The 288,358-nt window shown below is 47.2% G+C and overlaps 3 protein-coding genes and 2 pseudogenes across 3 annotated transcripts in view; 4 read left to right on the top strand and 1 right to left on the bottom strand.

Annotated features, from left to right (window-relative positions):
* nr2e1 (nuclear receptor subfamily 2, group E, member 1) overlaps nucleotides 1-43,864 on the top strand; it is a 56,190-nt gene extending 12,326 nt beyond the window's left edge. Inside the window, exons 2-9 of the mRNA XM_055634983.1 lie at nucleotides 819-964; nucleotides 2,643-2,730; nucleotides 13,803-14,029; nucleotides 26,188-26,334; nucleotides 33,607-33,703; nucleotides 34,444-34,593; nucleotides 39,514-39,619; nucleotides 43,071-43,864. Coding sequence (XP_055490958.1) covers nucleotides 819-964; nucleotides 2,643-2,730; nucleotides 13,803-14,029; nucleotides 26,188-26,334; nucleotides 33,607-33,703; nucleotides 34,444-34,593; nucleotides 39,514-39,619; nucleotides 43,071-43,233 — 1,124 coding nt within the window. The 3' untranslated portion in view covers nucleotides 43,234-43,864. The remainder of the gene's footprint in view (nucleotides 1-818; nucleotides 965-2,642; nucleotides 2,731-13,802; nucleotides 14,030-26,187; nucleotides 26,335-33,606; nucleotides 33,704-34,443; nucleotides 34,594-39,513; nucleotides 39,620-43,070) is intronic.
* Nucleotides 43,865-66,602: 22,738 nt separating this feature from the next.
* Nucleotides 66,603-104,166, bottom strand: snx3 (sorting nexin 3). Its single transcript, XM_055634982.1, has 4 exons — nucleotides 103,941-104,166; nucleotides 77,247-77,342; nucleotides 73,933-74,057; nucleotides 66,603-67,797 (listed from the first exon to the last, which is right to left on the bottom strand). Exons 1-4 carry the CDS (start codon nucleotides 104,100-104,102, stop codon nucleotides 67,683-67,685), a joined length of 498 nt encoding a protein of 165 aa, XP_055490957.1. The 5' UTR covers nucleotides 104,103-104,166; the 3' UTR covers nucleotides 66,603-67,682.
* Nucleotides 104,167-106,252: 2,086 nt separating this feature from the next.
* afg1lb (AFG1 like ATPase b) lies at nucleotides 106,253-233,277 on the top strand. Its single transcript, XM_055634930.1, has 14 exons — nucleotides 106,253-106,430; nucleotides 117,356-117,559; nucleotides 130,244-130,458; nucleotides 132,709-132,760; nucleotides 140,067-140,168; nucleotides 145,502-145,632; nucleotides 156,965-157,064; nucleotides 169,043-169,101; nucleotides 194,348-194,430; nucleotides 217,487-217,557; nucleotides 217,820-217,920; nucleotides 228,304-228,444; nucleotides 229,351-229,464; nucleotides 231,388-233,277. The coding sequence occupies exons 1-14, from the start codon at nucleotides 106,253-106,255 to the stop codon at nucleotides 231,511-231,513; spliced, it is 1,677 nt and encodes a 558-aa protein (XP_055490905.1). The 3' UTR covers nucleotides 231,514-233,277.
* LOC129697737 (U2 spliceosomal RNA) lies at nucleotides 118,040-118,200 on the top strand (annotated as a pseudogene).
* Nucleotides 118,904-119,045, top strand: LOC129697748 (U2 spliceosomal RNA; annotated as a pseudogene).
* Nucleotides 233,278-288,358: the final 55,081 nt, after the last annotated feature.

Here is a 288,358-nt window from a genome sequence, read left to right as displayed (position 1 = left end):
GTCTGAAGAAGGGTTTCAGCCTGAAACATCACTCATCCACGTTCTCCACAGATGCTGCCTGACCCACTGAGTTACTCCGGCACTCTGTGAAACGTCACCTATCCATGTTCTCCACAGATGCTGCCTGACCCGCTGAGTTACTCCAGCACTCTTTGAAACGTCACCTATCCATGTTCTCCACAGATGCTGCCTGACCCGCTGAGTTACTCCAGCACTCTTTGAAACGTCACCTATCCATGTTCTCTACAGATAGAAAATAGGTGCAGGAGTAGGCCATTCGGCCCTTCGAGCCTGCACCGCCATTCAATATGATCAAGGCTGATCATTCAACTCAGTATCCTGTACCTGCCTTCTCTCCATACCCCCTGATCCCTTTAGCCACAAGGGCCACATTTAACTCCCTCTTAAATATAGCCAATGAACTTGCCTCAACTACCTTCTGTGGCAGAGAATTCCAGAGATTCACCACTCTCTGTGAAAAAATGTTTTTCTCAACTCAGTCCTAAAAGATTCCCCCCTTATCCTTAAACTGTAACTCCTATCGGGAACAACTCCTAGTTCTGGACTTCCCCAACATCGGGAACAATCTTCCTGCATCTAGCCTGTCCAACCCCTTAAGAATTTTGTAAGTTTCTGTAAGATCCCCCCTCAATCTTCTAAATTCTAGCGAGATGCTGCCTGACCCGCTGAGTAACTCCAGCCACCTATCCATGTTCTCCACATATGTGTGTGTGTGTGTGTGTGTGTGTGTGTGTGTTTTGTTCACCAGCATCTGCAGTTGCTTGTGTGTTAACTCAGCCAACTTTGTCTCTCCGTAGGTCGCATCTTGGACATCCCCTGCAAAGTGTGTGGGGATCGCAGTTCAGGCAAACACTATGGCGTGTACGCGTGTGACGGCTGCTCGGGGTTCTTCAAGCGCAGCATCCGCAGGAACAGAACCTACGTTTGTAAATCAGGAAACCAGGTACCAGTGTGCTGGCCTCCAGGGGTTCCTTGACACGACCTATTGCACCGACGCGAAGTTCGCAAAGGCGATGAACTTATCCTGCATCTGGAATTCTCTGCCACAGAGAATCACAGTGGACTCCAACTCACTGGATGTTTTCAAGAGAGAGTCAGATATAGCTCTCTCTTGAAGATTCAAGGGATATGTGGAGAAAGCAGGAACGGGGTACTGATTTTGGATGATCGGCCGTGATCATATTGTATGGCGGTGCTATAAAGGGCCGAATGGCCTACTCCTGCTCCTACTTTATGTGTTTCTATCTGTACAATGTGGGCAGCTTGATCTAAATGGTGGCCGATTAGGAAAAGGGGAGATGCAACGAGACCTGGGTGTCATGGTACACCAGTCATTGAAAGTAGGCATGCAGGTGCAGCAGGCAGTGAAGAAAGCGAATGGTATGTTAGCATTCATAGCAAATTTGAGTATAGGAGCAGGGAGGTTCTACTGCAGTTGTACAGGGTCTTGGTGAGACCACACCTGGAGTATTGCGTTCAGTTTTGGTCTCCTAATCTGAGGAAAGACGTTCTTGCCATAGAGGGAGTACAGAGAAGGTTCACCAGACTGATTCCTGGGATGTCAGGACTTTCATATGAAGAAAGACTGGACAGACTCGGCTTGTACTCGCTAGAATTTAGAAGATTGAGGGGGGATCTTCTAGAAACTTACAAAATTCTTAAATGGTTGGACAGGCTAGATGCAGGAAGATTGTTCCCGATGTTGGGGAAGTCCAGAACAAGGGGTCACAGTTTAAGGATAAGGGAGAAATCTTTTAGGACCGAGATGAGAAAAACATTTTTCACACAGAGAGTGGTGAATCTGTGGAATTCCCGGGATGGCGGGACTGTCATAAGCTGAGAGAATGGAGCAGCTGGGCTTGTACACTCTGGTGTTTAGAAAGATGAGAGGGGATCTTATTGAAACATATAGGATTGTTAAGGGTTTGGACACACTAGAGGCAGGAAACATGTTCCCGATGTTGGGGGAGTCCAGAACCAGGGGCCACAGTCTAAAAATAAGGGGTAAGCCATTTAAAACGGAGACGAGGAAACACTTTTTCTCACAGAGAGTTGTGAGTCTGTGGAATTCTCTGCCTCAGAGGGCGGTGGAGGCCGGATCTCTGGATGCTTTCAAGAGAGAGCTGGATAGGGCAGCTATTGTCCGTTGTCTATTGTCTATTGAATAGTCAATAGTATTTTATTTGTCACATATGCAACTGCACATTAAAAATAATTCTGCATATATTAGACTTGTGGGCGCCGCCCCATTATTTAAAAAGTCCAAAGTCCGGTCGCCGATGTACTGGAGCAGTCTCTCGCAACTCGTGCCCAACGTCTCCAGTTACGCCGACCGACCGGCGAGCCTTCGGGCGGGTTCCCAGTCCCGGTGGAGACGGTGGCGGGCGAGTCAGGTCCGCTTGCCAGGAACATCCAGCATTGCAGCGCATCAGTTCCAGAGACAACGTCCAATGTCCACAATGGGGTAGAGGTGAATCGGACAGTGCCCTAGATTATGGAAGGACCGTTCAGAAGCCTGACAACAGCGGGGGAAAGAAGCTGTTCCTGAGTCTGGTGGTGCGCGTTTTCAAACCTTTCATCGTTTCCAGTTATTTATTGTGTCTTTGTTTTGCTTTCGAAAGGGCGGATGTCCCGTCGACAAGACGCACAGAAATCAATGTCGAGCCTGCCGGCTGAAAAAGTGTCTTGAAGTTAACATGAACAAAGACGGTAAGATACATCAGTTCTGCTGTTTAAGAGGGAACTGCAGATGCTGGAGAATCGAAGGTTACACAAAAAAGTTGGAGAAACTCAGCGGGTGCAGCAGCATCTATGGAGCGAAGGAAATAGGCAACGTTTCGGGCCGTTTCGGCCCGAAACGTTGCCTGTTTCCTTCGCTCCATAGATGCTGCTGCACCCGCTGAGTTTCTCCAGCTTTTTTGTGTAACCTTCAGTTCTGCTGCCGGGTTGCAGTGAGACCGCTCACTCCGAGTTTAGTTGGTGTTTGCGTGTCCGAGTACAGTGCAACTTTCCTTTTAAAGGTAACATTGCTCGCCTGAGAGAGTTGTGAGTCTGTGGAATTCTCTGCCTCAGAGGCAGGTTCTCTGGATGCTTTCAAGAGAGAGCTGGATAGGGCTCTTAAAGATAGCGGAGTCTGGGGAGAAGGCAGGAACGGGGTACTGATTGGGGATGATCACCCATGATCATATTGAATGCAAAGTATCTCTAAAGCTACAAATAAGCAAAACGGCTCGAAGGGCCGAATGGCCTGCTCCTGCACCTATTGTCTATTGTCCGATTTGACTCTTCACCAGAATATACTATTGTCAAAATGTTGTTTCAGAGATGGAATGGGCTTCTTGCAAATCCACCTGCACATTAGCTCCCATCTGCTAATCATGCTCCACCAACCCCCGAATAAAGAGTGCAGCGTAGGTTTACAAGGCTAATTCCCAGGATGGCGGAACTTCTACAGGTGCACAGTAGAGAGCATGCTGACCGGTTGCATCGTGGCTTGGTTCTGCAACTTGAGCGCCCTGGAGAGGAAAAGACTGCAGAAAGTTGTAAACACTGCCCAGTCCATCATCGGCTCTGACCTTCCTTCCATCGAGGGGATTTATCGCAGTCACTGCCTCAAAAAGGCTGGCAGTATCATCAAAGACCCACACCATCCTGCCCACACACTCATCTCTCCGCTACCTTCAGTTAGAAGGTACAGGAGCCTGAAGACTGCAACGACCAGGTTCAGGAATAGCTGCTTCCCCACAGCCATCAGGCTATTAAACCTGGCTTGGACAAAACCCTGAACATTAATAACCCATTATCTGTTATTTGCACTTCATCAGTTTATTTATTCATGTGTGTATATATTTATATTATGGTGTATGGACACACTGATCTGTTTTGGACTAAATGCCTACTATGTTCTGTGTGCTGAAGCAAAGCAAGAATTTCATTGTCCTATCAGGGATACAAGACAATAAACTCACTTGACTTGACTTGACTGTCATATGCTGAGAGAATGGAGCGGGTGGGCTTGTACACTCTGGAATTTAGAAGGATGAGAGGGCATCTTATTGAAACATATAAGATTGTTAAGGGTTTGGACACGCTAGAGGCAGGAAACATGTTCCTGATGTCGGGGGAGTCCAGAACCAGGGGCCACAGTTTAAGAATAAGGAGTAAGCCATTTAGAACGGAGATTTGAGGAAAAGCTTTTTCACACAGAGAGTTGCGAGTCTGTGGAATTCTCTGCCTCAGAGGGTGGTGGAGGCGGGTTCTCTGGATACTTTCAAGAGAGAGCTAGACAGGGCTCTTACAAATAGTGGAGTCAGGGGATATGGGGAGAAGGCAGGAACAGGGTACTGATTGTGGATGATCAGCCATGATCACATTGAATGGCGGTGCTGGCTCGAAGGGCCGAATGGCCTACTCCTGCACCTATTGCCTATTGCCTATTGGAACTGCAGATGCTGGTTAATACCAAAGATAGAAGCAAAGTGCTGGAGAGACTCTGCGGGTCAGGCAGCATCTCTGAAGAAAGTGCGGCCTATCCATGTTCTCCAGGCTGGCTGCCTGACCCCTTGAGTTAATCCAGCAATTTGTGTCCGTCTCTGGTTTAGGTTTCGGATTATGGATGTCACGTGTACAAGAGTACGGTGAAACGCTTTGTTGTGCATGCTATCCGATAATGCCGTACTTAAATACAATCATGTCAAACTCAATTACAAGCAGAGGGGGAATCACATCAACATCTCTTTGGCAAATGCAAACTGCTTTCCTTGCTAAGTTGGGCCAAACTTTTCTCCAGACCAGTAGCAGAACAGAATGCATTTTGTTGTCTCTGTACTGTACACTGACAATGACAATTAAAATTGAATCTGAATCTGATTCTGAGAACAGATGGAATCTTATCTGCCCTCTGAAGTAGCCCGTCTGTCTACTCACCCTGTTCAAGGGCAATCAGGGATTGGTTTCACTGACTGACATGTCATAGAAACATAGATACAGGAGTAGACCATTCGGCCCTTCAAGCCAGCACTGCCATTCAATATGATCGTGGCTGATCATCTAAAATCAGTACCCCATTCCTGCTTTCTCCCCATCTCCTTGTTTCCGTTAGCCCTAAGAGCTATATCTATCTTTCTCTTGAGTACATCCAGTAAATTGGCCTCCACTGCCTTCTTTGTCAGAGAATTCCACAGATTCACAACTCTCTGGGTGAAAACCTTTTTACTCAATTCAGTCCCAAATGGCCTACCCCTTATTCTTACACTGTGACCCCTGGTTCTGGACTCCCCCAACATCGGGAACATATTTCCTGCATCTAACCTGTCCAATCCCTTAAGAATTTTATATGTTTCTATGATACCCTCTCATCCTTCTAAATTCCATTGAATACAAGCCCAGTTGACCCATTCTTTCATCATATGTCGGTCCCACCATCCCGGGAATTAACCTGGTAAACCTTCGCTGCACTCCATCATGAGGAAGAATGTCCTTCCTCAAATTGGTAGACCAAAACTGCACACAATACTCCAGGTGCGGTCTCACCAGATCTCTGTACAACTGCAGTAGGACCTCCTTGCTCATATACTCAAGATATACTCATAGAGTCTTACAGCAGGGAAACAACCCCTTCAGCTCAACACATCCATGATGACCAGAATGCCCGTAATGTATCGGAAGGAACTGCAGATGCTTTGTTTGAACCGAAGGTAGACACAAAATGTTGGAGTAACTCAACGGGGAAAGGCAGCATCTCTGGATAGAAGGAATGGGTGACGTTTCGGGTCGAGACCCTTATTCAGACTGAGTCAGGGGAGAGGGAAATACAGAGATAAGGAAGTGTAAGGTGTGAAAGGGGACAAAGGAGATGAAGATGAAAGAAATGGTACAAATTAGCGTTCGACAGCATTGGACCTGTACTCGCTGGAGTTTGAAAAGATGAGGAGGCACCTCATTGATACTAGGATAGAATGGTTGTGGAGAGAATGTTTCCACTAGTGGGAAAATCTAGAACCAGGGGCGACCGCCTCAAACTCAAAGGACGAACCTTTAGAATGGAAATGAGGAGGAATTTCTTTAGCCAGGATGTGGTAAATCTGTGGAATTATTTGCCACAGACGGGTGTGGCCAAGTCATTGGGTATTTTTAAGGCGGTGATTGACAGATTATTGAATAGTACGGGGTTAAGGGGGAGAAGTCAGGGGTTAAGGGGGAGAAGGCAGGAGAATGTGGTTGAGAGGGAAAGATAGATCAGCCACGATTGAATGGAAGAGTAGACTTGATGGGCCGAATGGCCTAATCCTATTCCTACAACTTATGAACTTATGTTCCATGAACGAACTAATACTTTATTGTCACTTGTGACAATTCACAGGGAAAATCATTGCTTGCATGCCCAAGGTATGCAAATAGTCGCCATATCTTAAACAAGGTATGCAAATAGTTGCCACATAAAGGGCAGTGACAATGTTTCAAAGTATCTCCGCGCCAGGTCCTACTTTGTTCTCTCCCCTCCCTCACGGATGTCCCCCATGCTGGGGTCCCCACTTTGTTCCTGGCGGTGCATCCTCCGACTCCCACGTGGCTTGTCCTCGTCCACCGCACCGACCTCCTCCACCGACTGACTCCACACTAGTCCCACCTACCTGTATTTGGCTGATACCACTAAACCTATCCTATCCATGTAACTGTCCAAATATCTTTTAATTGTTATATAACACTGAGGATCAAGATCAAGATTCAAGAGAGTTCATTGTCATGTGTCCCAGATAGGACAATGAAATTCTTGCTTTGCTTCAGCACAGAATATAGAAGGCATGAATCCAGAACAGATCAGTGTGTCTATATACCATTGTATAAATATATACACACACACACACACACACACACACATGAATAAATAAATAAATAAATAAGTGCAAATAAACAGATAATGGGCTATTAATGTGCAGAGTTTTGTTTGAGTTGAGTTTAATAGCCTGATGGCTGTGGGGAAGTAGCTATTCCTGAACCTGGACGTTGCAGTCTTCAGTCTTCAGAAGAACATAAGTGATAGAAGCAGAATTAGGCCATTCGGCCCGTTGCGGGCACATTGCTGGCGTCTTCCACTGTGAAGACTGATGCAAGAAAGTTATTCAACTCCTCTGCCATTTCTTCAATCACCTTTATCACTTCCCCTGCATCATTCTCCAGCAGCTCAACATCCACTCTTGCCTCTTTCAGTACATCATTATGTGTTGTGATCTCCACTTTACAGTACAGTATTGGCTTTAAAGCGTTTTTCGGAGCCACCCAAGGTTTTGAACGACACCACACAAATGAAGAGACAAATGAAGTTGGTTAATTCCCGGGATGGCGGGACTGTCATATGTTGATAGAATGGGGGCGGCTGGGCTTGTACACTCTGGAATTTAGAAGGATGAGAGGGCGTCTTATTGAAACATACAAGATAATAATACAAGATACAAGCATAACAAGACACAAGGTTGGACACGCTAGAGGCAGGAATTATGTCCCCGATGTTGAGGGAGTCCAGAACCAGGGGCCACAGTTTAAGAATAAGGGGTAGGCCATTTAGATCGAAGATGAGGAAAAACCTTTTCACCCATAGAGTTGTGAATCTGTGGAATTCTCTGCCTCAGAGGGCAGTGGAGGCCAATTCTCTGGATGCTTTCAAGAGAGAGTTAGATAGAGCTCTTAGAGATAGTAGAGTCAGGGGATATGGGAAGAAGGCAGGAACGGGGTACTGATTGGGGATGATCAGCCATGATCACATTGAATGGCGGTGCTGGCTCGAAGGGCCAAATGGCCTCCTCCTGCTCCTATTGTCTATTGTTTATTGTCTATTTTGTACTCATTATATAACTGAAGAAACTCTTGCTATCCTCTTTATATTATTAGCTAGCTTTGTACTTCATCTTTTCTCACTGTATTGCCTATTTGGTAACCCTGTGTTGTACTTTAAAAGCTTCTCAATCATCCGTCTTCCCACTAATTTTTGCAATGTTATATTCCTTTCCTATTCGTTTTCTACTGTCCTTGACTTCGCTTGTCAGCCACGGGCACCTGTTTCTCCCCCCTAGAATCTTTCTTCCTCTTTGGAATGAAAAGATCCTGCATCTTCCGAATTATTCCCCAGAAATTCCTGCCATTATGCTGATCCCGCCTTGGGTCCTTTCCCAGTCAACTTTGGCCAGCTCCTCCCTCATGCCTATGTAGTTCCTTTTGCTAAGCTGCAATATCGACACATCCGATCTCACCTTCTCCCTCTCGATTGCAGATTAAAACCTATCATATTGTGGTCGCTAATGGTTCCTTTACCTCGAGTTCCCTTGTCAAATTTCCTTAACAAAAGGATAAAGCACCTGTACTATGGACAATAGACAATAGACAATAGGTGCAGGAGTAGGCCATTCGGCCCTTGGAACCAGCACCGCCATTCAATGTGATCATGGCTGACCATCTCCAATTAGTACCCCGTTCCTGCCTTCTCCCCATATCCCCCTGACTCCGCTATCTTTAAGAACCCTATCTAGCTCTCTCTTGAAAGCATCCAGAGAACCTGCCTCCACCGCCCTCTGAGGCAGAGAATTTCACAGACTCACCACTCTCTGTGAGAAAAAGTGTTTCCTCGTCTCCGTTCTAAATGGCTTACCCCTTATTTTTAAACTGTGGCCCCTGGTTCTGGACTCCCCCAACATCGGGAACATGTCTCCTGCCGATCATATTATAAACGCCTACCCAGCAAACATGATACTGAAGAAGGGTTCCGATCCGAAACAACACCTATCCATGCCCTCCACAGATGCTGCCTCACCCGCTGAGTTACTCCAGCACTTTGTGCCTTTTGTTTTATAGTTGTGTATATTCAGGATAGGTATATATCCTTGTGATTGAGGGAGTGCAGCATAGGTTCACAAGATCGATCCCTGGGATGGCGGGACTGTCATATGAGGAAAGATTGAAAAGACTAGGCTTGTATTCACTGGAGTTTAGAAGGATGAGGGGGAGTCCTTATAGAAACATATACAATTATAAAAGGACTGGACAAGCTCGATGCAGGAAAAATGTTCCCAATGTTGGGCGAGTCCAGAACCAGGGGCCACAGTCTTAGAATAAAGGGGAGGCCATTTAAGACTGAGGTGAGAAAAAACTTTTTCACCCAGTTGTGAATTTATGGAATTCCCTGCCACAGAGGGTAGTGGAGGCCAAGTCACTGGATGGATTTAAGAGAGAGTTCGATAGAGCTCTAGGTGCTAGTGGAGTCCAGGGGTATGGGGAGAAGGCAGGCACGGGTTATTGATAGGGGACGATCAGCCATGATCACAATGAATGGCAGTGCTGGGTCAAAGGGCCGAATGGCCTCCTCCTGCACTTATTTTCTATGTTTCTATATATCTTGAATTACTAAAGGTTTAATTTAGTTTATTGTCACGTGTACTGAGGTGCAGTGAAAAGCTTTTTTTGTTGCGTGCTATCCAGTCAGCTGGAAAGACGATACATGATAACAATCAAGCCATCCGCAATGTACTTATTATACAGGATAAAGGAAATAATGTATACTGCAAGATAAAGTCCAGTAAAATCCAATTAAAGATAGTCCGAGGGGTCTCCAGTGAGGTAGATAATAGTTCAGGGCTGCTCTCTGGTTGTGGTGGGATGATTCAGTTGCCTGATAACAGCTGGGAAGAAACTGTCCCTGAATCTGGAGGTGTGCGTTTTCACAGCTCTGTACCTTTTGCCCGATGGGAGAGGGGAGAAGAGGGAGTGGCCAGGGTGCGACTCGTCCTTGATTATGCTGCTGGCCTTGGTATAAATGGAGTCAATGGAAGGGGTGGTTGGTTAGTGTGATGGTCTGGGCTGCGTCCACAATTCTCTGCAATTTCTTGCAGTCTTGGATGGGGTTCATTTAAGGGAATCTCGGGATGGTGAAATGGCGGGAATGTGGAGTTTGGACAGGCTTGGGATTGGAATAGGTCCAAGTAGAAGATTTGTCTCTTCATTCGCGTGGTGTCCTTCAAAACCTTGGGTAGCTCCGAAACACTTTCAAAGCCAATTAAGTACTTGAATAGCCACTGCTGTAAAGTGGCGATCACAGCAGATGATTATGTACTGAAATACCAAGTAGGTGCGAGGAATAAGAGTTAGAATAGAACGTACAACACTCAAGCTAGCCTTGCCTTTCACTACTGATTGGGGATGATCAGCCATGATCACATTGAATGGCGGTGATGGCTCGAAGGGCCGAATGGCCTACTCCTGCACCTATTGTCTATGGGCTATTGTCTAATGGGCGGCACGATGGCGCAGCAGTAGAGTTGCTGCCTTACAGCGCCAGAGACCCGGGTTCGATCCTGACTATGTATGCTGTCTGTACGGAGTTTGTAAGTTCTCTCCGTGACCTGCGTGGGTTTTCTCCAGTTCCCTCCCACACTCCAAAGACATAGAGATTTGTAGGTTTGGTATGGCTTGGTATAATTGAAAATTGTCCCCAGTGTGTGTAGGATGGTGTTAGTGTGTGTGGACCGCTGGTCGGCCAATGGGCCTGTTTCCGAGCTGTATCTCTAAACTAAACTTATACCATGCCCGAACGTACGAATCAATCCCACATTTCCACAATGTTCCCACGTTCCGTGATTCCCTTTATGCCTCAGGGAATAGCTCTCGCTGCCCAAGACCGCAAGAAATGGCAGTGAGTAAGAAAGAACTGCAGATGCTGGTTTAAATCGAAGGTAGACACAAAGATGCTGGAGTAACTCAGCGGGACAGGCAGCATCTCTGGAGAACATAGATAGGTGGCGTTTTGTGGAAGGAGTGGGTGACATTTTGGGTCGAGACCCTTCTTCAGGCAGTGAGTTGCAGATGTAGCCCAGTCCATCACACAGACCAGACTCCCCACCATTGACTGAGGTAGAGTGAAAAGCTTTGTTTTGCATGTTATCCAATCAATCAAATCAGATAATAATATACATAAGTAAAATCAAGCCAATCGCAAGTACAATAGATGGAGCAAAGTGCAAGATACATTGTGCAGAACCTTGTAGCTAATCAGTTCCAGAGACAAAGTCCAATGTACGCAATGGGGTAGAGGTGAATCGGACAGTACCCTAGCTTATGGAAGGACCATTCAGAAGCCTGATAACAGAAGATGCTAGAGGCAGGAATCGTGTTCCCAATGTTGGGGGAGTCCAGAACCAAGGGCCACAGTTTAAGAATAAGGGGTAAGCCATTTAGAACGGAGACGAGGAAGAACATTTTCACGCAGAGTTGTGAATTTGTGGAATTCTCTGCCTCAGGTGGCGGTGGAGGCAGGTTCTCTGGATGCTTTCAAGAGAGAGCTAGATAGGGCTCTTATAGATAGTGGAGTCAGGGGATATGGGGAGAAGGCAGGAACGGGGTACTGATTGTGGATGATCAGCCATGATCACATTGAATGGCGGTGCTGGCTCGAAGGGTTGAATGGCCTACTCCTGCACCTATTGTCTATTGCCTATTGATGGTATGCTTTCTATAGAGGATCTATAGTCATTCTCAAAACGAGTTCTTCTTAAGTTCCCCTTAATCAACAAGAATGGATGAACATTTTGAAGAACGGTCCTGACCCAAAACATTGCCTGCTTTTTCCCTCAGATTCAGATGCGACCCGACCTGCCGAGTTCCTCCAGCACTTTTGTGTTTTGCTCAAAATTCCAGCAACTGCACTTTCTTGTGTCTGTAACTTTTTTTGTGCCACACAAAAAATGCTGGAGGAACTCAGGGGGGGGGGTCAGGCAATATCCGCAGTTAATCTACCTTTTATAGAAACAAGTAGTTGCAGATGCTAGTTTACAAAAAAAGTGCTGGAGTAACTCGGTAACTCTGGAGAACATGGATATGTAGCGTTTCGGGTCAGGACCCTTCTTCAGACTAGTTGAAGGGGGGAGGAAAGAAATCTGGAGAGAGGGAGAGGCGAGACACAGCGAGGCAAGGAGGGGGGGGGGGGGGGGGTTTGATGAGCAGATGGTTCAAACGAAGGCCAGAGATGAAAAGACAGAGGGTGTGAGACACAAGGATTGAAGAGTAGTGAACTGTGGAGCCAGAGGAAGGAATGCATGTGATAGGGAGGGGAAATGGCTGTGAGTCCAGGTGGGCCACAGGTAAGGCGGCAGGGGGGGGGGGGGGGTGAATCTTGTGGGGGTGGGGGGGTGAAGGGAATGTTGGGTGGGAATGTTTGGGGTGGGGAATGGAATGTTGGGGGGGGGTGAAGGGAATGTTGGGGGGGGGGAATGGTGGGGGGGGGTGAAGGGAATGTTGGGGGGGAGGATGGTTGGGGGGGGGGGTGAAGGGAATGTTGGGGTTGGGGGGGGGGGGTGGGGGGAATGTTGGGGGGGGTGGGGGGAATGTTGGGGGGGGGGGGGGGGAATGTTGGGGGGGTGAAGGGAATGTTGGGGGGGGGTGGGGGGAATGTTGGGGGGGGTGAAGGGAATGTTGGGGGGGGGGGTGGGGGAATGTTGGGGGGGTGAAGGGAATGTGGGGGGGGGGTGGGGGGAATGTTGGGGGGGTGAAGGGAATGTGGGGGGGGGGGGGGGGAATGTTGGGGGGGTGAAGGGAATGTGGGGGGGGGGGTGGGGAAGGAATGTTGGGGGGGTGAAGGGAATGTGGGGGGGGGGGGGGGGGGGGGGGGGGGAATGTTGGGGGGTGAAGGGAATGTTGGGGGGGGGGGGGGGGGGAATGGGGGGGGGGGTGAAGGGAATGTTGGGGGGTAAAGGGAATGTTGGGGGGGGGTGGGGTGGGGGGAATGTTGGGGGGGGGTGAAGGGAATGTTGGGGGGGGGGGGGTGGGGGGGGGAATGTTGGGGGAGGGGGGGGAATGTTGGGGGGTGTGTGGGGGGTGAAGGGCTGTTGGGGGGGGGGTGAAGGGAATGTTGGGGGGGGTGAAGGGAATGTTGGGGGGGGTGAAGGGAATGTTGGGGGGGGGGGGTGAAGGGAATGTTGGGGGGGGGGAGGGAATGTTGGGGGGGGAGGGAATGTTGGGGGGGGTGAAGGGAATGTTGGGGGGGGGGTGAAGGGAATGTGGGGGGGGGGAATGTTGGGGGGGGGAATGTTGGGGGGGGGGTGAAGGGAATGTTGGGGGGGTTGAAGGGAATGTGGGGGGAAGGGAATGTTGGGGGGGTGAAGGGAATGTGGGGGGGGGTGAAGGGAATGTGGGGGGGAATGTTGGGGGGGGAATGTTGGGGGGGGGTGAAGGGAATGTGGGGGGGGGGGGGGGGGGGTGAAGGGAAGTGGTGGGGGGGTGAAGGGAATGTGGGGGGGGGTGAAGGGAATGTTGGGGGGGGGTGAAGGGATTGTTGGGGGTGAAGGGATTTTTGGGGGTGAAGGAATGTGGGGGGAAGGGAATGTTGGGGGGGGGAATGTTGGGGGAGGGGTGAAGGGAATGTGGGGGGAGGGGTAAGGGGGGGATGTTAGGGGGGAAGGGAATGTTGGGGGTGGGGGAGGGGGGGAAGGGAATGTTGGGGGAGGGGTGGGGGGAAGGGAATGTTGGGGGGAGGGAATGTTGGGGGGGGGGGAAGGGGAATGTTAGGGGGGAAGGGAATGTTGGGGGTGGGGGGAAGGGAATGTTAGGGGGGGGATGGATATACATAACCATTAAAGGGGGGGTGATGGGAATGTTGGGGGAAGGGAATGTTGGGGGTGTGGGGGAGGGGGGGACTAGCTCGAACCCTGGGGCTAGCCACATGGGACAATAATGTACCCCTATTCCATAGCTTGTCCCACTGTACCACCTCCAATGCTGTCCTGCTTGTTCTGTCCCTACAGCTGTGCAGCATGAGAGGGGGCCCAGGACGTCCACAATCAGGAAGCAGGTGGCGCTGTATTTCCGGGGCCACAAGGAGGTGAGCGGAGGGATCACTGCGTACCCCTCGGCTGCTCTGCCCGGCCCGGCCTTCTTCACCGCCGTAACCCAGCTGGAGACCCACAACATCGACCTGACCGCCGGCTCAGACCGACACGCCCTGGTGGGATTGCCACAGCCAACACCAAAGGTGAGCTCTCCTTGGGACCATGATGCCCACAGCTGCCTCCTCGTGAGTCATAGGGCCAAAGGGTCATAGAGTCGTAGGGTCACAGTTATAGTGTCATAGGGTCATAGGGTCATAAGGGTCATAGTCATAGGGTCACAGTTATAGGGTCATAGGTCATAGTCATAGGGTCATAAGGGTCATGGTGTCATAGTCATAGGGTCACAGTTATAGGGTCATAGTCATAGGGTCATAAGGGTCATAGGGTCACAGTTATAGGGTCATAGGTCATAGTCATAGGGTCATAGTCACAGGGTCACAGTTATAGGGTCATAGGTCATAGTCATAGGGTCATAAGGGTCATGGTGTCATAGTCATAAGGTCACAGTTATAGTGTCATAGGTCATAGTCATAGGGTTATGAGGGTCATGAGGTCATAGACTCATGGGGTCAAGAGGTGATAGTTTAGTTTAGTTGAGTTTATTGTCACATGTACCGGGTTACAATGAAAAGCTTGTGTTGCGAGCTAACCAGTCACGGAAAGACTACACATGATCGCAATCAAGCTGTGTACAGTGTACAGATACAGGATAAAGAGTACCGTGCTTAGTGCAGGTTAAAGTCCGATCAAAAATAGTGCGAGGGTCTCCAATGAGGTTGATAGTAGTCCAGCACTCATCTCTGCTTGTGGTAGGACGGTTCAGTTGCCTGATAACAGCTGGGAAGAAACAGTCCCTGAATATGGAGGTGTGCGTTTTCACATTTCTATACCTTTTGCCCAATGGGAGAGGGGGGAAGAGGGAGTGGCCAGGGTGCAACTCATCCTTGATGATGCTGCTGGCCTTGCCGAGGCAGCGTGAGGTGTAGATGGAGTCGATGGAAGGGAGATTGGTTTGTGCGATGGTCTGGGCTACGTCCACAATTCGCTGCAGTTTCTTGTGGTCAGGGACGGAGCTGTTCCCAAACTGAGCCGTGACGCATCCCGATAAAATGCTTTCTGTGGCGCATCAGTAGAAGTTGGTGAGGATTGTTGGGCGATTGGGGAGAGATATGCGTCTGTGTGGGTCTTTGATGACGCTGGCTGCATTTTTGAGGCAGCGACTCCTGTAGATCCCTTCGCTGGTGGGGAGGTCGGTATCCGGGATGAACCGAGCAGTGCCCACCATTTTTTGCAGTCTTCTTTGTTTCCTGGGCATTTGAGTTGCCAAACCAGGCCATGATTCAACCAGTCAATATAGAAACATAGAAACATAGAAATTAGGTGCAGGAGTAGGCCATTCGGCACTTCGAGCCTGCACCGCCATTCAATATGATCATGGCTGATCATCCAACTCAGTATCCCGTACCTGCCTTCTCTCCATACCCCCTGATCCCTTTAGCTACAAGGGCCACATCTAACTCCCTCTTAAATATAGCCAATGAACTGGCCTCAACTACCCTCTGTGGCAGAGAGTTCCAGAGATTCACCACTCTCTGTGTGAAAAAGGTTCTTCTCATCCCAGTTTTAAAGGATTTCCCCCTTATCCTTAAGCTGTGACCCCTTGTCCTGAACTTCCCCAACGTCGGGAGCAATCTTCCTGCATGTAGCCTGTCCAACCCCTTAAGAATTTGTAAGTTTCTATAAGATCCCCTCTCAATCTCCTAAATTCTAGAGAGTATAAACCAGGTCTATCCAGTCTTTCTTCATAAGACAGTCCTGACATCCCAGGAATCAGTCTGGTGAACCGTCTCTGCACTCCCTCTATGGCAAGAATGTCCTTCCTCAGATTAGGAGACCAAAACTGTGCGCAATACTCCAGGTGTGGTCTCACCAAGACCCTGTACAACTGCAGTAGAACCTCCCTGCTCCTATACTCAAATATGCTCTCTACTGTACACCTGTAGAAGTACAATAGACTATTTGGCGATATACCAAGTGTCCACAACCTTCTAATGAATCACTCCATGTTATCACACACACGCAATGATCAACGGACTACTATATTTGTTTATGGCTGTTTTCTGTCATACAAGCATAAGGGTTCAGAGAAGTTTTGCCAGGATGTTGCCAGAACTCAAGTCAAGTCAAGAGTTTATTGTCGTGTCCCAGATAGGACAATGAAATTCTTGCTTGCTGCAGCACAACAGAATATTGTAGGCATGAATACAGAACAGATCAGTGTGTCCATATACCATGGAATATATATATATACACACATAAATACACAGATAAAGTGCAATAGGTTGTTATAATTCAGTTTGTTTGAACTTAGAAACATAGAAACATAGAAATTAGGTTGTGTTTAATAGTCTTGTGTTTAATAGTCTGATTGCTGTGGGGAAGCAGCTATTCCTGAACCTGGATGTTGCAGATTTCAGGCTCCTGTACCTTCTACCTGAAGGTAGCGGAGAGATGAGTGTGTGGCCAGGATGGTGTGGGTCCTTGATGATGCTGCCAGCCTTTTTGAGGCAGCGACTGCGATAAATCCCCTCGATGGTGGGGAGGTCAGAACCGATGATGGACTGGGCAGTGTTTACAACTTTTTGCACCTTTTTCCGCTCCTGGAAGCACAAGTTGCCGAACCAAGCCACGATGCAACCGGTCAGCATGCTCTCTACTGTGCACCTGTAGAAGTTAGAGAGAGTCCTCCTTGACAAACCGACTCTCCGTAATCTTCTCAGGAAGTAGAGGTGTTGATGTGCTTTCTTTATAATTGCATCAGTGTGCTGGGACCAGGAGAGATCTTCAGAAATATGCACGCCCAGAAATTTGCAGTTCTTGACCCTTTCCACCATTGATATAAACGGGACTTTGGTAAACCCCATCCTACCCCTTCCGAAGTCCACAATCAGTTCCTTGGTTTTGCTGGTGTTGAGAGCCAGGATATTATGCTGGCACCATTTGGTCAATCGAACTCGAGGGACTGAGCTATAGGGAGAGGTTGAGCAGGCTAGGACTCTATTCCTTGGAGCGCAGGAAGATGAGGGGTGATCTTATAGAGGCGTATAAAATCATAAGAGATCGGGTAGATGCACAGAGTCTCATGCCCAGACTAGGGGAATCGAGGACCAGCGGACATAGGTTTAACATGAGGAGCACAGGGAAGGAAGGGGGGTAATAATTTAATGGGAACCTGAGGGATAACGTTTTACACAAAGGGTGGTGCGTGTACGGAACAAGCTATCAGAGGAGGTCGTTGAGGCAAGTACCATCGCAATTTGTTAACAGACATTTGGATAGGTACATGGAAAGGTTTAGATGGATGTAGGCCAAATGGGACTAGCAACATTTAAGAAACACTTAAGACAGGTGCATGGATAGGACAGGTTCAGACGGATATGAGCCAAACACAGACTAGTGTAGATGGAACATAGAAACATAGAAACATAGAAATTAGGTGCAGGAGTAGGCCATTCGGCCCTTCGAGCCTGCACCGCCATTCAATATGATCATGGCTGATCATCCAACTCAGTATCCCGTACCTGCCTTCTCTCCATACCCCCTGATCCCCTTAGCCACAAGGGCCACATCTAACTCCCCCTTAAATATAGCCAATGAACTGGCCTCGACTACCCTCTGCGGCAGAGAGTTCCAGAGATTCACCACTCTCTGTGTGAAAAAAGTTCTTCTCATCTCGGTTTTAAAGGATTTCCCCCTTATCCTTAAGCTGTGATCCCTTGTCCTGGACTTCCCCAACATCGGGAGCAATCTTCCTGCATCTAGCCTGTCCAACCCCTTAAGAATTTTGTAAATTTCTATAAGATCCCCTCTCAATCTCCTAAATTCTAGAGAGTATAAACCAAGTCTATCCAGTCTTTCTTCATAAGACAGTCCTGACATCCCAGGAATCAGTCTGGTGAACCTTCTCTGCATTCCCTCCTCTATGGCAATAATGTCCTTCCTCAGATTTGGAGACCAAAACTGTACGCAATACTCCAGGTGTGGTCCCACCAAGACCCTGTATAACTGCAGTAGAACCTCCCTGCTCCTATACTCAATCTTCCTGCATCTAGCCTGTCCAACCCCTTAAGAATTGGCTGGTGTTGGCAAGATGGGCCGAAGGGCCTGTTTCCAAGCTGTGTCACTCTATGATGTTATGGCTCTGTGATTCTAAGCCGGGCGATAGTTAAGGTTTCTACAGCCAGCGCCTATTAGAGTCAGAGTCATACATCGTGGAAACAGGCCCTTTGGCCCCAACTCCCCACACCGACCAACATGTCCCATCTGCACTAGTCCCACTTGCCCGCACTTGACCCACATCCCTCTAAACCTGTCCTATGCATGTACCTGTCAAAATATTTCTTAAACGTTGCAATAGTCCCTGCCTCAACCTCTGGGTGAAAAAGATACCCCTCAGGTCCCTATTAAATCTCCCCCCCCCCGCCCCCCCCCTCACCTCAAACATATGTCCTCTGGTCCTCGATTCACCTACTCTGGGCAAGAGACTCTGTGCATCTACCTGATCTATTCCTCTCAAGTTCAAGTTTAAGTTCAAGTGAGTTTATTGTCATGTGTCCCTGTATAGGACAATGAAATTCTTGCTTTGCTTCAGCACACAGAACATAGTAGGCATTGACTACAAAACAGATCAGTGTGTCCATATACCATGATATAAATATATACACACATGAATAAATAAACTGAGAAAGTGCAAATAAACAGAAAGTGGTTATTAATAATCAGAGTTTTGTCAGAGCCAGGTTTAATAGCCTGATGGCTGTGGGGAAGTAGCTATTCCTGAACCTGGTTGTTGCAGTCTTCAGGCTCCTGCACATTCTACCTGAAGGTAGCAGGGAGATGAGTGTGTGGCCAGGATGGTGTGGGTCTTTGATGATACTGCCAGCCTTTTTGAGGCAGCGACTGCGATAAATCCCCTCGATGGAAGGAAGGTCAGAGCCGATGATGGACTGGGCAGTGTTTACTACTTTTTGTAGTCTTTTCCTCTCCAGGGCGCTCAAATTGCCGAACCAAGCCACGATGCAACCGGTCAGCATGCTCTCTACTGTGCACCTGTAGAAGTTAGAGAGAGTCTTCCTTGACAATCCGACTCTCCGTAATCTTCTCAGGAAGTAGAGGCGCTGATGTGCTTTCTTGATAATTGCATCAGTGTTCTCGGACCAGGAAAGATCTTCAGAGATGTGCACGCCCAGGAATTTGAAGTTCTTGACCCTTTCAACCATCGACCCGTTGATATAAATGGGGCTGTGGGTCCCCCTCCTACTCCTTCCAAAGTCCACAATCAGTTCCTTGGTTTTGCTGGTGTTGAGGGCCAGGTTATTGCGCTGGCACCATATGGACAGTTGCTCGATCTCTCTTCTGTACTCTGACTCATCCCCATCAGTGATACGTCCCACAACAGTGGTGTCGTCAGCGAACTTGATGATGGAGTTCGCACTGTGGTTGGCTACGCAGTCATGGGTATAGAGTGAGTACAGCAGGGGGCTGAGCACGCAGCCTTGAGGTGCTCCCGTGCTGATTGTTACCGAGGCTGACACATTTCCACCAATACGAACAGACTGTGGTCTGTGGATGAGGAAGTCGAGGATCCAATTGCACAGGGATGCGCAGAGACCCAGTTCTGCGAGTTTGGTAACCAGTTTGGAGGGGTTTGGAGGGGATGATTGTGTTAAATGCCGAGCTGTAATCGATGAATAACAGTCTGACATATGAGTTTTTGTTGTCCAAGTGGTCCAGTGCGGAGTGGAGGGCCAGCGAGATCGCATCATGAATCTCGTGAATTTACACACCTCCTGAGGGGCAACATTTCCACACAGAGTGCGGTGGGTGTATGGAACGAGCTGCCAGAAGAAGTAGTTGGGTCTGGTACGACGACAACTATCTGGTACTATCTAAATGGCGTCAAGTTGGGAAAAGGGGAAGTACAACGGGATCTGGGGGTCCTTGTACAACAGTCTATGAAAGTAAGCATGCAGGTACAGCAGGCAGTGAAGAAAGCGAATGGCATGTTGGCCTTTATAACTGGAGGAATCGAATATAGGAGCAAAGCGGTCCTTCTGCAGTTGTACAGAGCCCTAGTGAGACCACACCTGGAGTATTGTGTACAGTTTTGGTCCCTTGATTTGAGGAAGGACATTTTTGCTATTGAGGGAGTGCAGCGTAGGTTTACAAGGTTAATTCCTGGGATGGGGAAGTCATATGCTGAGAGAATGGAGCAGCTGGGCTTGTGCACTCTGGAGTTTAGAAGGATGAGAGGGCATCTCATTGAAACGTATTAGATTGTTAAGGGTTTGGACACGCTAGAGGCAGGAAACATGTTCCCGATGTTGCGGGAGTCCAGAACCAGGGGCCACAGTTTAAGAATAAGGAGTAAGCCATTTAGAACTGAGATGAGGAAACACTTTTTCTCACAGAGAAACATAGAAACATAGAAAATAGGTGCAGGAGGAGTCGAGGCACCCATTCGATCATGGCTGATCCAACTTCGTAGCCTGCACCGCCATTCCATACCCCCTGATCCCTTTATGATCTATGGCGGTGTGAGTGTGATCATCTCTGAATGCTTTCAGTATCATAGAAACATAGAAATTAGGTGTACATTCTGCCTTCTCTCCATATGATCATGGCTGACCCCCTGATACCTGCCTTTAGCCACAAGCCACAAGGGCCACATCTAACTCCCTCTTAAATACAAGAGAGTGGCAGAGAGTGTGGTGAAAAAAGTTCTTCTGCCTCGGAGGCCGGTTCTCCTGGACCCCTTGCTTTCCCAAGAGAGAGCTAGATAGGTCCGACCCCTTAAAATAGCGGAGTCCCTCAAAAGGGGATCAGGGGATGGGCGAGAAGGCAAACGGGGTACTGATTGGGGATGATCAGCCATGATCACATTGAATGGTGGGTGCTGGCTCGAAGGGCCGAATGGTCTACTCCTGCACCTATTGTCCATTGTCTATTGACAACATTTAAAACACTCCTGGACAGGTAGCTCTATGTTGTTGCGTGACCTGCCCCGTGTGTGAACCCTGGCTGACTCGCTGTGAATGGATTCCGTTCTTTAATCCGTGGTCGGTGCTGGGCAGGGCGGCAGTGTTTGTTTCCCTTCGTGGCGTTGTGTGGCAAGCCATCGCCCATTGATAGCACAACAATCGCTCTGACGACTGTACTGTGCTGATTGACTCCAGCGTAACACGATCGCTGAAAGTGAAAACGATCCCCCTGCACTGAGCCAAACGTGCCCCGCTACCTGCACTCACAGCGGCAACCAAGGCACCAACACCAGCGAGAGACACCAAAGGGCTGGAGTAACTCAGCGGGGTCGGGTGGGGAGAGAAGGAATGGGTGACATTTCGGGTCGAGACCCTTCTTCAGACTGAGAGTCGGGGGGCAAAGCGAAACGTAAGATACAGACGGCAACTGCTCTGTCTCCGACCGGAAGGCATTGCAGAGGGTGGTGAATATTGCCCAACGCATCACCGGTTTCTCCTCCCCTCCATTGAGTTTGTCCAAAGCAAGCGCTGTCTGCGGAGGGCGCTCAGCATCGCCAAGGACTGCTCTCACCCCAACCATGGACTGTTTACCCTCCTACCATCCGGGAGGCGCTACAGGTCTCTCCGTTGCCGAACCAGCAGGTCGAGGAACAGCTTCTTTCCGGCGGCTGTCACTCTACTCAACAACGTACCTCGGTGACTGCCAATCACCACCCCCCCCGGACACTTATTATTATTTATTCAAAGCGTTTGCTATGTCGCTCTTCCAGGGAGATGCTAAATGCATTTCGCTGTCTCTGTACTGTACACTGACAATGACAATTAAAATTGAATCTGAATCTGAATCTGAATCTGTGACGTGGAGAGATGTAGAACAAATTAATAAAAGATATGCAAAAAAGTAACGTTGATTAAGGAGACAGGCCATTGTTGGCTGTGGGCTGGGTGAGAACTGGACAATGAGACTCTTCTTCTTCTTGCGTATGGCGTGCACAGCCTAAAGTTGAAGGACAACTTGTTTGATCTTACTTGATTGGGCATGGCAGGTTGATTGCATTCGTCGAAACAGGGCGGACAACGTGAAGGTTGCAATCTCCCAGCTCACTATGAGACTCAACAAGCCAATTTTGAAGCTGGTACGACTTGGGTGGGGGAGGGATGCAGAGAGAGAAAGAGGAAGCAAGGGTTACTTGAAGTTAGAGATATCAATGCTGTAACTGTTGAGTTGAAAGCTGGCCAAGCGAAATATGAGGTGCCCTTCCATGTTTACCCCAACACCAATACATTGTTTAACTTCAAGTAACCCTTGCACCCTCACTCTCTCCATTCCTCCCCCACCCTAGTCTATGTACTAGGTTTAAAGTCGTCTTGTTGAGTCTCATTGTCTGTAACTCATTTTCACCTAGCCAGCAGATAGCAATGGCCTGTTTCCTTTTTCATCCATACCTTTTTGCTTATCTTTCATTCATTTGGTGTCCATCTCTCCCTATCACCGTCTATGTACCTCATTTCCCTTTCCCCTGTTCCTCAGTCTGTGGAAGGGTCTCGACCCGAACCCTCGCCTACCCACGCTGCCGAGGGTCCAGAGGAGGTTTACAAGAACGATCGCAGGAATGAGTGGGTTAACATATGATGAGCGTTAGACGGCACTGGGCCTGTACTCACTGGAGTTTAGGATGGGGGGGGGGGCTCACTGAAACTTACTAAATAGTGAAAGGCTTGGATAGAGTGGATGTGGAGAGGATGTTTCCACTAGTGGGAGAGTCTACGACCAGAGGCTACAGCCTACAAATAAAAGGATGTACCTTTAGAAAGACAATAGACAATAAACAATAGGTGCAGGAGTAGGCCATTCGGCCCTTCGAGCCAGCACCGCCATTCAATGTGATCATGGCTGATCATCCCAAATCAGTACCCCGTTCCTGCCTTCACCCCATATCCCCTGACTCCACTATTTTTGAGAGCCCTATCTAGCTCTCTCTTGAAAGCATCCAGAGAACTGGCCTCCACCGCCTCTTGAGGCAGAAAATTCCACACTCACCACTCTCTGTGAGAAAAAGTGTTTCCTCGTCTCCGTTCTAAGTGGTGAAGTGGAAAGGAGATGAGGGGCAGTTTCTTTGGTCAGTGGGTGGTGAATCTGTGGAGTTCATTCTCCTCCTACAACTGAACTTCTGAACTAGCGTTGTCCTACACACACTAGGGCCAATTTACAATCTTCACCAAAGCCAATTAACCTTCAAACCCATATGTCGTTGGAGCGTGGGATTAAACCGGAGCATCCGGAAAAAACCCCACGAGGTCACAGGGAGAACGTACAAACTCCGTGCAGACTCCGTAGTCGGGATCAAACCTGAGTCTCTGGCGCTGTGAGGCAGCAACACTACCGCTGCGCCACCGTGCCGCCTCTGAGACTGAAGAGTCCATTTTTAAAACAAGTGCGAGGCTCTTTGAATTGCGTAGATTTGTCAGTGTTGTTAAAAATAAAGCAGGCCGTATTCTACAGGTACAGGCATGTTTGCCAGAAAAGCCACCATACTATGCACATATCAATTTACCTCAAGTAGTTATTAGAGACCATTGTAGTCCCTAAGCCATTATTATCCAAAACGCAAAGGGCTCGAGGAATTTAGCAGGTCGATAGCACAGCAGTAGAGTTGCTGCCTAGACCTGGGTTCGATCCTGACTGCGGGTGCTGTCTGTGCGGAGTTTGCACGTTTCCCTGTGACTACATGGGTTGTCCAGAGCAGGGAGGTCCAGCTGCAGTTGTACAGGGTCTTGGTGAGACCACACCTGGAGTATTGCGTACAGTTCTGGTCTCCTAATCTGAGGAAAGACATTCTTGCCATAGAGGGAGTACAGAGAAGGTTCACCAGACTGATTCCTGGGATGTCAGGACTTTCATAGGAAGAAAGACTGGATAGACTCGGCTTGTACTCGCTAGAATTTAGAAGATTGAGGAGGGATCTTATAGAAACGTACAAAATTCTTAAGGGGTTGGACAGGCTAGATGCAGGAAGATTGTTCCCGATGTTCGGGAAGTCCAGAACAAGGGGTCACAGTTTAAGGATAAGAGGGAAGTCTTTTAGGACCGAGATGAGAAAATCATTTTTTACACAAAAAAGTGTAAAAGTGGTGAATCTGTGGAATTCTCTGCCACAGAGGGTAGTTGAGGCCAGTTCATTGGCTATATTTAAGAGGAAGTTAGATGTGGCCCTTGTGGCTAAAGGGATCAGGGGGTATGGAGAGAAGGCAGGTACAGGATATTGAGTTGGATGATCAGCCATGATCAGATTGAATGGCAGCGCAGGCTCGAAGGGCCGAATGGCCTACTCCTGCACCTATTTGCTATGTGTCTGTTTCCTCCCACTCTCCAATGACATCCAGGTTGTAGGTTAATTGGTTTCTCTAAGTTGTAAAATTGTCCCCAGTGTGTAGGATAGTATACAGGGTGGTTGCTGGACGGCACGGACTCGGTGGGCCGAAGGGCCTGTTTCCTCACTGTGTCTCTAAAGACTAAAGTCAGACAGCACCTCTGCTGTGAAATGTACAGGTGATATCTTGGGTCAGGTGGGCAAGTGAGACTCAGTGGTGCATGTTGTTCGGCATGGACAAGACGGGCCAAATGGCCTTTTCTGTGCTAGATGGCTAAAATAAATGTTCACTCAAAAGGCTTCATGAAGTGTACTGCAGGTTCACCACCGATTTTGCAGAGCCTTTTTGGATTATCTGTGTTGCGGGACCATCAGAAGTCACGGCCTCTGAGAGGAGTCAAACAGTACCGCAATGTGCTGCTCAGGGGCCGAGGTCCCGGCCCGCAAAGTCGGCCTCGGAAGTCGGCTATGGGAACGGATCTGCAGCTCCAGCCGGGCCGGAGTTCCAGAGCCCCGGCCGCAGCGGGCAAATTCGTCCCGCTGATCGGCCGCGGAAGTCCCGATGAGGTTGAGATCGGCCGCCTCACCCGGCCAGGGCGTCACATTTTCGGGGGGACTTCCGGGGGCGATTTCATGTGCGCTCTCGTGATTTTGTCCGGAGTAAAGGAGGTGCCCAGCTGTTATCAGGCAACGGAATCACCCTACCACAACCAGGGAGCAGTCCTGAACTACTATTGGGGCAACAGGCAATAGACAATAGGTGCAGGAGTAGGCCATTTGGCCCTTCGAGCCAGCACAGCCATTCACAGTGATCATGGCTGATCATCCACATTCAGCACCTCATCGGGGACCCTCAGACTATCTTTGATTGGACTTTACTGCCTTTACCTTGCACTAAACATTATTCCCTTATCATGTATCTATACACTGTAAATAGTTCGATTGTAAACATGTATTGTTTTTCCACTGACTGGTTAGCACGCAACAAAAGCTTTTCACTGTACCTCGTTACACGGGACAATAAACTGAACTCCGCACTAAACACCCTGCCAGTTCCACTGTTCGCATCCACATATCCCTTCATTATCACCTCTTCCACGGCCAACAATGGACCATTGTGGGCTCCACCTATCCTTGGTCATCGGTGCCGGCTCCGATTTGATCCGCACCTTTTCACACCCTCAGTTTCCCTCTCCCCTGACTCTCGAGCCGATCCATGTCCCTCTGCAGACAGACGCTTACCTGAGCCGCAGACTTGTACAGGGTCTCGGTGAGACCACACCTGGAGTATGGCGTACAGTTTTGGTCTCCTAATCTGAGGAAAGACATTATTGCCATAGAGGGAGTACAGAGAAGGTTCACCAGACAGATTCCTGGGATGGCAGGACTTTCATATGAAGAAAGACTGGATAGACTCGGCTTGTACTCGCTAGAATTTAGAAGATTGAGGGGGGATCTTATAGAAACTTACAAAATTCTTAAAGGGGTTGGACAGTCTAGATGCAGGAAGATTGTTCCCGATGTTGGGGAAGTCCAGAACAAGGGGTCACACAGTTTAAGGATAAGGGGGAAGTCTTTTAGGACCGAGATGAGAAAATAATTTTTTACACAGAGAGTGGTGAATCTGTGGAATTCTCTGCCACAGAAGGTAGTTGAGGCCAGTTTGTTGGCTATATTTAAGAGGGAGTTAGATGTGGCCCTTGTGGCTAAAGGGATCAGGGGGTATGGAGAGAAGGCAGGTACAGGATACTGAGTTGGATGATCAGCCATGATCGTATTGAATGGCGGTGCAGGCTCGAAGTGCCGAATGGCCTACTCCTGCACCTAGTGTCTATGTTTCTATGATTCTATGTCAACTCCAGCACTGTGTGTCTCTCTCCTTCCCCGCAGTACCCGCACGAGGTAAACGGAGCGCCCATGTACCTGTACGAGGTGGCGACGGAGTCCGTGTGTGAATCTGCCGCCAGGCTGCTCTTCATGAGCATCAAGTGGGCTAAGAGCGTGCCAGCATTCTCCACACTGCCATTCCAGGACCAGGTGAGTGGGCACCTAAGGCATGGGACGCACGCAGTCCTTTAAACCTGGCTGGGGGAATCACCAACCAACCAGGGGACATGGGTTGAATGCAATATAAAGGAACTATATATTGCAGTTGTAGCGGTAGAGTTGCTGCCGTGCAGCGCCACAAACATAGAAACATAGAAAATAGGTGCAGGAGGTGCCCATTCATTGTCACCGCCATTCATTGTGATCATGGCTGATTGTCCCCAATCCATAACCCACGCCTGCCTTCTCCCCATATCCCTTGATTCCACCCTACAGCTCTATCTAAGTGCCTCCGTCCCACTTAGGAAACCTGAACGGAAACCTCTGGAGACTTTGCGCCCCACCCAAGGTTTCCGTGCGATTCCCGGAGGTTGCAGGTGGTTGCCGGAGGTTGCAGGTAGTGGAAGCAGGTAGGGAGACTGACAAAAACCTCCGGGAACCGCACGGAAACCTTGGGTGGGGCGCAAAGTCTTCGGAGGTTCCGTTCAGGTTTCCTAAGTGGGACAGGGGCATTACTCTCTCTTAAATCCATCCAGTGACTTGGCCTCCACTGCCCTCTGTGACAGGGAATTCCACAAATTCACAACTCTCTGGGTGAAAAAGTTTTTTCTCACCTCAGTCTTAAATGGCCTCTCCTTTATTCTAAGACTGTGGCCCCTGGTTCTGGACTCGCCCAACATTGGGAACATTTTTCCTGCATCTAGCTTGTCCAGTCCTTTTATAATTTAATATGTTTCCACAAGATCCCCCCCCTCATCCTTCTAAACTCCAGTGAATACAAGCCTAGTCTTTTCAATCTTTCCTCATATGACAGTCCCGCCATCCCAGGAATCAATCTTGTGAATCTACGCTGCACTGCCTCAACCACAGGGATGTCCTTCCTCAAATAAGAAACCAAAACTGTACACAATACTCCAGATGTGGTCTCACCAGAGCCCCATACAATGTGACTAAAGCTCAAGTGTTACCGGGTTCGATCCTGACTACGGGTGCTGTCTTTACGGAGTTTGCACATTCTCCCCGTGACCGTGTGGGACCAAAGGTCATATCCTCAGAAATAAAGGTGGTTCCTTGAGGGCTAGGGTGGGCAACCTTGTTCTGCATAGGGGGCCGAGACACATGTCTGATAGCAGATGGCGGGCCACATCTTGCACGTGTACACATGTATCCCGCCCCGAATGGCAGGCATGGCACGCATTCACAGAAGGTAGACAAAAATTCGCAGGCGGGCCGGATGATTTTGGGTTAAGGGCTGCATTCGGCCCGGGGGGGGGGGGGGTAGGTTTCTGACCCCTGCTTTAGGGAGTCGATGAAATGGAATTGTTTTAATCAGAGGGTGGTGAATCTGTGGAATTCATTGCCACAGAAGGCAGTGGAGGCCGTCAGTGGATATTGTTTAGGTGGAGATAGATTCTTGATTAGTACCTTGATTAAGAGGGCTTCAGGTTTCTGTAAGTTGGATTCTGTTGCTAAGGCAACAGAGAGTCATGGAGTCATACAGCGTGGAAACAGGCCCTTCGGCCCAACTTGCCCACACTGACCAGCATGTCCCATCTACACTAGTCACACTTGCTTGCGTTTGGCCCATATCCCTCTAAATCTGTCCTATCCATGTACCCATCTTAATATTTCTTAAACGTTGCAATAGTCCCTGTCTCAACTACCTCCTCCAGCTGCTCGTTCCATTCACCCACCACCTTTTGTGTTAGAAAGTTACCCCCTCAAGTTCCTATTAAATATTTCACCCCTCACCTTATAAAAGAGAGGGTTGGATTCAATGCAGTCCTAGAGTCACACAGCACAGAAACAGGCCCTTCGGCCCAACTTGTCCATGTTGACCATGATGCCCCATCTACGCGAGTTCCATTTACCCGCATTTGGCCTATATGTGTCAGGGTTTATGGGAAGAAGGCAGGAGACTGGGGTTAGGAAGGAGAGATAGATTGAATGGCAGAGTAGACTTGATGGGCCCAATGGCCTCATTCTGCTTCTGTCACAAACCTTTCATTTCCATGTACCTGTCCAATTATCTTTCAGGTATGTGTCTCATGATGGCTTTACGTATATGTTCATCAAGCCTTTTGATCGAACCATTTTTGAGTCGTATAGCGTGGAAACAGACTCTTTCACCCAACTTGCATTTGCCGACCAAGATGTGCCATCTACACTAGTGCCACCTGTGTGCATTTGGCCCACATCCCTCTAAACCTATCCTATCCATGTACCTGTCAAAATGTCTTTTGACTATTGCCGTTGTACTTGCCTCAACTTCCGCTCCTGGAAAGTCATTCCATAAACCTACCGCCATCTGTGTGAAAAAGTTGCACGGTGGCGCAGCGGTAGATTTGCCGCCTTACAGCGCTTGCGGCGCCGGTGACCCGGGTTCAATCCGACCACGGGTGCCGTCTGTACGGAGTTTGTACGCTCTCCCCGTGACCTGCGTGGGTTTTCTCTGAGATCTTCAGTTTCATCCCACACTCTAAAGACGTACAGGTTTGTAGGTTAATTGGCTTTGGTGTACAGTAAGTGTAGATTGTCCCTAATGTGTGTCGGGTAACGTTAATGTGCGGGGATCGCTGGTCGTCGAGGACTCGGTGGGACGAAGGGCCTGTTTCCGCTCTGCATCTCTAAGCTAAACTAAACTAAACTAAATCAACCCTTTCTCTTGCTCTTCAGGTAAAATCTTGCCCCTCAGATCCAAATTAAATCCTCAGGTTCCTATTTACTTTTATGAAATATTTTCCCTCTCACCTTAAACCTGTGTCAAAGATAGATACAAAGTGCTGTAGTAACTCAGCGGACAATTTTTCCCTGTTGCAGCCTCTATGACCTGTGCTGAAGACGTCTCGACACAAAACATCATCCATTCATTTTGGATAGATTTTTGAGCCACAGAGCACACGTACTTAAGCCCAACCTGCCCACACTGACCAACATGTCCCATCTACACTAGTCCCATCTGCCCACGTTTGGCCCATGTTCCTCTACACCGGTCCTATCCATGTACATGTCTAAGTGCTTTTTAAACGTTATAATTTCTGCCTCGATTACGTCCTCTGGCAGCTCATGCCTCCGAGATGCTGCCTGACCCACTGCATTACTCCAGAAATATGTCATGGAGTCATAAAGCGTGAACACATGCACTTTGGCCCAACTTGCCCACACCGACCAATGTGTCCCCATCTACACTGGTTCCACCTGTCTATGTTTGGCCCATATCGCTCTAAACCTGTTCTACCCATGTACATGTTTTAATGTTTCTTAGACGTTGCAATAGTCACTGCCTCAACTACCTTGTTCCATCACCCTTTGTGTGAAAGAGTGACTCCGCACATTCCTATTAAATCTTTCCCCCCGTCACCTTAAACCTATGTCCTCTGATTCTAGATTCACCTACTCTAGGCAAGAGACTACCCGATCTATTCCTCTCATTATTTTGTACACTATGGCGGGTGAATCAAAGAGGTCTTCATTGTCAAAGCAAAGGGAACAACACACACGTGAATGGGGGTAGGCTGACCCGGGTTTCATTATATATAGACAATAGACAATAGATGCAGGAGTAGGCCATTCGGCCCTTCGGCCAACACCGCCATTCAATCTGCTCATGGCTGATCATCCCCAATCAGTACCTCGTTCCTGCCTTCTCCCCATATCCCCTGACTTCGCTATTTTTAAGAGCCCTATCTAGCTCTCTCTTGAAAGTATCCAGAGAACCAGCCTCCACCACGTTCTGAGGCAGAGAATTCCACAGACTCATGACTCTCTGTGAGAAAAAGTGTTTCCTCGACTCCGTTCTAAATGGCATACTCCTTATTCTTAAACTGTGGTCCCTGGTTCTGGACTCCCCTAACATCGGGAACATGTTTCCTGCCTCTAGCGTGTCCAAACCCTTAACACTCTTATATGTTTCAATGAGATATCCTCTCATCCTTCTAAACTCCGGATTGTACAAGCCCAGCTGCTCCATTCTCTCAGCATATGACAGTCCCGCCATCCCGGAAATTAACCTTGTCAACCTACGCAGCACTCCCGCAATAGCAAGAATGTCCTTCCTCAAATTAGGGGACCAAAACTGCACATAATACTCCAGGTGTGGTTTCACTAGGGCTCTGTCCAACTGCAGAAGGACCTTTTTGCTCCTATATTCGATTCATCTTGTTAAAAAGGCCAACATGCCATTCGCTTTCTTCACTGCCTGCTGGCGGGACAGCTTCCAGCCACTGCGTGAAACGATCGACAACCGTGAGGCAGCGGACCCACGATATCCACCTGAACGTGGTTGCACCGCTGATGATGCAAGGCAAACTCTTGAACAGGCGCCCGGACGGAGGGCCGGGACCTTTGACGTCTGGCACGGAACACACGCCCGGGACCCATTAACCGACCCGCTTGCGCAAGCCATGCCACATGAACCGGGCCGCCACCAACGCAATCGTCACCCGGATGGAAGGGTGCGCCAACCCGTGGAGAACGTCGAATGCCCGCTGGTGCCAAACGGCACGTCCTCTGACACCAGTCTGGAGATGGCGGTGGGTGGGCGGGCATCTCGGCATCTTCCAGTTGAGCAGCCGCCAAGGCGGAAAAGTCAATTCCCGGAGCGTTACATCCAGGACCGCATCGATGGCGGGCCGCGACAATGTGTCGGCAAGCCGGTAGTTTGTGCCCTCAATGTGGCGGACTCCAGTGATAAACTCGGTGATGTATGCCAACTGCCGCCGCTGCCAAGCGCACCAGGGATCCGACACCTTGGCAAACGCGAAGGCGAGAGGCTTGTGATCGGTGAAGGCGGTAAAATCCCGGCCCTCCAGGAAGTAACGAAAGTGCCGCACAGCCACGTACAACGCCAGGAGCTCCCGGTCGAAAGATCTGTATTTCTGCTCCGCAGACTTGAGCTGTCGACTGAAAAAGGCCAGAGGCCACCAGCACCCATCATGGAACTGCTCTAACACGCCCCCCCCCACATGAGAGTCAGAGGCGTCTACAGTCAAAGCGGTCAGCCCGCGGCATGGTGGCAGGTGCCAGCGCCTCCTTGGGCCCCACGGTCTCGGCGTTCCACGTTATATCCCGCTGCTTGCCACCCAGAAACCGGAACAACGGCTGCATGTTCCGTTCCGCCGCGGGCAAATACCGGTAGTAAAAAGTCACCATACCCACGAACTCCTGGAGCCCCTGCACCGTGGACGGGCGCGGAAACCGGCGAATGTCCGCCATCTTGTCCGGGAGCGGGATCGCACCGTGCTGAGTAACACGACGGCCCAGGAAGTCGATGGAACCGAGGCCGAACCGGCATTTGTCCAGGCTGATGGCCAGACCGTGCTCGCTGAGCCGCTGACAGAGCAGGCGGAGGTGTGCGCAGTGTTCCTGACGGGTGCGACTGGCCACAAGAATATCGTCCAGGAAAATAAATAGAAAGTCCAAGCCGTGAGTCACTGTGTCCGTCAGGCGCTGAAAAGCCTGCGCGGCATTCTTCAGGCCAAAAGGCATCCGCAGGAATTCGAAAAGCCCAAAAGGAGTAATAATAGCTATCTTGGGCACATCTTCCAAGATGGTGCCCCGCATCAGGTCAACCTTGCAGAGGAAATGGGCGCCAGCTAAATGGGCAGTAAAGTCCTGATTATGCGGGAATCGGGTACCGATCTGGGATCATGTTGTTCATGAGGCGGCAAAAACCCCGCAAGGCCGGCTGAGCCCAAAGGTCCGCAAAAACAGCGCTTTCAGGCCCTCGTATTTGTCCTGATCCAGCAGCGCTCGTGGGTGAGGGACCAGGCGACCGGCCGTCTCCTGATCCAACGCGCCGACCACATCGTGGTACCGGGTCTCATCAGCCGTGATGGTGTTGAACGTGAAGCTGAGCCTAGCCCTGCTGGAACCACACGTGTGGCAGCGATATCCACAACACGGGCAGCTTCAGGGAGACAGCGTTCTGCTGGGCCGGATTGTCAGCGGCCTCGGGTTGTTGAGGTTGATCGGTGTCGGCAAACATCGCTGAAACTCAAAATGACCGTTTCGGATCGTCGGGGTCACCAAATAGCGGGCGAATAAGTGTGGTGAATCAAAGAGGTCTTTATTGTCAAAGCAAAGAGAACAACACACACACACAAATGGGGGAAGGTTGACCCGGGGTACATACTAGGGCACACCCCTCTACCTCATGACAACTCCTCGCCACCATTACCCAGTCACTTGACCTGACCCCCGACTGCCGTGGGTTTGCGTGGTAAGTGGCCGAACCACCGGGAGGCGCCACAACACCTCTATAAGATCGCCCCTCGTCCTCCTGCGCTCCAAGGAACAGAGTCGACACGGTGGCACAGCGGTAGATTCGCTGCCTTACAGTGCCAGAGACCCGGGTTCCTTCCCGACCACTGGTGCTGTCTGTACGGAGTTTGCACGTTCTCCACGTGACCGGCGTGGGTTTTCTCCGAGATCGTGGGTTTCCTCCCGCACGCCAAAGACGTACAGGCTTGTAGGTAAACTGTCTTGGTAAATGGAAAAAATTGTCCCAAGTGTGTGTAGGATAGTGTTAGTGTGCGGGGACTGCTGGTCGGCGCTGACCTAGTGGGCTGAAGGGCCTGTTTCAGCGCTGTATCTCTAAAGCTAAAACTAACGAGTCAATAGACAATAGACAATAGGTGGAAGAGTAGGCCATTCGGCCCTTCGAGCCAGCGCCGCCATTCAATGTGATCATGGCTGATCATCCCCAAGCAGTACCCCATTCCTGCCTTCTCTCCATATCCCCTGACTCCGCTATTTTTAAGAGCCCTATCTAGCTCTCTCTTAAAAGCATCCAGAGAACCTGCCTCCACCGCCCTCTGAGGCAGAGAATCCCACAGACTCACCACTCTCTGTGAGGAAAAGTGTTTCCTCGTCTCTGTTCTAAATGGCTTACCCCTTATTCTTAAACTGTGGCCCCTGGTTCTGGGCTCCCCCAACATCGGGAACATGTTTCCTGCCTCATGTTTCAATGAGATCCCCTCTCATCCTTCCAAACTCCAGAGTGTACAAGCCCAGCTGCTCCATTCACTCCATTCCTGCCATCCCGGGAATTAACCTTGTAAACCTACGCTGCACTCCCTCAATAGCAAGAATGTTCTTCCTCAAATTAGGGGACCAAAACTGCACGCAATACTCCAGGTGTGGTCTCACTAGGGCTCTGTACAACTGCAGAAGGACCTCTTTGCTCCTCGCCTGTTCCTATCCTGTTCCACCTCTCCCTATAGCTCAGGCCATCAAACATTAACCCCTTGTATCCCACTCTAGCTCATCCTTCTGGAAGACGCCTGGAGGGAACTCTTTGTGCTGGGAATCGCTCAGTGGGCCATCCCGATCGACTCCAGTACGCTGCTGGCCGTGTCCGGTGAGTAACGGCGCCGTCACGGCAAACACGGTAAAACTTCGTTTCTAGATTAGGTTTCAGAGATGCAGGCCCTTAGAGCAGCATCTCAGACTCAGTACGAGTGTATAGCAGCAGCACACTGAGACAGTGTATGTGGAATCTGTGTAAGGAGGAACTGCAGGAGCCGGTTTAAACCGAAGATCGACACAAAAAGCTGGAGTAACTCAGGCGGGAGTCGCCAGTTTTGGTGCCATTTGAAGAGATGTGGATCAGGTGGGCAGGCAGCAGAGATTAGTGTAACTTGGCATCATGTTCGGCACGGACACTGTGGGCCGATGGGCCTGTTGATATGGTCCACGATATGTTCCAGGATGCCAGGAAGAAAACACAGACAGTTAAACAGGTACATAGAATGGACAGGTTTGGAGGGATATGGGCCAAACACAAGCAGGTGGGGCTAGTGTAGCTGGGGCGCGCCTGTTGGTCGGTGTGGGCAAGTTGGGCTGTAGGGCCTGTTGACACATAGAAACATAGAAACATAGAAATTAGGTGCAAGAGTAGGCCATTCGGCCCTTCGAGCCTGCACCGCCATTCAATATGATCATGGCTGATCATCCAACTCAGTTTCCCGTACCTGCCTTCTCTCCATACCCCCTAATCCCCTTAGCCACAAGGGCCACAAGGACACGCTGTAGGAGTCTGGTGACAGCTGAATGGACGCTGGGTTAATGCGCGTCTTTGATTCTCCTCTCCCCCCCAAGGTATGAATGGTGATAACACGGACTCGCAGAAGCTGAACAAGATCATTGCGGAGATCCACGCGCTGCAGGAGGTGGTGTCCAGGTTCCGTCAGCTCCGTGTCGACGCCACCGAGTTCGCCTGCTTGAAATGCATCGTGACGTTCAAAGCCGGTCAGTGGTCACCCCCTCCCCTCCCCACCCACACACACCGCCAGCAGAGACTCTCATTGCAAAACCACGAGAGGCACAGACAATAGACAACAGATTCAGATTCAGATTCAGATTCAATTCAGTGTCCGGGGGGGGGGGGGTGGTGATTGGCAGTCACCGAGGTACGTTGTTGAGTAGAGTGACAGCCGCCGGAAAGAAGCTGTTCCTCGACCTGCTGGTTCGGCAATGGAGAGACCTGTAGCGCCTCCCGGATGGTAGGAGGGTAAACAGTCCATGGTTGGGGTGAGAGCAGTCCTTGGCGATGCTGAGCGCCCTCCGCAGACAGCGCTTGCTTTGGACAGACTCAATGGAGGGGAGCGTGGAACCGGTGATGCGTTGGGCAATTTTCACCACCCTCTGCAATGCCTTCCGGTCGGAGACAGAGCAGTTGCCATACCATACTGTGATGCAGTTGGTAAGGATGCTCTCGATGGTGCAGCGGTAGAAGTTCACCAGGATCTGAGGAGACAGATGGACCTTCTTCAGTCTCCTCAGGAAGAAGAGACGCTGATGAGCCTTCTTGATCAGAGTAGAGGTATTGTGGGTCCAAGAGAGGTCATCGGAGATGTTGACTCCCAGGAACCTGAAGCTAGAGGAGCAGGAGAATGGCCTCCTCCTGCAATAGGTGCAGGAGGAGGCCATTCGGCCCTTTGCCCGCTGCGGCCGGGGCTCTGGAACTCCGGCCCGGCTGGAGCTGCAGATCCGTTCCCATAGCCGACTTCCGAGGCCGACTTTGCGGGCCGGGATCTCGGGATCTCGGCCCCTGGGCAGCACATTGCGGTACTGTTTGACTCCTCTCAGAGGCCGTGACTTCTGATGGTCCCGCAACACAGATAATCCAAAAAGGCTCTGCAAAATCGGTGGTGAACCTGCAGTACACTTCATGAAGCCTTTTGAGTGAACATTTATTTTAGCCATCTAGCACAGAAAAGGCCATTCGGCCCGTCTTGTCCATGCCGACCAACATGCACCACCGAGATCTCACTTGCCCACCTGACCCAAGATATCACCTGTACATTTCACAGCAGAGGTGCTGTCTGACTTTAGTCTTTAGAGACACAGCGAGGAAACAGGCCCTTCGGCCCACCGAGTCCGTGCCGACCAGCAACCACCCTGTACACTATCCTACACACTGGGGACAATTTTACAACTTAGAGAAACCAATTAACCTACAACCTGGATGTCATTGGAGAGTGGGAGGAAACATAGAAACAAAGCAAATAGGTGCAGGAGTAGGCCATTCGGCCCTTCGAGCCTGCGCTGCCATTCAATATGATCATGGCTGATCATCCAACTCAGTATCCTGTACCTGCCTTCTCTCCATACCCCCTGATCCCTTTAGCCACAAGGGCCACATCTAACACCCTCTTAAATATAGCCAATGAACTGGCCTCAACTACCTTCTGTGGCAGAGAATTCCAGAGATTCACCACTCTCTGTGTGAAAAATGTTTTCCTCATCTCGGTCCTAAAAGATTTCCCTCTCATCCTTAAACTGTGACCCCTTGTTCTGGACTTCCCCAACATCGGGAACAACCTTCCTGCATCCAGCCTGTCCAACCCCTTAGAAAAGAAGAAAAATCAGCAATGTTAAAAACACACCACACACGCCCTCCCTCGTCTCTCTCCGAACCCCATTCTCCTGCCTTCTCTCCATGACTTCTGACACCCGTACTAATTAAAAATCTATCTACAGGTATCTATGCTTTAAACATATCCATTGATGGCCTCCACAGCCATGAATTCCACAGATTCACCACCCTCTGACTAAAGAAATTCCTCCTAATTTCCTTCCTAAAGGAACGTCCTTTAATTCTGAGGCTATGACTTCTAGTTCCAGACTCTCCCACTAGTGGAAATATCATCTCCACATCCACTCTATCTAGGCCTTTCACTAGGGAGTTATTGTACCGAGAGGCATCTCGGGGTCTGTCCATAATGTCAGGATGGCCGAGTGGTCTAAGGCGCCAGAATAAAGTCCTTCTGCATTGAAGCGGGTGCTCTGGTCTCCAACTGGAGGCGTGGGTTCGAATCCCACTTCAGCCAACTCCCCTGAAAGAGGCCACAGATGTAGGGTCATAGACACATACAGTGTGGAAACAGGCACTTTGGCCCAACTTGCCCATACTGACCAACATGCCCGATCTACACCAGTCCCAACTGCCTGCATATAGCCCATATCCCTCTAAACCTTTCCCATCACACCAACCAATCTCCCTTCCATCGACTCCATCTACACCTCACGCTGCCTCGGCAAGGACCAGCAGCATAATCAAGGACGTGTCTCACCCCGGACACTCCCTCTTCTCCCCTCTCCCATCAGGCTAAAGGTATAGGTGTGAAAACGCACACTACCAGATTCAGGGACAGTTTCTTCCTAGCTGTTGTCAGGCAACTGAACCATCCTACCACAACCAGAGAGTGGTCCTGAACTACTATCTACCTCCTTAGTGACCCACGGACTGTCTTTAATCGGGCTTCACTGGGCAATTCTTGCACTGAACGTTATTCCCTTAATATGTATCTGTACACTGTAAATGGCTCGATTGCCACCATGCATTGTCTTTCCGTGATTGGTTAGCAAAAGGTTTTTGCTCCTGTACCTCAGTACATGTGACAATAAAAACTAAGCTGAACTAACTATCCACGCACCTGTCCAAATGCCTTTTAAACATCGTGATAGTACCTGCCTCAACTATATCCACCAGTAGCTTGTTCTACACATGTACCACCCTTTGTGTAAAAAAAATTGCCCCTCAGATTCCTATTAAATCTTGGGCCACCCTATCTCCCTGTGGCTCCTCATATGAAACATATAAGATTGTTAAGGGTTTGGACACGCTAGAGGCAGGAAACATGTTCCCGATGTTGGGGGAGTCCAGAACCAGGGGCCACACAGTTTAAGAATAAGGGGTAAGCCATTTAGAACGGAGACGAGGAAACACTTTTTCTCACAGAGTGTGGTGAGTCTGTGGAATTCTCTGCCTCAGAGGGCGGTGGAGGCCAGTTCTCTGGATGCTTTCAAGAGGGAGCTAGATAGGGCTCTTAAAAATACCGGAGTCAGGGGATATGGGGAGAGGGCAGGAACGGGGTACTGATTGGGGATGATCAGCCATGATCACATTGAATGGCGGTGCTGGCTCGAAGGGCCAAATGGCCTCCTACTGCACCTATTGTCTATTGTCCACCTTCAAGGAGCCATGCACCTGCACTTCTAGATCCCTCTGGTCTACAACACTCCATTCACCGTGTAGGTCCTGCCCATATTAGACGTCCCAAAATATAACACCTCACATTACTCTGTGTTAAATTCCATCTACCATTCCTCCCCACACCTTGCCAATCGATCCAGATCCTGCTGCAATCTTTCACAACCATCTTCACTATCTGCAAAACCACTCACTTTTGTATCATCAGCAAACTTGCTAATCTTGCCCTGTATGTTCTCATCTAAATCATTGATGTAGATGACAAACAGTAACGGGCCCAGCACCGAACCCTGAGGCACATCACTAGTCACAGGCCTCCAGTCCGAGAAGCAACCTTCCACCATCACCCCCTGCTTCCTTCCATGGAGCCAATTTGCTATCCAGGAATTATTCTATCCAGCATTAGCTATGGACAGACTCAGATTGTTTTCCCTGGAACGTCAGAAGCTGAGGATAGACTCGACAGAAGTATGTACATTTAGGAGTCATAGATAAGGTAGACAATCAGAACCTTTTTCAAGGCAAAAGGTTTAATGGAGATGTGCGGGGTGCCTGGAACGCACTTCCTGGGATGGTGGTGGAGGCAGATATGACAGTGGCATTTAAGGGACCATTGGACATGCAAGGAATGGAGGGATATAGATTATGCACAGGCAGATAACAGTTAGTCTTTGGCATCATGTTCGGTACAGACATTGTGGGCCGAAGGGCCTGTTCTTGTGCTGTACTGTTCTATGCTCAATAACTATATAACCATATAACAATTACAGCACGGAAACAGGCCATCTCGACCCTTCTAGTCCATGCCGAACACATAATCTCCCCTAGTCCTATATACCTGCGCTCAGACCATAACCCTCCATTCCCTTCCCATCCATATAACTATCCAATTTATTTTTAAATGATAAAAACGAACCTGCCTCCACCACCTTCACTGGAAGCTCATTCCACACAGCTACCACTCTCTGAGTAAAGAAGTTCCCCCTCATGTTACCCCTAAACTTCAGTCCCTTAATTCTCATGTCATGTCCCCTTGTTTGAATCTTCCCTACTCTCAGTGGGAAAAGCTTTTCCACGTCAACTCTGTCTATCCCTCTCATCATTTTAATAACCTCTATCAAGTCCCCCTTAACCTTCTGCGCTCCAAAGAATAAAGCCCTAACTTGTTCAACCTTTCTCTGTAACTTAGTTGCTGAAACCCAGGCAACATTCTAGTAAATCTCCTCTGTACTCTCTCTATTTTGTTGACATCCTTCCTATAATTGGGCGACAAAAATTGTACACCATACTCCAGAATTGGCCTCACCAATGCCTTGTACAATTTTAACATTACACCCCAACTTCTATACTCAATGTTCTGTGAAACAGGCCAACATGTCTCATTTGCCTGGACCCTACTAAGCCGTTCCTATCCATGTTCCCGTCAAAGTGCCTTTTATATATTTGTTGAATGATACTTTTGTGTTATGTGTTGGTGAAGCATTTTGAGTGAACATTTTTCTTCTGCAAAAGAATCAAAAGTTATGACTTATCGAAAGTTAAGTCTGAAGAAGGGTCTTGACCCGAAACGTCACAACATTCCTTCTGTCCAGAGACGCTGCCCGTCCCGCTGAGTTACCCCAGCACTTTGTGACTATTGCCAAAAGTTAATTTGCATTCTCCCTTAATCCTAGTTCCGACTCAGGGTGGCTCGGAGCTGAGAAACTTCCGGAACGCCTCGGCGATCGCAGCGCTCCAAGATGAGGCGCAGCTCACTCTTAACAGCTACATCCACACCAGGTAAAGAACCATGGGCCCTGTGAGTAACAGAGTCATACAGCGTGGAAACAGGCCCTTCAGCCCAACATGCCCATGTAAATAGACAATAGACAATAGACAATAGGTGCAGGAGTACCTTCGAGCCAACACCGCCATTCAATGTGATCATGGCTGATCATCCACAATCAGTACGCCGTTCCTGCCTTCTCCCCATATCCCCTGATTCCGCTATTTTTAAGAGCCCTATCTAGCTCTCCCTTGAAAGCATCCAGAGAACCAGCCTCCACCGCCCTCTGAGGCAGAGAATTCCACAGACTCACCACTCTCTGTGAGAAAAAGTGTTTCCTCGTCTCCGTTCTAAATGGCTTACCCCTTATTCTTAAAATGTCCCAGCCACACTAGTTGCAGCAGCCGACGTTTGGTCCATATCCCTCCAAACATGTGCTTGCCATGTACCTACTGCTAACTGTCCAGGGGCAGCATGGTGGCGCAGCAGTAGAGTTGCTGCCTCACAGCATCAGAGACCCGGGTTTGATCCTGACCTCGGATGTTTCCCGCACGCAGTTTGAACGTTACAACTGCAGTTGTACAGGGTCTTGGTGAGACCACATCTGGAGTATTGCGTACAGTTTTGGTCTCCTAATCTGAGGAAATACTTTCTTGCCATAGAGGGAGTACAGAGAAGGTTCACCAGATTGATTCCTGGGATGTCAGGACTTTCATATGATGAAAGACTGGATAGACTCGGCTTGTACTCGCTAGAATTTAGAAGATTGAGGGGGGATCTTATAGAAACTTACAAAATTCTTAAGGGGTTGGACAGGCTAGATGCAGGAAGATTGTTCCCGATGTTGGGGAAGTCCAGAACAAGGGGTCACAGTTTAAGGATAAGGAGGAAATCTTTTAGGACCGAGATGAGGAAAACATTTTTCACACAGAGAGTGGTGAATCTGTGGAATTCTCTGCCACAGAAGGTAGTTGAGGCCACAGTTTATTGGCTATATTTAAGAGGGAGTTAAATGTGGCCCTTGTGGCTAAAGGGATCAGGGGGTATGGAGAGAAGGCAAGTACGGGATACTGAGTTGGATGATCAGCCATGATCATATTGAATGGCGGTGAAGGGGCCGAATGGCCTACTCCTGCACCTATTTTCTATGTTTCTATGAAGTACCTGTTCAATGTGTTTGGGCTGCAAGGGAGAAATGTGTTTGCTTGGAGGTTAATTATTGCCGCATGTCCGTGAGGCTTGCCTATAATAACATGCAGAGAAATATTTTCAACTTCAATAAGTAGCTTTAAAAAGCTCAAAACAGCTTACACCGTGTGCTCTGAAGATGCCCACTCCCTACGCACTAGTGGTAATCTTGCAGAAGGCAATTAACCTACAAACACCCACGTCTTTGGGATATGGGAGGAAACCGGAGCAGCCGGAGGAACCACCCCCCACCCCCCACCACACAGTCACAGGGAGAACTTGCAAACTCCACGCAGCCAGCACCCGAGGACAGATCGAACCTACCCGGTTCTCTGGCACTGTGAGGCAGCGGCTTTACCATCCGAAGTTCCTCCAGTACTTTGTGTAGTTTAGTTTAGAGATACAGCATGGAGACAGGCCCTTCAGATCACTGAGTCTGTGCCCACTGGTGTCCTCCCCCCCTCCCTCCCATTCCCAATCCGACCTTTCTGTCCTGGGCCTCCTCCATTGCCATAGTGAGGCCCAGCAAAAATTGGAGGAACAGCACCTCATATTCCGCTTAGGTAGTTTACACCCCATTGGTATGAACATTGACTTCTCGAATTTTAGATAGCCCTTTCCTTCTCCCTCCTTCCCCTTCCCAGCTCTCCCACAAAGCCGACTGTCTCCCCCTCTTCCCTTCTTTGTCCCCGCCACACACCCCCCGACATCAGGCTGAAGAAGAGTCTCGACCCGAAACGTCATCTATTCCTTCTCTCCATAGATGCTGCCTCACCCACTGAGTTTCTCCAGCAGGTACAGCAGGCAGTGAAGAAAGCGAATGGCATGTTGGCCTTTATAACAAGAGAAATCGAATATAGGAGCAAACAGGTCCTTCTGCAGTTGTACAGAGCCCTAGTGAGACCACACCTGGAGTATTGTGTGCAGTTTTGGTCCCTTAATTTGAGGAAGGACATTCTTGCTATTGAGGGAGTGCAGCGTAGGTTGACAAGGTTAATTCCCAGGATGGCGGGACTGTCATATGCTGAGAGAATGGAGCAGCTGGGCTTGTACACTCTGGAGTTTAGGGGATCTCATTGAAACATATAAGATTGTTAAGGGCTTGGACACACTAGAGGCAGGAAACATGTTCCCGATGTTGGGGGAGTCCAGAACCAGGGGCTACAGTTTAGGAATAAGGGGTAAGCCATTTAGAACGGAGACGAGGAAACACTTTTTCTCACAGAGAGTGGTGAGTCTGTGGAATTCTCTGCCTCAGAGGGCGGTGGAGAAATGGCGCAATGTCCAATTTTGATCCAAAATAGGATTTATTTTTAGTTTTAGATACAGCGCGGAAACAGGCCCTTCAGCCCACCGGGTCCGTGCCGACCAGCGATCCCCGCACACAAACACTATCCTACACACACTAGGGACAATTCCGAAAGGAACGTCCTTTAATTCTGAGGCTATGATCTCTGCTCCTAGACTCTCCCACTAGAACGGAGACAAGGAAACACTTTTTCTCACAGAGAGTGGTGAGTCTATGGAATTCTCTGCCTCAGAGGGCGGTGGAGGAAGGTTCTCTGGATGCTTTCAAGAGGGAGCTAGATAGGGCTCTTAAAAATAGCGGAGTCAGGGGATATGGGGAGAAGGCAGGAACGGGGTACTGATTGGGCATGATCAGCCATGATCACATTGAATGGCGATGCTGGCTCGAAGGACCGAATGGCCTACTCCTGCATCTATTGTCTATTGTCTATTGTCTATTGTCTATTGCAACTGCAATCGGGTGTAAAAAACCATGAGGGGAATAGATCGGGTGGACACACTGAGTCTCTTGCCGAGAGTAGGTGAATCGAGGACCAGGGGACATAGGTTTAAGATGAAGGGGAAAATAGTTAATAGGAATCTGAGGGGTAAACACCCTTGATGGTGGGTGTAAGGAACAAGCTGCCGGAACAGTTTGTGGTTGAGGCATGGACTATCCCAATGTTTCTTTGTATGTTTTTACATACTTGGCGAATAAATTAATTACAATTACAATTTAGAATCCGTTCTAAATGGCTTACTCCTTATTCTTGAACTGTGTAGCCCCTGGTTCTGGACTCCCCCAACATAGGGCTAACAGATTCAGGGGACATGGGGAGAAGGCAGGAACGGGGTACTGATTGGGGATGATCAGCCATGATCACATTGAATGGCGGCGCTGGTTCGAAGGGCCGAATGGCCTACTCCTGCACCTATTGTCTATTGTCTAAAATGGGACAGGCCCTTTACGCTCCTTTCTCTTCTCCCCAGATACCCCGGCCAGCCGTGCCGCTTTGGAAAGCTGCTGTTACTCCTGCCAGCGTTGCGTTCCGTCAATCCCTCGACCATCGAAGAGGTGTTTTTCAAGAAAACCATCGGCAACGTGCCGATCACAAGACTGTTGTCAGACATGTACAAATCCAGCGACATTTAACCCCCCCCGACCACCGCAGCCGGATAATCAGTCTCACCCGCCGTTCTAAGTCAAACCGCTCCAGCAGACTAACAGAACTCGTGGCTATTCCTGTCAAAAGAAACGTTGCGTTTGCCTGTGTCCCAAAGGCCAAGGGGCTGTTAATATCGCGTAGCTGGCCGTATCGTACTTGTGAACCGCCCGCCCAACAACTTGAGCTTCTTGGAGGAGTCGTTGGGTCGAACTGCAGATACTGGGTCACATCGAAGACAAGACACTCCAGACATTTTTGTGTCTGTCTGTCTGTCTTATCTTTCGAGCTATTTGGAGACGCCATCAATGACTGAGTTTGAGATGTTCTTCGAAACAAAAGCCATCGGAAGATTGTCGAGGCTGTAGGGGTTTCTTTCTGCCGACGGTGGCCAGAGGTTGCTCAGGTGCGTTGGCGGATGGCTTGGACTTCCCCGCTGACCTGAATGGAATGGAAGAAAGAGAACGCGTTCAAGAGTTCCAACCCACCAACACGCCAAACCTCTAATACAACCCTTGCCAGATGACAAGGTGGTCTTCAAAGCACATTCATCATTTGATCTGCCAGCTCTATCATGGTGAACCCCTTGCAGTGAATAAACAGCCCAGGCTATTGGAGAGAAGGCATGTTTGTACAGTCGTGATATCCCGCAATATACTCACCCCTGTGGCTCTTCACTAGAGCGCTTTTAATTTTCTTTCTCTTTTTGTTTGTTTGTTGCTGTTGTTGTTAACATCTCTAAGATGCTTGGCAGAAATGGGTGTGAGGTCGACACACGTGTAAATTAGACAAACCAAATGTGAAGATTGGAGATAGACACAAAAATGCTGCAGTCACTCAGCGGGACAGGCAGCATCTCCGGAGAGAAGGAATGGGTGGCACTTTGGGGTCACGACCCTTCTTCAGACTGGCGATACAGGGAACTGCAGGTGCTGGAATCTTGAGTTAAAAAAAAAAAAAAAAACAAGAGTGCTGGAGGAACTTGGCGGGCCAGGCAGCATCAGTGGAAGGCAACGGACATGCGATGCTGCGAGTTGGACTGAAGAAGGCCCCCGACCCTACACGTCTGTCTGTCTGTCTGTCTATGACCTCCGGAGAAGCTGCCTGACCTGCTGAGTTCCTCCAGAGTTCTTGTGTTGTACAATTTGTGAAGAATGAAGGGTCCATCCAGCAGGTCGCTGTTCAGTCACTCGGTGCTGAAACCAAAGTGGAGGACGGCTTGAATCTCGACCCGGGGAACCAAAACATGCAACTGATCCTGTAGCCAGCCCTGAAACTCAAGGCCAATTCTGCTGCTCACGGATAAGATGGAAGACTCTCATTCTGACACCATGTGGAGGAAGTCCGTTCAATCTCACATTCCTCTACAAGTGCCTTTCTTTTATTTCCTGAAGGGTTTAGTTTAGTTTAGAGATACAGCACGGAAACAGGCCCTTTGGCCCACCAAGCCCGAGCAGACCAGCGACCCCCCCCCCCCCCCCCCCCCCCCCGTACACCAGCTCCATCCTACACACTAGGGCCAATTTACAATTTCACCGAAGCCAATTAGCCTACAAACCAACCTATATTGTCGTTGGAGTGTGGGAGGAAACCGGAGCACCCGGAGAAAACCAACCCAGGTCACGGGGAGAAGGTACAAACTCCGTACAGACAGCACCCGCAGTCAGGATCGAACCCGGGTCTCTGGCGCTGTGAGGCAGCAACTCTACCGCTGTGCCACCCTTTGGCTTAAACCACCAGTTGGGAAGGAGATCTCACCGTTGGTTGGGACGCCGTTTACCAGGAAAGTTCACGTCGGCTCTGAACGCAGAACAGTACAATACAGGAACAGGCCCTTCGGCCCCCGATGTCCGTGCTATACCATGATGAACTAATCTCCTCTGCCTGCATCGAATCCACATCCGTCCATTCTCTGCGTATCCACGTGGCCTCTTAAATCGATGATTTGACTCAGCATGGAACCTATCGTATCTGCTTCCACCAGCGCATTCCAGGCACCCAATACCATCTTTGTTAAAAGAAACCCATCGCACACATCTCCTTTAAACTTGGCCGCTCCCATCTTAAAGCTACGCCCTCTACTCATTGGCATCTATATCCCCGGGAAGAAAGGTTCTGACTGTCTACCCCATCTATTTGAATGAGAAGCGTGGAGTGTTCGAGTTACTGTTCAAATAAGCACTAAGGAAATCAGCACTTGGGACGATTTTGTTTTTGAATGGAACATTTGTTGCGTTGTTCTGTGTGTAAATATCAAATGTAACCGAGTTGTCCAGTCAAGACTCTTGTAATTCATTTGGAATAGAATATAATTATACGATTAAATATCAGCGTTCAGAAGTTGTACTGGATGGAAAGATACATCACTGAAAATACCAGTCACTCGGGTTCCACTGAATGGTTTTCGCTGCCTCTGATGACAATAGACAATTGACAATAGGTGCAGGAGTGGGTCATTCGGCCCTTCGAGCCAGCACCGCCATTCAATGTGATCATGGCTGATCATCCCCAAACAGTACCCCGTTCCTGCCTTCTCCCCATATCCCCTGACTCCGCTATTTTTTAAGAGCCCTATCTAGCTCTCTCTTGAAAGCATCCAGAGAACTGGCCTCCACCGCCCTCTGAGGCAGAGAATTCCACAGACTCACCACTCTGTGAGAAAAAGTGTTTCCTCGTCTCCGTCCTCAATGGCTTACTCCTTATTCTCAAACTGTGGCCCCTGGTTCTGGACTCCCCCAAAATCGGTAACATGTTTCCTGCCTCTAGCGTGTCCAAACCCTTAACAATCTTATATGTTTCAATGAGATCCCCTCTCATCCTTCTAAACTCCAGAGTGTACAAGCACAGCCGCTCCATTCTCTCAGCATATGACAATCCCGCTACCCTGGGAATTAGTCTTGTAAACCTACGCAATTACAAGTTCAATGTCAATGAATATGTTGGTCCCAGTCGCTCAGTGGAGACACCAGCTCAACAACTGAAATGCTAAAATTTCCTAACAGTAAACAGAGGCGAATTGGTAATGAAAGCAGGGCGCTGGCATGTGTTATGGGGCACATGGTTCCCTGGAAGTGGTGTCACAGGTCGATACGATGGCTTTTGGTACTTTGGTCTTCATGTTTGAGTCACCTTGGCCTACACACATTTTAACTCCCCTTCCCACACTGACCTTTCTGTCCTGGGCCTCCCACACTGTCAGAGTGGGGCCCAGCGCAAATTGGAGGAACGGCACCTCGTATTTCGCTTGGGCAGCTTACACCCCAGCGGTATGAACATTGATTTCTCTAAATTCATGTAACGCTTGCATTCCCCCTCTCTCCATCCCTCCACCACTCAAGTCGTCCCACCAGTTTCACTGCCATCCTGCTTAGTTTCACTGTTTGCATTTGCACGCCACCACCTTCTCCACAGCCGACAATGGAACTTTGTGGGCTCCACCCTTCCTTGATCACCGTTGCTGTTTCAGATTTGTTCCTTTCACACCTTTCAGTCATTTCTTCTTTGCACCTTTTCACACCTGTTCAAGAAGGAACTGCAGATGATGGAAAATCGAAAGGTAGACAAAAATGCTGGAGGAACTGGTCTGAAAAAAGGGATTTGGCCCGAAACGTTGCCTATTTCCTTCGCTCCGTAAATGCTGCCGCACCCGCTGAGTTCCTCCAGCATTTCTGTCTACCTTTTCAAGGGTAAAGGTCCTTTACCCCTCCCCTGACTCTGTCTGAAGAAGGGTCTCTGCCCAAAACGTCACATAGAAACATAGAAAATAGGTGCAGGAGTAGGCCATTCGGCCCCTCGAGCCTGCACCGCCATTCGATATGATCATGGCTGATCATCCAACTCAGTATCCTGTACCTGCCTTCTCTCCATACCCCCTGATCCCTTTAGCCACAAGGACCACATCTAACTCCCTCTTAAATATAGCCAATGAACTGTGGCCTCAACTACCTTCTGTGGCAGAGAGTTCCAGAGATTCACCACTCTCCGTCACCTATTCCTTTTCTCCAGAGATGCTGCCTGACCCATTGAGTTACCCCAACATTTTGTGTCCATCTATTGATGATAGAAGTTGGGAGGTTACGTTGCAGTTGTACAATACTTTGGCGAGGTGACATTTGGAGTACCATGTTCAGTTTTGGCCACCCTGCTTACAGGAAAGATGTTAAGCTGGAAAGGGCGCAGAGAAGATGTCGGAGGATGTTGCCAGGACTTGAGGGCCTGAGTTATAGGGCTGGGCAGCGTAGGACTTTAATTCCACGCAGCGCAGGAGGGAGGGGTGAACTTATAGATTATGTATAAGATCATGGGGAGAAACGTGGGCAGGTGGGACTTGTGTAGATGGAGCAATTAGGCTAGCATGGGCAGGTGGGCCAAAGGGCCTGTTTCGTTCAGGCTGACTGAATTGGTTTGAACAGTGAGCAGGCCATTTAGCATCTATGTTGAGTGAAATGATGTCCTTGCACTCATAGATCCCTCTGCTTAGCAATTCTCCCGAGCCCCCTGCCATTCACTGTGACAGCTCTGCCCTCGTTTGACTTCCATGTGCAATCTTTGATTTCATCAACTGGGGTACAGAATGGGAGATTGAGGACATTATACAATTATGCAAAACATTGTTGGAGTGCTATGTTCAGTTCTAATTCCCTAATTCAATCTAAGATTGTTAAGGGTTTGGACACGCCAGAGGCAGGAAACACATTCCCGATGTTGGGGGGAGTCCAGAACCAGGGGGCCACAGTTTGAGAATAAGGAGTAAGCCATTTAGAACGGAGATGAGGAAATGCTTTTTCTCACAGAGAGCGGTGAGTCTGTGGAATTCTCTGCCTCAGAGGGCGGTGGAGGAAGGTTCTCTGGATGTTTTCAAGAGAGAGCTAGATAGGGCTCTTAAAGATAGCGGAGTCAGGGGATATGGGGAGAAGACAGGAACGGGGTACTGATTGGGGATGATCAGCCATGGTCACATTGAATGGCGGTGCTGGCTCGAAGGGCCAAATGGCCTCCTCCTGCACCTATTGTCTAATCAATGGGGAGGATGCAGAGGATTAGTGCGGGTGTCAATGGGTTACGGAGAGTAGGCAGGAGAATGGAGTTAGAGAGAGAGATACATCAGCCATGATTGAATGGTGGAGTAAACTTGATGGGCCAAATGGCCTAATTCTGCTACTATCACTAATGAACTTAAGAATCATGGAGTCTTACATTGTTGGAACGGGGCCTTTGATCCAACTTGCCCACAACGACCAACATGTCCCATCTACACTAGTCCCACCTGCCAGCATAAGGCCCATATCCCTCTAAACCGGTCTTATCCATGTACCTGTGAGGTTATCCACTTTGGTGGCAAAAACAGGAAAGCAGACTATTATCTGAATGGTGGCCGATTAGGAAAGGGGGAGATGCAACAAGACCTGGGTGTCATGGTACACCAGTCATTGAGAGTAGGCATGCAGGTGCAGCAGGCAGTGAAGAAAGCGAATGGTATGTTAGCATTCATAGCAAAAGGATTTGAGTACAGGAGCAGGGAGGTTCTACTGCAGTTGTACAGGGTCTTAGTGAGACCACACCTGGAGTATTGTGTACAGTTTTTGGTCTCCAAATCTGAGGAGAGACATTCTTGCCATAGAGGGAGTACAGAGAAGGTTCACCAGACTGAGTCCTGGGATGTCAGGACTTTCATATGAAGAAAGACTGGATAGACTTGGTTTGTACTCGCTAGAATTTAGAAGTTTGAGGGGGGATCTTATAGAAACTTACAAAATTCTTAAGGGGTTGGACAGGCTAGATGCAGGAAGATTGTTCCCGATGTTGGGGAAGTCCAGGACAAGGGGTCACAGTTTAAGGATAAGGGGGAAATCTTTTAGGACCGAGATGAGAAAAACATTTTTCACACAGAGAGTGGTGAATCTCTGGAAATCTCTGCCACAGAAGGTAGTTGAGGCCACAGTTCATTGGCTAGATTTAAGAGGGAGTTAGATGTGGCCCTTGTGGCTAAAGGGATCAGGGGGTATGGAGAGAAGGCAGGTACGGGATACTGAGTTGGATGATCACCATGATCATATTGAATGGCGGTGCAGGCTCGAAGGGCCGAATGGTCTACTCCTGCACCCATTTTCTATGTTTCTATGTTTCTAAATGCTCACCTAAACGTTGCGATAGTGCCTGCCTCAACTACCTACCACAGATTTTAAGCTCACTGGCCTATAGTCACAAGTGCATAATCTTATGAGATTTGCCAAGATGCCGTCCAGAATCAGGCAGTCAAATCAAATACTGGATGGACTGGAGACACAGGAGATACAGGTAGCGTCAGTCTGAGTGTAACATTACAAAACTGCAAAACTGCAAACACATCCCTTGGTTTCTTGGCCCTCTAAAATATTCCAAATGGAATGTAAACTGGAGGTGGCCACTAGGCCGACCACTATGGCGATTTAATCCAGTCCCATTTACCTGCCGTTGATCCATATCCTTATAAACTTTTCCCATCCATGTACAAGTCAGATGTCTTTTAAATATCATTGTGCTGTCACAGCTCATTCCAGATGTGTACCACGCTCTGCAACTTGTCCCTCGATTCCCTTTTAAATCTTTCCTTTAGTTTAGTTTCGAGATACCGCACGGAAACAGGCCCTTCGGCCCACCAAGTCAGTACAACACAGCAATCCCGCTAATTACCATCATCCCACACAATTTGCAGTTACCCCCCCCCCCCCCCAAGCCAATTAACCTACAAACCTGTACGTCTTTGGGAGTGTGGGAGGAAACCAGAGCACCCGGTGAGAACCCACCTGGTCACGGGGAGAACGTACAAACTCCGTGCAGACAGCGCCCCTGCTCAGGATCGAACCCGGGTCGCTGACGCTGTGAGGCAGCAACTCTACCGCTGTGCCACTGATTCAATGTCTGCAATGGCATTTAACTTTCTACAGATGCACAATAGAAAGGATACTGTCTGTCGGGTTGCATCTATCTCGGCTTGGTTTGGGAACAGCTCTGCCCAAGGCTGCAAGAAACTGCGGAGAGTTGTGGATGTAGCCCAGTCCGTCACACAGACCAGACTCCCCCACCACCATCGACTCCATCTACACTTCACGCTGCCTCGGAAAAGATGCCAACATAATCAATAAAAACTTATGACACCCCAGTCATTCATAGTGATAGAATCATACATCACAGAAACAGGTCCTTTGGCCCAACCTGTCCATGCCAACCACGTTACCCCATCCGAAGTCTGCATTTGGGCCATTTCCTCTAGACCTTTCCTATTCTTCAGAAGGCTGTGGAGGCCAAGTCAATGGATATTTTTAAGGCAGAGATAGATAAAATCTTGATTGGTATAGGTGTCAGGGGTTATGTGGAGAAGGCAAGAGAATGGGGTTGAGAGGGAAAGGAAGATCAGCCATGAATGAATGGCGGTGTAGACGATGGGCCGAATGGCCTAATTCTTCTCCTTTCACCATTCATATACCGGCCCAAATGTCTTGTAAATGTTGCCTCAACTCCCTCCTCTGGCAACCGCAAGAGATGCAACACTTGTCCCTTTACCTCCCCCCTCGACTCCGTTCAAGGACCCAAGCAATCGTTCCAGGTGCGACAGAGGTTTACCTGCATCTCCTCCAACCTCATCTATTGCGTCCGCTGCTCTAGATGTCAGCAGATCTATATCGGTGAGACCAAGCGGAGGTTGGGCGATCGTTTCGCCGAACACCTCCGCTCGGTCCGCAATAACCAAGCTGACCTCCCGGTGGCTCAGCACTTCAACTCCCCCTCCCACTCCGTCTCCGACCTCTCTATCCTGGGTCTCCTCCATGGCCACAGCGAGCAGCACCGGAAATTGGAGGAACAGCACCTCATATTCCGTTTGGGGAGTCTGCATCCTGGGGGCATGAACATCGAATTCTCCCAATTTTGTTAGTCCTTGCTGTCTCCTCCCCTTCCTCAGCCCCCCTGCTGTCTCCTCCCATCCCCCAGCCTTCGGGCTCCTCCTCCTTTTTTCTTTCTTGTCCCCGCCCCCGATCAGTCTGAAGAAGGGTTTCGGCCCGAAACGTTGCCTATTTCCTTCACTCCATAGATGCTGCTGCACCCGCTGAGTTTCTCCAGCTTTTTTGTGTACCTCCTCTGGCAGCTAGTTTCATAATCCCGATCTATAATCCTCACATGGTTTTGTCTTCCTCTATAAGATCACCCCTCATCCTCCTGCGCTCCAAGCAACAGAGTCCTAGCTTGCTCAAGACCTTGAGTTCTGACAACATCCTCGTAAATCTTCTCGGCATCCTTTCCAGCTTGACAACATCTTTCCCAATAACATGGTGATCAAAACTGAACACAATACTCCAAATGGGGCCTGACCACACATCTTATGCAACTGCAACATGACCATCCAACTTATATACTCAAAGTTATGATTCATGAAAGCCAATGTGCCAAAAGGCTTTTCGACCACTCGATCTACCCGCGATAGCACTTTCAATTAACCATGCACCCGTACTCCTAGATCCCTCTGCTCGGCAACACTCCCCAGAGCCCAGCCATTCACTGTGTAGTTAGACTTCCCAAAATGTAGCACCTCACATTTCTCTGTATTAAATTCAATCAACCATCCCTCAGCCCACCCGGCCAACTGATCAATATCCTGCTGCAGTTTTTGACAACCATCTCCACTACCTACAACACCAGCCACTTGTGCGTCATCTGCAAACTTGCTAACCATGCAATGTACGTTCCCATCCAAATCTTTCTCCTCACCTTAAACCTAATGTCCTCTGATTCTTGATTCCGTTACTCTGGGTAAAAGACTATGCAATCACCCTATGCATTCCCCTCATCACAGGTGCAAGGGAGGGGGTTAAACAACGAGGGTGGAGGAAGGGTGCGGGGGTGGGGGGGGAGGGGGGAGGGTGTGAGTAGTGTTTAGTTTAGATACGGCGCAACAGGCCCTTCGGCCCACCATGTCCGCACCGAAAAGCGATCCCCACACACTAACACTACTCTACACACACACACTCACACACACACACACACTAACACACACACACACACACACACACACACTAACACTACCACACACACACACACACTAACACTAACACTACCACACACACACACACACACACACAACACACTCACACACGCACACTACCACACACACACACACACACACACACACACACACACACACACACACACAGTTAAAGATTGAAAAGACTAGGCTTGTATTCATGTTAGAAGAATGAGGGGGAGTCTTATAGAAACATATTAAATTATAAAAGGACTGGACAAGCTAGATGCAGGAAAAATGTTCCCAATGTTGGGCGAGTCCAGAACCAGGGGCCACAGTCTTAGAATAAAGGGGAAGCCATTTAAGACTGAGGTGAGAAAAAAAATTTTTCACCCAGAGAGTTGTGAATTTATGGAATTCCCTGCCGCAGAGGGCAGTGGAGGCCAAGTCACTGGATGGATTTAGAGAGTTAGATAGAGCTCTAGGGGCTACTGGAGTCGATGGATTTGGGGAGAAGGCAGGCATGGGGTATTGATTGGGGACGATCAGCATGATCGCAATGAATGGCGGTGCTGGGTCGAAGGGCCGAATGGCCTACTCCTGCACCTATTTTCTATGTTTCTATGTCTATGTTTCTAAAGCCAATTAACCTACAAACCTGTACACCAGGTGTTGGAAGAAACCGAAGATCTCACAGCAAACCCACGCAGGTCACGGGGAGAACCTACAAACTCCCTACAGACAGCACCCGTGGTCAGGATGGAACCCAGGTCTCTGGCGCTGTATGGCAGCAACTCTACCGCTGCGCCACCGTGCCGCCCTGTCAGCAGAAGTAACTTAAAAACGGGGGGCGGCTAAGGACTGAATGGGCAGTGTGGGAATGAGAAGGGGAGTAGAAATGGTTGGCAGCTGGGAGATCCCGTTGGCCTCGGTGGGCCGAGCACAAGTGTTAGACGAAAGTCTACTTTGTCTCGCCAATGTTCAGGAGTTACATCAGCACTTTGGAGATTCAAGGAGTTGATAAGTACGAGAGTGTGGGGGAAATTGATGCATATCTGGGTGGGCACTAGAAAGGCAGATGAGCTGGAAATTATGAAAATCAAAATTAATTAGCATTAAAAGGCGTTCAATATCAGGCACAGATACGAGCCAATGAGCCACCTCATTTATACCATATGACACTAGGATAAGCAGAAACTAACTCGTTGCTCAAGGTAGACATAAAGTGCTGTAGAAACTCAGCGGATCAGGCAGTGTCTCGGAGAACGTGGATAGGTGACGTTTCGGGTCGGAACCCTTCTTCAGACCTGATAAAAATGTCACGCTTCCTTTCTCCACTCATACAAATTCATAAGTTAAAGGAGTAGAATTCGGCCATTCGGCCCATCGAGTCTACACCGCTATTCAATCATGGCTGATCTCAGCCTCCTAATCAAGTCAAGTCAAGTTTATTTGTCACATACACATACGAGATGTGCAGTGAAATGAAAGTGGCAATGCTCGCGGACTTTTGTGCAAAAGACAAACAACAAAACAACCAAACAAATTATAAACACAATCATAACACACATATTCTTTTACATAATAAATAATGGAAGGAAAAACGTTCAGTAGAGTTAGTCCCTGGTGAGATAGGCGTTTACAGTCTGAATTGCCTCTGGGAAGAAACTCCTTCTCAACCTCTCCGTTCTCACCGCATGGCAACGGAGGCGTTTGCCTGACCGTAGCAGCTGGAACAGTCCGTTGCAGGGGTGGAAGGGGTCTCCCATGATTTTATTTGCTCTGGAGTTGCACCTCCTGTTGTATAGTTCCTGCAGGGGGGCGAGTGAAGTTCCCATAGTGCGTTCAGCCGAACGCACTACTCTCTGCAGAGCCTTCTTGTCCTTGGCAGAGCAATTCCCAAACCAGATGGTAATGTTCCCGGACAAGATGCTTTCCACCGCCGCTGCGTAGAAGCACTGTAGGATCCTCGGAGACAAAATCAAGAATTTGTCTATCTCTGCCTTAACAATATCCACGGACTTGGCCTCCACAGCCTTCTGTGGCAATGAGTTCCACAGATTAACTACCCTCTGACTAAAGAAGTTCCTCCTCAGCTCCTTTCTAAGGCTATGACCTCTGGTCCTAGGCTCTCCCACCAGTGGAAACGTCCTTTCCACATCCACTCTATCTACACCTTCGATTATTCTGTAAGTGTCAATGAGGTCCCTCTCATCCTTCTAAACTCCAGCGAGTACAGGCCCAATGACGCCAAGCACTCATCAAATGCTAACCCACTCATTCCTGGAATTACTCTTGTAAATAGTACAGGCGGTACCCATACTGCCTGACCCGCTGAGTTACTCCAGCACTTTGTGTCCATCTTCAGTACATATCAGCATCTGCAGTTCCTTTCTGCATACTTTGTTCTTGTTGCTATGTATCTGGGTCCAACAATCCTTAATACAAATACATAAACTTGCAGAAAACATTTGGGTATAAGTTCATAAGGTTTAGGAGCAGAATTAGGCCATTTGGCCCATCACATGCACCCCGCCAGCCAATCAAGGCTGATTGATTTATCCCTAGTAATCCCATTCTGCCCATAACCCAATAGACAATAACTGCAGGAATAGGATTCGGCCCTTCGAGCCAATGTGATCATGGCTGATCATCCCCAATCAGTACCCCACTATGTTTAAGAGCCCTATCTAGCTCTCTCTTGAAAGCATCCAGAGAACCTGCCCTCAGAGGCAGAGAATTCCACAGACTCACCACTCTGTGAGAAAAAGTGTTTCCTCGTCTCCGTTCTAAATGGCTTGCTCCTTATTCTTAAACTGTGGCCCCTGGTTCTGGAGTCCCCCAACATCGGGAACATGTTTCCTGCCTCTAGCGTGTCCAAGCCCTTAACAATCTTATATGTTTCAATGAGATAGACTCTCATCCTTCTAAACTCCAGAGCGTACACGCACAGCTGCTCCATTCCCTCAGCATATGACAGTCCCGCCATCCCGGGAATTAACCTTGTAAACCTACGCTGCACTCCCTCTACTACAAACCCGTCCGTCAATCTCCGCCTTAAAAATATCCATTGATGGCCTCCGCAGCCTTCTGTGGCAGTGAATTCAACAGATTCACTACCCTTTGACTAAATAAATTCCTCCTCATCTCCTTCCTAAAGGTTTGTTACCAAGCACAGTGCCAGATTGAAGATATTCCATTAATAGAGCTATAGAATGATTCAGTTGCGGCAGTTGCTAGTCTGGTCCTAGACACTCTCCATTATCAGATTATAGAGAACTTGGTGCATGCGGTCACGGACTGCTTCATTGAGTTACAAACAAACATTGTGCAATTAACAAACATTACTAAGGCAGCTCAGGGGCACTTATTTTTTGGGTCTGACGATCAACTTTTAACCACCCATGGGAGATTTATACCACTATTGGAGCATTGCCTCCTTAACATTAACATTAACATGACCTGTACAAAAAGGACGGGGTGCACTTGAACCCGAGGGGGACCAATTTCCTGGCGGGGAGATTTGCAAAGGCTACTGCGGAGACTTTAAACTAGAATGGTTGGGGGGGGAGGGACTCAAATAGAGAAAGCTAGTAGACAGTGTGTGAGGCAGGAGGCAGCGAAGGGAAGCACTCAGACCCAACATGTAGGGGGGGAAGAAGAAAACAATTATAAACAGAGAATAAGAGGTGGTGGGGTTCTTAAATGTGTGCGCAGAGAGACAGAGGGGTGTAAAATGGGGGTAAAAGCAATAGGTAGCAAGGTGAAAAGTAAAAGTGGCAGGCAGACAAATCCAGGGCAAAAATCAAAAAGGGCCACTTTTCAACATAATTGTATAAGGGGTAAGAGTGTTGTAAAAACAAGCCTGAAGGCTTTGTGTCTCAATGCAAGGAGCATTCGTTATAAGGTGGATGAGTTGAATGTGCAGATAACTATTAATGATTATGATATTGTTGGGATCACGCAGACATGGCTCCAGGGTGACCAAGGCTGGGAGCTGAACATCCAGGGATATTCAATATTCAGGAGGGATAGACAGAAAGGGAAAGGAGGTGGGGTAGCATTGCTGGTTAGAGAGGAGATTAACACAATGGGAAGGAAGGACATTAGTTTGGGGGATGTGGAATCGGTATGGGTAGAGCTGCGAAACACTAATGGGCAGAAAACGCTGGTGGGTGTTGTGTACAGGCCACCTAACAGTAGTAGTGAAGTTGGAGATGGCATCAAACAGGAAATTAGAAATGCGTGCAACAAAGGTAAAACAGTTATAATGGGTGACTTCAATCTACATATAGATTGGGTGAATCAAATTGGCAGGGGTGCTGAGGAAGAGGATTTCTTGGAATGTATGCGGGATAGTTATCTAAACCAACATGTAGAGGAACCAACGAGAGAGCAGGTTATTCTAGACTGGGTATTGAGTAATGAGGAAGGGTTAGTTAGCAGTCTTGTTGTACGTGCCCCCTTGGGCAAGAGTGACCATAATATGGTTGAGTTCTTCATTAGGATGGAGAGTGACATTGTTAATTCAGAAACAAGGGTTTTGAACTTAAAGAAAGGTAACTTTGAGGGTATGAGACGTGAATTGGCCAAGATTGACTGGCAATTAATTCTAAAAGGGTTGACGGTGGATATGCAATGGAAGACATTTAAAGACTGCATGGATGAACTACAACAATTGTTCATCCCAGTTTGGCAAAAGAATAAATCAGGGAAGGTAGTGCATCCGTGGATAAGAAGGGAAATCAGGGATAGTATCAAAACAAAAGATGAAGCGTACAAATTAGCCAGAAAAAGCAGCCTACCAGAGGACTGGGAGAAATTCATAGACCAGCAGAGCAGGACAAAGGGCTTAATTAGGAAAGGGAAAATAGATTATTAAAGAAAACTGGCAGGGAACATAAAAACTGACTGCAAAAGTTTTTATAGATATGTGAAGAGAAAGAGATTAGTTAAAACAAATGTAGGTCCCTTGCAGTCAGAAACAGGTGAATTGATCATGGGGAACAAGGACATGGCAGACCAATTGAATAACTACTTTGGTTCCGTCTTCACTAAGGAAGACATAAATAATCTGCCGGAAATAGCAGGGGCCCGCGGGTCAAAGGAGATGGACGAACTGAGTGAAATCCAGGTTAGCCGGGAAGTGGTGTTAGGTAAATTGAATGGATTAAAGGCCGATAAATCCCCAGGGCCAGATAGGCTGCATCCCAGAGTACTTAAGGAAGTAGCTCCAGAAATAGTGGATGCATTAGTGATAACTTTTCAAAACTCTTTAGATTCTGGAGTAGTTCCTGAGGATTGTTGGGTAGCTAATGTAACCCCACTTTTTAAAAAGGGAGGGAGAGAGAAAACAGGGAATTACAGACCAGTTAGTCTAACATCGGTAGTGGGGAAACTGCTAGAGTCAGTTATTAAAGATGAGATAGCAGCACATTTGGAAAGTGGTGAAATCATTGGACAAAGTCAGCATGGATTTACAAAAGGTAAATCTTATATAATTTTTCAAGGATGTAACTAGTAGAGTGGATAGGGGGAGAACCAGTGGATGTTTTATATCTGTCCCACTTTCGACAAGGTCCCACATAAGAGATTAGTATACAAACTTAAAGCACAAGGCATTGGGGGTTCAGTATTGATGTGGATAGACAACTGGCTGGAAAACAGGAAGCAAAGAGTAGGAGTAAACGGGTCCTTTTCAGAATGGCAGGCAGTGACTAGTGGGGTACCGCAAGGCTCAGTGCTGGGACCCCAGCTATTTACAATATATATTAATGATTTGGACAAGGGAATTGAATGCAACATCTCCAAGTTTGCGGATGACACTAAGCTGGGGGACAGTGTTAGCTGTGAGGAGGATGCTAGGAGGCTGCAAGGTGACTTGGATAGGTTGGGTGAGTGGGAAACTGTTTGGCAGATGCAGTATAATGTGGATAAATGTGAGGTTATCCACATTGGTGGCAAAAACAGGAAAGCAGACTATTATCTAAATGGTGGCCGATTAGGAAAAGGGGAGATGCAACGAGACCTGGGTGTCATGGTACACCAGTTATTGAAAGTAGGCATGCAGGTGCAGCAGGCAGTGAAGAAAGCGAATGGTATGTTAGCATTCATACCAAAAGGATTTGAGTATAGGAGCAGGGAGGTTCTACTGCAGTTGTACAGGGTCTTGGTGAGACCACAGCTGTAGTATTACATACAGTTTTGGTCTCCAAATCTGAGGAAGGACTTTATTGCCATAGAGGGATATGAAGAAAGACTGGATAGACTCGGCTTGTACTCGCTAGAATTTAGGAGATTGAGGGGTGGATCTTATAGAAACTTACAAAATTCTTAAGGGGTTGGACAGGCTAGGTGCAGGAAGATTGTTCCCGATGTTGGGGAAGTCCAGGACAAGGGGTCACAGCTTAAGGATAAGGGGGAAATCCTTTAAAACCGAGATGAGAAAAACTTTTTTTCACACAGAGTGATGAATCTCTGGAACTCTCTGCCACAGAAGGTAGTTGAGGTCAGTTCATTGGCTATATTTAAGAGGGAGTTAGATGTGGCCCTTGTGGCTAAGGGGATCAGAGGGTATGGAGAGAAGGCAGGTACGGGATACTTAGTTGGATGATCAGCCATGGTCATATTGAATGGCGGTGCAGGCTCGAAAGGCCGAATGGCCTACTCCTGCACCTATTTTCTATGTTTCTATGTAACATTAAATTAAGTGACTTTCACTCCAACCGAGGGTGAGTGGTGCCATCTGCATTTTGCAGTTTTACTCAAGGGTGAGCTGGGCGGATGAGCAGTCCTCTCCCAGCAGGAAAGAAAGAAGCTGCTCCTTGAGGTACCAAGGTCTAAGCGGAAGCTCAGAGGGGATAGAGCCTTTTCTGTTGCTGCCCCGGCACTCTGGAACACCTTGCCGCTGCAGATCAGACAGGCCCCTTCACTGTCCATCTTTAAATCCTCCCTAAAAACTCACTTTTATTCACTGGCTTTCGACACTGGCTGAGACATTGTTCCTGTTTTAGTGCTTTTAATGTCTTTTAATTTTTACTGTTTTTATAGTCCTGTCGTCTTAATGGTTTTAGTAGTAACTGATGTTGTCTAAAAGCGCTTTATAAATAAAGTTATTATTATTATTATAACACAATACACAACAGAAATTACACGTAAAACATCCACCACAGTGGAACCAGCACGTCCCGCTGTGATGGAAGACACAAAAGTTCAGTCAGTCTTCCTCGTTCTGTGGACCCGTGGCCCTGAACCCTCCGCAGTCTCCACTAAGGACAGCCTGATGTACAGGCCCTCTCGCCGGGGATGATGAAAACTCCGACGTCGGGACGAATCGGAGCATTCCCGAATCGGCGAGCGCGGCTTCAAGATGCAAGGTCCACACACCGGCCCAGCGGTCGGGCCACCTCTTCAGGCGATCCTCGAAGGTCGCAGGCAGCTCCACGATGGTAAAGTCCGTGACGCACCCGTAGCTAGAAGCTCCATCGACCGAGCTCCATGATGTTAGTGCAGGCCCCCGCGCTGTCGGGAGCCCAGCGATGTTGAAGTCCATGCTGCACCTGCTACTGAAGCTCCAGGCTGGTCTCCGGTCAGAAAGGCCTCACCAATCCAGTTGATAGGCCGCGAGGGGTGGGGGTCAAAATACGACACGGAGAAAGGTCGCATCTCCGCCAAGGTAGGTGAGTGGAAACGGTTCCCCTCATTCCCCCGCCAGCACTCCCGGCATAAGACACACTAATACATACATTAGGACACACTAATAATAACAAAACGTGGAAAGAAACACACAAGCTGCTGGTGGGGCTGCCACGCTCGGCCCCATCTTGGCCCATTAAATTCCGTTTGAACTTGTGTCACCTTGTCGAAAACTGCCTTGTTGGCAGGAAGTCAAGTTTCCTTGGAGTTTAGCCCTTGTGTCTACTTTTAAACAAAGGCCAATATCTGGCCAAACTCAAACTCATTCCAACCACTGGAGTTGAGAAGGATGACAGGGAGATCTCCTCGAAACTTACCGAATAGTGGAAGGCCTGGATAGAGTAGATGCGGAGAGGATCTTCTTCTGCAGTTGTATAGGGCTCTGGTGAGACCACATCTGAAGTATTGTGTCCAGTTTTGGTCTCCTAATTTGAGGAAGGACACCCTTGTGATTGAGGCAGTGCAGCGTAGGTTCACGAGATTGATCCCTGGGATGGCGGGACTGTCATATGAGGAAAGATTGAAAAGACTAGGCTTGTATTCACTGGAGTTTAGAAGGATGAGGGGGCGTCTTATAGAAACATGTAAAATTATAAAAGGACTGGACAAGCTAGATGCAGGAAAAATGTTCCCAATGTTGGGCGAATCCAGAACCAAGGGCCACAGTCTTAGAATAAAGGGGAGGTCATTTAAGACTGAGGCAGGAAAAAACTTTTTCACCCAGAGAGTTGTGAATTTATGGAATTCTCTGCCACAGAGGGAAGTGGAGACCAAATCACTGGATGGATTTAAGAGGGTTAGATAGGGCTCTAGGGGCTAGTGGAGACAAGGGATATGGGGAGAAGGCAGGCACGGGTTATTGATAGGGGAATATCAGCCATGATCACAATGAATTGCGGTGCTGGCTCGAAGGGCAAAATGGTCTCCTCCTGCACCTATTTTCTATGTTTCTATATCAGATTCAGATTCAATTTTAATTGTCATTGTCAGTGCACAGTACAGAGACAACGAAATGCAACGAAATGCATATATCTTGCGTATGGCGTGCACAGCCTAAAGTTGCAGGACAACTTGTTCTATTTGACCTTATTTGATTGTGCACGCCAGGTTATTTGCATTCGTTGAAACAGGGCGAACCACGTGAAGGTTGCAATCTCCCACCTTTGAGACAATGTTTCCACTAGTGGGAGAGTCTAGAACCAGATACCATCGTCTAAGAATAAAAGGACCTTTAAAACTATGAGGAGGAATTTCTTCAGTCAGAGGGTGGTGAATCTGTGGAATTCATTGCCACAGAAGGCTGCGGAGGGCAAGTCAGTGGATATTTTTTAAGTGAAAGATTGACAGGTTCTTGATCAGTGCGGGTGTCGGGGGTTATGGGGAGAAGGCAGGAGAATGAGGAATGATCGATCAGCCATGATTAATGGTAGAGTAGACTCGATGGGCCAAATGGTCCAAAGTCTGCTCATAACTTATGGACGTGATGGGAATGTGGAAAGTTGTGATAGGAACCGGCTGGTCAAACCGCAGGTCTGGTAGACAGCAACACCGGGAGCCCGCGGGTCGCTGCTGGGAGACCGCTTTTCGGGGCTTCCGCAACAGAGACTTCTCCCGCCCGAGTAGCGGGGTCGAGGATGACCTGGAGCGGGGCCTGACATCATCGCCCGGCGTGGCTTCAACAGCTGCGGGACTTTGCCAGCGCCCGCCCGGGGCTCCAACAACAAGACCCGGAGCGTGGCCTTGCACCACCCGGCGCGGCATTAATGGCCGCGGGACAATTGTTATCGCCCGCCGGGGGCTCTGACTTTGACTCTGACATCGTGGGGAGAGGGAAGTGCAGGGGAGAGATACGTTTTTTTGCCTTCCATCACAGCGAGGAGGAGATGCGCTGTGATGGATGTCTGTGTAAATTGTGTTGTGTCTTGGGTCTTTTTTTTCTTGTATGTATGACTGCAGAAACAACATTTCACTTGGGTCTCTATGAGGTTCAAGTGACAAATAAATTGTATTGTATTGTTGTATTGTCAATAATTTGCCCATTTTTGACATACTAGCTTTGTTAAAAAGTAACCGAACCCATTGCCACATTTTTACACAACGTTGCCTGCGTCAGTCCTCCTAGCTCTTTGGAAAACATACACATGCACTGCATTCACATCCATAGCCACCCCCCCACCCCCCAACACAAATCAGTTCAAATATCTTGCTGAAGTTGATCTCAGTTTCCCAAACCCATTTCAATTTTCCACAGAGGGTGGTGGGTATATGGAACAAACTGCCCGAGCAGGTTGTTGAGGCAGGGACTATAACCTCTAAAAGACATTTGGGCAGGTACATGGATAGGAAAGGTTCAGACAGAGGGATATGGGTCAAACACAGGTAGGTGAAATTAGCATAGATGGAGCACCCTGGTCAACATGGGCAAGTTGGGGTGAAGGGCCGGTGTCCATGCTGAATGACTGATTTCATGACTAACTGATTTTCCTGTCCACGTTTCAGTGATGTTAGGCTCCCACATCTGCAGTCTTGCTAACTGCATTGAATTATATACTATCAAGGGTCTGTCCCACTTATGCAACTTTTTCGGCAACTGCCGGCAGCCGTCATCGGTTGCCAACATTTTTTAACATGCTGAAAATTCAGTGGCGACCAGAAAGACGCTACGACTCTTTGGGTGACTAGGAGACTACTCACGACCATACAGGCGACATGTCGCGGGGTGAAGCCTGTCTGGCCGTGAGTAGTCGCCCAAAAGTCGTACCTTGTTCCGGCCGCCACTAGATTTTCAACATGTTGAAAATTCTCGGCGACCTGTAACTACCTATGACGGGTGCCGGCAGTCGCCAAAAAAGTCGCGCAAGTGGGACAGGCCCTTTAGGTTATGCAAGACCATTTTCCTTTCAACTTAATTTCCTTTCAGAAGATCACCAAGGATAACTTTCCACAAAGACTTTGTCTCTCTCTTCTAAATCTGCTGTTAACTTCCCATCCCTGTCAAACCAAACCAGGGGAATACATGACAAGTTTCCCCATAAGGGTACAGACAGTTCAGTTTATTGTCACGTGTACCGAGGTACAGTGAAGAGCTTTTAGTTTAGTTTAGAGATACAGCACTGAAACAGGCCCTTTGGTCCGCGCCGACCAGCGATCCCTGCCCATTAACACTATCCTATGCCCATTCGGGACAATATTTCCATTTGCCAAGCCAATTAACCTGCACACCTGGACATCTTTGGAGTGTGGGAGGGAAACCAAAGATCTTGGAGAAAACCCATGCAGGTCACGGGGAGAACGTACAAACTCCGTATGGACAGCACCCGTAGTCCGGATCGAACCCGGGTCTCGGGCGATGTATTCGCTGCAAGGCAGCAACTCTACCGCTGCGCCACCGTGCAACCCTAGTTTCGTTGCGTGCTAACCAGCCAGCAGAAGGACCATACATGCATTCCATCGAGTGTCCACTGTGTACAGTTAAATAATAAGGGAAGAACGTTTAATGCAAGGTAAAGCCAGTAAAGTCCGATCAAAGCTAGTCTGAGGGTAAAGTAAGAAATGTTGCTGTAGGAGTAGAGATTTAAAAGAGTGGAGCTATTGTAATGTGTTATTGTAAACCTGCATCTGCAGCTAGCGGACAGGGCTGGACGCCATCTTGGAAGCACCAGGCTATGAGATGCAGCCTCCTCAGACCTGCTTCCGTCAGTCAACCACCATTTCCAACACATATTCATACAGTTGTACAGGGCCCTAGTGAGACCACACCTGGAGTATTGTGTGCAGTTTTGGTCCCCTAATTTGAGGAAGGACATTCTTGCTATTGAGGGAGTGCAGCGTAGGTTTACAAAGTTAATTCCCAGGATGGCGGGACTGTCATACGCTGAGAGAATGGAGCAGCTGGGCTTGTACACTCTGGAGTTTAGAAGGATGAGAGGATATCTCATTGAAACATATAAGATTGTTCAGGGCTTGGACACGCTAGAGGCAGGAAACATGTTCCCGATGGTGGGGGAGTCCAGAACCAGGGGCCACAGTTTAAGAATAAGGAGTAAGCCATTTAGAACGGAGACGAGGAAACACTTTTTCTCACAGAGAGTGGTGAGTCTGTGGAATTGTCTGCCTCAGAGGGCGGTTCTCTGGATGCTTTCAAGAGAGAGCTAGATAGCACTCCTAAAAATAGCGGAGTCAGGGGATGTGGGGAGATGGCAGGAACGGGGTACTGATTGAGGATGATCAGCCATGATCACATTGAATGGCGGTGCTGGCTGGAAGGGCAAATGGCCTACTCCTGCACCTATTGTCTATTGTCACTCTACACTTACTGACACGCAGCACTGGGACTGATCTGAACGTCACCAAATTCCTGTCGGTAAAATGTTTAATCTATTTACTTCCTATTTGTTATTAAACCTAATTTTTAACTGAACGAATTTGCTCCAAACGACAAAGACTGAAGATAGATACACAAACCGCTAGAGTAACTCAGCGAGCCAGGCAGCATCTCTGGAGAAAAAGGACTGGCGACGTATCGGGTTGGGTCACCTCTTCAGACCGACGGAATAGGGGTCTGACCTGAAACGTCACCCAATATTTTTCTCCAGAGATGCTGCGTGACCCACTGAGTTACTCCAGCACTTTGTGTCTTTCTTCAGTATAAACTAGCGCCTGCAGTTCCTTTCTATACGTTCAAAAGACTAAAGGTTTTGTCCTAGAAACAAGGAACTGCAGACGCTGGCTAATACACGAAAGGGCATATAGTACAAGAGTAACTCAGCAGGTCAGGCATGATCTCTGGAGAATATATGGACAGGCGAGATTTCGGGTCGAGACCCTTTTATTGGTCTGAAGGTGGCTGCATCTCAGTCTGGTGCTTCCAAGAAGGCGCCCAACCCTGTGTGCTAGCCACAGAAGCTGATTTACAATCACATATTACAATGTTTAATGTGGCGGTGGTGGCGAGACTGTGTTGCAGCGGGCCCTACAGCCTGTCTGTCTTTTTTTTATTTATTGTCTAGTTAAATGTAGTTGTGTTTTTTAAGAGTGTTTTTAACTGTGTATATGTGGGGGGGGAGGGGGAAACTTTAAAAAAAATCTCTTCCCTGTACGGGAGACCCGACCTTTTCCCTGTCGGGTCTCCGTTGTCGTTGGTGCCTAGCACCGTGGAGCGGCCTCCAGCCTGAACGACCTGGAGGCTCCAGTCACGGAGCCTGCGGAGCTGCGGACTTACCATCGTGGGGCCGGCGGCATCGGAGCGTGGGGAGCGGTGGTGATTCGCTGCTGCGGCCCGACCACGTAGCTCGGAGGCTCCAGATACAGCAGTAGGTCCGGTGGACTGTCGGGACATCGGCAGCTCGCGGGTCCATGTGAGAGACCGCTTTTCGGAGCTCCCGCAACGCAACTTCTCCAGCCCGTGACGTGGGGTTGGAACGACCCGGAGCGGGGCTTAACGGCCGTGGGACATTCCAGTGCCCGCCAGGGGCTCCAACTTTGTAACTTTTAGACCGGGAGCGTTACATCGCCCGGCGTGGCCTAAAATGGCCGTGGGACTTATCATCGCCCGTCATGGGGCTTGGACATCGGGAGAGAAATGGAGAACAGGGGTGAGAAAAGACTTTGCCTTCCATTACAGTAGGTTCACTGTGATGGATGTTTCTGTAAATTGAATTGTGTGTATGTCTGTAGGAAATTGTCTTTGTTTGTATGGCTGTGGAAACGGAGTTTCGTTTGAGCCTCACTGAGGTTCAAATGACATGTAATAAATATTGTATTGTATTATATTGTAAGGTTTTGTTGCCCTTTTTCTATTTAAACACCTACATTAAGCAACAAGACAAATGTTAGAAGTCTTTGGAACAAACCAATTTAAAGAGGGATCTCTCAACCAATACATTGTCACACCAGCAACATTCATGGCAAGAGGCTGAAAAACAGCCAACCTCTGAAACAAAGGTAGACAAAAGTGCTGGTGAAACTCAGCGGGTGCAGCAGCATCTATGGAGCGAAGGAAATAGGCAATGTTTCGGGCCGAAACCCTTCTTCAGACTGATCAAAACTGAAACAAAACTCTGCAAAGGGAGACATTGAAGGAGCAGGTAACCTTCAATATGTTAGCACAACAAGGGCTTGAAGTTACCGATGTTGGGAGAGTCCAGAACCAGGGGCCACAGTTTAAGAATAAGGGGTAAGCCATTTAGAACAGAGATGAGGAAACACTTTTTCCACACAGAGAGTTGTGAGTCTGTGGAATTCTCTGCCTCAGAGGGCGGTTCTCTGGATACTTTCAAGAGAGAGCTGGATTGGGCTCTTAAAGATAGCGGAGTTAGGGGATATGGGGAGAAGACAGGAACGGGGTACTGGTTGTGGATGATCAGCCATGATCACATTGATTGGTGGTGCTGGCTCAAAGGGCCGAATGGCCTACTCCTGCACCTATTGTCTATTGCTTCGATCAAGAGCAGGCACAAAGCAGTCTATTTGGGAGGAGGGATCCCCACCCTACACTTGAAACCTGATCTACCCGTAGCAGAATACCTCAATGGAAAGATCTCAGTGGATAGGAAGGGCTGAGAGGGATACAAGGCAAATGCAGGCAGGTGGGGGCATCATGGTCGGCATGGGCAAGTGGGGCCGAAGGGCCCATTTCCGCGCTGTGGTACAAACACTGAAGTCATCAAATCAGGTATCAATACATGTTTAATGTGCCTTTTAGAGTCTCAGGATATTCTCAAGTGCAGTTAAAGACAAGATAGCAGGACCAGGATACAGCAAAGTTTCACTTGACTGGCGAAGAGTAAATTAATTGCACTGGAAATAAGTTGGTTGTCATTCGAACTCTGCTTCTCTTCCATTAACACTGATGCACAGCAAAAAAAAAATATGTGGAGAAGACAAGCAGAGCATGTGTAACAAACCAAGGAGAAGCATTAAAGTTTATAACATAGTGACATACGCACAGAGTTAAATATGATTCAACATTTGTCTTAACTTTATTTGAAGACATTTCCGCTTTGCAGGAGGCTTGTTCTTAGTGTCTGATAAGTTCAAAAACAGAGACTTGGCTACAAGAGTTAGTACAAAAAGCGAAGGAATCGGAAGAGGCTCGACTTTCTCATTATATATACGAGCCGCAAAGATACAAATGCAGTATAATATGGATAGAGGTTCCCAGCTGAGGGGACAAAAAAGGGAGCTGCGTGGCGATAGGTGGGCTTGGCAAAAAGTGGGAAGGAACACAAACAGAGAGGGTTGTGGTTTGGTTAGTGGTGGTCTTAAATCTCCCCCCCACCCCCATCTATTCACCATGCACTCCAAAAACAAAATGCTTGCCAGATTACGGACAAACTTCAGCTAGGAGTTTTTGAATAACAAAGCACATGCATTATAAAAATATTCTTTCACAACTGTCGGGAGTATATCAGATAAAATTGTTAGAAATACTGCACTCGTACACCGCGGGTTCACCCGGCAGACTTGCCAAATGTAACGCGCGATCACAAATGTAACGCGCATCTCCATACTCGACTCAATTTTAAGGCTTCAGTACGAATAAAGCAATAATGTGTTATACAAAGCCAAATCATAGTAGCCAACTCGTATCCCAAGTGCAGATCCTTCTTGCTCGCGATCTGCACCCGTGACGAAGCTCTGTTCAGAAACATCGGGAAGCAGAAAGATGGACTGAGGATTAACCAAAAAAACCAGCAATTTCAATTGATATGGAAGGATTTTGTCAGCAAGGTCAGTGTTTTAGTCCATTCACACTGTTTGTGCATGTTTCACCTTTGCTGGCGTGTAGTTTTTGTCTACGATTTCCTCTTGCAGGAACATGTGAAGGCAGCGCTCATTCTGTGCCAAGGGATGCCCCGCAACTCTGAAAAAGGAAAAGGCAATTTCATTCAGAGAGTGATACAGCGTGGAAACAGGCCCTTCGGCCCAACTTGCCCACACCGACCAATACACCCCATCTACACTAGAAACATAGAAGAGTCAAGAGTCAAGAGAGTCAAGAGTCAATTTAATTGTCATTTGGACCCCTAGAGGTCCAAACGAAATGCCGTTTCTGCAGCCATACATTACACACAAATAGACCCAGACACAACATAATTACATTTTACATAAACATCCATCACATAGCTGTGATGGAAGGCCAAAAAAAACTTAGAAACATAGAAATTAGGTGCAGGAGTAGGCCATTCGGCCCTTCGAGCCTGGACCGCCATTCAATATGATCATGGCTGATCATCCAACTCAGTATCCCGTACCTGCCTTCTCTCCATACCCTCTGATCCCCTTAGCCACAAGGGCCACATCTAACTCCCTCTTAAATATAGCCAATGAACTGGCCTTGACTACCCCCAGCGGCAGAGAGTTCCAGAGATTCACCACTCTCTGTGTGAAAAAAGTTCTTCTCATCTCGGTTTTAAAGGATTTCCCCCTTATCCTTAAGACTAGTCCCACCTGCCTGCGTTTGGCCCACATCCCTCTAAACCGGTCCTATCCATGTACCTGTCCAATTGTTTCTTAAACGGTGCAATAGTCCCAGCCTCAACGACGTCCTCTGGCAGTTCGTTCCATACAAGCACCACCCTTTGTGTGAAAATGTTACCCCTCAGATTTCAATTAAATCTTTCCCCCTTCACCTTAAATCTATGTCTTCTGGTTATAATAGTATATCGACACACTGGTCTGTTCTGTATTCATGCCTTCTATATTCTGTTGTGTTGAAGTAAAACAAGAATTTCATAGTCCTATCTGGGACACATGCAATTAACTCTATTAAATCCCCTACACTGGGCAAGAGTTTGTGAGTCTACCCCATCTATTCCTCTCATGATTGTTGTACATATCTATAAGATCACCCCTCACCCTCCTGCTCTCCATGGAACACAGACCCAGTCTGCTCAACATCTCCCTGTCGCTCAGGGCCCTCGTCCAGGGCATCTTTTCCGTAAATCTTCTCTGTACCCTTTCCAACTTGACAACATCTTTCCTGTAACATGGTGCCTAGAACTGAACACAATACTCTAATTGCGGCCCTATCAATGTCACGTATAACTGCAACGTGACCTCCCAACTTCCTTACTCAATACCATGACTGATGAAGGCCAAAGTGCCAATAGCCTATCTACCAGTCGAGTCACCTTTGAGGAACAATGTGCCTGCACTTCTAGATCCCTCTGCTCTTTAAAGGGCCTGTCCCACTTACGTGTCCTTGGCACGCAAATTACGCGAGCTTGTGGTTGCGTTGAGTCGCGACGGTCCCGCGCGGCTTCATTCGACCGCACAGCCGTCTGGAGCACGTGACGTCATTTGAAGATGGACACAAAGCTGGAGTAACTCAGTGGGACCGGCAGCATCTCTGGAGAGAAGCAATGGGTGATGCTGCGTGTCGAGACTCTTCTTCAGTCTGAAAAGAAGGGTCTTGACCCGAAACGTCATCCATTGCTTCTCTCTAGAGATGCTGCCGGTCCCGCTGAGTTACTCCTGCGTTTTGTGTCTATCTTCAATTTTCTTGGCCCCGCTCTGGGAGTAGAAGTGGGGGCGGATCCGGACCGCAACGGCCGGGTGCACCAGGCCGAGTTTGGCGAACATTTGCCTGCTTCTGTTGGAGGTGAGTCGTTGCGTCGCGCCAGGGTCTTGGGCCTGTCCCACTTTGGCCGTCAGTTCCACGACAGGCCATTGGCGTGCGAAGATTTTTTTCGCTACAAAATTTCGGAGCCCCGCGCGATGTCGCGCACAACTCCATACCCCTCCGGATTTCTCAGTGGGACCGGCCCCGCACGGCCACACGATGCCCGTGCGCCTCAACGCGACCACGAGGTCGTGTAATTTGCGTGCTAAGGACACGCAAGTGGGACAGGCTCTTAAAACTCCCCAGAGCCCTACTATTCCCAGTGTTAAAATTCAATCATAATATTCAAGCAGTCTGAAAGGGGCCCAACTTGAAATATCATCTATCCATATTCTCTAGAGATGCTGCCCGACTCACCGATTTCCTGCAGCACGTTGTGTCTTTTACAATTTTTAACAAATAATTTGCAATAGTTTAAATGGGCCAGCAAGGGCTTGGTAGGGTGAAGAACGTCCGTTTCCCTGCTGCAACTGAATTATTCTGTAACTCCATTTATAGACAGACAGGCCGCAAATGGAACAATACCGACAATCTGGCACGAGCTAGGTAACAAACCTTTCGAAAGGAGTTGAGAAATTTCTTTAGTCAGTGGGCAGCCAATCTGTGGAATTCTTTGCCACTGAAGGCGGTGGAGGCCACGTCAATGGAAGACAGACACAAAGCCGGAGTGACTCAGCGGGACAGGCAGCATCTCTGGAGTGAAGGAATGGGTGCTGTTTCGGGTCGAGACCCTCCTTCAGTCTGAAGAAGGGTCTCGACCCGAAACCCGCTGAGCTTCTTCAGCGTTCTGTCTCCCAATAACTATACTTAGTTCCATTAAAACGTAGCAAATGAGGATGTAAATCCAAAGGGTTTCTACAGCTATATTAATAGCAAAAGGATAACGAGGGATAAAATTGGTCCATTGGAGAGACAGAGTGGACAGCTATCTGCAGAGCCAAAAGAGATGGGGGAGATATTGAACAATTTTTTTTCTTCGGTATTCACCAAGGAGAAGGATATTGAATTATGTGAGGTAAGGGAAACTAGTAGAGTAGCTATGGATACTATGAGGTTCAAAGTAAAAGAAGTACTGACACTTTTGAAAAATATAAAAGTGGATAAGTCTCCAGGTCCTGACAGGATATTCCCTAGGACATTGAGGGAAGTTAGTGTAGAAATAGCCGGGGCTATGACAGAAATATTTCAAATGTCATTAGAAACGGGAATAGTCCCCGAGGATTGGCGTACTGCGCATGTTGTTCCATTGTTTAAAAAGGGTTCTAAGAGTAAAGCTAGCAATTATAGACCTGTTAGTTTGACTTCAGTGGTAGGCAAATTAATGGAAAAGATACTTAGAGAAGGGAATGGAGGGTTATGGTATGAGTGCAGGCAGGTGGGACAAAAGGGGAAAAAAATTTGTTCGGCAAGGACTTGTAGGGCCGAGATGGCCTGTTTCTGTGCTGTAATTGTTATATGGTTATATGGTTATATGAGATAATATATATAAGCATCTAGATAAACAGGGTCTGATTAGGAACAGTCAACATGGATTTGTGCCTGGAAGGTCATGTTTGACTAATCTTCTTGAATTTTTTGAAGAGGTTACTAGGGAAATTGACGAGGGTAAAGCAGTGGATGTTGTCTATATGGACTTTAGTAAGGCCTTTGACAAGGTTCCTCATGGAAGGTTGGTCAAGAAGGTTCAACTGTTGGGTATAAATGCAGGAGTAGCAAGATGGATTCAACAGTGGCTGAATGGGAGAAGCCAGAGGGTAATGGTGGATGGCTGTTTATCGGGTTGGAGGCAGGTGACTAGTGGGGTGCCTCAGGGATCGGTGTTGGGTCCTTTGTTGTTTTGTCATGTACATCAATGATCTGGATGAAGGTGTGGTAAATTGGATTAGTAAGTATGCAGATGATACCAAGATAGGGGGTGTTGTGGATAATGAAGAGGATTTCCAAAGTCTACAGAGTGATTTAGGCCATTTGGAAAAATGGGCTGAAAGATGGCAAATGGAGTTTAATGCTGATAAATGTGAGGTGCTACACCTTGGCAGGACAAATCAAAATAGGACGTACATGGTAAATGGTAGGGAATTGAAGAATACAGTTGAACAGAGGGATCTGGGTATAACCGTGCATAGTTCCTTGAAGGTGGAATCTCATATAGATAGGGCGGTAAAGAAAGCTTTTGGTATGCTAGCCTTTATAAATCAGAGCATTGAGTATAGAAGCTGGGATGTAATGTTAAAATTGTACAAGGCATTGGTGAGACCAAATCTGGAGTATGGTGTACAATTTTGGTCGCCCAATTATAGGAAGGATGTCAACAAAATAGAGAGAGTACAGAGGAGATTTACTAGAATGTTGCCTGGGTTTCAACAACTAAGTTAGAGATAGGTTGAATAAGTTAGGTCTTTATTCTCTGGAGCGCAGAAGGTTAAGGGGGTACCTGATAGAGGTCTTTAAAATGATGAGACGTATAGACAGAGTTGATGTGGACAAGCTTTTCCCTTTGAGAATAGGGAAGATTCAAACAAGAGGACATGACTTCAGAATTAAGGGACAGAAGTTTAGTGGTAATATGAGGGGGAAGTTCTTTACTCAGTGGTAGCGGTGTGGAATGAGCTTCCAGTGGAAGTGGTGTCGGCAGGTTCATTGGTATAATTTAAAAATAAATTGAATAGGCATATGGATGAGAAGGGAATGGAGGGTTATGGTACGAGTGCAGGCAGGTGGGACTAAGGGGAAAAAAATTTGTTCGGCACGGACTTGTAGGGCCGAGATGGCCTGTTTCCATGCTGTAATTGTTATATGGTTATATGGTTTATATGGTTATGTTTTAAAAATACAATCTTCACTGGAATGTACAAGGATGAGAGGGTATATAATAGAAACATAACATTCTTAAAGGATTGGACAGGCTAGATGCAGGAAAAATGGTCCCGATGTTGGGGAGTCCAGAACCAGGGGTCACAGTTTAAGAATAGTAGACCGTTTGGGATTGAGGTGAGGAAAATCTTTTTCACCTCACAATTACAATTGTAGGAATATAACCGCTTATTTTGTGATGTTGGCACATGAGCAAGAACGGGCAACACGGTGGCGCAGCGGTAGAGTCGCTCCCTCACAGCGCCAGAGACCCAGGTTCGATCCTGACTTCCGGTGCTGTCTGTACGGAGTTTGTACGTTCTCCCCGTGACCTGCGTGGATTATCTCCGAGACAGGGTCTTAGTGAGACCACATCTGGAGTATTGCGTACAGTTTTGGTCTCCAAATCTGAGGAAGGACATTATTGCCATAGAGGGAGTGCAGAGACGGTTCACCAGACTGATTCCTGGGATGTCAGGACTGTCTTATGAAGAAAGACTGGATAGACTTGGTTTATACTCTCTAGAGTTTAGAAGATTGAGAGGGGATCTTATAGAAACTTACAAAATTCTTAAGGGGTTGGACAGGCTAGATGCAGGAAGATTGTTCCCGATGTTAGGGAAGTCCAGGACAAGGGGTCACAGCTTAAGGATAAAGGGGAAATCCTTTAAAACCGAGATGAGAAGAACTTTTTTCACGCAGAGTGGTGAATCTCTGGAACTCTCTGCCACAGAGGGTAGTTGGGGCCAGTCCATTGGCTATATTTAAGAGGGAGTTAGATGTGGCCCTTGTGGCTAAGGGGATCAGGGGGTATGGAGAGAAGGCAGGTACGGGATACTGAGTTGGATGCTCAGCCATGATCATATTGAATGGCGGTGCAGGCTCGAAGGGCCAAATGGCCTACTCCTGCACCTAATTTCTATGTTTCTATGTTTCTATCTTTGTTTCCCTCCCACACTCCAAAGATAATAGGTCAATTGGTATAAAATGTAAAATTGTCCCTAGTGTGTGTGTGTGTGTGTGTGTGTGTGTGTGTGTGTGTGTGTGTGTGTGTGTGTGTGTGTGTGTGTGTGTGTGTGTGTGTGTGTGTGTGTGTGTGTGTGTGTGTGTGTGTGTGGTAGTGTTAATGTGCGGGGAGCGTTGGTCAGTGTGGCTTAGGTGGGCCGAAGGGCCTGTTTTCATGATGTATCTCGAAACTAAACTAAATTGTTAAACGAAAAAAGTTTGAACAAAAGTGACCTTAAAGGGTCTGTTCCACTGTACGAGGTAATCCAAGAGCGCACACACACACACACTTGTCATTTCAAAACATGAGATCCAAAAATCAGGACACATCCTGTCACTTCTAACAGTCATGTGCCTCTTACAGTTCAATAAATGGAACGTGGGTTAAATTAAACACTTCCTGAATTTCACTTCCCTCAAACAATATTCCACGCACTTAAACATTTGGGTGGCTTTCCATTTTTATTCACAGAACTCAATTTCCTTGCATTCAGAAGTAAATGGAAAAAGCATTACTTGTTAATAAATTGTTCAAGGCCCTGTCTTCTCTCTTCTATAAAGCTGTCATCGAAGATGCCATCATCCCCTCTGAAAGGCAGCTGCCGAAATAGTGCTTTGCCTGGCAATGGAGGCACCACAACCTGCAAGGGACAAGAGGACCACAAAGTTTAAGACAAATCTAGTCAGCCAACATAGCGATTTACTTTAGAATGGAACTGTGGATATAACTGGTTTATACCAAAGATAGACACAAAATGCTGGAAAAACTCAGCGGGTCACTCAGCATGTCTGGGGGAAAAGGGATAGGGACCTTTCCTCTTACTCATCAGCCGAACGACAAAAGCAAGCATGTCAAATGTCCTCTTCACCACCCTGACCAGCCGTGTAGCCACTTCATGAAACATACCTGGCACTGCCAGATGTGTTTTACAATATTCTCTCTCTCCTCCCCCCCTTCTATAATCTCAAGTCCGTAACAGTGCGTGTTACATTCGGTAATGTATATGCTCTCAGTTAGTTTAGTTCAAAGATACAGCAATGGAAACAGGCCCTTCGGCCCACTGAGTCCACGCTGACATAGACACATAGAAAAATAGGTGCAGGAGTAGGCCATTTGACCCTTCGAACCAGCACCACCATTCAATATGATCAAGGCTGATCATCTAAAATCTGTACCCGTTCTTGCTTCCCCATATCCCTGGATTCCTTTAGCCCTAAGAGATAAATCTAACTGTCAATCGACCATCGATCACATGTTTGACGTTTTCCCACATTCTCATCCATTCCGTACACACCAGTGGTAATCTGTACAGAGGTCTATGAACCTACAATCCCGCACGTCTTTGGGTTGTGGGAGGCAATCGGGAGTATATCACAGGGGGAGCATGCAAACTCTGCACAGGCAGCATTTAAGGTGAGGATCAAACCCGGGTCTCTGCCGCTGAGAGGTAGCGGGTCTACCAGGTTAAAGGTTCAACACTGCGTGGTGACAGCAAAAGGATAGCAAAAGGATTTGAGTATAGGAGCAGGGAGGTTCTACTGCAGTTGTACAGGGTCTTGGTGAGACCACACCTGGAGTATTGCGTACAGTTTTGGTCTCCAAATCTGAGGAAGGACATTATTGCCATAGAGGGAGTGCAGAGAAGGTTCACCAGACTGATTCCTGGGATGTCAGGACTGTCTTATGAAGAAAGACTGGATAGACTTGGTTTATACTCTCTAGAATTTAGGAGATTGAGAGGGGATCTTATAGAAACTTACAAAATTCTTAAGGGGTTGGACAGGCTAGATGCAGGAAGATTGCTCCCGATGTTGGGGAAGTCCAGGACAAGGGGTCACAGCTTAAGGATAAGGGGGAAATCCTTTAAAACCGAGATGAGAAGAACTTTTTTCACACAGAGAGTGGTGAATCTCTGGAACTCTCTGCCGCAGAGGGTAGACGAGGCCAGTTCATTGGCTATATTTAAGAGGGAGTTAGATGTGGCCCTTGTGGCTAAGGGGATCAGAGGGTATGGAGAGAAGGCAGGTACGGGATACCGAGTTGGATGATCAGCCATGATCATATTGAATGGCGGTGCAGGCTCGAAGGGCCGAATGGCCTACTCCTGCACCTAATTTCTATGTTTCTATGACAGGAGCGCTGGTGGGTTTTTTTTTAAATGGTCTGGAACATTCAATGCCTACTCTTCCCACTCGCTGAAAACCTGCACAACCGGACTTAACGATAAAGGCAAACAGTGATGTGGCCAATTTATTCGAGCTTGGAAAAACCCCACTACAAATCAAAGAACACTTCCTCTTGGCCACAAAATTGAAAATGCACCCATTGCAGTTTGTTCTGCATTCCGTTCAGACCCATTTCCCACACAATTACCTCAGTGGATTTTTATTTCTCGACCATGGCTTTATGGAAGTAGCAGCATTTTACTTTTGTTCAAAAGACAGTGTAGATCAACTTAAGTGTAAATTCAACACAACCAATTCAAACTGGATGCTCGGGGATACCTCAATGACAGCTTCACATGCAGACAGTTTTAGACTTTAGACACAGCGTAGAAACAGGACCTTCGGCCTACCGAGTCCATGCTGGCCGGCAATCACCCCATCCACTGACACCCAGATACAACAGACACTAGGTGCAGGAGTAGGCCATTTGGCCCTTCGAGCCAGCACTGCCATTCAATGTGTTTAAGAAGGAACTGCAGATGCTGGAAAATCGAAGGTAGTCAAAAGTGCTGGAGAAACTCAGCGGGTGCAGCAGCATCTATGGAGCGAAGGAAATAGGCAACGTTTCGGGCCGAAACCCTCCTTCAGACTCAAGAAGGGTTTTGGCCTGAAACGTTGCCTATTTCATTCGCTCCATAGATGCTGCTGCACCGGCTGAACTTCTCCAGCACTTTTGTCTACCCGCCATTCAATGTGATCATGGCTGATCATCCCCAATCAGTACCCCGTTCCTGCCTTCTCCCCATATCCCCTGACTCCGCTATCTTTAAGAGCCCTATCTAGCTCCCTCTTGAAAGTATCCAGAGAACCCGCCTCCACCGCCGTCTGAGGCAGAGAATTCCACAGACTCACCACTCTCTGTGAGGAAAAAGTGTTTCCTCATCTCCGTTCGAAATAGGCTTACCCCTTATTCTTAAACTGCGGCCCCTGGTTCTGGACTCCCCCAACATCGGGAACACGTTTCCTGCCTCTAGCTAGTTTTTCCCGAGACCCCACTCGCAGTCTCAGGGAGAGCGTACAAACTCTACCTCCATGCTGGCCCTGAATTAGAGGCAAGTTGAACTAACTGAAATGTACTTGCAGAGCCGATCGAACATTACCTGGTACATTTCAATCTAATTCTATTGTAAAGATATTTTTGCTGAGTTCCCCTTTCCTTAAAAGGTCAATGCGAAATGGCTTACCCAAACAAAATGGGCAAGTGATGAAACCCAGTTATGGCTGGAGGGTACCACACAAGTTCTAGGGGGCAGAAGTAGGCCATTCAGCCCATCAAGTTCAATCATGGCTGATCTACCTTTACCTGTCAACCCCATTCTCCTGCCTTCTCCCCATAACCCCTGACACGCGCACTAATTTAAAAAAAATGTCAATCTACGCCTTAAAAAAATATCCATTGACGGCCTCCACAGATTCACCACCCTCTGACTAAAGAAATTCCTTCACATTTGCTTTCTAAAAGTATGTCATTGTATTCCGAGGCTATGGCCTTTGGTCTTGGCTTCTCCTACTAATGGAAACATCCTCTCCCCATTCACTCTGTCCACACCGTTCAACATGCTTTTACCCTCTTGTCCAAACATTGGAAATAAACGGGGTTTTACCTTGCTTTCCCTTTCAAGTTCATTTCTCAGCCATTCAAAGTCACTGTATCTTCTCCTCACTGAAGATTCCTTCAACTTGAATATCGGTAGATTGGTCTGGAAAAAAGATAATTCAAGTCACTCAAAGTGCAATGAAACTAATCCAGCAAATTCATCGCAAGCGTGCAAGAGTTCCGAAAATAGGTTTATGATTAAACGTGAAATATAAATATGAACAAATATTTAACATTATAAACCAGGAGAGTTTATGACCAGATAGTGCATAGATATTGGGGAAGCTAATATCCTTTGCCACAATAGGTTACAAACCATGTTTCTAACAGCAGTATGGCCTCAGGCAGATGGGGCTCGTCAGCCTGGGAAGGCGGTCCATCTAGCAGAGGGAAAACTCCGATTTAAAACCTCCACTGCCTTGTGGCCATATCCAGTCATGGAATAGGCTCCAGGAGTAAACCTCAAGAAATTCCAGAGTCGGAGCCCCTAAGGCAGTTTGTCGTTGTCTACAACCTCGCCCTGGCAGCTCCTGCGACGGCACTGGTGCCAAACTGTAACGGCCCTGCTGTTCCTTTGGATCGATCAGCGACGTGGAGAGGGAGACCCGTGCTGCATGGGCAACAGCCTGTCTTCCATATGACATCGATCGCCCAGGCTTGCATCCGACCAGGATGCATCACCCATGGTCAGTCATGACCGAGGGGGGCCTACTACATGGCAAATAATAGGCCATTAACAAGACCTTAATGAGATTGGTGAATAGATACAAGCGGGAAGGCCAGCAGTAATTAATATCCACCGATTAGCAAGAAATTTGCTCCTACCCCTTTCCTGGGGTTGAAGAGAAAGTACCAACATCATTATTCACATCCGCCCTTTTGCCTTCTCGATTATCTCCCACGTTTCTTATACGCAGATTCACTTGATCCCAGTGATCTGTACCTCCATTTTGGACATGTACCTCCATTTTGCTGACAAGAGTCCCTCATCTGAAGGGTTGCAACCTAAATCATCACCTGTCCATATTCACCAGAGATGCTGCCTGACCCACCAAGTTACTCCAGCACTGTCTTTTTTTTGATAAACCGGCATCTGCAGTTCCTCGTGTCTACATCTGCCTCTTCCGTCAGGGTACCTCAATACATCTATCCGCTTTGCTGTTCATTGACAGGAAGACAGGCCCTTCGGCCCACCGTGTCCTTGCCGACCAGCGATTCCCCCTACTATCCTCCTACACGTTGAGCATCGAGAGCAACTTTGTGCAGCATATCTGAAGAACGATGTGCTGGCTGTGGAGAGGGCCCAGAGGAGGTTAACAAGAATGATCCCAGAATTTAGTAGGTTCACATACGAAGAGCGTTTGACGGCATGAGGCCTGTACTCGCTGGAGTGTCGAAGGATGTGGGGGAGGGGACCACATTGAAACTTACCGAATATTGAAAGGCCTGGATAGAATGGATGTGGAGAGGATGTTTCCACTAGTGGGAGAGTCTAGGAGCAGAGGTCATAGGCTCAGAATAAAATGGTGTACCTTTTCAGGAAGGAGATGAGGAGGAATTTCTTGAGTCAGAGTGATGAATCTGCGGAATTATTTGGAGGCCACCAATGGATATTTTTACAGCAGAGATAGATGGTTTCTTGATTAGTACAGGTGTTAGGGGTTATGGGGAGAAGGCAGGAGAATGGGGTTAGGAGGGAGAAATAGATCAGCCGTGATTGAAGTGGAGAGCAGACGATGGGCCGAATGGCCTAATTCTGGTCCTATCACTTATGACACGAGGGACAATTTATAATTTTACCAAGCCAATCAACCTATAAATCTGTTCAAGAAGGAACTGCAGATGCTGGAAGATCGAAGGTACACAAAATTGCTGGAGAAACTCAGTGGGTGCAGCAGCATCTATAAATCTGTATGTCTTGAGTATGTGAGGAAACTGGAGCACCCAGAGAAAACCCACACGGTCACAGGGAGAATGTACAAACTCCATACAGACAGAACCCGTAGTCAGAATCGAACCCGGGTCTCTGGCGCTGTAAGGCAGCAACTCTACGCCTGCGCCACCGTGCCGCCCTTATTGTCCCCGAACTCTCCCCATCTCACTTTTGACAGCCTCCCCTTGCCAGATGACCCTGTGGCCAACAGCTTCCTTGGAACAGAGAGGATATGGACCGTCTTTAGGTTAGAGGGGGCATGGAAGGGGAGATGGCAAGAGATTTCCCCTTAGCGAGTCTATAACAAGTACCCATAGGTGTAGGTAGTGGAAGATTGGGAGGGAATGATGCAAAGACTCCCTCAGGGTGGGTAAATCTGGATTGCCATGTCAGAGTAGGGTGCTGGAGACTGAGAGAATGCAGAAAGCAGGGTAGAATGAAGAGCAGTTTAGTATTTAGATGAGCCCTTGATATGGAAAGCATCCACGCTTGCCGTTCAGCTGCTTAAGGATTAGTATTGATTGCTACATCAGACAAGTTGGGCTAGGCTGCCTATCCCTGCTTCAATGGTTTTATCTTGAAAATATTTCCTACCACAAAGTGCAAACTGCACGCGATCCTCCAATACAATTTACGTGCATGTTGCCAGGACTCAGGACCTGAGCTACAGGGGGAGGTTATATTCTTTGCAATGCAGGAGGAATGAGGGGTGATCGTATAGAAGTGTACAAAATCATGAGGGGAATCGATTGATTAGACGCATAGAGTTTCTTGCTCAGAGAGAATTGAGAACCAGAGGACATAGGTTTAAGGAGGAAAAATTTAATAAGAACCCAAAGGCTAACTTTTTCCACACTAATTTGAGGAAGGACATCCTTGTGATTGAGGCAGTGCAGCGTAGGTTCACGAGATTGATCCCTGGGATGACGGGACTGTCATATGAGGAAAGATGGAAAAGACAAGGCTTGTATTCACTGGAGTTTAGAAGGATGAGGGGAGGGATCTTATAGAAACATATAAAATTATAAAAGGACTGGACAAGCTAGATGCAAAAAAATGTTCCCAATGTTGGGTGAGTCCAGAACCAGGGGTCACAGTCTTAGAATAAATGAGAGGCCATTTAAGGCTGAGGCCAGTTTTTGTGCTGTATGAATGACTTATGATGCATATGCACTTCTAGAAAAATCAACCTATCAAAAATAAATCAAACACACAATGCTGTGTGTACATAGCCCTAGTGAGACCACACCTGGAGTATTGTGTGCAGTTTTGGTCCTCTAATTTGAGGAAGGACATTCTTGCTATTGAGGGAGTGCAGCGTAGGTTTACAAAGTTAATTCCCAGGATGGCAGGACTGTCATATGCTGAGAGAATGGAGCAGCTGGGCAATTACACTCTGGAATTCAGAAGGATGAGAGGGCATCTCATTGAAACGTGTAAGATTGTTAAGGGCTTGGACACACTAGAGGCAGGAAACATGTTCCCGATGTTGGGGGAGTCCAGAACCAGGGGCCGCAGTTTAAGAATAAGGAGTAAGCCATTTAGAACGGAGATAAGGAAACACTTTTTCTCACAGAGAGTGGTGAGTCTGTGGAATTCTCTGCCTCAGAGGGCAGTGGAGGCAGGTTCTCTGGATGCTTTCAAGAGAGCTAGATAGGGCTCTTAAAAATAGCGGAGTCAGAGGATATGGGGAGAAGGCAGGAACGAGGTACTGATTGTGGATGATCAGCCATGATCACATTGAATGGCGGTGCTGGCTCGAAGGGCCGGATGGCCTACTCCTGCACCTACTGTCTAATATGCTTAACGTTCAACATAACGCACTACTTTGTGCTAACGGCATCCACCAGCTGTATTCCTTAACAAGTAGCACCAAGTATCAGAGGCCAACATACCAGAAAAATCTTACTTTGCTAATATGGGTCATGAACCTAATGTCAGGGGTTTCGGGGAGAAGGCAGGAAAATGGGGTTGAGAGCAATAGATAGATTAGCCATGATTGAATGGCGGGGAAGACTCGATAGGCCGAATGGCCTAATTCTGCTCCTATCACCTTTGAAATTCAAACCTATGCTTAACCTGGAATGTAGATACTTGGAACTGCAGATTGCTGGCTTACAAAAGAAAGCACAGTACTGGAATAACTCAGCAGGTCAGCCAGCATCTCTAGAGTGGGGGGGCCTTAAATGGGGGGGGCTACCATCGACTCCACAGTCAAAAAGGCACAACAGAGGATGTACTACCTACGGCAGCTGAGGAAGCACAATCTGCCACAGGCAATGGTTACACAGAAAGGCTGGAGAAACTCAGCGGGTGCAGCAGCATCTAAGGAGCGAAGGAAATAGGCAACGTTTCGGGCCGAAACCCTTCTTCAGACTGATGGTGGGGGTGGGAGGGGACAAGAAAGGGAAAAGGAGGAGTAGCCAGAAGGCTGGAGGGTGGGAGGAGACAGCAGGGGAGCTGAGGAAGGGTAGGAGACAGCAAGGACTAACAAAATTGGGAGAATTCGATATTCATGCCCCCGGGGTGCAGACTCCCCAAACGGAATATGAGGTGCTGTTCCTCCAATTTCCGGTGCTGCTCGGGTTTCTCCAGCCTTTCTGTGTAACCTTCGATTCTCCAGCATCTGCAGTTCCCTCTTAAACACTGCCACAGGCAATCAGAAGAATCAGAATCAATTTATTTGTCATTTGGACCCCTGGAGGTCCAAACGAAATGCCGTTTCTGCAGCCATACATAACACACAAATAGACCCCAGACACAACATAATTACATTTAACATAAACATCCATCACATAACTGTGATGGAGGCCAAATAAACGTATCTCTCCACTGCACTCTCCCCCCCCCCCGATGTCAGAGTCAAAGTCATAGCCCCCGGCTGGCGATGGCGATTGTCCCGCGGCCATTAAAGCCACGCCGGGTGATGCAAGGTCGCACACCGGGTCTTGGTGTTGGTGCCCCCGGTGTGCGCTCGCAGAGTCCCGCGGCCATTCCAGCCGCGCGGGGCAGCGGTGCTAGGCCCCGCTCCAGGAGCTCTTCGACCCCGCAACTCGGGCGGGAGAAGTCGCCGCCGCAGAAGCCCCGAAAAGCGGTCTCCCCCCAGGGAGCCGTGGGCTCGGCGCCGTCGTCCACAGACATGTAGAGAGCCTCCGACTCTCCGGCAGCAGCAGCAGCAGCAGCAACAGCATCAGCAGCAGCAGCGCTCCTCCACCGCTCCGGACCCGGCCAGCTCCGCGACGGTGAGGTGAGTCGACACCCGAGTCCCCGGTCTCTTCCTGTTGGAGGCCGCTCCTCGTTACGGCCTCAACGACGGCTGAGACCCGACGAGAAAAGGTCGGGTCTCAGTGCAGGGAGAGATTCAAAAAGTTTCCCCCCCCCCCCTCCCACCCCCCCCCCACCCCCCCCACACACACACCCCCAACATAAAAATAACAAAAACTACACAGAAACACAGACAAAAAAATAATAAAAACGCGGACAGGCTGCAGAGGCCGCTGCTGGCCAGAGCCGCGCCGCCTACCGGAAATGATGGTCCAATTCTACACGGCCATCATAGAGTCTGTTCTCACCTTCTCCATCATGGTCTGGTTTGGCTCAGCCACCCAAGCAAGACAGCTGGAGGCTGCAGCGAATCGTCTGATCAGCAGAGAATGTTATTGGCTGCAACCTTCCCTCCATTGATGAACTGTACACTGTAAGGGGCAGGAAGCGAGCGGGCAAGATCATCTCTGACCCCGCACAATGACAATGGGACTTTAAACTGTGTAGAGTTTGTTTTGTTATTTATTCTATGTTATGACTGCAGGCTAAACCATTTCATTGCACTGAAAAGTGCAATGACAATAAAACTGAATCCAATCCAATCCAATCTCACCCTGGCCACAAACTCTTTGAATCACTTCCCTCTGGAAGGCGACTCCGGACTGTCAAAGTTGCCACAGCCAGACATAAAAACAGCTTTTTATCCACGAGTAGTTGCTCTACTCAACAGCCAAAAATCTGTAGCCTCCCTTTGATCTGGTATTTTGTTGGTTCACATGCTTGATCAATGGTGATTTATCATTAATCTTTTATTATTATTAATGTTTAGTGTTTTCGGAGTCATTCATAACTCTCCCTGTATGTCATGTTGTTACTTGTGGGCGGAGCACCAAGGCAAATTCCTTGTATGTGAATACTTGGCCAATAAACTTAATTACTTACTTACTTAGAGAACATGGATAGGTGATGTTTCAGGTCAGAATCCTCCTGCCCAAAACATTCCTCATCCATGTTCTCCAGAGATGTTGCCTGTCCCGTGAATTACTCCAGCACTCTGCGGCTTAATTTAGAACGGCAACTTAAAATTTGTATAGTACTCATGTCAGCATGAAAGTCAGATCCCAAACAAGTAACACAAATAAACTGCAAATGATTTCTAACACACCCAATCATGAGAAATTCAGATCTCAAACATTCTTGTCCTTCTCTATTGTGGCTTTGACTCCCAACACATGCAATTAAAATAATTGAAAGTTCAGTACTGGTTCAGTGGTCAGTCAATTTGACCGCAAGTCTTCAAAGCTACTCTGCTCGATTTCTTCCCAATCTCAACAAGTTGCTTTCTACTTTCAGATATCAAGACTGCAATGAGCAAATATTAATTTTATTGCCATTTGAAAGTCAATGCTGGCCAGAAGGGGTTATTTTTTTTTTTTGCGCGATTTTTCTGGTCAGCTCCTTTCTTCAAAGAAAGGCATTATTCCACAGCAAGCTGTTAATTTGTACTAATTGCACCTTGGATTAGAGTTATCCAATTTCACCAGCTAGCTTTTTACCTGAACTTGCCTTGGTTCCCCTTGAAACACCGTTGGGTCTTTGTGGCTCTTGAATACGCAGAACAAAACGCTCACAACACTGGTCATATTAAAATGGAACTCGGCATTTTAAATACCTTCTCTCAAATTACAAAGAGATTAACTTCTATTTTACTTGGTGTAAAGATCAACCAAGCCCCCAAAAAAAGCCTATCCTGAGCACTTACCTGTGGGGACAGAAGCATACAAAAAGTTAATCCTTGAAACAGATCAGGGCCGCGGGTACAATGCTCGAGTGGAGAGTGTAATCCTCATTAATTTGCCTTTAAAATTTCCTTTTTGAACTTCTGACACCTCATTCTTTATTCATCGACCACGAGAGAGAGAGAGAGAGAGAGAGAAAGTGGCCGAGACACCAGACTATTGAAGAAATGCAACGTCCTCTCGTCTCAGTTTCATGGCTCCAATCTGGAGGTAATCTTTGCTTAAAAGACGATTTGGAAATAACACTGTGATCCTGACGGTTGAGAAATAAAACATACCAAGGCCAAGTCAGTGGATGTTTTTAAGGCAGAGATAGATAGATGTCAACATTAGTACGGGAGAGAGTACAGAGGAGATTTACTAGAATGTTGCCTGGGTTTCAGGAACTAAGTTACAGAGATAGGTTGAATAAGTTAGGTCTTTATTCTCTGGAGCGCAGAAGGTTAAGGGGGGACCTGATAGAGGTCTTTAAAATGATGAGAGGGATAGACAGAGTAGATGTGGACAAGCTTTTCCCTTTGAGAATAGGGAAGATTCAAACAAGAGGACATGACTTCAGAATTAAGGGACAGAAGTTTAGGGGTAATATGAGGGGGAACTTCTTTACGCAGAGAGTGGTGGCGGTGTGGAATGAGCTCCCAGTGGAAGTGGTGGAGGCAGGTTCATTGGTATCATTTAAAAGAAGTTGGATAGAGCATATGGATGAGAAGGGAATGGAGGGTTATGGTATGACGGGTGCAGGCAGGTGGGACTAAGGGGAAAAAAAAAAATGAATGTTCGTGCATGGACTTGTAGGGCCGAGATGGCCTGTTTCCCGTGCTGTAATTGTTATATGGTTATTCTTGATTAGTACGGGTGTCATGGGCTATGGGGAGAAGGCAGGAGAATGGGTTTAGGAGGGAGAGAGTGAGAGAGAGATCAGCCATGATTGAATGGCGGAGTAGGCCCGATGGGCTGAATGGCCTAATTCTGCTCCCATCACTTATTACTGGACAAGCTAGATGCAGGAAAAATGTTCCCAATGTTGGGCGAGTCCAGAACCAGGGGTCACAATCTTAGAATAAAGGGGCGGCCATTTAAGACTGAGGTGAGAAAAAAAAAACTTTTTCACCCAGAGAGTTGTGAATTTATGGAATTCCCTGCCACAGTGGAGGCCAAGTCACTGGATGGATTTAAGAGAGAGTTAGATAGAGCTCTAGGCGTGGTCAAGGGATATGGGGAGAAGGCAGGCACGGGTTATTGGTAGGGGGCGATCAGCCATGATCACAATGAATGGCGGTGCTGGCTTGAAGGGCCGAATGGCCTCCTCCTGCACCTATTTTCTATGACCTTATGAATATCTCCAGTTTGACCTATGGTCTATTCATGACAAAGAAAAGTATGCATAACCGGTTTGGTAACAATTGCTGTTCGGGCTGAACGTACCTTCAGTTTGTTAAAGATTCCCTTATTCTACATAAAAAATCCTGCTCAAATGGTGGATAGAAATTCAGGAGAATTAGGCTTCATTGCTTAATTGAAATGTCAAGTCGCTCAGAGTTATTTCAACACTCTCTACGACTGAAAAGATAAGTGAGCATCACACAAAAACAATGCCAGGCAGTATTTCATTTTCATGCAAATTTGCAGGGAGACATTATGAACTAGAAAAGAGATCTCGTGTCTGAAATCTACAGTACATAGTTAAACATTGACTACATTCACTTGGCCATGGTTTTCCTGCATCAACTACAGCCCACTTGGCAGCAGGAATCAAAACTGTAGACTCAAATCTACAGCACACATAGCAAGGTGGGCACTTGCAACATAATGGTGAAGGGCTACACCACGGAACAAGAAAAACAGGCCCTTCGGCCCCCCCTCTGTGTCGAATCCTTCGTTCCATACCTGCTCACGTTTCTATTACATTACAGTTGTGGATATTTCTACCACCTCCCCAGGCAGCGCGTTTCGGGAGCGTGTTCAGGCAAGACTTTACACTTTAGAGATACAGCATGGAAACAGGCCCCTCAGCCCACCGTGTCGGCACCAACCAGCGATCCCCGCACACTAACACTACCCTGCACACATACACGAGGGGCAATTTACAATTTCACCAAAGCCAATTAGCCTACAAAGCTGTGCATCTTTGGAGTTGGAGGCAACTGGAACACCTGCAGTCACAGGGAGAACGTACAAACACCTTATAGACAGTACCCGCAGTCCGATCGAATCCATGTCTCTGGTGCTACAAGGCAGCACCTCTAACGCTGCGCCACCGTGCTGCCCCTAAAGGAGTATAGAAGTATGAAAATGCATACCTCCAGATTCAGGGATAGTTTCTTCCCAGCTGTTATCAGGCAAGTGAATCATTCACTCAGCAACTAGAGTGGTCCTGACCTTATACCTACCTCATTGGGACCTTCGGACTCTCATTAATCAGACATCTACATTGCACAAAACATTTACATTTTGTCTGAGGAAGGGTTTTGGCCCGAAACATTGCCCATTTCCTTAGATGCTGCTGCACCCGCTGAGTTTCTCCAGCATTTTTGTGTACCTTGCACAAAACATTATTCCTTTATCCTGTATCTGTACAGTGTGGACAGCTTGATTGTAATCATGTATTGTCTTTCCGCTGACTGGTTGGCAAACAACAAAGCAGCTTCCCATTGTACCTTGGGACACGTGACAATAAATTAAACGACCAGTTACACATTTGTAAACGTTACTGTCATGTGCTTTGTGCTATGCCCTCTAGAATCTTACATCGCTATCCTGGAAAATAGACTGATACAAGCCTCTCAACTTTATTTCTAGCAGGTGGACCCACATCTTCCGTTTCTCAGGAAAGGGGAAAAAAAAAAATCTACGTTTGTCCAACCTGTGCAAATACGCACCTTCCTGGCAACATCCTGGCGAATTTCTTCTGCACTTTCACCAAAACCTCTATAATGTCAGTTCTTGGACAAGAATAGAGGTCATCCTCCACTTGTTACAGAAAAAGGTTAAACAAGTTAGGTCTTTATTCTTTGGAGCGCAGAAGGTTAAGGGGGGGACTTGATAAAGGTCTTTAAAATGATGAGAGGGATAGACAGAGTTGACGTGGACAAGCTTTTCCCATTGAGAGTAGGGAAGATTCAAACAAGAGGACATATAACCATATAACAATTACAGCATGGAAACAGGCCATCTCGACCCTTCTAGTCCGTGCCGAACACGTATTCTCCCCTAGTCCCAGCTAGACATGACTTGAGAATTAAGGGACAGAAGTTTAGGGGTAACACGAGAGGGAACTTCTTTACTCAGAGTGGTAGCTGTGTGGAATGAGCTTCCAGTGGAAGTGGTGGAGGCAGGTTCGATTTTATCATTTAAAAATAAATTGGGATCGGTATATGGATGGGAAAGGAATGGAGGGTTATGGTCTGAGTGCAGGTAGATGGGACTAGGTGAAAGTAAGTGTTCGGCACGGACTAGAAGGGCCGAGATGGCCTGTTTTCCGTGCTGTCATTGTTATATGGTTATATGTGCGGTCTCGTAAAGCATTACTGGACTGCAGCACCATTGACTGACGTACAAGGTCACCGAAAAATACGCGCCGTGACAACGAATGACGCACCGTGATGACGTGTTTTTCAAGTGTCGCAACCACTTTTTTTGTCACCGCTGGATTTTGAAATGTTCAAAATCTTTTGGCGACGCTGATATGACGCCGGCAAAAACGGCGCAAGTGGGACAGGCCCTTAAGAATTATAAACGTTTCGAAAAGATCCCTTATCATCCTTCTAAATTCCAGCAAATATAAGCCCAGTCGACCCAGTCTTTCATCATATGTCAGTCCCGCCATCCCGGGGATTAACCTGTCGAACCTACGCTGTACTCCCTCAACAGCAACCATGTTCTTCCTCAAATTAGGAGACCAAAATTGCACACAATACTCCAGATGTGGACTCACCAGGGCCCTGCACAACAGCAGGACCTCCTTGCTCCTAAACTCAAATCCTCTCGCTATGAAGGCCAACATACTTTCTTCACTGCCTGCTGCAACCTGCATGCTTACTTTCAGTGACTGCTGTACAAGCACACCCAGGCCTCGTTGCACCTCCCCTTCTCCTAATCTGACACCATTCAGGTAATAATCCTGTTCTTGCCACCAAAGTGGACAACCTCACATTTATCCACATTATACTGCATCTGCCCACTCGCCCAACCTATCCAAGTCCCCCTGCAGCCTCATTGCATCCACCTCGCAGCTCACACTGCCACCCAGCTTGGTGACATTCGCAAACTTAGAGATGTTCAACTACAAAGTGGACGGAGAAGGGATCAAGTAAGCTCATCAGCGACTCTACTTCCTGAGAAGATTATGGCGAGTCGGTTTGTCAAGGAGGACTCTCTCTAACTTCTACAGGTGCACAGTAGAGAGCATGCTGACTGGTTGCATCGTGGCTTGGTTCGGCAACTTGAGCGCCCTGGAGAGGAAAAGACTACAAAAAGTAGTAAACACTGCCCAGTCCATCATCGGCTCTGACCTTCCTTCCATCGAGGGGATCTATCGCAGTCGCTGCCTCAAAAAGGCTGGCAGTATCATCAAAGACCCACACTATCCTGGCCACACACTCATCTCCCTGCTACCTTCAGGTAGAAGGTACAAGAGCCTGAAGACTGCAACAACCAGGTTCAGGAATAGCTACTTCCCCACAGCCATCAGGCTATTAAACCTGGCTTGGACAAAACTCAGAACATTAATAACCCATTATCTGTTATTTGCACTTGATCAGTTTATTTATTCATGTGTGTATATATTTATACAATGGTATATGGACACACTGATCTGTTTTGTAGTAAATGCCTACTATGTTCTGTGTGCTGGAGCAAAGCAAGAATTTCATTGTCCTATACAGGGACACATGACAATACACTCATTTGACGACTTGACTTGAGAGGGCCTGCTGTAGGGAGGATGATGAAAATCCAGCAATGAATAGAAAATCTAGAAGTAAATGACACTAACGGGTGACATGGCACCACAGTTTATGCTGCTGCCGCAGTTACTAACATCCAGACTCAGTCCACAGCTTGGGAGTTTTGCAGAGCTAGCATATTTTTTACATTCCCGTTTCCCCCAGCTGGTCTTATTTCCTTCCACGTGATGAAGGCATGCAGACCAGTGGGTTGAGAAGCTATTGTAAACTGCAGCTGGTGCAGATTGACGGGAGGAAAATCCAAGGAAGGGAGCAAGTGTAGAGGGACTGGGGGAAGGGGGGGGCATAGGAATGCTTGATCAGCATGGGCTTAGCAGGCCAAGGAGTCATTTCTGTCTGACTGCAGGCAAGCACACAAGTGTTCAGTCAACAGAACTATCCTATCACTAACTAGAGCGCGGGCGGCCCTGACCCACCACCCACCCCATCGGAGACCCTCAGACCATCTTAAATTGGACTTTAGACAGACACAAAAAGCTGCAGTAACTCAGCGGGTGAGACAGCATCTGGAGAAAAGTCGGGTCAAGATCCTTCTTCAGACTTCACCCTGCACTAAACATTATTCTTTAGGTTCATTGAGGCAGAAAGGTGGAAGAGAATGAAGGTAAACAACATTTCTGGAGAAACTCAGAGGGTTCAGCAGCATCTATGGAGCGAAGGAAATAGGCAACGTTTCGGGCCGAAACCCTTCTTCAGAAGAAGAGAAGGGGCTGCACAGAATGAGGCTGGTAATAGGTGATCACAGGCCAGGGAGGAAGCATTTAATCGGTATAGGTTGCCAATCCAAAGACTGGAAATGTGGAGCTTGGTTCCAAAACGGCAACAAAACACATGGCAGAACAGACACAAAATGCTGGGAGTAACTCAGCGGGTCAGACAGCATCGGTGGAGAAAAGAAATAGGTGGCGTTTCGGGTCACAGACCTTTGACAGAAACATGGGAAAGCTGTCTGCAGTTGGGAGTCAACGAGGCTGTAAAAAGATCAGAGTAAGCGACCTGTGACCATGTGGGAGTCAATGCCCTGACGTCCATTCGTGGGACCATAGTCCAGATGGCAATCAGCACTGTTGTCAGCCTTTGAGTTTGACTTTGTCAGCAGGTCTGATGACGGAGGGGAGGGGGAGGGCGACTCATTAAGCCAGAGTGTCACAAGCTCCAGAGAAACCAGGAGGAACTGTGGTGAAATGTCAATGTTACTCAAGTGGACACGAGTCACGACAAGGAGTCTGGTCTTCAAGGAGAAGACTCTTCTTCAAGGAGTCCACAGACAGCTGCGGGGGGAGGGGGATGGGGGCAAGTGAATGGATACTTTTACGGCAGAGATAGATAGATTCTTGATCAACACGAGTGTCAGGGGTTGTGGGGAGAAGGCAGGAGATTAGGGTTAGGAGGGAGAGATAGATCAGCCATGATTGAAGGGCAGAGTAGGCTTGAAGGGCCGAATGGCTTAATACTACTCCTATTACTTGTGAAGACCACGTGGGGGCAGGGACGGCGGAAGGAGAAGGGAGGGGTTCCAGAGGACCAAGGATGAAGAGTAAAAGAAAAATCTGCAGTATTAGAACTGAAACTTGCAATCGTGGCAAACAAAATGATTCTAAAGTGAAATTACTGGACAAATTAGGCAACGTTAAGAGTTCCAGTGGGAATCCCTACTCTTGTTTACATCATTCCCAACTTGCCATGAGCATTCTCTTCATTCCATCTCCCCCCCCCCACCCCCACCCCCATTGTTTAATGTCATCACAAATTCCCGGGATGGCGGGACTGTCATATGCTGAGAGAATGGAGCAGCTGGGCTTGTACACTCTGAAGTGCAGAAGGATGAGAGGGATTCTTATTGAAACATATAAGATTGTTAAGGGTTTGGACACGCTAGAGGCAGGAAACACGTTCCCAATGTTAGGGGAATCCAGAAACAGGGGCCACAGTTTAAGAATAAGGGGTAGCCATTTAGAACGGAGATGAGGAAACACTTTTTCTCACAGAGAGTGGCGAGTCTGTGGAATTCTCTGCCCCAGAGGGCGGTGGAGGCCGGTTCTCTGGATGCTTTCAAGAGAGAGCTGGATAGGGCTCTTAAAGATAGCGGAGTCAGGGGATATGGGGAAAAGGCAGGAACGGGGTACTGATTGGGGATGATCAGCCATGATCACATTGAATGGCGGTGCCAGCTCGAAGGGCCTAATGGCCTACTCCTGCACCCATTGTCTATAGTTTAAAATAGTCTCTGCATATTGTCTGACTTGCCGTTTCCAGCAACTGCAGCTTCCTTCGGAAAAATGTTAGATCATTTGTCAGTGCTATGTTTAAGTCACCATGCCCGAGTGAGATCCATCCCAAGTTGCTGAGAGGTAGAAGCAGAAATTGCCGTAGAGCTTGCTTTCATTTTATCTCAGTTTTCCACAGCAAAGAGAAGTACCAGAAGATGCAAATAAAATACCTCAGATCATTTACATAAGAAAGAACTGCAGATGCTGGTTTAAATCGAAGGTAGACAAAAAGCTGGAGCAACGCACCGGGACAGGCTTCATCTGCGGAGAGAAGGAATGGGTGACGTTTCGGGTCGAGACTCTTCTTCAGACTGATGTCAGGGGAGTCTACCTTCAGATCATATAAGGATAGTTGGAGGGGCAGGTAGCATGAAGGAAGCAGGGACTCTGCAGAAGGACTTGGACAGGGTGAGAGAGCACAAAGAAGTGGCAGATGGAATACAGCATTGCAAAGTGGGGAGTCAGTCGTTTTGCTGGTAGGAATCAAGGTATAGACTATTTTCTAAATGGGGAGAGAATTCTGAAATCAGAGGAGCAAAGAAACTTGGGAATGCTAGTGCAGAATTCCCAAAAAGTTAATTTGCAAGTCAAATAGGTGGTAGGGAGACAGGAGAATGGGATTGAGAGGGATATGTAGATCAGCCATGATTGAATGTCAGAGAAGACTTGATGGGCCGAATGGCCTAATTCTGCTCCTATAACTTATGAAACTAAGCCAATCCCATCTCTGTCCTAAACCCCATCTCCTAACCTGGCTGACCTGCCCATCTGATTCCACCCGTGTAGAAGCCTCCGACACCTTTCTCTACATATGCCAGCTAGACATTGAATTTTCCCTGCCCCAGACCTCCCCAATCCCGATGGCGGGTCTCAACGCAAAGCATCAACTCGCACCTTTTTGCTTCCACAGGTGCCGATTGACCCACTGACATATCCCAGCGTTGTTTTGGTACAAGTCAGTGCAACCTCGTGTGCCAGTCTTTAGAACCAGTCAAACTGATATAAACCAGGACTAAGATCTTAGATCTTACTAGATCTAATACGGCTGTATTGCGTGGGAAAGATACTAGATGCGGGGTGACGAAGGGACGGAGCGAATTATGGCACCCGAACAGCGGCCCCATCTCCTCCTTTCTAGAATGAGTTGTCAGAGGTAGCTATGGCAGCAGATACAATTATGACTTCAGAATATTTGTAAAGATATTGGTGTAGGAAGGAAGTGGAGATGCTGGTTTCAACCAAAGATAGACACAAAACGCTGCAGAACTCAGCAGGGCAGGCAGTATCTCTGGAGAGAAGGAATGGGTGACGTTTCGGGTCGAGACAACTTCTTCAGATGGATATCGGCTAATTCCAGGAAAATCCACAACGTCAAATTGTCAGCATTGACAAGGTGGGTTGAAGGGCCCATTTCCTTACTGGTGGTTCTTTGCACCTTCCATTTGGGTGAAACTGGCTCCATTTGGCAGCATGTACGGGGCTCAAAATTAGCGGTTGCCCGGGTGTCACTGACCACTCAAAGCGCCGCTGGGCAACCTAAACACCGAGTCATTTTGCCCGGCTTGGCAACCAGATACTGGTTTGTACCGAAGATAGACACAAAAAACTGGAGTAACTCCGCGGGTCAGGCAGCATCTCTGGAGAAAAGGAACACGACATTTTGTGTTGGCGGTGACGGCTGTATTGCGTGGGAAAGATACTAGATGCGGGGTGACGAAGGGTTGAAGCGAATGACGGCCCCCAAACATCGGCTCCATCTCCTCCTCCTCCCGCACCCCGCCCGCCCTGATAGCGGCCGCTGCTTGCAAATTCGCTAACGGCGCTTTCAAAACAAACCTTCCTGCACGCCAAGGCCGGGAGGAGGGAGGGAGGAGGAGGCCTCGGGGTGCAGGAGGGTTTGTTTTGAAAGCGGTTATCGCCGTTAGCGGGTTTGCAAGCAGCGTCCGCTATCAGGGAGGAGGAGGAGGAGATGGAGCCGCTGTGCAGGACCCGTCATTCGCTCCGACACTTCTGAAGCAGCTGCATCATAGATCCTATAGTTATATGATCTTTGAGCTGCACTGCTCGGCCCCGCACCTTGCTGTTGGTTAGCGGAGGGAGGCGGTGGCGAGGGGTTCCCAACGGCCAAGGCAGCGGGGCGATGTTGTCCGAGGAGCGCTGACCTTCCTTCCTTCCCACCTCGCCCCCCCTTCTCTCTCTCCCCCTCTCTTGTACGCCCCTCCACCCCCCTTATCCTGGGACCCCTCCTCTACATCCTGCACTGATCCCCATTCCCGCTTCTATTCAGTCATCACTGACATCCCGTGCTCCCCCCCCTCAATCTATTCATCCTGCGCTGATCTACCTTTTCACCTCACATTTGTTCTCCTGCCACCCACCCATTCATCCTACACTGGTTCCCCAATTCACCCTGTACTCACCCCTTTCCCATCCATCCTGCACTTCTCCATCCATCCTGTACTAATCCATTTACCCTGCACCTTCCCCTTATTCATCCTGTAGTGATTCTCCAATCATCCTGCACAGACCCTCCGATCCACGCTGTACTGACCCCCCCAACCCCCCCCCTTCATCTTGCGCTGATCCCCCCCCCCCTCCCATCCATCCTGTACTGATCCTCCCATTCAAGAAGAATGGGGGGAACAGTCTGAAGAAGGGTCTCGACCCGAAACGTTGCCTATTTCCTTCGCTCCATAGATGCTGCCTCGCCTGCTAAGTTTCTCCAGCATTTTTGTCTACCTCATCCATCCCGTACTGAACCCCCCCCCATTCAACATCCCTGCCATCCCCCGTGCTCTCCCCTCATAATTTTACCTACTCCAACCAACACGTACTAATTCACCTGCCTCAATCCATCCATTCAGCATCGACCCCCTTCTACCCCCCCCCCCCCCCCCCCCCCCCCCCCCATCTATCCCCCCCCATCTATCCACCCTGCACTGATTCACACACACCCCCCTCCCTAACCCTATTGTCCTGGAAATGTCTTCAGAGCGAACATTGACTATGTTTGATAACGGAATGCAATCAAATGTGTTTTAATTCCCAATGTTATTATTTGTTTTAATCCATAAAGATGGATTAATTATATTGTGAACACGTGAAACATTAAAACCGCAGTGTTCGATTGTCACTGCTACGTTAACACGTTATTACAGAATTCATTTTAACGGCAAATCAATGCTCTTAATATGGAATATCAGTACTGTAGTTATTTAATGAGCAACATTCACAACTATACGTACGCATATATGTTACCATGGTCCAGGATTTATTGACACAGGTTGATCATACTCTGAATAATCCAACCACATTTTTGTTTGGAAGTGGAAAGAACCAATAGAAATTGCATTAATTGCAATTTGTAAAAAGAGTTGAGATACGGTCTTACAATTTTGCTGCATGTCATTGTGGGATATATCATGTCTTGATTGGTGAATATGTTTAGTTTGTGACTTTATTTGAAGCAGAAGCAATATGTGAATGCTCCATTGAGTATAATTCCGACTGGTAACTGCGCACTACGTCCGAGCACATTATCGCACGCGTCATGCAAGCCGTCTTAAATCACCACCTAAACTGTCATTTGGCAATCTAAAAAGCTGCCAAGGTTGCCCGGCCTGGCAACAGCCAACAATAGTTAAGCGAGAGCCTGATGAAGCCGAGTTTTAGTTAAAAATATAAGAAGATATTAAATTGGTTTCTGGGCTAGCTTACAGCTTATATTTAGTGTCAAATTAGGCTTGCCTTAGGTTGTGGGTGTGTGAGATAATAAATCCTATAACATTGTCTCCCAAGTGACAGGCAGAGGAGCAGCTAGAGAGATAGCTGGTCAAATCTTTGAAGTGAGATGCCATAAACCAAATGGCCAATGTTTATCGGGAGGAGGCAATAAAGGAAGAGAGAAATAGCCAGTCACATCTTTGTAAACAAATGACCTATGTTTATGAGGGACCAAATGACAGAGGAAGCAGCGAAGAGAGCTAGGGTGGTCTATTTGGAGATAAGGCAAATGGCCAATGTTTTCAGTATATCTTGTACCATGTAAAAAAAAGGTTTGATGTGATGCATTCTGTGGAAACCTTTTCCTGTACCTCTGACATGATTAATGTCTGTGGAAGGTGTTAAGGGGACAAAAAAACCCTATTTAAGGCAATGTAATTCTGTTGTTCAGGGAAGGTGACTGAGCACAGTCAAGTGTCTGTGTTGGTCACTTGACTGGAGTTCTCCCTCCCTTCCATCGGCCGATGTTAAGTAAAGTTTTGAACTGGTCTACCAAACAGTTTGTGTGGTGTCTGTTTGTTAAGAAGCGAACCTGGTTTAGTAGTTAAAATAAGTAGCTTTTTCAAGCCCTGATGTACCACAAGACTAAAGTCTGAAACTTTTTCTGGCCAACTTTATCACTGCTTGGATATACATGAAACCAATTAGTACAGAAACAATTAAGCAAAGAAAAACACACAGTTTGGTAACCAAACATTAATGAACCAGATAAGAAGCAAAGCAAGAATTTCATTGTCCTATCTGAGGCACATGACAATAAACGCTTCTTGAATCTTCTCCAGAAGAAAGACCTCACCACACTCCAGGGAACTTAGGCGGTCTCTCAAGACCATTCTAAAATTGAAGGAAAGCTAAAAATTAACTATCATGGCAAATTTGCACTTAGGATGCCACAACAAATTTTTGATCTGATCACCATTGAATAAATAAGAATGCAAATCTTTAGAATTAGCAAATAAAAGTTATCCTACTCAAAAATTTGGGAGGAATAATCCCAGGATAGAATAAAGTTCATGTCAGTAAAATAATGAAGGCAAAGGTGCAGTGAATCTTAATAGATAGAGATGTCTTGCAAAGATGATCACAGATCCAATGCTCCTACTATTATGGGAGGCATTTAAACACCCAATTAAAGTCTATTTTGATCAAATTAAAGTAAATGATCATTGAACCATATAAAAAAACCCATTGTATGTGCAATTTTAAAATCCCGCTTCAAACGAATGCAAATTGATTCAATTACTATCATCCAAATTAGAACGTGCTCCAAGCTCATAATATTATAGCTGCTTTTGAGTTAGCAAAATTCAAACCAGCTAGGAAATATTTGCCCCAAAGCTACAATAACCACCAATTCAAGGGTCAAATAGGAAAGTGTGTAGGAAGAAACTGCAGATGCCGATTTAAACCGAAGATAGACACAAAAAGATGGAGTAACTCAGCAAGTCAGGCAGCATCTCTGGAGAAAAGGAATAGGCGACGTTTCAGGTTGAGACCATATCTTTCATCAAATAGGAAAGGTGATCAACATTTAATTGATCTAGCTGCAATAAATAAGCAGCACTTGTAGTGCAGAATAAACTTTAGTGAATTCAAATGGCAGGTTTGTTGCTCTCATCCTTTATCGGCACAAACCAAGTTTTTTAAATGCACAAATTCCTCAAAGATGTAAACTGACCTCCAAACCTTATTTGCTTCCATTCTAGCCAGAAGCAAAATTAGAAGTTTTCACCATTTCAGCTTCTCGAGGCAGAGGAAAATAATGCATCACGGATGGAATCGCACAATTCCTCCTAATGGTAGGATGGACACTTAAAGGAGAGCAAGGCAACTTTCCTCACAACAGAGACGGCCATTTGGCCAGCAACTCTATGCTGGCTCCAAGCAAACCTATTCTTCCAATTTAGACAATAGAGATAAAACACTGAAACAGGCCATCGGCCCACCGAGCCTGTGCCGACCAGCGATCCCCCAACACCAACAAGGAACAACTTTATAACTTATCGAAGCCAATGAACCTACAAACCTGCACGTCTTGGGGAGTGTGGGAGGAAACCGGAGCACCCAAAGGAAATCCACGCAGTCACGGGTAGAACGTACCTACTGCATATAGACAGCACCATAGTCAGGATGGAACCCAGGTATCTGCGACCAGTTGTATTTTATCACACACAGAGCTACAATGCACGATCGATAAACACACACGTCATGTAGTCACTTTTTTTTTTTTAAACGTCTGTACACTGTACCGTCACAAAAAAAAGCATATAACCATTCCTCTCACGCGACTCTGAACACACACTGATTCCCCTATCCGAGTATTTACAGTAGCAAGTTAACCCAAGGCCAGTAGGCCTGGACTATGCAGAACATCAGAGCACACAGGGAAAGCTCATTAAAATAAGGTCAAGCATGCAAGGTTCATTGGAGGTCAGGATCAAACCTAGTTCTGAGTTGTGTGCCATTGCACTACTGGCAATACTATCGTGCAACACCAGATTACTCTTCCAAGTAGCTCCAGTGAAAACCGAATCACCCTCATCCCCCACCTCTATCCTGTGTACCATAGCTCTCTATCACAGTAAACACCTTATTCTGGAACACAGAGTATTCAACATTTCCTGGTAATAGGCTGGCAATATTACTCATGTTACTGCCTAACAGCGCCAGAGACCCGGGTGCAGACTGTACGGAGTTTGTACGTTCTCCCCATGACCGCATGGTTTTTCTCAGAGATCTTTGGTTTCCTCCCACACTCCAAATACGTACAGGTGTGTAGGTGTGGCTGGATATAAACCTACATTGACCCTAGTGCATGTGTGGGATAATGTTCGCGTGACGGGACTGCTGGGTAGGTGCAGACTCGGTGGGCCGAAGGGCCCGTTTCTGTGCTGTATTTCTAAACTGAACAAACAAACTGAAAAGAACAACAAATTCTTGCCATAGAGGGGGTACAGAGAAGGTTCACCAGACTGATTCCTGGGATGTCAGGACTTTCATATGAAGACTGGATAGACTCGGCTTGTACTCGCTAGAATTTAGAAGATTGAGGGGGGATCTTATAGAAACTTACAAAATTCTTAAGGGGTTGGACAGGCTAAATGCAGGAAGATTGTTCCCGATGTTGGGGAAGTCCAGAACAATGGGGTCACAGTTTAAGTATAAGGGGGAAATCTTTTAGGACCGAGATGAGGAAAACATTTTTCCCCAGAGAGTGGTGAATCTCTGGAATTCTCTGCCACAGAAGGTAGTTGAGGCCAGTTCATTGGCTATATTTAAGAGGGTGTTAGATGTGGCCCTTGTGGCTAAAGGGGATCAGGGGGTATGGAGAGAAGGCAGGTACAGGATACTGAGTTGGATGATCAGCCATGATCATATTGAATGGCGGTATAGGCTCGAAGGGCCGAATGGCCTACTCCTGCACCTATTTTCTACGTTTCTATGTTCTATGTTTCTAAACCCTTGTTACTTCTATTCTTTTACAGTGTAACCCAACACGGTAACTATTTGTAATTGCTTCAATTACATTCCCCTAAATAATGAACCCAAGTATCTGCAATTCCTTCTTAAACCCAAGCACGTAGTCTAGTATGGTCTTAATGAAACCCATTGTTGGAATTTGTGATCTGGATCCCATTCTGCCAACATCTATTGAGAGAGGCTATCGTACACGTCTTCCAAACAGAAAATTATTAACGCCAAGCTTGATATTGCAATGTGGTGATATCTGAAGAAGGGCCCCAACCCGATGCATCTGTCCATTCCCCTCCCTGGATGCTGCCTGCCCCTCTGTGTTCCTCCAGCACTGCGCTTTGCTCAAGATTCCAGCATCAGCAATCTCTTGTTAATTTTTAGTTTAGTTTAGAGATACAGGGCGGAAACAGGCCCTTCGGCCCACCGAGTCCGCACCGACCAGCGATCCCCACACATTAACACGATCCTATACACACTGTGGAAATTTATAATTATATCAAGCCAATAGACAATATCAAACCTTAGACGTCTTTGGAGTGTGGGAGGAAACCGACGATCCCGGAGAAAGCCCACACAGGTCACGGGGAGGATGTACAAACTTCGTGCAGACAGCACCCATGGTCAGGATCGAACCCGGGTCTCCGACGCTGCAAGGCAGCAACTCTACCGCTGTGCCACCTTGCCGCCAAAGTGTCGAAAATTATCAACAGCAAGCTTTATATTAATGTATTGATGGCTGAAGAAAGGCACCAACTCAAAACATCTGTCCACAGATGCTGCTTGGCCCTCCGAATTCCACCAGCACTTTGTTTTGCTCAAGATTCCAGCATCAGCAATCTCTTGGTGACATGTATTGATCAGGATGGAGACACTTGTATTAGTCCATTTCAACGGTTGTGCAGACTACTCAGTGAATAACTTAGCAAATGGCCTTGGAATGCAAACTCAGTTAAACAGATACCTGATCAATAATGGAAACACTCAGGTCAAGAACAGAATAACATTTCAGCAAGAAGCTGTACCAAAAAAAAAATTATAATTCTGTTTCATAAGCAAAATACTGCTGTTGCAAAAACTCTGCACTACTGTAAAGTCACCAATTTGAAACAAGTTCTGACACAGTCTCAAACAATGCACTGAGATATCTGCCTCAACAGATGTTGCCTACTTTAGCAGCTTGTTTTAAAGACAACATATTTAACCCTCTCTCTTCAACTGCTGCCTAACAGCGCCAGTGACCCAGGTTCAATCCTGACTATGGGTGCTGTCTGTACGGAGTTTGTACGTTGCCCTGTGACCTGCACAAGTTTTCACCGGGAGCTCCGGTTATCTCCTACATTCCAAAGACATACTGGTTTGTAGGTTAATTGGCTTGGTGTAAGTAAGTTTGTGTGTGAGTGTGGGAGCGCAAGTGCACGCACGAGAGCGAGCACGTGCGAGGGGTGTGCCTGTGTGTTGGAGATAATGTGCAATGATCACTGGTTGGTGCATACTCGGTGGGCTGTTATCAAGCTGTATCAGCCATGATCACATTGAATTGTGGTGCTGGCTCGAAGGGCCGAATGGCCAGCTCCTGCACCTATTGTCTATCTCTAACTAAACTAAATGACTGCCAACATTTTACTTCAAGTTCCTTAACTTTGTTTCAGCAGTAGTTTGGAGGGAACAACTGAAGTACTTTGAGGGCCATGGGGTATGATCTGGAATACAGCCTTTGCTATCCTATCCAACTGTAACAACATTTACAGTCAGAGTCAAACAGTTTGGGAAAAAGCTCATTCGGCCCAACTTGCTCACACCGGCCTATTTACATTCGTCCCACCTGCCTGCGTTTCGTCCATATCCCTTTAAACACATCCTATCCATGTATCTGCCCAGGTATCTTGGGGGTATCATTGTAGTACCTGCCTCAACTACCCCCCCCCCCCCCCCCCCGCAGCTCTTTCTATACACCCACCGCCCTCCGTGTGAAAAAGTTGTCCCTCAGATTCCTGTTTAATCTTTCCTCTCTCACCTTAAACCAGTGCCTTTAAAAGACATGTGGACAGGTACATGGATAGGAATGGTTCAGTGAGATAGGGGGCAAAAGCGGGCTGGTAGGACGAGTGCAGATGGGGCATTCTTGGTCAACATGGGCCGAGGAGCCTGGATCCATGTTGTATGACTACAAAAATAAAAAAGCAGAACCTCATTTAACAAAATGTCACTGAGTCATTCAGGAATGGATTGATGATTGTTTGACTATCAAGGTGACCCTTAACTAACAAGCCATTATGGTTGTGCTCAAGCAGCATAGAGAACTGCTTCCCTTGAGCCTGAGTTTACCTTGTTTAAGCAGCTCAGGTCTCACCCAAAAGATGCATCGCCAACAATGACATATTTTATTACTTGCAAAGGTAGAGCTACCGGCTTATCAATACACAAATCTCAACGTTACAAAAGTTTATGCCAGTTTAACAAAGAATGTCAACTGTGCATTAGTTACAGAGAAAGGTTGAACAAGTTAGGTCTTTATTCTTTGGAGCGCAGAAGGTTAAGGGGGGACTTGATAGAGGTCTTTAAAATTATGAGAGGGAGACAGAGTTGACGTGGACAAGATTTTTCCATTGAGAGTAGGGAAGATTCAAACAAGAGGACATGATTTGAGAATTAATGGACAAAAGTTTGGGGGTAACATGAGGGGGAACTTCTTTACTCAGAGAGTGGTATCTGTGTGGAATGAGCTTCCAGTGGAAGTGGTGGAGGCAGGTTCGATTTTATCATTTCAAAATAAATTGGATAGGTATATGGACGGGAAAGGAATGGAAGGTTATGGTCTTAGTGCAGGTAGATGGGACTAGGTGAGAATAAGTGTTCGGCACGGACTAGAAGGGCCGAGATGGCCTGTTTCCGTGCTGTAATTGTTATATAGATATATTTTCCCCCCCATTAGCACAGGATGATGAGGGCTGATCTTGTGGAGCTGTATAAAATTATGAGAGGTATAGATCGGGTAGGTGCACAGTCTCTTACCCAGAGATGGGGAAATTGAGGTCCAGAGGACATAGGTTTAAGGTGAAGTACCAGCCCCTCCCCACCCCTGGCTGGCCTGTTGAGGACTCCCTCTCTCCCTGGCCCTGGGCTTGACTAGGATTCTTTCCTTCTTTCCGTAACTTCCAGTTCCTCTCTCCCGACTCTCAGCGTGAAGTAGGGCCTCGACACAAACTGTCACCTATTCCCTTTGTCCAGAGTTGCTGCCTGACTAGCTGAGTTACTCCAGCATTTTGTGTCTACTTTCAGGATGTGGATTTTTGGTGGAAACCAGCGTCTGCACTTCCTTCCTACACAGCTTTATAGATGAATTGCCTTTGGTTAAAGAAAAATGTAAATAGTCCCTAGTGTGTAGATAGTGCACAGGGTGATCGCTAGTCAGCATGGACTTGGTGGGTCTGTTTCCTCACTGCAAGTCCAACCTTATCTACTTTACAGAGAATAATCTAGAACCTGCTACGCAAAGATAATTTACATTCCTTCAGTCTGCAGTTAACAAATCTAGAGGATGCACCAGAGCAAAACAAAATATTGAAATGTCACATCTCTGATTAGAGGACACTCCCTAATATTGACAAATCTTGGCATGCCAGATTCTGCTTCAGGGAAACACACAGATACAGCATTCCAGTTCTTAGACAAACAGGGAATAGTTTTTAGTTCCCATATTCCACAAATTCCCACAATAAAAAAGAGTTTCTACACAAGCTGGGCAGCAGGTTTCACCTTCCAATCGACACTGATTCAAAGATCACTTTGTTTAAAGATATAGCACTGTAACCTTGTGAGAGTGCTAGACATTGCACTGGGGGAATGTGCAGCCTCTGCAAACCGCACACACTCTCCCTGGGAAGCAGGACGATCCCAGAAAAGGAGACACACACACACACACACTCAAAAGCCAGGAGTCCCACAGAGATCAGCCATGATTGAATGGCAGAGAAGACTTGAAGGGCCAAATGGCACAATTCTGCTCCTATCACATCATCTTATGAGAAGGCATGGAGAGAGGAAGCATTGCAACCGGAGCTAAAGGGCATCTACCACTCTCCCTCCCCACCCAAAAATTCTCCCACAACCCACCCCTCCCCATACGCTCCACCCTTACCTCCGCCCACGCTACCTATCTCTTTCACCTTACCCTTGTTTCCCTCTCCCACCACCTTTATCCCCCTCGTCCCACCCTCTAGACTGGCCAGGACGCTTCCCCTTCACTCACTCCAACCTGGCCCAACTCTCCCCCTTACTCACCAAGTTCCTCACACCTACCGTTACTCTCCTCCCTCTCCCACCCTTACTCCTCACCCCGCGTTACTTCCCTCCCCCACACTCCTCAATTACTCCTCATCCTCCCATTATTCCCCTACATTCCTCACCCCCGTTACTCCATTCCCTCTCACTCCTCATCCCTCCCACCTTACTCCCGTTACTCCATTCCCCCTCAATCCTCCCATCTTACTCCTCATCCTCATTACTCCCGTCATTCTCCCCGTTACTCCCCTCCCTCGCCCACACATCTCATCCCCCAACTCCTCAGCCCCCTCACCCCCCACTCCTCTCCCCTCTCCTCCACCCACTCCCGTTACTCCCTTCCCCTACTCTAGTTTCCCCGCCCCAACCTGCCAGCCCCTCCTCCTCCTCCTTCCTCACCACCAGAATGGACACTCTCTCCTCCCCCCCCCTCTGTAATCACCATTCCTCCCCCCCCCCTTGCTACCCACCCCTCCCTCCCTCTCCGGCCCCCTCCCTCCCCACGACCTCACCCCCGGCCTCTCTCCCCTGGCCCAGGCCTTGTCCAGAACACCCTCCTGTCCTCCACTCCCTCCCCAGGCCTTGACCCCCCGCTCCCCTGTCCTCCACCTTACTCTCACTCCCCTCCACCACTCGCCCACGGCCCCCTCCCCCCTGGACGGGGCCTTGACCAGGACCCTCTCTCCTGTCCTCCACTACACTCCCCTCCACCACTCGCCCCCGGCCCGCCCGCCTGCCTGTCCCTCCCACCGGGCCTTGACCAGGACTCTCCCTGTCCTCCACTCACTCTCCCCTCCACCACCACCCGCCGCCCCCCGCCGCCCGTCCCTCCCACCGCGGCCTTGCCCGGGTCTCTCCCCTGTCCTCCACCACTCGCCGCCCGCCTGTCCCTCCCACCGCGGCCTTGCCCGGGTCTGTCGCCGCCCGCTTTACCTTGATCCGGACCTCGTATGAGGTGTACCGCTGGCGGCCGACGCCCGTGGTCTGCGGGGTGCCCACGTCGATCTCCAGGAAGTTGCTGGGCGGCCCGTAGGCGTCGTTGAGGTTCTGGGGCTTGGTGAGCAGGCGCCTGGTGTCGGGCACAGCCTCGGCCATCTTCCCTCCTGCCTCCTCCTCCTTCTTCTCCTTCTTTCCCCTCCCCGCCCCGCGCCTGGCGACCGTCCGCCTCTCAGCTGCGCCCCCAAATGACGGGCCGGGCCGCGCGCCGAGCACCCTGGGATATGTAGTCCACGTCATGGCGTCGCCTCATCCGCCCGTCCATTAGCCGGGTCATAGGTGGACTACACCTCCCAGGATGCAGCGCGGCCGCCTGTCTGCCTCTCAGCTGCGCCTAGAATGACGGCGGGGCCGCGCGCCGAGCACCCTGGGATATGTAGTCCTCCCGATGGCGCCGCCGCTCCGCATGCTCATTCGCCCGCCATTGAGAGGACTACAACTCCCAGGATGCAGAGCGGCCGCCTGTCTGCCTCTCAGCTGCGCCTCATGTGACGGCCGGGCAGCGCACCCTGGGACATGTAGTCCACACTATGGCGCCGCCGCCCGCACGCCCATTGACCGGGTCCAATGTAGACTACAACTCCAGGAATGCAATGCGGTCGCACTTGCACGTCCACCCACTCCCCTCTCTAGCCGCCCCTTTCAAACCACATCCCAGCTGCAAATAAACTTCCCTGGGCAAGGACGGGCAGACCTTTTAAATTATGTTGCACGCATTGAATTATGTTGCATGCAAAGAATTTATGTTGCATATGTTGCATGCATGGAATTTACGTAGGATGCATTACGCAGAATTTAAGCCCTCCCTTCACCACCTCCAGTTTAAATTCCATTTGGAATATTTTGGAGGACCAAGAAACCAAGAACCAAGATGGAATTATGTTGCATGCATGAATTAAGTTTAATGCATGAAATTATGTTGCATGCATGGAGTTTACGTCGTCCGTCCCACCCCTGTCCAGCCGCCCCTTTCAAACCACATTCCCTAGGCAATTACGGACAGACCTTTTAAATTATGTTGCATGCATGGAATTTACGTCAAACACTTTCTTTTAAACTGGTTGCATTATCATTGCAAGATAAATGTTGCAATCAATGGACACTTCATAAGACTTAGTCGCAGAATTAGGCCATTCAGCCCATTGAGCCTGCTCCATTATTCACATCATGTTAAAAAGTCATGGGAGCAGAATTAAGCCCTTCCACCCATTGAATCTACTGCTCCATTCCATCATGGCTGATCTATATTTTGCTCTCAACCCCATTCTCCTGCCTTCGTCCCATAACCGCTGACTGACACCTTTACTAATCGACAACCTGTCAATCTCCGCTTTAAAAATACTCATTCACTTGGCTTCAACTACTGTGTGTAGCAAAGAATTCCAGATTCACTACCCTCTGACTAAAGAGATTCCCTCTCATCTTCATGGTGAAGGAACGTCCTTTTATTCTGAGGCTCTGGCCTCTCTCTGGTCCTAGACTCTCCCACTAGTGGAAACACCCTCTCCTAGTCCACTCTACCAAGGCCTTTCATTCTGGGTGAACACAAAGGAAAATGGTTCAATGGCAATTTATTGGCACATGCCCAGCTACTGTGAAATTTCATTTTTTGCATAAAATCTTACTATACGTAAGCACAATCATACTTAATTACAAGAGTGTAGTTTAGTTTAAACAGGCCCTTCGGCCCACCGAGCCCACACTGACCAGCAATTTCCCCTGTACACTAGCACTATCCCACACTCACTGTGGATGATTTACAATTTATAGAAGGCAATTAACCTTCAAATCTGTACATGTTTTTGAAGTGTGGGAGAAAACCGGAGCACCTGAAGAAAACCCACGCAGTCACGAGGTGAAAGTACAAACTCCATACAGACGGCACCTATAGTCAGGATCGAACCCGGGTGTCTGGTGCTGTAAAGCAGCAACTCTACCACTGCCCCACTGTGCCGTGTAGGAATAGTAGGTGACACTGAGAGAGTACAGAAGTGTTGCCACATTTCCGCACCATCCTGCAAGATTTAAGTCCACAGTTGTGAAAAAACGTAGAGTCGTAACTTGGCCATAAAGGCCCGTTGTCATGGCAACGGAACTGGGTGGTAGTTGCAGGGGACGGCCTGGCCTGGTGATACTGACAGTGTCCACCACCACAGCTCCGCTGCTCCGCGCCACTGCAGGCCGTGTCCGATCCGTCCGCTCACCCTCCCACAGCTTTCCGGAGATGCCGACCGGTGCGGAGGTCAATGATGGCACCGGCTGACGAGGACGGACACATGGAAGTGAAGACTCCGCAGCTGGGGGAAGCAACAGAGGAGGACACGGCATGGGGAACCGCCAAGAGGGAGGGGAAGATCAAAGGGGGATTTGGCACAGGAATCTGTAACTTTGTAAGCGGCCTTTATGGGGGACTATTTGCAGACCTTGGCAAGGGATGCAAGCAAAGAATTTCACTGTGACTTGTCACATGTGGCAATAAAGTATTCTATTCTATTCTACAGCGGGGACTGCTCCACTCGAGTCCCAGGCTGCTGCATGGCCTCCAGCGGCCCTCTCCACTGAAACCTCAGTCCATAGAAACATAGAAAGTAGGCGCAGGAGGTGGCCATTCGGCCCTTCGAGCCAGCACCGCCATTCATTGTGATCATGGCTGACCGTCCCCTATCAATAACCCGTGCCTGCCTTCTCCCCATATCCACTAGCCCCTAGAGCTCTATCTAACTCTCTCTTAAATCCATCCAGTGACTTGGCCTCCACTGCCCTCTGTGGCAGGGAATTCCATAAATTCACAACTCTCTGGGTGAAAACGATTTTCTCACCTTAGTCTTGACCTCCCCTTTATTCTAAGACTGTGGCCCCTGGTTCTAGACTCGCCCAACAATGGGAACATTTTTCCCGCATCTAGCTTGTCCAGTCCTTTTATAATTGTATACGTTTCATCCTTCTAAACTCCAGTGAATACAAGCCCAGTCCCGCCATCCCAGGGATCAATCTCGTGAACCTACGCTGCACTGCCTCAATCACAAGGATGTCCTTCCTCAAATTAGGAGACCAAAACTGTACACAATACTCCAGATGTGGTCTCACCAGAGCCCTATACAACTGCAGAAGAACCTCTTTACTCCGAACAACATTGACCCATATTCACTCTGTCTCTCGCCTCCCGCACACCTCCGAGGATGCAGGAGGTAAACCCACAGCCCGCTCACTGGCATGGTTCTTTCCCTGCCTTCACCGCTGCTGCCATCCAGAATCGTCTCATTTGATGGTTGCGACTGTTGCAAATCAATAGCTCAGCTCGAAGACATGACGGTCATACTTCATCAGTGCAATGCTATTTTGTCAATGATCTATTATATAGTTAGGTTGGGATGTTTGCCGAAGTTTGCACAATGTTCAATTCATGCACCCTACTCAGTATGTCAACAAATGGTCTCTTGAACATGTACAGGCAAAGTGTAGAGAGCATAAGGGAACACGGTGGCTCAATGGTATCAAAAACAGCAGGCAGTGAAGAAAGCAAATGGCATGTTGGCCTTTATAACAAGAGGAGTCGAGTATAGGAGCAAAGAGGTCCTTCTGCAGTTGTACAGGGCCCTAGTGAGACCACACCTGGAGTATTGTGTGCAGTTTTGGTCCCCTAATTTGAGGAAGGACATTCTTGCTATTGAGGAAGCGCAGTGTAGGTTTACAAGGTTAATTCCTGGGATGGCGGGACTGTCATATGCTGAGAGAATGGAGTGGCTGGGCTTGTACACTGTGGAGTTTAGAAGGATGAGAGGGGATCTTATTGAAACATATATAAGATTGTTAAGGGTTTGGACACGCTAGAGGCAGGAAACAAGTTCCCGATGTTGGGGGAGTCCAGAACCAGGGGCCACAGTTTAAGAATAAGGGGTAAGCCATTTAGAACGGAGATGAGGAAACACTTTTTCTCACAGAGAGTTGTGAGTCTGTGGAATTCTCTGCCTCAGAGGGCGGTGGAGGTCGGTTCTCTGGATACTTTCAACAGAGAGCTGGATAGGGCTCTTAAAGAGAGCTGAGTCAGGGGATATGGGGAGAAGGCAGGAACGGGGTACTGATTGGGGATGATCAGCCATGATCACATTGAATTGTGCTCGAAGAGCCGAATGACCTACTCCTGCACCTATTGTCTATTGATGGGCCGAATGGCCTAATTCTACTCCTATCACTTATGACCTTATGAATGAATGATTGAATACTTTGTTGTCACATGTGACAAGTCACAGTGAAATTCGTCGCTTGCGTACCCAAGGTATGCAAATAGTCGCCACATAAAGGACACTGACAAAGTTACAAAGATTGCAAACAGTAATGAACACTGCCCAGCCCATCACGGGTACTGATCTCCCCGCCACTGAAGGGGTATCTACAGTGGTCGCTGTCTCAAAAAGGCAGCCGGCATCATCGAGACCCACACCATCCTGGCCAAGCTTCCATTTCACTCCTGCCATCAGGAAGCAGGTACAGGAGCCTGAAAACTGTAACATCCAGCATCAGGAACATCTTCTGTCCTACAGCCATCAGGCTATTAAACGCCACAACCTCCAAATAGGCTCCGAACTACATAGACATCGTTTTTTTCTTTGCACTATTATTTTTTTTGTTGTTTATGATGGTTGACTAACTTGAATGACTTTTTTGAGGAAATTATGATGGTGATAGGTGCGGGTAGGGCAGTGGACGTTGTCTACATGGATTTTAGTACGGCATTTGATAAATTCCCCCATGGTGGACTGATCCAGAAGATTAAGTTGCATGGGATTAACAGTAACATGGTCGCATGGATTCAGAATTGGCTTAAGGTTGATTTAAGAGAGTTGTAGAGCAAGAACAACAGACAATAGACAATAGGTGCAGGAGTAGGCCATTCGGCCCTTCGGGCCAGCACCGCCATTCAATGTGATCATGGCTGATCATCCACAATCAGTACCTTCTCCCCATATCCACTGACTCCGCTATCTTTAAGAGCTCTATCTAAAGGGCCTGTCCCACTGTACGAGCTTATCCAGATTCAGATTCAGATTCAGATTCAATTTTAATTGTCATTGTCAGTGTACAGTACAGAGACAACGAAATGCATTTATCATCTCCATTGAAGAGCGACATAGCAAACAATTTGAATAAATAATAATAAGTGTCCGGGGGGGGGGGGTTGGTGATTGGCAGTCACTGAGGTACGTTGTTGAGTAGAGTGACAGCCGCCGGAAAGAAGCTGTTCCTCGACCTGCTGGTTCGGCAACGGAGAGACCTGTAGCGCCTCCCGGGTGGTAGGAGGGTAAACAGTCCATGGTTGGGGTGAGAGCAGTCCTTGGCGATGCTGAGCGCCCTCCGCAGACAGCGCTTGCTTTGGACAGACTCAATGGAGGGGAGCGAGGAACCGGTGATGCGTTGGGCAATTTTCACCACCCTCTGCAATGCCTTCCGGTCGGAGACAGAGCAGTTGCCATACCATACTGTGATGCAGTTGGTAAGGATGCTCTCGATGGTGCAGCGGTAGAAGTTCACCAGGATCTGAGGAGACATTATTCAAGGGTTATCCCGAGTTTCCGCTGATTCGAACTTGGTGAATTACGGTAATAGCTACTCGGGGCTCTCGTGGACATTTTTCAACATGTTGAAAAATCTTCGCGAGTCTTCACGAGCTTAGTACCCGAGTACCTGCCGTTAGCGTTACGAGCCGCTAAGAGACGTCCCGAGCTCCGACGTACCCGCTACGTACATTCTACGTGCTTATCACGAGTTTGATTTTTTTTTTAAACTCGGGAGTGCTCTTGAATTACCTCATCCAGTGGGACAGGCCCTTAACTCTCTCTTGAAAGCATCCAGAGAATTGGCCCCGCCGAGGCAGAGAATTCCACAGACTCACAACTCTCTGTGTGAAAAAGGTTTTCCTCATCTCCGTTCTAAATGGCTTACCCCTTATTCTCAAACTGTGACCCCTGGTTCAGGACTCCCACAACAACGGGAACATGTTTCATGCCTCTAGCATGTCAAAACCCTTAATGTTTCCATTTAACCATATAACCATATAACAATTACAGCACGGAAACAGGCCATCTCGGCCCTACAAGTCCATGCCGAACAAATTGTTTTCCCCTTAGTCCCACCTGCCTGCATTCATACCATAACCCTCCATTCCCTTCTCATCCATATGCCTATTCAATTTATTTTTAAATGATACCAATGAACCTGCCTCCACCACTTCCACTGGAAGCTCATTCCACACCGCCACCACTCTCTGCGTAAAGAAGTTCTCCCTCATATTACCCCTACACTTCTGTCCCTTAATTCTGAAGTCTTGTCCTCTTGTTTGAATCTTCCCTATTCTCAAAGGGAAAAGCTTGTCCACATCAACTCTGTCTATCCCTCTCATCATTTTAAAGACCTCTATCAGGTCCCCCCTTAACCTTCTGCGCTCCAGAGAATAAAGACCTAACTTATTCAACCTAAGTTGATTCAATGGTTTCGATTTAATGGTTTCGATAAGATTCCATCTCATCCTTCTAAATTCCAGAGTATACAAGCCTCGCGTACAATATTGGCAATCTGTGACCAGTGGAGTTCCGCAGGGATCTGTGCTGGGACTTCTGCTGTTTATGATGTGTACAAATGACTTGGATGTAAATGATGGGTTGGCTAGTCAGTCTGCAGAGTTTGCTGGGGTCTATGAGGACTGCGAGGAAGACTGTCAAAGTATACAGTGGATATAGATCGGCTCCAGAAATGGGTTGAGAAATATCAAATGGAGTTTAATCAGAGCAATGTAAAATGTTGACCAGTCAATATGCTCTCAGCTGTACATTTGTGGGATTTGAGGGAGTATAAAACAATTATGAAATTCTACATGAAGGATATATTGAAAGAATTAATATCATCATTAGTTACATAATCATAATAACTATTTTTTGAAAGGCAATATGCTAGATTCTCTGCTACAGAAGGTAGTTGAGGCCAGTTCGTTGGCTATATTTAAGAGGGAGTTAGATGTGGCCCTTGTGGCTAAAGGGATCAGGGGGTATGGAGAGAAGGCAGGTACAGGATACTGAGTTGGATAATCAGCCATGATCATATTGAATGGTGGTGCAGGCTCGAAGGGCAGAATGGCCTACTCCTGAACCCATTTTTATGTTTCTAGATTCAGGGACAGTAAGTAGTTGTACAAACAAAGAGATGAACGTACCAGGTTTTCCTTATTTTGCGTGCAGGTTGTAGCTGGTTGCTCTGTTCGTGGTCCAATAAGAACTGTATGCTCTCCCTCCCTGTGCCCGCAACTTCCTGCACCCTATGTCCTTATATATACACCACTCTGTGCATCTAATGACTGTCCCCAAGTGTCCAAAAATAATAGGGCAAGATATATCGACAAAATAAAATAATATGCCAACAGTAACTAGCCTAAACATAAATGGCTCCAACATGTATTAATCAAGAATTTGCAGGTAAGAACTTAAATGCTCTTTGAAGGACAACAAGTCTACGATCTTAGTATGACTTTAATACTTAGAATGCTGAATGACTCCAAGAACGGATACAGTTCCAGTGTTCCAATTAGTCACATCCAAGTGTTCACAGTTTATATCAACTGGCGTTACAACTGAGAAGCCAATAGCGTCATTAACTTCCTCAGTATCAAAGATCACCAGATAATACTCAAGAATGGGAACTCCTTTTGCAATTCATCTCCACCCTTCGTACCCAGGGTTATGCTGCCAGCTATAATCCTCATTACTGCTGGAGTTTGAGATTCCAGCTCTGTAAGATTTCAGTGATTTTAGCTTTGAGTGGATAGACTTGGAGACTTTGAAGCACGGGGTAAAGGAGAGCTCTGTAATCCAACACATAATAAAAACATTACATTTGTGGAAACAAGCCAGGCAGTGTGTGGTGCCTATTGAAATCAAAAGACTCACGGATTACTCGGACAACAGAAGACTGCCTTTGAAAGTACGGAATTTGATAATGAATACTCTATGGAGACCGATGTCAGGAGTCCATAAACTGTTGTTAATACCAGTTTTAATGCTGAGCTTTGAAAATCAACAGCAATTTCAATAGTTATCTGAGTAAAATGCAATATTTTTCAAAGGAATTGATACCTTTCAGACTTCCTTGAAACTGATCCAGCCTGCCAGTGGCTTCTATTGAAAGTATGTATAAACTGGATATGTGGGAAAATCTGCAAATAAAATAAAACGTGCTTTATATTTAAAGAGGGGCAACACTAACCCAGTGATTAATCCTCCTTCATACTGAGCATTGGCCACAAAGTGACCCTTTCTGTGTGGAAAAACCAACAATGTGCTTTGAAAAACCTGATCGCATTCATTCTGTTAAGTGTAAGGGTAGCAAAGAATTGTTTTGGGTTGTACTGTACACAGACCGAGGAAGTATAAATCTATCCTCTCTCTTAAACATAATTAAAAATATATCTCTGTGGGGCCCGCGGTTTCCTTTCTCATCAACAAACACAATGAGGTGCTGATTTGGAAAGCAGGGCTAAAGTCAATCTGACCTTGCATCTACCTGCAAATCACCACAGCTGCTGCCTCGCAGCGCTGGAGACCCCGGACTCGATCGCTGTCTGTGTGGACTTTGCACGTTCTCCCCAAGACAGCGTGGGTTTTATCTGGGCGCTCTTATTGAAACATGTAAGATTATTAAGGGTACACAAAAATGCTGGTGAAACTCAGCGGGTGCAGCAGCATCTATGGAGCGAAGGAAATAGGCAACGTTTCGGGCCGACCCGAAACGTTGCCTATTTCCTTCGCTCCATAGATGCTGCTGCACCCGCTGAGTTTCTCCAGCATTTTTGCGTACCTTCGATTTTCCAGCATCTGCAGTTCCTTCTTAAACAAGATTATTAAGGGGTTTGGACACGCTAGAGGCAGGAAACATGTTCCAAATGTTGGGGGAGTCCAGAACCAGGGGCCACAGTTTAAGAATAAGGGGTAAGCCATTTAGTACGGAGATGAGGAAACACTTTTTCGCACAGAGAGTGGTGAGTCTGTGGAATTCTCTGCCTCAGAGGGCGGTGGAGGCTGGTTCTCTGGATGCTTTCAAGAGAGAGCTAGATAGGGCTCCGGAAGATAGCGGAGTCAGGGGATATGGGGAAAAGGCAGGAACGGGGTACTGATTGGGGGATGATCAGCCATGATTGCATTGAAAGACTGGCTCGAAAGACCGAATGGCTTACTCCTGCACCTATTGTCTATTGTCGCTGGTTTCCTCTGACTTTAACGACTTTACCTTGCAGTAAATATTATGCCGTCTAGCCTGTGTCTGTACACTGTGAATGGCTTGACTGTAATCGTGTATAGTATTGTCACTGACTGCATAGCACGCCTCAAAAAGCTTTTCACTGTACCTCGGTACATTGTCACTCGGTACACGTGACAATAATTAAGGACACAAAACTAAAGTCACACATCCCAAAAATGTGCATGTTTCTAATTTGCCCCTTGTAGCGGCACCCGGGGGTTAAACTGTGTATGCAGAACCCTCGTCATAGATCGGGTCTCCCACGTCTATCGACATGAGATGAGGAGGAGGCAGTTTCGGTGGCCCATCTTAAACCTGCTCATCTCGATGTCGATCGCCCGGCGTTGGTGTCCCAGCCCTGCCGTAGAGGTCATCAGGAGATTTACTCCATTCTGTCAGAGAGTCTGCAAGAGCACCAGGCTATCAAGCACCACAAACTCCAACTAAACACCAAACTCCAAATTGCCTTAATTCCTCTAGGGGTCTCGGGGGGTCATTGTTCATGTCCTTGCACTGTATTGTTTGTTTGTTTGTTTTTATACCTTGATCTTCTTTCTATTCTTCTGTCTATTTATTATGATGTCTGGAGTCATAGAGCCATGCAGTTTTTTTGTTTCCTCATGGAAACAGGTCCTTTGGCCCAACTTGCTCCTGCCAGCCAAGGCACTCCATCCACCTGGCTGAGTGCTCAGTCTACTGAGATATGTTTATATATCTGTTGTGCTGCTGCAGGTAAGAATTTCATTGTTCCATCTTGGGACGTTTCTGGATGGCTGTTATCAGCATCTGAACCGGTCCTCTCACTTAGAAACATAGAACATAGAAAAATAGGTGCAGGAGTAGGCCATTCGGCCCTTCGAGCCAGCACCGTCATTCAATATGATCATGGCTGATCATCTAAAATCTGTACCCCATTACTGCTTTTTACCCATATCCCTGGATTCCGTTAGCCCCAAGAACTAAATCTAGCTCTCTCTTGAAAACATCCAGTGAATTGGCCTCCACTGCCTTCTGTGGCAGAGAATTCCACAGATTCACAACTCTCTGGGTGACAGAGGTGATGATCTTTCAACAGAGGTAATTTCCTGACATCCCATCGAAGTTAGAATGAGTCAGTGGAGGGACTGGGCTGGAGGTGGGCAAGCTTGTGATCCTAAGTAGAGTCCAGGCAGGCGAGGAACCGGTTATTGAACCGGTGAATATACCCTGAACTATCTTTAATCAGACTTTATCAGACACTAAACATTATACTCTATCCTTTTCCTGTACAGTGGACGGCTTGATTGTAATCATGTATAGTATTTTCTTTGATTGGATGGCATGCAACAAAAAGCTTTTTTTTACGTCAGTAGATCTGACAATAATAACCTGCTAATAAACTAAACTAATGACAATAAAACACTCTTGACTCTCTTGACTTCCATCTTGAGCATCATGTTTTCTACTGTATTCTCTCCATCCATCCTTCCCACTATCCATTCATCCCTCCATTTATCTATCCACCCCCTTCCATCCAGCCTAATTTGAGGAAGGACATCCTTGCTATTGAGGGAGTGCAGCGTAGGTTCACGAGATTGATCCCCAGGATGGCAGAACTGTCATATGAGGAAAGATTGGGAAGACTGGGCTTGTATTCACTCGGAATTTAGAAGGATGAGAGGATATCTTATAGAACCATATAAAATTATAAAAGGACTGGACAAGCAAGATGCAGGAAAAAGGGTCCCAATGTTGGGGAAGTCCAGAACCAGGGGGCCACAGTCCAAGAATAAAGAGGAGGCTATTTAAAACTGAGATGAGAAAAAACTTTTTCATCCAGAGAGTTCTAAAGTTGTGGAATTCTCTGCCACAGAGGGCAGTGGAGGCCAATTCACTGGATGAATTTAAAAGAGAGTTAGATGGAGCTCTAGGGGCTAGCAGAATCAAGGGATATGGGGCAGAAGGTAGGAGCGGGTTACTGATTGTGGATGGTCCGCCAAGATAACAATGAAGGGCCGAATGGCCTCCTCCTGCACCTATTTTCTATGTTTCTATCCCTCCCTTCCTTCCTACTTTCCATCCATCCATCTCTTCCCCCATCCCTCCCTTCACCCCTCCCTCCATTCATCATGTTTCCATCCTTACATCTCCCTCCATTCAATATCTCCCTTCAACCACCCCCATTCCTCCCTCCATCCCCACTTCCATCCATCCCTGCCTCCACCCCTCTCTCCCTCCCTTCACACCTTCCTTCACCCATCCCTTCATCCATCCCTCCCTGTATTCTTCCCATAGTCCATCCTTTGGTGCAGGAGTAGGCCATTCGGCCCTTCGAGCCATTCAATATGATCTAAAATCATATATATATCATCTAAAATCATTACCCTATTCCTGCTTTCTCCCCACATTCCTACTCTCCTCACTACTATCCATCCCATCCCATCCCATCCATCCCATCCCATCCCATCCCATCTATCCCATCCCATCCACCATCAAAGGTAGCTCTTTCTTCACAAAAACCCTTCCTGGCTTAAGTCCTCCCTTCTATGTAGTTTTTTTTTGGCGGTTGGCAAACAACCTTTTAGTGCAAATAACATTATAACTTATATACTAATAACCTATATCTTTTAGGTATGTTGCAAAACCTACCTGAATCGTCGTTGAGAATCTGCCCCAGCCCGTGTGTGTGATTTTGGCGCTGTTTAGAGGGCGGGTTTAAAACGCGATTTTTACTAGGCTGTTTAAAATCAGCCTAGTAAATCATTAACGAAAAATCGCTGAAAGACCCCGTCGCAAAAGGTATTATTAGTTTTTATGGCCTTGTATAATAGTTATAGTAGTTTAAAAATCACTCTCTAAACCCGCGACCTCTCGTAGCCCCAGGGTTTTATAAAGCAAACAATTAAAGGTATGTACCTTATTTTTACATTAAAAAGGGCTTCTTTAGAACCCTTTATACAAAGTTACTATTTCGAGTAGCTAATTTTGGGCTCTTTATATCCCGCAGTATTTTTCTGGGCATTTGAGGGTACAAATCCAGCACAATGTGAACGTTCTAAACCAGCGCGTTCACAGGAACCCACTAGAAAGCTGATTTAAAATGGACTTTAATTTACAGCAATTGAACACCAAATTCCTTCCATTTGGCCTATAAATTAATGTAAATGAGATTTCAAAATCATGTTTTATTGAGAATTATTTATGAATATTATTTGGACACTTAGGCTATTTAAAATGTTAATCATTTATTAAGAAATGGATAGATGTTTAGATCTAGTAATTGAAGTTTGAAATTATCTACACTTGGGTAACTAACTAATTATATGTTTTAATTTCAGGTCATCCAAGTAAGATTATTTTATGGTTACACAAAAAAGCTGGAGAAACTCAGCGGGTGCAGCAGCATCTATGGAGCGAAGGAAATAGGCAACGTTTCGGGCCGATTATTTTATATTTGTTTCAGAATGGTTCAATCTACGATAACTGAAAATTTCATTCAGTTCTCTTAATTTTTAAGAAGGTTATGGCCTTTTTGACAGCACACGATCACAGCTTTTTTGTTATGTCCATAGAAAATCAATAGGGAACAAGATGCTAATTTCCGAGTATGAAAATGGCCATAACTTTTTAAATACATGAGATATGAAAGTGAATTAGGTGTCAAATTAAACTTCTTTTTATGCTTTATCTGATGGGATAAATTACAGACTTGATTTTTTAAATCTCAAAATTTTGTAACATTGCTATACCTTTCCAAACAAATTGGTTACCCTGAGAAAAGCAATAGGATTTGATAGCACTTATATGAATTCTTTTGTAAAATATCTATTAAATCAAATTGTACCTTTTCTTCTAAGTCCTCCCTCCACCACCTCCAGTTTAAATTCCTGATTTGGAATATTTTGGACCAAGACATCCAAGAGTCTTTGATGGCAACAAGGTCAACCCAGAGCCACAGCGACACGACCAATAAAGTTTGTTCTTGTTGCGAGTGTCAAGATGGCGGCGCCCAGGACGCCCTTGGTCGCCGTTGGCCGCGGGGCCGCGTTGTTGCTGTCGCCGCTGTTGTTGCTGCGGGGCGGTCACTGTAGGCTGCGCTGTCGCTGCTGCTGCCGAGTCCCGGCCCCGGCCCTGGCCCTGGTCGCTGCTGCTGCTGCGGGGCGGTCACTGTAGGCCCCGGTCCTGGCCCCGGCCCTGGTCGCTGCTGCTGCTGCTGCGGGGCGGCCACTGTCACTGTCTCTGTCGGTCCTGGTCCTGGTCCTGGCCGCCCGGGCCCTGCTCCTGCTCGCTGAGAGGTGAGGACGGTTGACTCAATGGGAGGCGGGTAGTCAGCGTTTATTAACCCGCGACCACAGTCGGTAGAGTCGCCCGAGACCCGGGTTCGATCCTCACCACGGGTGACGTCTGTCTTACTGAGATCCCCCAGTACTTTGTTTAAGAGGGAACTGCAGGTGCTGGAGAATCGAAGGTTACACAAAAAAGCTGGAGAAACTCAGCGGGTGCAGCAGCATCTATGGAGTGAAGGAAATAGGCAGCGTTTCGGGACGAAACCCGTAAGGGTTTCGGCCCGAAACGTTGCCTATTTCCAGAAGGATTTCGGCCCGAAAAGTTGCCTATTTCCAGAAGGATTTCGGCCCGAAAAGTTGCCTATTTCCTTCGCTCCATAGATGCTGCTGCACCCGCTGAGTTTCTCCAGCTTTTTTGTGTAACCTCCCCCAGTACTTTGTTTTTCACTCAACTCAACCTCATTCAGTATTCCATCATTGTACACTGGTATCGCTTCTCGGCCTTTTGGCTAAGATCAAATGTAGTATTTGTTCTTATCAGTTTAATATCTGATACCTCCCTTATAGAAACATACAATATAGGTGCAGGAGTAGGCCATGCGGCCCTTCGAGCCTGCACCGCCATTCAATATGATCATGGCTGATCATCCAACTCAGTATCCTGTACCTGCCTTCTCTCCATACCCCCTGATCCCTTTAGCCACAAGGGCCACATCTAACTCCCTCTTAAATATAGCCAATGAACTGTGGCCTCAACTACCTTCTGTGGCAGAGAATTCCACAGATTCACCACTCTCTGTGTGAAAAATGTTTTGCTTATCTCAGTCCTAAAAGATTTCCCCTTTATCCTTAAACTGTGACCCCTTGTTCTGGACTTCCCCAACATCGGGAACAATCTTCCTGCATCTAGCCTGTCCAACCCCTTAAGAATTTTGTACGTTTCAATAAGATCCCCCCTCAATCTTCTAAATTCTAGCGAGTACAAGCCGAGTCTATCCAAAGAAACATAGAAAATAGGTGCAGGAGTAGGCCATTCGGCCCTTCAAGCCTGTAGCGCCATTCAATATGATCATGGCTGATCATCCAACTCGGTATCCCATCCCTGCCTTCTCTCCATACCCCCTGATATCTTTAGCCACAAAGACCACATCTAACTCCCTCTTAAATATAGCAGATATACGACTTTGGAGTATGGGAGGAAAGGAAGATCTCGGAGAAGATCCACGTTGGTCACGAAGCGATCGACCAAGCTGCGGTAGTCAGGATTGAACCCGGGTCTCTAGCGTAGGTTCCAGTCTTTCTTCATATGAAAGTCCTGACATCCCAGGAATAAACCTGGTGTACCTTCTCTGTACTCCTTCTACGGCAAGAATGTCCTTCCTAGGGACCATATATTAAATTGATGTTTGGAACAGGGAGATGGAATAGGGGCTTGCTCCGTCCACTCCACACATCGACCCAGTATTGCAGTGCCTCTGGGAACGGTGCACCTCCCTCCACCACCTCCAGTCGAAATTCCATTTGGAATATTTTGAAGAAACCAACCAACCAACATCTTTTTTGCTCCACTTCAGTTGCACTACAATATTTGCACCATTCTGCTGTTTTGCACTCGTTATTATCTTTAGTGTGGTATTTATCATTACCATGTATTCGGTTTTACTCTGTGAGCTTCATGTGAAGAAGAAGTCTCATTGCGCCCTGGTGCATATGACAATAAACTAATCAGAATCTGATTCGGTAAATTTCCCTATGATCTGTTCTCCGCATATTCACACCAACAACCCTAGGTTCCATCACTTACCATCAGACTTGTGGCGATTCACTGTAGCTGAATGTGTTTGGAACGTGGGAGGAAACTGGAGCACCAGGAGGAAACTCAGGCAGTCACAGGAAGAACGTGCAAACTCCCCACAGAAAGCATCAGGATTGAGCCCAGGTTCCTGGAGTTGTGAAGCAGCACCTATACTGGCTGTGCTGCTTTGCCCACTGAAGCCTGTAGCTTTTTAAGTCGCCTTTCTTGGAGGCTAAAATCCCTGCCCTCATCTGTCTGTACGGAGTCTGTACTTTCTCCCCGTGACCTGCGTGGGTTTTCTCCGGGAGCTCCGGTTTCCCCCCTACACCACAAATACGTGCAGGTTTCCAGCATCTGCAGTTCCTTCTTAAACAGGTTTGTAGGTTAATTGACTTTGGCAAATATTGTAAATTACCCCTCCTGTGTATAAGGGAGTGGATGTGAAAGGGGGAATAACAGAACTAGCATGATAGACACAAAGTGCTGGAGTAACTCAGCGGGTCTGGCAACATTTCTGGAGAAAAAGAATGAGCGATGTTTCGGGCTGAGCCCCTTCATCAGACCTACTGCAGTCCGAAGAAGGGTCTCGACCCAAAACGTCGCCCATCCTTTTTCTCCAGAGATGCTGCCAGACCCGCTGAGTTACGCCAGCACTTTGTGTCTCTCTTTGGTATTAACTAGCATCTGCAGTTTCTTGTTTCTACTTGAACAGTGGGCAGTCATGGTGACGCAATGGTAGAGTTGCTGCCTTACAGCAAAATGCAGCGCCAGAGACCCGGGTTCGATCCCGACTACAGATGCTGTCTGTATGGAGTTTGTACGCTGTACGTTGTATTTTGTTGGTTCACATGCTTGATCAATGGTGTTTTATCATTAATGTTTTATTATTATTAATGTTTAGTGTTTTCTGAGTCATTTGTAACTATCACTGTATGTCATGTTGTTATTTGTGGGCGGAGCACCAAGGCAAATTCCTTGTATGTGAATACTTGGCCAATAAACGTACTTACTTACTCCCCGTGATCTGCGTGGGTTTTCGCCGAGATCTTCGGGTTCCACACACTCCAAAGACGTACAGGTTTGTAGGTTAATTGGCTTGATAAAAATGTTAAATTGTCCAAGTTGGCGATATGCAGAGTACTGCCCTGCCGACTACAAAATTCAGAAGGTTCAGTGATTGGCTTTGTGGGACATACTTGCTGTTGAATCCAAAGCAAATTGACTCATCTTCAGACTCCCGATTCAAAATATCACCCATCCTTTATCTCTAGAGATGCTGCCTGACCTGCTGAGCTTACCCCAACACTTTGCGTCTGTCTTGGGTGTAAACCAGCAGTACATTGTTTATAAAACTTGTTGGGCAAGTCCAGAACCAGAGGGCCACAGTTTAAGAATAAGGAGTAAGCCATTTAGAACGGAGACGAGGAAGCGCTTTTTCCTACAAAGTTGTGAGTGCGGAATTCTCTTTTCTCAGGGAGCGGTGGAGGCCGGTTCTCTTGACGCTTTCAAGAGAGAGCTAAATAGGGCTCTTAAAGATAGCAGAATCAGGGGATATGGGGAGAAGGCAGGAACGGGGTACCGAGTGAGGATCAGATCAGCCATTGTATGGCGGTGCTGGCTCGAAGGGCCAAATGGCCTCCTCCTGTACCTATTGTCCATTGGTGTGAACGGGTGATTGGTGATCAGCATAGTGTCATTGGGGCGAAGGGCCTGTCTCTATGCTGTATCTCTAAACTAAACATGGGACCAAGAGCTAGCTAAGGGACACAGAATTGGCTTCATGATGGGAAGCAATCGATGTTCTCGGGCTGAAAGGCGCCGGTAGGAAATGTTCTGGAAACAGTCTAAACTCGATTGTCTGAAGAAGGGTCCCGACCTGAAATGTCACCTGTCCATTCCTTCCACAAACGCTGCCTGGCTCATTGAGTTACACCAACTCTTTATGTTCTGCTTAAGATTCCAGCATCTGCAGTCTCTTGTGTCTCAATATGTCGGGAGGGATAAAATCATTTAACACCTCACTTCATCCTTCTTTGTCCCTCCTTCAGCTCTCTTTTCTGAAACATCACCTGTTAAGGCCTGGATAGAGTGGATATGGAGAGGATGTTTCCACTAGTGGGAGAGTCTAGGATCAGAGGTCTCAGAATTAAAGGATGCCCCATTAGGAAGGAGATAAGGGGAGATTTATTTGATCAGAGGGTGGTGAATCTGTGGAATTCATTGCCACAGAAGACTGTGGAGGCCCAGCCAATGGATATTTTTAAGGCATAGATAGATAGATTCTTGATTAGTACGGGTGTCGGGGGTTATGGGGAGAAGACAGGAGAATGGGGTTGAGAGGGAAAGATAGATCAGTCATGATTGAATGGCGGAGATGCAGTGCAGAATCAGGCCCTTCTGCCCAACGAGTCCGCGCTAACCAGTGATCCCCGCACATTAACACAATCCTACTACTAGGGGCAGTTTATGCACACACAAAGCCAATTAATCTACATACCTGTATGTCTTTGGTGTGTGGGAGGAAACCGAAGATTTCAGGGGAAACTTGTGCGGTCATGGGGAGAACATAGAAACATAGAAAATATTTGCAGGAGGAGGCCATTCGACCCTTCAAGCCAGCATTGTGATCATGGCTGATCATCCCCAATCAATAACCCTTGTCTGCCTTCTCTCCATAGCCCCTAGAGCTCTATCTAACTCTCTCTTAAATCCATCCAGTGATTTGGCCTCCACTGCCCTCTGTGGCAGGGAATTCCACAAATTCACAACTCTCTGGGTGAAAATGTTTTCTTCTCACCTCAGTCTTAACGTACAAACTCTGGTCGTAGTCGGGATCGAACCCGGGTCTCCGGTGCTGCAATCGTTGTAAGGCAGCAACTCTACCGCTGCACCACCGTGCTGCCCACCTGCCTTAAATCTCTGCCTTAAAAATATCCATTGACGGCTTCACAAACTTCTGTGGCAAAGAATTCCACAGATTCACCACCCTTTGACTAGAAAAAATCGATGTTTAATAGTTTGATGTTTGATGGTTTGTGTTTAAAACAAAATTCTCATCTTGGCATTAAACTCCTTCCAGGAGAACTTCTCCCTCTGTTTCAGCATGACCAGGGAGGCAGCACAGTGGAGCAGCACACTCACAATAGGTATAGCTGAGGCCTCACAGCGTCAGAGACCGGGGTCCGCTCCTGACCTCAGGTGCAGTCTGTGTGCACTTTGCATGTTCTCCCTGAGACCATGTGGGTTTCCTCTGGGTACTCTGGCTTCCTCCCACATTGCAGAGTTCAGAGTGTTTCATAGTCATTTTGTTCAAAATCAATTGGAAAGCCAATTCCCTCCGCAGATGTTGCCTGACCTGCTGAGTTCCTCCAGCACTTTGTGTTTTGCTAAAGATTCCAGCCTCTGCCATTTCTTGTCTCCTTTACAGCATAAAAGGATCTACCTTTAGAAAGATGAGGAGGAATTTCTTCAGTCACAGAATGGCAAATCTGTGGAATTTGTTGATATTTTTAAGACGGAGATTGACAGATTCTTGAATAGTATGGGTGTCAGGGGTTATGGGGAGCAGGCAGGAGAATGGCATTGAGAGGGAAAGATAGGTCAGCCATGATTGAATGGTGAAGTAGACTTGATAAGCAGAATAGCCTAATTATAGTTTAGTTTAGTTTAGAGATACAGCGCAGAAACAGGCCCTTCGGCCACACCAAGTCCGCACCGACCAGCGATTCCCTGCACATTAACACATGTCTTACACATACTAGGGACAATTTACAGCTCAATAACCTACAAACCTGCACGTCTTTAGAGTGTGGGAAGAAACCGAAGATCTCGGAGAAAACCCACGCGGTCACGGGGAGAACGTACAAACTCCGTACAGACAGCTCCCGTAGTCAGGATCAAACGTGGGTCTCCAGCGCTGCAAGCGTTGTAAAGGGCCTGTCCCACATGCCGATTTTTTCCGGCAACGGCCGCCATCATTGACTGACATATCAGGTCACCAAACAATTCGCAGCGTATTGGCGCGCGGTATTTTTTTTCAAGCGTCGCAACTTTTTTTTTGTCACCGCTGGATTTTTTGAAATGTTCAAAATCTTTTGGCGATACTGATATGACGCCGGCAGTTGCCGAAAAAATCACCGAGTGGGACAGGCCCTTGAGGCAGCAAGTCTACCGCTACGCCACCGTGCCCGCCCTACTGCTCCTATGACTTATGAACTTACGATATTTCAAGTTTGTCATCTCTTCCTATCACCCACAAACAGTGTACAGTTTCATAATTTCAAATAGCCTTTCTTCAGGCTTAATCCGGTTATGCATACATGCTTGTTTAGCAGTAGAGATTATCGGATATCCATTCATAGGGTTGATACCACTCCCTACTCCATGGTCTCTCAAAAACACCTCCAATTATCATGTATCTGTCCACTATAAACGGCACGATTGTAATCATGTATTGTCTTTCTGCTGACTGTGATCCCACTATCCCATCCACTCCCTACACACTGAGGGTAGTTTACAGCGGACCAATCAACCTACAATCCCGCACGCTACCATCTTCATAAGGATAAAGGGGAAATCCTTTGGGACCGAGATGAGAAAAACATTTTTCACGCAGAGAGTGGTGAGTCTCTGGAACTCTCTGCCATAGAAGGTAGCTGAGGCCAGTTCATTGGCTATATTTAAGAGGGAGTTAGATGTGGCCCTTGTGGCTAAAGGGATCAGGGGGTATTGAGAGAAGGCAGGTACAGGATACTGAGTTGGATGATCAGCCATGATCACATTGAATGGCGGTGCAGGCTCGAAGGGCCGAATGGCCTACTCCTGCACCTATTTTCTATGTTTCTATCTAAGTCTTTGATCAGACTTTACTGGCTTTATCTAGCACTAAATACTATTCCCTTATCATATATCTATACGGTGTAAAGGGCTCGATTGTAATCATGTATTGTCTTTCATGTAATCATGTATTGACTGCCACCACGCAACAAAAGATTTTCACTGTACCTTGGTACACGTGACAATGAACTGAACTGAATCCAACAATAGGGAAGTCTTTCAACCAGTTCCGGTGTGGTTCTACCTCAGATTCACACAGCCTGGCTCATATGTGAGACCTGCGATCTCTGGTTCTATAAATAATCCACCACGGGTTTTCACCTGACTTGGTTCATGAATGAAACCATCAACCACATTCCTTTGGTCCAAAGATTCAAGTGGCATTCTGGTAACTTCTGGTATCCAGGTGTATTACTTTACCCAGCAATGCAATTAGTTCCTGTCACGTTTGCCGCCTCTTTTTATTAGTACAAAGCAATGTGGTTAATGCTTTGACTTGCTCCCTTTCAAACTCAAGCGAGATCAAACGTATAATAAGGTAATCGTGGCTTACAAGCATGATTACACCCTGAAGGGGGAACTCTTGAAATGCCAGGAGTGTATAAATGGATATCCAGTTTCATCTTTCAATCAGGAGGTAGTTGAGGCAGGCACTGAGTCCCGAGCTACTATCCACCTCATTGGAGACCCTCGGATTATATTTGATTGGACTTTGTGTTTAAGAAGGAACTGCAGATGCTGGAAAATCGAAGGTACACAAAAATGCTGGAGAAACTCAGTGGGTGCAGCAGTATCTATGGAGGTTTCGGCCCGAAACGTTGCCTATTTCCTTCGCTCCATAGATGCTGCTGCACCCGCTGAGTTTCTCCAGCATTTTTGTGTACCTTTGATCGGACTTTACTGGGTTTATCTTGCACTAAACGTCATTCAATAACCTTCTTCCTCTTGCGTATGGCGTGCACAAGTAGACAACTTGTTCTATTTGATTGTGCACGCTGGGTTGATTGCGTTCGTCGAAACAGGGCGGACCACATGAAGGTTGCAATCTCCCACCCCATTTAATAGACAATAGGTGCAGGAGTAGGCTATTCGGCCCTTCGAGCCAGCACCGCCATTCAATGTGATCATGGCTGATCATCCCCAATCAGTACCCCGTTCCTGCCTTCTCCCCATATCCCGTGACTCCGCTATCTTTAAGAGCCCTATCTAGCTCTCTCTTGAAAGTATCCAGAGAACCCGCCTCCACCGCCCTCTGAGGCAGAGAATTCCGCAGACTCATGTTATTTCATGTTATTTCCCTTTATCATAGAAACAAAGAAACTAGGTGCAGTAGGAGGCCATTCGGCCCTTCGAGCCAGCACCACCATTCATTGTGATCATGGCTGGTCGTCCACAATCAATAACCCATGCCTGCCTTCTCCCCACATCCCTTGATTCCACCAGCCCCTAGAGCTCTATCTAACACTCTCTTAAATCCATCCAGTGACTTGGCCTCTGTGGCAGGGAATCCCACAAATTCATAACTCTCTGGGTGAAAACATTTTTTTCTCACCTCAGTCTTAAATTGCCTCCCCTTTACCATGTATCTATACACTGTGAATGGCTTGATTGTAATCATGTCTTTCTGCTGACTGGTTAGCACGCAACTAAAGCTTTTCACTGTACCTCGGTATATGTGACAATAAACTAAACTAAACTTGGATAGAGAATGTTTAGAGGGACATATGCCATACACAGGGGAATAGGATCGGTGTAGATGGGGCATCTTGGTTGGCGTGGACGAGGTGAGCTACTGCGGTGGAGTATTGCGTACAGTTCTGGTCTCCTAATCTGAGGAAAGACATTCTTGCCATAGAGGGAGTACAGAGAAGGTTCACCAGACTGATTCCTGGGATGTCAGGACTTTCATATGAAGAAAGACTGGATAGACTCAGCTTGTACTCGCTAGAATTTAGAAGATTGAGGGGGGGAATCTTATAGAAACTTACAAAATTCTTAAGGGGTTGGAAGGCTAGATGCAAGAAGATTGTTCCCGATGTTGGGGAAGTCCAGAACAAGGGGTCACAGTTTAAGGATAAGGGGAAAGTCTTTTAGGACCGAGATGAGCATTTTCTTTTTCACACAGAGAGTGGTGAATCTGTGGAATTCTCTGCCACAGAAAGTAGTTGAGGCCAGTTCATTGGCTATATTTAAGAGGGAGTTAGATGTGGCCCTTGTGGCTAGAGGGATCAGGGGGTATGGAGAGAAGGCAGGTACAGGATACTGAGTTGGATGATCAGCCATGATCATATTGAATGGCGGTGCAGGCTCGAAGGGCCGAATGGCCTACTCCTGCACCAATTTTCTATGTTTCTACGAGCTGGAGGGACTGATTGCGTGCTGCATGACTCTATGACTGAGTCATTAGCTACTTTCTACCTTCACTAAAGAGGTAACCATCCTCTCACTCCTGGGTTGTTTCAAACTCAATTAGCAATTTAACACTCAGTTCTGCTCCGTACATTCCTTTGCTGCAAGTTTGCAGGTTTCTACAAGTCATTGTGAGAAAGTCAAGTCAAATCATTTTTATTTCAATAGGACATTTAAAAAACAACTCTCATTGGCCAAAGTGCTTTACATTCGTGGAGGTACTAACGTTATACAACAATGGTTCATAGATTAAATACATACATCACTACATACACATAGCCCTCGCTCAGAGGATGTCAAGAAAGGCTTGAGAGTAAAGATGAGCTTTTTGTGTCGACTTAAAGGAGTCGATGGAGGGGCGGTTCTGATGGGAAGAGGGATGCTGTTCCACAGTCTAGGAGCTGCAACCACAAAGGCGCGGTCGCCCCTGAGCTTAAGCCTAGACCGCGGGAAGTTCAGTAACTCCAAGTTACTGAACATTGAGAAGACCGATGATGAACCGTCAGCATAGTTCAGGACCAGTCTCACTCCTCCCCTCTCCCGTCAAGCAAGGGGTACAGAAGCGTGAAAAGTCTGTAGGAGTTTGTACCTTCTCCCCGTGACCGCGTGGCTTTTCACCGAGTGCTCCTGTTTCATCCCACGCTCCAAACGTGTCAGTTAATTGACTTTGGTTATAAAAAAAAAATTGTAATGTTGTCATGTGTAGGATAATGTTCGTGTGCAGGGTAATCGCTGGTCGGCGTGGATTCGGTGGGCTGAAGGGCCTGTTTCCGTGCTGCATCTCCAAAGTCCAAAGTCAATGAGGAAGGCTGTGAAGGGCCGGTCCCACGAGCATGCGACTGCATGCGGCGAGCGCGACCAAACCGGAAGCGGGGGTCGCTCAGAGGTCGAGTGAGTGACGTGAAGTTCGAGCGAAGTCCGCGGGAAGTTCACGCGTGACGTACGGCGTCAAGACGCTGTGTCCGGTGTCGAGACGCTGCATATGTCCGTTGAGGCGGTGCGAACGGCGTCGAGGCGGCTGCGGAATTTTTGAACGCGGTCAGTTTTTCGGAGCCCCACGCGATGTCGGGACCAGCTCCAGACAACTCCCTACGGCACCGGCAGTCGAAGTGGGACCGGCCCTGCGAGGCCGTACGGCTCAAGCGACCACGTTAGGTCGTGTTTGCCGCATTCTCGTGGGACAGGCCCGTTAGACAATACAGTGGAAAGTAGACCAGCTGCTGAAATGGGCAGAGAAAAGGCAGGTGTAGTTTAACCTGAGCGGAGGTAAGGTGTTGCACTTTGGAAGGTTGAATGTGTGAGAGAATACAGTTTAATGGCAAGACCCTTAACAACAGTGATGTGCAGAGGGATCTTGGAGTTCAAGTTCATGGGTCAGGCCTTGTATACGGTATGCTTGCCTTCATTGGTAGGGGCATTGAATACAAGGCATGGGGTCTTGATGCAGCTCCAAAGGACTTTGGCTTGGCCACATTTGGAGTATTGCATGCAATAAACAATAGGTGCAGGAGTAGGCCATTCGGCCCTTCGAGCCAGCACCGCCATTCAATGGGATCATGGCTGATCATCCCCAATCAGTACCCCATTCCTGCCTTCTCCCCATAATCCCCTGCCTCGCTATCTTTAAGAGCCCTATCTAGCTCTCTCTTCAAACGAGAACCGGCCTCCACCACCCTCTGAGGCACAGAATTCCACACTCACAACTCTCTTTGAGAAAAAGTGTGCAGTTGTGGTCGCTGCATTACAGGAAAGATGTGGAGGTTTTGGAGAGGGAGCAGAGGAGGTTTCCCGGAATGCTGCCCGGATCAGCAGATTTCAGCTACAGGGAGAGGTTGGAGAGACCTGGATTGTTTTCTCCGGAGCGTCGGAGGTTGAGGGGAGACTTTGCTAGAAGTATATAAAATGATGGGAGGCACAGATAGGGTAGACAGTCAGAACATTTTTTTTCCCCAGGGTCACACTAGAGGGCTTAGTTATAATGTGAGAGGGTGAATGTTCAGATTCAGATTCAATTTTAATTGTCATTGTCAGTGTACAGTACAGAGACTACGAAATGCATTTAGCATCTCCCTGGAAGAGCGACATAGCAAACGATTTGAATAAATAATAATAAGTGTCGGGGGGGGGGGGGGGGGGGGGGTGGTGATTGGCAGTCACCGAGGTACGTTGTTGTGTAGAGTGACAGCCGCCGGAAAGAAGCTGTTCCTCGACCTGCTGGTTCGGCAACGGAGAGACCTGTTAGCGCCTCCCGGATGGTAGGAGGGTAAACAGTCCATGGTTGGGGTGAGAGCAGTCCTTGGCGATGCTGAGCGCCCTCCGCAGACAGCGCTTGCTTTGGACAGACTCAATGGAGGGGAGCGAGGAACCGGTGATGCGCTGGGCAATTTTTACCACCCTCTGCAATGCCTTCCGGTCGGAGACAGAGCAGTTGCCATACCATACTGTGATGCAGTTGGTAAGGATGCTCTCGATGGTGCAGCGGTAGAAGTTCACCAGGATCTGAGGAGACAGATGGACCATCTTCAGTCTCCTCAGGAAGAAGAGACGCTGATGAAAGCCTTCTTGATCAGAGTAGAGGTATTGTGGGTCCAAGAGAGGTCATCGGAGATGTTGATTCCCAGGAACCTGAAGCTAGAAACACGTTGAATGTTGAATGGAGATGTGCAGAGCAAGTTTTATACGCAGAGTTTTTTAGTGAGTGCATGGAATGCGCTGCCGGGGGTGGTGGTGGAGGCAGATGTGATGGTGGTCTTTAAGAAGTGGTTAGACAGGCACATGGATAAGCAGGGAATGGGGGGGATGTGGATCACGTGCAGGCAAATGAGATCATTTCAACTGGGCATAATGTTCGGCAAAAACATTATGGGCCGAATGGCCTGTTCCCGTGCAGTACTGATGCTCAATGTTAACATGTCCCATTGATACAATAAGTCACAATGATGAATTTTAATCTAAACTTTAATCGAAATGGCGCAATGTCCAATTTTGATCCAAAATAGGATTTATTTTTAGTTTTAGATACAGTGCGGAAACAGGCCCTTCAGCCCACCGGGTCCGTGCCGACCAGCGATCCCCGCACACAAACACTATCCTACACACACTAGGGACAATTCCGAAAGGAACGTCCTTTAATTCTGAGGCTATGATCTCTGCTCCTAGACTCTCCCACTAGAACGGAGACAAGGAAACACTTTTTCTCACAGAGTGCGGTGAGTCTGTGGAATTCTCTGCCTCAGACGGCGGTGGAGGAAGGTTCTCTGGATGCTTTCAAGAGGGAGCTAGATAGGGCTCTTAAAAATAGCGGAGTCAGGGGATATGGGGAGAAGGCAGGAACCGGGTACTGATTGGGGATGATCAGCCATGATCACATTGAATGGCGATGCTGGCTCGAAGGGCCAAATGGCCTACTCCTGCACCTTTTGTCTATTGTCTATAGTAGAAACATCCACTCCATCCAGGCCAATTGGTAAGTTTCAAAGAGGGGGCCCCTCATCCTTCTAAACTACAGTAAATACAGGCCCAGTGCCGTCGAACGGAACAGATATTGTGGGCCGAAGGGCCAGATCTTGAGCTGTTCTGTTCTATGTTCTTAACTGCACATGCCAGTCAGTTGAATATCCGAGTGACCCGTATAATTTGTTGCTATTTTCTAGGTTACACAACTACTGCTGCTTCTGAGACGGGAATTCCTCAGAAGGACTCCAACCTTGCACCAAATATTGAAGGCCCTTTGCAAAACTACGAATCCTTGGTGAGACAAGGAGTTATAAAACACGATGAAAACCAGAAAAAGGTGGTGCATTGTCTACAGAAGCTGCACGAAATACTGCAAGGATACAATCCTGGCCAGAAGAACATATTTTCACAGGTGAGACAATAAATAATAGATTTAGGAGGTGCAGGAGTAGGCCATTCGGTCTTTCAAGCCAGCACCGCCATTCATTGTGATCATGGCTGATCATCCCCAATCAGTACCCCGTTCCTGCCTTCTCCCCATATCCCCTGACTCTGCTATTTTTAAGAGCCCTATCTAGCTCTCTCTTGAAAGCATCCAGAGAACCAGCCTCCACCGCCCTCTGAGGCAGAGAATTCCGCAGACTCGCCACTCTCTGTGAGAAAAAGTGTTTCCTCGTCTCCGTTCTAAATGGCTTACTCCCTTATTATTAAACTGTGGCCCCTGGTTCTGGACTCCCCCAACATCGGGAACATGTTTGCTGCCTCTAGCGTGTCCAAACCAGTAACAATCTTATATGTTTCAATGAGGTTGGGCGTTGAGAAATAGTGGAATTCTAGACTTCGGTATGTCAGCAGGGAAGCTCTTAAGGTAAATCAGCCTCTCTTCCCCCCACTCCATCGATTCCATCTACACTTCACCCGAAGAGTGAAGGACCTGGATAGAGTCAGGATGGAGCTCCCCCCACCCACGGGTACCATGTAATCCCGTGCTACCTGCTCCATGGTCGGATAGTCGGTGACTAAACCGTCTCCCCCACCTGGTTTGCCAGTTGAGGAGGGGGCTGTGGGCCCCTAGCAGGACAAAACAAGACCTGTCAAAGGGGGGGATGAGCTCCTGGCGAGCCAACGGCCATCCACACTTCAGTAGAAGTTGCGACCACTGTCGTACATAGATAGCATTGTAAGGAATGATGATAAAGCACACACACACACCAAAATCCTGTACTTCCAACGGCGGAAGTCCGCAGGAACTGGAGGACAGAGACGTGTGGTGCGTCCGTCACCGTTCCCGTTGGAAACCAGCGCCACTGCGTCGCTAATGTTTTCAACGATGATGAATGAATGAATGGATAGAGTGGATGTGGAGAGGATGTTTCTACATAACTGAACATATGCTTGATGAGCACGGGTGTCAGGGGTTATGGAGAGAAGGCAGGAGAATGGAATAAAAAGGGAGAGATAGATCAGACATGATTGAATGGTAGAGTAGATTTGATGGGCCGAATGGCCTAATTCTACTCCTATAACTTGTGACCTTGTGAATTAGATTATCCGATCCATCAAGTCTACTCCGCCATTCAATCATGGCTGATCTATCTTTCCCTCCCAAACCACATTCTCCTGCCTTCTCCCCATAACTCCTGACGACAGTACTAATCAAGAATCTATCAATCTCCGCCTTAAAATTACCCGATGACTTGGCCTCCACGGCTGTCTGTGGCAATGAATTCTACAGATTCCACAGATCGCAGAGAAAGCCCACGCAGAGAAAACCCACAAACTCCGTACAGACAAGCACCCGTGGTCAGGGAGGAACCCGGGTCTCTGGCGCCGTAAGGCAGCAGCCGCCTTTGAAAATAGATCATTATCAGCTGCTATCTCAGCTGGCCGAACCAGCTCATTCGCACCATTTATATAAAAGTGTTTTGTCGTGATTTTCTATGTCGAGAAACATAGAAACATAGAAAATAGGTGCAGGAGTAGGCCATTCGGCCCGTCGAGCCTGCACCGCCATTCAATATGATCATGGCTGATCATCCAACTCAGTGTCCTGTACCTGCCCTCTCCATACCCCCTGATCCCTTTAGCCACAAGGGCCACATCTAACTCCCTCTTAAATATAGCCAATGAACTGGCCTCAACTACCTTCTGTGGCAGGGAGTTCCAGAGATTCACCCCTCCCTGTGTGAAAAAGTTTTTCTCATCTCGGTCCTAAAAGACTTCCCCCTTATCCTTAAACTGTGACCCCTTGTTCTGGACTTCCCCAACATCGGGAATAATCTTCCTGCATCTAGCCTGTCCAACCCCTTAAAAATTTTGTACGTTTCTATAAGATCCCCCCTCAATCTTCTAAATTCTAGCGATTACAAGCCGAGTCTATCCAGTCTTTCTTCATATGAAAGTCCTGACATGCCAGAAAACCGGATCACCCGGAGGAAACCCACTGGGAGAAAGTACAAACTCCTTACAGACAGGACCCGAGGTCAGGATCGAACCCGGGTCTCTGGTGCTGTGAGGCAGCAGCTCTACCAGCTGCGCCACCGTGCCGCCCTCGAGCCACTCCTCATAGGTGCAGGGCTTTTAAGTTTTTATATTTCTAAAGACATAGACACATTTTGTATAATCATTTGAAATCATCTGTTCTTGATATTTCTGTTTGCAGTTTTTTGAAAGATCCAAACCTCCCAAAGGCCTTTATGTTTATGGAGATGTTGGTGAGTATAAATCAGAATTATTTTGTCGCTGCTCAATGATTTTGCACTGACCTGCTCATGAGCTGCTGCACAGTCATGGAGTCATACAGCATGGAAACTTCAACCTAACTTGCCCACAACCACCACGATGTCCCATCTACACTAGTCTCACCTCTCCGCCTTTGGCCCATATCCCTCTGAACCTGTCCAATCCATGTATTTCAGCAGGTGAGGCAGCATCTCTGGACAATAGACAACAGGTGCAGGAGGAGGCCATTTGGCCCTTCGAGCCAGCACCGCCATTCAATGTGATCATGGCTGATCATCCCCAATCAGTACCCCGTTCCTGCCTTCTCCCCATATCCCCTGACTCCGCTATTTTTAAGAGCCCTATCTAGCTCTCTCTTGAAAGCATCCAGAGAACCCGCCTCCACCGCCCTCTGAGGCAGAGAATTCCACACTCACAACTCTCTGTGAGAAAAAGTGTTTCCTCGGCTCTGTTCTAAATGGCTTACACCTTATTCTTAAACTGTGGCCCCTGGTTCTGGACTCCCCCAACATCGAGAACATGTTTCCTGCCTCCAGCGTGTCCAAGCCCTTAACAATCTGGAGAGATGGAATGGGTGGCGTTTCGGGTCGAGACCATTCTTCAAACTGATGTCGGGGGAGGGGGCGGGACAAAGATAGAAAGTAGGCGGAGTCAGTAAGACTAGTGGGAGAACTGGGAAGAGGGAGGGGAAGGAGAGAGAAAGCAAGGGCTATCTGAAGTTGGAGAAGTCAACGTTCCTACCGCTGGGGTGTAAACTGCCCAAGCGAAATATGAGGTGCTGTCAGATTGGGAATGGGAGGGGGAGTTGAAGTGCTGAGCCACCGGGTGCTGTCTGTACGGAGACTGTACGTTCTCCCCGTGACCTGCGTGGGCTTTCTCCAGGATCTCCGGTTTCCTCCTACACTCCCAAGACGTGCAGGTTTGTAGGTTAATTGGCTTGGTATCATTGTAAATTGTCCATACTGCGTGCAGAATAGCATTAGTGTGTGGAGATCGCTGGTCAGCATTGACTCAGTGGGCCGAAGGGCCTGTTTCCACGCTGTACCTTTAAACTCAACTAAACTAAACTAAAAATTCTTCCTTGCAGCAGCACCACAACATATACGTAAACATAGTACTTTGTAAATGCCATGATAAATAATAAAGGTGTCCAGTATATAAAAAACAACCTATAGTAGAGTAAAAAATCAACGCTCCCCAAGTCTATGTAGTTGGGAGCTTATTTGGAGTTGGTAGTGTTCAATAGGCTGATGGTTGTTGGGAAGAAGCTGTTCCTGGACGTTATGGTTTTCAGGCTCCTGTACCTTCTTCCTGATGGCTGGCTTGAAATGAGAGTAAAAGGATCGGGACCCTTCTTCAGAGCAGAGAAGTGTCCTGACCTGAAACGCCACCTATCCACGTTCTCCAGAGATGCTGCCTGACCCGCTCAGTTACTCCAGCACTTTGTGTTTATCTTTCTTTATAGCGGTTTGATTTCAGCAGGTAAACATAGAAACATAGACAACAGGTGCAGGAGTAGGCCATTCGGCCCTTTGAGCCAGCACCGCCATTCAATATGACCATGGCTGATCATCCCCAATCAATACCTCATTCCGGCTTGTTCCCCATATCCCTTAATTCCCTTAGCTCTAAGAGCTAAATCTAACTCTCGCTTGAAATCATCCAGTGAATTGGCCTCCACTGCCGTCTGTGGCAGAGAATTGCACAGACTCACAACTCTCTGGGTGAAAATTTTCCTCATCTCAGTCCTAAATGGCCTACCCCTTACTCTTAAACTTTGACTTCTAGTTCTGGACTCCCCTAACATCGGGAACATTTTTCCTTCTACATTCCAGCAAATACAAGCCCAGTCGACCCATTCTTTCATCAGACGCCAGTCCCGCCATCCCAGGAATTAACCTGGTGAACCTTCGCTGCACCCCCTCAATAGAAATAATGTCCTTGCTCAAAGTAAGAGACCAAAACTGCACACAATACTCCAGGTGCCGTCTCACCAGGGCCCTGTACTACTGCAGTAGGACCTCCTTGCTCCTAAACTCAAATCCTCTCGCTATGAAGGCCATTGGCTTCATAGAGAGTCCCTCTGTGATATTTAATGCCTAACTTCGTCAAGTGCTGTCTTGATATCAAGGGCAGTCACTCTTATCTCACGTGCTACTTAAATCTTTTATGTTTGGAAAAAAAAACTATAATGAGGTCTGAAGCTCTGTGTTATCTTAGCAGTGGGTAAATTGAACATTGTAATGTCTGTAGAAAATAATATCAATTTATCTATGGCAATGCTTAGACTAATGTGGCTGAGATTACTTGAATTGAATTTGAGTTTAGTGATACAGCGTGGAAACAGGCCCTTCGGCCCACCGAACCCATGCTGACCAGCAATCAATCACCCTGAGCACTGACATTACCCTACACATTAGGGAGAATGTACAATTTTACCGAAGTCAATTAACTTACAAATCTGTGCATCTTTGGAGTGTGGGAGGAAACCAGAGCACCCAGGAAAAACCCACGCAGATCACAGGGAGAACGTACAAACGCCATACAGACAGCACCTGTAAGGGGTAGGTCATTTAGAACGGAGATGAGGAAAAACTTTTTCACCCAGAGGGTTGTGAATCTGTGGAATTCTCTGCCTCAGAAGGCAGTGGAGGCCAATTCTCTGGATGCTTTCAAGAGAGAGCTAGATAGAGCTCTTAAAGATAGCGGTTAGGGGATATGGGGAGAAGGCAGGAACGGGGTACTGATTGTGGATGACCAGCCATGATCACATTGGGCTCGAAGGGCTGAGTGGCCTACTCCTGCACCTATTGTCTATTGTCGTCAGGATCGAACCCGGATCTCCGGCGCTGTGAGGCAGCAACTCTATCACTGCGCAACCATGCCACAAATGTTGTCCTGTTGTTTGTGGATAGTATATACATACCTGTGCTTCCCAGAGTGATGTTAAATGTGTACCGCTTCTGTTTGAGTAGAAACTCTGCTGGGGCATATATTTTAAGTAGGTAACTTTTGCAGAATAGATTATACTCAGCTAAAAACAGTGAACAAAAAAGCAGTCTATAGTAGAGAGCAAATGATAACAAATATGTATGTTCATAAATTCCAAAGTGACGATATAAATTGTCCCCTCTCCAACCATTATAATAATTATTTTACCTTTATACGGTGGAACGGACTTGATGACAAACTGGGACTTGTTGAAATTCTTTGCAGCCCAGATTCGTTTTTTTTCTAGTTTAGGGGATTTTGTTTTTCTCTTTTTTCTCTTCTTTTCTTTTTTTTTCTTTTTATCTTTTTGTTTTTATATATACAAGTTCTCTTTTAAACACTTAACTATGTTTACATAGAGACCGGGAGATCTATACTCAATGTGTATTTTGACACTGGATTCATATTAGGTTATACTTGTTATTAATATAATTCCTGATCCCTATGTATCAATATCATTGTTATGTTTATCATTATTAAATGTCATTAAAACCTCCTTCTTTCATCTCCGCAACATCGCCAAACTCAGACCCTCTCTCTCGCACCTCCCGCTGCTGAAAGACTCATCCATGCCTTCATCTCCTCCCGACTGGACTATTGCAACTCACTTCTCCTTGGCATCAGCTCCACCTACATCAAGCGACTCCAACTGGTCCAGAACGCAGCCGCCTGACTCATCACCCACACCAAATCCTGGCATCACATCACTCCAGTCCTCAAACAACTGGCTTCCCATCTCCCACCGGATCACCTACAAAATCCTGGTCCTCACCTACAAAGCCCTCCACCATCTGGCCCCCCCATATCTCACTGACCTCCTCTCCCCCTACCAACCCTCACGGTCCCTCAGATCCACATCAGCCGGTCTTCTCTCCATCCACAAGTCCAACCTCTGCAGTTTTGGGGACAGAACCTCCTCCAGGGCAGCTCCCAGGCTCTGGAACTCCCTCCCCCAACTGATCCGCAATTTAGTGTCCCTCACCATCTTCCAGTCCCGCCTCAAGACCCATCTCTTCACCTCTGCCTATCCTTAGCCCCACGTCCCCCTCCCTTTTCATCTGTGCATTAATTGCCTCATACTGTGTTTTGAATTGAATTCTGTCTTTAATTTGTGTACTAGTCATGTCTCTACTATTTATTTCATTCCCCTTTCATGTTTTTCCTCTACTTGCTAAATTTTTGTAAGGTGTCCTTGAGACTCTTGAAAGGCGCCCATAAATAAAATTTATTATTATTATTGTTATTATTATTATTTTTTTGTTTTGTTTTTTTGTTTTTGAAAAAAACGAATAAAAAGATTTTAAAAGAAAGAAAGAAAGTTCCTAAGTGATAGAAGCAGAATTAGGCCATTTGGCCCATTGAGTCTTCTCAGCCATTCAATCATAACTGATCTACAGTACCTCTCCCTCTCAACCCCATTCTCCTGCCTTCTCCCCATAATCCCTGTACTAAATAAGAATCTCTGCCTTAAACATACCCACTGACTTGGTCTCCACAGCCGTCTGTGGCAATGAATTCCACAGATTCACCACCCTCTGACCAAAGAAATTCCTCCTCTCCGTTCGAAAGGTGCATTCTGAGGCTGTGCCCTCTGGACCTAGACTCTCCCACGAGTAGAAACATCCTCTCCACATCCACTCTATCCAGGCCTTTCACTATTCGGTAAGTTTCAATGAAGCTCCCTCCCTCACCCTTCTGAACTGCAGCGAGGACAGGCCAAGTGCTGTCAAACGTTCATCGTATGTTAACCCACTCATTCCTGGGATCATTCTGATAAACCTCCTCTGGTTCCCCTGCAACGGCGCCACATCCGTCCTCAGATATGGGGTTAGCATGGACTCGATGGGCTGAAAGACACCCACTTCCATGCTGCATCACTCTAGCACTATTTATAGACAGGCTACAAATGGAGCAATATCTTCAATCTGGGGCAGTAAACTTTAGCCAGAGAGGGTGGTGAATCTGCGGAATTCATTGCCTCAGACGGCTGTGGAGGCCAAGTCAATGGATATTTTATTATGAGATGGATAGATTCTTGATTAGTGCGAGTGTCAGAGGTTTTGGCGAGAAGGCAGGAGAATGGGGTTAGGTGGGAGAGATAGATCAGCCATGATTGAATGGTGGAGTAGACCTGATGGGCCGAATGGCCTAATTCTGCTCCTATCACTTGTACTTATGAAACTACATGCATCAGAAAGGGTGGCAGACATAAGAATATTCCTCCAATTAGAGTTGGAACTAAAAAGAAAGATAAGGAGACAACATTGAAGGTTCTTTATCTGAATGTACACCGCATTCATAACAAGGCAGATACATTAATGGCACAAGTAACAGCTTCCACCATTGAAGGGGGAGCAACAGGAGTCACTGCCCGACAGCATCAGAGACCCATACCTCCCTGGCCACACGCTCATTCCATTCCCGCTATCGGGAAGGAAGATGGTTCAGGAGACTGAAAACTGCAACAGGATTTTTTATTTATTGAGCTCATTTTGTTTGTTTATTATATTACCTATTGAGGACTGTGTTTGTCAAACCTATAGGATCTCCTGGATGCCAACCATTCCAACTCCCCTTCCCATTCCCACACTGACCTTTCTGTCCTGGGCCTCCTCCATTGTCAGAGTGAAGTCTCACGTGAACTGGAGGAGCAGCACCTCGTATTCCACTTGGGCGGTTTACACCCCAGCGGTATGAAGTTTGAATTCCCTTATTTTAAGCAACTTCTACTTGCCCTGTACTGAGGCAGGTGTAGATGGGGCATGTTGGTTGGCGTGGGCAAGTTTGGTTCAGTCTAGTTTATTGTCACGTGTACCGAGGTACAGTGAAAAGCTTTTGTTTAGTTTAGTTTAGAGATTCGGCGCGGAAACAGGCCCACTGGCCCACCGAGACCTCACCAACCAGCGATCCCCACACATTAACACTACCCTACCCTCACGATGGACAATTTACATTTATACTGAGCCTATTAACCTACAAACCTGTATGTCTTTGGAGTGTGGGAGGAAACCGTAGATCTCGGAGTAAAACCCACGCGATCACGGGGAGAACGCACAGACAGCACCCGTAGTGAGGATTGAACCCGCGTCTCTGGCGCTGAAAGCACCGTAAAGGGCCTGTCCTGCCTTCATGACCTAATTCACGACTTTTTTTACTTGTGGACATTTTTCATCAGGCCAGAAAAACGCCTCGACCTACTTGATGCCACGAGTACCTACGACTAGCATCACGACCTACCTACGACCTGGTGACGGCCATGCTGCGAGTACGAGTCAAGGGCAAACTCGGCAGAGGTCGTGAATTAGGTCGTGAAAATGGGACAGGCCATTAAGGCAGCAACTCTACCGCTGCACCACTGTGCTGGGTGCTGTCTAGTCAGCACGAAGACAAAACATGATTCCCATCGAGCCATTCCCAGTGTACAGATATGATGATAAGGGAATAACATTTAGTGCAAGGTCAAGCCAGCAAAGTCCGATCAAGGATAGTCTGATGGTCGCCAATGAGGTAGATAGTAGTTCAGAACGTTGGGTGGTAGGGCCTGTTCAACGCAGTATGACTCTAGGGCTTGTACGTCTACAGCCCGGGATCCCTCGTGGGGGACCCGGGGGAAGAAGAAGCTGTCACCGCCGGCCTGCGGCCAACTTCTACCGCGGGGCCGGCATGGACTCACCATCACCCCTGGAGGGGAGCTTCGACCTGCCGGCCCTGCAGACTGCAGTGCTTCTTGCTGTGGCGCGGCGGGAACCTTAAATCTTCGACCGCCGGCCTGCGGCCTACACCAACCTGAAGCCGCGGTCTCTGGTTGGGAAGAGCCGATCCTGGACTCACCTTGACTTTGACTTTGTCCCTTACCATCTGGACGCCCGCAGCAACGGCTGTGGAGGGTGGAGGTCCCGACCACGGGGGAAAATGGAGGAGGTCTGACCAAGCTCTGTGCCTTCCACCACAGTGATGAATGCTGTGGTGGATGTTTGTGTTACATTTTTATTGTGGTTGTGTGTTCTTTATTATTGTACCGCTGCTGACAACCCGACCCTGGTTGTGTGGCAAGTAAAATTCTTTCTATCTATCTATCTATCTATCTATCTATCTATCTATCTATCTATCTATCTATCTATCTATCTATCTATCTATTGTCACATCTACACTATAAATCTTTATCGTCATATTTCAGCTGAAAATATGAGGTTACTTTAAGGTGTTTTTTTTTAAATGAAGTAAAGATATGAAACAATGTCGTCTAGGTCTTTATACAATGTAAGATGTCACCCTCGATCTTCACAGGTACTGGGAAAACCATGGTGATGGACTTATTCTATTCTCATGCAGCAGTTAAGAAGAAGAGCCGAGTACATTTTCACGGTTTCATGCTTGATGTCCATAAAAGTAAGATTTTTTTTTCATATTTTGAACATAGTTTAGACAGTTGACAATAGACAATAGGTGCAGGAGTAGGCGATTCGGCCCTTCGTGCCAGCACCGCCATTCAATGTGATCATGGCTGATCATCCCCAATCAGTACCCCGTTCCTGCCTTCTCCCCATATCCCCTGACTCCGCTATCTTTAAGAGCCCTATCTAGCTCTCTTTTGAAAGCATCCAGAGAACCGGCCTCCACCGCCCTCTGCGGCAGAGAATTCCACAGACTCACCACTCTCTGTGAGGAAAAAAGTGTTTCCTCGTCACCGTTCTAAATGGCTTGCCCCTTATTCTGAAACTAGTTTAGGGATGCTGCATGGAAACGGGCCCTCTGGCCATGCTGACCATCGATCGCCCGTTCACACTAGTTCTATGTTGTCCCTCTGTCTCGCCCACTCCCCGCACACTGGGGACAGTTTTACAGAGGGCCAGTTGACCCACAAACCCGCACGTCTTTGGGATAGAAACATAGAAACATAGAAATTAGGTGCAGGAGTAGGCCATTCGGCCCTTCGAGCCTGCACCGCCATTCAATATGATCATGGCTGATCATCCAACTCAGTATCCCGTACCTGCCTTCTCTCCATACCCCCTGATCCCCTTAGCCACAAGGGCCACATCTAACTCCCTCTTAAATATAGCCAATGAACTGGCCTCAACTACCCTCTGTGGCAGAGAGTTCCAGAGATTCACCACTCTCTTTGGGATGTGGGAGGAAACCGGAGCACCCGGAGGAAACCCACGCGGTCATTGTCTATCTGCAAACCTCAGACTGAATGTAGTGTGGGGGGGGGGGGGGGGGGGGGGGGGGGGGAAGGGGGAGAAAGCTGGAAAAGAGGTGGGAGCAGGATAAAGCTTGGCAAGTGATGGGTGGATATAGGGGGGGGGGGGGGGGGGGGGGGTAATTGATGGAGATGAAAAGGAGTGGTGTGAAATGTGAAGCCAGAATGAGTCATAGAGGAGGGAGGACGAGGAGAGGGTGGAAGGGGAATGTGGGGGGGGGGGGGGGGGGGGGGGGGGGATGGAGAGGGAGAACTAGGTGCATACCCAGATAGGGCAGAGGGAAGAGCAGGGGGGATGTTCCTTAATTTGGAGAAAACAATGTTCCTACCGAAGATAGACACAAGGGGCTGGAGTAACTCAATGGGTCAGGCAGCATCTGTGGAGCATGGGGTCAGGCCCCACACAATCTGGGCCATTATTCCCAAGGATCCTACAGCGAGCAAGACAGATCACTCGACGAAAAAGACGCAGTACGGTCATGGGCAGATTCAGGGGTAATTTTCGGCCCCATTTCCGTAACCGGCTTCCGTCTCCGCACCAAAGATCCCGTAGCGGAGCAAAGATAATAGTGCGGAGACGGAAGCCGGTTACGGAAACATCCTCGTAAAAATAAAAGTTCTTTGGTAGAAATCTTCTCCTCATTTTCATAATTATAATTTACTAACACAAACTGTTCCCCCGAACACCTCCGCTCGGTCCGCAATAACCAAGCTGACCTCCCGGTGGCTCAGCACTTCAACTCCCCCTCCCACTCCGTCTCCGACCTCTCTGTCCTGGGTCTCCTCCATGGCCACAGCGAGCAGCACCGGAAATTGGAGGAACAGCACCTCATATTCCGTTTGGGGAGTCTGCACCCCGGGGGCATGAACATCGAATTCTCCCAATTTTGTTAGTCCTTGCTGTCTCCTCCCCTTCCTCAGCCCCCCTGCTGTCTCCTCCCATCCCCCAGCCTTCGGGCTCCTCCTCCTTTTCCCTTTCTTGTCCCCACCCACCCCCGCCCCCGATCAGTCTGAAGAAGGGTTTCGGCCCGAAACGTTGCCTATTTCCTTCGCTCCATAGATGCTGCTGCACCCGCTGAGTTTCTCCAGCTTTTTTGTGTAACCTTCGATTCTCCAGCATCTGCAGTTCCCTCTTAAACACTGTTCCCCCGCAACGTTGATCACATTGCGGGTCGGGTCGGGTCCGGTTACTGAAAAGGATGAAAAAAAGGCCCACGTTCCGCTCCGTTGCATATTACACGTCAGGCCATTGCATTTAGCAGGAGTGGTCTATCTTGCTCCGCTATAGGAACTTTGGTTATTCCTGCTTGTGACCCTAATCCTGAATTCCACAGCTTTTAAATCGTGTCACAAAGCATTTACACTGTTGGGGTCAGCATCATCACAGGGTGGAAGAGTTAGTGCGGTTCGCTTCACAAATGTAGCCCGCGTTTTAACTTTTGTCCTGGCCTTATTCCCCTTCGTAATTGGTCTGATTGTTTTGTAAACTTTGTCCTGCATTTCCACATTAATCCATCTAGTTTGTCTGGTTTTCTTGTGCCCACTTCCAGCTCACGTCATCAATTGTAAGTTGTTTTAAGAAACAGAATTATCTAGTTTTTTAAATGCATTTTTTATTAGTCACCGGAGCAGAATTAGGCCATTCGGCCCATCGCATCTAGTCTGTCATTCAATCATGGCTAATCTATCTTTCCCTCTCACCTTGAAAGAAACATAGAAAACATAGAAATTAGGTGCAGGAGTAGGCCATTCGGCCCTTCAAGCCTGCACCGCCATTCAATATGATCATGGCTGATCATCCAACTCAGTATCCCGTACCTGCCTTCTCTCCATACCCCCTGATCCCCTTAGCCACAAGGGCCACATCTAACTCCCTGTTAAATATAGCCAATGAACTGGCCTCAACTACCCTCTGTGGCAGAGAGTGCCAGAGATTCACCACTCTCTGTGTGAAAAAAGTTCTTCTCATCTCGTTTTTTTAAAGGTGTCCTTAGCTGTGACCCTTGTCCCTGGACTTCCCCAACAGATCTTCCTGCATCTAGCTGTCAACCCCTATCTTTTTGAAAGTTTCTATAATGATGGGCTGAATGGCCTGATTCTGCTCCTAGAACATGAACTCACGAACATGTCCTGTAGTGTTCTACTGTGATGATAAAAGAGCTGCTCACAAAATGAAATGCGTTGCCTGCTGGCGTAGTAGGCACCAAGGCAAATTCCTTGTATGTGAATACTTGGACAATAAACATACTTACTTACTTATATAGGAGCTGCCAGAGGAGGTAGTTGAGGCAGGGACTATAACACCATTGAAAACCAGGGTTTTACAACTGGGTTCCACCATTTCAGTCCAGAACCAGGGGCCACAGTCTTAGAATAAAGGGGAGGCCATTTAAGACTGAGGTGAGAAAAAAAAAACATTTTCACCCAGAGAGTTGTGAATTTGTGGAATTACCTGCTACAGAGGGCAGTGGAGGCCAAATCACTGGATGGATTTAAGAGAGAGTTAGATGGAGCTCTAGGGGCTAGTGGAGTCAAGGGATATGGGGAGAAGGCAGGCACGGGTTATTGATTGGGGACGATCAGCCATGATTGCTATGAATGGCGGTGCTGGCTTGAAGTGGCGAATGGCCTCCTCCTGCACGTTTTTATTATGTTTCTAGGTTTCTAAAAGACAGTGGGATGGGTACATGGATAGGAAAGGTTTAGATGAACATAGGCCAAGTGCTGGCAATTGGGACTAGTGTAGATGGGGCATCCTGGTTTAGTTTACAGATACAGCGTGGAAACAGGCCCTTCAGCCGAACGAGTGCACTCCGACCAACAGTCCCCGCACAGTATCACTACCCCACACATGCACGCACACACATACACACACACACACACACACACACACACACACACACACACACACACACACACACACACACACACACACACACACACACACACACACACACACACACACACACACAAGGTGGGGGGAAACCGGAGATCTCGGAGAAAACTCACGGCATCACAGGGGGAACGAACAAACGCCGTACAGACAAGCAGCAGTAGTCAGGATCGAACCCGCGACTCTGGCAGCGACTCTACCGCTGGGGTGGGAGATTGCAACCTTCACATGGTCCACCCTGTTTCGACTAATGCAATCAATAGAAACTAAACAATAGACAATAGGTGCAGGAGTAGGCCATTTGGCCCTTCGAGCCAGCACCGCCATTCAATGTGATCATGGCTGATCATCCCCAGTATCCCGTACCTGCCTTCTCTTACCCCTGCCTTTCTCCCCATCTAATCCCCTGAACTGGCCTGCTATTTTTCCAAGACCCTATCTGTGTAGTTCTTCTCCCGGTTGAAAGGCATATCAGAGACCCTGTCCCTCCCCAACATCCACTTCCTCTGAGCCTGCAGAGAATTCCACAGACCCACCACTCCCTGCGAGAGTGTAAACCAAGTCTCCGTTCTAAGACAGTCCTGACTCCCAGGAATCAGTCTGGTGAACCGTGTGGCTCCTGGTCTCTGGACTCCTTCCTCACATCGAGACCAAAACATGTTTCCTGCCTCCAGCGTGGTCCACCCCTTAACAATTTTAGTTGTTTCAAATCCTTTTGCAATGAAATATCCTCTAATCCAGACACTAAACTCCAGAGGTGCGGGAGTAGGCCATTTGGCCCTTCGAGCCAGCACCGCCATTCAATGTGATCACGGCTGATCATCCCCAATCAGTACTCCATCCCTGCCTTCACTCCATACCCCTGACTCCCTATTTTTAATTAGCCCTATCTAGCACTTCTTGAAAGCTACGAACCTGCCTCCTCCGCCCTCTAGCAGAGAATGTCCTTCACCACTCTCTGCGAGGGAAAAACTGCTCCACTAAATGGCTTACTCCCGTAAAGGCTGGTTCTGTCTCAACTCCGGAACATGTTTCCTGCCTCTAGCGTGTCCAAGCCCTTAACAATTTTATTTGTTTCAATGAGATATCCTCTCATCCTTCTAAACTCCAGAGTGTACAAGCCCAGCTGCTCCATTCTCTCAGCATGTGACAGTCCCGCCATCCCGGGAATTAACCTAGTAAACCTACGCTGCACTCCCTCAATAGCAAGAATGTCCTTCCTCAAATTAGGGGACCAAAACTGCACACAATACTCCAGGCGTGGTCTCACTAGGGCTCTGTACAACTGCAGGGTAGGAAACTGCACACAATACTCCAGGCGTGGTCTCACTAGGGCTCTGTACAACTGCAGGGTAGGAAACTGAACACTATCAACCCGACGTGCACACACCAAAGATCAAATCGAACAAGTTGACCTTCAACTCTAGGCTGTGCACGCCATACGCAATGAAGAAGACTCTACCGCTGTGCCACCGTGGTCGGCACGGACAGGTTGGGCCGAAGGGCCTGTTTCCACGATATATGTCTCTGACACTCAGTAAATGCCTGGGTAAAGCACTTTTATTTCAGATATTCCAAGCTATTTCTAGAAACAAGAATAACAATTTTTAAACTCGCTTGTGACAGGAATTCATCGTTTAAAGCAGACCTTGCCAAAGAGGAAGCCTGGTTTAATGGCAAAATCGTACGATCCAATAGCTCCCATCGCCTCAGAAATCAGTGACGAGACATGCCTGCTGTGTTTCGACGAGTTTCAGGTAAATGGAGCATCCCCTTTGCACATATTGATTCTATTAATTGAAAGATGCATCATGGAAACAGGCCCTTCGGCCCATCGAGTCCAACGCCGACCACCGGTCACCCGTTCACACTGGTTCTTTGTTATCCCACTTTCTCATCCACTCCCTGCACACCAGGGGCAATTTGCAGAGGCCAATTCACCTACATGCCTGTGTGTCTTCGGGAAAGATGATATTGAAATAGATTGAAAAAGAAGATGCATTAAGTCATTTAGCGGGTGAAGATTCTGTGAGTTTTTATTCTGTCGAGTTTTTGAATTCATGCATGCGCAAAGTGAACGTTACCAACAACAACAAAGCTACAAACTGTCTTGGTTTCACTGAGGACTTTTGCATTAATATTGTTTTTTAAATTTATTTTCATTTTGTTTATTATGTTATCGATAAGGGTAGCAAGATGCAGCGGTGTTGCTCCCTTACTGCATCAGAGACCCGGGATCGATCCTGACTAGGGGTCCTGTCAGCATGGAGTTTGTACGTTCTCCCTGTGACTGCGTGGGTTTCCCCCCAGGTGCTTCGGTTTCCTCCCACACTCCAAAAACAATAGACAATAGGTGCAAGAGGAGGCCATTCGGCACTTCGAGCCAGCACCGCCATTCAATGTGATCATGGCTGATCATCCCCAATCAGTACCCCGTTCCTGCCTTCTCCCCATATCCCCTGACTCTGCAATTTTTAAGAGCCCTATCTAGCTCTCTCTTGAAAGCATCCAGAGAACCGGCCTCCACCGCCCTCTGAGGCGGAGAATTCCACAGACTCACCACTCTCTGTGGGAAAAAGTGTTTCCTCGTCTCCGTTCTAAATGGCTGACTCCTTATTCTTAAACTGTGGCCCCTGGTTCTGGACTCCCCCAACATCGGCAACATTTTTCCTGCCTCTAGCGTGTCCAAACCATTAACAATTTTACATGTTTCAATGAGATACCCTCTCATCCTTCTAAACTCCACAGTGTACAAGCCCAGCCGCTCCATTCTCTCAGCATATGACAGTCCCGCCATCCCGGGAATTAACCTTGTAAACCTACGCTGCACTCCCTAAATAGCAAGAATTGGTTTCATACAGGTTTGTCGGTGAATTGGCTTGATAAAATTGTAAATTGTCCCTAGTGTGTGTAGGATAGTATCAGTGTACAGGGATCAATGGGATCAACGCAGACACGGTGGGCATGTTTCCGCGCGATATCAATAAACTAAGCTAAACTACTATGTTTACAGACCTGTGTGTAAGAAAGAACTGCAGATGCTGGTTTAAATCGAAGGCAGACACAAAATGCTGGAGTAACTCAGAGGGTGATGCAGCATCGCTGGAGAGAAGGAATGGGCGACGTTTCGGCCTTCTCGCCAGTGATGCTGCCTCACCCACTGAGTTACTTCAGCATTTTATGTTTACAGACCTGTTATTTTCCTGCAGGATTAGTTTAGTTTAGAGATACAGTGCGGAATCAGGCCCTCTGACCAACGATCCCCCCACATTAACACAGTCCCGCACACACTAGGGACAATTTACAATTAAACCAAGCCAATTTACGTACAAACCTGTACGCCTTTGGAGTGTGGGAGGACATCGAAGATCTCGGAGAAAACCCACGCAGGTCACGGGGAGAACGTACAAATTCCGTACAGACAGCGCCCTTAGTCAGGATCGAACCCGGGTCTCGGGCGCTGTGAGGGATTGGTAAGGTAAGAATTTCATTGTTCTGTTTTCTGTACATATGACAATTAAACCCTCTCGATTCTAGATCTGGTTCGCAGAGCCCAGTCTGAAAATTCCTCAGGACTGATCAGGTTTAAATGTAGATGCCTTCATCAGTCAGAGTATTGAGTATTGAAGTTGGGAGGTGATGTTGCAGTTGCATAAGACGTTGGTGAGACCACATTTAGAATATTGTGTTCAGTTCTGGGCACCATGTTATAGCAAAGATGTTGTCAAGCTTGAAATAGTTCCGAGACGATTGACGTGGATGCTGCCAGGACTCGAGGGTCTGAGCTATAGGGAGAGGTTGCGTAGGCTGGGTCTCTATTCCTTGGAGCACAGGAGGATGAGGGGTGATCTTATAGAGGTGTACAAAATCATGAGAGGAATAGACTGGGTAAATGCACAGAGTCTCTTGCCCAGAGTAGAGGAATCGAGAACCAGAGGGCATAGGTTTAAGGTGAAGGGGAAAGATTTAATAAGAACTTGAGGTGTAGCTTTTTTACACAGAGGGTGGTGGGTGTATGGAACGATTGGCTGGATGAGGTAGTTGAGGCAGGGATTATTACAAAATTCTTCTTCTTCTTGCGTATGGTGTGCACAGCCTAAAGTTGTAGAACAACTTGTTCTATTTGATCTTTAGATGGATGAGAGGGAATCTCATTGAAACATATAAGATTGTTAAGGTTACACACAAAAAAGCTGGAGAAACTCAGCGGGTGCAGCAGCATCTATGGAGCGAAGGAAATAGGCAACGTTTCGGGCCGAAACCCTTCTTCAGACTGATCGGGGGCGGGGGTGGGTGGGGACAAGAAAGGGAAAAGGAGGAGGAGCCCGAAGGCTGGGGGATGGGAGGAGACAGCAGGGGGGCTGAGGAAGGGGAGGAGACAGCAAGGACTAACAAAATTGGGAGAATTCGATGTTCATGCCCCCGGGATGCAGACTCCCCAAACGGAATATGAGGTGCTGTTCCTCCAATTTCCGGTGCTGCTCGCTGTGGCCATGGAGGAGACCCAGGACAGAGAGGTCGGAGACGGAGTGGGAGGGGGAGTTGAAGTGCTGAGCCACCGGGAGGTCAGCTTGGTTATTGCGGACCGAGCGGAGGCAGGAAACATGTTACCGATGTTGGGGGCGTCCAGAACCAGGGGCCACAGTTTAAGAATAAGGAGTCAGCCATTTAGAACGGAGACGAGGAAACACTTTTTCTCACAGAGAGTGGCGAGTCTGTGGAATTCTCTGCCTCAGAGGCAGGTTGTCTGGATGCTTTCAAGAGAGAGCTGGATAGGGCTCTTAAAAATAGCGGAGTCAGGGGATATGGGGAGAAGGCAGGAACGGGGTACTGATTGGGGATGATCAGCCATGATCACATTGAACGGCCAAATGGCCTACTCCTGCACCTATTTTCTATGTTTCTAAAAGACCGTGAGATGGATACATGGATAGGAACGGTTTAGATGAACATGGGCCTACTCCTGCACCTATTGTCTATTGTCTATTCACTGCTGGTCTGCAAACCCATGGGAAACAAGGGAAGAGAGGAGCAGAGCATAGTGGGCAGCACGTTGACCAGCGGTTGTCTTGCTGCCTTACACCGCTAAAGACCCGGGTTTGATCCGGACTATGAGTATTGTCTGTACGGAGTTTGCATGTTCTCCCTGTGACCATGTAGGTTTTCTCTGGGTGCTCTGGTTTCCTCCCACACTCCAAAGGCGTGCAGGTTTGTAGGTACATAGTTCATAGGTTCATAAGTGAAAGGAGCAGAATTAGGCCATTCGGCCCATCGTCTAATCTGCCATTAAATCATGGCTGATCTATCTTGCCCTCCGAAACCCATTATCCTGCCTTCTCCCCATAACCCATGTTAGCATTCATAGCAAAAGGATTTGAGTATAGGAGCAGGGAGGTTCTACTGCAGTTGTACAAGGTCTTGGTGAGACCACATCTGGAGTATTGCGTACAGTTTTGGTCTCCTAATCTGAGGAAAGACATTCTTGCCGTAGAGGGAGTACAGAGAAGGTTCACCAGACTGATTCCTGGGATGTCAGGACTTTCATATGAAGAAAGATTGGATAGAATCGGCTTGTACTCGCTAGAATTTAGAAGATTGAGGGGGGATCTTATAGAAACCTACAAAATTCTTAAGGGGCTGGACAGGCTAGATGCAGGAAGATTGTTCCCAATGTTGGAGAAGTCCAGAACAAGGGGTCACAGTTTAAGGATAAGGGGGAAATCTTTTACGGCCGAGATGAGAAAAACATTTTTCACACAGAGAGTGATGAATCTCTGGAACTCCCTGCCACAGAAGGTAGTTGAGGCCAGTTCATTGGCTATAAGAGGGAGTTAGATGTGGCCCTTGTGGCTAAAGGGATCAGGGGGTATGGAGAGAAGGCAGGTACAGGATACTGAGTTGGATGATCAGCCATGATCATATTGAATGGCGGTGCAGGTTCGAAGGGCCGAATGGCCTACTCCTGCACCTATTGTCTATGTTTCTATGTAACCCCTCGTAACAATCAAGAATCTATCTACCTCTGCCTAAAAAATATCTATTGATGGTATCCACGTATTCCAGGTTAATTGGCTTTGGTAAAAAATGTAAATTGTCCTCAGTTTTGTAGGATAGTACTAGAGAGAGTTGTGATTGAATGGAATTCTCTGCCTCAGAGGGCGGTGGAGGCCAATACTCTGGATGCTTTCAAGAGAGAGGTAGATAGGGCTCTTAAAGATAGCGGTGTCAATGGATATGGGGAGAAGGCAGGAACTGGGGTACTAATTGTGGATGATCAGCCATATAACCATATAACAATTACAGCATGGAAACAGGCCATCTCGGCCCTACAAGTCCGTGCCGAACTAGCCGTGATCACATTGAATGGCGGTGCTGGCTCGAAGGGCCAAATGGCCTACTCCTGCACCTATTGTGTATTGTCTAATGTACGGGGTGATCGCTGGTCGACGTCGACACGGTGGGCCGACCAACCTGTTTCCGCACTGTATCTCTAAAACTAAAAATATAAACACAAAATGTGCAGCGATTGATCTGGGCTTTGTCGGCGCTCAGGACTGCGTTAGTGTCAGCAGCTTGGTTTTGCTGAGAAAGCTGGGGAGCAGCATCAAAGGAGAACAGCACCATTGAAAAGAGGGTCAATAAACTCACCAGTTGAAAGGGGATTATAGAAGTCATCTGTTATGCAGTCAGCGCAGCCTCTCCAAGTGTCATTCGACAGCGAGGAAGTAATTGTGACGAGGTTACAGCTCTCTCAAATAAACCTTCGAAGCATTGCCCCACCTGCTGGCTTTAGACTGTCACCAAGTGCTGGAACTTCCAGACATGAAGCATTTAGTTTAGGCAGACACAACATGCTGGAGTAAACATAGAAACATAGAAATTAGGTGCAGGAGTAGGCTATTCGGCCCTTCGAGCCTGCACCGCACCGCCATTCAATATGATCATCCAACTCAGTATCCTGTACCTGCCTTCTCTCCATACCCCCTGATCCCCTTAGCCACAAGGACCACATCTAACTCCCTCTTAAATATAGCCAATGAACTGGCCTCGACTACCCTCTGTGGCAGAGAGTTCCAGAGATTCACCACTCTCTGTGTGAAAAAAGTTCTTCTCATCTCGGTTTTAAAGGATTTCCCCCTTATCCTTAAGCTGTGACCCCTTGTCCTGGACTTCCCCAACATCGGGAGCAATCTTCCTGCATCTAGACTGTCCAACCCCTTAAGAATTTTGTAAGTTTCTATAAGATCCCCTCTCAATCTCCTAAATTCTAGAGAGTATAAACCAAGTCTATCCAGTCTTTCTTCATAAGACAGTCCTGACATCCCAGGAATCAGTCTGGTGAACCTTCTCTGCACTCCCTCTATGGCAATAATGTCCTTCCTCAGATTTGGAGACCAAAACTGTACGCAATTCTCCAGGTGTGGTCTCACCAAGACCCTGTACAACTGCAGTAGAACCTCCCTGCTCCTATACTCAAATCCTTTTGCTATGAATGCAGTAACATCAGTATGATGAGTAACTCAGCGGGTGTGAGGCAGCATCTCTGGAGAGAAGGAATGGGCGACGCTTCTTTGCCCATTCTGAAGAAGGGTCTCCCATTCTTCCTCTGTCTACCTTCGATTTTACCAGCATCTGCAGTTCTTTCTTAAACATTTAGCTGAGTTGAGTTTATTGTCACGTGTACCGAGGTACAGTGAAATGCTTCTGTTGCGTGCTAACCAGTCAGCGGAGACGCAACACATGATTACGATTGAGCCATCCAAAGTGTACAGATACATGAGAGGGGAATTACACTGAGCGGCGGACTGGCTTGCGAAGCAAATAGGGCTGTTGAGCCAAAACCAAATAGGCCAACGTCAGGCAACGCCATTGTAGTGGGAGACTCCATTGTGAGAGGTATGGACAGGGGTTTCTGCGGCAACAGACGGGATTCGAGGATGGTGTGCAGCCTTCCTGGTGCCAGGATCCAGCATGTCACGGACAAAGTGCAGAAAATCCTCACGGGCGAAGGGGAACAGCCGGAAGTGGTAGCGCATGTCGGCACAAACGATGTCGGAAAGAAGGGGATGAAGGTTAAGGGGGGACTTGATAGAGGTTTTTAAAATGATGAGCGGGATAGACAGAGTTGACGTGGAAAAGCTTTTCCCACTGAGAGTAGGGAAGATTCAAACAAGGGGACATGACTTGAGAATTAAGGGACTGAAGTTTAGGGGTAACATGAGGGGGAACCTCTTTACTCAGAGAGTGGTAGCTGTGTGGAATGAGCTTCCAGTGAAGGTGGTGGAGGCAAGTTCGTTTTTATCATTTAAAAATAAATTGGATAGTTATATGGATGGGAAGGGAATGGAGGGTTATGGTCTGAGCGCAGGTATATGGGACTAGGGGAGATTATGTGTTCGGCACGGACTAGAAGGGTCGAGATGGCCTGTTTCCGTGCTGTAATTGTTATATGGTTATATGGTTAATATTCTGCAGCGTGACTTTAGAGAGCTCGGAGAAATGCTGGAAAGCAGGACCTCCAGGGTGGTCATCTCCGGTTTGCTTCCAGTTCCCCGTGCTGGCGAGAGCAGGAACAGGGAGATATGGGACCTGCATGTGTGACCGAACCAGGTTCCCAGTCTCCACGAAAACCAAGCTTTTGCTTTCATGCTGCTACTAATTAATGAAGGCACATATTTAGGGATAGAAATTGATAAAGAACTGCGCCAATCAACAATGACTGAGATTAAGGGACTTGCTTATGTAAATATTGTGATGAGTTTTTATTTTTGCTCTTTTACATGAGTCATAATGAAATCCAACCGTAGGTCATAAAAATCCTTTCTCTTAAATGCTAATGAAATTTCTCTGTCCCTATTAGCGGTCTGTCATTAACAGTAATTTGCAACCATCCTATTCTGCTTTCTTCTAATGAATACTGGGCTGCATTCAAGTATATCCTCTGGTTATTGTCTTGTGCTTGCTTAGACTGCACAAATAAGTCTCCCTTCTTGAGTTGTGTATGATCAAAGGATCCACGCAGTAGAACACGTGCGGCACGGTGGCGCAGCGGTAGAGTTGCCGCTTTGCAGCGCCAGGGACCCGGGTTCAATACTGACTACGGGTGCCGTCTGTAGGGAGTTTGCACGTCGTGTGTGTTTTCTCCGAGACAATAGACAATAGGTGCAGGAGTAGGCCATTCAGCCCTTCGAGCCAGCACCGCCATTCAATGTGATCATGGCTGATCATCCCCAACCAGTACCCCGTTCCTGCCTTCCCCCCTGACTCCACTATTTTTAAGAGCCCCATCTAGCTCTCTCTTGAAAGTATCCAGAGAACCGGCCTCCACCGCCCTCTGAGGCAGAGAATTCCACAGACTCTCCACTCTCTGTGAGAAAAAGGTTTTTCCTCGTCTCCGTTCTAAATGGCTTTGTATCATCTTTAAGCTTGCAAATCTTGCCATGTACGTCCTTGTCCAAATCATTGATGTAGGTGACAAACAGCAACGGGCACAACACCGAGCCCTGAGGCACGCCACTAGTCACAGGCCTCCAGTCCGAGAGGCAACCTTCAAACATCACCCTCGGCTTCCTTCCATGGAGCCAATTTTCTATACGTTTAGCCATCTCTCCTTGGATCCCATGCGATCTCACCTGCACCCTCAAAGTAAAAAGAAAGAGGGTGGCCTTCTGACTATGAGAGTGGGTGAAGAAGTATTCAGCAAACCACAGTTGCCGTGGAGACACGAGCTAGACAGAGCTGGATGGGGCTTTTAATGATAGCGGAGTCAGGGGATATGGGGAGAAGGCAGGAACGGGGTACTGATTGGGGATGATCAGCCATGATCACATTGAATGGTGGTGCTGGCTCGAAGGGCCGAATGGCCTACTCCTGCACCTATTGTCTATTGTCTTACAGTGCCAGAGACCCCGGTGCTGTCTGTACGGAGTTTGTACGTTCTCCCCGTGACCTGCGTGGGTTTTCTCCGAGATCTTCAGTTTCCTCCCACACGCCACAGACGTACAGGTTTGCAGGTTAATTGGCTCGGTGTAAATGTAAAATTGTCCCCAGCGTGTGTGGGATAGTGTTTTATTGTGCGGCGATGGCTGGTTGGTGCCGACTCGGTGGGCTGAAGGGGATAGAGAATAGACAATAGATGCAGGAGTAGGCCATTCGGCCCTTCGAGCCAGCACCACCATTCAATGTGATCATGGCTAATCATCCCCAATCAGTACCCCGTTCCTGCCTTTCCCCACAGTTCCCCTGACTCCGCTATCTTTAAGAGCCCTATCTAGTTCTCTCTTGAAAGCATCCAGAGAACCTGCCTCCACCGCCCTCTGAGGCAGAGAATGCCACAGACTCACCACTGTCTGTGAGAAAAAATGTTTCCTCGTCTCCGTTCTAAATGGCGTACTCCTTATTCTTAAATGTATCTCGAAACTAAACTACACTAAACCTTCTCAGCATCTTAACAAGCAATTAATTTAATTTACACGCAAGGGTAATTTGGGTCATCTTGTGTCTGTTTGTTGAAGGAACCAACTTGCATCAGTTTCCCCCCCCCCCCCCCCCCCCCCCCCCCCCCCCCCCCCCCAGAACGGAGCAAAACAGAAGGCATTAGTGAAGCAAAGAAACAAGAGCTGCCTTGACGAACATTGAAATATGGAACCACGCATGCTCGCTAACATAAGAGTGTTTACTTCCACACATTGAAGCAGGAGTCAGAATAGTGAAAGGGCAGCTCTTAAAGCAAAGAAAAGCTGCAAAGAAGAAAAAAAAAACAGAAAGAAGCGTGAGATCGGCCGGGTTGCCGTCCGGGACAAACGGAAGGGTTTGATTTGCTGCGGGGTCTTTGGGAAGAGTAGAATGTAGGACGAGGTCAGGAGAGATCAGTGTTGGGAAGTGGAAGACAATGCAGGAATTAGAATTAGCAACGAGAACAAGGGCTGGGAAATTAGCTGAATGACAGGGCTGGAGAAGTTTCAGATAATGACGAAAAGCCAAGGACCTGGCATTCATGTAAATCTGATCAGCTTAGTGATACATAGAAACATAGTAATTAGGTGCAGGAGTAGGCCATTCGGCCCTTTGAGCCTGCACCGCCATTCAATATGATCATGGCTGATCATCCAACTCAGTATCCTGTACCTGCCTTCTCTCCATACCCCCTGATCCCCTTAGCCACAGGGGCCACATCTAACTCCCTCTTAAATATAGCCATTGAACTGGCCTCAACTATGTCCCCTTATCCCAATCCCCTTATCCTTAAGCTGTGACCCCTTGTCCTGGACTTCCCCAACATCCATTCTCTCAGCATATGACAGTCCCGCCATCCCGGGAATTAACCTTGTAAATCTACGCTGCACTCCCTGAATTCTCCAGGCGCTCCGGTTTCCTCCCACACTCCAAAGACATACAGGTTTGTAGGTTAATTAGCTTCAGTAAAATGGTAACTGGTAAATAGTCTCTAGTGTGTAGGATGGTGTTAAGTGTGCGCGGGGATTGCTGGCCCGCGCGGACTCTGTGGGCCAAAGGGGCCTGTTTCCACGCTCTATCTCTAAAGTTAGAGCATAGGTGAAGATGCAGAGTGAGTCAATGGTGTGGAGTCTGGATTTAGTGATGCATTTGACGTCTCAACAGGGGCACGGTGGACTCTGTACTCACGTACTGCATAAATACATGGTACTCCACCTGCAACTGCTCGGACAGGAAGGCTCTGCAGAGGGTAGTGAGGGGAGCAGAGAGGATCATTGGCGTCTCCCTACCCTCGGTACAAGAACTGTTCCAGAGCCGCTGTCTGAAAAAGGCTCTGAGACTAGCTAAGGACAAACTGCACCCCCTCCACACACACCTGGATCTCCTGCCATCAGGCAAGAGATACCGTAGCATCAAAGCCCGGACTACCAGACTGCTAAACAGCTTTCTGCCACAGGCTGTGAGGCTGCTAAACAGTCACTCCACCTGATTCTGTGGCTTTGCACTGACATTTTTATAACTCTGGCACTGGCCACTCAAATCAGCTGCCCTGGACATTTTAATGATTGTTTTTACTGTATTTTAATGTTGCTGTTTTACCTGCTTTTAACTATTTATACTGTTTCATCAGGGACTGGATTGTTTTTACTGTTATTATGTGTGAAATGTTTTAAGTTTCATGTGCGATGCTCCGGTATTCCCTGGGAAACGTCTTCTCATTTTGCACTGTAACATAGAAACATAGAAAATAGGTGCAGGAGTAGGCCATTCGGCCCTTCGAGCCTGCACCGCCATTCAATATGATCATGGCTGATCATCCAACTCAGTATCCTGTACCTGCCTTCTCTCCATACCCCCTGATCCCCTTAGCCACAAGGGCCACATCTAACCCCCTCTTAAATATAGCCAATGAACTGGCCTCAACTACTTTCTGTGGCAGAGAATTCCAGAGATTCACCACTCTCTGTGTGAAAAAACGTTTTTCTCATCTCAGTCCTAAAGATTTCCCCCTTATCCTTGACTGTGACCCCTTGTTCTGGACTTCCCCAACATCGGGAACAATCTTCCTGCATCTAGCCTTTCCAACCCCTTAAGAAATGTGTAAGTTTCTATTAGATCCCCCCTCAATCTTCTAAACTCTAGCGAGTACAAGCTGGGTTTATCCAGTCTTTCTTCATATGAAAGTCCTGACATCCCAGGAATCAGTCTGGTGAACCTTCTCTATACTCCCTCTATGGCAAGAATGTCTTTCCTCAGATTAGGAGACCAAAACTGTACGCAATACTCCAGGTGTGGTCTCACCAAGACCCTGTACAACTGCAGTAGAACCTCCCTGCTCCTATACTCAAATCCCTTTGCTATGAATGCTAACATACCATTCGCTTTCTTCACTGCCTGCTGCACCTGCATGCCTACTTTCGATGACTGGTGTACCATGACACCCAGGTCTCGTTGCATCTCCCCTTTTCCTAATCGGCCACCATTCAGATAATAGTCTACTTTCCTGTTGTTGCCACCAAAGTGGATAACCTCACATTTATCCACAATGTACAACTGTTGCTCTGCAAGATGACAATAAAGGTTGATTGATTGATTGATTAATTGATTGATGACAGTTTGTTTCTGTCTCGCAAGGTGACAGATATTGCTGATGCCATGATACTGAAGCAGCTTTTTGAAAACCTATTCAGAAATGGCGTTGTTGTTGTGGCCACATCCAACAGACCACCTGAAGGTGAGATTAATTGTTTTTAAATGGGTAGGAAATATTCAGCGGGATATCGGTCAAACGCGGGGAGTTGGGACCTATGGAGATAGGATATGTTGGTCGGTGCGGGCGAGTTGGGCTGAAGGTAGGGTCGCCAACTTTCTCACACCCAAATAAGGGACAAAAGGTCAAAATAAGGGAGTAATTCCCGACGGCAATTCGTTGACCAACTAGGCCGTGGCTGGGTGAATGATGAGTTGGCGCCGGGTGCTGGACTAACCGCAAAGCCCAGCCGGCGGGCCAGCTGAGGAGGTTTGGCCCGGTAAAACTCCTCGGCAAAGTCCGGCCCTCCCCCCCCCCCCCCCCCCCCCCCGTCTAACGTATATAAACCGATGATCAACCACGAGAAGGAAGGGTGGTGATGTTGGCAGTAAGCGAAGGTCGGACAGTCGACCGACGGGGCCACGGGCGAGGTGTCACTGCTGCTGCTGCTGCACTCCACGGGCTGCACCACGTCGGGACGGGTGAGGCGGGGCCGGACACGGCGCTCCGACCCGACAGAACCCTCAACCCGAGTAGTAAACATAGAAACATAGAAACATAGAAATTAGGTGCAGGAGTAGGCCATTCGGCCCTTCGAGCCTGCACCGCCATTCAATATGATCATGGCTGATCATCCAACTCAGTATCCTGTACCTGCCTTCTCTCCCTACCCTCTGATCCCCTTAGCCACAAGGGCCACATCTAACTCCCTCTTAAATATAGCCAATGAACTGGCCTCAACTACCCTCTGTGGCAGAGAGTTCCACAGATTCACCACTCTGTGTGAAAAAAGTTTTTTTCATCTCGGTTTTAAAGGATTTGCCCCTTATCCTTAAGCTGTGACCCCTTGTCCTGGACTTCCCCAACATCGGGAACAATCTTCCTGCATCTAGCCTGTCCAACCCCTTAAGAATTTTGTAAGTTTCTATAAGATCCCCTCTCAATCTCCTATCCAGTCTTTCTTCATAAGGACATCCCAGGAATCAGTCTGGTGAACCTTCTCTGCACTCCCTCTATGGCAATAATGTCCTTCCTCAGATTAGTAGCAGTCAAATACGGGACAAGGGCGGTCCCGTACGGGACAAACCAATTTAGCCCAATATACGGGATGTCCCGGCTAAGAGGGGCCGAAGGGCCTGTTTTCACACTGTCTGACTCTAAGACTTGCTGTGCTGCACCAGCATTTTGTGTTTTGCTCAAGATTACAGCATCTGCAGTTCCTTGTGTCTCCCTGGTAGAATAATATCATCTTTGTATCTCCGGGGTGATAAGCAGAGGCTCTTTGTAGAAAAGAGTTTTAGACATTGGAGATACAGCACGGAAACAGGCCCTTCGGCCCACCGAGTCCGTGCTGACCAGCAATCACTAGCACTAACCTACACATTAGGGATAATTTACATTTTTTTTTACCAAAGCCATTTACCGTACAAACATGTACAGAAAGAAAACAAAACAAACGCAAACTGCTGGAATGACTCAGCGGGTTAAGCAGCATCTCTGGAGGACATAGCTAGCTCTTTTTCACACAGAGAGTTGTGAGTCGGTGGAATTCTCTGCCTCAGAGGGCGGTGGAGGCCGGTTCTCTGCATGCTTTCGAGAGAGAGAGCTAGATAGGGCTCTTAAAGATAGCGGAGTCAGGGAATATGGGGAGAAGGCAGGAACAGGGTACTGATTGGGGATTATCAGTCATGATCACATTGAATGGCGGTGCTGGTTCGAAGGGCCGAATGGCCTGCTCCTGCACCTATTGTCTATTGAAGATAGGACATGCAAGGGTCCCAATCCTACCCATGTCCTTCAGAGATGCTGCTTGATCCACTGAGTTACTCCAGGACTTTGGTCTTCCTTGTGAGGGGGTATATCAACCACATCCTCATAGTAGACCACGATGGTATAGAACTGTACAACTTAAACTCTTTGAAGCAAAGGTGAAGCCCAAAGCAAATTGGAGGAACAGCACCTCATCTTTGGTGTCACGGACAGAGTGCAGAAAATCCTCAAGGGCGAAGGTGAACATCCGGAAGTGGTAGTGCATGTCGGCACAAACGATGTCGGAAAGAAGGGGATGAATATTCTGCAGCGTGACTTTAGAGAGCTCGGAAAAATGTTGAAAAGCTGGACCTCCAGGGTTGTTATCTCCGGTTTGCTTCCAGTTCCTCGTGCTGGCGAGAGCAGGAACAGGGAGATACGGGACTTGAACGTGTGGCTGAGGAACTGGTGCACGGGGCAGGGATTTAGATTCTTAGATCACTGGGATCTGTTTTGGGGTAAGGGGGAACTGTACAAAAGGGACGGATTGCATCTTAACAGGTGTTGGACCAGCATTCTGGCAGGCAGGTTTGCCACTGCTACACGGGTGGCTTTAAACTGAATAAGGGGGGTGGGGTGTCGAATGGGATAGTGGAGGATGGAGTTAAAGGGAAAGGGTTTCTTAAATGTGTGAGCGTAGAGACGGAGGGGTGTAAAATGAGGGTAGAAGCAATAGGTAGCAAGGTGAAAAGTAAAAGTGGCAGGCAGACAAAACCAGGGCAAAAATCAAAAAGGGCCACTTTTCAACATAATTGTATAAGGGGTAAGAGTGTTGTAAAAACAAGCCTGAAGGCTTTGTGTCTCAATGCAAGGAGCATTCGTAATAAGGTGGATGAGTTGAATGTGCAGATAGCTATTGATGACTATGATATAGTTGGGATCACGGAGACATGGCTCCAGGGTGACCGAGGCTGGGAGCTGAACATCCAGGGATATTCAATATTCAGGAGGGATAGACAGAAAGGAAAAGGAGGTGGGGTAGCGTTACTGATTAGAGAGGGGATTAATGCAATGGAAAGGAAGGACATTAGTTTGGAGGATGTGGAATCGGTATGGGTAGAGCTGCAAAACACTAAGGGGCAGAAAACGCTGGTGGGTGTTGTGTACAGGCCACCTAACAGTAGTAGTGAAGTTGGAGATGGTATCAAACAGGAAATTAGAAATGCGTGCGACAAAGGCAAAACAGTTATAATGGGTGACTTCAATCTACATATAGATTGGGTGAATCAAATTGGCAGGGGTGCAGAGGAAGAGGATTTCTTGGAACGTATGCGGGATAGTTATCTAAATCAACATGTAGAGGAACCAACGAGAGAGCAGGCTATTTTAGACTGGGTATTGAGTAATGAGGAAGGGTTAGTTAGCAATCTTGTTGTACGTGCCCCCTTGGGCAAGAGTGACCATAATATGGTTGAGTTCTTCATTAGGATGGAGAGTGACATTGTTAATTCAGAAACAATGGTTCTGAACTTAAAGAAAGGTAACTTTGAGGGTATGAGACGTGAATTGGCCAAGATTGACTGGCAATTAATTCTAAAAGGGTTGACGGTGGATATGCAATGGAAGACATTTAAAGACTGCATGGATGAACTACAAAAATTGTTCATCCCAGTTTGGCAAAAGAATAAATCAGGGAAGGTAGTACATCCGTGGATAACAAGGGAAATCAGGGATAGTATCAAAGCGAAGGATGATGCGTACAAATTAGCCAGAAAAAGCAGCATACCGGAGGACTGGGAGAAATTCAAAGACCAGCAGAGGAGGACAAAGGGCTTAATTAAGAAAGGAAAAATAGATTATGAAAGAAAACTGGCAGGGAACATAAAAACTGACTGCAAAAGTTTTTATAGATATGTGAAAAGAAAGAGATTAGTTAAAACAAATGTAGGTCCCTTGCAGTCAGAAACAGGTGAGTTGATCATGGGAAACAAGGATATGGCGGACCAATTGAATAACTACTTTGGTTCCGTCTTCACTAAGGAAGACATAAATAATTTGCCGGAAATAGCAGGGGACCGCGGGTCAAATGAGTTGGAGGAATTGAGTGAAATCCAGGTTAGCCGGGAAGTGTTGTTGGGTAAATTGAATGGATTAAAGGCCGATAAATCCCCAGGGCCAGATAGGCTGCATCCCAGAGTACTTAAGGAAGTAGCTCCAGAAATAGTGGATGCATTAGTAATAATCTTTCAAAACTCTTTAGATTCTGGAGTAGTTCCCGAAGATTGGCGGGTAGCAAACATAACCCCACTTTTTAAGAAGGGAGGGAGAGAGAAAATGGGGAATTACAGACCAGTTAGTCTAACATCGGTAGTGGGGAAACTGCTAGAGTCAGTTATTAAAAATGGGATAGCAGCACATTTGGAAAGTGGTGAAATCATTGGACAAAGTCAGCATGGATTTACGAAAGGTAAATCATGTCTGACGAATCTTATAGAATTTTTCGAGGATGTAACTAGTAGCGTGGATAGGGGAGAACCAGTGGATGTGGTCTGGACTTCCAGAAGGCTTTCGACAAGGTCCCACATAAAAGATTAGTATACAAACTTAAAGCACACGGCATTGGGGGTTCAGTATTGATGTGGATAGAGAACTGGCTGGCAAACAGGAAGCAAAGAGTAGGAGTAAACGGGTCCTTTTCACAATGGCAGGCAGTGATTAGTGGGGTACCACAAGGGTCAGTGCTGGGACCCCAGCTATTTAAAATATATATTAATGATCTGGATGAGGGAATTGAAGGCAATATCTCCAAGTTTGCGGATGACACTAAGCTGGGGGACAGTGTTAGCTGTGAGGAGGATGCTAGGAGACTGCAAGGTGACTTGGATAGGCTGGGTGAGTGGGCAAATGTTTGGCAGATGCAGTATAATGTGGATAAATGTGAGGTTATCCATTTTGGTGGTAAAAACGGGAAAGCAGACTATTATCTAAATGGTGGCCGATTGGGAAAGGGGGAGATGCAGCGAGACCTGGGTGTCATGGTACACCATTCATTGAAGGTAGGCATGCAGGTGCAGCAGGCAGTAAAGTAAGCGAATGGTATGTTAGCTTTCATTGCAAAAGGATTTGAGTATAGGAGCAGGGAGGTTCTACTGCAGTTGTACAGGGTCTTGGTGAGACCACACCTGGAGTATTGCGTACAGTTTTGGTCTCCAAATCTGAGGAAGGACATTCTTGCCATAGAGGGAGTGCAGAGACGGTTCACCAGACTGATTCCTGGGATGTCAGGACTGTCTTATGAAGAAAGACTGGATAGACTTGGTTTATACTCTCTAGAATTTAGGAGATTGAGAGGGGATCTTATAGAAACTTACAAAATTCTTAAGGGGTTGGACAGGCTAGATGCAGGAAGGTTGTTCCCGATGTTAGGGAAGTCCAGGACATGGGGTCACAGCTTAAGGATAAGGGGGAAATCCTTTAAAACCGAGATGAGAGGAACCTTTTTCACACAGAGAGTGGTGTATCTCTGGAACTCTCTGCCGCAGAGGGTAGTCGAGGCCAGTTCATTGGCTATATTTAAGAGGGAGTTAGATGTGGCCCTTGTGGCTAAGGGGATCAGCGGGTATGGAGAGAAGGCAGGTACGGGATACTGAGTTGGATGATCAGCCATGATCATATTGAATGGTGGTGCAGGCTCGAAGGGCCGAATGGCCTACTCCTGCACCTAATTTCTATGTTTCTATGTTTCTATCTTTCGTTTGGGCAGCCGACAACCCAGCGGTATGAATATTGATTTCTTTAACTTCAGAGTAACCCTTGCAACCCCCTCTCTCAGTCCCGTCCCTCCCCCACCCAAGTCGTTGTACTAGTTTCACTGTCTTCCTGTTGAGTTTCGCTATTTGTATAACTCGTTATCATTCTTCCCCGCAGCCAACAATGGACTCCATCTTTTCTTGATCATCGTTTTCTGGTTTTGATCTGTCTTTTTGCATATCTTTCATTCATTTGCTCTATGTACATTCTCATATCTCTCGGCTCCATCTCCCCTGACTCTCAGTCTGAAGAAGGGTCTCGACCCAAAACATCACCTATTTCTTCTCTCCGGAGATGCTGCCTGTCCTGCTGAATTATTTCAGCTTTTGTGTCTATCTTTGGTGTAAATCAGCCTCTGCAGTTCCTTCCTTTGCATAACCTTGTTATTTGGTTTGTTCACAATCTCATCATCGGCGGTCACTCGAAACGAGTATGACTGTCCTCTCATGGAGGACGCCTGTGCGTGACTTTGTTTAACGTGGGGAGACTGGTGCACAGACAGCCACCCCATGGTCCTTGACAGATCTGGGTCAGGATCCAGTGGCATGGAGTCCCAGATGACCGGAGACCCTTTTGTGCTACAGCCTTCATCCGCCTTCCCAGCCATTGTGACGTTAGCTCCACTAAGGTCAGCCATCGTCCTCCGCCTGTTCCACCATTGAGGTCTTGGTTGGATTGCTCTTGGTCGGAGACCTCCCCCTTGACCGTACCGCCATGGGTGGCCCTACCAGGAGCATAGATAGCTCCAGACGGCATCGCTCTCAGGATCTCAGGTCCACACAAGCTTCTCCACCACGACAAGGTGACCATCCGCGGAGAAGGAATTCACAATCTACACTTACCATTGCTTCATTCCTGAGGATACTTTCTGCTTTGACATCATCTACATTTATTAGCTTTTCTATTTTCCTTTTTGCTGTCTAACCACACAGCAAAAAGACAATACCTGATTACAATCGAGCCACCCACTGTGTACAGAAACATGATTAAGGGAATAACTTGAATAACATTTAGTGCAAGATAACGCCAATAATCAAAGATAGTCCGAGGGTCTCCAATGATGTAGATAGTAGCTCAGGACTGGTCTCTAGTGTATAATCGAGTCAGAAACAGGTCTTTCAGCCCAATGCGTGCATCCCTGCTGACCAAGATGCCCCATCTAAGCTCGTCCCACCTACCCACGTTTGGCCCATACCTAAACCTTTCCTATCCATGTACCTGTACAAATATCTTTTGAATACTGTTATAGTACCAGCCTCAACCACCTTCTCTGGCAGCACGACCATACTCCCCCCTTCCATACTCTCCGTCTTGTGTGTTATCCAAACAGATCATTTACACCAACACATAAAAAACAAATCAAACTAGTGTGTGTTTCTACAAAAAGTGTGACATTATACGTACAACTGAAGTTCACAAATAAATTATTTCACCATGATTCAGATTAATTAAAAACCCTCACAACAGCAGTACATGACAGGGAGAGATAGTTCATGAAGTTTGGGAACATTTCATTGACGAACAAAATTCCTTGTTTAACATACGTTCCTATGCGTTTTTTTACACGTTATGTTTGGTGTCCACCATAACAACCGTTACATGAAATTTTGAAAGTCTTTTTTTTTTTTTCTAAAGCATGACAGCTGATTTCTTCACTTTTGCTGTTTTTCAACATACAAATGTACGTTCTTGCTATAAACATGGAGTATGTTATCTACTGAAACGGGCGTTACACGCGTGGCTCAGTGTCCAAGAGCCGACACCAAAATGGAAGTAGCTCCTGTTTCTTCCAGTATTTCTTTTTTTTTGTATATTCTTTCTCATGTTTTGAATAAACTTTATGGAAGTAATTGTCCATTCATAATAAAGGGGCTGTCCCACTTGGGCGACCTGATCGGCGAGTTTAGAAGAGTTTGAAAAAATGACATGTTGAAGACCTCCTTCGACCTCCTTCAACTATGTTCAAGTTCAAGTGAATTTATTGTCATGTGTCCCTGTATAGGACAATGAAATTCTTGCTTTGCTTCAGCACACAGAGCATGGTGCTGAAAGCTGATGAGCTTTTTTGATAATTGCATTAGTGTTCTCGGACCAGGAAAGATCTTCAGAGATGTGCACGCCCAGGAATTTGAAGTTCTTGACCCTTTCAACCATCGACCCGTTGATATAAATGGGGCTGTGGGGCCCCCTCCTACTCCTTCCAAAGTCCACAATCAGTTCCTTGGTTTTGCTGGTGTTGAGGGCCAGGTTATTGTGCTGGCACCATATGGACAGTTGCCAGAGCACGCAGCCTTGAGGTGCTCCCGTGCTGATTGTTATCGAGGCTGTCTCATTTCCACCAATACAAACAGACTGTGGTCTGTGAATGAGGAAGTCGAGGATCCAATTGCAGAGGGATGCGCAGAGACCCAGTTCTGCGAGTTTGGTAACCAGCTTGGAGGGGATGATTGTGTTAAATGCTGAGCTGTAATCGATGAATAACAGCCTGACATATGAGTTTTTGTTGTCCAAGTGGTCCAGAGCGGAGTGGAGGGCCAGCGAAATCGCATCCACTCTTGATCTATTGTGGCGGTAAGCGAACTGCAGCGGGTCCAGGTGTTTGTCGACGTAGGAGTTGATTTGATCCATGTTGAAGACTATGTTGAAGACTATGTTGAAGACTAGCTAAGACTAGCTACGACTAACTTCGGGAAAATTGGACACCAATTTTTGGTGGAAAGTGAAGACTATCTCCTTCAACCCTTCGACTATGATGAAGACTGACTACGACTACCTTCGACTCCCCTCGATCACCTACGACTAACATGCCGACCTACTACGACTAAACCTACGAGTAAAATAGTATTGATTTTTTTCCATGGCGACCTTTTTTTACTCGCGGGCATTTTTAACATTTTTAAAAAAACGCCGCGTCCTAGCTGAGGCCTCGACTACGCGGGGACTACTCTCGAGCGTGAAGGAGAGTTACGAAGGCCTCCTACGACCTCGTGTCGACCATGCTGTGAGTACGAGTCAAGGGCAAACTCGCCAGAACTCGCGGATTAGGTCGCCCAAGTGGGACAGGCCCTTAAGAGACTGCAGGTACGTAATTTGATGGAAATATAGCTACTGCAAAATGCTGGTGTGAGGGTGGACACCAAAAATATTCACTACTTTTGTCATGCAGCAGCTTTTACAGAATCTTGATATTAAGGTTACTTTCTTCTCATAATTCCATTATCTATTGAGTTCTTCAAACTAAAAAAATTTCAATCTCCTTGGGAAGTTCTTTGGTCTTAATTTACCATTGTGGTGTAACGGTGGTTACTCTAAAATAGGGTGGACACCAAGAGTAACCACCCGTTACACTCTTTGAAATATGGCCATTCAGAGCACTTAATGCCAAATTCATCAAACGTTTTGCTTGCGACTGTGAAACATGCATCTCTACAAAGCAGCATGTTTGAAGGTAGACAAAAGTGCTGGAGAAACTCAGCGGGCGCAGCAGCATCTATGGAGCAAAGGAAATAGGCAACGTTTTGGACCGAAACCCTTCTTCAGACTGATGTAGGGTGGGGGGGGGGAGGAGAGGAGGAGCCCGAGGGCTGAGGGAGAGCTGGGAAGGGGAGGAGACAGCAAGGGCCACGGGAAATTGAAGAATTCAATATTTATGCCGCTAGGGTGCAGACTTCCCAAGAGGTCCTTCTTAAGCAGCATATTTGAAAATGTTTTGAATTATAATGAAATCAATGCAGAAATTGCTTCTTTATTTCATTGTGTCCAAGCATGTCACATTTTTGGTGTCCTAAAAATTGATATTTTTGGAGTATAAACTGGTTTAATCAGTGAATTAATTTAATTCCTAACTTGATTTTATATCTGTTATCTCTTGCACATTGTTTTTTAAAAAAAACATATTTTTATTAGAAGTACAGTAAATTACAATAATACACATCAGATATATCTTATTACATTTGTTGTATCACTTTGTTTTTCGAGCTTTAAAAAAGATAGAAATAAAAGAAATAAGGAAAGTGAGCAAGAATCGTGAAGGTGCAGGAAAGTGTTGGGAAAATAAAGCCCCTTAGGGAGGAAGTTAGAGAAGGAAGTAAAGAAAGGAAATAGACCCAGAAAGAAAAGAAAAAAAAAGGAAAAACAATCGCTCTATTGTAACACAAAACTCGCAAAAAAGTATATACTAACCGTGTTTTTTTAAATTTTTTTAATGTATTTTAAAACCCCCGTTACTAGATCTTGGTATCAATTATATTTTAAATTACTATTGCACCTTATGCTTGTAATAATTCCATAAATGCAGACCACATCTTTTGGAAGTGGTCTGCTTTGCCTGCTAGGAGGAGATCTCTTGCACATTTTGAGTAAAATATTAACACCATCCTACTTGAAACAGTGGAGATATGACATTTTTAAAGCCCTGTCCCACGGTACGAATTCATTCCAAGACTCGCTAACGGCAGGTAAGCACGGGAAGATGCGTGAAGATTTTTCAACATGTTGAAAAATGTCCACGAGAGCCCCGAGTACCCACGAGTGGCCATTATCGTAAATCTCTGAGTTCAAATCAGGGCAAACTCGTGGGAACTCTTGGAATGAACTCGTACCGTGGGACAGGGCTTTAAATGTTCTGTGCTGAAATCTCTACAGTCTTTTAAAAATACACATTATAGTACCAACCTCCTCTGGCAGCACGTCCATACTCCCCCCTTCCATACTCTCCGTCTTGTGTGTTATCCAAACAATTCAAGTACACCATACGTAAATACAACCAAGTCAAACTAGTACAATAGGTAGAGCAATGGGGAAGATACAGAGTGCAGAATATAGTTCTCAGCATTGTGGCGCATCAGTTCCACAGACAAAGTCCAATGTCCGCAATGGGGTAGAAGTGAATTGGACAGTGCCCTAACTTATGGAAAGACCATTCAGAAGCCTGATGATAGTCTTCGATAGAGAGGATATTTCCACTAGTGGGAGAGTCTCGGACCGGAGGTCATAGCCTCAGAATAAAAGGACGCTCTTTTCCAAAGGAGATGAGGAGGAGTTTCTTTACTCAGAGGGTGGTGAATCTGTGGATTTCATTGCCACAGAAGGCAGTGGAGGCCAAGTTATTGGATATTTTTAAGGCAGATGTAGATAGATTCTTGATGGGTATGGTTGTCGGGGGTTACGGGGGAAGGCAGGACAATGGGGTTGAGAGGGAAAAAGATAGATTGAATGATGGAGTAGACTTGATGGGCTGAATGGCCTAATTCTGCTCCTATCACTTATGAACACAGGGTTCCTGAGTCTGATGTGGACACCCCCAGTTAGAACCCAATACATCAGAGTGCCTGGTGTTGTTCACTCTGGTGTGCTTCCTAATGCCCCTGTCCCACTTAGGAAACCTGAACGGAAACCTCTGGAGACTTTGAGCCCCACCCAATGTTTCCGTGCGGTTCCCGGAGGTTTTTGTCAGTCTCCCTACCTGCTTCCACTACCTGCAACCTCCGGCAACCACCTGCAACCTCCGGGAACTGCACGGAAACCTTGGGTGGGGCGCAAAGTCTCCAGAGGTTTCCGTTCAGGTTTCCTAAGTGGGACAGGGGCATTTAGATTGAGCTCTAGAGGCTAGCGGATGCTCCGGTTTCTTCTAGAATTTAGAAGATTGAGAGGGGATCTTATAGAAACTTACAAAATTCTTAAGGGGTTGGACAGGCTAGATGCAGGAAGATTGTTCCCGATGTTGGGGAAGTCCAGAACAAGGGGTCACAGTTTAAGGATAAGGGAGAAATCTTTTAGGACCGAGATGAGGAAAACATTTTTCACACAGAGAGTGGTGAATCTCTGGAATTCTCTGCCACAGAAGGTAGTTAAGGCCAGTTCATTGGCTATATTTAAGAGGGAGTTAGATGTGGCCCTTGTGGCTAAAGGGATCAGGGGGTATGGAGAGAAGGCAGGTACGGGATACTGAGTTGGATGATCAGCCATGATCATATGGAATGGCGGTGCAGGCTCGAAGGGCCGAATGGCCTACTAGTGCACCTATTTTCTATGTATCTATGAGAGGGTAAGATAGATCAGCTTTGATTGAATGGTGGAGTAGACGTGATGGGCCGAATGGCCTAATTCTCCTCCTATCACTTATGAACACAGGGTTCCTGAGTCTGATGTGGACACCCCCAGTTAGATCCGAATACATCAGAGTGCCTGCAGACTGGCTGGAGTTATTCACCCTGGTGTGCTTCCTATCGTAGATCATGATTAACGAACGCTCTATATTGCACGAGCAGGAATCAATTTTGTGCCTTAGGTCTTGCTTATTACCCGCTATTGTCGGGCGCTTGCATTTACCAAACTTTGAAAAGAGAAGCTATTACCAGGCTAAGTCGCAAAACTAACAAACCAATTTTCTCTTTCAATTTCAGACCTCTATAAAAACGGGCTTCAGAGGTCCAACTTTGTGCCATTCATCGCCGTGCTGAAGGTAAGGATTGTCACGTTTTTGATGTTCACTGACTGCCGTGTTGATCACAGTTTACCTAGCTTCCTTTGATCTTGCCTTCAAGGTGAATGAATGGTACAAATAATTATCACGGTTGCTGCTAATGGAATCGCTGTTGGGAAAAGCCAGCCCCACAATGGCAGGTCCTCAGGCAGCAACGTGATAGCTTGCTTTCTTTAAACTTGACTGCCACGGGCAATTTCTAAATTTTAAAAGAAAGCTTGGGCACCAGGTGATATATTGTGAAATAAAACTGGCATCTGTAACGAGGGAGGTGACAGAATGAACTGCAAGATGCTGGAAAAATCGAAGGTAGATAGATATGCTGGAGAAAAACTCAGCGGGTGAGGCAGCATCTGTGGAGCGAAGGAATAGGTGACAATAGACAATAGACAATAGGTGCAGGAGTAGGCCATTCGGCCCTTCGAGCCAGCACCACAATTCAATGTGATCATGGCTGATCATCCCCAATCAGTACCCCGTTCCTGCCTTCTCCCCATATCCCCTGACTCCGCTATCTTTACGAGCCCTATCTAGCTCTCTCTTGAAAGCATCCAGAGAACTGGCCTCCACCGCCCTCTGAGGCAGAGAGAGAGCGAGACCCTTCTTCAGACCGATGTGGGGGTGGGGTGGGGCGGGAAGAGGCGGAGACAGTGGGCTGTGGGAGAGCTGGGAAGGGGAGGGGAAAGAGGGAGAAAGCAAGGACTACCTGAAATTGGAGAAGTCAATGTTCATACCGCTGGGGTGTAAACTACCATATGTAACGAGGGGGGGGGGAGGGCAGAATATCATCTATGTAACATTTGCATGCGCAGATGCCAGTTTAAACCGAAGATAGACACAAAATGCTGGAGTAACTCAGCGGGTCGGGCAGTATCTCTGGAGAGAAGGAATAGGTGAGGTTTGGGTTTTGAAGAAGGCTCTCGAGCGGGAACGTCACCTTTTCCTTTCCCCCAGAGATGCCGCCTGACTCGCTGAGGTACGTCAGCACTTCAAGGTCTCACAGTGAGTTTATTGGTTTATTGTTACAAGTACCAATTAAGGTAAAGTGAAATTCAAATTGCCGTACAATCACACCAATAAAGGGCATTAAGACGCCCAAATAATTGTTTTTGACATGAACATCCACCGCAGAGACTCCCCCACATTCCTCACTGTGATGGAAGGCCCAAAAAAAGTTCAATCTTCTTTCCTTCTTTGTTCTCGATCCTTCCGTTGTCGGGGCGATCTTGGCTCCCGTAGCCGGCGGTCGAGTCTTCGGCATCGGGGCGATCAGGTTCCCGCATCGGGGGGGATCTCAGCTTCCCTGCGCCGGGCAATTGGACTCCCGTGTCGGGACTGGTCGAACCTCCTGCGGCTTGGAGCTCCTCCATAGACTTTGTGTCTAACTTGGCTAGGCGATCGTTTCGCCGAACACCTCCGCTCGGTCCTCATTAACCGACCTGATCTCCCTGTGACTCAGCACTTCGACTCCCCCTCCCATTCCAAATCCGACCTCTCTGTCCTGGGCCTCCTCCATGGCCAGAGTGAGCACCACCTGAAACTGGAGGAGCAGCACCTCATATTCCGCTTGGGCAGTCTGCACCCTAGCGGCATAAACATTGACTTCTCCAATTTCTGGTAACCCTTGCTGTCTCCTCCCCTTCCCAGCTCTCCCGCAGCCCTCTGGCTCCTCCTCTTCCTTTCTTTTTCCTGCCCCCCCCCTATCCTGCATCAGTCTGAAGAAGAGTTTCGGCCCGAAACGTTGCCTATTTCCTTCGCTCCATAGATGCTGCTGCACCCGCTGAGTTTCTCCAGCACTTTTGTCTACCTTCGATTTTCCAGCATCTGCAGTTCCTTCTTGAACATTGTGTCTATCTTTTGTTTCTGTACAGTTCTGTGACACCCCCTGAATACAATTAATCATGTGGCGGCCTGGTGTTGCAGCGGTAGAGTTGCTGCCTCACAGCGCCGGAGACCCAGGTTTGATCCTGACTACGAGTGCTGTCTGTACAGAGTTTGTACGTTCTCCCTGTGAGTTTTCTCCGGGTGCTCCAGTTTCCTCCCACACTCCAAAGACGTACCGGTTTTGTAGGCTAATTGGCTTTGGAAAAAAATTGGAAATTGTCCCTAGTGTGTGTGCAGGATAGTGCTCGGTGATCGATGATCGGAGCGAGCTCCGTGGGCAAAGGGCCTGTTTCCATGCTGTATTTCTAAACAAAATTGAACTAAATGAATGACAACATTTAAAAGACATTTGGACAGGTGCAGATTAAGTGGGCCGATGGGCCTATTTCCACCTAACTTCTCTAAAGTCTATAGTCCCTCAGTCCATTGAGATATGCAGCCTGAATCTAGTTACTCCAGCACTGTGTCTTCTTTTGTAAACCAGCATCTGCGGATCCTTATTTCTGCATTTTAAGTAGGGATTGATAGGTGAGTTTAGGATGATTACCACAGAATGGCGGGACTGTCATATGCTGAGAGAATGGAGCAGCTGGGCTTGTACACTATGGAGTTTAGAAGGATGAGAGGATATCTCAAGATTCAAGATTCAAGATTCAATTTAATTGTCATTTGGACCCCTTGAGGTCCAAACGAAATGCCGTTTCTGCAGCCATACATTACAAACAAATAGACCCAAGACACAACATAATTTACATAAACATCCATCACATTGTTGTGACGGAAGGCCAAAAAAACATCTCTCCACTGCACTCTCCCCCCCCCCCCGATGTCAGAGTCAAAGTCAAAGCCCCCGGCTGGCGATGGCGATTGTCCCGCGGCCATTAAAGCCACGCCGGGTGGTGCAAGGTCGCACACCGGGTCTTGGTGTTAGAGCCCCCGGCGTGCGCTCGCAGAGTCCCGCGGCCATTCCAAGCCGCGCGGGGCGGTGATGTCAGGCCCCGCTCCAGGAGCTCTTCGACCCCGCAACTCGGGCGGGAGAAGTCGCCGTTGTGAGAGCCCTGAAAAGCGGTCTCCCTCCAGGGACCCGCGGGCTCCCGGTGCCGCCGTCCGCCAGACCCGCAGCTGCAGCCTCCGAATCTCCGGAGGTCGGGCCACATCAGCAGCAGCGCTCCACCACCGCTCCACCCGCTCTGGACTCGGCCAGCTCCGCGACGGTGAGGTGAGTCGTCGGCACCAGAGTCCCCGGTCTTCTCCTGTTGGAGGCCGCTCCTCGTTGCAGCCCCAACGACAACGGAGACCCGACAAGAAAAGGTCGGGTCTCCCGTGCAGGGAGAGATTTTAAAAGTTACCCCCTCCCTCCCACCCCACCCCCACCCCCCCACACACACACACCCCAACAAAAAAATAACAAAAACTGCATAGAAACATAGACATAAAATAATAAAAACGCAGACGGGCTGCAGAGGCCGCTGCTGACGAGAGTCGCGCCGCCTACCTCATTGAAACATATAAGATTGTTAAGGGCTTGGACACGCGAGAGACAGGAAACGTGTTCCCGATGCCTAATTTTATATCTGTTATGGAGTCATATTGTCATGTTGCACAGAAACTGGCCTTTCAGCTCATAAGTTCATAAGTCGTAGGAACAGAATTAGGCCATTCAGCCCATCGAGTCTACTCCAACATTCAATCGTGGCTGATCTATCTTTCCCTCTCAACCCCATTCTCCTGCTTTCTCCTCATAAACTTGGACACCCTTACTAATCAAGAATCTGTCCATCTCCATCTTAAAAATGTCATAAAAACATAGAAAAATAGGTGCATGAATGGGCCATTTGGCCCTTCGAGCCAGCACCACCATTCAATATGATCATGGCTGATCAACTAAAATCAGTACCCTGTTCCTGCTTTTTCATCCATAACCATTGATTCCTTTAGCCCTAAGAGCTAAAAATTGACTTGGCCTCCATAGCCGTCTGTGGCAATGATCAGCCATGATCATATTGAATGGCGGTGCAGGCTCGAAGGGCCGAATGGCCTACTCCTGCACCTAATTTCTATGTTTCTATGTTTCTATGCAATGAATTCCACAGAATCACCACACTCTGACTAAAGAAATTCCTCCTCCTCTTTTTAACTGTACGTTCTTTTATTCTAAGGCTGTTGCCTCTGATCCTAGATTCTTCCACGAGTGGAAACATCCTCTCCACATTCATTCTATCCGGGCCTGTCACTATTTACCCAACCTGCCCAAGCCGACCAAGTTGCCCCATCTGTACTGGTCCCACCTACCCCCGTTTAGCCCGTAGAAACAATCTCTAGCTCAAAGAGACTGTTTCAAAATGTATAAGCACAAATAAAACCCTCTACATCCTAGCAAATAAAATCCCAGACACATCCACTCACTCCTTCCCCAAGCCTCCCATCAAATGCAACAGTCCTATCTGTTTTAACCGAGTAAATGATTGGGTGGCACAGAGGCGCATCTAGTAGAGCCGCTGCTTCACGGTGCCACAGACCCGGGTTCAATTCTGATCTCAGGTGCTGTCTGTGTGGAGTTTGCACGTTATCCCAAATGGGTTTCTCCCTTGGATTTCCCCTGGTTTCTACCCACATCCCAAAGACGTGGCTGGTTTGTAGGATAATTGGCCTCTGTAAACTATCCCTAGCATGTAGGATAGAACTAGTGTACAGGTGATCGCTGGTCGGTGTGGACTCGGAGGGCCGGAGGGCCTGTTTCCGTTCTGTGTGAGATGAGGGAAAACTTTTTCCACCCAGAGAGTTGTGAGTCTGTGGAATTCTCTGCCACAGATGGCAGTGGAGGCCAATTCACTGGATGTTTTCAAGGGAGAGTTAGATTTAGCTCTTGGGGCTAACGGAATCAAAGGATATGGGGAAAAAGCTGGAATGGGGTATTGATTTTGGATGATCATATTGAATGGTGGTGCTGGCTCGAAGGGCCAAATGGCCTACTCCTGCGCCTATTTTCTATGTTTCTATGTATCTTTAAATGAAACTAAACTTAACTGTGAGTCTTATGATTTGACAGCTATAGTTTCTTTGATGTCAATGGTTCGATGGTTCTTTATTGTCACATGTACATACATACAGTGAAGTTGGTTTTTGTGTACAGTTCAGTAAATTATTGCCATATCTAAGCACAATCTCTGATTAACACTCTATCCAGGCCTATCGCTATTCGGTAGGTTTCAATGAGTGCCTCCCGCATCTTTCTAATCTCCAGCGAGTACAGGCCTAGTGCCTTCAAACGCTCATTATATGTTAACACAATCATTCCTGGGATCATTCTCGTAAACCTCCTCTGGACCCTCTCCAGCGCCAGCACATCCCTCCTCAGATATCTTTCTTAATACACAAATATTATAGACAATAGACAATAGGTGCAGGAGTAGGCCATTCGGCACCTTCCAGCCAGCACCGCCATTCACACTGATCATGGCTGATCATCCACAATCAGTAACCCGTTCCTGCCTTCTCCCCATTTCTCTTCACTGCTCTATCTTTAAGAGATCTATCTAACTCTCTTTTAAAAGCCGGCCTCCATCACCCTCTGAGGCAGAGAATTCCACAGACTCACAACTCTCTGTGTGAAATAGTGTTTCCTCATCTCAGTTCTAAATGGCTTACCCCTTCTTCAGACGGGTCTGAAGGGGCCTGAACATCTCGACCAGAAACGTCACCCATTCCTTCTCTCCACTGATGCTGTCTGTCCCGCTGAGTTACTCCAGCATTTGTGTCTATCTTCGGTTTAAATATCTGCAATTTCCTTCCTCCATTCTGTTCCTTGCCAAACATCTTTCCAACAGCGAGCAGTACATTTGCTCAGTCGGACTGGACCTACCTGATCTCCCGGTTGCCAAACACTTTAACTCCCCGCTCCAATTCCCACACTGACCTTTCTGTCCTGGGCCTCCTCCATTGTCAGAGTGAGGCCTAGCGCAAATTGGAGAAACAGCATCTCATATTTTGCTTAGGGCAGCTTACACCCCAGTGGTATGATTATTCTCTAACTTCAAGTAACCCCTGCATTCCCTCTCTCTCCACCCCTCCCCCCACATGTCGAACCAGCTTCAAAAGTCGTCTTGAGTCTCATTGTCTGAAACTCATTTTCACCCAGGCCACAGCTAACCTGTTTCCTCTATCATCGTTACTTCTTCGCATGTCTTTCATTCATTTAGAAACATAGAAAATAGAAAATAGGTGCAGGAGGAAACCATTCGGCCCTTCGAACCAGCACCGCCATTCATTGTGATCATGGCTGATCGTCCCCAATCAATAACCCGTGCCTGCCTTCTCCCCATATCCCTTGACTCCACTAGCCCCTAGTGCTCTATCTAACTCTCTCATAAATCCATCCAGTGACTTGGCCTCCACTGCCCTCTGTGGCAGGGAATTCCATAAATTCACGACTCTCTGGATGAAAACGTTTTTTCTCACCTCCGTCTTAAATGACCTCCCCTTTATTCTAAGACTGTGTGGCCCCTGGTTCTGGACTCGCCCAACATTGGGAACATTTTTCCTGCATCTAGCTTGTCCAGTCCTTTTATAATTTTATATGTTTCTGTAAGATCCCCCTCATCCTTCTAAACTCCAGTGAATACAAGCCTAGTGTTTTCAATCTTTCCTCATATGACAGTCCCGCCATCCCAGGGATCAATCTCGTGAACCTATGCTGCACTGCCTCAATCACAAGGATGTTCTTCCTCAAATTAGGAGACCAAAACTGTACACATTACTCTAGATGTGGTCTCACCAGAGCCCTATACAACTGCATCTATATCTCTCTACATCACCGTCTATATCTCTCCTTTCCCTTTCCCTTCTCTTTCTCTCCAGTCTGAAGAAGGGTCTCGACCTGAAACGTCGCCTATTCCTTCTCTCCAGAGATGGAGTCTAACCCGCTGAGTTACCCCAGCTTTTTGAGTCTCTCTTCGGTTGAAACCCAGCGTCTGCAGTTACCTTCCGACACCATGAACCATCAACCCGGCCTCGTGGAGTTATCAGTGTGGACGCTCAAATTGAGTTGTCAGATTGCTGCCTTAGAAGGGGTTGACACTACAAGAACCTTTTATGAGCCACAATGACCCGCAGCCCAACCGGTGAGGTCAGGTTGGTGACCTCCGTGTGACTGTCACCTAGGTTGAGCCGCGAGGTTAATCCCTTGCCAATGTATTTGCTTCTCAATTGACTTCACAGCGCAGTCTTCTCACCGATGTCAATTTAATTCCGAGCCATTTATCATTTGATGCCTGCCGCTAAATCTGCGCCGCCAACTTCGCTCTTGCCTCGGCTCTCGTTCGGGCGCGGAGCCGCAACCGTTCACAATCTACACAAGAGTTCTGAAGTTTATTTGGCTTAGCTATTTTGGTTTAGCTTAGTTTTATTGTCGTGTGTTGCAGAGGTACAGTGAAAAGCTTTTCTTGCGCGCCAACCAGTCAGCAGAAAGACAACCCAGCCACTCACGCAAATGATAAGGGGAAAAACGTTTAGTGCCAGGGAAAGCCAGGAAAATAAAATCCGATCATCCAAAACCCAGCAATTAGATTTATGTCAATTGTCGATTGTTTAAGACTTCCAATGAAGCATAACTTTACCTTGTCCCACTCTGGTTTGCAGTATCACTGGCCCAGAGTGAAACTAATAAATGTCTTCTCTCTCTGGTGCACTGATGTAATGTTGAATCTAGTGTGGGGGGGGGGGGGGGGGGGGGTTCTCTCTGTTTTAATCCCAAGGCAATTAGTATAGTCATTGGGATTTTTAAATTCTTTGTTACTGTCCACCTCGGAGGTCTTGCAGGGAAGAACCCTAATCCAATAAACGTCTCATTTAGATCATGAATAGAAAGGAGGAGGGGGTACCCGCTCAGGAGAGGTCGTTGCTGCTGCCACAAAGCGGCAACACTGTGGGGAACTGTCAAATTAGCCCCCCCCCCGATATTTAACATGCATTTTGTGTTGAGACCAATAATAGAATAACTATTTAATGCAGGTAGAAACCTTTACAGCAGGCCATAGAAGAAAATAATGATTGCCCTCCAAAGAACTTGCCATTATGTTGGCTGTCTTGCGAAAGGCATGGGGGAGGGTGTGAGAAATGCCACTGCTAAATAGCTTCGGCTGAAGTTGGTCGGAGAAAAAGGAATTGATAATTAGATGTAATTAGGGTGTATGAATCGTTGTCTTCTGTTTTGAGAATGAATAAATTTGGAAGAGAGAAAAAAAAAACCCCCCTTGTGATGAAAATGCTTTGATGTAAGAAGAGTCGTTTTGGCTTGGCAGTATAAAGGCAGTGTTTTATACTTTTTGCATAATAGATGTAACACAGAAATGGTGAATGGACTACAAACCCCCGTCCCCATTTTCTTTAGACCAAGTGCTTTGAGGTCGGTCGATTCTTTTCAGCCGAGAAGCATCAGAAGTTTTCAGCTGTTGGTAATGAGGGGTAGATCGCAACACGCCTGAAGGAGTTAGTTATCTCCAGTTTCTCCCCTCTGCATCGAACAATAACGGATCGACAAAAAAAAAACCACACAAAAAAAACTGAACTCTCATCTTAAAAGTGATTCAGGCACAAGTTAGAGTCTGTAGGTGGGAAGAGTGGTTTTAACTTGACTTTCTGAAAAAAAAACCCCAAGTGTTGTCTTGCATGCAGCAATGGGACATGTAAGGAAAGTTGAGTTTAGTTTATTGTCACATGCAGCGTAAAACATTTTTGTTGCGTGCTATCCAGTCAGCGGAAAGGCTATAAATGATTACAATCAAGCCATCCAGACTGCATAAATAAAGGGAACAACGCAATAAAGAGAATTTGCTACCCAATTTGCGTGCTAAATTTGGGCGGCACGGTAGAGTTACAGCCGGAGACCCGGGTTCAATCCCGACAGTGCTGTCTGTGCGTTTTGTCCCGCGACTGCGTGGGTTTTCTCCGAGATCATCCTCCCACACTCCAAAGATGTACAGGTTTGTAAGTTAATTGACTTTGGCATAAATGTAAATTGTCCCTAGTGTGTGTACGATAGCTTTAATGTGCTGGGATCGCTGGTTGGCGCGGACTCAGTGGCCCGAAGGACCTCTTTCCGCTCTGTATCTCTAAACTAAACAAAACCAGTTGGCGGAAAGACTATGCATGATTCCAATCGAGCCGTGCCACAGTGTGCAAAGGGAATAACTAATAGTGCATATTTCATAGTTCATAGCAAAAGTATTTGAGTACAGGAGCAGGGAGGTTCTACTGCAGTTGTACAGGGTCTTGGTGAGACCACACCTGGAGTATTGCGTACAGTTTTGGTCTCCTAATCTGAGGAAAGACATTATTGCCATAGAGGAAGTACAGAGAAGGTTCACCAGACTGATTCCTGGGATGTCAGGACTTTCATATGAAGAAAGACTGGATAGACTCGGCTTATACTCGCTAGAATTTAGAAGATTGAGGGGGGATCTTATAGAAACGTACAAAATTCTTAAGTTGGGCAGGCTAGATGCAGGAAGATTGTTCCCGATGTTGGGGAAGTCCAGAACAAGGGGTCACAGTTTAAGGATAAGGGGGAAATCTTTTAGGACCAAGATGAGAAAAATATTTTTCACATAGAGAGTGGTGAATCTGTGGAATTCTCTGCCACAGAAGATAGTTGAGGCCAGTTCATTGGCTATGTTTAAGAGGGAGTTAGATGTGGCCCTTGCGGCTAAAGGGATCAGAGGGTATGGAGAGAAGGCAGGTACAGGATACTGAGTTGGATGATCAGCCATGATCATGTTGAATGGCGGTGCAGGCTCGAAGGGCCGAATGGCCTACTCCTGCACCTATTTTCTATGTTTCTATGCAAGATGAAGTCAGAAGCTATTCATTCTATCCCTGCTTTTGCTAATGTGCTGCTGCTTTGGTTCTCGTTGTGCCTTCTGAGAAGAAGGAATAAAGGTTATGAGACAGCAACATTTTGATGGAAATGTACACATATAAAAGGACTGGACAGGCTAGATGCAGGAAAAATGTTCCCAATGTTGGGCAAGTCCAGAACCAGAGGCCACAACCTTAGAATAAAGGGGAGGCCATTTAAGACTGAGGTGAGAAAATACTTTTTCACCCAGAGAGTTGCGAATTTGTGGAATTCCCTGCCACAGAGGGCAGTGGAGGCCAAGTCACTGGATGGATTTAAGAGAGAGTTAGATAGAGCTCTAGGGGCTGGTGGAATCGAGGGATATGGGAAAAAGGCAGGCATGGGTTATTGATAGGGGACGATCAGCCATGATAGCAATGAATGGCGGTGCTGGCTCGAAGGGCCGAATGGCCTCCTCCTGCACCTATTTTTTATGTTTCTATAATATGACACAACTTGCTTCGCCATTTCTAAATATTACAATTTAGTTGTACTGCTAATCTTGAAGACGTTTTGTTTGTATTGGTCTTATTACAACCTATGATTTTTTTTTTTGTTTGCTTTTGAGCACTGCAACAGGGCGGCACGGTGGCGCAGCGGTAGAGTCACTGCCCGGGTTCCATCCTGACTACGGATGCTGTCTGTACAGAGTTTGCACGTTCTCCCCGTGACCTGCGAGGGTTTTCTCCGGGTGCTCCGGTTTCCCCCCCAAACTTCAAAGATGACGATGGACTTTATTTTGCACCGGGCGTTATTCACTTTATCCTGTATCTGTTTACTGTAGATGACTTGATTGCGACCACGTATTGTCTTTCCGCTGGCTGGATAGTACGCAACATAAAAACATTCCTCTATACCTCGGTACACGTGACAATAAATGAAACTAAACTAAACTAAAATACCATTTTCCCCAGAGTGGAAATGTCAAAGACTACAGGACATTGCGTACAGTTTTGGTCTCCTAATCTGAGGAAGGACATCCTTGTGATTGAGGCAGTACAGCGTAGGTTCACGAGATTGATCCCTGGGATGGCGGGACTGTCATATGAGGAGAGATTGAAAAGACTAGGCTCGAGTTTAGAAGGATGAGGGGATATCTTATAGAAACATATCAAATTATAAAAGGACCGGACAAGCTAGATGCAAGAAAAATGTTCCCAATGTTGGGCGAGTCCAGAACCAGGGGCCACACAGTCTTAGAATAAAGGGGAGGCCATTTAAGACTAAGGTGAGAAAAAAACATTTTCATCCAGAGTTGTGAATTTATGGAATTCCCTGCCACAGAGGGCAGTGGAGGCCAAGTCACTGGATGGATTTAAGAGAGAGTTAGAGTCTAGGGGCTAGTGTGGAATCAGGGGATATGGGGAGAAGGCAGGCACGGGTTAGTGATTGGGGATGATCAGCCATGATCACATTGAATGGCGGTGCTGGCTCGAAGGGCCGTATGGCCTCCTCCTGCACCTATTGTCTATTGTCTATATCCTCGGTCTCTGGCGCTGTGAGGCAGCAACTCTACCGATGCGCCGTTCTGCCACCCTATTCTAGTGCTCAAAAGCAAACAAAAAAAGTCATAGGTTGTAATGAACCAATACAACAAAAAACTTACTGAATAGAGTGGTAGATGTAGCATTATTCAACCAGATTGCTGCACATTTGGGACTGATCCTTTAGCAAAAACTACTTGATCTTGGCAGTGTGATTCGTCTGCTTCTTCTGTGTCCATCTTGTTACAAATGTTGGCCTTGCCGTCATCGTCCGTCCTGAAAAGGACGCAAGCTTCCGTCGACAATCAATGGGAGCCGTCACGTGTTGCAATAGATGATGGTGGTAGCAGAATTAGCTCGGGATACTTCCAGTTTCCAGCCCCCCCCCCCCGCCACGTGGTCCCTTCTGCTACTGGGGCCGGCAGCGTGATTGAGAAATAGCATCTTGCTCCTTTTTTTTAGTTTCGAAACATAGACAATAGGTGCAGGAGTAGGCCATTCGGCCCTTCGAGCCTGCACCGCCATTCAATATGATCATGTCTGATCATCCAACTCAGTATCCCACCCCTGCCTTCTCTCCATACCCCTGATCCATTTAGCCACAAGGGCCACATCTAACTCCCTCTTAAATATAGCCAATGAACTGGCCTCAACTACCCTCTGTGGCGGAGAGTTCCAGAGATTCACCACTCTCTGTGTGAAAAAAGTTCTACTCATCTTGGTTTTAAAGGATTTCCCCCTTATCGTTAAGCTGTGACCCCTTGTCCTGGACTTCCCCAACATCGGGAACAATCTTCCTGCATCTAGCCTGTCCAACCCCTTAAGAATTTTGTAAGTTTCTATAAGATCCCCTCTCAATCTCCTAAATTCTAGAGAGTATAAACCAAGTCTACCCAGCCTTTCTTCATAAGACAGTCCTGACATCCCAGGAATCAGTCTGGTGAACCTTCTCTGCACTCCCTCTATGGCAATAATGTCCTTCCTCAGATTTGGAGACCAAAACTGTATGTAATACTCCAGGTGTGGTCTCACCAAGACCCTGTACAACTGCAGTAGAACCTCCCTGCTCCTATACTCAAATCCTTTTGCGTTTAGAGATACAGCACGGAAACTGGGCCTTTAGCCCACCGAGTCCGCACTGACCAGCGATCCCCGCACATTAACGCTATGGGACAATTTACATTTATATCGAGCCAATTAACCTACAAACCTGCACGTTCCTGGGGTTTGGGAGGAAACCAAAGATAACCATATAACAATTACAGCACGGAAACAGGCCACCTCGGCCCTTCTAGTCCGTGTCGAACACTTACTTACTCTCACCTAGTCCCATCTACCTGCACTCAGACCATAACCCTCCATTCCTTTCCCGTCCATATACCTATCCAATTTATTTTTAAATGATAAAATTGAACCTGCCTCCACCACTTCCACTGGAAGCTCATTCCACACAGCTACCACTCTCTGAGTAAAGAAGTTCCCCCTCATGTTATCCCTAAACTTCTGTCCCTTAATTCTCAAATCATGTCCTCTTGTTTGAATCTTCCCTACTCTCAATGGAAAAAGCTTATCCACGTCAACTCTGTCTATCCCTCTCATCATTTTAAAGACCTCAATCAAGTCCCCCCTTAACCTTCTGCGCTCCAAAGAATAAAGACCTAACTTGTTCAACCTTTCTCTGTAACTTAGTTGCTGAAACCCAGGCAACATTCTAGTAAATCTCCTCTGTACTCTCTCTATTTTGTTGACATCCTTCCTATAATTTGGCGACCAAAATTGTACACCGTACTCCAGAATTGGCCTCACCAATGCCTTGTAAAATTTTAACATTACATCCCAACTTCTATACTCAATGCTCTGATTTATAAAGGCCAGCACACCAAAAGCTTTCTTTACCACCCTATCTACATGAGATTCCACCTTCAGGGAACTAGGCACAGTTATTCCTAGATCCCTCTGTTCAACTGCATTCCTCAATTCGCTACCTCGATCTCGGAGAAAACCCACGCAGGTCATGGAGAGAAGGTACAAACTCCGTACAGGCAGCACCTGTAGTCAAGATGGAACCCAGCTGTCTGGCGCTGTGAGGCAGCAACTCTACCGCTGCACCACCGTGCCGCCCTCCTCGTTATTTAAAAATATTTTATTTTTTCCATTTTAATCCCTTTGCACGTTTAATGATCCAATGATTCAATTGGACAATTGTATCATTGGATCATTGAACAATTTCTTTTCTTCGGTATTCACCAAGGAGCAGAACAGCAAATGAAGGATATTAAATTATGTGAGGTAAGGGAAACTAGTAGAGTAGCTATGGATACTATGAGTTTCAAAGTAAAAGAAGTACTGACACTTTTGAAAAATATAAAAGTGGATAAGTCTCCAGGTCCTGACAGGATATTCCCTAGGACATTGAGGGAAGTTAGTGTAGAAATAACCGGGGCTAGGATTGAAATATTTCAAATGTCATTAGAAACGGGAATAGTCCCCGAGGATTGGCGTTCTGCGCATGTTGTTCCATTGTTTAAAAAGGGTTCTAAGAGTAAACCTATAAATTATAGACCTGTTAGTTTGACTTCAGTGGTGGGCAAATTAATGGAAAAGATACTTAGAGATAATATATATAAGCATCTGGATAAACAGGGTCTGATTAGGAACAGTCAACATGGATTTGTGTCTGGAAGGTCAATATGGACTTTAGTAAGGCCTTTGACAAGGTTCCTCATGGAAGGTTGGTTAAGAAGGTTCAACTGTTAGGTATAAATGCAGGAGTAGCAAGATGGATTCAACAGTGGCTGAATGGGAGATGCCAGAGAGTAATGGTGGATGGCTGTTTGTCGGGTTGGAGGCAGGTGACTAGTGGGGTGCCTCAGGGATCTGTGTTGGGTCCTTTGTTGTTTGTCATGTACATCAATGATCTGGATGAATCAATGGTAAATTGGATTAGTAAATATGCAGATGATACCAAGGTTGTGGATAATGAAGAGGATTTCCAAAGTCTACAGAGTGATTTAGGCCATTTGGAAGAATGGGCTGAAAGATGGCAGATGGAGTTTAATGCTGATAAATGTGAGGTGCTACACCTTGGCAGGACAAATCAAAATAGGATGTACATGGTAAATGGTAGGGAATTGAAGAATGCAGTTGAACAGAGGGATCTGGGAATAACCGTGCATAGTTCCTTGAAGGTGGAATCTCATATAGATAGGGTGGTAAAGAAAGCTTTTGGTATGCTAGCCTTATAAATCAGAGCATTGAGTATAGAAGCTGGGATGTAATGTTAAAATTGTACAAGGCATTGGTGAGACCAAATCTGGAGTATGGTGTACAAATTTTGGTCGCCCAATTATAGGAAGGATGTCAACAAAATAGAGAGAGTACAGAGGAGATTTACTAGAATGTTGCCTGGGTTTCAACAACTAAGTTACAGAGAAAGGTTGAATAAGTTAGGTCTTTATTCTCAGAAGGGGAGAAGAGAAAAGAGGGGAAGGGGAAGGAGAAGGTGGAGCGCAGAAGGTTAAGGGGGGACTTGAAAGAGGTCTTTAAAATGATGAGAGGGATAGACAGAGTTGATGTAGACAAGCTTTTCCCTTTGAGAATAGGGAAGATTCAAACAAGAGGACATGACTTCAGAATTAAGGGACAGAAGTTTAGGGGTAACATGAGGGGGAACTTATTTACTCAGAGAGTGGTGGCGGTGTGGAATGAGCTTCCAGTGAAGGTGGTGGATGCAGGTTCGTTGGTATCATTTAAAAATAAATTGGATAGGCATATGGATGAGAAGGGAATGGAGGGTTATGGTATGAGTGCAGGCAGGTGGGACTAAGGGGAAAATAATTGTTTGGCACGGACTTGTAGGGCCGAGATGGCCTGTTTCCGTGCTGTAATTGTTATATGGTTATATGATACTTTATTGTCACATGTAGGTAGGTACAGTGAAATGCTTCGTTTATGCCTAAAACCCGGTAAAATCAATGCAGCAGACCCCATCTAGGCAGTACAACACTCGCCACGTTTGTGGCGATCACAAAGTTACAAAAGTTCACCGAACTTCACCTCCCTCCCTCACCATCTTCTGCCTGCTAGCGGCAATCCCCTTCGTCCCATCGTATACTCCGCCATTCAATCATGGCTGATCTATCTCTCCCTCCAAGCTCCATTCTCCTGCCTTCGTTCGCCCCGACCTGACACCCGCACTAATCAAGAATCTATCTAACTTTACCTTAAAAATATCCACTGACTTGGCCTCCACAGCCGTCTGTGGCAATGAATTCCACAGATTCACTACCCTCTGACGCAAGAAATCCCTCCTCATCTCCTCCCCCGAAACAACATCCTAGTCGCTATCCCGGGAATTGACCTGCACTCAATAACTGGCTAAGCCTCCGGACAAGCCCTGCCAATACCCTGCAACAGGCAACACTGGCACCTGATGATGTGGAGTAAGACCATTGCAAAGCCATCAAGGATGCCAAGAGAGAATTCTGGACCAAGCTAGAGTCCCGGGATGAGTTGAAGTTAGAGATGCATCGCGTAAACAGGCCCGTGTGTTTAAGAAGGAACTGCAGATGCTGGAAAATCGAAGGTACACAAAAGTGCTGGAGAAACTCAGCGGGTGCAGCAGCATCTACGGAGCGACGGAAAGGGGCAACGTTTCAGGCCAAAACCCTTCTTGAGACTGAAGGTCATGCCCTGCAGGCCAAAATGCAACACCTTGCACTTATCTGTATTGTCCATTCGTCAGCCCACCTGCCTAAATGATCAAGATCCTACTAACATTTTTGAAAACTATCCAGTTTAGTTTATTGATTGTTGCGTGTATTGAGGTACAGTGGAAAGCTTTTTGTTGCGTGCTGTACAGTCAGTGGAAAGACTACGTGATTGTGTAGAGCCGTCCACAGTGTATAGATACAAGATCAAGGGAATAGGGTAAAATCCAGTTTAAGTCCGTTTAAATGATGGTCCGAGGGTCTCCAGTGAGGTAGATGGTAGGTCAGGACCGCTCTCTAGTTGGTGATAGGATGGTTCAGTTACCTGATAACAGCTGGGAAGAAACTGTCCCTGAATTGGTGCTGGCTCGAAGGGCCGAATGGCCTCCTCCTGCACCTATTTTCTATGTAATCTGGCGGTGTGTGCTTTCACACTTCTGTACCTCTTGCCCAATGGGAGAGGGGAGGAAGGGTGCGACTCGTCCTTGATTATGCTGCTGGCCTTGCCGAGGCAGCGTGAGGTTAAAGATGGAGTCAATGGAAGGTTAGGTTGGTTTGTGTGATGTTCTGGGCTGCGTCCACAATTCTCTGCAACACAACAGGACTTGCAGGGAACAGAACAATTGGTTTCAAAATCTTCCTAAGAAATGTGAACAGAAAGAGGAGAGTGTGGTCAAATGTCGACTTCCTATTGTAAGATACAAAATAAATTTTGTGTGTGTCTGTCTGTGTGTGTCTGTGTTTGTGTGTGTGAGTATGTGTGTCTGTGAATGTGTGTCTGTGTATGTGAGTGTGTGTGGCTGTGTGTGTGTGTATGTGTGTCTGTGTGTATGTCTGTGTGTCAAGTCAAGTCAAGTTTATTCGTCACATACACATACGAGATGTGCAGTGAAATGAAAAGTGGCAATGCTCGCGGACTTTGTGCAAAAAGACAAACAAACAAACAACCAAACAAACTACAAATAGAATGGAACAGAATCACATATTCTTTTACATATTAAAAATTGTGGGCGGAAGGAAAAAGGGAAAAAAACAGCAATTGCTGTGAGTGTCAGTGTGAGTGTCAGTCAGTGTGAGTGTGAGTGTCAGTGTGTGTGTGAGTGTCAGTGTGTGTGTCAGTGTGTGTCAGTGTCAGTGTGTCTGTGTGAGTGTCAGTGTGTGTCAGTGTCAGTGTGTGTGTCAGTGTCAGTGTGAGTGTCAATGTCAGTGTCAGTGTGAGTGTGTGTGAGTGTCAGTGTGAGTGTGAGTGTGAGTGTGAGTGTCAGTGTGAGTGTCAGTGTGAGTGTCAGTGTGAGTGTCAGTGTGTGTGTCAGTGTGAGTGTCAGTGTGAGTGAGTGTGTGTCAATGTCAGTGTCAGTGTCAATGTCAGTGTGAGTGTCAGTTTGTGTGTCAGTGTCAGTGTGTGTGTGTGTGAGTGTCTGTGTCAGTGTGTGTGAGTGTCAGTGTGAGTGTCAGTGTGAGTGTCAATGTCAGTGTGAGTGTGTGTACATGGCGATAAAGGGGCGTGGGTGGCAGAAAATATTTGTAAGGAAGCTTTCCTACCGCACAGCTCCACCGTAATTTTTTTCTTTTAAATCCAAAAACTAAAAATTATTTAGCAGACCATTGCAATAGGAATGATGGACACGATGTGGGACACTGGGAAAGTGTTCTTGAAATTCACTTGAATTGTCTTTTACAAGGATTTTCTGTGTTATTTACATGACAAGAAACTATTCATAGAAGGTCGACAGAAGATGAGACAGCAGGAGTTTACAGGCACTAAAATCAAGTTGGATTTATAAATCCCGACTTGATTTGCTTCCTGCCGTGTGATGACTTTTAAAAAGATACGGTGGTTTGATTCCTGTCTTTCATTTAATCCTTCTCCATAATTGGAAAGGGTCGTCCCGAATCACTTTGATTCACCCTGTCAGCATTGGTGACAGGCATTCGGGTGATTTTCAATGATGTAATCTTTCATCTCTGACGTCGCCTCGCCAGCCATTGAGATGCGGTGGAATACTGGAAGTTGCCGGGCTGCCAGGGGACAAAGGTTAGGCACACAGGCAAAGGCAACTCTCAGTCCACTTGACATGAATGAGGTATTCTCCCATCATGTTATGACCGATGCAGAAAGCAAGTTCTTAAAAAAAACTTCTGGCACTTTGTAACAAAAACCTTTGCATCTTACAAAAAAAGTTCCAGCTTTTCAAGTTCAATGCAATCGATAAAGTTCCCACCAGATTCCTTTTGTAACAATGCAACATTTTGATGCTGGCCTACATACAGTATTAATGTGTGTAAAACCGTCTAATCAGGTCACATACGATTCAACATTCAAGATTCAAGAGAGCTTATTGTCTAAATGGCATCAAGTTGGGAAAAGGGGAAGGACAACGGGATCTGGGGGTCCTTGTACATCAGTCTATGAAAGTAAGCATGCAGGTACAGCAGGCAGTGAAGAAAGCGAATGGCATGTTGGCCTTTATAACAAGAGGAATCGAATATAGGAGCAAACAGGTCCTTCTGCAGTTGTACAGAGCCCAAGTGAGACCACACCTGGAGTATTGTGTGCAGTTTTGGTCCCCTAATTTGAGGGAGGACATCCTTGCTATTGAGGGACTGCAGCGTAGGTTTACAAGGTTAATTCCCAGGATGGCGGGACTGTCATATGCTGAGAGAATGGAGCAGCTGGGTTTGTACACTCTGGAGTTGAGAAGGATGAGAGGGAATCTCATTGAGACATATAAGATTGTTAAAGGCTTGGACACGCTAGAGGCAGGAAACATGTCCCCGATGTTGGGAAGTCCAGAACCAGGGGCCACAGTTTAAGAATAAGGTGTAAGCCATTTAGAACGGAGACGAGGAAACACTTTTTCTCCCAGAGAATTGTGAGTCTGTGCAATTTTCTGCCTCATAGGGCGGTGGAGGCAGGTTCTCTGGATGCTTTCAACATAAACATAGCGGAGTCGGGGGACATGGGGAAAAGGCAGGAACGGGGTACTGATTGGGGATGATCAGCCATGATTACATGATCAATGGCGGTGCTGGCTTGAAGGGCCAAATGGCCCACTCCTGCACCTATTGTCTATTGTCTATTATTGTCATGTGTTCCTGATAGGACAATGAAATTCTTGCTTTGCTTCAGCACAACAGAATATAGTAGGCATGAATACAGAACAGATCAGTGTGTCCATATACCATTATATAAATATACACACACATGAATAAATAAACTGATAAAGTGCAAATAAACAGATAATGGGCTATTAATGTTCAGAGTTTTGTCCGAGCCAAGTTTAATAGCCTGATGGCTGAATACAAGCCTAGTCTTTTCGATCTTTTCTCATATGACAGTCCCGCCATCCCAGGGATCAATCTCGTGAACCTACGCTGCACTGCCTCAATCACAAGGATGTCCTTCCTCTGGGGAGAAGGCAGGAACGGGGTACTGATTGGGGACGTTCAGCCATGATCACATTGAATGGCGGTGCTGGCTCGAAGGGCCGAATGGCCTACTGCTGCACCTATTGTCTATTGTATAAAGTTTCAGATTAAAAATATTCTCAGTGATCTGTGTGAGAGTGGTGAAAATTGGGGGGGAAAAAAGGGTTTGCCGTTTGGGGCATCCAGTATGAAAACAGAAGGGTCTTGACCCGAAACGTCACCCATTCCTTCTCTCCATAGATGCTGCCTGTCCCGCTGAGTTACTCCAGCATTTTATCCAGCATCTGCAGTTCTTTCTCACACATGAAAACAACCTTCCCCCATCCCAGTTCTCCAACCCGTCTGACTGGCCTCTTGATACAATGTTATCTTTGTATCCCTCGTTGTCACCTCCCCCTTGCTAACTATCATCTGTTCTATCTTTCCCTTGAAACTCCTCCCCTTTGATCTCTCCTTTTCACACCTTACTCTTCAATACCCTTTAGCTCTAAGGGATTCAAGATTCAAGAGAGTTTATTGTCATGTGTCCCAGATAGGACAATGAAATTCTTGCTTTGCTTCAGCACAACAGAATATAGTAGGCATGAATACAGAACAGATCAGCGTGTCCATATACCATTGTATAAATATATACACACATGAATAAATAAACTGATAAAGTGCAAATAAACAGATAATGGGCTATTAATGTTCAGAGTTTTGTCCGAGCCAAGTTTAATAGCCTGATGGCTGTGGGGAAGTAGCTATTCCTGAACCTGGACGTTGCAGTCTTCAGGCTCCTGTACCTTCTACCTAAAGGTAGTGGGGAGATGAGTGTGTGACCAGGATGGTGTGGGTCTTTGATGATACTGCCAGCCTTTTTGAGGCAGCGACTGCGATAAATCCCCTCAACTACTTTTTGTCTTAAGTCCCGCTGAGTTACGATCCACTTTAATGCAGATAATCACGATTTCTAAGGCGACTGAACCATCCTATCACCAACTAGAGAGCAGCCTGACCTACCATCTCCCTCTTTGTGAACCCTCGGACTATCTTTAATCGGACTTTACTGGATTTTCTTTGCACTGAATGTTATTCCCTTAATCCTGTATCTGTACACTGTGGACAGCTTGATTGTAATCATGTGTAGTCTTTCCGCTGACTGGCCTAGCACGCCACAAATAAGGTTTTCATTGTACCTCGGTACGCGCGGCAATAACAAACTAAACTAAAGCAAGTCAGGTGCAAAAAGCTGGAATAACTCAGCGGGTCAGGCAGCATCTCTGGAGAAAAGGAAGAAGTGTCTGAAGAAGGTGGCTGTGGTGAGTGGCGGAGTGTCGGTGGCAGGAACGATCTGGAGCACCGAAGAGCGGTATGAAGAAGAGTCTTGACCCCAACGTCGCCTAGTCCTTTCCTCCATAGATGCTGCCTCACCCGCTGAGTTTCTCCAGCATTTTTTTGTCTGCCTTCAGTGTCTGAAGAAGGGTCTTAGACAATAGACAATAGGTGCAGGAGGAGGCCAGTCGGCCCTCCAAGCCAGCACCACCATTCAATGTGATCATGGCTGATCATCCCCAAGTCAGTACCCCGTTCCTGCCATATCCCCATATCCCCCGACTCCGCTATTTTTAAGAGCCCTATCTAGCTCTCTCTTAAAAGTATCCTGAGAACCTGCCTCCACCGCCCTCCGAGGCAGAAAATTCCAGAGCCTCACCACTCTCTGTGAGAAAAAGTGTTTCCTCGTCTCCGTTCTAAATGGCTTACCCCTTATTCTTAACCCGAAGTCTTGACCCGAAACGTCACCTATTCCTTCCCTCCACAGACGCTGCCCGTCCCGCTGAGCCACTCCAGGTATTTTGTGTCTAACTTGGGTTTAAACCAGCATCTGCTGTCCCTTCCTAAAACGAAATTCGTCACATTTCTGAACATCGAACTCCTTTTCCCGACACAGGGAATAAATAGATCAATCGAAGGCCAAATGGCATCTCTTGCACTAGAAGTAAATGTCGAGAAGTTATCCCATCGCAAGGTTGCCAAACCAGTGGGCCAGCGGAGCACAACACACACAGGATAAATCCTTCTCCATTTTGCCTGCAGATTAGCACGGGAAGCCATGCAATTAAACAAACGATATTATTTTCAATCAACCCCCTCTCCAACTGGCCGCATTAATAGCCTCCCAATTAGGAGCTTCTGTCTTTCAGCATTGCGAGCTCAAGTGGAACAAAATGCCACGACTAACAGCCAAGGGTTAACCATCCTAAATGAGCATAATCAGTAATACACAGGTACACATTTTTGACCAGCAATGATTAATAATGATACCAGGAGTAAAGCTGAAACAGCCCAACCCACCATTATATCAACCCTTGTCCTAATCAGCCTTTAAAATTTAGGTTGTTAAGAACTGATTCTTTCAATCATTCATAATTGCATGGTGAAGTGTTCAAAATGAGGCAGAATGAAAGAAGATTTCCAAGTCAACTACTGGAACCCTGAATGAGACATGAATATATATAATCCCATTTAACTGTGACACTGCTAGGCTGTCTCTGTACGCCCCGCATGCTCTTTGTTTTGGGGGGGGGGATTCAGAAATCTCCCACTGTCCACCCCCCATCCCATAGTTGGGGAGGATGTTTCCACTGGTGGGATAGTCAAGGACAAGTCGTAGCCTCGGAATGAAAGGACGTTCCTTTAGGAAGCAGATGAGGAGGAATTTCTTCAGCCAGAGGGTGGTGAATCTGTGGAATTCTTTGCCACAGAAGGCTGTGGAGGCCATGTCAGTCAGTATTTTTAAGGCAGAGACAAATAGATTCCTGAATATCCATTGATTTTGATTTGCTTTAATTTATTGTCATTGCCTTCAATGAAGAGACAATAACATTTTTTTCCCCTTACCGTCATACAAAAAATAAAATAAAAAACCCCACAAAATACAGAACAGTAGTCCACAACACAACGGCACCAAAGTCCCCCACTGTGAGGGAAGGAAACAAAGTCCAGCCAACCTCCTCGCCGATCATTCCCCAATGTTCCCCCGTGGTTGGGGCCTCCCGAGCAGCCCGTAGTCGCCGCTACGGGCGGCCCGATGTTCAGTCCCTCTCTCCGGGAACCTCTTGTCGGCCGCCTTCCACCGGAGTCCACGGCTCCACAGGGCGGAGATTCGCGCTGGCGATCCCCGGCAAAGGATCCCAGGACGCTGCGATGTTAAAGTCAGCGCCGCCCGTGTTGGGAGCTGGGGAAAGGAGAAGGGGAAAATAGTTAATAAGAGTCTTGAGGGGTAACCGTTTCGGACAAATGGTGGTGGGAGTATGGAGCTAGCTGCCAGAGGAGGTAGTGGAGGCAGGGACTATCGCAATGTTTAAGAAACAATTAGACAGGTACATGGATAGGACAAGTTTAGCAGCTGGACCAGAGGTGGGGGGTGGGACAAAGCCTGGTGAGTGATAGGTGGTTGAGGTGAGTTGGGGGGGGGTGGGGGGGGGGGGGGGGGTTGATAGGCAGATGGTTAGACAAAATGGTTGAGAATATGAGCCAATGTAAACCCCCCCCTCCTGCATCTATCTATCATGCACCAGCCCTTGTTCAGTCCCTCCTCTCTTCCAGCTTTCTCCCCCCCCCCCCCCCCACCATCCCATCACAATCTGAAGACGGCTCCCGACCCCGAAACGCCACTAATCCATAGTCTCCAAAAATGCTGTAGAAGGCTGTGGAGGCCAAGTCAATTGATATTTTTAAGGCATTCCTCTTAGCCGGTAAAGCAGACCAATTCCAAAAGACGTGGTCTATGTTTCTGGACCTATTACAAGTATGAGGTGCAATAGTAATTTAAATAAACAAATAAATAAATAAGTGGTATCAGGACCTGGTAACGGGAGGTAAAACAACAAAAACAGACTTGGTTGGTAGTCCCCTTTCTGCGGAGTTTAATGTTATAATAGAGCGATTGTTCCTATTTTCTTTTTCTTTCTTTTCTAGGATCTATTTCCTCACTTTACTTCCTTCTCTAACTTCTTTTCTAAGGGGCTTTCTTTTCCCAACACTCTTGCACTTCACGACTCTCGCGCACTTTCTTTACTTTCCTTACTTCTACCTTTTTCTTAAAGCTCAAAAAAAATGAAGCAGTACAAAAAATGTATTAAGATATATGTGTTGTGTAGTATTGTAACTTACCGTACTTCTAATAAAAATAAAATAAAAAAAAAAAAAAAAGATATTTTTAAGGCAATGATAATAGATTCTTGAGGTCATGGGGGGAAGGCAGGAGAATGGGGTTGAGAGGGAAAGATAGATCAGCCATGATTGAACGGCAGAGTAGATTTGATTTGATGGGCCGAATGGCCTCATTCTGCTCCCATCACTTATGAACCTGCTGAGGTTCATACTTGACGTGCTGAGTTACTCTAGCACATTTTTTAAAAAGCCAGCATCTACAGCTTCTTGTGTCTACAGAGTGCAAGTAATGTTCTGTCACCATGGAAACATTAAAACTATCTCACAGATCTTAAAATCCTATAAAGCATTTTTCTTTCAATGGCAGAAATGCATCTCTATTGTATGATCCAAGATGGTGCCCAACCCTGGGGACTCCTTGTGCGCTGGTCACAGAGGTGTATCTGCAATCATACGTTACAATCACCTGCATCTCCTCCAACCTCATCTATTGCATCTGCTGCTCTAGGTGTCAGCTGCTCTACATCGGTGAGACCAGGCTTAGGCTTGGCGATCACTTCGCCCAACACCTCCGCTCAGTTCGCATTAACCAACCTGATCTCCCGGTGGCTCAGCACTTCAACTCCCCCTCCCATTCTGAGTCCGACCTCTCTGTCCCGGGCCTCCTCCATGGCCAGAGTGAGCACCACCGCAAATTGGAGGAGCAGCACCTCATATTTCGCTTGGGCAGTCTGCACCCTAGCGGCATAAACATTGACTTCTCTAATTTCAGGTAGTCCCTACTTTCCCTTCCCCTTCCCAGCTCTCCCTCAGCCCACTGTCTCCGCCTCTTCCTTTCTTCTTCCCACCTTTGCCCACCCCCCCACATCAGTCTGCAGTAGGATCTCGACCCGAAACATCACCTATTCCTTCGCTTCATAGACGCTGCCTCACCGCCGCTGAGTTTCTCCAGCAGTTTTGGTCCCCTAATTTGAGGAAGGACATTCTTGCTATTGAGGGAGTGCAGCGTAGGTTTACAAGGTTAATTCCCGGGATGGCGGGACTGTCATATGCTGAGAGAATGGAGCGGCTGGGCTTGTACACTCTGGAGTTTAGAAGGATGAGAGGGCATCTCATTGAAACATAAGATTGTTAAGGGTTTGGACACACTAGAGGCAGGAAACATGTTCCCGATGTTGGGGCAGTCCAGAACCAGGGGTCACAATTTAAGAATAAGGGGCAAGCCATTTAGAACGGAGACGAGGAAACACTTTTTCTCACAGAGAGTGGCGAGTCTGTGGAATTCTCTGCCTCAGAGGGTGGTGGAGGCCGGTTCTCTGGATGCTTTCAAGAGAGAGCTAGATAGGACTTAAAAATAGCGGAGTCTGGGGATATGGGGAGAAGGCAGGAACGGGGTAGTGATTGGGGATGATCAGCCATGATCACATTGAGTGGCGGTGCTGGCTCGAGGGGCCGAATGGCCTCCTCCTGCACCTATTGTCTATTGTCTACTTACAATTGCTGAGCTATTTTAACTGTACACTGTGGACGGCTCGATTGTGATCATGGATTGTCTTTCCGCTGACTGGTTAGCACGCAACAAAAGCTTTTCACTGTAGCCGTGACCATCAAGTAAACTAAAGTATTCTTTATTTTTAACTGTGTTGTTGATCTTTTTGTTTAATTTACAGGAATATTGTGATGCTATCCAATTGAATTCTGGAATTGACTACAGGAAAAGGGCTGGTTCTAGAACAGTGCAACTTTATTATCTGTAAGTTTTGATTTTTACAAAGTTCCAGACAAATGGGAGATGTCAAAAAATAAAAAGTCTATTGTTTGAGAAGCAAATTTTAAGGCAGAGATACAGGCGGTCACGGTGGCGCAGCGGTAGAGTTGCTGCCTCACAGCGAATGCAGCGCCGGAGACCACGGTTCGATCCCGACTACGGGCGCTGTCTGTATGGAGTTTGTACGTTCTCCCCGTGACCTGCGTGGGTTTTCTCCGAGATCTTCAGTTTCCTCCCACACTCCAAAGACGTACAGGTTTATAGGTTAATTGGCTTGGTATAAATGCAAAAATTGTCTCTAGTGGGTGTAGGATAGTGTTAATGTGCGGGGATCGCTGGTTGGCGCGGACCCGGTGGGCCGAAGGGCCTGTTTCCGTGCTGTATCTCTAAACTAAACTACGATAGATAGACGGTACACAAAATTGCTGGAGAAACTCAGCGGGGTGCAGCAGCATCTATGGAGCGAAGGAAATAGGCGACGTTTCGGGCCGAAACCCTTCTTCAGACTGATGGGGGGGGGTGGGGGGGGAGAAGGAAGGAAAAGGGGAGGAGGAGGAGCCCGAGGGCGGGAGGAGAGGAGGGTGGGAGGAGACAGCTCGAGGGCGGGGGGGGGGAGGAGACAGCAAGGGCTAGCAAAATTGGGAGAATTCAATGTTCATGCCACCCGGACGCAAGCAACCCAGGCGGAATATGAGGTGCTGTTCCTCCAATTTCCGCTGTTGCTCACTCTGGTAATGGAGGAGACCCAGGACAGAGAGGTCAGATTGGGAATGGGAGGAGGAGTTGAAGTGCTGAGCCACCGGGAGTTCAGGTTGGTTATTGCGGACTGAGCGGAGGTGTTCGGCGAAACGATCGCCCAACCTACGCTTAGTCTCCCCGATGTAAATCAGCTGATGTAGATAGATTCTTGGTTAGTAGGGACGTCAGGGGTTATGGGGAGAAGGCAGGAGAATGGGGTTACGAGGGAGAGATAGATCAGCCATGATTGAATGGCATAGAGTAGACTTGATGGGCCGAATGGCCCAATTCTGCTCCTATCACTTAGAAACTTATGAACACGAGAAAAACGCGGTCATGATTATCCACTAAGTACAAAAATGTTCCCATGTCTCCTTCAGATTTTGTAACTCTAATTTCAAGATAGGAACACAAATGGCCAGGGCATTTCATCTGGAATCTCATTCTGTTTAATTAGACTACGGCTGACCTCAATGTCATTTTCCTGTAACAAATGCCATGTCCCTTGGTATTATTTAATCAACGAACAGAATGCTGAAAGAAAAGGGATGTGTGTGTGTGTGTGTGGAGGATGACGTGATGGTGGTGAGATCACGTTGGTGCTGGTGGAAACGGTGGATGTTCAGTTCCGTTTAGTTTATTGTCACGTGTACCGAGGTACAGTGAACAGCTTCTGCTGCAAACTAACTGGTCGACGGAAAGACAATACGTGATTACAATCTAGCCGTCCGCAATGTACAAATCCACGATAACGGTTATCATAGCGTTCAGTGCAAGGTAAAACCAGTGGTCCGATCAAACGTCCGAAGGTTCCTGCTGAGGTAGATAGTAGTTCAAGACTGCTCTCAAGTTGCAGCAGGAAGGTTCAGTTGCCTGATAACAGCAGTTCTTGAATGTGGAGGTGTGCGTTTTCACACTTCTATACAGCTTGACCGATGGGAGAGGGGAGAAGAGGGAGTGGCCGGGGTGCGACTCGTCCTTGATATTGCGTCTGGCCTTGAGGTGCAGATGGAGTCAACGGAAGGTTTGTTTCCGTGACGGTCTGGGCTGCGTCTTGCAGTCTTGGCCAGTGGGGGGTGGTGGGGTGAAAGGTGAGGACCAAGCGAACTCTGTCGCTGTTCTATCTGGGGAAGGGGGGGGGGGGGGTTAGTGAGAGCGGACGTGCGGGAATTGGAGGAAACGTGTGCGAGTGCTTTGTCCACTATGTCGGAGGGGACATAGCCATTGAGGGGAAGCCAGCCATTAGTGATGAAAACTGTGTACAGTTTTGGTCTCCTAATTCGAGGAAGGACAGCCTTGTGATTGAGGCAGTGCAGCGTAGGTTCACGAGATTGATCCCCGGGATGGCGGGACTGTCATATGAGGAAAGATTGAAAAGACTAGGCTTGTATTCACTGGAGTTTAGAAGGATGAGGAGGCATCTTATAGAAACATAAAATTATAAAAGGACTGGACAAGCTAGATGCAGGAAAAATGTTCCCAATGTTGGGCGAGTCCAGAACCAGGGGCCACAGTCTTAGAATAAAGGGGAGGTCATTTAAGACTGAGGTGAGAAAAAACTTTTTCACCCAGTGAGTTGTGAATTTGTGGAATTCCCTGCCACAGAGGGCAGTGGAGGCCAAATGACTGGATGGATTTAAGAGAGAGCTCTAGGGGCTAGTGGAATCAAGGGATATGGGGAGAAGGCAGGCACGGGGTACTGATTGGGGACGATCAGCCATGATCACAATTAATAGCGGTGCTGGCTCGAAGGGCCGAATGACCTCCTCCTGCACCTATTGTCTATGTTTCTATGAATAAATCCTAGTCTGTCGTAAGATAAACCTTTTATGGCCCATCTTTGTTCAAATGGTTTGTAATACAAATCAAAAAAGCTTTTTCCCCATACCCTTACAATATACCAAAAGACCTCAGACAAAAGATTTTCAAGCGAGTGGGTGGCACGGTGGCACAGCAGTAGAGTTGCTGCCTTACAGCGCTTTCAGCGCCCGAGACCCAGGGTTCGATCCCGACTACGGGTGCTGTCTGCGCGGAGTTTGTACGCTTCCCCCCCCCCTGACCCGCCTGGGTTTCTCCGAGATCTTCCTTTACCTCCCACACTCCAAAGACGTGCAGGGTTGTCGGCTAGTCGGCTTGGCATGATAATGTATAACTGCCCCCCAGCGTGTGTAGGATAGTGTTAACGTGCGGGGACCCCTGGACCGAAGTGAGCGTTTCCTCGCTGTATCTCAAAACAAAAAGATGAAGTGCCGTGATTTTGTTTCAGCAAACTTTTCAACGAGTCATTATGCTCAAACGTGTTTCTGCAACGCACTGAATGAACAATCAGTAACTTGTAGAAGTGTTGATTAAAGCATGAATATCATGAGCCCAGGTGTTGTGACACTCACTCTGATGCCTTGTCTCCGTGGGAGAAGATGGCAGCCAATTTATACACAGCAAGTTCCCGTAAACAATGGGGCGCTAATGACTGGAGCTGCGTTTCTGCGCTCGTAATTGAGAGATCAACACTTTACTGGACAAAGTAGTTAATTATTTTGCACTCAATTGCAAGGGATTTTGACATCTACCTGCGGAGCACACACCCACACAACTTGTAAAGACCCAAACGTCGAATTGAATCATCGAATCATTAAAGATGGTACCTACTTCATTAGGAAACAAAGACGAGAGTTAAGGAAGAAATTAAGATAAAATTGTTCACAATGTAAACTGAGAATTGAATAGATTCTTGATAGGGACAGGAATAGGAAAAGAATTATGTGCGGGAAGGAACTGCAGATGCTGGTTTATACCGTAGATAGACACAGAGTGCTGGAGTAACTCAGCGGGTCAGGCAGCATCTATGGAGAACATGGATAGGTGACGTTTCACAGAGTGCTGGAGTAACTCAGCGGGTCAGGCAGCATCTGTGGAGAACATGGATAGGTGACGTTTCACAGAGTGCTGGAATAACTCAGCGGGTCAGGCAGCATCTGTGGAGAACATGGATAGGTGACGTTTCACAGAGTGCTGGAGTAACTCAGCGGGTCAGGCAGCATCTGTGGAGAACATGGATAGGTGGCGTTTCACAGAGTGCTGGAGTAACTCAGCGGGTCAGGCAGCATCCGTGGAGAACATGGATAGGTGACGTTTCGGATCGGAGCAGACTGAAGAAGGGTTCCGACACAAAACGTCACCCATTAGTCTGAAGAAGTGTTCCAATGGCGCTGGTCATTTGGAATATTGTGAGCAATTTTGGGCACCATATCTGAGGAAGGATGTGCTAGCTCTGGAGAGGGTCCAGAGGAGGTTTATGAGAATGTTCCCAGGAATGAGCATTTGAGGAACATGGTAGGTAGACAAAAATGCTGGAGAAACTCAGCGGGTGAGGCAGCATCTATGGAGCAAAGGAATAGGTGACGTTTCGGGTCGAGACCCTTCTTCAGACTGATGAGGAGGAGGGGGGGGGGGGGGGGGGGGGGGGGGGGAAGAAAAGAAGATGCGGAGGCAGTAGGCTGTGGGAGAGCTGGGAAGGGGAAGGGAAGGAGGGAGAAAGCAAGGACTACCTGAAATTGGAGAAGTCAATGTCCATACCGCTGGGGTGTAAACTACCCAAGCGAAATATGAGGTGCTGCTCCACCGATTTGCGGTGGGACTCACTCTGACCAAGAGGAATTAAGAGGAATATGGGTCAGGCACAGGGCAAATGGGACTAGGCTTATATTCACTGGAGTTTAGAAGGATGAGGGGGTGTCTTATAGAAACATATAAAATTATAAAAGGACTGGACAAGCTCGATGCAGGAAAAATGTTCCCAATGTTGGGCGAGTCCAGACCCAGGGGCCACAGTCTTAGAATAAAGGGGAGGCCATTTAAGACTGAGGTGAGAAAAAACCTTTTCACCCAGTGAGTTGGGAATTTGTGGAATTCCCTGCCACAGAGGGCAGTGGAGGCCAAGTCACTGGTTGGATTTAAGAGAGAGTTCGATAGAGCTCGAGGGGCTAGTGAAGTCAAGGGATATGGGGCGAAGGCAGGCACGGGTTATTGGTTGGGGCGATCAGCCATGATCACAATGAATGGCGGTGCAGGCTCGGAGGGCCGAATGGCCTCCTCCTGCACCTATTTTCTATGTTTCTACGTTTCTAAAGCAAGGACTACCTGAAATTGGAGAGGTCAGTCAATGTCCATACCGCTGGGGTGTAAACTACCCAAGCGAAATATGAGGTGCTGTTCCTCCAATTTGCGGTGGGACTCACTCTGGCCAAGAGGAATATGGGTCAGGCACTGGGCAAATGGGACTAGCACAGATGGGTTGGCATGGTCGTTGGGCTAAAGGGCCTGTTTACATGCGAGATGACTCTATGACCATGTATTATTTAATAGATGGATGGGAACATTTTACTTCAGTCGATCGTGCCGTTGATGTTGGTGGCCACAGAGAAAAAGATTAGGTTTTGAAAGCAGTAACTCCTTTCTTTTGCACATTGAATTCCAGTAAAGAACAAGGAAACATTTGGGCACATGGCAGACTGTTGCCTTCATTGTGTTTCCACATCAGCAGTGCACATTGTGAAGCACTTTCTTTTTTGTTGAAACAGAGCAAAATCACCGACTATATTTTGTTGATCGTCATGAATTTTAAATCGCTTTATTTCCTTAGTAATTAAAAAAAACAGACGGTGACTTTTGATCCCATGTTTAAAGTGGCTCATTTAAACAACTGAAGAACTGAAAGGAGATTGTTCACGGTGTTTGATTATGCACAGATACAACATATTATTTTCCTGCTGACTGGATTGTGAGAATTATATTGAGCTTCACGTCTGAATAATAGAAATTATTCATATTTTATTATGCAAAACTTGTCCGTATCATATTTGAAATTCAGCTCCTCTTCTGAAAAGAAATTAGAGGATTAAAGGATACAGTTGTCCCACTTCTGATGATTTGTGTTGTTTTAACAAAAAAATAAAAGACTCGTCTTTATGTTGGTATTTTCACTATCTATTTCACAAAATTCTTTTTACTGCCAAATATTTTTCAAGATAGCACATACTGCATACAAAAGTATCTGATCCATAAAATGGGGTTGAGAGGGAAAGAAAGATCAGCCATGATTGAATGGCAGATTAGACATGATGAGCTGAATGGCCTAATTCTGCTCCAAGGACTTATGCACTCATGAAACGTAGAAACATAGAAAATAGGTGCAGGAGTAGGCCATTTGGCCCTTCGATATGATCATGGCTGATCATCCAACTCAGTATCCCGTCCCTGCCTTCTCTCTATACCCCCTGATCCCTTTAGCCACAAGGGCCACATCTAACTCCCTCTTAAATGTAGCCAATGAACTGTGGCCTCAACTAGATTCACCACTCTCTGTGTGAAAAATGTTTTTCTCATCTCGGTCCGAAAAGACTTCCACTATATCCTTAAACTGTGACTCCTTGTTCTGGACTTCCCCAATGAAACATTTCCTATCCAAATATCTGCCCAGATGTGTTTTAAAATGTAAGGTAAACTTAAAATATCAATATATTTTTATGGGTCAGATATAATATAAATATTATATAATATATATATATCATATAATATCAAGTAAATATATGAAGAAGGGTCTCGACCCAAAACGTCACCTATTTCTTTGCAGTTTCTCCAGCATTTTTGTCTACCTTAAAAATATATTGATATTTTAAGTTTACCTTACACTTTAAAACACATCTGGGCAGGTGTATGGATAGGAAAGGTTTCATGAGTGCATAAGTTCTTGGAGCAGAATTAGGCCATTCGGCCCATCATGTCTATTCTGCCATTCATTCATGGCTGACCTTCCATTCCCCCTCAACCCCATTCTCCTCTGCCTTCTCCCCGTAACCCTTGGCGTCTCGTACTAATCAAGAATCTGTCCACCTCCATCTTAAAAGTATCCATTGACTTGGCCTCCACATATTCACCACCCACTGACTGAAGAAATTCCTGCTCATCTTTCTAACGGCACGTCCTTTTATTCTGAGGCTGTGGCCTCAGTTTGCCACATGGACTAGTTTAGATGGGGCATCTTGGTCGGCTTGGGCGAACATAGCACATAGAACTGAACATGATGCCAAGATCAATTCTTATCTGCCGTTCTTATCACCATGCATATCCCTGCATATCCATGTGCCTGTCCAAAAATGCCACTATTGTTCCTGCCTCCACCACCACTCACGGCAACACGTTCCAGGCACTTGTTAGTCTCTGTGTAAAAAAAAAAGTTGCCCTGCACATCTCCTTTAAATCTTGCCTCTCTCACCGTAATACATAGATACATAGACAATAGGTGCAGGAGTAGGCCTATTGGCCCTTCGAGCCAGCACCACCATTCAATGTGATCATGGCTGATCATCCCCAAGCAGTACCCCGTTCCTGCCTTCTCCCCATATCGCTTGATTCCGCTGGCCCTAAAAGCTCTATCTAACTCTGGATCTGGCAGTAATCGGGTAATCTGGCAGCTCGACTGGTATACCCATCTGTGTGAAAAAATTGCCCCGCAAGTTCCTATTCATTCAATCCCCTCTCATCTTAAACATGCCCTCTCGTTATTGACTGGCCTGGATTTCACACTTTTACACGCCGTAAAGAGTTTATAATAAAATTATTCGAGTCGTAGGATGGTGCAGGATTGAATCAGGCCAGTAGCAAACGCCACAGAAATGGGCGAAGGGCCACTCTCAAGGGTGGCAGCAGTAGAGTTGCTGCCTCACAGCGCCAGAGACCTGGGTTCGTTCCTGACTACGGGTGATGTCTGTACGGAGTTTGTACGTTCTCCCCGTGACCTGCGTGGGTTTTCCGGGGTGACAATAGACAATAGGCAATAGGTGCAGGAGTAGCACCGCCTTCGAGCCAGCACCGCCATTCAATGTGATCATGGCTGATCATCCCCAATCAGTACCCCGTTCCTGCCTTCTCCCCATATACCCTGACTCCGCTATTTTTAAGAGCCCTATGTAGCTCACTCTTGAAAGCATCCAGAGAACCTGCCACCACCACCCTCAGAGACATAGAATTCCACAGCCTCACCACTCTCTGTGAGAAAAAGTGTTTCCACGTCTCTGTTCTAAATGGCTTACCCCTTATTCTTAAACTGTAGCCCCTGGTTCTGGACTCCTTCAACATGGGAACATGTTTCCTGCCTCTAATGTGTCCAAGCTCTGGTTTGGACCAGTTTCCTCCCACACTTCAACGACGTACGGGTTAATTAGCTTCAGTAAAATTGTAACTTGTCCCGAGTGTGTGTTGGATAGTGTGTGATGGATAGTGTATAGGACTCAGTGGGCCGAAGAGCCTGTTTCCGCCCTGTTTCTCTCAAGCCTAAAGTCGAAAGACAGCACCTGTGGTCAGGGTTGAACCAGGGTCCCCAGTTCTGTGAGGCAGCAGCTCTGCCTGCCACCCCTTTTTAAATGTGCTTCATTTTGGTAATCACTTAGTTTAATACATGTTTAACTTTGGTGGTAGCAGGTTAAATTTGTCCTTGAATTGTCATGAGCTCTGATTACAGGGAGCATTTCACAAGTCATTCTGTTTACTTGGCAGAGTTTGTGGTTTTATTGTGATGGCAGGAACAGAAAATTGGCTGAACGAAGGATGGGAACTTAATATTCCTGGCTGCAAGGTGTTTGGGAACATTGGCAAAGAAAAACATGTGGTGTGATGACAGCACTGAGCAAAAAAACCATTGTAGCTCTCCACAAAGTGGGGTGGCAATGAGAGGTCAAGGAATGAATCTCCCTCCAAGATGGCCGCCGACCCAGGCAACTGCGTGTTAGTCACAGAGTCAGATCCACGGTGGCACATTACATAGAAACATAGAAAATAGATGCAGGAGTAGGCCATTCAGCCCTTCGAGCCTGCACCGTCATTCGATATGATCATGGCTGATCATCCAACTCAGTATCCTGTACCTGCCTTCTCTCCATACCCCCTGCTTCCACTACTGTGACCACTTGGTGGCTATCCAGTGTGCTTTTGTCTCAGCTGGCTGGATGGATGCTCGGAGCTGTTTTCCATGTTGTTTAACTATGATCTTAAACTCCCTTTTCATGTAAATGGCTCGATTGTAATTGATAGGGTGGTCACGGTGGCGCAGCAGTAGAGTTGCTGCCTTACAGCCAATGCAGCGCCGGAGACCCAGGTTCGATCCCGACTACGGGTGCTGTCTGTACGGAGTTTTACGTCCTCCCCGTGACCTGCGTGGATTTTCTCCGAGATCTTCGGTTTCCTCCCACGCTCCAAAGACGGACAGGTTTGTAGGTTAATTGGCTTGGTAAATGCAAAAATTGTCCCTAGTGGGTGTAGGATGGTGTTGACGTGCGGGGATCGCTGGTCGGCGCGGACCTGGTGGGCCGAAGGGCCTGTTTTCGCGCTGTATCACTAAACTAATCATGTATTGTCTTTCCACTGACTGGAAAGCACGCAACACAAGCTCTCAGTACAAGTGACAATAAACAAAGTGAAAACTGTAACTGAATCTACCTAGAGACACCAGCATGGGAACGGACCCTTTGGCCCAACTTGTCCATCCTGACCAAGATGTACACGCCCCTAGTGAGACCACACCTGGAGTATTGTGTGCAGTTTTGGTCCCCTAATTTGAGGAAGGACATTCTTGCTATTGCGGGAGTGCAGTATAGGTTTACAAGGTTAATTCCCGGGATGGCGGGACTGTCATATGCTGAGAGAATGGAGCGACTGGGCTTGTACACTCTGGAGTTTAGAAGGATGAGAGGGAATCCTATTGAAACATATAAGATTATTAAGGGTTTGGACATGCTAGAGTCAGGAAAGATGTTCCTGATGTTCAGAGAGTCCAGAACCAGGGGCCACAGTTTAAGAATAAGGGGTAAGCCATGTAGAACGGAGATGACGAAACACTTTTTCTCACAGAGAGTGGTGAGTCTGTGGAATTCTCTGCGTCAGAGGGTGGTGGAGGCGGGATCTCTGGATACTTTCAAGAGAGAGTTAGATAGGGCTCTTAAGGATAGCGGAGTCAGAGGATATGGGGAGAAGGCAGGAACGGGGTACTGATTGGGGATGATCAGCCATGATCACATTAAATGTCGGTGCTGGCTCGAAGGGCGAATTAGCCTCCTCCTGCACCTATTGTCTATTGTCTATTGTCTATTGCCCCATCTAAGATAGTCCTATTTGCTTCTGCTTGGCCCGTGCAAAATAGGTTCTGGCTGCCTACCCTAACTAGGCCTTGGACAGGACTTCGCCAACTATCTGTCCATATCATGTTTCATAAGGGCTCTCCAAGCCCAAATTTCTGCAAAAATATCTATAAATAACCTTGCAACACTTCTGCCGATTTTGTGTAAAAACATCTACCTTAGCTGCAGTCAAAATATTGACCAGGAGGGATTTGATCCGACAGTTCTTTGTCTGTTGATGATGAATCTCGGTTTCTCAGCCAAGTTAACTTGATTATAACGTTTTTCTTATCTAGGAGAGGAACCTAAATCGTAGCAGGAAATGAATAAGCTCAAAATTCAGCAGTTTCTGACATAAACACGGGAAAGCTCTTCGATGATTTGGCTGACAGTGTAAATCACTATTTCACTTGCAAAAAGTCCTGACTCTACTTTGTAGAAACAAGGAACTGCAGATGCTGGTTTACAAAAAAAAAAGACACAGTGCCACTCAGCGGGTCAATAGATAATAGGTAATAGGTGCAGGAGTAGGCTAATCGGCCCTTCAAGCAGCACCCGCTGGAAGTGCCATCCAGCACTTTTGTCTACCTTCGATTTTCCAGTATCTGCAGTTCCTTCTTAAACAGAGGTCTAGACGGACATGGGCCAGGAAGGAGCAAATGGATGGGTTATTTTGATCGGCATGGTCGGTTTGGGCCGAAAGGATTATGACTCTTTTGGGAGTCTTGAGATTTTAATCTTTAGAGATACAATCTGGAAAAGACCAACCATCGATCCCCGCACACTATCGCTAGCTCTGCCATGGTCTCTCGCCCTGTAAGTTCTCTGCCTCAGAGGGCGGTGGAGGCAGGTTCTCTGGGTGCTTTCAAGAGAGAGCTAGTTAGGGCTCTTAAAAATAGCGGAGTCAGGGGATATGGGGAGAAGGCAGGAATGGGGTACTGATTGGGGCTGATCAGCCATGATCACATTGAATGGCGGTGCTGGCTCGAAGGGCCGAATGGCCTACTCCTGCACCTATCGTCTATTGTCTGTAAGACTGCAATTTCACCACTGTGCCGCCCAAGATATTTATATAAATTTCAATATTTATATATTTACTAGACCAAGTGCAGTCCCGTTGGGTCTGCTCCCCCAATGGTGTGATCCCCCAACCCAATATTCCACCATGCACCCGCCTCCTCCAACGGAACTGAAGCCGTTCCCAAATGTAAGATTCCAGCACTCCCCTGCCTCCCTCAGTAGTGGATTTAAAAAAAATCCCAATTGCACCTTCCCTGCCTGCTGCAGCAGTGAAAAGTTCAGAGTGTTCCTGTCTTGTAACTTTGTTTCGAAGTGTGTTGGAAGCTGATAGGAAGGAGCAGCCGTCAACGAATCAAAAGGCAGGAAGGGATCCGTACTGCAGGCGGACGTCGGATGGATTTGAGTTTTATATATTAATAGATAGATAGATTAATAGATAGATAGATAGATAGATAGATAGATAGATAGATAGATAGAAGATAGATGGATACATAATGAAATATATACTCTGCTATGCTGTGACACTACGGGCACTTTACAATTTTACCCAAGCCAATTAACCTACAAACCTGTGCTTGTTTGGAGTGTGGGAGAAGACCGGGGCACCCGGGGAAAACCCAAGCGGTCACAGCGAGTGCTGGTGCAGGATTCCCAAAAAGTTCATCTGAAAGTCGAATCAGTAGTAAGGAACGCAAACACAATGCTAGCATTTATTTCGAGAAGACTGGAATACAAAAACAGTGTTTTAATGCTGAGGTTCTGTAAGGTGCTGTTAAGACCACATTTGGAGTGTTGTGAGCAATTTTGTGCCCCATATCTGAGGAAGGATGTGCTGGCTCTGGAGGGGGTCCAGAGGAGGTTTGCGAGAATGATCCCAGGAATGCCAGAGGTTATGTGGAGAAGGCAGGAGAATGTGGTTAGGAGGGAGAGATAGATCAGCCATGGTTGAATGGCGGAGTGGACTTGATGGGCCGAATGGTCTAATTTTACTCCTGTTATGACCTTAAATATGACCTTATGAGTGGGTTAACGTATGATGAGCCTATGACAGCACTGGGCCTTTGCTCATTTAGCAGGATGAGCGGAAGCCCCATTGAAACTTAACAAATAGTGAAAGGCCTGTATAGTGGATGTGGAGAGGATGTTTCCACTGGTGGGAGAGTCTAGGACCAGAGGCCACAGCTTCAGAATTAAAGAAAGTTCCTTTAGAAAGGAAATGAGGAGGAATTTCTTTAGTCAGAGGGTGGTGAATCTGTGGAATTCATTGCCACAGAAGGCTGTGGAGGCCATCAATGGATATTTTTAAGGCAAAGATAGATAGATTCTTGATTAGTACAGGTGTCAGGGGTTATGGGGAGAAGGCAGGAGAATGCTAGATTCAGGAAAAATGTTCCCAATGTTTAGCGTGTCCAGAACCAGGGGCCACACTTAGAATAAAGGGGAGGTCATTTAAGACTGATGTGAGAAAAAACTTTTTCACCCAGAGAGTTGTGAATTTGTGGAATTCCCTGCCACAAAGGGCAGTGGAGGCCAAATCACTGGATGGATTTAAGAGTTAGATAGAGCTCTAGGGGCTAGTGGAATCTAAGGATATGGGGAGAAGGCAGGCACGGGTTATTGATTGGGGAGGATCAGCCATGATCGCAATGAGTGCTGGCTGGAAGGGCCGAATGGCCTCCTCCTCCACCTATTTTCTATGTTTCTATGTTTCTAATGGGGTTGAGGGTGAAAGCTGGATCAGCCATGATTGAATGGCAGACAGGCCAAATGGCCTAATTCTACTGATGAAGCTATATTTAACTATATTTTAGCTACATTTAACTATATCTATCTATATCTTCTATATATTACTAAAAGTCTGATCTTGACCGCTTTTGGCCCGCTGTGCTGCGATTTCTGAGAGAACGCCGCCACCTACGGCCGTCATTTTTGGCCACCTCGCTCAGAGCCCCCATCAGCCTTCCTGGACTGAAGGATTTTTCCCATCGATGACAAATCAGAGAGATATTAATGTTTTTTAAAAAATCACCATTCTCTCTGCTGCTCTGCTGGAGGGACTATAAAACCAGGAAGTGGTGTGCCTCACTCAGTCTCTGAAAGATGGATGAAGCCAAGGTTCATGTATCGCTGAATAACACTGAACACATGTCTACTCAACTGTGAGTCCCCTTAATGTGGTTTGAAAATGAAAATATGGTTTGTTTGAAGTTAAAAGGCACTACTTACTGCAAATGGTGGCTTGGGTGCTTTGGCTTGAAGTTAAAGGCACCACTTATTGCAAACAGTGGCTAGGGTGCTTTGGCTTGAAGTTAAAAGGCACTACTTACTGCAAATGGTGGCTTGGGTGCTTTGGTTTGAAGTTGAAAGACACTACTTACTGCATATGTCAGCTTGGGTGATTTGGCTTCAAGTTGAAAGGCACTACTTACTGCAAATGGTGGCTTGGGTGCTTTGGCTTGAAGTTAAAAGGCACTACTGCAAATGCACTCCCTGTTTGCACTGTATATTGATTTTAGATAAAACGCTACCACTTATGGACATCTTACTCAGTCCCCCTCTGCTCAGCAGGTATAGATAATTCTTCCCATCAATGAAAAATAAAAGTGTTATTAGTGTTTAAAAAATGTTGAGAATCTCTCTCCTGTCAATCATGACATGAAGGCCACACCTTTTCTGGTGGGAGGGGGAGGGGTTATGAAAACAGGAAGTGTGGGTGTGGCTCAGTCTCTGCGTGATGGGGGAGGGAGAGGTCACGACTATCTGAGCTGTGAATCAACTGAACACACTGAATGTCTACTGAACTGATTTTGGTGTTCTGTGTGGTTTTATGGTGGTTTCACCCTGCATGAAATGGTATGAAGCTGCATTTGAATTTGGTGGCCTTGCACCCTGCTTGAAACGGAATGAAACTGCACTTGAATTCGGTGGCCTTGCACCCTGCTTGAAGTGGTAGGAAAATGGATTTGAATTTGGTGGCCATGCACCCTGCTTGAAATGGAATTTCAAGGAATAGCCATGAGTCAACTTCCAGCCCACCAGCCATGAGTGAGCTGCCAGCACATCAGGCTTGAGGGACTGAGCTGCCACCCCAAGAACCCATACCAGCGCTCCAGAAAGCCCCCCCACTGGCCACCAATATTGGAATTGGTGGAGAGGAGGAAAATTGCATCGGGGGATCAGCCCTCCCGTGTGAATATGGGACCCAATGGGTCCCACTTAGTCTAGTACCATTATATAAATATATACACACACATCAATAAATAAGCAGATAAAGTGCAAATAAACAAATAATGGTCTATTAATGTTCAGAGATTTGTTTGAGTTGAGTTTACTAGCCTGATGGCTGTAGGGAAGCAGCTATTTCTGAACCTGGACGTTGCAGTCTTCAGGCTCCTGTACCTTCTACCTGAAGATAGCGGGGAGATGAGTGAGTGGCCAGGATGGTGTGGGTCTTTGATGATGCTGCCAGCCTTTTTGAGGCAGCGACTGCGATAGATCCACTCGATGGAAGGAAAGTCAGAGCCGATGATGGACTGGGCAGTGTTTACTACTTTTTGTAGTCTTTTCTTGCAAGTTGCCGAACCAAGCCACGATGCAACCGGTCAGCATGCTCTCTACTGTGCACCTGTAGAGTCCTCCTTGACAAACCGACTCTCCGTAATCATCTCAGGAAGTAGTTAGTATTCATTTATTCAAATATCAAAGGACAAAAAAAAAAGGGCTCTTTAAAGTTTATTTCTAAGTTAAAATTTTGTATTGTCTCCAAAAATTAAAAAACAGTGTCTCGATCACGAGGCAATCCGTAGGACATTTGTCTTTGCAAGTATTTTGTCCAAAAACTGCGTTGCAATTTGCTTTCTGTGTACAACATATTCTGGTGGCTGAATTAATGAGCGCATTGTTTTTGGAGTTAAGTGGAATTGGCTGGCTAGAATTAAAATCCCTGCACGGAGCCTCTAAAGATTGTGGGCTTTTTCTCTCTCTCTCTCTCTCTCTCTGGCAAGTCTTGGGAAATAATGTTGCTATAAAAAGATAAAGCAGTATGGTCTAACGCTGGTGTGTGTGTGTCTCTCTTTCTGTGTGAGACTATTAAGTGACATCGAGGTTAATTTTACATTGTCAGCAGACATGCATCAAATGAGTAAAAAAACTCGCCAAAACAAAGGAACATATCAGCCTAATTTTTGGATGTAATCTCTCTCGATCACCAGTTGCAGTAGGGTTGAACAGGATGCCTTTGGTTGAGTTGAACCTAGCTGATTGTAATTGAGCTGATTTGAATGGTGAAGTGAAAAAAAAGTATCTTTGCACGAGGAAGGAATTTTAGTATCAATAAAGATTAAAATTATTTATCCTACTATGTGAAGGTGCAGTTAAAAGTTATAAGCAGCCCTAGAGCAATATTTAAAAGACCTTTTGGACAGGTTCATGGATAGGGAAGGCGTTAGACTTTAGAGATACAGCACGGAAACAGGACCTTCAGCCCACGGAGTCCACATCGAACAGTGATCACCCCGTACATTAGTTCCATCCTACACACACGATAGACTATAGACAACAGACAATAGGTGTAGGAGTAGGCCATTCGGCCCTTCGAGCCAACACTGCCATTCAATGTGATCATGGCTGATCATCCCCAATCAGTACCCCGTTCCTGCCTTCTCCCCATATCCCCCGACCGCTTCCTTCAAGAGCTCTCTCTTGAAAGCATCCAGAGAACCTGCCTCCACCGCCCTCTGAGACAGAGAATTCCACAGACTCACCACTCTCTGTGAGAAAAAGTGTTTCCTCGTCTCCGTTCTAAATGGCTTACTCCTTATTCTTAAACTGTGTGGCCCCTGGTTCTGGGCTCCCCCCAACATCGGGAACATGTTTCCTGCCTCCAGCGTGTCCAAGCCCTTAACAATCTTATATATTTCAATGAGATCCCTCTCTCATCCTTCTGAACTCCTTCAAAACAAGAAACTGTAGATGCTGGAATCTTCAGAAACACAAAAGTGCTGGAAGAACTGGGCATCACGGTGGCGCAGCGGTAGAGTTGCTGCCTCACAACGCCAGGGACCCGGGGTCCATCCTGACTACGGGTGCTGTCTGCACGGAGTTTGTACGTTCTCCCCGTGACCTGCGTGGGTTTTCGCCGACATCTTCGGTTTCTTCCCACGCTCCAAAGACGTACAGGTTTTATAGGTTAATTGGCTTGGTGTAAATATAAAGTGTCCTTAGTGTGTGTAGGATCGTGTTAATGTGCAGGGATCGCTGGTCGGCGCGGACTCAGTGGGCCAAAGGGCCTGTTTCCACGCTGTATCTCAAAGTAAACTCAGCGGGTCAGGCAGCATCTGTGTAGGGAATGGACAGTTGGCATTGTGGCCGGGTCTCCTCGTCAATGAGTGAAGATGGAAACGTCACCTCCACAGACGCTGCCTGACCCGCTGAGTTCCTCCAGCACATTGTGAATTTCCTTGGTAAACCAGCATCTGCAGTTCCTTGTTTAAGATGGAACTGCAGATGCTGGAAAAATCGAAGGTGGACAAAAATGCTGGAGAAACTCAGTGGGTGAGGCAGCATCTATGGAGCAACATGGATGCTGCCTCACCCGATGAGTTTCTTCTGCAGTTCCCTGTTTTGCCACCTTTTACCCGCCAGCCTTTATTCAGTATTCAGTATTTATTTAATATCATTTTCACTGAGTACTTGCATACACAGAGGAAACGAAAAAACATTACTCGATCAGTTTCCATTCAGTGTAGTTAATTAAAAAAGGATAAATACATAGAGCTTTAAAAACAAATTAAAATTACCATGTCGAAAATCAAAAAGTAGGCTTTATTCTGCCCGATCCTCTCTTCTGGATTTCTTCCCCGCAATCGGTCTGAAGAAGGGTCCCGACCCGAAACGTCGCCTGCCCGTTCCCCTCCACAGAGGCTGCCTGACCCGCTGAGTTCCTCCAGCACTTTGAATCTGGCTGAAGAGAAGCGCTGGCCAATTTCGTTCCGCTCGACTTGGGCTCTGGAAGGGTAAACGGAGTTGAAAAAGTTAAATGTTGTTGTCTGGAGAGGAGCCAGTTGAATGAGATGCAAAAGGAACTCACCAAACACGTTGAAAAGGAAAATGTCAAACCAGGCGGTGGACGAACCATGGGAAATTTTCAACGAAGAACTGACTGAGGTTCAGGCACGATATCTTCCCACAAGCAAAAACGAGAGCCGAGACAAAAGCCAGTACTTCTGAGAAATTAAAATATTAAAAGCAGGATGATCACACAAAGGCAGGGTGGCGCAGCAGTAGAGTTGCTGCCTCACAGTGTCCGAGACCCAGTTTCTATCCTGACTACGGGTACTGTCTGTACCGAGTTTGTACGTTCTGCCCGTGACCGCATGGGTTTTTCTCTGGATATTGCCCCTAATGTGTAACATCGAACTAGTGTGAACAGGTAGAGAGACACAAAAAGCCAGAGTAACTAGGCGGGGTCAGGCAGCATCTCTGGAGAAAAGGAATAGGTGACGTTTCGGGTCGAGACCCTTCTTCAGACTGAGAGTCAGGGGAAAGGGATACTAGAGATATTGACGATGATAGAGAGAGATTTAAGGGCCCGTTCACTTTCACTACCTTTTTTACTCGTGGACATTTTTCATCGGGCTAGAAAAACGCCCCGCCCTACTTGTTGCCACGAGTACCTACGACCAGCATCACGACCCACCTACGACCGACCTACGACCTACCTACGACCTCCTACGACCTCGTGACTGCCATGCTGCGAGTATGAGTCATGGGCAAACTCGGCAGAGGTTGTGAATTAGGTTGTGAAAGTTGGACAGGCCCTTTAGAACAGCTAGAAACATAGAAATATAGAAAATAGGTGCAGGAGGAGGCCATTCGGCCCTTCGAGCCAGCAACGCCATTCATTGTGATCATGGCTGATCGTTCCCTATCAATAACCCGTGCCTGCCATCTCCCCGTATCCCTTGATTCCACTAGCCCCTAGAGCTCTATCTAACTCTCTCTTAAATCCATCCAGTGATTTGGCCTCCACTGCCCTCTGTGGCAGGGAATTCCACACATTTACAACTCTCTGGGTGAAAAGGTTTTTTCTCACCTCAGTCTTAAATGACCTTCCCTTTATTCTAAGACAGTGGCCCCTGGTTCTGGACTCGCCCAATATTGGGAACATTGTTCCTGCATCTAGCTTGTCCAGTCCTTTTATAATGTTATATGTTTCTATAAGACACCCCCTCATCCTTCTAAACCCCAGTGAATACAAGCCTAGCCTTTTCAATCTTTCCTCATATGACAGTCCCGCCATCCCAGGGATCAATCTCGTGAACCTACGCTGCACTGCCTCAATCACAAGGATGTCCTTCCTCAAATTAGGAGACCAAAACTGTACACAATACTCCCGATGTGGTCTCACCAGAGCCCTATACAACTGCAGAAGAACCTCTCTACTCCTATACTGAAATCCTCTTGTTATGAAGGCCATTAGCTTTCTTCACTGCCTGCTGTACCTGTAAGCCAACTTTCAGTGACTGGTGTACAAGGACACCCAGGTCTCGCTGTACCTCCCCCTTACCTAACCTAACCCCATAAATGGAATGGAAATATGTGCAAAAAAGTAACGATGATAAAGGAAACAGGCCGTTGTTAGCTGTGGGCTGGGTGAAAGCCAGTTACAATGAAACTCACCAGGGCAACATTGGAACTAATATGACAACTAAGTTGGGGAGAGATGGAGATTGAGGAGATGCAATGGTTACTTGAAGTTAGCAAAATCAATGGGTTGTAAGCTGTGTGACGAGGTGATCATTGTTGGCACGGACTCCTCACAGCGTCTCTAAATCATGTGATTTGAGGATTATGATATAAAAGTAAACATAGAAACAATGAAAAATAGGCCATTCGGCCCTTCGAGCCAGCACCGCCATTCAATATGATCATGGCTGATCATCCACAATCAGTACCCCCTTTCAGCTTTCTCCCCATATCCCTTGATTCCTTTATCCCTAAGAGCTAGATCGAACTCTCTCTTGAAAATCTCCAGTGAATTGGCCTCCACTGCCTTCTATGGCAGAGAATTCCACAGATTCACAACTCTCTGGGTGAAAACGTTTTTCCTCGTCTCAATCCTAAATGGCCTACCCATTCGTGACATCTGAAGAAGGGTTTCGGCCCGAAACGTTGCCTATTTCCTACGCTCCATAGATGCTGCTGCACCCACTGAGTTTCTCCAGCATTTTTGTCTACCGAGGATTTTCCAGCATCTGCAGTTCCTTCATAAATACCCATTTGTGACCCCCTGGTTCTGGACTCCCCCCAACATCGGGAACATGTTTCCTGCATCTAGCCTGTCCAACCCTTTAAGAACTTTATATGTTTCTATAAGATCCCCTCATCCTAAATTCCAGTGAATACAAGCTTAGCCGACCCACTCTTTCATCATATGCCAGTCTTGCTATCACGGAAATTAACCTGGTAAACCTACCCTGCACTCCCTCAATAGCAATAATGTCCTTCCTCAAATTAGGAGACCGAAATTGCACACAATACTCCAGGTGTGGTCTCACCAGGACCCTGTACAACTACAGTAGGACCTCCTTGCTCCGAAATCAAATCCTCTTGCTATGAAGGCCAACATGCCATTAACTTTCTTCATTGTTTGCTGTACCTGCATGTTTTCTTTCAATGACTGATGTACAAGCACACCCAGGTCTCATTGCACCTCCCCTTTTCCTAATCGGACACCATTCAGATAATTATCTGCCTTCCTGTTCTTGCTACCGAAATGGATAACCTCACATGTATCCACATTATACTGCCCACTCACCCAACCTATCCAAATCACCCTGCAGCCTTATAATTGGATAACAGAATGGTTTGTGCTGCAAGAACTGGCCAGCGGTAGAGTTGCTGCCTCGCAGCGTCAGGGACCTGGGCTCGACCCTGACTACGGTGCAGTCTCTACGGAGTTTACACGTTCTCCCCGTGACCGCGTGGGTTTTCGCCAGGAGCTCCGGTTTCCTCCCACACTCCAAAGACGCGCAGGTTGTAGATGAATTGGCTTCGGTTAAAATTGTAAATGATCCCAAGTGTGTGTCGGATAGTGTTAATGTGCGGGGATCGCTGGTCGGCGCTGAGTCGGCGGGCCGAAGCGCCTGATTCTGCACTGTATCTCTAAACCAGTGGTTCCCAACGTGGGGCGTACGCCCCACAGGGGGGCAATTTGATTTTTAAGGGGGGCAATTGAGCGCAACTGAGGAGGTCTGGGTCCAAATTTACGATTTTTTTGGGGGGGATTTTCCATCAGGTAAACATATGTAGTTTATGTTTCAGATGTTATTTTGCGTAAATCATTTTTTTGGGGTAAAAAAGGTCTTTATTGTGTAGTTATTACATAATCACCGCGCCATCGCTCTTCATGCACGTCGCACGAAGCGCGCGAGGTCATGGGAGAACCTTATTTATTGAACCATGTTCTTTTGAAGCTTGTTTAAACCAAGGTATTGAACTGATAAGAATTATATATCACCACATGGGTGGGGGGGGGGGGGTGGGGTGGGGGACATCAGGATTTTAGAGGTGATTAGGTGGGGCATGGCCAAAAAAAGGTTGGCAACCACTGCTCTAAACTAAACTAAACTGGTTGATTTACCTCAACTAAACTACAACTGTGATTCATTTATTGCCGTTGATTATTATATATTATCTGTGTGTATTAGTTCATGTGGCTGTTATGCTCCTGCAAGTTAAAATGTCATTGTTCCATTGTCAGTGGATATGAGAATGAAGCACTCTTAATGGGCCTGTCCCACTTAGGCGACTACATGCGACTGCCGACATATCTCCGTTTTTATATTCATTTTTCTCCGACAGTGGCGACAAATTTTGCTGTCGTAGGTTGACGCCAGGTGTCGTAGGTAAATCCCATTAAAACTAGTCCCTGGTAGTCGCCTGAAGAGTCCCTCTAAGTGGGACAGGCCCTTAATTCTTGACGGTGCGTGTGTTCAAGGAGACTCTGCAGGTGGGATTGTTCTCCTGTGCCCACCACACTTATAGATACAGTGTGGAAACGGGCACTTCCCACACCCCTGGGACAATTTACAACAAAATAAGCTTTTCACCGTATCTCGGTACATGTGACAATAAGCTAAACAAACTAATTAACCTGTCTGAAGAAGGGTTACGACCCCAAAAATCACCGGTTCATTTTCTCCACAGATGCTGCCTGACCCACTGAGTTACTCCAGCACTCTGTGAAACGTCACCTATCCATGTTCTCCACAGATGCTGCCTGACCCGCTGAGTTACTCCAGCATTCTGTGAAACGTCACCTATCCATGTTCTCCACAGATGCTGCCTGACCCGCTGAGTTACTCCAGCACTCTGTGAAACGTCACCTATCCATGTTCTCCACAGATGCTGCCTGACCCGCTGAGTTACTCCAGCACTCTGTGAAACGTCACCTATCCATGTTCTCCACAGATGCTGCCTGAATTCAAAAGAGAGTTTGATAGACCTCTCAGGGCTAGCGGGATCAAGGGGTATGGGGAGAAGGCAGGAACGGGGTACTGATTGTGGATGATCAGCCATCATCACATTGAATTGTGGTGCTGGCTCGAAGGGCCGAATGCCCTACTCCTGCACCTATTGTATCTATGACCTGCTGAGTTACTCCAGCACTATGTGAAACGTCACCTATCCATGTTCTCCAGTGATGCTGCCTGACCCGCTGAGTTATGGTGCAGCAGCATCTATGGAGCTAAGGAAATAGGCAACTTTTCGGCCAAAATCCTTCTGGAAATAGGCAACGTTTCGGGCCGAAACCCGTAAGGGTTTCGGCCCGAAACGTTGCCTATTTCCTTAGCTCCATAGATGCTGCCTGACCCTCTGAGTTACTCCAGCACTCTGTGAAACGTCACCTATCCATGTTCTCCACAGATGCTGCCTGACCCACTGAGTTACTCTAGTTGTAATAGGGCTCTGGTGAGACCACATCTGGAGCATTGTGCACAGTTTTGGTCTCCTAATTCGAGGGAGGACATCCTTGTGATTGAGGCAGTGCAGCGTAGGTTCACCATGTTTCTATGTCACCTATCCATGTTCTCCAGAGATGCTGCCTGACCCGCTGAGTTACTCCAGCACTCTGTGAAACGTCACCTATTCATGTTCTCCACAGATGCTGCCTGACCCGCTGAGTTACTCCAGCACTCTGTGAAACGTCACCTATCCATGTTCTCCACAGATGCTGCCTGACCCGCTGAGTTACTCCAGCACTCTGTGAAACGTCACCTATCCATGTTCTCCACAGATGCTGCCTGACCCGCTGAGTTATGGTGCAGCAGCATCTATGGAGCTAAGGAAATAGGCAACTTTTCGGGCCGAAATCCTTCTGGAAATAGGCAACGTTTCGGGCCGAAACCCTTACGGGTTTCGACCCGAAACATTGCCTATTTCCTTAGCTCCATAGATGCTGCCTGACCCGCTGAGTTACTCCAGCACTCTGTGAAACGTCCCCTATCCATGTTCTCCACAGATGCTGCCTGACCCGCTGAGTTACTCCAGCACTCTGTGTCTAGCTTCCAACTAAGTGGGCACCCACTTATATAAAATTTGATAAGCTCAACAGCAACATGCTATTTCTACACACTGCTCTAATTTGACTTTTATAACAAGCTACTTAGCCAGATTTTATTCTCAATGATACACCATGGCAGAACATTTTCAAAAGCTTGTTTTCTTCAGAACAACAACTGATCTGTTCTCCCGCTCTTGTTTTGCATGCGGGAGAAGCTGGCAGCTCTTTCTTCTCATTGTGGAGCCAGAGCATTAATGGATCTGCTTCATCTCTATCGCCTCATTACTGGCTTAGGTTTCAATCACAGGAGTCTTTCAGTGTATGCAAATACGGCAGAATCATCTACCTGAGAGTTAATATTCCGAGCTTTAAAGTGTATTCTAAATCTAATGTTTGTATTTACTGCCCGACATCCTGTTCTCTCTTTTTTTTTTTTTTTTTTTTTTTTTTTTTTTTGATGGGCAAAAAGCTAAGCGAGTCCGGGCAGCTGTTTGATGTCGGGCTCAAGTGTTATTAATTTCATATTCCATTATTCCTTTCACCGCAGCACAAGTGAAGTTGATGTGGAAGCTGCCCTGGATGAGCTATTTGATGAGCTGGCTCGGAAACAAAATGATAGTACGTACGTAAGTTAATTTCCCTTGAAAGAGAATACATTTGGAGCACAATGGCCAATCTCCACTGATCAATTAGTAAGTTCCATTGCTGTGTTCAGGATGATGCCTCATTCAAGTGGTTGTCATTGTATCAGTATTTTGTCTAATTTCTGTGTTGAATCATCTGCTATTATTCATGAAACCGCGCATTTTCCAAGGTATAAGAGATGAATTTTACAGTAATTACCCCAGGCAAGACTGATGCTTTGTTCGTGTCTCCATAGTAACAAGACCAAGGATTTTGAAAGTGCAAGGTAGAGAGCTGAGATTGAGCAAAGCTTGCGGTACCCTGGCCGACTGCACGTTTGAGGAGCTGTGCGATAAAGTGAGTAGTTGGGGGGGGCAAGTCGAAAGTTAAGGGTCTTACGCCGCACATCCAACTTTTGGTTTCCCCTTAAGTGCAGAAGACAGATACAAAATGCTGGAGTAACTCAGCGGGGCAGGCAGCATCTGTGGAGAGAAGGAATGGGTGACGTTTTGGGTCGAGACCCTTCCTCAGACTGCCTCTTAAGTGCAGCCTCTACCGAGGCTGAAGGGATTTTATTCACAAGATGAAATACAGTTGGCAGGGTGTCAATAGACAATAGGTGTAGGAATAGGCCATTCGGCCCTTCGAGCCAGCACCGCCATTCAATGTGATCATGGCTGATCACCCCCAATCAGTACCCCGTTCCTGCCTTCTCCCCATATCCCCTGACCCCGCTATCTTTAAGAGGGCTCTTAAATTCATTTCACTGCACTTTATGTGCAAGTGACAAATAAAACTTGACTTGACTTGGACTAGCTCTCTCTTGAAAGCATCCAGAGAACCAGCCTCCACCACCCTCTGAGGCAGAGAATTCCACAGACTCACCACTCTCTGTGAGAAAAAGTGTTTCCTCGTCTCCTAAATGGCTTACTCCTTATTCTTAAACTGTGGCCCCTGGTTCTGGACTCCCCCAACATCGGGAACATGTTTCCTGCCTCTAGTGTGTCCAAACCCTTGATAATCTTATATGTTTCAATAAGATAACCTCTCATCCTTCTAAACTCCAGAGTGTACAAGCCCAGCCGCCCCATTCTCTCAGCATATGACAGTCCCACCACAGTGTCATAGCATTCAGCATGGAAACAGGCCCTTTGACCCAACTGCTCCATCCTGCACAATGTAAGTTGTTCCCATTACCATATAACCATATAACAATTACAGCACGGAAACAGGCCATCTCGGCCCTACAAGTCCGTGCCGAACAACTTTTTTCCCTTAGTCCCACCTGCCTGCACTCATACCATAACCCTCCATTCCCTTCTCATCCATATGCCTATCCAATTTATTTTTAAATGATACCAACGAACCTGCCTCCACCACTTCTACTGGAAGCTCATTCCACACCGCTACCACTCTCTGAGTAAAGAAGTTCCCCCTCATGTTACCCCTAAACTTCTGTCCCTTCATTCTGAAGTCATGTCCTCTTGTTTGAATCTTCCCTATTCTCAAAGGGAAAAGCTTGTCCACATCAACTCTGTCTATCCCTCTCATCATTTTAAAGACCTCTATCAAGTCCCCCCTTAACCTTCTGTGCTCCAGAGAATAAAGACCTAACTTATTCAACCTATCTCTGTAACTTAGTTGTTGAAACCCAGGCAACATTCTAGTAAATCTCCTCTGTACTCTCTCTATTTTGTTGACATCCTTCCTATAATTGGGCGACCAAAATTGTACACCATACTCCAGAATTGGTCTCACCAATGCCTTGTACAATTTTAACATTACATCCCAGCTTCTATACTCATAGCCTGCGTTTGGCCCATATCCCTCTAAACCTTTCCTATTCATGTAGCTGTCCAAATGTCATAGAGTCCTGAACCCATACAGCACAAGATTACATATTGTTAGCAGAGAGCCGTAATGTCAAAGAGCACAGAAACGGGACCTTCGGCCCATCTTGTCCATGCTGACCAAGATGCACCGTCTATGCTGTTCCCATTTGTCATCATCATCGGCCGTCACTTGAAACGAGTATGACTGAGGACGCCTGTGCGTGACTTTGTTTAACGTGGGGAGACTGGTGCACAGACAGCCACCCCACACGGTCCTTGACAGATCTGGGTCACGATCCAGTGGCATGGAGTCCAAGGCGACCGGAGACCCTTTTCTGCCGCAGCCTTCATCCGCCTTCCCAGCCGTTGTGACGTTAGCTCCACTAAGGTCAGCCATCGTCCTCCGCCTGTTCCACCGTTGAGGTCTGGGTTGGATTGCTCTTTGTCAGAGACCTCCCCCTCATTCTTACCGCCTTGGGTGGCCCTACCAGGAGCATAGCTCCAGACGGCATCGCTCTCAGGATCCCAGGTCCACACAAGCTTCTCCACCACGACAAGGTGATAATCCACGGAGAAGAATTCCCATTTGCCTGGATTTGACCCATATCCCTCCAAACCTTTCCTGTGCATGTACCTGTCCAAATGTCATAGAGGCCTGGAGCCATACAGCAGGGAAAATGAGTCTGAAGAAGGGTCTCGACCTGAAGCGTACTCTATTCCTTTTCTCCAGAGATCCTGTCTGACGTGCTGAGTTACTCCAGCTTTTTGCGTCTAACTTTGGTTTAAACCAGCACCTGCAGTTCTTTTCCACACAGCATAGAAACAGGCTCTTCTGCCCAAGTTGGCCATGCTGACCAAGATGTCCCATCTACACGTCCCTTTTGGCTACGTCTGCCACTAATCTCTCTAAACTCCTCCTCTCTGTGTTCCTGCCCAAATGCCTTTTAAATATTGTTATTGTACTTGCCTCAATTATCTCCTCTGGCCACTCGTGTAGGAAAGAGCTGCAGATGCTGGTTTAAATCGAAGGATGACACAAAACGCTGGAGTAAAGGGCCGGTCCCACCAGCATGCGACCTGCATGCGGCAAGCGCGACCAAACCGGAAGCGGGGGCCGCGCGGAGGTCGAGTGAGTGACGTGAAGTTCGAGGGAAGTCCGCGGAAATTCGCGCGTGACGTACGGCGCCAATACGCTGCGCACGCCCGTCGAGGCGGTGCGTACGGCCTCAATGCGGCTGCGGACCGGCAGGCCGTTGCCGCGCGGAATTTTTGAACACGGTCAGTTTATCGGAGCCCCGCGCGATGTCGGGACCAGCTCCGCACAACTCCATACGGCTCCTGCGATCGAAGTGGGACCGGCCACGCGAGGCCGTACGGCTCAAGCGACCACGTTAGGTCGCGCTTACCGTATAGAGTCGCATGCTCGTGGGACAGGCCCTTAACTCAGCGGGACAGGCAGCATCTCTGGAGAGAAGGAATGGGTGACGTTTCGGGTTGAGACTGAAGAAGGGTCTCTACCCGAAACGTCACCCATTCCTCCTCTGGCAACTTTTTGTGAAAAAGTTGCCCCTCAGCTTCCCATTAAATCTTTTCCTTCTCACCTTAAAGCTCCATAGAGTCATAGAGTCTTACAGTGTGGAATGAGGCCATTTGAACCAACTTGCCCACACATGTCCAACCTACATGAATCCCACCTGCCTGCATTTGGCCCATATTCCTCTACACCTATCTGATCCATGTACCTGTCTAAATGTTTGGTGAAAATTACTCACTTGCTACACTGCCCTAATTTGGCAAAAGGAAGCAACTGACAATGTTGTCAAAATCGAGCTATTGCTTGTTTTAGGATATTTGAGATATGCTCTACACAACGGTGAACAAAATAAGTCTTCAATGAGTACAATTTGGAAATATTTATACCAGAGAAGTAAGAAATTCCATCTCAGAGAGCTTGGAAAAAATCTGAAGGAGGGTTTCACCCCGAAACGTTGCCTATTTCCTTCGCTCGATAGTTGCTGCTGCACCCGCTGAGTTTCTCCAGCATTTTTGTCTACCTTCTGAAAGAAAAACACGTTCTCCTCATTTACAAGAAAACTCCTTTCTGTCAGTTGCTTTCTTTTGTCAAAGTAGGGCAGTTTGGTCATAATCGGTCGTTTTAGGCGATAGCCTTTTCCGTATTCAATCAAAAGGAAACAAAATGTTGGATGTCTGGAACGTGTTGCTGTGGGTGGTGGTGGAGGCAGATACAATCGTGGATTTACGAGACTTGGATAGGCAGGTGGCTATGGAAATATATGGATTACATGCAGGCAGAGGAGATTAATTCATCTTGGCATCATGTTCAACATGGTCATTGTTGGCCCGAAGGACCTCAATGATATTCAATACTCAATGATACTTTATAGTGCAAGGGCCAGGAAGCGAGTGGGCAAGATCATCTTTGACCCCTCTCACCCTGGCCACAAACCCTTTGTATCACTTCCCTCTGGAAGGCGACTCCGGACTGTCAAAGCTGCCACAGCCAGACATAAAAACAGCTTTTATCCACGAGTAGTTGCTCTACTCACCAGCCAAAAATCTCTAGCCTCCCTTTGATCTGGTATTTTGTTGGTTCACATGCTTGATCAATGGTGTTTTATCATTAATGTTTTATTATTATTAAAGTTTAGTGTTTTCTGAGTCATTCGTAACTGTCACTGAATGTCATGTTGTTACTTGTGGGCGGAGCACCAAGGCAAATTCCTTGTATGTGAATACTTGGCCAAGAAACTTACTTACTTACTTACATACTTAGTCACATGTATCTAGGTAGAGTGAAATTCTTTCTATCCAGTAAAATCATATTGTGGACAAGCATAATCTTAGATAAGTACGATCGTGCAATGATTGTAGTGTAATAGTAGACTTCACCGAGACAAAACACAAAGAGTCGCCACGTTTCTGGCCCCCACAACGTTTCAAAGTTCTTTAGAGTGTAGTCTTATTTTGGCCTCTAAGGCCCGTTGCCCTGGCGACACCTGTTCCCGTGCTCGACCGGTCCACGTTGTGCGTTCCATGAAGTTGCATGTGTGGAGAGGGACATACAGGTAACATTTCAGCTTGATCATCTTCATAGGACTGCTTTGACAATAGACAATAGGCGCAGGAGTAGGCCATTCGGAACTTCGAGCCAGCACCGCCATTCAATGTGATCATGGCTGATCATCCCCAATCAGTACCCCGTTCCTGCCTTCTCCCCATATCCCCTGACACCGCTATCTTTAAGAGCCCTATCTAGCTCTCTCTTGAAAGCATCCAGAGAACCTGCCTCCACCGCCCGCTGAGGCAGAGAATTCCACAGATTCACCACTCTCTATGAGAAAAAATCTTTCCTCGTCTCCGTTCTAAATGGCTTACTCCTTATTCTTAAACTGTGGCCCCTGGTTCTGGACTCCCCCAACATCGGGAACATGTTTCCTGCCTCTAGCGTGTCCAAACCCTTAACAATCTTATATGTTTCAATGAGATGCCCTCTCATCCTTCTAAACTCCAGAGTGTACAAGCCCAGCTGCTCCATTCTCTCAGCATATGACAGTCCCGCCATGCCGGGAATTAACCTTGTAAACCTACGCTGCAGTCCCTCAATAGCAAGAATGTCCTTCCTCAAATTAGTGGACCAAAGCTGCACACAATACTCCAGGTGTGGTCTCACTAGGGCTCTGTACAACTGCAGAAGGACCTATTTGCTCCTATATTCGATTCCTCGTGTTATAAAGGCCAACATGGAGGGTTATGGACCAAACATAGGCAAGTGGGACTAGCGTAGATGGGACATTGTTGACCGGTGTGGGTGAGTTGGGCTGAAGGGCCTGTTTCCACACTGTATTACTTACTCCATGAGTCTATATTGAACATTTCTGATGGAAACTTTTCAATGGCTCCATTATATTATCGAATGTACCATGGGTGCAGAGTCATAGGCATTCAGTGTGGAAACAGTCCCTTCGGCCCAACTTGCCCACATTTCCCATCATGTTCACATCCTTTTTTTCCACACAGATCAGTCCAGTTATTCCCATACATCGGTCCAAACCCGGGTTCAGTACAGAATGCGTAGAACACAGCCCACTGAGTCCATATGCGAGAGTCGCCAGGTTTTAGCGCCATTTCACATCCCAGTCTCCGCTGGCCATGAAGGCCCATTGCAGCGGTCGAATCCGTCCGAATCGTCCCATGAACCGTCGTCCCTCTCCTCGCCCGCCCACCTTCAGCGTTTGTGCTCGGGGGGGGGGCGCCAACCGCTGCTGGCCTTGAGGGCACGGGAGGTAAGACCCCCGCCGTGCTCCTCACCGTCCGTCGTCCGGCGTCCTTAGAGGGAGTGCAGAGAAGGTTCACCAGACTGATTCCTGGGATGTCAGGACTGTCTTATGAAGAAAGACTGGATAGACTTGGTTTATACTCTCATTAGGAGATTGAGAGGGGATCTTATAGAAACTTACAAAATACTTAAGGGGTTGGACAGGCTAGATGCAGGAAGATTGTTCCTGATGTTGGGGAAGTCCAGGACAAGGGGTCACAGCTTAAGGATAAGGGGGAAATCCTTTAAAACCGAGATGAGATGAACTTTTTTCACACAGAGAGTGGTGAATCTCTGGAACTCTCTGCCACAGAAGGTAGTCGAGGCCGGTTCATTGGCTATATTTAAGAGGGAGTTAGATGTGGCCCTTGTGGCTAAGGGGATCAGAGGGTATGGAGAGAAGGCAGGTACGGGATACTGATTTGGATGATCAGCCATGATCATATTGAATGGCGGTGCAGGCTCGAAGGGCCGAATGGCCTACTCCTGCACCTATTTTCTATGTTTCTATGTCCATCACCGTCACTGACTCCCTCCACCTCCTCTCCGCTTGTCGGGGTCTTCGAGGGAGGGAGCGGGGGGCCGGGCTCGGCATCTTCCCGATCCCGGTTCCGTGGCTGTCGGGGTGTGGCCGCGGCTCACCGGGAACTTCTGCCATGCTTGGCTCACCCCCGGTTTCAACCTAGGCCTGCCGTGATAAATGATATGACCGATTTAAAAGCAACCAAGACACCAGCCTCTATCTCAGTATCAGCAAGACAAAGGAGATAGTGATCGTCTTTTAGTTTAGTTTGCAGATGCTGGAAAAATCGAAGGTAGACAAAAATGATGGAGAAACTCAGCGGGTGAGACAGCATCAATGGAGCGAAGGAATGGGCGACGTTTTGGGTCTCGGATTTCGAGTCTCAAAAGTAGTTTACTTTTGGTTAGAGAGATGCGCGGAAACAGGCCCTTTGGCTCACCAAGTCCACACCGACCAGCGATCCCCTCACACTAACACTATCCTACACACGCACGCCATGTGGACAATTTATATTTATACCAAGCCAATTAACCTACAAACCTGTACGTCTTTGGAGTGTGGGAGGAAACCGGAGAAAACCCACGCAGGTCACGGGGAGAACGTGCAAACTCCACACAGACAGCACCCGTGGTCAGGATCGAACCCGGGTCTCTGGCGCTGTAACGGCAGCAACTCTATTGCTTGCCCCACTCCTCACACTCGCTCTTCCCCCAACTCTGCCGCTGCGCCACCGTGTCGCACAGGAAGCAAAGTGGGACACATCCCCAGTATACGTTGATGGCGCTGAAGTAGAGATGGTCGAGAGCTTTAAGTTCCAAGGAGTTCGCATCACCCGCAACTTGTCCTGAAATACCATAGTGAAGCAATGGCCGAGACAGCTCCCCAACCTTCAACCATCACCCTCTGCTTCCTTCCATGGAGCCAATTTGCTTTCCATCTATTATCTACCTGAGCTTTATCTAAATCTCTCCATACCCTGAATATACCCCGTGTCTCTGCAGTCCCTGTCTTTTTTCTTTCTTTTTTTGTCCCGTTGAGTGTATAGTTTGCAAGGTTTTTTTAAAAATTGTTTTTAACTGTGTATGTGTGGGGGGCGAGGGGAGGGGAGGGGGGGTGGGGGAAACTTTTAAAATCTCTTCCCTGTACGGAGGACCCGACCTATTCCCTGTCGGGTCTCCGTTGTGGTTGGGGCCTAGCACCGTGGAGCTGCCTCCAACCGGAATGACCTGGGGGCTATAGTCGTGACTATAGCCTGGGGATTTACCATCATGGGGCTGGCCGGCTTCGGAGCGTGGAGAGCTGTGGTGGCGCACGGCTGCGACCCGACTTCGGAGGCTCCGGCTGCAGGCCTGGTGGACGGTGACACCGGGAGCCCCCGGGTCCCTGGTGGGAGACCGCTTTTCGGAGCTCCCGCAACGGCAACTTCTTCTGCCCGAGTTGCGGGGTTGAAAATGACCCGGAGCGGGGCCTCACATCGCCCGGCGCGGCTTTAACGGCTGCAGGACTTGCCATCGCCTGCCGGGGGCTCCAACATCAAGACCCGGAGCGGGGCCTCACATCGCCCGGCGCGGCTTTAACGGCCGCAGGACTTGCCATCGCCTGCCGGGGGCTCCAACATCAAGACCCGGAGCTCGGCCTTGCATCGCCCGGCGAAGCATTGATGGCTGAGGGACTTTCCATCGCCTGCCGGGGGCTTTAACATTGGAAGAAGAATGGAACACAGGGGAGAGACAAGACTTTGCCTTCCATCACAGTGATGATGAGATTCACTGTGATGGATGTTTGTGTTAATTGTGTGTCTTGGTTCTTTTGTTGTTGTATGACTACAAAAAACAAATGTTCTTTGAACTGCATTTGAGGTTCAAGTGACAATAAACGATATTGTATTGGATATCTACGTTCCCATCCAAAGGCCTCTTAAATGCCACCATTGCATCTGATCAAATCATTCGTTGTCACCGGAAGTTTCAGTTGATCTGCAATGATCTTTGTGTTTGAGTAGTACACTTAAGAAGAGTGTTGTTTGATGAATATTGAATGCACCACCAGACTCAGGAACAGCTTCTCCCCTTGGTTCCCTTCCGTTGGTTATCAGACTTCTGAATGGTCCTTCTATAAGCTAGGGTGTCGGGGTGGGAGATTGCAACCTTCGCGTGGTCCGCCCTGTTTCGACGTAATGCAATCAACCCGGCGTGCACAATCAAATATGACCAAAGAGAACAAGTTGTTCATCAACTTTAGGCTGTGCACGCCGCACACAAGAAGCAGAAGCTACGGTGTTGTATCGATCTTCCAGTTCCAACTTTTTCTCTATGTGTACAGGGATCACAAGATTGATCCCTGGGATGGCGGGACTGTCATATGAGGAAAGATTGAAAAGACTAGGCTTGTATTCACTGGAGTTTAGAAGAATGAGGGGTTTTCTTATAGAAACATATAAAATTATAAAAGGACTGGACAAGCTAGATGCAGGAAAAATGTTCCCAATGTTGGGCGAGTCCAGAACCAGGGGCCACAGTCTTAGAATAAAGGGGAGGCCATTTAAGACTGAGGTGAGAAAAAACTTTTTCACCCGGAGAGTTGTGAATTTGTGGAATTCCCTGCCACAGAGGACAGTGGAGGCCAAATCACTGGATGGATTTAAGAGAGAGCTAGATAGAGCTCTAGGGGCTAGTGGAATCAAGGGATATGGGGAGAAGGCAGGCACGGGTTATTGATAGGGGACGATCAGCATTTATCACAATGAATGGCGGTGCTGGCTCGAAGGGTCGAATGGCCTCCTCCTGCACCTATTTTCTATGTTTCTATGTGAAAAAGAACTGCAGATGCTGATTAAAATCGACAGTAGACACAAAATGCTGGAGTAACTCAACGGGACAGGCAGCATCTCTGGAGAGAAGGAATGGGTGACGTTTCGGGTCGAGACTCTCCTTCAGACTGATGTCGGGAGGGGGTGGGACAGAGATAGAATGTAGGCAGAGACAGTAAGACTGGTGGGAGAACTGGGGAGGGGGAGGGGATGGAGAGAGAAAGCAAGGGCTTATACTCCCCCTACTCCCAATTCCTCCGTCTACGCCGCATCTGCGCCCAGGATGAGATGTTCCATACCAGGGCATCGGAGATGTCCTCATTCTTTAGGGAACGGGTGGTTCCCCTCTTCCATTATAGATGAGATTCTCACGAGGGTCTCTCGTAGCTCCACTCTTCCTCCCCCTCCCCCCATTCATAACAAGGTCAGAGTCCCCCTGGTCCTCACCTTCCACCCCATCAGCCGTCACATACAGCGTATAATCCTCCGACACTTTTGCCACCTTCAACGGGATCCCACTACTGGCCGCATCTTCCCATCTCCCCCCCCCCCCTTTTCTGCTTTCCGCAGAGACCATTCCCTCGGTAACTCCCTGGTCAACTTGTTCCTTCCCACCCAAACCAACCCCTCCCTGAGTACTTTTCCCCTTGCAATGGCAGGAGATGCAACACCTGTCCCTTTACCTTCCCCCCTCGACTCCATCCAAGGACCCAAACAGTCTTTCCAGGTGAGGCAGAGGTTCACCTGCACCTCCTCCAACCTCATCTGCTGCATCCGCTGTTCCAGGTGTCAACTTCTCTACATCGGTGAGACCAAGCGCAGGCTCGGCGATCGTTTCGCTGAACACCTCCGCTCAGTCCGCCTTAACCTACCTGATCTCCTGGTGGCTCAGCACATCAACTCCCCCTCCCATTCCCAATCTGTCCTTTCTGTCCTGGGCCTCCTCCATTGTCAGAGTGAGGCCCAGCGCAAATTGGAGGAGCAGCACCTCATATTTCGCTTGGTTAGTTTACACCCCAGCGGTATGAACATTGACTTCTCTCATTTCAGACAGCGCTTGCTATTGTCACATGTACCGAGGTACAGTGAAAAGCATTTCTTTGCTCACCTTTTTTGGTGTAAACTAATCACTAAAAGTTGTCCGCTTGTGTAGTAAGGACTAAAGGTCAAAGAAAGTGGCCAAGTTGAAGCTGTAACACACAGAATGAAACTATAACGTGTTTCTATGGTTACATTGTAGCCCCTTGGAGCGAGTGACTACTTGGAAATGGCTCAACATTTTGACACCGTATTCATCAGGAACATACCAATGCTGACTTTGGCAAAGAAGACTCAAGCTCGCCGCTTCATCACTCTTATTGATGCCTTTTACGATCATAAGGTTGGATTTCATTACATAGACACATAGATACATAGACAATGGGTGCAGGGGCCCTTCGAGCCAGCACCGCCATTCAATGTGATCATGGCTGATCATCCACAATTAGTTCTAAATGGCTTGCCCTTTATTCTTAAACTGTGGCCCCTGGTTCTGGACTCCCCCAACATCGGGAACATGTTTCCTGCCTCTAGTGTGTCCAAACCTTTAATAATCTTATATGTTTCAATAAGATCCCATCTCATCCTTCTAAACTCCAGAGTGTACAAGCCCAGCCGCTCCATTCTCTCAGCATATGACAGTCCCGCCATCCCGGGAATTAACCATATAACCATATAACTATATAACAATTACAACACGGAAACAGGCCATCTCGACCCTTCTAGTCCGTGCCGAACACGTATTCTCCCCTAGTCCCATACACCTGCGTTCAGACCATAACCCTCCATACCTTTCCCGTCCATATAACTATCCAATTTATTTTTAAATGATAAAAACGAACCTGCCTCCACCACCTTCACTGGAAGCTCATTCCACACAGCCACCACTCTCTGAGTAAAGTTCCCCCTCATGTTACCCCTAAACTTCAGTCCCTTAATTCTCAAGTCATGTCCCCTTGTTTGAATCTTCCCTACTCTCAGTGGGAAAAGCTTATCCACGTCAACTCTGTCTATCCCTCTCAGCATTTTAAAGACCTCTATCAAGTCCCCCCTTAACCTTCTGCGCTCCAAAGAATAAAGACCTAACTTGTTCAACCTTTCATTGTAAACCTTGTAAACCTACTCTGCACTCCCTCAATAGCAAGGATGTCCTTCCTCAAATTAGGGGACCAAAACTGCACACATTACTCCAGGTGTGGTGTCACTATTGAGTTCTAAAACACACTGTCAATGTCTTGCTTTGTTTAAGGTCAGGGTTATTTGCTCAGCTGCAATGCCATTGGAGAATATATTTGTTCAGAAGGATTATGACAGCCACGCAGATGATGCCAGGGTGTTTGTGGATGACCTAGGATTGAACCACGTGAGTAGGCCGCTTCATAGTTTTTCTATTCTGAAATGCAAGGACCATGCGAGGTTCTGGTGGCGTCGGCTTTCACAGAGTCATCCAGTCACACATCGCAGAAACAGGCCATTCGGCCCAATTTGCCCACTCCGGCCAACATGCCCCATCCACACTATAGCCCCGCCTGCCTGCGTTTGGCCCATGTCCCTCCAAACCTGTCCTATCCATGTACCTGTCTCATTGTCTAATGGTGTGTTGTCCTTCCGTTGACTGGATAGCAGGCAACAAAAAGCTTTTCACTGCACCTCGGTACACGTGACAATTACTGTGTAGGAAGGAACCGCAGATGCTGGTTTAAACCGAAGATGGACACAAAAGGCTGGAGTAGCTCAGCGGGACAGGCAGCGTCTCTGGAGAGAAGGAATAGGCGACTGTAACTGCAACTTAAATGTTGTGAGAGACCCAGCCTCAACTACCTCCTCTGGTAGTTCTATCCATACACCCACCACCCTATGTGTAAAAAAAGTTACCCCTTAGGCTCCCATTGAATCTTTTCTCCTTCATCTTAGAACTATGTCCTCTGGTTTTCGATTCCCCTTCTCTGGGCAAGAGACTCTGTGCATTTACCTGATCTATTCCGCTCATGATTTTATACACCTCTATAAGATCGCCCCTCATCCTCCTGCGCTCCATGGAATAGAGACCCAGCCTGCTCAACCTCTCCCTGTAGCTCACACCCTCTAGTCCTGGCAACATCCTCGTAAATCTTCTCTGAACCCTTTCCAGCTTGACAACATCTTTCCTATAACACGGTGCCCAGAACTGAACACAATATTCAAAATGCTGTCTCACCAACGTCTTATACAACTGCAACATGACCTCCCAAACTGTATACACAAAATCTGTTTAAGAAGGAACTGCAGATGCTGGAAAAATCGAAGGTAGACATGCTGGAGAAACTCAGCGGGTGAGGCAGCATCTAAGGAGGAAAGGAATAGGCGACGTTTCGGGTCGAGGCCGTTCTTCAGACCCAAAATCTGTTGATCTGTTTTATCTTCCATCCTTTCATTATTTTAGTTGGAACAGGAACAACCCATAGAAACATAGAAAATAGGTGTAGGAGAAGACCATTCGGCCCATCGAGCCTGCACCGCCATTCAATATGATCATGGCTGATCATCCAACTCAGTATCCTGCACCTGCCTTCTCTCCATACCCCCTGATCCCTTTAACCACAAGTTCCACATCTAACTCCCTCTTAAATATAGCCAATGAACTGGCCTCAACTACCTTCTGTGGCAGAGAATTCCACAGATTCACCACTCTCTGTGTGAAAAATGTTTTTCTCATCTCGATCCTAAAAGATTTCCCCCCTTATCCTTAAACTGTGACCCCTTGTCCTGGACTTCCCCAACATCGGGAACAATCTTCCTGCATCTAGCCTGTCCAACCCCTTAAGAATTTTGTAAGTTTCTATAAGATCCCCCCTCAATCTTCTAAATTCTAGCGAGTACAAGCCGAGTCTATCCAGTCTTTCTTCATATGAAAGTCCTGCCATCCCAGGAATCAGTCTGGTGAACCTTCTCTGCACTCCCTCTATGGCAAGAATGTATTTCCGACGTACCCGTTGTACATAAGGGTTACGTTTCGTAAAACCTGACGTAAGTCAGCTTGACGAAAGTCGGAATCACCACCCCCGTCCCCTGCCTGAAATAACTCGCTGAGTCTGAAGAAGGGTCCCAACCCAAAACGTCGCCTGCCCATGTTCCCCGGAGATGCTGCCTGGCCCATTGAGGTTTGATTCTGCGTGTACCCTTTGCAATAAACAAGGTTCGCGGTCTACGTAAGTGTAGAAGGGAATGAAACTTAAGAGCGAATACTGAATAGTGCGAAAGTTGATTTTTTCACCCACTTCTCTTTCCGTTTCGCCCCAACGCGCGGAAGGTGGAGGAGCTCTCGATCTTTTCCGGAGCTGAGGAAATATTTGCATTCCAGCGCACGGTCTCCCGGCTCACGGAAATGCAAACGGAGGAGTACTGGGAGGAAGGATGCCGGAGCGGGAAGTGACTGAGTGCCGACTGAGTGTAAGACTAACGCCACAAACTGCAGCCAACTATGGATCAAATTGAAGGACCGTGATGTGCATGATGAACTATAAGTGCATCTTTTTTTGTTAACTGGACCATTTAACAAACTTCCACACATTTGCCGGGCCCAAACTGATATGCCGTTGTGCTTAAGATATATATATATATATATGTATGTATGCTTCTCTTTTAATGGACACTTTCCTTTTGAATTGCTTTTTGAAGAGATATCATCTGATCAATATTTCTTGATTTATTTTCTCTACTGCCCCACATTTATTTACCTTGCTGGAGTTTCCATTCTTATGTAATTTGGCCTTTTGCTTGGACGGCTGGAACAAGATAAGGGGATAAAATCACGCATCAGGAGCGGCACGATGGCGCAGCGTTAGAGTCGCTGGCTCACAGCGCCAGAGACCCGGGTTCCATCCTGACTACGGGTCAATAGACAACAGGTGCAGGAGTAGGCCATTCGACCCTTCGAACCAGCACCGCCATTCAATGTGATCATGGCAGATCATCCCCAATCAGTACCCCGTTCCTGCCTTCTCCCCATATCCCCTGACTCCGCTATTTTTAAGAGCCCTATCTAGCTCTCTCTTGAAAGCATCCAGAGAACCGGCCACCACCGCTCTCTGAGGCAGAGAATTCCACAGACTCACAACTCTCTGTGAGAAAAAGTGTTTCCTCGTCTCCGTTCTAAATGGCTTACCCCTTATTCTTAAACTGTGGCCCCTGGTTCTGGACTCCCCCAACATGTTTCCTGCCTCTATTGTGTCCAAGTCAAGTCAAGTCAAGAGTGTTTTATTGTCGTATATTCCCGATGGGACAATGAAATTCTTACTTGCTGCAGCACAACAGGATATGTAAATATGTAAACATTGTATATAAAGGGGGAAGAGAAAGACAAAGTACAATAAATAACAGATCTAGTGCAATAATAATATAGTCTTTTGCAGTTCAGAGCTCAGAGCTTAGTCATTGTTGTGTTTAATAGCCTGATGGCTGTGGGGAAGCAGCTATTCCTGAACCTGGACGTTACAGTCTTCAGGCTCCTGTACCTTCTTCTGGATGGCAAATGTTGGAAATGAGTCTGTACGGAGTTTGTACGTTCTCCCCGTGACCTGCGTGGGTTTTCTTCGAGATGTTCCGTTTCCTCCCACACTCCAAAGACGTGCAGGTTTATAGGTTTAAGTGGTTTGGTGTAATAAATGTAAATTGCCAATTGTGAATGTAAAAATTGCCCCTAGTGTGTGTGTGTGTGTGTGTGTGTGTGGGATAGTGTTAGTGTGCGGGGATCGCTGGTCGGCACGGTCTCGGTGGGCCGAAGGGCCTGTTTCAACGCTGTATCTCTAAAGTAAACTAAAGAAAACTAAAGAAAAAATAACAAGCTCCATCAAATCCAGTCCTTCCACTGACGTTATGATCTCCCTCTGTGGGCAATGCTCCATCTGTTTCATCACCTCAGGGAAACTCTTAAGTATTTATGCATATTTAAGTTCTTATGAATAAACGTATTTAACGTCAAGAAATGTTCTTATTCTTTCTACCGGGTGACATGTTTAATCAATTCTTTAACCCTCACAGGTTGAACAGTTAAATAACAGCTGGAGGAGGCGATAAAGCATGGGGGTCGATGGGGCATCTTTGTCAGCATGGGCAAGTTGGGCCGAAGGGCCTGTTTCCGTGCTGTGACTCTCTGACACCATAACATAGAGCATTAAACAGTACAGCCAATACTGTCCAAGCCAAGCATGATGCCGTTAAACTATGTTTCTCTGCCTGCATATGATCCATATCCGTCCATTCACTGCATATCATAGAAACATAGAAAATAGGTGCAGGAGTAGACCATTCGGCCCTTCGAGCCTGCACCGCCATTCAATATGATCATGGCTGATCATCCAACTCGGTATCCTGTACCTGCCTTCTCTCCATACCCCCTGATCCCTTTAGCCACAAGGGCCACATCTAACTCCCTCTTAAATATAGCCAATGAACCGGCCTCAACTACCTTCTGTGGCCGAGAGTTCCACAGATTCGCCACTCTCTGTGTAAAAAATGTTTTCCTCATCTCGGTCCTAAAGGATTTTCCCCTTATCCTTAAACTGTGACCCCTTGTTCTGGTCTTCCCCAACATCGGGAACAATCTTCCTGCATCTAGCCTGTCCAACCCCTTAAGAATTGTGTAAGTTTCTATAAGTTCCCCCCTCAATCTTCTAAATTCTAGCGAGTACAAGCCGAGTCTATCCGGTCTTTCTTCATATGAAAATATCCATGTGCCTATCCAAAAGTCCCCTAAACGCCACTATCGTTGCTGCCTCCAGCGCTTCCCCTGACGGCGAGTTCCAGGCACCCACCACCCTCCGTGTAAAGAAACTTGCCCCGAAAGTCTCGGTTAAACGTTGGCCCTCTCACCTTAAAGCTATGCTCTCTAGAACACAGCACAGAACAACACAAAAATGAATGGATATGTTTATTGGCCATGTATGTTCACATACAAGGAATTTGCCTTGGTGCTCCACTCACAAGTGACAACACGACATAGACATAGAAACATAGAAATTAGGTGCAGGAGTAGGCCATTCGGCCCTTCGAGCCTGCACCGCCATTCAATATGATCATGGCTGATCATCCAACTCAGTATCCCGTACCTGCCTTCTCTCCATACCCCCTGATCCCCTTAGCCACAAGGGCCACATCTAACTCCCTCTTAAATATAGCCAATGAACTGGCCTCAACTACCCTCTGTGGCAGAGAGTTCCAGAGATTCACCACTCTCTGTGTGAAAAAAGTTCTTCTCATCTCGGTTTTAAAGGATTTCCCCCTTATCCTTAAGCTGTGACCCCTTGTCCTGGACTTCCCTAACATCGGGAACAATCTTCCTGCATCTAGCCTGTCCAACCCCTTAAGAATTTTGTAAGTTTCTATAAGATCCCCTCTCAATCTCCTAAATTCTAGAGAGTATAAACCAAGTCTATCCAGTCTTTCTTCATAAGACAGTCCTGACATCCCAGGAATCAGTCTGGTGAACCGTCTCTGCACTCCGTCTATGGCAATAATGTCCTTCCTCAGATTTGGAGACCAAAACTGTACGCAATACTCCAGGTGTGGTCTCACCAAGACCCTGTACAACTGCAGTAGAACCTCCCTGCTCCTATACTCAAATCCTTTTGCAATGAAAGCTAACATACCATTCGCTTTCTTTACTGCCTGCTGCACCTGCATGCCTACCTTCAATGACTGGTGTACCATGACACCCAGGTCTCGCTGCATCTCCCCCTTTCCCAATCGGCCACCATTTAGATAATAGTCTGCTTTCCCTTTCCCGTTTTTGCCACCAAAATGGATAACCTCACATTTATGCAAACTAGTAAGAATAAAAAATAGTTTAAACATGTGAATGAAATAAAATACCAGAGCAAAAGGAGGCTTTTGGTTATTGAGTAGAGCTACTGCTCGTGGGAAAAAGCTATTTTTATGTCCGAGCCCTTTGGCCCACAATGTCCGTGCTGAACATGCTAGTCTTTGACATTTCCACGCAGAGATAAAGGTTTGACATTTGTAACAGTATCGCGTATGTGGTGTGTGAACGGAGCTGGCCTGAAGACTCGCAGCAACTCCACACTGAGGCTCATGTTGCATCTGATTCTGACATTGCATCTGCTTCTGGAGTGTTATGGGCATCGTGCTACACCCGGAGGGGTTTCCTGATGATGCTGGAGGTGAAGCTTGGTCCTCTCGATTAGCAACCTCTCTCAGGTAAGCGATGATGAGGATGCCCAGAATCAGTCTCAGAAAGGTGTTCAAGAAGGAACTGCAGATGCTGGAAAATCGAAGGTAGACACAATTGCCGGAGAAACTCAGCGGGTACGGCAGCATCTATGGAGCGAAGGAAATAGGCAACGTTTCGGGACGAAACGTTGCCTATTTCCTTCGCTCCATAGATGCTGCCGTACCCGCTGAGTTTCTCCAGCAATTGTGTCTACCTTCAGTCTCAGAAAGTAACTGTGCAGGAAGGAACTGCAGATTAAACCATGTACAAAAAAGGGTCTCGACCCGAAACGCTCCCCTATTCCTTTTCTCCAAGATGCAGTCTGACCCACTGAGTTACTCCAGCTTTTTGTGTCCATCTTCAGAAAGGAGTTGTGTTGGGGGAGGGGGGGTGGGGGAGACAATCAGATGAAGACCACATTCTTTACAATTGAGGAATGATTGGGTTAACATTTGATGAGAGTTTGACGGCACTGGGCCTGTACTCGCTGGAGTTTAAAAGAATGAGGGGGGACCTCATTGAAACTCACCGAATAGTGAAAACTCTGGATAGAGTGGATGTGGAGAGGATGTTCCCACTGGTAGGAGAGTCTGGGACCAAAGGTCACAGCCTCAGAATTAAAGGACGATCCTTAAAAGCCCTGTCCCACTGTACGAGTTCATTCCAAGAGCACTCCCGAATTAAAAATAAAATCATACTCGTGGTAAGCACGGAGAATAAACGTGGCGGGTACGTCGGAGCTCGGGGACGTCTCTTAGCGCTAACGGCAGGTACTCGAGAAGACTCGCTAACGGCAGGTAAGCTCGGGGAGACTCGTGAAGATTTTTCAACGTTGAAAAATGTCCACGAGAGCCCCGAGTACCGACGAGCGGCCATTACCGTAAATCTCCGAGTTCGAATCAGGGCAAACTCGGGAGAACTCTTGGAATGAACTCGCACCGTGGGACAGGGCTTTTAGAATGGAGATGAGGAAGAATTTCTTTAGTCAGAGGGTGGTGAATCTGTGGAATTCTTTGTCACAGACGGCTGTGGAGGCCATTCTTCATTAGTACGGGTGTCGGGGGTTATGGGGAGAAGGCAGGAGAATGGAGCTGAGAGGGAAAGATAGATCAAGTATGATTGAATGGCGGAGTAGACTTGATGGGCCGAATGGCCTCATTCTGCTCCTGGAACATGAATTGAGGAGTACTGCTAGTCCTCAAGTGTAGTTAGTCAAGTGTATTCAATACTTCTCTGCCTCAGAGGGCGGTGGAGGCAGGTTCTCTGGATGCTTTCAAGAGAGAGCTAGATAGAGCTCTTAAAAATAGCGGAGTCAGGGGATATGGGGAGAAGGCAGGAACGGGGTACTGATTGGGGATGATCAGCAATGATCACATGGAATGGCGGTGCTGGCTCAAAGGGCCAAATGGCCTACTCCTGCTCCTATTGTCCATTGACTACTGCTAGTCAAGTGTATTCTATATTTTAGTCAAGTGTATTTTATAATCTTCTCTTCAAAGACAAGAGTGATTTGGTGTCACATGACCAGAAACAGAACAACAACCTTCCATCAGTTTAATTCAGTTATTGTCACATGTAACGAGGTACAGTGAAAGGTTTTTACGCTGCGTGCTATCCAGTCAGTGAATAAGACTGGGGACCATCTGTTAAACGACATTTAGAGCTGCTTTTCCCGCCTGATATGGATAAAGTTCCATCGTACCGTATGTGTGAGGGGCACGGTGAGAATGAAAGGGGACAAAATGTGTGGGAAAGGACTGCAGGTGCTGATTTAAATCGAAGGTAGACACAAAATGCTGGAGTAACTCAGCAGGTCAGGCAGGATCTCTGGAGAGAAGGAATGGGCGACGTTTCGGGTCGAGACCCTTCTTCAGACTGAAGTCGGGAGGGGGCGGGACAAAGATAGAATGTAGTCGGAGACATACTGACTGGTGGGAGAACTGGGAAGGGGGAGGGGGTGGAGAGAGAGGGAAAGCAAGGGCTAGCTGAAGTTAGAGAAGTCAATGTTCATACCGCTGGGGTGTAAACTACCCAAGCGAAATATGAGGTGCTGTTACTCCCATTTGCGCTGGGCCTCACTCTGACAATGGAGGAGACCCAGGACAGAAAGGTCAGATTGGGAATGGGAGGGGGGTGGGGTGTAAGGTAAGGACTATGGGGACTCTGTCTCTGTTACGACGAGGGGGAGGGGGAGCAAGGACGGAGCTGCGGGGTAACATAGAAACATAGGTGCAGGAGGAGGCCATTCGGCCCTTCGAGCCAGCACCGCCATTCATTGTGATCATGGCTGATCGCCCCCTATCAATAACCCGTGTCTGCCTTCTCCCCATATCCCTTGACTCCACCAGCCCCTAGAGCTCTATCTAACTCTCTCTTAAATCCATCCAGTGACTTGGCCTCCACTGCCCTCTGCGGCAGGGAATTCCACAAATTCACAACTCTCTGGGTGGAAAAGTTTTTTTTCTCACTTCAGTCTTAAATGGCCTCCCCTTTATTCTAAGACTGTGGTCCCTGGTTCTGGACTCGCCCAACATTGGGAACATTTTTCCTGCATCTACCGAGGAGGACCCTAGTGAGGACCTCATCTACACAGTCGGGTCTGTGTGATGGACTGGGCTACATCTACAACTGTGCAATTTCTTGTGGTCTGTGGGGCAAAATGTATCCCTCAATCTCTATGAAACATTGTTCTCGGTCTGTGGGGAACTTGCTGCTCACTGTTTGATTAAAAAAAAATAGTGACTAAAATCCAAAACAATATTTAATTTGCTGCAAATACTTTGAACCATGGTGGGGGTGCACAAGGTGGAATGTAGATTCAAGGCTGCTCTTCATGTACATAGCGCATTGTTGCTTTAATTGCCAACTTGTTTGTCTTGCATTTCATGTGCAAATTAGGCATTAAATTCAAAGAAGACAATTGTGAATCACTTTGCCTTAGCAACCTCTGGATAAGCAACTGAGAAATGCAGTGTTTTTTTTTAATGTAGTGGTGTGCCATTTTATTGAGGTAGTTCTACTAATTTTGTCATTTGTTAAATCAATTATGGGCCATTTACAATCTGACATGTTTTACGTATATTAGGTATAGACCATTGCTCAAATCAAGTGCACCCAAGCACTCTTTTACTTTCACCGATCAAGTTCCAACCTGTAACAAGGGATGGACACAAAAGGCAGGAGTAACTCTGCGGGACAGGCAGCATAGAAACATAGAAAATAGGTGCAGGAGGAGGCCATTCAGCCCTTCCAGCCAGCACCGCCATTCATTGTGATCATGGCTGATCGTCCCCTATCAATAATCCGTGCCTGCCTTCTCCCCGTATCCCTTGATTCCACTAGCCCCTAGAGCTCTATCTAACTCTCTCTTAAATCCATCCAGTGATTTGGCCTCCACTGCCCTCTGCGGCAGGGAATTCCACAAATTCACAACTCTGGGTGAAAAAGTTTTTTCTCACCTCCGTCTTAAATGGCCTCCCCTTTATTCTAAGTGTCTAAGATGTCCTTCCTCAAATTAGGAGACCAAAACTGTACACAATACTCCAGATGTGGTCTCACCAGAGCCCTATACTCTGGAGAGAAGGAACGGGTGACGTTTCGGGTCGAGACCCTTCTTCAGACTGGCAAGGGACATTCGTGGTTCTTACTGCTTTGGTGCGGACTCGATGGGCCGAATGGCCTTTCTGATCCTATAAGCTGGAACGGGGCACTGATTTTGGATGATCAGCCGTGATCATATTGAATGGCAGTGCTGGCTCGAAGGGCCGAATGGCCTACTCCTGCACTTATTGTCTATGTTAGCTGTGAGGAGGATGCTAGGAGACTGCAAGGTGACTTGGATAGGCTGGGTGAGTGGGCAAATGTTTGGCAGATGCAGTATAATGTGGATAAATGTGAGGTTATCCATTTTGGTGGCAAAAAACAGGAAAGCAGACTATTATCTAAATGGTGGCCGACTAGGAAAAGGGGAGATGCAGCGAGACCTGGGTGTCATAGTACACCAGTCATTGAAAGTAGGCATGCAGGTGCAGCAGGCAGTGAAGAAAGCGAATGGTATGTTAGCTTTCATAGCAAAAGGATTTGAGTATAGGAGCAGGGAGGTTCTACTGCAGTTGTACAGGGTCTTGGTGAGACCACACCTGGAGTATTGCGTACAGTTTTGGTCTCCAAATCTGAGGAAGGACATTATTGCCATAGAGGGAGTGCAGAGAAGGTTCACCAGACTGATTCCTGGGATGTCAGGACTGTCGTATGAAGAAAGACTGGATAGACTTGGTTTATACTCTCTAGAATTTAGGAGATTGAGAGGGGACCTTATAGAAACTTACAAAATTCTTAAGGGGTTGGACAGGCTAGATGCAGGAAGATTGTTCCCAATGTTGGGGAAGTCCAGGACAAGGGGTCACAGCTTAAGGATAAGGGGGAAATAATTTAAAACCAAGATGAGAAGAGCTTTTTTCACACAGAGAGTGGTGAATCTGTGGAATTCTCTGCCACTGATGGTAGTCGAGGCCAGTTCATTGGCTATATTTAAGAGGGAGTTAGATGTGGCCCTTGTGGCTAAGGGGATCAGAGGGTATGGAGAGAAGGCAGGTACGGGATACTGAGTTGGATGATCAGCCATGATCATATTGAATGGCGGTGCAGGCTCGAAGGGCCGAATGGCCTACTCCTGCACCTAATTTCTATGTTTCTATGTTATATCTCTCTGCATCACCGTTTAATATCTCTCGTTTTCCCTTTCAAGTCAAGTCAAGTGTATTCGTCACATACACATACGAGATGTACAGTGAAATGAAATTACTCGGTCTGGAGACGGGTCTCGACCCGAAACGTCACCCATTGCTTCTCTCCAGAGATGCTGCCTGCCCCGCTGAGTTCCTCCAGCTTTTTTTGTCTACCTTTGGTTTAAACCAGCATCTGCAGTTCCTTCCTACACTCTACGTCTTGTGGTGCCTGTGTTGCATTCGGCAAGGTGCTTAGTCTGTGCTGTAATAAGCATATCAGTTGTTTATTGAATAGGAGATGTAAATTGACTACAGCTGCAGACTGACCTGTGCAACATATAGGTTCAACTAACCCAACAGTTTTCCCGAATGGACATTATCAGTATTCTCTTCACTCGTGGATCATTTTGAAAGTCGTTACACTCTTGCATAAATTACAATTTCTCTACTGCTAAGAATTAAATTTCAAGTCGTTTTATTTTAACTCCGCAATATCCCTCCATTTAAAATGTGAAGCTTTCAAATATATTTTGATTGTTTTCCATTCGAAGTCGGCACGGTGGCGCAGCGGTAGAGTTGCTGCCTCACAGCGCCAGAGACCCGGGTTCCGTCCTGACCACGGGTGCTGCCTGCACGGAGTTTGTACCTTCTCCCCGTGACCTGCGTGGGTTTTCTCCGGGTGCTCCGGTTTCCCCCCACATCCCAAAGGCGTGCGGGTTTGTAGGTTAATTGGCTTCTGTAAATCGTCCCGAGTGTGTCGAATAGGACTAGTGCACGTACGGGTGATCGCTGGTCGGTGTGGGCTCGGTGGGCAGAAGGGGCTGTTTCCGTGCTGTATTCCTAAAGCCAAAACTAGAAACAATTCAAATATAAACACTTGCCTATCACAAAATACTGGAGAAACTTGGCAGGTGAGGCAGCATCTATGGAGAGAAGGAATTGCTGACGTTTCGGGTCGAGACCCTTCTTCTGTGTCTACCTTCGATTTTAGCAGCATCTGCAGTTCTTTCTTAAACACTTGCACATCACGATATAGCCTGCTCTACATCAGGGACTCCGAATCTGTGTTAGTTCAGTTCAGTTTAGTTGATTGCCACGTGTACCGAGGTACAGTGAAAAGCTTTTGTTGCGTGCTAACCAGTCAGCGGAAATACAACACATGATTACAATCGAGCCATCCACTATGTACAGATACATAATAAGGGAATAACGTTTAGTGCAAGGTAAAGCCAATAAAGACCCATCAAAGATACTCCCAGGGGAAGGAATCAGGTAGATAGTGGTTCAGGACTGCTCTCTGGTTGTGGAAGGATGGTTCAGTTGCCTGATAACAGCTGGGAAGAAACTGTCCCCGAATCTGGAGGTGTGCGTTTTCACACTTCTGTACCTCTTGCCTGATGGGAGAGGAGAGAAGAGGGTGCGACTGGTCCTTGATGATGCTGCTGGCCTTGCCAAGGCAGCGTGAGGTGTAGATGGAGCCAATGGAAGGGAGTTTGGTTTGTGCGATGGTCTGGGCTGCGTCCACAATTTCTTGCGGTCTTGGATGGAGCTGTTCCCAAACCGAGCTGTGAGGCATCCGAATAAAACGCACCTGTAGAAGTTAGGGAGAGTTGAGCAGACATGCCAAACTTCCTAAGCCTTCTAAGGAAGTGGAGGCGTTGGTGAGGATTCAACGGTCGTTGCTTCAATATGGGTGGTCCAGGAGAAGTTGTGGGTGATGTTGACCGAGGAATCTGAAGCTTTCACCCATCTCCACTTCAGCGCCGTCAATGCAAACTGGGACATGTGAACCGCTTCACTTCCTGAAGCCCATCACTGTCTCCTTTGTCTTGCCGACATTGAGAGAGAGAATGTTGTCTCGACACCAGGACACGAGGTTCTCGATCTCCTCCCTGTACTCCGTCTCGTCATTAGTTGATATCCGGCCCACAATGGTGGTGTCGTCAGCGAATTTGTAGATTGGATTAGACGTGTACACGGCTGCACAGTGGTGGGTGTACATGGAGTAAAGAAGGGGGCTGAGAACACATCCTTGTGGAGCACCAGTGTTGAGGATTATCGTAGAGGATGATTTGTCCCCGATCCTCACTGACTGGGGCTGCTGGTCAGGAAGTCGAGGCTTACTCTCAATGATATGAACAGTGAATTCTCTAATGTTGTGCAACGTAAGCTATCAGTACCCGTAATGTGCAACTGTTCAAAGTAACATTAGCAAATTTGCAGATGACACAAAGCTGGGAGGCAGTGTAAACTGTGAGGGGGATGCTATGAGAATGCAGGGTGACTTGGGGGAGTGGGCAGATGCATGGCAGATGAAGTTTAATGCGGATAAATGTGAGGTTATCCACTTCAGTAGCAAAAACAGGAAGGTAGATTACTATCTAAATAGCGTCAAGTTGGAAAAGGGGAAGTACAACGGGATCTGGGGGTCCATGTACATCAGTCTATGAAAGTAAGCATGCAGGTAGCAGGCAGTGAAGAAAGCGAATGGCATGTAGGCCTTTATAACAAGAGGAATCGAATATAGGAGCAAAGAGGTCCTTCTGCAGTTGTACAGAGCCCTAGTGAGACCACACCTGGAGTATTGTGTGCAGTTTTTCTATCCCCTAATTTGAGGAAGGACATTCTTGCTATTGAGGGAGTGCAGCGTAGGTTCACAAGGTTAATTCTCAGGATGGCAGGAGAATGGAGTGGCTGGGCTTCTATAGGGAATTCTATGGAATTTAGAAGGATGAGAGGTTATCTTATTGAAACATATAAGATTATTAAGGGATTGGACACGCTGGAGGCAGGAAACATGTTCCCGATGTTGGGGGAGTCCAGAACCAGGGGCCACAGTTTAAGAATAAGTAGTAAGCCATTTAGAACGGAGATGAGGAAACACTTTTTCACCCAGAGAGTTGTAACTCTGTGGAATTCTCTGCCTCAGAAGGCAGTGGAGGCCAATTCTCTGGATGCTTTCAAGAGAGAGTTAGATAGATCTCTTAAAGATAGCGGAGTCAAGGGATATGGGGAGAAGGCAGGATCGGGGTACTGATTGTGAATGATCAGCCATGATCACAGTGAATGGCGGTGCTGTCTCGAAGGGCCGAATGGCCTCCTCCTGCACCTATTGCCTATTGATTCCTGGCCATGATGCTTGAGTTTGCAATCTGAACAAAACCAACTAGGAATATATTAAATCAACAGCAGAAAATGCTGGCAGTGGTCAACAGGATAGGCAGTATCTTCATAAGCTCATAAATGATCAGTGCAGACCATTCGGCCCATCAAATCTGCTCCGCCATTCATTGATGGTTGATCTATCTCTCCCTCCTGACCACATTCTCATGCCTTCTCCCCATAGCAACTGACACCCGCACTAATCCAGCATGTGTTCAGTTAAGGTAGAACCATCCTCTCCACATCCACGCTATCCAGGTCTATCTGCCTTAAAAATAGCCACCGACTTGGCCTCCACAGCCACCTGTGGCAATGAGTTCCACAGATTCACCACCCTCTGACATTCTTCCTCATCTTCCTAAAGGAACGTCCTTTAATTCTCAGTCTGTGGTCTCTAGTCCTAGACTCTCCCACTAGTGGAAACATCCTCTCCACATCCACGTCTGTGGGAAGATAAACGGAGTAAATGTTTCAGATTGAAGTTTCTTAATCATGCATTTAACGAAGAGTTTTCAGTCTGAAACGTTAAATGTTTTTCTTCCCACACATGGCCTAACCTTCTGGCTATTTTCAGCATTTTCTATTTTAATTTTGGATTTTCAGAATCTTTTTTTTCTTTTGATCGGGAAGGTATTAAAGGCATCTTGGTTACAGGAGTTTGGCAAGCTGAATTAGTTCAGTTTAGACAACATTTCTGGAGAAACTCAGCGGGTGCGGCAGCATCTATGGAGCGAACAACCCTCGTTATAACACCTTTAATTGTGCTGCAAATAACTGGAGAGCAGTCCTGAACTACTATCTACCTCATTGGCGACCAATAGACAATAGGTGCAGGAGGAGGCCATTCAGCCCGTCGAGCCAGCACCGCCATTCAATGTGATCATGGCTGATCATCCCCAATCAGTACCCCGTTCCTACCTTCTCCCCATATCCCCTGATTCCGCTATCTTTAAGAGCCCTATCTAGCTCTCTCTTGAAAGCATCCAGAGAACCTGCCTCCACCACCCTCTGGGGCAGAGAATTCCACAGCCTCACCACTCTCTGTGAGAAAAAGTGTTTCCTCGTCTCCGTTCTAAATGGCTTACTCCTTATTCTTAAACTGTGGCCCCTGGTTCTGGAGACTTCGACTATCTTTAATTTGACTTTACTGGACTTTATCTTGAACTGAACTTTATTCACGCTGCTCCCACTATCGTGGATCTGTGCACTGTGGACGGCTCGATTGTAATCATGTATAGTCTTTCCACTGACTGGTTAGCACGCAACAAAAGCTTTTCACTGTACCTCGGTGCAACAGCGGTACTCACTATCAAAACATGGAGGGGATGGGGGACACAATTTTTTGGCAGCCTCACGCGTATGCGCACGCTCACACACGCGTGCGAGGCTTCGGAGGCTCAATCCAGCGCTAAATGCAGCTCAACTCTGCCTGTCTCACTGGGTTAACTACAGCCCTCCCTTTACAGACGGGACACCAGCGCTGGCCATATTTCCCGCAAGTCCAGGAAGGGCTGTAGGCTCACCTGGCGGGACACGCAGAGTTAGCTGGGTTTAGCGCTGCTTCTCTGCGCTGGCCCGTCTGATTCCTGACCAAAGATCCTATAGCGGAGGATCTTTGCTGCCGATCTCTCTGGCCACCCACAGGAGGGGACAGGACAGGACAGCGCCGGAGAGCCGGCCGGGATCGATACTGGCTGCGGATGAAGCGCAGGTCTGTGCCACGTCTCCCTCCTCCAATCACCGCGCTGAATCATCATGTCCCGCCCCAATTGCCTGCTGACCAACATCTCTCTCGTCCAATCGGCGCCCTCGATCATCAGTCCCACCCCCACTCTCTCGCGGAGCGAAGATTTCACCGGATTTTACAAGAACTTGGGGGGGGGATGTCCCCCACCTCTCAAAACATGGGGGGGACGTGTCCCCACTGCCCGCCCCCCCCCCCCCAGGTTTTACGCCCCTGCCTCGGTAAACTAAACTAAACTAATGTTCAAGAAGGAACTGCAGATGCTGGAAAATCGAAGGTAGGCAAAATTGCTGGAGAAACTCTGCGGGTGTGGCAGCATCTATGGAGCGAAGGAAATAGGCAACGTTTCGGGCCGAAACCCTTCTTGAGACTGAAGATATGCGCATATTTGGAAAGACAAGTTGGTTAGGGATAGTCATCATGGTTTTGTGCATGGGAACAACCGGGAAGGGTCTCGAACATAAACATCAAAGTCAAAGTCACATTTATTCATCACATGCACCCGAAGGTGCAGTGAAATGAATTTGCCAGCAGCGACACTCTTAAAAAGAACACACAATACACAATAAGATTTAACACAAACATCCACCACAGCATTCTTCACTGTGGTGGAAGGCAACAAAGTTCAGCCAGTCCTCCTCCCTTGTTCACCCGTGGTCGGGGCCATGAACCCTCCGTAGTCGCCGCTACAGACAGCGCCCTCTGGTCGGGAGGATCGAAACTCCGACGTCGGGACGGTCGAACACATTCCGCGGCTTGGAGCGCCCGAATCGGCACTTTCCTACCAGAAACCGCAGCTTCAGGATGTTATAGGCCGCAGGCCGGCGATCGGAGCTCTTCTCCGGCGATCCCCGGCAAGGGATCAAAGACTCCGCGGTGGAAAGTCCACGCCGCGCCCGCGGTTAGACGCTCCGCAGAACACAGCCCCGTGTTGCCAAAGTCACCAGGCCAGAGATCGGAACACTTCTCTCTGGCGACCCCCGGCAAGGGTTCACCCGCTCTGCGATAGAAAAGTCCACGCTGCGCCCGCTGCTGAAGCTCTGGGCCCAACTCCGGAAAAAGCAGCTCCAATCCATGCTGTTAGGCCGCAAAGGTGGAGACATCTACTATCCATGTTCTCCAGAGACACTGCCTGATCCATGGACTTTGTGCCTTTGTTTAACCAAGAAGGTTGATGTGGGACCACAGGCATATTCTATTTGGAATTCAGCAAGACTATTTGATCGGGTTCAGCATGGTAGGCTGCCCTGGAAGGTCAGAATCCAGTTGATCAGGATCTTAGAGTTAGCTAACTGGATACAGGATGCGCAGGAAGTAACAGCAGTTACTGGCTTATACCGAAGTCAGACACAAAATGCTGGACTAACTCAGCGGGTCGGGCAGCATCTCTGGAGAAAAAGAATAGGTGATGTTTTGGGTCAGGTCTGAGAAGGGTTCCGACCTGCAACGTCACCTATTCCTTTTCTCCAGACCCGCTGAGTTACTCCAGCATTTTGTGTCTAGAACTGGGTACAGAATTGGCTTCATGGTGGGAAGTAGGGAGTGATGGTAGAAGTGTGCAGGAAGGAACTGCAGATGCTGTTTTACACTGAAGATGGACACAAAATGCTGCAGTAACTCAGCGGGACCGGCAGCATCTCTGGAGAGAAGCAATGGGTGACGTTTCAGGCCAAGATCCTTCTTCAGACTTTGGCCATCAGTTCCGCGACAGGCCGTTGGCGCGTGAAGATTTCGTGCAGGACGAAGTCCACACTCCTCCACGCCACTCTACACTCCTCCACGCAACTCCATGCGCCCGTCCCGCGCTACCCACAGGCTACCCACAGGCTAGCAGGTCACGTAAATGGCGTGCCAATGACAGCCAAGTGGGACAGGCCCTGGGACAGTGGTAAACACTGCTCAGTCCATCATCAGCTCCGACCTTCCTTCGATCGAGGGGATTTATCGCAGTCGCTGCCTCAGAAAGGCTGGCAGTATCAACAAAGACCCACACCATCCTGGCCACACACTCATCTCCCTGCTACCTTCAGATAGAAGGTACAGGAGCCTGAAGACTGCAACGTCCAGGTTCAGGAATAGCTACTTCCCCACAGCCATCAGGCTATTAAACTCGGCTCGGACAAAACTCTGAACATTAATCTGTTATTTGCACTTTATCAGTTTATTTATTCATGTGTGTATATATTTATGTAATGGTATATGGACACACTGATCTGTTCTGTATTCATGCCTGCTATAACTCTGTTGTGCTGAAGCAAAGCAAGAATTTCATTGTCCTATCTCTCTTGAATCTTGAATCCCTTAGAGCTAAAGGGTATGGAAGAGTAAGGTGTGAAAAGGAGAGATCAAAGGGGAGGAGTTTCAAGGGAAAGATAGAACAGATGATATTTAGCAAGGGGGAGGTGACAACGAGGGATACAAAGATAACATTGAATCAGGAGGCCAGTCAGACGGGTTGGAGAACTGGGATGGGGGAAGGTTGTTTTCATGTGTGAGAAAGAACTGCAGATGCTGGATAAAATGCTGGAGTAACTCAGCGGGACAGGCAGCATCTATGGAGAGAAGGAATGGGTGACGTTTCGGGTCGAGACCCTTCTGTTTTCATACTGGATGCCCCAAAAACGGCAAATCCCTTTTTTCCCCCCCAATTTTCACCACTCTCACACAGATCACTGAGAATATTTTTAATCTGAAACTTTATACAATAGACAATAGACAATAGGTGCAGCAGTAGGCCATTTGGCCCTTCGAGCCAGCACCGCCATTCAATGTGATCATGGCTGATCGTCCCCAATCAGTACCCCGTTCCTGCCTTCTCCCCAGAGGAAGGACATCCTTGTGATTGAGGCAGTGCAGCGTAGGTTCACGAGATTGATCCCTGGGATGGCGGGACTGTCAAAGGAGGAAAGATTGAAAAGACTAGGCTTGTATTCACTGGAGTTTAGAAGGATGAGTGGGTATCTTATAGAAACATTTAAAATTATAAAAGGACTGGACAAGCTAGATGCAGGGAAAAATTTCCCAATGTTGGGCGAGTCCAGAACCAGGGGCCACAGTCTTAGAATAAAGGGGAGGCCATTTAAGACTGAGGTGAGAATAAACTTTTTCATCCAGAGAGTTGTGAATTTATGGAATTCCCTGCCACAGAGGGCAGTGGAGGCCAAGTCACTGGATGGATTTAAGAGAGAGTTAGATAGAGCTCTTGGGGCTAGTGAGGTCAAGGGATATGGGGAGAAGGCAGGCACGGGTTATTGATAGGGGACGATCAGCCATGATCACAATGAATGGTGGTGCTGGCTCGAAGGGCCAAATGGCCTCCTCCTGCACCTATTTTCTATGTTTCTATGTTTCATATCCCCCGACCCCGCTATTTTTAAGAGCCCTGTCTAGCTCTCTCTTGAAAGCATCCAGAGAACTGGCCTCCACCACCCTCTGAGGCAGAGATGATTTCCAAACGAAAAGACCGACACAAAAAATATTTCCCCCCCAAAAACGAAATGTACCCCGGAAAAAACAAAGCTGCCGTCAGGCCGGGTTATTCGTTTCTTTAATGCAATTTAACCGTGCTATTGAAGAGCAGCGCAGGTCTTCCAACTATCAATAGCGTGCGGTAATCCGTAAACAATGACAGCAATTAAATGTGGGAATAAAGAAACACCTCTTACAAGTGTCAGAGAGTGATCCCTACACTGACAAGAAAATAACTACTTGGGTGAGAATGTTGTGTTGGAAAGATGACAATAGGCTTGATTTGATGACAAATAGGCTGCATTACCAGCTTCGGATAAATACTCCCGTGTTGAGAATAGGACTTTCAGCAGTTATGCTTCACAAGTCTACGAGGGGCCCAAAAAATCAATGCTTTGTCGAGGATTTTTTTTTTTTTTTTTTTTTTTTTGCATATCTATAATGCATTTAAGTTTCATGAATTCTGTTCGAGGGGAAATTAAACAATTGTGATGATTTCAAACCCTTTGTTAAGTTGATAATCTTTGATTTGTAGTGGCAGTACTGTCATTTTACCCTTTACATGACCGATGATGCTATTTGATATGTTCATGAGTAATAGGAGCAGAATTAGTCCATTCGGCCCATCAAGTCCACTCCGCCGGTACAATAAAATACTGGAGAAACTCAGCGGGTGCAGCAGCATCCATGGAGCGAAGGAAATAGGCAACGTTTCGGGACGAAACCCTTCTTCAGACTGATGGGGGGTGGGGGGGAGAAGGAAGGAAAAATGGAGGAGGAGGAGCCCGAGGGCGGGGGGATGGGAGGAGACAGCTCGAAGGTTAAGGAAGGGGAGGAGACAGCAAGTAGCAATGTTACAAAATTTTGAGATTTAAAAAATCAAGTCTGCAATTTATCCCATCAGATAAAGCATAACAATAAGTTTAATTTGACACCTAATTCACTTTCATATCTCAAGTAATAAAAAAGTTATGGCCATTTTCATACTCAGAAATTAGCATCTTGTTCCCTATTGATTTTCTATGGACATAACAAAAAAGCTGTGATCGTGGACAGTCAAAAGCCCATAACCTTCTTAAAAATTAAGAGAACTGAATGAAATTTTCAGTTATCATAGATTGAAGCATTCTGAAACAAATATAAAATAATCTTACTTGGATGACCTGAAATTAAAGCATATAATTAGTTAGTTACCCAATTGTAGCTAATTTCAAACTTCAATCACTAGATCTAAACATCTATCCATTTCTTAATAAATGATTAACATTTTTAAATAGCCCAAGTGTCCAAATAATATTCACAAATAATTCACAATAAAACATGATTTTTAAATCTCATTTACATCAATTTATAGGCCAAATGGAAGGAATTTAGTGTTCATTTGCTGTAAATTAAAGTCCATTTAAATCGGCTTTCTAGTGGGTTCCTGTGAACGCGCTGGTTTAGAACGTTCACATTGCGCTGGATTTGTGCCCTCAAATGCCCAGAAAAATACTGCGGGATATAAAGAGCCCAAAATGAACTACTCGCTATAGAATACTTTATATAACAGGGTTATATACAAGCCCCATTTAATGTAAAAATAAGGTACATACCTTTAAAAGTTTGCTTTATAAAACCTTGGGGCTGCGAGAGGTTGCGGAGTGAGAGAGTGATTTTTAAACTACTATAAATATTATACAAGGCCATAAAAACTAATAATACCTTTTGCGACGGGGTCTTTCAGCGATTTTCCGTTAATGATTTACTAGGCTGAACATTTTCGATTGGAACAGCCTAGTAAAAATCGCGTTTTAAACCCGCCCCCTCTAAACAGCGTCAAAATCACACACACGGGGTGGGGCAGATACTCAGACACGATTCAGGTAGGTTTTGTAACATACCTACAGCAAGGGCTAGCAAAACTGGGAGAATTCAACGTTCATGCCACCCGGACGTAAGCAACCCAGGCGGAATATGAGGTGCTGTTCCTCCAATTTCCGGTGTTGCTCACTCTGGCAATGGAGGAGATCCAGGATAGAGAGGTCAGATTGGGAATGGGAGGGGGAGTTGAAGTGCTGAGCCACCGGGAGTTCAGGTAGGTTATTGCGGACTGAGCGGAGGTGTTCGGAGAAACGATCGCCCAACCTGCGCTTAGTCTCCCCCGATGTAAATCAGCTGACATCTAGAGCAGCGGATGCAGTAGATGAGGTTGGAGGAGATACAGGTGAACCTCTGTCGCACCTGGAACGACTGCTTGGGTCCTTGAATGGAGTCGAGGGGGGAGGTGAAGGGACAGGTGTTGCATTTCTTGCGGTTGCAACGGAAAGTGCCCGGGGATGGGGTGGTACGGGAGGGAAGGGAAGAATTGACAAGGGAGTTGCGGAGGGAGTGGTCTTTGCGGAAGGCAGACATAGGGGGAGATGGGAAGATGTGGCGAGTGGTGGGGTCACGTTGGAGGTGGCGGAAATGGCGGAGGATTATGTGTTGTATTTGCCGGCTGGTGGGGTGAAAGGTGAGGACCAGGGGGACTCTGCCCTTGTTGCGAGTGCGGGGATGGGGAGAGAGAGCAGTGTTGCGGGTTATGGATGAGACCCTGGTGCGAGCCTCATCTATGGTGGCGGAGGGGAATCCCCGTTCCCTGAAGAACGAGGACATTTCCGATGCCCTGGTGTGGAACGTCTCATCCTGGGAGCAGATGCGGCGTAGGCGGAGGAATTGGGAGTAGGGGATGGAGTCTTTACAGGGGGCAGGGTGGGAAGACGTGTAGTCCAGATAGCCATGTGAGCCATCGGGGAGACTAAGCGGCGGTTGGGCGATCCTTTCGCCGAACACCTCCGCTCAGTCCGCAATAACCTACCTGAACTCCCGGTGGCTCAGCACTTCAACTTCCCCTCCCATTCGCAATCCGACCTCCCTGTCCTGGGTCTCCTCCATTGCCAGAGTGAGCAACACCGGAAATTGGAGGAACAGCAACTCATATTCCGCCTGGTTTGCTTGCATCCGGTTGGCATGAACATTGAATTCTCCCAATTTTGCTAGCCCTTGCTGTCTCCTCCCCTTCCTTAACCCTCGAGCTGTCTCCTCCCATCCCCCCGCCCTCGGGCTCCTCCTCCTCCCCTTTTTCCTTCCTTCTCCCCCCCCCCACCCCCCATCAGTCTGAAGAAGGGTTTCGGCCCGAAACTTCGCCTATTTCCTTTGCTCCATAGATGCTGCTGCACCCGCTGAGTTTCTCCAGCAATTTTGTGTACCAGCCATGTGAGTCAGTTGGTTTGTAGTGTATGTCGGTCTGCTCCGCCATTCAGTCATGGCTGATCCATCTTTCCCTCTCAACCACATTCGAGGTTTGGCTGCAGTAGGGCATTGCAGGGCAATCGCTCTGCAAAGCCTTGAGTGCGCTGGGCATCACCGGAGTGGCGAGGAGGAGAGCCATCATGAACACCACAGAGGCAGCGGGGAAGGCTCTGGATCAGGAGAGGAGGTCCATGGGGAGGAGCAAATGCCACCTGAACACAAGTCGTGGGCTGATCAACCACGGCCGGGTCGCCTGGGTGAGGGTGTCTGATGTCGAAAGACCCGAAACACCCACTGACCCCAGGCTACATCACTGATGATGTGTTCAGGAGCATCAAGAGATGTATTTGTATCAATCCTGCCTTCTCCCCATAACCCCTGACACCCATACTAATCGAGAATCTATCTATCTCTGCCTTAAAAATATCCACTGACTTGGCCTCCACAGCCTTCTGCGGCAATGAGGTCCACAGATTCAATAGACAATAGACAATAGGTGCAGGAGTAGGCCATTCGGCCCTTCGAGCCAGCACCGCCATTCAATGTGATCATGGCTGATCATCCACAATCAGTACCCTGTTCCTGCTTTCTCCCCATAACCCCTGACTCCGCTATCTTTAAGAGCCCTATCAAGCTCTATCTTGATAGCATCCAGAGAACCGGCCTCCACCGCCCTCTGAGGCAGAAAATTCCACACTCACCACTCTCTGTGAGAAAAAAGTGTTTCCTCGTCTCCGTTCTAAATGGCCGACCCCTTATTCTTAAACTGTGTGGCCCCCTGGTTCTGGACTCCCCCAACATCGGGAACATGTTTCCTGCCTCTAGTGTGTCCAAACCCTTAACAATCTTCACCACCCTCTGACTAACAAAATTCCTCCTCATCTCTTTTCTCTAGGTACATGCTTTTAATCCTGAGGCTGTGACCTCTGGTCCTAGACTCTCCCACTAGTGGAAACATCCTCTCCACGTCCACTCTATCTAGGCCTTTTACTATTCGGTGGGTACCAATGAGGTCCCCCCCTCATAGGGAGCAATTCAGTGATTTTTAAAGCAGGGAGGGGGTGGGGAGGAGGGGGGGGGGGAGGAACTGCTGATATCTGCTGCAAGAAAATATCAGGTCAGGCAGCATCTGTGGGGCATCTGAAATGTCTCCAATCCATGCCCGCTATAGATGATGTCTGGCCCGCTGAGTTCCTTCAGCATTTAGCAGATTCCCACCTGCAGTTCCTTGTTCATAATTTCTAGGAGCAGAATTAGGCCATTCGGCCCATCAAATCTACTCTGCCATTCAATCATGGCTGATCTATCCTTCCCTCTCAAACACATTCTCCTGCCTTCTCCCCATCACCCCTGGCACCCATGTTCCGGACACGCTAGAGGCAGGAAACATGTTCCCCATGTTTGGGGGAGTCCAGAACCAGTGGCCACATTTTAAGAATAAGGGGTAAGCCACTTAGAACGGAGACGAGGAAACACTTTTTCTCACAGAGAGTGGTGAGTCTGTGGAATTCTCTGCCTGAGAGGGCGGTGGAGGCCGGTTCTCTGGATGCTTTCAAGAGAGAGCTAGATAGGGCTCTTAAAAATAGCGGAATCCGGGGATATGGGGAGAATGCAGGAACGGGGTACTGATTGGGGATGATCAGCCATGATCATATTGAATGGCGGTGCAGGCTCGAAGTGCCGAATGGCCTACTCCTGCACCTATTGTCTAGTATCACATTGAATGGCGGTGCTGGCTCGAAGGGCCGAATGGCCTACTCCTGCACCTATTGTTTATTGTATATTATCTCATTTGATTTGAGAGCATTCAAAAATAAGCTTATCATTGTCCCTCGGTAAACGTGACAACAATTAATTTAAACTCCCAACCCTCTACGTAGAAACAAGGAACTGCAGGAGCTGATTTACACCTTAGATAGTCACAAAGTGCTGGAGATCCACAGCGGGTCAGGCAGCATCTATGGGGGAAAAGGACGGGTGATGTTCCGGGTTCAGGCCCTTCTTCAGATGTTTCGGACGAAATATCACCCATCCTTCTTCTCCAGGGATGCCGCCTGATCCGCGGAGTTACTTCAGCACTTTGTGCCTGAACCATTCTGCATTGTTCAGTTACATAAAACCTATTCTTGCTTCATCATTCTAACTTGTGTTAAAATTCTTCACACGATAATATCCAGGAAGGGATTTGGTGACTGGGCATTGAGAAGCTGACTTCTCACTACGAGAAGCCAAAGCCTTTTCCAGAGGGCCGAGAAGTCTCAACACTAGAGGGCATTTGTCTAAGGTGAGAGGGCCAAGATTTAAAAGGGGCACTTTTTCGCACAAAAGGCGGTGTGTATATGGAACAACCTGCAGGATAAGTAGTTTAAGAAGGAACTGCAGATGCTGGAAAATCGAAGGTACACAAAAATGCTGGAGAAACTCAGCGGGTGCAGCAGCATCTATGGAGCGAAGGAAATAGGCAACGTTTCTGGCTGAAACCCTTCTTCAGACTCCGACGCAGGATAAGTAGATAGGTGGGTATAATAGCAACGTTTAAAGGTGTAGGAAGGAACTGCAGATGCTGGTTTATACCAAACATAGAAACATAGAAAACAAGTACATGAGGAGGCCATTCGGCCCTTCGAGCCAGCACCGCCATTCATTGTGATCATGGCTGATCGTCCCCTATCAATAACCCGTGCCTGCCTTCTCCCCATATCCCTTGATTCCACTAGCCCCTAGAGCTCTATCTAACTCTCTCTTAAATCCATCCAGTGACTTGGCCTCCACTGCCCTCTGTGGCAGGGAATTCCACAAATTCACAACTCTCTGGGTGAAAAAGTATTTTCTCACCTCAGTCTTAAATGACCTCCCCTTTATTCTAAGAATAGATAGATACGAAATGCTGGAGTAACTCAGAAGGACAGGCAGCATCTCTGGAACGAAGGAATGGGTGACATTTTGGGGCGAGACCCGTAGAAACAAAAACATAGAGAATAGGTGCAGGAGTAGGCCATTCGGTCCTTCGAGCCAGCAACGCCATTCAATATGATCATGGCTGATCATCCAAAATCAGCAGTCCATTCCTGCTTTTTCCCCCATATCCCTCGATTCTGTTAGCCCTAAGAGCTGAATCTCTCTCGAAAACACCCAGTGAATTGGTCTCCACTGCCATCTGTGTGCAGAATTCCACAGATTCACAACTCTCTGGTTGAAAAGGTTTTCCTCATCCCAGTCCTAAGTGGCCTACCCCTTATTCTTAAACTGTGGCCCCTGGTTCTAGACCCCCAACATCGGGAACATGTTTCCTGCCTGCAGCGTGTCCAAGCCCCTAACAATCTTATATGTTTCAATGAGATCCCTCTCTCATCATTCTAAACTCCTTCAAAACAAGAAACTGTAGATGCAGAAACACAAAAGTGCTGGAAGAACTGGGCATCACGGTGGCGCAGCGGTAGAGTTGCTGCCTCACAGCGCCAGAGACCCGGGTTCCATCCTGACTACGGGTGCTGCCTGTACGGAGTTTGTACGTTCTCCCCGTGACCTGCATAGGTTTTCGCCGACATCTTCGGTTTCTTCCCACGCTCCAAAGACGTACAGGTTTTATAGGTTAATTGGCTTGGTGTAAATATAAAGTGTCCTTAGTGTGTGTAGGATCGTGTTAATGTGCGGGGATCGCTGGTCGGCGCGGACTCAGTGGGCCAAAGGGCCTGTTTCCACGCTGTATCTCTAAACTAAACTAAAGTAAACTCAGCGGATCAGGCAGCATCTGTGGAGGGAATGGACAGTTGGCAACATGGGGAACATTTTTCCTGCATCTAGCCTGTCCAATCCCTTAAGAATTTTATATGTTTCTATCAGATCCACTCCCACCCTTCTAAATTTCAGTGAATACGAGTCCAGTCAATCCATTTTTCATCATATGTCAGTCCTGCCATCCCGGGAATTAACCTGGTGAACCTACGCTGCGCTCCCTCAATAACAAGAATTTCCTTCCTTGAATTAGGAGACCAAATCTGCACACAATACTCCAGGTACTTCAGTCCAAAGAAGGGTCTCGACCTGAGACATCACACATTCCTTTTCTCCAGAGATGCTGCCTGGCCTGCTGAGTTACTCCAGCATTTTGTGTCTGTTTTCAGCAACATTTAACACATGGATTTAAAACGTTTGGAGGAACATAGGCCAGGCCCAGGCAAGTGGGACTAACTCAGTTAAGCATCTTGGTCAGCATGGAAGAGTTGGGCCGAAGGGTCTGTGTGCATGCTTTATAGCTCTATGACCTTGACTGAATAATTGGCTTTCAAGAGGGCCCATAATTGTGGTTTAAATATTATTACTTGATTCGTTAGTCTAAAAGTTAGATTAGTCATTAGTGTACATACTTCAATTTTAAATAGCCTCTCATCTGTGATTACAAAGATTCAATTCCGAGATTGATGTCATCTTAATTGCAACATATCTGCTTATTTTCAGTCATGTGTTAAAGTTGATTCTACAGGCAGATGAAGTTGATATGGGTTACTGTAGAATAATATGGGAATGGGATTAATAGACAATAGGCAATAGGTGCAGGAGTAGGCCATTCGGCCCTTCAAGCCAGCACCGCCATTCAATGTGATCATGGCTGATCATCCCCAATCAGTACCCCGTTCCTGCCTTCTCCCCATATCCCCTGACTCCGCTATCTTTAAGAGCCCTATCTAGCTCTCGAAAACATCCAGAGAACCTGCCTTCACCGCCCTCTGAGGCAGAGAATTCCACAGACTCACAACTCTCTGTGAGAGAAAGTGTTTCCTCGTCTCCGTTCTAAATGGCTTACCCCTTATTCTTAAACTGCGGCCCCTGGTTCTGGACTCCCCCAACATCGGGAACATGTTACACAAAAAAGCTGGAGAAACTCAGCAGGTGCAGCAGCATCTATGGAGCGAAGGAAATAGGCAACGTTTCGGGCCGAAACCCTTCTTCGGGAACATGTTTCCTGCCTCTAGCGTGTCCAAACCCTTAACAATCTTAAATGTTTCAATATGATTCCCTCTCATCCTTCTAAACTCCAGAGTGTACAAGCCCAGCCGCTCCATTCTCTCAGCATATGACAGTCCCGCCATCCCGGGAATTAACCTTGTAAACCTACGCTGCACTCCCTCAATAGCAAGAATGTCCTTCCTTAAATTAGGGGACCAAAACTGCACATTCCGTCAATTTCAACTCCTAAAATCAGGAGGATTATTTACAAGAAGGATATGTTGCCTATCCATGTTCTCCAGGGATTCTGCCTGACTTGCTGAGTTACTCCAGCACTTTGCGCCCTTTTGTTTCTTACCCAGCGTCTGCAGTTCCTTGTTTCCACACTTTATTTTCAATTATTTGAAACTTTTATAACAAGCAACATGTGCAAAAAGCCTTTTGGGGTATATTTTGTTCAGTTTCCCACCCAGTGCGTGGTTTACTATCTACTACAGCTCTCTTGCGATCATCTTCACTGCTGGAAGCCTTGATGCGTCTGGGATGTGGGTGAATGACAGGGCAATGGCGTCCCCTACAGGCAGTGAAACAAAAGGCAGCTAAAATGCCCAGTGACAAAATTAGTTATCTGAAGAAGGGTTTCGGCCCGAAGCGTTGCCTATTTCCTTCGCTCCATAGATGCTGCTGCACCCGCTGCGTTTCCCCAGCATTTATGTCTACCAAAAGACCAAATAAGGACGCAAGGTGGCGCAGCGGTAGAGTTGCTGCCTCACAGCACCGGAGAGCCGTGTTCCATCCTGACTACGGGCGCTGTCTGTACGGAGTTTGTACGTTCTCCCTGTGACCTGCGTGGGTTTTGTCTCCCGGTGCTGCGGTTTCCTCCCACACTCCAAAGATAGACAATAGGTGCAGGAGTAGGCCATTCAGCCCTTCGAGCCAGCACCGCCATTCGATGTGATCATGAATGATCATCCCCAATCAGTACCCCGTTCCTGCCTTCTCCCCATATCCCCTGACTCCGCTATCTTTAAGAGCCCTATCTAGCTCTCTCTTGAAAGTATCCAGAAAACCGGCCTCCACTGCCCTCTGATACAGAGAATTCCACAGACTCACCACCCTCTGTGAGAAAAAGTGTTTCCTCATCTCTGTTCTAAATGCCTTACCCCTTATTCTTAAACTGTGGCCTCTGGTTCTGGACTCCCGCAACATCAGGAACACGTAGAGGTTTGTAGGTTAATTGGCTTTGGTAAAATTGTAAGTTGTCTCTAGTGTGTAGGATAGTGCTAGTGTATGGGGTGATCGCTGGTCGGCACAGATTCGGTGGGCCGAAGGGCCTGTTTCCACGCTGTATCTCTAAACAAAACTAAAGGTGCCGGAGTAACTCGCGGGTCAGGCAGCATCGCTGGAGAACATTGGATAGTTGACGTTTCAGGTCGAGACCCGGTTCTCCAGATACGCTGCCTGACCCGCTGGTTTAAGGTCATACAGCGTGGAAACAGGCCCTTCCTCCCGACTTGCCCACACTGGCCAACAATGTCCCACCCACACTACTTCCACCAGTCAGCATTTGGCCTATTTCTCTCCAAACCTTTCCCATCCATGTACCTGTCGAAATGTTTCTTAACTATTGTGATACTACCTGCCTCACCTAACTCCTCCAGCAGCTCGTTCCATAAGCCCACCATCCTTTGTCTAAAAAAGTTGCCCCTCTTTCCCCTCTCTCCTTAAACCTATGTCCTCCGGTCCTCGATTCCCCTACTTCGGGCAAGAGACTCTGTGTGTCTACCCGATCTATTCCTCTCGGGATTTTATTCACCTCTATAAGATCACCCCTCATTCTCATGCTCTCCAAGGAATAGAGTCCCAGCCTGCTCAACCTCTCCCTATATCTCAGACCCTCGAGTCCTAGCAACATCCCCGTAAAGTAATCCTTGTGTAGTTACTCCAGCACTTTGTGTCTTTTTTTAAAAATAAACTAGCATCTGCAGTTCCCTGTTTCTGCCAAAGACCACATTTTAGGTTTAGGCTTATTAATATTGTCATGTATACCAAGGTACAGTGAAAATCTTTGTTTGGCATTCCATGCAAATAAATCAGTAATACTGTATATAAATACAATCAAATCAAACTCAAGCACAACAGGCAGAGAAACAAGGAACAGCAGATGCTGACTTACAATAAAAGACACAAAGTGCTGGAAGGCCAATGGTATGTTAGCATTCATAGCAAAAGGATTTGAGTATAGGAGCATGGAGGTTCTACTGCAGTTGTACAGGGTCTTGGTGAGACCACACCTGGAGTATTGCGTACAGTTTTGGTCTCCAAATCTGAGGAAAGACATTCTTGCCATAGAGGGAGTACAGAGAAGGTTCACCAGATTGATTCCTGGGATGTCAGGACTTTCATATGAAGAAAGACTGGATAGACTCGGTTTGTACTTGCTAGAATTTAGAAGATTGAGGGGGGATCTTATAGAAACGTACAAAATTCTTAAGGGGTTGGACAGGCTAGATGCAGGAAGATTGTTCCCGATGTTGGGGAAGTCCAGGACAAGGGGTCACAGCTTAAGGATAAGGGGGAAATCCTTTAAAACCGAGATGAGGAAAACTTTTTTCACACAGAGAGGGGTGAATCTCTGGAATTCTCTGCCGCAGAAGGTAGTTGAGGCCAGTTCATTGGCTATATTTAAGAGGGAGTTAGATGTGGCCCTTGTGGCTAAGGGGATCAGGGGGTATGGAGAGAAGGCAGGTACGGGATACTGAGTTGGATGATCAACCATGATCATATTGAATGGCGGTGCAGGCTCGAAGGGCCGAATGGCCTATTCCTGCACCTATTTTCTATTTCTATGTTTCTATGTAACTCAGCGGGTCAGGCAGCATCTCTGAAGATCATAGATAGGTGACGTTTCAGGTCTGAAGAAGGGTCCTGATCTGAAAAGTCACCTATCCATGTTCTCCAGAAATTCTGCCTGACTCGCTGAGTTACTCCAGCACTTTGTGTGTGTTTTTTTTCACAATAGAGAGAGCAAAGGGGAAGACACAGAGTGTAGAATATAGTATTGTATCGCATCAGTTCCAGAGACAAAGTCCAATGTCCACAATGGGGTAGAGGTGAATCGGACAGTACCCTAGCTTATGGAAGGACCGTTCAGAAGCCTGATAACAGAGGGGAAGAAGCTGTTCCTGAGTCTGGTGGTGTGCGCTTTCAAGCTTCTGTACCTTCTGCCGGACGGGAGCGGGGAGAAGAAGGAGGAGGAGGATTCCATCATAGGAATTACACTTTTTGAATGGAGAATCACATTGATGAAAATACTCAATAGCAGGCATGGTAAGTGAAAGATTTCATAAGATCACAAGGTCTAGGAGCAGAATTAGGCCATTCGGCCCATCATTGCTCCTCCGCCATCCAATCATGGCTGACCTATCTCTCCCTCCTAACCCCATTTTCCTGCCTTCTCCCCATAACCCCTGACACCCGCACTAATCAAGACATGTCTTCCCAATGGCCAGTATTACGCATCTCTAAGTGTTCGCGCCTGGCCAGCAATTGAAAATCGAATGGTTTTGGTCAGTTTGTTTGTTCTTCTTCGGATATCTCAATTTCACCCTATTCACATTCAGAAAGGCAAAGTGTTCCATCACAATTTCTGTTGAAATGCTCCAATGCAAATGGACGAAACAATGTCGTTTCAAACACATTCGGACGCTGGAATGAGGAGCAAAAAAACAAACTGCTGGAGGAATAGCGAGGTGGTGCAGCGGTAGAGTTGCTGCCTCACAGCGGCAGAGACCCGGGTTCCATCCTGACTACGGGTGCTGTCTGTGCGGAGTTTGCACGTTATCGTCATGACCTGCGTGGGTTTTCTCCAGGCGCTCCGGTTTCTTCCCACATCCCAAAGATGCGCAGTTTGTAGGTTAATCAGCCTCTGTAAATTGTCCCCAGTTTTTAGAATACACTTGTGTATGGGTGATTGGAAGAACCCATGGAGATGAAGGGATAGTCAATGTTTTAGTTTGAGACTCTGCATCAGGGCTGTGCATATCCTCTTCCTGCCCCACCTGCGCCATTCAAACCGCGCTCTTTGTGAAAAATATTTTGACGTGATACCACCAGGGGGCGCCGGGGAGATGGCTGCCCTGCCGGCAGTTTGTTAGTTTTTCCATTCTTTTTGTTATTTGTGAGTGCGTTAAAAGTTTGTTTTAATGTTCTTCGATTTGTTTTATGTGGGGGAGGGGGGGGAGGAGATGGGGGGAATTTTTTTTTCCAAGTTAATATCTTCCCAGAGATGTGATTAATTTTCGGATCACATTCTCCGGGCTCTGCGGCCTTCCATCGATGGAGCTGGGAGCCGCCTCGGACTGTCGTGAGCCCCACATTGGAACTGATCGGGACTTAACATCGGAACTGATCCCTTGCCTGGGGGTGCTCCCACCGCGAACTTTACAATCAAGGGATTCGCAGTCTCGGGAGAGGCTGAGTCGGGAGCTTCAACGCCACAGAAGATTCGACTAACCCCGACATGAGGTTCGATCGCACGTGCGGGGGAGCTGACATCCCCCCCCCCCCCAATGCGGGAGCGGTTCGCCTCAACGCGGAGGGCCAGAACGCCGCCGGCTATGGGAGTCAAGATCATCCCGTTAACGGGGGCTCGAGGCCCCCGACCGGGGAAGAACAAAGGGAAGGACTTGAACTTTATTTCACCTTCCATCACAGTGAGGAATGTGTAGGAGTCACTGTGGTGGATGTTCATGTTAAAATGTGTTTTTGAGTCTGTTGCTTTTAATTGTATGACTGACCTGGCCAGTGAAATTCCTCGTATGTTGCCAAACACACTTGGCGAATAAAGTGTGATTCTGATTCTGATTCTGGTTCTGATTCTGATTCTGATTCTGATTCTGATTCTGATTCTGATTCTGATGTGTTAATCAGGGAAAATAATAACCTTACAATCATTTTCATTCCTCTCACGCATGCAGTTGTTGTTGAGGCTTGTCTTTGAAGTGATTCCATTATCAGAAACCTTTCTTTTAGTTTGGCTTTAGCTTGAATGTACGTATAAGAGTCGGGGAGCCGTGATGCGGTTCTAAAGGATACTAGATGACCTGTGGACCCGTTGGGTCCCGTTAGGGTCGCCATTAGGTCCCCGTTGTGAGGTCAGTCAAGTACACTTACGTAAGAATGCTGTTCATCGATTACAGCTCAGCATTCAACACCATCTATTTTGGTGTTGCTCGTTCTTCACTGGCTCGTCTCCAGTTGGTTCAGAATGCTGCTGCTCGCCTTTTAACAGGGACTCGAAAGAGGGAGCACATATCGCCAATTCTGGCCTCCCTACACTGGCTCCCGGTGCACTTTCGGGTTCATTTTAAGTTACTGTTATTTGTTTTTAAATCTCTGAATGGGCTCGCCCCGCCTTACCTCTCTGAGCTGCTCCACCCATACACTCCTGCCCGGTCCCTCAGGTCAGCTGGTCAGCTGCTCCTGGAGGTACCGAGGTCTAGTCGGAGGCTCAGAGGGGATAGAGCCTTCTCTGTTGCTGCTCCGGCACTCTGGAACACCCTGCCGCTGCACATCAGACAGGCCCCCTCACTGTCCATCTTCAAATCCAGTGTTAAAACGCATTTGTACTCCCTGGCTTTTGACCATGCCTGAGGCTTTGCTTCTGTTTGTGGTGTTTTTGATGTTTCTTTATTTTACATGTCTTTTCCTACTATTTCTTTTGATTGTTATTTTTGGTGTGTATTAACTTTTTTGTCGATGATTAGTGATGTACAGCACTTTGTTGCAGCAGCTATGTTTGTTTTTAAAGTGCTCTATAAATAAAATTATTATTATTATTATTATTATTATTATACCATCAAAACTGATCACCAAACTCGGTAACCTGGGCATCGACCCCTCCCTCTGCAACTGGATACTGGACTTTCTAACCAACAGACCCCAGTCTGTGAGGTTAGACAAGCACACCTCTTCAACCCTCACCCTGAACAACGGCGTTCCACAGGGCTGTGTGCTGAGCCCCCTCCTCTACTCCCTCTTCACCTATGACTGCACACCTGTACATGGTACTAACACCATCATCAAGTATGCAGATGATACAACGGTGATTGGCCTCATCAGCAACAACGATGAGTTGGCCTACAGGGAGGAGGTCCAGCACTTAGCAGCATGGTGCGCTGACAACAACCTGGCCCTTAACTCCAAGAAGACCAAGGAGCTCATTGTAGACTTCAGGTAGTCCAGAGGCGGCACGCACACCCCTATCCACATTAACGGGACGGAGGTGGAACGTGTTTCTAGCTTCAGGTTCCTGGGAGTCAACATCTCCGATGACCTCTCTTGGACCCACAATACCTCAACTCTGGTCAAGAAGGCTCACCAGCGTCTCTTCTTCCTGAGGAGACTGAAGAAGGTCCATTTGTCTCCTCAGATCCTGGTGAACTTCTACCGCTGCACCATCGAGAGCATCCTTACCAACTGCATCACAGTATGGTATGGCAACTGCTCTGTCTCCGACCGGAAGGCATTGCAGAGGGTGGTGAAAATTGCCCAACGCATCACCGGTTCCTCGCTCCCCTCCATTGAGTCTGTCCAAAGCAAGCGTTGTCTGCGGAGGGCGCTCAGCATCGCCAAGGACTGCTCTCACCCCAACCATGGACTGTTTACCCTCCTACCATCCGGGAGGCGCTACAGGTCTCTCCGTTGCCGAACCAGCAGGTCGAGGAACAGCTTCTTCCCGGCGGCTGTCACTCTACTCAACAACGTACCTCGGGGACTGCCAATCACCACCCCCCCCTCCCCCCCCCTGGACACTTATTATTATTTATTCAAATCATTTGCTATGTCGCTCTTCCAGGGAGATGCTAAATGCATTTCGTTGTCTCTGTACTGTACACTGACAATGACAATTAAAATTGAATCTGAATCTGAATCTGAATCTGAATCTGAATCTGACACACCAGTATTGATCAAGTATTACTGGTGTATTACCTGATCACACCAGTATTACTTGATCACACCAGTTTGATCAAGTATTAGATCAAAATGGCGCCGGGCCCGGTAACCCTCCCCCAACTGCGCAGGCGCTGCTGACGGGCCCGGCAAGTGGGAACGACTGCCGTGTTGAAACTTGTCCCATTCACAGAATAAAGTTCATTCAAGTTTATCTAGTAATTGTAAAATCGAATGAAACTTGCTGCTGCACACCGCAGGTGAATGGTGAGTAAGGCACCCCTATAATTGTCGCACTGTTGTGTACCAAGTTTGGCTGTATTTCAGGAACATACACACATACAATCTGAGACTTTTAGTTACAATGCATTTAGAAAGTATTCAGACCCCTTCACTTTTTCCACATTTTGTTACGTTACAGCCATATTCTAAAATGGATGAAATTATTTTTTTTTATCATCAATCTACACACAATACCCATAATAAAAATGCAAAAACAGGTGTTTAGAAATTTTTGCAAAGTAATTAAAAAGAAATATCTGAAATATCACATTTACATAAGTATTCAAACTCTTTGCTATGACACTCAAAATTGAGCTTAGGTTCAATCCTGTTTCCATTGATTATCCTTGAGATGTTCTACAACTTGGAGTCCACCAGTGGTAACTTAAATTGATTGGACATGATTTGGAAAGGCACACACCTGTCTATATAATGTCCCACAGTTGACAGTGCATGTCAGAACAAAAACCAAGCCATGAAGACGAAGGAATTGTTCATAGACCTCCGAGACAGGATTGTGTTGAGACACAGATCTGGGGAAGGCTATAAAGCAATGTCTGCAGCATTGCAGGTCCCAAAGAGCACAGTGGCCTCGGTCATTCTTAGATGGAAGAACTTTGAAACCATCAGGACTCTTCATAGAGCTGGCTGCCCGGCCAAACTGAGCAATCAGGGGAGAAGGGCCTTGGTCAGGGAGGTGACCAAGAATCCGATGGTCACTCTGACAGAGCTCCAGAGTTCCTCTGTGGAGATGGGAGAACCTTCCAGAAGGACAACTATATCTGCAGCCCTCCACCAATCAGGCCTTTATGGTAGAGTGGCCAGACAGAAGCCACTCCTCGGTTAAAGGCACATGACAGCCCGCTTGGAGTTTACCAAAAGACACCTAAACAATATTCTCCTGTCTGATGAAACCAAGATTGAACTCTTTGGCCTGAATGCCAAGTGTCACGTCTGGAGGAAACCAGGCACCGCTCAACACCTGGCCAATACCATACCTACGGTGAAGCATGGTGGTGGCAGCATCATGATGTGGGGATGTTTTTCAGCGGCAGGAACTGGGAGACTAGTTAGGGTCGAGGGAAAGATGAACGGAGCAAAGTACAGAGAGATCCTTGATGAAAACCTGCTCTAGAGCATTCAGGACCTCAGACTGGGGCAGAGGTTCACCTTCCAACAGGACAACGACCCAAAGCTCCCAGCCAAGACAACGCAGGAGTGGCTTTGTGACAAGTCTGTGACTGTCCTTAAGTGGCCCCGCTAGAGCCTGGACTTGAACCCGATCGAATATCTCTGGAGGGACCTGAATATAGCTGTGCATCAACGCTCCCCATCCAACCTGACAGAGCTTGAGAGCATCTGCAGAGAAGAATGGGAGAAATTCCACAAATACAGGTGTGCCAAGCTTGTAGCGTCATACCCAAGAAGACATGAGGCTGTAGTCACTGCCAAAGGTGCCTCAATAAAGTACTGAGTAAAGGGTCTGAATACTTATGTAAATGTGATATTTCAGTTATTTATTTGCAAAAATTTCTAAACTCCTGTTTTCACTTTTTTATTGTGAAGTATTGTGTGTAGATTGCTGATAAAAAAAAAGAATTTAATCCATTTTAGAATAAGGCTGTAACGTAGTTAAATGTGGAAAAAGTGAAGGGGTCTGAATACTTTCTCAATGTACTGTTCTGGTTGCCCATTTACAGGGTGTGGCTGCTTTTAGAGAGGGCGCAGAGGAGGTTTACCAGATTGCTGCCTGGAATTGCTGCCAGGGTACTTAAGGAAGTGGCTCTAGAAATCGTGGACACATTGGTGATCATTTTCCAATGTTCGGTAGATTCAGGATTAGTTCCTGTGGATTGGAGGGTAGCTAATGTTATCCCACTTTTTAAGAAAGGCGGGAGAGAGAAAACAGGGAATTATAGACCAGTTAGCCTGACATCGGTGGCGGGGAAGATGCTGGAGTCAATTATAAAAGATGAAATAGCGGCACATTTGGATAGCAGTAACAGGATCGGTCCGAGTCAGCATGAATTTACGAAGGGGAAATCGTGCTTGACTAATCCTCTGGAATGTTTTGAGGATGTAACTAGGAAAATGGACAAGGCAGAGCCAGTGGATGTAGTGTACCTGGACTTTCACAAAGCATTTGATAAGGTCCCACATAGGAGGTTAGTGGGCAAAATTAGGGCTCATGGTATTGGGGGAAGAATGCTGACATGGATAGAAAATTGGTTGGCAGACAGGAAACAAAAAGTAGGGATTAACGGGTCCCTTTCAGAATGGCAGGCAGTGACTAGTGGGGTACTGCAAGGCTCGGTGCTGGGACCACAGCTATTTACAATATATATCAATAATTTAGATGAAGGGATTCAAAGTAACATTAGCAAATTTGCAGATGACACAAAGCTGGGTGGCAATGTGAACTGTGGGGAAGATGCTATGAGAATGCAGGGTGACTTGGACAGGTTGGGTGAGTGGGCAGATGCATGGCAGATGCAGTTTAATGCGGATAAATGTGAGGTTATCCACTTTGGTAGCAAAAACAGAAAGGCAGATTACTATCTAAATGGTGTCAAGTTGGGAAAAGGGGAAGTACAATGTGATCTGGGGGTCCTTGTTCATAAGTCAATGAAAGTAAGCATGCAGGTACAGCAGGCTGTAAAGAAAGCAAATGGCATGTTGGCCTTTATAACAAGATGAGTCGAGTAGAGGAGCAAAGAGGTCTTTCTGCAGTTGTATAGGACCCTAGTGAGACCACACCTGGAGTATTGTGTGCAGTTTTGATCCCCTAATTTGATGGACATTCTTGCTATTGAGGGAGTGCAGCGTAGGATTACAAGGTTAATTCCCAGGATGGCGGGACTGTCATATGCTGAGAGAATGGAGCAGCTGGGCTTGTACACTCTGGAGTTTAGAAGGATGAGAGGAGATCTTATTGAAACATATAAGATTGTTAAGGGTTTGGACATGCTGGAGGCAGGAAACATGTTCCCGATGTTGGGGGAGTTCACAACCAGGGGCCACAGTTTAAGAATAAGGAGTAAGCCATTTAGAACGGAGACGAGGAAACACATTTCCACACAGAGAGTGGTGAGTCTGTGGAATTCTCTGCCTCAGAGGGCGGTGGAGGCAGGTTCTCTGGATGCTTTCAAGAGAGAGCTAGATGGGGCTCTTAAAAATAGCGGAGTCAGGGGATATGGGGGGAAGGCAGGAACGGGGTACTGATTGGGGATGATCAGCCATGATCACATTGAATGGCGGTGCTGGCTTGAATGGCCGAATGGCCTACTCCTGCACCTATTGTCTCCCACACTCCATAGACGTACAGGTTTGTAGGTTAGTTGGCTTGGTATCATTGTGTGTGTAGGATTGTGTTAGTGTGCGGTGATCGCTGGTCGGTTGCGGACTCGGTGGGCCGAAGGGACTGTTTCCGCGCTGTTTCACAAAGATAAACTAAACTGAACCAAAATAACATGAATGGGAAAAGACTCATAACTTTTATAACTTTGGGAGTTATTTCCATTCCATGTGAAATGTTGTTGACGTTCCCACACTTGCTGCTTTGCCTCCTGGCTCATCTTTAAACTCTCCCTGCCACCTTTATGGCCACAATAAAGCAGTTCCCCGCAGCCTTTGAGAAACTTACCGTCGAAATAAAGCAACACGAGGGGATAAAGGAGCATGGAAAGGTCACTTAGCCCATTGAGCTCGATGCTACCAACAGGCCAATTACATTTTAAATTAATTACTTTTCCCGAGCCAGTTCCATGTGATTACTGCTCTTTGGAGATAAAGTGTCCTTTATCATATGAGGAAAGATTGAAAAGACTGGGCTTGTATTCACTGGAGTTTAGAAGGATGAGGGGAGGGGGGGGTTCTTATAGAAAGATATAAAATTATAAAAGGACTGGACAAGCTCGATGCAGGAAAAATGTTCCCAATGTTGGGCGAGTCCAGAACCAGGGGCCACACAGTCTTACACCCCTGTCCCACGGTGCGAGTTGACCCATTAGGTACCCCGAATTAAAACTCATGGTATTAACGTACGATTAACGTAGCTGTGACGCCGGAACTCGTGGACGTAACTTAGAGACTCGTGGCGCTAACGGCAGGTACCCGTGAAACTGTTTTAGAATAAAGGGGAGGTCATTTAAGACTGAGGTGAGAAAAACCTTTTTCACCCACAGAGTTGTGAATTTATGGAATTCCCTGCCGCAGAGGGCAGTGGAGGCCAAGTCACTGAATGGATTTAAGAGAGAGTTAGATAGAGCTCTAGGGGCTAGTGGAGTCAAGGGGTATAGGGAGAAGGCAGGCACGGGTTATTGATTGGGGACGATCAGCCATGATCACAATGAATGGCGGTGCTGGCTTGAATAATAATAATAATAATAATAATAACTTTATTTATAAAGCGCTTTTAGACAACATCAGTTACCACAAAGTGCTGTACATGGGAAGTCAACAAAAAGTTATTACAAACTACTAAAACCATTAAGACGACAGGACTATAAAAACAGTAGGGCCGAATGGCCTCCTCCTGCACCTATTGTCTCCCACACTCCATAGACGTACAGGTTTGTAGGTTAGTTGGCTTGGTATCATTGTGTGTGTAGGATTGTGTTAGTGTGTGGTGATCGCTGGTCGGTGCGGACTCGGTGGGCCGAAGGGACTGTTTCCGCGCTGTTTCACAAAGATAAACTAAACTGAACCAAAATAACGTGAATGGGAAAAGACTCATAACTTTTATAACTTTGGGAGTTATTTCCATTCCATATGTTCCATTACAGGCATGGGTTATTGATTGGTGACGATCAGCCATGATCACAATGAATGGCGGTGCTGGCTCGAAGGGCCGAATGGCCTCCTCCTGCACCTATTGTCTATGTTTATATGTCTCTTGTTACTGGCCGGCTAATTTTGCACTCGTCCTCTGCCTCACTGTGATCACAGGGTTGCAGTGTGATCCCAGACTCATCACACCGCCCGCGGCCCTGATCTCGTTGAACCCTTCCGCAAATTGATTCATAAACCATTTGTCAAGTCATTTTGCATTTAAGATCCGATGCTGAAGAAGTACTTGCATGCAGGATTGCCACAGTGCGCTGTCAAATTGAAGATGAGTTGTGTGGCTGTCTTCTTGCGATGTGAAATGTTGAGACGTTGCTTTTTATTTAAATGTAATCTATATAATTAGAGTTGCAAGACCCGCTGACACTCGCAAGTTCAAGTGCATTCATTTTTTTTGTACTGGGCGGGTTTTGAAACTCAATGGTTCCATGTCCAACAGCAGAAACAATGAAAGCTGAATAAGATCCACTGTGGAATAATTGCCTCAACTGGCAATTTAGTTAAATTCCATTAAGGACCTCTTACGAGAGACTTGAAGAGGAGAAGGGGGAGAGCTGTGGGGGCTGGAGTTAGGGGACGAGGTCACAGACTCAGAATAGGGGGGTCAGCTATTCAGGGCTGAGACGAGGAGAGATTTCTTCACCCGCCGAGTGGTGAATCTTTGGAATGCCCAGTTCAAAGACTTCCGTGGAGGCTTTAGCCGTTGAGTGTATTCAAGAGAGATGAATGGATTCTCGGAAGATAGACACAAAGTGATGGAGCAGCCCAGCGGGTCAGGCAGCATCTCCGGAGAAAAGGAACAGGTGACGTTTCGAGCAGGGACACTTCTTCAGAAAGAAAGGCAGAGAGGGCCAGTTCAAACCAGGAGGTGGCAACGGATGACCTCGGGAAGGGTGGAGTCCATAATGGTCCATTGTTGGCTGGGGCGGTGTGCTAACGAGAGGGATACAAGGGGGTGGAGAGAGAGGAGAGGAGGGGAGAGAGTAGAGGAGGGGAGAGAAGAGGGGAGGGAAGTTACTTGAAATTATAGAAATCAATGTTCATACCACTGCGGTGTTAAAGCCCTGTCCCACGGTGCGAGTTCATCCCAAGAGCTCTCCCGAGTTTAAAAAAAAATCAAACCCGTGGTAAGCACAGAGAATGAACGTAGCGGGTACGTCGGAGCTCGGGGACGTCTCTTAGCGGCTCGTAACGCTAACAGCAGGTACTCGGGAAGACTCGCTAACGGCAGGTAAGCTCGGGAAGACTCGTGAAGATTTTTCAACATGTTGAAAAATGTCCACGAGAGCCCCGAGTACCGACGAGCGGCCATTACCGTAAATCTCTGAGTTTGAATCAGGGCGAACGCGGGAGAACTCTTGGAATGAACTCGTACCGTGGGACAGGGCTTTAAGACTCCAAGCAAAATATGAGGTTGCTGTTCCTCCAATTTGTGTCTAGCCTCACTGACAGTGGAGGAGGCCCAGGACAGAATGGCCGGTATGGAAAGGAGAAGGGAAGTTAAAGTGTTTGGCTAACCGGAAGATTGCCTTGGCCAAGGCGGACTGGAAAGGCAGGCTGAGGGGAAATCTGTTAGTTTAGTTTGGAGATACAGCGTGGAAACAGGCCCTTCGGCCCACTGAGACCGCACCGACCAGTGATCCCAACACATTAACACTGTCACACAAGCACTGGCTCCCCGTTGGGTTGCAACCTTGTCGTGGTCAGGGGAGCTTGTGTGTCTCAGTGACCCCTAGATAGAAACATAGAAATTAGGTGCAGGAGTAGGCCATTCGAGCCTGCATCACCATTCAATATGATCATGGCTGATCATCCAACTCAGTATCCCGTACCTGCCTTCTCTCCATACCCTCTGATCCCCTTAGCCACAAGGGCCACATCTAACTCCCTCTTAAATATAGCCAATGAACTGGCCTCAACTACCCTCTGTGGCAGAGAGTTCCAGAGATTCACCACTGTCTGTGTGAAAAACGTTCTTCTCATCTCGGTTTTAAAGGATTTCCCCCTTATCCTTAAGCTGTGACCCCTTGTCCTGGACTTCCCCAGCATCGGGAGCAATCTTCCTGCATCTAGCCTGTCCAACCCCTTAAGAATTTTGTAAGTTTCTATAAGATCCCCTCTCAATCTCCTAAATTCTAGAGAGTATAATAATAATAATAATAATAACTTTATTTGTTAAGCACCTTAAAAACAACCAAAGCTGACCAAAGTGCTGTACAGAAAAAAGAAAACAAGCAAGACATCATAAAACAGGCAGAACAACAGAACATACAACTAACACGAGGCGCATAAATTACATACAAAAATCCAAACAATAAATTAAAAAAAAAACATAAAACACAAGTACGAACAACGCAGCAAAACCAAGCAAATAAAGTTAATAAACAATTCAACACCTCACTGGTCTACAAAGGCCATGGAGAATAGATATGTCTTCAGGAGTGATTTAAAAACAGCTAGAGAAGGGGCCTGTTTAACGTGCAGAGGCAATTCATTCCACAATCTCGGAGCCGACACAGCAAAGGTATAAACAAAGTATAAACAAAGTCTATCCAGTCTTTCTTCATAAGACAGTCCTAACATCCCAGGAATCAGTCTGGTGAACCTTCTCTGCACTCTCTCCATGGCAATAATGTCCTTCCTCAGATTTGGAGACCAAAACTGTACGCAATACTCCAGGTGTGGTCTCACCAAGACCCTGTACAACTGCAGTAGAACCTCCCTGCTCCTATACTCAAATCCTTTTGCTATGAATGCTAACATACCATTCGCTTTCTTCACTGCCTGCTGCACCTGCATGCCTACTTTCAATGACTGGTGTACCATGACACCCAGGTCTCGCTGCATCTCCCCCTTTCCCAATCGGCCACCATTTAGATAATAGTCTGCTTTCCCGTTTTTGCCACCAAAATGGATAACCTCACATTTATCCACATTATACTGCATGACTTGAGAAATTGTTCTCCTCTATCCAGTTAAATTAAGTTGTTATCAAATGGATAGTTGGCTTGTGACTCCGCCCTGGGCAACAGATTGGGGTCAATAGAAACCTGGAACAGCCTTGTTGTTATAAAGCAGCTTTCTATTCATTAGACTAACTGGCAATGTAATAGATGTGATGCGGCTGTGTAAGTGGGAGAACTGACAGCATGCTTAATGGCAGACTATAAAGTGCCATGAAGGTCATTGATAGCACACCTTTCCAGAGGGAAGTGGGAGAGATGAGATGTGCAGGAAAAAAAAAAAAAAAAAAAAAAAAAGAGGAGACAGTAATTTCAAGAATCAGATTTGGACACACTGCTCTGAACAGTACACTTTTTATAATAGACAAGCATAATACAGGCAGATGTGAATACTGTGGGCAAGAAGAGACAATAGAGCATGTCATTATACATTGTGAGAGGTGTGAGGAAGAAAGAAGACAAATGAGTGAACGATTCAGAAAAGAAAAAGTACAATTTGATTTAATAGATATTTTACAAAATAATTCATGTAAGTGCTATCAAATCCTATTGCTTTTTCTCAGGGTAACCAATTTGTTCGGAAAGATATAGGTTATTAGTATATAAGTTATAATGTTATTTGATCCACACTCCATACCAGTTGGTGGCGGTAATGCACTAAAAAGTTGTTTGCCAACCGCCAAAATAACTACATAGAAGAAGAAGAAGTAGAAGAAGATAGCACACCTTTGCTATTACCAGCTGAAGCTACTAAAGTCACTATGATGGACAAACAGTATTCAGCATTGCTCCAGTGATCTTGGTTCTTGGTTCTTGGCTCCTCCAAAATATTCCAACTGGAATTTAAACTGGAGGTGGTGAACGGAGGGACTAAGCCAGAAAGGGTATAAAGACCACACACTATAGAATTTAACATAAAACATCCCCACACAGCAGAATCAAAGTTTCCCACTGTGTGGGAAGGCACCAAAGTCAGTCTCTTCCTCCACTGTTCCTCATGGTCAGGGCCTCCCCAAGCCCTCTGCAGTTGCAGCTACGGGCGGCCTGATGTCCAGGACCGCTCGCCGGGGTGATGTAAATCCAACGTCGGGGCTGCGGGACGTCCTCAGCGGCGTGGACACCAGAGTCGGCCCCCTCCTACCGGAGTCGGCGGCTTCCAAAGACTGCAGGCCGCGCTGGGTGGAGACTGCTGCTGTAGACCCTCTGCAAGGCGTCCCAGGACTCCACGATGTTGTTCAGCGCCGCCCGCGTTGGAAACTCTCCGCACCAGAACTCCACGATGTTGGAGCAGCGGCCCAACGCTTCGGAGCTCCAAACGGTGACCCGGGTAGGCATCGCCCGCTCCGTGGTGCCTCCAGCGCTGCGCCGTCGCTGTAGCAGCCCTGGTCCAGTTCCCGGTCCCCGGCAGGAAAGGCCGCTCCGATCCAGCTGGTAGGCCGCGAGGAGGGGGGCGAGGACGCGACTCGGGGAAATAGTCGCGTCCCCGCCAGGAAGAGACTGGGAACGGTTTCCCCCCTTACCCTGCTCCCCTCCCGCACATAGAAAAGTTAAAGTTTCCCCCAACACAACACTTTAGACTAACTAAAAATAATAAAAAGATAGAAATAACAGACAGGCTGTGGGTAGAGGCTGCTGCAGTGCAGCGCCCCCTCCTGTCCAATATGTCATTATATTGCAAAATGATGCTAATGGCCTAAGGTGGGAAAATGCGAATGTCATCTCTAGTTGGAGATGGAGGAGATTTGCATGAGTTATTAACTCTTCAGTTATTGGTATCAAATATCTATAGACCCTACGTACATTTTATGGGTTAAGGAGTGATTGAGCGAATATGCATAGCTGCATGCTCAACTTCATGTTGATACACTATGATGGTGGCATATGATAAGCACGAGGGTGCAATCAAGTAAAAGTTCCTGTAATAGGTACATAATCTCATTTGCCACTGGAGTATCATTAAGTACAGATCAATGACAACACAGAATGGGTGTTGGACCACACTGTATTTGTGAAATTCTGATTCAATGCAACACCGAATATAGATATGTTGTTTCATGCTAATTCAGATTGCAAAAATGTGTGGCATAACAGTGGCGAAAGATACATTCTCGCTACAAACAAGAGGAATGGTCTTTTATGTCTTCCTCCATTTTGCTTTATGAGTCGGGTCTTGAAATAGTCATCAAGAGCCCGCTTTAGGTTCCAGCTGTGAACTGCTGGCCTATGCAGTTTGATTCCCGATTTGTCGGGAATAATAATAATGCAGCCTTATATGGTTATTTCAACTTGCTGAATCAGCCTGTAGCTCGGGAAATCAGCCGTTGCATGATAAAATCAATTTATGTTCTACAGATTCTCAATAGACTGCTTACAGCTTGGGTTGTCACACCTATTTCTTGTATGTATTCACAGTGCTGGAATAGTACCAAAAAGCAGTACTTTGCTTCTTCAGGAGATGGGAAGCGTTTGTTTAATGCTCATGTTACATTTAAAATCGTGCAGATTCTGAGCTATTGCAGTACATTTTAAATGGTCTTTGACAATATTGAGTTATAGGGTTATTAACTGTGCCAAGGTGCTTTCCATCAGACTTACTGCAGCAAACGAGGTCCACTTTGTTGGGTTCACGAGTTAGTAAAAGATATCTTTAACACATGTTTTCCCAGGACAAGTACAATGCAGTATGGGAGGTTGACATTGTGTTAACACTATTTCACCAGGGGGTTCCAGCTACATGCTTAGCTTTGATCGGTCCTCATTAGGTAGTTATCCTCCTTGCGCTGGTTTAGCGCAACGGATCACTCGCTACATTATTATGACAGGAGAGGATGATTACATCTGCAAATATATGCATAGTATTTTATGCTGTAATTTATTTAAGCAGAGCATTAGGGGTGTCGGGTCTCAAAATAGTTCAAGGCATATCCAGTGACCTTTTGTTATGTGAGCGCACACATATACAACAATACGTCAAGGTCACCAAGAGCTTTCGAGACTCTGAGCTAACTATGATTGTTAGTTACAAAAGACGGTATAAGAACGTATCTGCTCAGATCTTGCCAGGTGTTAAAACGGAGTTGAGTTATGCAGGAGTAGATACTGATCCGGATCTCACTCCACCAGGGCTGTTATAACAGCAGCAGCAAGGGTTAATTACGTTCCGCTGGACCACATCCTAACGGCTGCAGCATGGTCAAACGAATGAATTTTCAAACATTTTATAATAACCCGTTGCCAGACCAGGGGCATTTCTCAACTTTATTTTATGTTCTGTTATAGTTTCCATCCGGATGAGAGATGTGACTATTGTTATTACTTATTTAACAGAATCAGCATGTTTAAATCTATGTAATGACTGTATGCATTACACAGTACTCCAGAACAAGGGGTCACAGTTTAAGGATAAGGGGGAAATCTTTTAGGACTGAGATGAGAAAAACTTTTTTCACACGGAGAGTGGTGAATCTCTGGAATTCTCTGCCGCAGAAGGTAGTTGAGGCCAGTTCATTGGCTATATTTAAGAGGGAGTTAGATGTGGCCCTTGTGGCTAAAGGGATCAGGGGGTATGGAGAGAAGGCAGGAACAGGATACTGAGTTGGATGATCAGCCATGATCATATTGAATGGCGGTGCAGGCTTGAAGGGCTGAATGGCCTCTCCTGCACCAATTTTCTATGTTTCTATGTTTCTATTATGAATGTTTTCTATCATTTGTCAATGGGGCAGTTGTGGTTGTGTAGACTTGTTTCTCACGGCATGAAATCACAGAGCTTTGAAATCTTCACGTAGCCACTCGCGTGACTCCGAAGTAAAATAGTAAGATTAAACGAGAATTTACCAGTTTGAAGTTTGATCTTTATTTTAGGAGGAGTTACGATGAGGGATTACGTGCCCTCCGCTCCCAGCCCTCGTAAAGGTCATCTGGTAGTTTTAGTCTTCTTTCATCTTACTATTATACTTCAGTCACCATTATCTGTGATGTCACACCGCTGCTTTGAAGATTGACGCACGTGCGGCTGTACGGGGTTCTTCACGTAGTCCCTCATCGTAACTCCTCATAAAATAAAGATCAAACTTCAAACTGGTAAGTTCTCGTTTAATCTTACTATTTTATGAGATAGACAGATTGTTGATTAATATGGGTGTCGGGGTTATGGGGAGAAGGCAGGAGAATGGGGTTAGGTGGGAGAGATAGATCAGCCATGATTGAATGGCGGAGTAGACTTGAAGGGCCGAATGGCCTAATTCAGCTCCTACCACTTATGAACTTATGAAGATATAACAGGAGCTTAGAACAAAATATAAGTAAGTGTACGCTTTTGCTATCTATGTAAAAATTAAGATTGCAAAAAAATAAATGGAGGTTTCTCAGAAGCAATGGCTCGACATGATAATGGCAATTAAGAAATGGTTAAATATTAATTTTAATTTTTATTTATTTATTTTAATTTTTTAATTTTATTAGAATAAGAAAAAGAAGTTAGATAGTAAAGGATCGAAAGATATGAAATATATAGTGTGTGAAGAAAGAAAAAGAGTAAATGAAGAAAGTTGAGAGAGAAAATAGAGAAAATAAAATAAAATAAAAAAGAAAAGGAGATCATTATTTATAATCTTGACCAACCCTCGTCCAGTCCTGAAACAGTTATTTTTTACAATTGTGTTGCACCATATGATTCCAAAAAAACGACGAATGGAGACCAACTCGTTATGAATTGGCCTGATTTATCCATTAGGAGGAAAAATATTTTGTTTATACCATCACCATGCACAAGGCAGGAATAGTGAGGAAATGTCGAAGGCTAGCCGGCATAGCTTTAAGGTGAGAGGCACAAAGTCTAAAGGTGGAAACCTGAGGGGTAACATTTTTACACAGAGGGTGGTGGGTGCATGAAATGAGCTGCCAGAGGAGGTAGTTGAGGCAGGTACTATCGCAGTGTGTAAGAAACATTTACATGGATAGGGCAGGTTTAGAGGGATATACGGGCCAACCGCAGGCAGGTGGGACTAGTGTAGATGGGACGTGTTGGGCAAGTTAGCTGAAGAAGAGTCTCGACCAGAAACCTCGCCCATTCCTTCTCTCCAGAGATGCTGCCTGACCCGCCGAGTTACCCCAGCATTTTGTGTCTATCTTCAACATCAACCCAGCCATCCAGCCCTGGGATCTCGCATGTTTCAGCAAGATCATCCTTCATTGCTCCAAACTAAGGTAATGTTATTTGAGTTTCACATCAAGGTGGTAATACCAAGCTGCTGTTTACATCTATAAATCAATAACTCCGGACGGAATAATGTACCGCATCTGTTGCATTAATAATAATGTAATGACATTAGGATCTACTGGGACATGCAGATTTAATTTGAAACCATCCAGAAACCAAAACTGTCTGCGATTTTAACTCCCGACTGTCTCTGGCAGTTCAATTTGGGCCAAGCAGATGATACACTGGCGGCATGGTGGCGCAGCTGTAGTAGAGTAATGCCCCTGTCCCACTTAGGAAACCTGAACGGAACCTCTGGAGACATTGCGCCCCATCCAAGGTTTCCGTGCGGTTCCCGGAGGTTTTTGTCAGTCTCCCTACCTGCTTCCACCACTACCTGCAACCTCCGGCAACCACCTGCAACCTCCGGCAACCGCACGGAAACTTGGGTGGGGCGCAAAGTCTCCAGAGGTTTCCGTTCAGGTTTCCTAAGTGGGACAGGGGCATTAATGCCCCTGTCCCACTTAGGAAACCTGAACGGAAACTTCTGGTGACCTTGCGCCCTATCCAAAAACACGCGCGCGCGCACACACACACACACACACACACACACACACACACACACACACACACACACACACACACACACACACACACAGCGTGAAGGTGGGGGCCAGGGACAGCGGAGGAGCGTTGTCTGCGCGATGAAGAGGAAGGTAAACGGCTGCCACAGAGCACGGTAAGTTCTTTAGAGAGCGCGGGAAGGAGGGGGAAGAGGAGAGAGAAGAGGAGAGAAGGTGGGGGGGGAAGAGAGAAGGGGGGGGAGAGAGAAGGGGGGGGGAAGAAGGAGTGGAGACAGTTTTAAGAAGTTTAATAAAGTTTAGCAGGCATTTTACCCACTGGCGGAACTTCTAGGTCGTGAAACTCCAATGAGCCAAACAAAATGGCCGGTCAGTGAAGGAGATGGCCTTCGACTGCCTGTAAGTAAATAGCGACCCCACTCCACTGGCTTCGACCAAACGGCAACCTATTTTTAGTCGAGGCTGGTTTTGATTTTGTTGAAATAGTCGCAGGAACATAGAAGAAGTCTCGACCATGCGGAAACCACTTTCAACCATTTGGGAGAGTGACCAAAACCTCCGGGAACCGCACAGAAACCTTGGGTGGGGCGCAAGTTCACCGGAGGTTTCCGTTCAGGTTTCCTAAGTGGGACAGGGGCATTACGGTTTCACCGTGTCAGAGACCCGGGTTAGACTCGGACCTCAGGTGCTGTCTGTGTGGAGTTTGCACGTGCTCCCTGTGGCCACGTGGGTTTCTACCGGTTTCCTCCCACATGTGAAAGACATGCGGGCTTGTAGGTTAATTGGTCTTTGTAGTATTACCCCGCCATGTGTAGTTTAATTTAGTTTTGAGATACAGCGCGGAAACAGACCCTTTGACCATCCGGGTCTGCGCCGACCAGCGATCCCCACATATTAACACTATCCTACACACACTAGGGACAATGTTTACATTTACCAAGCCAAGTAACCTACAAACCTGTATGTATTTGGAGTGTGGGAGGAAACCGAAGATCTCGGAGAAAACCCACGCAGGTCACGGGGAGAACGTACAAACTCTGTAGACAGCGCCCGTAGTTGGGATCGAACCCGGGTCTCCGGCGCTGCATTCCGCTGTCAGGCAGCAACTCTACCGCTGCGCCACCGTGACCGCCTTGTGCAGGGAGTGGATGGGAAAGTGGGAACTTTTGTGAATGGGTGATCGATGGCCGGCTTCTTCCCAACTGTTATCAGGCAACTGAACCATCCCACCACAACGAAGGAGCAGTCCTGAACTACTATCTACCTCATTGGTGACCCTCGTACTATCCTTGATCTTTGCTGGCTTTACCTTGCACCAAACGCGATTCCCTTGCCATGTATCTATACACTGCCAACGGCTCGGTTGTAACCATGTATTGTCTTTCCGCTGACTGGATAGCACGCAACCAAAGTGACAATAAACTAAACTAAACTAAATTAGATCAGCTGTTCCCATGATGTATGTCTAAACCAACTCGAAACCGGATCTTGCTTGTGAGGGGAAGAGTATAAGGATTTCCGTCTGTTTGTCAGTCTGAGGTAGGGAGTAACACCTTAATGTTTAGATACTTCATCATAGAAATAAGACGATCATTTGAGTTGTGCTGGAGATATGCAGTCAGAAGACCACAATCCTCCTTGGGAGAAAGCATAGGCATCGGGTCATGGAGTCATACAGCATAATAATAATAATAATAATAACTTTATTTGTTAAGCACCTTAAAAACAACCAAAGCTGACCAAAGTGCTGTACAGAAAAAAGAAAACAAGCAAGACATCATAAAACAGGCAGAACAACAGAACATACAACTAACACGAGGCGCATAAATTACATACAAAAATCCAAACAATAAATTTTAAAAAAAACATAAAACACAAGTACGAACAACGCAGCAAAACCAAGCAAATAAAGTTAATAAACAATTCAACACCTCACTGGTCTACAAAGGCCATGGAGAATAGATATGTCTTCAGGAGTGATTTAAAAACAGCTAGAGAAGAGGCCTGTTTAACGTGCAGAGGCAATTCATTCCACAATCTCGGAGCCGACACAGCAAAGGCACGGTCCCCTCTGAGCTTCCGCTTAGTCTTTGGCTCAATCAGGAGCAGCTGATCATCTGACCTGAGAGAGCGGGAGGGCGAATAAGGGTGAAGAAGCTCAGATAGGTAGGACGGGGCAAGACCACTTAGGGATTTAAAAGTAAATAAAAGAATTTTAAAACGAATCCTATACTGAATAGGCAGCCAGTGGAGAGAGGCCAAAAGGTGTGAAACATGATCATGCTTTCGTGTGCCTGTCAAGAGACGAACAGCTGCATTCTGTACCATCTGGAGACGGGCGATGGAGGACCGACTAACCCCCAGATACAGTGCATTGCAGTAATCCAGCCGGGTGGTAACAAAGGCGTGGATTACCGTCTCAAAGTGCTGCCTTGACAAAATCGGCTTTATTTTTGCCAGCTGCCTCAGATGGAAAAAACCAGATTTAACAACAGCCCTTACCTGACAGTCAAATCTAAGCTCAGGGTCCACTTTAATCCCCAGGTTCGTGATGTTAGGCATGGGGACAGGCCCTTCAGCCTAACCGATCAACATGCCCCATCTACACTTGTCCTACCTGCCTGCGATGGCCCATATCCCTCTAAACCTGTCCTATCCATGTACCTGTCCAAATGTTTCTTAAACATTGCGATGGTACCTGCTTCAACTACCTCCTCCGGCAGCTCGACACCTACCACCCTTTGTGTGAAAATGTGACACCTCAGGCTCCTATTGAATCTTTCCCCCATCACCTTAAACCAATGTCCTCTGGTTCCATACACATAGTGATGTCACAGAGGGAGGCCAGTTGGCCCATCAAGTAAATGCCAGCTCTTAGAGTGATCCTAGTAATCCCATTCCCATATTATTTTACAGTGTCCCATATCAACTTCATCTGGCTGTAGAATAAACCATTGCCATAGAGGGAAGTCAGAGAAGGTTCACCAGACTGATTCCTGGGATGGCAGGACTTTCATATGAAGAAAGACTGGATAGACTCGGCTTGTACTCGCTAGAATTTAGAAGATTGCGGGGGGAATCTTATAGAAACTTACAAAATTCTTAAGGGATTGGACAGGCTAGATTGGACAGGAAGATTGTTCCCAATGTTGGGGAAGTCCAGAACAAGGGGTCACAGTTTAAGGATAAGGGGGAAATCTTTTGGGACCGAGATGAGAAAAACATTTTTCACACAGAGAGTGGTGAATCTCTGGAATTCTCTGCTACAGAAGGTAGTTGAGGCCACAGTTCATTGGCTATATTTAAGAGGGAGTTGGATGTGGCCCTTGTGGCTAAAGGGATCAGGGAGTATGGAGAGAAGGCAGGTATGGGATACTGAGTTGGATGATCAGCCATGATCATATTGAATGGCGGTGCAGGCTCGAAGGGCCGAATGGCTTACACCTGCACCTATTTTCTATGTTTCTATTCAAGAATCTAACTATCTCTGTTCTATTCAAGAATCTAACTATCTATAGTTATATGGATGGGAAAGGAATGGAGGGTTATGGTCTGAGTGCAGGTATATGGGACTAGGGGAGAATACGTGTTCGGCATGGACTAGAAGGGTCGAGATGGCCTGTTTCCGTGCTGTAAATTGTTATATGGTTATATGGTCAAGATCCACCCTCAATTTTCTAAATTCTAGCGAGTACAAGCTGAGTCTATCTAGTCTTTCTTCATATGAAAGTCCTGACATCCCAGGAATAGTACAGGTGTCAGGGGTTATGGGGAGAAGACAGGAGAATGGGGTTAGGAGGCAGAGATAGATCAGCCATGATTGAATGGCAGAGTAGACTTGATGGACTGAATGGCCTAATTCTGCTCCTATAACTAAAGAATAAATTCCAGCAGTTAGTTGGATGACAGGAAGGAGGTAAGAGCTATAGATCTTTCTGGGTTGAATTTTGATGGGTTTAGTAGCGTCTTTATCTATTTATCTTGTGGGACTTATTTGTAAATACTCTGTAAAGTTGCATGTTGCTCTCCAGATTCTACAATGGTGCGAGAGAAAGGGCTGTCAATACTACCTAATGCCCAGTAGATGGCAGATGTGAGCCATGTGTGGACAGTTTCATGAGCTGCTGGAAGAGGTGGACGTGAGATGATGAATGTGCATACCAAGCTATTTTTTTTAATTGAAACAGTTTTTCCAAATGAAATTCTTGCAAACCCAACATTTTCAGTCCGAATGTCAAAAATGTCGCAGGACCCAGCTGAAAAATATGGCAGACACAAGGAACTGCAGATGCAGGTTTTTTTTTTAAAAAGACACTGAGTGCTGGAGTGACTCAGCAGGTCGGGCAGCATCTCTGGAGGACATGGACAGGCTCACAAGGAACTGCAGATGCTGCTTTACAAGAACAAAGGCCCAAAGTGCCGGAGTTACTCAGTGGGTCAGGCAGCATCTCTGGAGGACATGAACAGGTTCACAAGGAACTGCAGATGTTGATTTACAAACAACAACAAAAAAAGATAGTGCTGTAACCATATAACAGTTACAATGCGGAAACAGGCCATCTCCGCCCTTCTAGTCTGTGCCGAACACTTACTCTCCCCTAGTCCCATCTACCTGCATTCAGACCATAACCCTCCATTCCTTTCCCGTCCATATACCTATCCAATTTATTTTTAAATGATAAAATCGAACCTGCCTCCACCACTTCCACTGGAAGCTCATTCCACACAGCTACCACTCTCTGAGTAAAGAAGTTCCCCCTCGTGTTGCCCCTAAACTTCTGTCCCTTAATTCTCAAATCATGTCCTCTTGTTTGAATCTTCCCTACTCTCAATGGAAAAAGCTTGTCCACGTCAACTCTGTCTATCCCTCTCATCATTTTAAAGACCTCTATCAAGCCCCCCCCCCCCTTAACCTTCTGCGCTCCAAAGAATAAAGACCTAACTTTCTCTGTAACTTAGTTGCTGAAACCCAGGCAACATTCTAGTAAATCTCCTCTGTACTCTGTCTATTTTGTTGACATCTATATTACTAAAAGTCTGTTCTTGACCGGTTTTGGCAATCTGTGCTGCAATTTCCGAGAGAACGCCGCCACCCACGGCCGTCACCTTGCTCAGAGCCTCCCTCCGCCGTTTGTGTGCCGAGGATTTTTCCTGTCGATGAAAAATGACAGAGATATTAATGTTTTTACAAAATTCCCCATTCTCTCTGCTGCCCCCACTGGAGGCAGGGGAAGGGACTATAAAACCAGGAAGTGGTGTGCCTCAATTAGTCTCTGCAAGCTGGAGCTCTGTCAATTAGTCTCTGTCACACTGAGCTCTGAATGACACTGAACAAATGTCGACAGCACTGTGAATACCCTTAATTTGGTTTGAAAATGAAAATATAGTTAGTTTGAAGTAAAAAAGCACTGCCTACAAATGGTTGTTTGGGTTGAATTAAAAAGGCACTCTCTCTCTCTCTCTCCCTCTCTCCCCCCTCCTCTCTCTCAATACAAGCCCAGTCTTTTCGATCTTTCCTCATATGACAGTCCCGCCATCCCAGGGATCAATCTCGTGAACCTACGCTGCACTGCCTCAATCACAAGGATGTCCTTCCTCAAATTAGGGTGGGAAAAGTTAGTGTGGAAAAAGTTAGTCTTTGGGTTCTTATTAAATCTTTCCTCCCTCACCTTAAACCTATGCCCTCTGTAAATTCCCCTGGTGTGTAGTGAGTCGATGAGAAGGAGGGATAGCATGGACTAATGTGAATGGGAGATCGAATGGTGGGCCGAGTAGGCCTATTTCCATTCTGTATCTCAAACTAATCTAAATTCTTTTCAACATCAGCTGGGAGAAAAAGACGAGTTGACTTATTATACCCAATTTCATGGTTAAATAGAATCTTTGCCACCTGCAAAACTGCTCTGATTTTCACACACGGAAACCTGGCTAAGAGAACGCCAGGACTGGTAGCCTAGCTTCATGTTCTGGGGAACAGGTGCTACAGGGGAGATAGAGGTGAGGTAAAAAGGAGTGCTGTTGCTTTATTGATCGGGGAGAATGTACAACTGCAGGTTCTACTGCAGTTGTACAGGGTCTTGGTGAGACCACACCTGGAGTATTGCGTACAGTTTTGGTCTCCAAATCTGAGGAAGGACATTATTGCCATAGAGGGAGTGCAGAGACGGTTCACCAGACTGATTCCTGGGATGTCAGGACTGTCTTATGAAGAAAGACTGGATAGACTTGGTTTATACTCTCTAGAATTTAGAAGATTGAGAGGGGATCTTATAGAAACTTACAAAATTCTTAAGGGGTTGGACAGGCTAGATGCAGGAAGATTGTTCCCGATGTTAGGGAAGTCCAGGACAAGGGGTCACAGCTTAAGGATAAAGGGGAAATCCTTTAAAAACCGAGATGAGAAGAACTTTTTTTCACGCAGAGAGTGGTGAATCTCTGGAACTCTCTGCCGCAGAGGGTAGTTGAGGCCAGTTCATTGGCTATATTTAAGAGGGAGTTAGATGTGGCCCTTGTGGCTAAGGGGATCAGGGGGTATGGAGAGAAGGCAGGTACGGGATACTGAGTTGGATGATCAGCCATGATCATATTGAATGGCGGTGCAGGCTCGAAGGGCCGAATGGCCTACTCCTGCACCTAATTTCTATGTTTCTATGTTTCTAACAAGCAGTAGTCCAAGATCACAAGGTCATAAGTGATAGGAGTGGAGTTCGGCCATCCGGCCCATCAAGTCTACTCCGCCATTCAACCATGGCAAATCTATCTCTCCCTTCTAACCCAATTCCCCTGCCTTCTCCCCATAATGTCTGACACCCATATTCATCAAGAATGGATCTATCTCTGCCTTATCTGACGGCCTCCACATCCTTCAGTGGCAAAGAATTCCACAAATTCACCACCCTCTGACTAAAAGGTCAGATGTTACACTGCTACGCTTGTTGCTTTACCTCCCCCCTCGACTCCATCCAAGGACTGAAGCAGTCTTTCCAGGTGAGGAAGAGGTTCACCTGCACCTCCTCCAACCTCATCTATTGCATCCGCTGCTCTAGGTGTCAGCTGCTCTACATCGGTGAGACCAAGCGTAGGCTCGGAGATCGCTTCGCCCAACACCTCCGCACAATTCGCATTAATCAACCTGACCTCCCAGTGGCTCAGCACTTCAACTCCCCCTCCCATTCCGAATCCGACCTTTCTGTTCTAAGCCTCCTCCATTGGCCAGAGTGAGTCAATAGACAATAGGTGCAGGAGTAGGCCATTCGGCCCTTCGAGCCAGCACCGCGATTCAATGTGATCATGGCGGTGCTGATCCCACTGCAGTCCCACCATAAATTGGAGGAGCAGCACATCATATTTTGCTTGGGTAGTTTACACCCCAGCGGTATGAACATTGACTTCGCCAATTTCAGGCAGTCCTTGCTTTCTCCCTCCTTCCCCTCCCCTTCCCAGCTCTCCCACAGCCCACTGTCTCCGCCTCTTCATTTCTTCTTCCCGCCTTCGCCCCCCCCCCCCCCAACATCAGTCCGAAGATGGGTCTCGACCCGAAACGTCACCTATTTCCTTCGCTCCATAGATGCTGCCTCACCCGCCGAGTTTCTCCAGCATTTATGTCTACCTTCGATTTTTCCAGCAGTACTTTCTTAAACAATCCTCTGACTAAAGATATTTCTCCTCGTCTCCTTGCTACGTAAAAGAACGTAAAAGATGACATTACTGATGGTTTGTCCAGTGAGACTATATGGGTGGACTGAGATGTAAAAAGGGGAATTTTTGGGAGTGTACCATAGGCACTTCCAATAGTCAGTGTGAATTGGAAGAACAAATCTGCCAGGAGATTGCAGGCAGCTGCTGGACTAATAAAGTTGACATAGCAGGGATTTATAACTTTCCCAAAATAGCCTGGGACTTTGATAGTGCCAAAGGCTCAGACGGGATGGAATTTGGCAAATGCGTTCAGGAAAGTTTCCTTAGGCAACACGTAGAGAGCAATGATCGTGAGCTACTCTCTGGAAGTTGGAAAGGGAAAGTGACTGAAGTGTCCGTGACGGCTGAGCCTATTGGGGACCAGCGACCACGGTTCTCAGGAGGACAAAAAGGTGGGGCAGGAAAGTTCAATTACATTTTAATTGACCATATAACAATTACAGCACGGAAACAGGCCATCTCGGCCCTACAAGTCCGTGCCGACACAACTTTTTTCCCCTTAGTCCCACCTGCCTGCACTCATACCATAACCCTCCATTCCCTTCTCATCCATATGCCTATCCAATTTATTTTTAAATGATACCAACGAACCTGCCTCCACCACTTCCACTGGAAGCTCATTCCACACCGCTACCACTCTCTGAGTAAAGAAGTTCCCCCTCATGTTACCCCTAAACTTCTGTCCCTTAATTCTGAAGTCATGTCCTCTTGTTTGAATCTTCCCTATTCTCAAAGGGAAAAGCTTGTCCACATCAACTCTGTCTATCCCTCTCATCATTTTAAAGACCTCTATCAAGTCCCCCTTAACCTTCTGCACTCCAGAGAATAAAGACCTAACTTATTCAACCTATCTCTGTAACTTAGTTGTTGAAACCCAGGCAACATTCTAGTAAATCTCCTCTGTACTCTCTCAATTGAACTTTATTAGAAGGGAAAGTGTGAAACTAGAGAGAGAATGATGCCCCTCAAAAGAAAAAAGAAGCTGCAATCTCTATTTGGAGCTGCAGGAGATGGGGAAGGACCTCAATGAGCATTAAAGGGCTTGTCCCACTTGCCGACTGCCGGCATCATATCAGTGTTGCCAAAAGATTTTGAACATTTCAAAATCCAGTGGCGACAAAAAAAATATTGCGACACTTGAAATACACCGCACGTCGATACGCCATCATGCCACGTCACCTGATACGTCAGTCAATGATGCTGGCAGTCGCCGAAAAAATCGGCCAGTGGGACAGGCCCTTTACCGTGCAGGACGACATGAACACTGGGGAACTTGGGATAGTTAAGGAAGATGGAAGAGAAAATCTTTTTTTACACACAGTGCGGTGAATCTGTGGAATTCTCTGCCACAGAAGGCAGTTGAAGCCACAGTTCATTGGCTAGATTTAAGAGGGAGTTAGATGTGGCCCTTGTGGCTAAAGGGATCAGCGGGTATGGAGAGAAGGCAGGTACAGGATACTGAGTTGGATGATCAGCCATAATCATATTGAATGGTGGTGCAAGCTCGAAGGGCCGAATGGCCTACTCCTGCACCTAATTTTCTATGTTTCTATGTCTTGAGGACATTTCATATTATAGTCAACAGGTGCAGGAGTAAGAAATTTGGCCCTTCGAGCCAGCACCGCCATTCAATGTGATCATCCACAATCAGTATCCCGTTCCTGCCTTCTCCCCATATCCCTTGACTCCGCTATCTTTAAGAGGTCGATCTAACTATTACCGTTGATGAGTTGATGGACATCTTAAGGCGTAACCCGGAGGAAACCCACGTGGTTATAGGGCGAGGTATAGTTAGATGTTCCCCCTATAATTGTTTGGGTTTTCTCTGGGTGCTCCTGTTTCCTCCCACATCCCAAAGACGTGCGGGTTTGTAGGTTAACTGGCCCTCTGTACATTGCCCCTCGTGTGCAGGGAGTGGATGAGAAAGTGGGATAACATAGAACAAATGATGGCCAGTGCGGTCTCGGCGGGCCAAAGGGCCATGTTGTTTCACTGAACCAATCTAAACCAAACCTAGTCATATTGCTTGCAGTGCTCTCCATGTGGCCTCCTCTACATCGTTGAAACCAAACGCAGACTAGGCGACCACTTTGCCGAGTATTTATGCCGAGTCATGGTGTCATACAGCATGGAAACAGGCCCTTTGGCCCAACTTGCCCACGCCAACAAATATGCCCCATTTACATCAGTCTCACCTGTGTGCGTTTGGCCCATACCTTTCCAAACCGATCCTATCCATGTATCTGTCTAAATATTTTTTAAATGTTATGACAGTACCTGACTCAACTCCCTCCTCTGGCACCTCGTTCCATACACCTACCACCCTTTGTGTATAAAGGTAACCCAACAGGTTGTGATCCATCAGTCTGAAGAAGGGTCTCGACCCGAAACGTCGCCTAATCCTTCGCTCCATAGAGGCTGCCGCACCCGCTGAGTTTCTCCAGCATTTTTGTCTACCTCAGATTTCTATTAAATCTTTCCCCTCTCACCTTAAACCTGTCGTTCCTTTTGTTCTCGATTCCTCACCTCTGGGCAAAAGACTGTGCATTTACTCGATCTATTCCTCTCATGAGCTTGTACAACTTTGTAAGATCACCCCTCATCCTCCTGCTCTCCGAGGAATAAAGTCTGAACCTGCTCAACCTCTCCCAATAGCTCAGGCCCTTGAGTCCTAGCAACATCTTTGTAAATCTTCTCTGCACTCATTTCAGCTTGACAACATGTTTCCTATAACATGGTGCATAAAACTGAACTCCATACGGCCTCACCAATTTCTTATACAACTGTAACATGACCTCCCATATTCGATACTAAATACTCTGATTGACAAAGGCCAATGTGCACAAAAAGCTGGAGTAAATCAGCGGGTCGGGCAGCACCTCTGGAGAAAAGGAATAGGTGATGTTTCGAGTCGAGACCCTTCTTCAGACTGAGCGTCAGGGGTAAGGGAAACGAGAGATATAGACGGTATATATAGAGATATATAGAACTAGTTTAGTTTAGAGTTACAGGCAATAGACAAGAGACAATAGGTGCAGGAGTAGGCCATTCGGCTCTTCGAGCCAGCACCGCCATTCAATGTGATCATGGCTGATCATCCACAATCAGTACCCTGTTCCTGCTTTCTCCCCATATCCCCTGACTCCGCTATCTTTAAGAGCCCTATCTAGCTCTCTCTTGAAAGTATCCAGAGAACCTGCCTCCAC

Source organism: Leucoraja erinacea, chromosome 5 (genome assembly GCF_028641065.1).
Source record: "Leucoraja erinacea ecotype New England chromosome 5, Leri_hhj_1, whole genome shotgun sequence".
Taxonomy (NCBI): domain Eukaryota; kingdom Metazoa; phylum Chordata; class Chondrichthyes; order Rajiformes; family Rajidae; genus Leucoraja; species Leucoraja erinaceus.
Note: the sequence above shows the minus strand (reverse complement) of the source record. Positions and strands in the feature narration are given on the sequence as shown.

Excerpts from the sequence above, each read along its gene's own strand:
- snx3 (XM_055634982.1), bottom strand. The coding sequence starts at position 104,102 with ATGGCCGAGGCTGTGCCCGACACCAGGCGCCTGCTCACCAAGCCCCAG. Across the intron at positions 77,343-103,940 it reads CATACGAGGTCCGGATCAAG|ACCAATCTACCGATATTCAA; the intron begins GTAAAGCGGGCG and ends TCTTTTTTCCAG. Across the intron at positions 74,058-77,246 it reads AACTTGAAAGGGAAAGCAAG|GTTGTGGTGCCTCCATTGCC; the intron begins GTAAAACCCCGT and ends TGTCCCTTGCAG.
- afg1lb (XM_055634930.1), top strand. The coding sequence starts at position 106,253 with ATGGCACCGGCTGACGAGGACGGACACATGGAAGTGAAGACTCCGCAG. Across the intron at positions 217,921-228,303 it reads TTGAGGAGCTGTGCGATAAA|CCCCTTGGAGCGAGTGACTA; the intron begins GTGAGTAGTTGG and ends GTTACATTGTAG. Across the intron at positions 229,465-231,387 it reads ATGACCTAGGATTGAACCAC|AAGGTGGAGGAGCTCTCGAT; the intron begins GTGAGTAGGCCG and ends CCCAACGCGCGG.